The following is a 202,078-nucleotide window of genomic DNA, read 5'->3' as shown; positions in this document are numbered from 1 at the left end:
CAGATGGGGAACTGAGGCACAGCACTGTCAACATTCCCTGTCTCTGTGCTCCTCTACTTCCCATCTACCCCTGTTCCCCACCTCCCCACTCACTCCTCTCCTCTGCAGTCAAGTCACTCAGACCGCTTTTCTGTCTCCTCTTCACTGGCTGGCTGCTAACGTGGGGGTGAGGAAGCACTAAAGGCACAGAAGGACAGTCTCCCTGCTCTCAGTTCTGGTACCTAGAGACCCAGTGGCCCCCAGCAGCCAGGAGGAACAATTTCAGGAAAAGCCCTGCTCAGTCCCTGCAGTCCACTGTGGGGATGGTGTATGCAACGTCCAGTCAGTACATAGGAGCTGTGTGATATGGCTGTCGAGGCTCATTCCCCACTCTGACACTTTGAGTGCAGAAGGTGGGGGCCTGCAAGGATTCTAAAAATTAATACTGACCACTCCAGGCTGGTATTAAACTTCCAAGGTTACAGCTTTTCTCTGACCTTGGATGGGTAGATGCTGCCACCACCCAATTGCAACCCCACCACACACCCTTTTGAGAACCCAGGAAGGCGCACTTGGGAATTCCTCCCTGTGGGGTACCCTCAAGCCCTTTCATCCCCACCCTGGGGAAGAGCTGAGAAAGAAAACAAAGGAAATCAGATGTTGCCACCAGCTAATTAAACAACATACACACAAACCTCTTAGAACACAAAAAATCCAATCCTGGTCTTTAAAAAGGTATATTTTATTAAAAACGAAAAGAAAATACATCTGGAACTTAGGCTTTTTGCTAGGTCTTAAAAAACAATTACTAAATTAGGCATCAAGATAGCTCTCTTGAGGTTCAACTTAAAGGTTACAAGCAAAATAAAAGCATTTGGGGGTTAGCACAGAGAAGTCCACAAGACTTAAGAATAAGAAATAAACAGAAATAAACCTAGTCATGTCTTTCTAGACATTTTTTGATCTACCGACATATTTGGGGGTTTCAAATAAGTAGTCTCTAGGTATGATCTGATGGTTTTTCATACCTGGCTTAAAGCTTCCTATAGCATAGTGTAGCCCTGTTCCTGCTCTGCGTCTCCTCTCTCCAGAGGACAACAGACAAAGGGGAAGTCTTTTCCCAATTTTAAAAAGTTCTAATCCTCCCATTGGCTCTTTTGGGCAGGTGTCCACTCCCTTCTTTTTACCCATGGGCTTTTTTTTAACCTTCACAGGTAAAGCAAGTAGGGAATAGCTACTAACAGGGATTTTATAGCTAATGGGCTGGCTGGGGTCCATAAAAGGGAGCTCCCCCCTCCCTTCATTTATCACATGGGCCATGCTCAGTGCATGGGGAATGTCTGGAGACCAGTCTCTAACAAAGCCTAACGAACTTCTACTGAGCATGTGTGAACTGCGCTTTTTCTGAGGCTTATAACTTGGCCACACTTCGGAGGCTTGTCTCAGGGAAAGCAAGCTCCCTGCCACCAGGGGAACCGCCCTGCCAAAGTTCAAGTCCCTGCTGCCAAGTACGGAAGCACCAGAGCATCTCAGCATAACAGCTGCAAGAATTTACCACGGCAAACCAATGCCTTTTTCCCCTCTTCTCATTCTTGGAAATGGCTGAACTGTTTCAGCTGAAACTTTCCCAGATAATTCAGCCACAGGCAGACACCCAGCATGGAAAACTTCAGCTCAGGTCCTGAGCCTTGCATTCCAGGCACACGCTGACTGATGACCTCTCGCCCAGAGTGACGCTACACTCCCCCAAAGAAGGTAGGTGGGGCCTGCCCTCTTACACACTCGCCAGCAGGGCTGGAGTGGCTATGGCTGCTGAATTCTGTAATGGGGATCCCTCAGATTGGCTTGCCTGGGGCTCCCAACTGCCTCAAGCACACTGTTTCTGGGAGCAACCATCAATGCGCAAACCCAGCTTACCCCTCAGCTCCCCCCTCCCCCCACCACCAATGTGGGCAGTGGCTTAAAGCTACCGTCTTGCCCAATATCTGTAACAGAGGTAGTTTCTGTGCAGCTGAAGAACGGAGCAGTGTTTGAAAGGATTGTCTGTCATTTTTATAGCACAAGCTGGGGGAGCTGCAGCTGAGGATTGAGGCCATTATATGCACACTGCCCAGTTTATGAGGTGCTTTGGGAGCTGTTCACAGAGTGACTGTGGCACTGATGTAATGTCTCTGGTTACGTCTTTAGATTCAGAGTTTCCACTAGCACAGCTTTCCCAAACATGTCCAGTGGAGGTGTCCTCAAGTCTCCCTTCACCCGTGTTTTCCTCAGAAACTTACAAACATTAGTTCCTGTCACCAAGCAGGGAGGGGTTGCAAGCACTTTTAGAATCCAAATCAACTTGGATTAGAGAATTGGTTTGAAATCAACAAGATGAAATTCCATAAAGACAAGTGCAAAGTACTACACTTAGGAAGGAAAAATCAAATGCATAACCACAAAATGGGGAATATTTGGCTACATAGTAGTACTGCTGAAAAGGATCTGGGGATTAAAATGGATCACAAATTGATTATGAGTCCAAAATGCGATGCACTTGTGAAAAAGGCTAATATCATACTGGAGCGTATTAATGGGAGTGACAAATGTAAGACATAGGAGGTACTTGTCGCACTCTGCTCAGCACTGGTGAGGCCTCAGCTGGAGTACTGTGTCCAAGTCTGGGTGCAACACTTTAGGAGCGATGTAGACAAAATGGAGAGAATCCAGAGGAGAGCAACAAAAATGACAGAAGGTTTAGAACAGGGGTCTCAAACTCAATTTACCTTAGGGCCTGGGCCAGTCCTCAAATCATCCCAGCGGGCCAATAATGTCATTGAAGATGGCTTTTAGAAAAGAAAATATTTATATTGTATTTTTCATTTCGAATGTCTTAGATATAATAAAACTGTCAGACAACGTTATACAATTCTTCGCCTGCCAGAGAGTTTTTAGTGTTTGCTAAACACCTGGCAACGCTTCAGTTCTGTCAGTTGGTTGATGTTTGGCCTCAGTGACGGAGCAGTTGAAACCTTCAGGATTGCAGGGAGGTGGGCATCAGACAGCTGTGTTCGGTATTTTGACATGTTTATATTCATTGTGGGAAAAAGTGACGATGCCTCCATGGCTGACTCTGCCCGGCAACTAGTGATGGTGTCGCTGTCCCTCTCCCCCAGCCAATGGGAGCTGCGGGGGGCGGTGCCTGAAGCAGATGTTGCCGACAGCGTGTCTGCGTGCGTCTCTCCTCTGCGGGCCACAGCGGGGAGGTTCTCGGGCCACAGATGGCCCGCGGGGCCAGGACTTTGAGACCCCTGGTTTAGAAACTCTGACCGATGACTAGTCTTGAAGAAAAGAAAAGACTGAGGAGAGGTACCTGATAACAGTCTTCAAATGCGTTAAGGGCTGTTAGAAAGAGCACGGGGATCAATTGTTCTCCATGTCCACTGAGGGTAGGACAAGAAGTCATGAGTTTAATCTGCAGCAAGGGACATTTAGGTTAGATATTAGACAACCTTTCTAACCATAAGGGGTGGTTAACCTCTGCAATAGGCTTCCATGAAAGGTTGTGGAATCCCCATCATTAGAGGTTTTTAAAAACAAGTTGGACAAACACCTGTCAGGGATGGTCTAGGTTTACTTGGTCCTACCTCAGCACAGGGGGCTGGACTTGATGACCTAGGCCCTGCCCTACTTTGCTATGATTCCCAGACACCTTCAGTCTGGCCCACCTTCTCCTGTCTCGTTGAGCATATCTAGTCTTGTTCCTGCTAGAAGGGACACAGTCCGGTTCAGCCCCCTCCATCCTGGCCAGACTTCTACCAGTCCTTCTCCTCTGCTGATTGGCTTCTCCACTTTGATGGAACTTCCTCCTGAGCTAGCCCAGTCTAGTTCTTCTCTTCTCAGGACAGCTCCTCAGAGCCACTCGGGTTGCTTGCTCAGCCTCGTGCTGTACTGGTGACTCTTCTAGATTGTCAGGCAAGAGAAGCCAGCATGTCTTCAGAGCTGCCTCTCACTTACTATTTAGACTGCAGTGGTACCTAAACCCTAGTCATAGGTCCAGACAACTTGGAGCTAGGTGCTGTACAAACACAGAACCCAAACAACAGACTCGAAGGCAGTATATAAGAACTAAGTACCATTGCAGTAGGCACATTACAAAACTTTCCGCACCGTTCCTGATGTCCTTCTATGGGTGCCCCAATAATTTCCCCCTCATAGGCTCTTCACTTAGGGCTTCTGTACTCCTTACATGTGACTCACAGTTACAATGATGGAAGCAGAAATAGGATAGTCAAACTTTAAAGTGTTAGACGAGGCAAGAGATCTATTAATTAGGCGATTAGCAGCATGTTTGTAGAGTAAAATATATGTACATATGTTCATTATCGATCAATAAAGAACGCAGCAAACCCTGTGGCTCAGATGGCAATGCTGTGATGCCATGCAGGGAAGAGAATTTGCTTTTATGGAGTCACTATTGGCTTCCAGACTCCAGGCCAGTGCAGCTAGGAAAACGTCGCTCAGCTGACACTTTAAATCTCCTGCGAAGAGACAGAAGTGTACATCACGCCACGGACACTCTTCAGCGGCTAGCCCATGAAGCAGCATTAATGTCAGCCCCCACCCCCCACCCCAAAGAGACTGTCAGTTCCACTCGGCTAGTCACAGGATGCACCCAGAGAGCGTTAGAAGCATGCCGGCATAAGGTGATGAGACGTAATGGCAAAAGGGATGTCAGCCTGAAACACAAGATGAAGAAAGTCATGGCCCCTATAAAGAAAGCTCCTTTGAATAAGTACAATGGGCAACTAAAAGACTAGCGTTCCACCTCTTCTTCTGTCCCCAGTCCATGTGCTCAAAGTGGTAAGACTTTAAACGGGAACTCCTCCCTGTTTAGTATACGGTTGATGTAACCCTGAAAGCAAGGACACATCAGAGGATTTGCTTCTGCCTTGTCAAAATTAACAGTGCTGTTTGTAGAAGAAAGATGGTACAAGTGGGAGGGCAGGTTACAGTGAGGGCAGGCCTGGAATATAATTAGCGACGAGATACCATAGAGAGGTCTGGGACAAAACAAGGGAAATCTTTTCTTTTATGTCCTACATTTCCCCCGTTTTTGTGTCTTATCTCTGTTCTGGCTGTAAGCTCCTGTAGGGACAGAGCCAGACTCTCAGCTGGTGTAAACTGAAGTAAATGGAGCTACACCAATTTGCACTCGGCACAATGGGTCCCAAAAACTGACCAGGGCCCACTGGCTGCTGCTGTAATACAGAAATAATAATAGCAGCTGATAGAGAAGAGCCCTACACAATGGCCCAAACAGATGTCACTTTTCAGTTGCCGCTGTTCTTCTGTCCATGAGACAAAGAGGGAAAAGAGGAAAGTGAAAACAGGAAGATCAGGGGAAAAAAGAGTGAGTTCAGATGAAGGCTCAGAACCTCAGCTGATGTAAATGTTAAAAGAAGGAATCATCATTGCTTTTTTTCTGCAGACACAGAAGATTTTTAACAGCTTACTGGGCATAAACAATAATAATTATAATTAGTGCCTAGCTCTTATACATCAATAGATCTCAAAGCACTTTAACAACAGAGGTCAGTATCATTGTCCCCATTTTACAGATGGGGACACTGAAGCACGGAGCGGGGAAGTTGCTTGCCCAAAGTCACCCGGCCAGCCAGTGGCACAACCAGGAATAGAAGGGACGTGCAGATCCATCAGAATAATTCAAGGACATCTTTTTGTCATCACTCTACCTCATACAACAATGGTTCTGTTGAACAAAACCCCCCTGAGTGAACGTTTGCACACAGGTAAAGTGTGGAGAAGGCTATCCCAGCAACATCTTGTACACAATGACAATATAAAGTATTGTAATAGGAAAAACTACATTGGGATAAAACTACATGGGATACTTGCCATAAAACAAGGTGAAATAGAGTATTTATGGTAAATATCCAACCAGTTACTAAGTTTCCACTTGCACAGAGAGAGAATCATAGAATCATAGAATCATAGAAGCACTAAAATCATAGAATCATAGAATATCAGGGTTGGAAGGGACCCCAGAAGGTCATCTAGTCCAACCCCCTGCTCGAAGCAGGACCAATTTCCAGTTAAATCATCCCAGCCAGGGCTTTGTCAAGCCTGACCTTAAAAACCTCTAAGGAAGGAGATCCCACCACCTCCCTAGGTAACGCATTCCAGTGTTTCACCACCCTCCTAGTGAAAAAGTTTTTCCTAATATCCAACCTAGACCTCCCCCACTGCAACTTGAGACCATTACTCCTCGTTCTGTCATCTGCTACCATTGAGACCAGTCTAGAGCCATCCTCTTTGGAACCCCCGTTCAGGTAGTTGAAAGCAGCTCTCAAATCCCTTTTAAGAAAAAGTACTTAGACTGAGCATACCACACATAGCCAAGCGAACGCGATTTAACGCAATGGTCCAGACAGGAACTTGACACGTGCTTACACAGCAACAGTCCATGCTTCATTAGCTCGGTGCCTGTGGTAACTGCAGCTCCGCTGTACTGGATTTGCCAGCAGCAGCCTATGAAATGCAGCTTCTACCCCACACAGCAGTGATCAATATAAAGATCACACTAAGATGGTAAACAACATGACCAAATGGCCTATCATGTCAAATAATTTGTTACTGATATTCTAATAAAAGAGTTACAATGTAGCACTTTACTGCCTTCTTATTACATTTCAGCTTGGGGCGTAAGATCTAGCGTAAACAAAGCAGAGTTTTGGTTTCTAAAGATCTATTTCAAGATTATTTGAACTAAGTGGGATTTTGAAGTCATCGTAATGGCTTTCACAAAGTACTGATTTTTATAGTGACAATTCACGAGCCCATAGTAAAGATCACGAGCAGGCATTCACGAAGCGAGTCACTCAAAATACCGCTACACTCAAAGTACAGCAAACTGAACAAAAAGGCCGACAATACGTATGCAGATCGTGTTGCCAGAAGCTACCTATTTGCAGATAAAGTGTAACAGGTCGTTGGTGAAGACACAGTAATATACAGCAAGCTACGGCAGCTCTTAGTGAAAATACAATTAACTTAGTATAAAATTAGACATACAAAATTCATAATAAGTATAAGCAGCTTACAGGCAACCCACAGGGAGTCGTAAGAATATAACATATCAACCATCACTGCACATAACCACTTCTAGATCACCTCTGAATGCCTGGCACTTGTTTTAGTTCCAGTCTAGATACACATTTTTATGATATTTTATATTATTGTAGTAACATGTCCGCATCTTGTGGACACCCCCTCATCTCTGGCCACAGCCTTGCGTGAGGCCCCCATCTCTGTCACCCCCTACTGAGCTCTCCTTCTGACCTGCAATGTTCTTTCTCAGCTTATGTCTACTCCCAACTACCCCTCTAGGTATTCTGTGGCTAAAAGTCTAAATCCCGTATCGGGTAGCCCGACCAAGTCCAAATAAATCTTCAAACTAAGAGCCTTTCCATCCCTCTCAGGGCCCACTGTAGTTCCCTTATTGGCTCTGCCTCACGGCTTCCCCTGCTGGAGCTTAGCCTGCTCCTGTAGCATTCGGCCTCCATTGTATCCTGACTGCTAAACACTATCCCAGGGCTTCTCTCCACCAGAGACCTGTCTCCTCTGCAGTCTCTCCAAAACCGAGCTCCCTTGGTCTATTATAAGGCCCAGCTTTGCCTCCTCTGGCCAGGAGGAAACTAGTTAATGACCCGCCAGGTGCAGAGCATGACTAATTGGGGGTCTTTCCTTTGCCTTGCAGGGAATGGGGGTTAAGCCCCACCCTCTGATCCCACTCAGGGTTACCAAAAGAAACTACGCCATTTGTTCAAGAAACTCCCAGAAAAAGCACAAGAACAAATCTGCACAGACACACTCCTGCAACCCCGACCTGGGGTATTCTATCTGCTACCCAAGATCCATAAACTTGGAAATCCTGGGTGCCCCATCATCTCAGGCATTGGTACCCTGACAGCAGGATTGTCTGGCTATGTAGACTCCCTTCTCAGGCCCCACGCTACCAGCACTCCCAGCTATCTTCGAGACACCACTGACTTCCTGAGGAAACTACAATCCATCAGTGATCTTCCCGAAAACACCATCCTGGCCACTATGGATGTAGAAGCCCTCTACACCAACATTCCACACAAAGATGAACTACAAGCCGTCAGGAACAGTATCCCCGATAATGTCACGGCAAAGCTGGTGGCTGAACTTTGTGACTTTGTCCTCACCCATGACTATTTCACATTTGGGGACAATGTAAACCTTCAAATCAGCGGCACTGCTATGGGTACCCACATGGCCCCACAGTATGCCAACATTTTTATGGCTGACTTAGAACAACGCTTCCTCAGCTCTCGTCCCCTAACGCCCCTACTCTACTTGCGCTACATTGATGACATCTTCATCATCTGGACCCATGGAAAAGAAGCCCTTGAGGAATTCCACCATGATTTCAACAGTTTCCTTCCCACCATCAACCTCAGCCTGGATCACAACAGATCCACTTCCTGGACACTACGGTGCTAATAAGCGATAGTCACATAAACACCACCCTATACCGGAAACCTACTGACCGCTATTCCTACCTACATGCCTCCAGCTTTTATCCAGACCACACCACACGATCCATTGTCTACAGCCAAGCTCTACGATACAACCGCATTTGCTCCAACCCCTCAGACAGAGACAAACACCTACAAGATCTCTATCAAGCATTCTTACAACTACAATAGCCATCTGCTGAAGTGAAGAAACAGACTGACAGAGCCAGAAGAGTACCCAGAAGTCACCTACTACAGGACAGGCCCAACAAATAAAATAACATAACACCACTAGCCATCGCCTTCAGCCCCTAACTAAAACCTCTCCAACGCATCATCAAGGATCTACAACCTATCCTGAAGGATGACCCATCACTCTCACATATCTTGGGAGACAGGCCAGTCCTTGCTTACAGACAGCCCCCCAACCTGAAGCAAATACTCACCAGCAACCACACACCACACAACAGAACCACTAACCTAGGAACCTATTCTTGCAACAAAGCCTGTTGCCAACTGTGTCCACATATCTATTCAGGGGACACCATCATAGGGCCTAATCACATCAGCCACACTATCAGAAGCTCATTCACCTGCACATCTACCTATGTGATATATGCCATCATGTGCCAGCAATGCCCCTGTGCCATGTACATTGGTCAAACTGGTCTCTACATAAAAGAATAGATGGACACAAATCAGATGTCAAGAATTATAACATTCAAAAATCAGTTGGAGAACACTTCAATCTCTTTGGTCACTCGATTACAGACCTAAAAGTTGCAATTCTTCAACAAAAAAACCTCAAAAACAGACTCCAAGGAGAGACTGCTGAATTGGAATTAATTTGCAAACTGGATACAATTAACTTAGGCTTGAATAGAGACTGGGAGTGGATGGGTCATTACACAAAGTAAAACTATTTCCCCATGTTTATTGCCCCTCCCACACCACTCTCTGTTCCTCAGACGTTCTTGTCAACTGCTGGAAATGGCCCACCTTGATTATCACTACAAAAGGTTCCCCCCACCTGCTCTCCTGCTGGTAATAGCTCACCTTAAGTGATCACTCTCATTACAGTGTGTATGGTAACACCCATTGTTTCATGTTCTCTATGTATATAAATCTCCCCACTGTATTTTCCACTGAATACATCCAATGAACTGAGCTGTAGCTCACGAAAGCTTATGCTCAAATAAATTTGTTAGTCTCTAAGGTGCCACAAGTCCTCCTTTTCTTTTTGCAAATACAGGCTAACACGGCTGCTACTCTGAAACATATAATTGTGTGTATATATTACACACCCCCAACCAACAGATTGTCAGCTGGTGTATATCAATATGGGCCCACAGACTTAAATGGAGCCATATTGATTTGCACTTGCTGAGGACCCAGCCTGTAGTCTTGCACAAATGGAATTTTAATAAAAGCGCTCGTACTATGGAAGATGTAAACTTTGATAAGCTGACTTCCCTTTCACTGACCCTGATGTACATCAGGAGTAACCCCAGTGAAGTTGGTGACAGTACCGTGGTTTAAAACTAGTGTAAGCGAAAGGAGAATCAGACCCCATGCCCTTTGTACTTGTATTCTAGGTACCTTCCAAAGAGAAATACATCAGTACATTATTGCAGTTTACAGAAACCAGGCCAGTGCAAAAAAAACCCCGCTATCTAGGCTATTTTAGTACGATAATCAAGTTTGGGCTCTGCAGCAATTGCTTGAAATCACAGTGCTTCCACCAAATGAATTTACATTCCACACAGTCTCCCTTCTCCAATATATGAAACAGAAAAGTAATGTGAAGTATGAGCCACTGAAAGACTACTACTTCATGCGCACTTGTACCTCTGCAACTTGGAGGCTGTGCTGAGAATCAGTTAAACTAATTTCACTGCCCTTAATACCAGTGTTGCTCTTTGCCTGTCTCATTACGGGTGGAACTCATCCCGATGCAGTATGGGAATGAGCTGGCACAAGGCATGTGCACCATTTAAGTCCCACTTAAGATGTAAAGACCCTGAGGGGCTTAAATGGGACTTAAATCATGGCTAGACCTTGTACTGGCTCTCTGCATAGGGGAAGAGTTTCACCTTCTCTGCATAGCTATTATGACCATTGGGAATCTCAAGCAAGAGTAGAGAGTTTATTTTACCTCTGTATTTGGTACTGGTGCAACCACTGCTGGAATATTGTGTCCAGTTCTGGTGTCCACAATTCAAGAAGGATGTTGATAAATTAGAGAGAAGAGCCATGAGAATGATTCAGGGATTAGAAAACCTTCCTTATAGACTCCAGGAGCTCAACCTATTTAGCCAAACAAAGAGAAGGCAAAAGCCATGTTGAAGTCAAGGGGTAGCCAAGGGTTAAAGTCAAGGAGTAGTCAAGGGGGTAGTTTGGCTAAAGGCTTCAGGACTAGGCCCAGTATTTGCAATTTAACCTTAATATGTCTGTTCATAAGGCTGAGGTCCCAGATTTAGTTCTCCGTTCTAGAGATGGGCCCATGCCACAGAATTCAGATGTGGATTTCAAAGGTTTGGGGATGTTCAGATCCAGGGTTTTGACTCTTCTCTAGTCAACATCATCTTATGGAACAACACTTCCCATTTTCTACAGCTTTCCGATCGCCCTTGACATGAGAGTTAAATGTTTCCAAACTTCTCTGTTTCAGCCAGCTGTCCCTTCCCGTCACTCCATCCACAGACACCCTGGCTTAATTAAACTGTTCCCAAGGTTCCCAGTGAAACCTAACCCTTCTTCCCATTCAAGAACACATTGCATTAAATAAGAAATGCTTTCCAATAGAAAATTTTACTTCTGTTACCCCTCATAAGGTAACAAGGAATCGGAAACTAATTTTATAGGAACATTTACCTCTGAGACGTTCTTTCAGGACTATTTTAGAGTAACAGCCGTGTTAGTCTGTGAGCTGTAGCTCACGAAAGCTCATGCTCAAATAAATTGGTTAGTCTCTAAGGTGCCACAAGTACTCCTTTTCTTTTTTCAGGACTATGATATCGCTGTGACGTGGTGCACTGGTCTATTGGTGTCCCCTGGAGGGACCCTGAAGAACGGCAACTTCCAGAAACCCACGAGAAGGAGGTGGTCTTCGAAGTCAGGCAGTGGTGTGGGGCATTCAAAAAACGATATTTATGAAAGGTCACAGGGAGAAAGGGGAAACAAAGAGTATCATCTTAAAAACAGACAAATGTTCTTCAGAGGCTCCTGATTGTTTAAACTGTGAGGTGCCAGCAGGTGAAATTCCTGGGTGATCTCCAGCACAAATTGACGCTGATACCCATCGCACTAAGCAAAATGAACACCAGCCTCCACACTGGTGCAAAGCCCATGATGACGGATGCTGTGACTGCAGATAAGGATTGTCCATCACCCACAGAACTCCAGCACAGCTTGTCATTACTTATCAGAGATGGATGGATAACAGCTGTTGCTCAGGACAAAATTCACTGAGGCACAGACAACTACTTTACTCACTGGCAGCTCTATGGCTTTGGTCTCACAAGCTACAGGCCCAGGGAGCAGAGATTATCCTTGGCAGGTACCAAAAGGAAACTATCAGGCCAGGTATGAGGCAGAGGGTCAATACAGCCACACAGTCACTTTGGTGTACAGCAGAAGGACAGGATGTATGTTCTACCCCACAGCTAGAAGTGCGGGTGAGCTGCAGCATTCAAAGGTGGTCTTGGACCTTGCTGGAGTTGGGATCTGGGGTTTGGATCTAAACCCATCTCCAGTCATCAATCAAGAAAATTATTGAGACTAGTACCCAGGGGTGATAAATCGCCTTTTAGGCCCAGTCTGTTGTTTCATTTCAGTGCCTGAAGCTTTTGTACAGAAGAGGGGTCACTGTGCTGGAAAGTAACTGTGATGCTCTGAGCCCCTTTTGCCAAGGGTACGTCCAACCCACTGTTGTGAGAAATTTGGCCAGAGTCTTGTAAGGTATCATGTAAAAATTGGCTTCATGCTGGTCATGAATATCACTGTGCAATGCCCATACAGGCTTCATGTACAGAGTTGTGTGTCTGCTGGAAATATGTTCTTAAAATACTTCACTGATAAACAAGCCTACCCTAGGCAAAGGAATGCGGATTCATCTGACTGCATGGATCAAGCTAACATGCGGATGAGAAAACCAGCAAGTACAGCAGAAGCACATTTGCATCTAAAGTAAACAAAGTGATCAAAACAATCCAGAAAGCAAATTGACCTGAGGATGAAGAAGGGACTTGGTGTCTGCACCCCAAAGAACAAGCAGCAGGAGAGAAGAACTTTGTCTGTCTTTACTTTTCAAAGAATACATTTCAAAGGTTTTGGGGACTATAAAGAGAAGAACGGGGACTCCTTTGTTATCCATCACTTACATGACAAAAAGAAAAGGAGTACTTGTGGCACCTTAGAAACTAACAAATTTATGTGAGCTGTAGCTCACGAAAGCTTATGCTCAAATAAATTTGTTAGTCTCTAAGGTGCCACAAGGCCTCCTTTTCTTTTTGCGAATACAGACTAACACGGCTGCTACTTTGAAACCTTACATGACAAAGGGATTGATACAGTCTAAGTCTGTCAGTGGTGGATTCTCCAGCCGGAAGAGCTGGAGATGCTGATAGCTTGATGCAGCTAAGAAAGCTGCTTAGGCAAAGATTTGCTAAAGTTAAGTTCTAGGCATGAGGAAGCATGTTATTTTTGTTTTGTCTGTACCCATACCCTCTCTGTATGTACCCTTCTCTTGCTTAGTACCACTTGAATCTGTGTTCTTTATTAATAACCTTATTCTGAGTTTTACTACAGACTCAGTGTTATGTATTAAGGACAAGAGTGTGTGTCAGCTGGACTAACAGGCTAGTGTGTGCGTACTGTCTTGCTGGAGACAGTGGACTTAATTTCTGTGAGTATCCAGTGAAAGGGACTGGACACTACAAAGAAACGTCTCTGGGGAACTGGGGTTCACTGAACGTTGGCTGCGAGGCAAGGTTTAGATTGACAGAGTCTCCCAGAGTTTGCTAGTAAGACAGACAGGCTGGTGTGGCAGGGAGCTGTCACACAGTTTAAGCTCCAGCAAAGTTCCCTCTTGCTAAGCCAGAGAGATAACAAAATGGCTTACAGTTCTGAGCTCCCTGAGGGAAGTGTCACCGTGACCTCAAAAATCAATGTGAAAGGGATTTTCAGGAGATGGATTTACAGTGCTTGCAGTATTGCCTCCAGCGGAGGGCAACAAAAATGATTAGGGGACTGGAACACACGACTCATGAGGAGAGGCTGAGGGATTATTATTGGTCTGCAAAAGAGAAGAATGAGGGGGGATTTGATAGCTGCTTTCAACTACCTGAAGGGGGTTCCAAAGAGGATGGATCTAGACTGTTCTCAGTGGTAGCAGATGACAGAACAAGGAGTAATGGTCTCAAGTTGCAGTGGGGGAGGTTTAGGTTGGATAGTAGGAAAATCTTTTTCACTAGGAGGGTGGTGAAGCACTGGAAGGGGTTACCTAGGGAGGTGGTGGGATCTCCTTCCTTAGAGGTTTTTAAGGTCAGGCTTGACAAAGCCTTGGCTGGGATGATTTAGTTGGCGGTTGGTCCTGCTTTGAGCAGGGGGTTGGACTAGATGACCTCCTGAGGTCCCTTCCAACCCTAATATTCTGTGATTGATTCTATGATTTTCACCAAACATTTCAATTTCCACACAACTGCATTTTTCTACAAAGAAAAATTTTGGTCAAAAAATTTCAATCAGCTCTAGAATTTACATTTCTACACAAATCACCCCTGATGGGCCACCGTCCCGCTTCCAAAGACTGCACAGAGGAAAATGCCTTTTCGTCCCGGTGCCTCATGAATCACGACAGAACCTCGTTATGAGAAAGATGCTCTGCACCAGCACTCCACACAGAGAGAGTTTCCAAGTTATCATGTCACCTACAATTCCGTTCTACTCCACCTAAGTCCAATTCAGTCACGCCGTCGTCCTAAATTAAGAGGTGTGGTTGTGCATACAGAAGCCTTAGAGCAGACCGTTTGGGCCGCTGAAGCTGCAGCAAAGGGACATACCTGCCCTTACAGGATGACGGGGGATTCCCCTGATGTAGAGAGAATGCCCAGGTGTGTAAAGCTGGTGTAGCTCCCTAACGCCTACTCCCCAACACCAGATGAGGGGGGCATCCATGATCACGCCAGAGGTGAGCCATGGGCAGGAAGGGATGGAGCTGGAGTACGGTGCCCACTGGCAATCCCAGGCCAGCCGAGGCTGTGTAACTCAGAGCATCTCTTAGAGCACCCTTAAGGAGTCCTTACTCACATGAGTAGTCCTGATAATTCAATGCAACTAACGAATGCCAGTAAGGACCAGCAATAAATTCAGCCTCTGAGGTGGGGAAAGTCTCACGTACTCTCATTTCTCTTCGTTTTTTAAACATTCATCCAAATAATTTAGATGCACTGTGACGGTGGGCACACTTTCCTAGCTACAATCTGAAATGTGTGTAGATCTGAAACACTACCCAGCATCCAGGCACTCCCCTAACCCAAAATATACATTCAAATGATCGAGGGCCAAAACCCAGCTCCATAGTCAAAGCTGCATTGAGATTTGCAAATAGAGCCTGATCCAGTGCCCACAGAATTCAATCTGAACACTCCCATTAACTTCAATGGAGGTTGGCTCAGGCCCTTAAAGCGGGAATTTAACCTCTTTGTTTTACACAGACACTAAGCAGCACAGTTTCAAAGTGATCAAGGGACTTATTGGCACGGTTAACATTAATAGAATGGGAACCAGATGGCCAAATGTGGGGGACCCTACTTACCCCTAAAAAAACAGGTTTGTAATGTCAAGTCTGGAAATATTCCTTGGAGCACAGTTCAGCTGAAATCCTCAAGTAGAGTAGCTCTTCAATATTTAATGTAAATAGTATTTTAATCACCAAGGAGCCACTGGGGCTCTGTGCATAAAATATTACAGTTTAAAATTCATAAACTGGACCCAATAACCCTGATCAATAGATCACCAAGGCCACTGATCCCCATTAGTCTGCAAGGAAAGCCTGATCCAAACCCCATTTAAAGACAATGGGATTTTTTCCATTGATTCCAGCAGACTTTGGAGCAGACTCTAAATTTGCTTGGTTAAGCTCCTCATTAAGTCACTTGTGTTTTTTCTACCCAACCAGTACTTACTTTAGACACACATGCACGCATATGGATTTTAACAACTCAGGCTACCAATTTGGAGAGGTAGAACCACAGATTAATTGAATGAAGACCATCCATGAATATTTAACAGCTTTACAGTCTAAAGCAATTCTACAGTAATCTGTCACATAGATAGACCCAATAATCAGTCAGATTGAGAATTGGGCTGCATGCATTGTGAATTATTCATTTCACCATAAAGCTGTGCCAGCATGTCTGGAAAATGAATGCAGTGCAATTTGAGTAAGTACAAATGGAGATAAAGGGGTCATGGGCATGTAGGGGAGACTAATCACTTTTTTTTTCTTTTACACTTAATAGATTTTAAAGCCAGAAGGAACCAGTGTGATCATCTAGTCTGACCTCCTGCATAACCCAGGCCAGAGAACTTCCCTGAATTAATTCCTGTTTGAACTGAAGCAGAACTTTTAGAAAAACATCCAATCTGGATTTAAAAATCTCCAGTGATACAAGATCCACCACAGCCCTTGTTAAGTTTTCCAATGGTTAATTCCTCTCACTGTTAAAAATGTGCACATTATTTCCAGTCTGAATTTGTCTAGCTTCAGCATTCTGGCCATTGGATTGTGTTAGACCTTGGTCTGCTAGACTGAAGAGCCTTCTGTGATCAAGTTTCTGTTCCCCACGGAGGTATTTATAGACTGTAATCAAGTCACCCCTTACATTTTTGTTAAACTAAATAGATTGAGCTCCTGGAGTTTGTCACGATGAGGCATGTTTGCCAGTCCTTTGATCATTCTTTTTAATCATTCTTGTGGCTTTTCGCTGAACCCTTTCCAATTTTTGGAGATCCCTCTTGAAGTGTGAGCATCAGAACTGAACACAGTATCCTAATAGTAGTCACGCCAGTGGCAGATAAAGAGGTAAAATAACCTCCCTACTCCTACTCAATATTCCCGTTTATACATCGAAGGATCACCTTAGCTTCCCAGGATAGAGTCCCCCATCCTGTACCTATAGCCTACATTCTTTGTTCCTAGATTTGGCCATACTGAAATGCATGTTTGTTTGTGTCCTGCTTACCAAGCAATTCAGATCACTCTGTATCAGTGACTTGTCCTCTTCATTATTTACCACTCCTCCAATCTTTGTGTCAGATGCAAATTTTATCAGTAATGATTTTTTGTTTCTTTCTAGGTCGTCGATTAAAACGCTAAATAGCATAGAGACAAGAACTGATCCCTGCAGGACCTCACAAGAAATATCTACTTGATAATAACTTCCCATTTACAATTACATTTTGAGACCTATCAGTTAGCCAGTTTTTAATCCATTTAATGTGTGCTATATTGATTTTATATTGTTCTAGTTTCTTCATAAAAATATTGAGCAGTACCAAGTCATAGGCCACATAATTATATTACATCAACACTATTACTTTTCTCAAGCAAACTTATAATCACATAAAAAAAAGATATCAAGTTAATTTGAAAGGACCTATTTTCAAGGGGAGGGATAGCTCAGTGGTTTGAGCATTGGCCTGCTAAACCCAGGGTTGTGAGTTCAATCCTTGAGGGGGGCCATTTGGGATCTGGGGCAAAAATTGGGGATTGGTCCTGCTTTGAGCAGGGGGTTGGACTAGATGACCTCCTGAGGTCCCTTCCAACCCTGATATTCTGTGATTCATTCCATAAATTCATGTTGATTTGCATTAATTATATTACCCTCCTTTCATTCTGTATTAATAGAGTCCCATAGCAACATTCCATTATTTTGAACAAAAGAATAGCCAAACTAGGTCAGACCAGTATCCTGTCTTCTGACAGTAGCCAGTGCCAGATGCTTCAGAGGGAATGAATGGAACAGGGCAATTATCAAGTGATCCATCCCTTGTCGTCCAGTCTCAGCTGCTGGCAGTCAGAGGTTTAGGGACACCAGAGAAGTTGAGACATACATTACTCTGTGAGTAGTTCTAGTATGTTCAGCTAGGCTGATTATGCTATCATGCAGTAAGGCTCTACCAATGTGAATAAGAAGCAGATTCTGGCTCTTAATTATTTGACAGTCTCCTTTAGAACATAAGAACGGCCATACTGGGTCAGACCATTTAGCTCAGTACCCTGTCTCTGACAGTGGCCAATGCCAGGTGCTTCAGAGGGAATGAACAGGAAAGGCAGTCATTGAGTGATCCATCCCCAGTTGTCCACTCCCATCTTCTGGGAAACACAGAACAGGGACATTCAAAGCATGGGGTTACATTCCTGACCATCTTGGCTAATGACCATTGATGGACTTATCTTCCATGGACTTATCTAATTCTGTTTTGAACCCAGTTATAGTTTTGGCCTTCACAATATCCCCTGGCAAAGAGTTCTACAATTGCCTGGGATCAATATCAGGCTGGCAGACCTATAATTACCCAGGTGATCCCATTTACCCTTTTTACATATTGGCAACATTAGCTTTCTTTCAGTTCTCTAGAACTTCCACAGCATTCTAAGAATTTTTGAAAATTAACGTTAATGGTCCAGAGATCCCCTTGGCTAGTTCTTTTAAAACTCTTGAATGCAAGTTATCTGGAACTGTTCATTTAAAAATATCTAACTTTAGTAGCTGCTGTTTAACATCTCCTTAGGTACTGTGGAAATGAAAAGTATTTCATCATCATCATATGATATGAATACATCTGGCTTTTTGCCAGTACAGAACACAAATATTTATAGAACTTCTATGCATTTTCTGCATTATTATTGACAATGCTACCATTTCCATCCATTAATGGACCAATATAATTGTTACAATTCCTTTTGTTCCTAATGTACTTAAAAACTCTTTCTGATTGTCCTTATCTTTGCTAGGTATAGAGTTCTCCTCATGTCCTTTTGCTTCCCTTATCAATTTTCTATAATTCCTAGCTTATACTATATTATTACTATCAATTTCTCTTTTCTTCCATTTGGTTACATATGTATCTTTTTATATAGGCATTTCACTTCCCATCTAAGCCAGGCTGTTTTTTTAAACAGATCTAGCCTTTCTCAGCTGTGGGATTGTGGCTTTTGGGGGGCATTTAGAAGAATATTCTTAAGCAGTTTCCAATTATCATTCACATTTTTCTGTTAAAATATTTTCTCCAAGCTGATTTGGCTCATAATTGCTTTCAGCACTGTGAAATTGCCTGTAGTAACTGATGGTCAGTTTCAGGGGTTGGCGATTCTCTCTCTCTCTTTTTGGGCGGGAGTTTTCTTGTTGTTTGTTTGTTTATTTTTAAGAAAAAGATACCTCCAGTTTGGAAGTTGTAGCTGTGTGTTTAAACAATTTTTGGCCTCTTCTTGATGTTTATTTTAACTTCCTATGTCCATGCTAGTTAACATGACAGTATTGTCCGGTCCCTTGGCTGTAACAGCACCCATTCTATACCTGGAAACAAGTGCCTGATTTACTCCTGCAGTAGGCCTGAAAGTGTGAATATGAATTTCTCTTTTACAGCTGTTGCATAAGCATGTCTGAGGCTGGCAAATATAGGCCCTTTTGCAATTGTGCATGATGAGTATTAGACACTGATCTGGGGCGGTACAGACCTGCCTGGATTAGACATACGAGACAGGCTGTGCGACGTACGGCCAGGCTGGTTCATGCGTCGAAGGTTAATATTCTCACTTTCAAGGGTGAAGTTGGCATGTGCTTCCAGCCCCTAAAATAGCACTTTGGATGTTCTGTGCTGCACAGGTGCTCAAGCTGCCAGGCCAGCCCCTTGCCTGAGCCTGAGCCTGTGTGTCTTCTTGATAGGTCTGCTGCCTCTGGCGCCCCACACCCCATCCAGAACCATGCAGGGTGCTGGGGCCTCGCCCATAGGACAAGGCTACCATCTAGCCCTATATGACCCTATGATCGCATAGTCCTATTCTAAGTGAAATCTATTGTTAAGGTGTTTAACGTGGCTAACTGCAGAGTGCCACTAGGCAGGGTGCCACGCAAGCTGCGGTGCCCCATATACAAAACAAGACAACCCGCTTGTGATTTGTCCCTCCTTTCCAGGAAGCTCACCGAGCAATTATTCTGTTTCCCCTTCCCCCTCCTCCCACCTTTACCCAAGGCCACGGTTTTTGTGAGCGCTGCATTTAGTTTTTAATTACTTAGGAAACTTAGCTCAGCGTCCTTCCTGCACCAAAACATTCTCCATCTAGCGCTCGTAACGGGGCGGCTGAGAGAGCCACTTCTAGCTTTTCTCCGTTTCTAAGGGTGCCATTGTTGTTGCTCCGTCTCTCATTTTATCGCTTTGATTCCACTGCTGTTTTGTAATTAAGATGGAACCAAGCTTTATTTACTCCTTGTCAGGCTCGAGATAAAGAGGTTGGTTTGTGAAGTGCTTAAAGTCGGCCTCTATTTTGCCTGGAAATTAACAGGTCAGCTTAACTCTTCTTTCTACAGGAACACGCACTGACTACATTAGCGAGGAAGTGCTGCTGTTCTCCATGCACTCTCACAGTCAACCAACCATCCTGTGAATCTGTTCTCTCCGGGATATGTACCTACATTTACCATCCATGACACTGGATGTGTGTGGTCAGGGCAAATTACCATAATGCAAGGACTAGGGTCACCCAATGAAATTAAGAGGCAGAAGGTTTAAAGTGAACAAAATGAAGTACTTCTTCACACAACGTACAATCAACCTGTGGAACTCATTGCCAGGGGATGTTGTGAAGGCCAAAACTATAACAGGGTTCAAAAAGAACTAGGTAAGTTCGTGGAGGATAGGTCCATCAATGGCTATTAGCCAGGATGGGCAGGGATGCAAAACCATGCTCTCAGTGTCACTAGCCTCTGTTTGCCAGATGCTGGGAGTGGACAACAGGTGATGGATCACTCACTGACTGCCTTTTCTGTTCAGTCCCTCCAAAGCACCTGGCATCGGCCACTGTCAGAAGACAGGATACTGAGCTAGATGATCTTGACCCAATATGGCCGTTCTTGCATGCTAAAGGAGATCCTCAAATAAGAGCCAGAATCTACTACTTATTCACAGTGGTAGAGCCTTACTGCACGACTAGCCCAGCTGAACGACTCGTCATAGAGTAACGTTCTTCTCAACGTCAGCAAAGGGGGCAGTATCCAGCCCTAATGTAATTGTAGAAATACGTGGCATTTGCAAGCTATTGTTAGAAGGCAGGTTAAAATACAATGTGTCCAAACTGACACTGAGAGTACCCATTAAAGCAGTTACTGTCGTACCAGGAAGAGAAAAGCCACCTCCACGCAGCTCTGCGACAGGCTGAGTTTGCCATTCCATTGCAAGGCCTCTGTACTGCTTCATTAGGTTCTCTTTCACTTGAAAAGTGTTGCTTTATTCACTGACATGGGAGAGAGCTGAACCAAAACAGAGCGACAGAATTTCTGTGATGCACAATAGAAAACTTAGGGTAGGTTTACACGGCAAAGGAAAATCCATGGTGCCGAGTCTCAGAGGGGGCTCAGCAGGAGCGCTGGAAGTGTCCTAAAAGCGAGGGGGCCACAGGCACCTGAACTGTGGCCCTGCCCACCCTGCGCTGCACCGCCCTCCCAAGGCCCTGCCCCTGCACTGCTCCCAGAGGCCCCACCCCTTCTCTCCAAGCCCCGCCCTCATACCGCCCCTTCCTCCAAGGCCCAGCCCCCACACCATCTCTTCCCCCGAGGCCCCACTCCTGCACCACCTCTTCCCACCCAAGACCATGCCCCTCTCTCGCTCCTCTCTGTCCCCTCCCCACATTGCTCACCCATATGGCTGGTAAAAAGTGGGAGGGCATAACCACTTTTAAACATAGGAGGACCATGGGCCCCTGATCACCCCCATCCCAGCACCCCTGGGGCTCAGGCTGTGGAGCTAAAAACAGCAGCATACACGTTCAGGCTTGGGCTGGAGCCCAGGCTCTGAAACCTAGCCAGGGGAGTGGGTCTCAGAGCATGGGCTCTAGCCCAAGTGGGAATGTCTACACTGCTATTTTTAGCTCTGCAGCCCAAGCCCAAGTCAATTGAACCGGGCTCTGAGTCTCGGTGTCCCGGGTTTTTCTTTGCAGAGTAGATGTATCCTTAGGACCATGTTCTAGCCATACCAGGCCCTGGGATTTCTCCTCTTTCTGTGGATTTGCACCCACCTAGCCATTCTACAATTACTCACAATATTGGGCCAGATCAGATCTCCATTTGGCCCAGTATATTTTAGGTCTCCTACTAAGAGAGACAGGTATAATTCAAATGGAGAAGTCTTACCCTTGGTCAGGCTTTTGCTTTATTGAAGCAAGATGCATAGCAAATTAAATCTGAGATGCATTAATGTGGGTGTGTGAGCAGATATTGACACTAACCAAGGAACTGTCTTTATCTGGAGTCCATAACTCTTCTAACCATTTTTATTATTAGTGTCTTCTGTTATTTCTCACCATGTTTCTATTATCTATTCAGAGAGACCAGAGGGGAGCCATTCTGTGGCTAGTTTAGCATTTGTAGATGGACTATAACCAAAGACCGTGCAGCCTGCTGGATGGAGGGCAGCATATTGCAAAGCTAGCGGACAAACTCTGCTCTCATTAAACCAGAGTATTTGGTTCATTGCTGTTGGTAGGCAAGAGCTGAGAATCAAACCTAGGTTGAGCACCCTGCTTCTGCCAGTGCAGGAATGTCTGTACGTGGAACAGGCCCAGACAGTGTGAGCCACCTTGGTGGGATGCTCCAGAAGGGGAGTTTTCAACCTGCGGGAGCACAGGGAACAAAAACACACACATCAAGTAGTAAACATAGTCTACTGCATAGTGCATTAACCACAGGAAGGTCAGGAGGTCAGAAGAAACCATCAGAAGGGTCCCCTTTGCCCTTAAAGTTATGAATCTATCAACTTTACTGTTCAAATAGGACTAAGGACAAAACTTCTGCCCTAACGCAAAACCTGTGCAAGCCCAGAACTTCAGGAGAGTTGCACAGGGTCTAAGTCGAGCAGAATTTGCTTCCATCTTTGCTAAATGGTGAAAGGAAGATGGAAATTGGTTGGCAGCATAATACTAGTCCTGGCGCTCCGAGCAGGGTGACAAATTACAGATTTTTTTTCTGTCAGAAGGTGTCAGGGTTCCCTCCCCACTCTGAACTCTAGGGTACAGATGTGGGGACCCGCCAAAAAAAACCCTTAAGCTTATTTTTACAGCTTTGGTTAAAAACTGCTACGCTGCCACCACCAAGTGATTTAACGAATCTGGGAAGAGACCACTTGGAGACGTCTTCCCGCAAAATATCCCCCCAAGACCTTGCACCCCCTTTTCTGGGGAGGCTTGAGAATAAACAAGATGAGCACAAACGAGCCTTGGATTTTTAAGACCCCCAAAACCCAATCAGATTCTTAAAAAAAAGAACTTTATTAGAAGAACAAAAAAAGATAAGAGAACAACTCTGTAAAATCAGAATGGAAGATAATCTCACAGGCAGTCAGATTCAAAACATAGAGAATCCCTCTAGGCAAAACCTTAAGTTACAAAAAGACACAAAAACAGGAATACACATTTCCTCCAGCACAGCAAATTTCACAAGCCAAAACAAAGAAAACCTAACGCATTTTCTAGCTAGATTACTTACTAACTTTACAGGAATTGGAGGGCTTGCATCTTTGATCTGTTCCTGGCAAAGGTATCACACAGACAGACAAAAGCCTTTTCCCCCTCTCCAGATCTGAAAGTATCTTGTCCCCTCATTGGTCATTTTGGATCAGGTGCCAGCCAGGTTACCTGAGCTTCTTAACCCTTTACAGGTAAAAGGAATTTGCCACTGGCCAGGAGGGATTTTATAGCACTGTACACAGAAAGGTGATAACCCTTCCCTTTATATTTATGACACGAGGGTGACTACCAGCAGGAGGCCGCAAAATGCAGGGCCAGATGCTCAGGTGGTATAACATGAAATCAATGGAGATACATCATTGACACCAGCTGAGGAGCTGGTCTGGGGACTTTAACCTTCCCAAAGCCAGCACTTACTTGCCCCACCCATATAAATGTGGAGTGAGCATTTTCCACTGAAGTTCAGACGTGCAGGGTGGGAGGAGGTTCCCAGTCGGAGAACTTTCAATGCACTGCAATGAGCAAAGAGTGGGGGAGGAGGCTTCTTAAGCTACAGGAGTCTAGATTTTGCATAGCCTCCCTACCTCCTCTGACAGCTAGTACAGAGAGCTCAGAGGGGCTTCAAATGAAGGGACCTCACTGCCCTAATCCTCCTATATCATTCTAACTGCTGCTCACATGGAGCCACTCGCTGCATGCAGCAGCGATGCCCTAGTGCAGTTTATGAAAGTAAAGGCAAATGGCAGGGATGAGACAGATCTGTTATTTCATATGGATTAATACTTAGTGTTATTACTACTGGAAAATGACACAGCCTAGGCAGAGAGACTGCTGCATGTTCCCAAGGGGCAGTTCAGGTTAGCAGCAGACTGGTTGCTTTTTTTTTTTTAAAGGAGTACAGTCTCAGGACAGTGAGTTATATACATGCATATGGAAACCAGCAACCTGGCTGTCGCTGACTTGGCATTGAAAATGGAGGCCAGATCCTCAGCTAGCGTATATCAGCATAGTGCGATTGAAATCAATGGGACTGTGCCGTTTATGCCACTTGAGATCTGGTCCGGCAATTGTAGATTAACTCACTTTTCACAGAGCCAAAATAAAGGGAACCAATGGGAAAAAAATTCTAGAGGATGTAAACCGATCCCTAGGGAGGGAATTCAGCAGAAGCTTGCCCTATGGGTCGCTTAGTCCCTAGTCACCCATTTTGTGGTTTCCTGTGAAGCATCGGGTACCAGTCACAATTCGAGGCAGGATATTGGAATGGTCCAGCGTGGCAGTTCTGATGTTGTGAGATAGACATTTCAAGCAAATCACAGAGTTTTCTCATTCTTCGTGACCAATCCCACTCCCACAAAAGTCAACGAGAGGTGTTCTTGGTTTTAGTCTCCAACCCCACCAATCACATGCTCTATACAGCAGGGTCTATCTCCCTTCTGAACACTTAGCTGCAGCAAGATGCAGACCGGGAATTTCCTGTGTCTCCAATCCTGTCAGGGATGGAGTAAAGTACAAATAAATACCAGGCCTATACCACACTGGGGACAACCCAGACAAATCCCTGCTGGCTGATTCTGAGTAGCGTATACTTCAAGAGCACAAAGTCCCAAGCATAGCTACCACATGCCAGGAGCTAATGCTGACCAAATCTCATTAAATTTCAAGAAATTGCCAAGACAAGCTAATGGAGTGAAGTCATAGACAATCTTCTTAAATCTTAAGAAGGCTCCCAGAACAATACCCATAAGGTCCTAATGTATACAGTACTAGTGGGGAACATGTCAGCCTGGCTCAGTCAGCAAGGTCAGGGGAGTGTTAGAGACAGATCCAGCAAGGGAGATGTGAAAGTTGGAAAGGTGCACAGATTTTGTGAAGGCCGGTCATTTTAAAGCAGTAGGGTGTGCAAATTGGCGAACGACAACCAGCCAGTCAGTCCTGGAGAGAAGGAAAATAGATGCAAAGAAACCTGTATAAAATAAAGGCTTGGTACAATGAGCGGCCTGTGCAGTTTAACGGAGAAAGCCAAGCTACTGTGCCTGTCATGTAGATGCTCGATGCAAGAGGCGGATTAGGATGAGAATGTGAGGCCAGCAGCTCAATGCCAGGCAATAGTCAGACAGCCTGGGCTAAGCTGCTGGTGTGGATGGGGGAAGCAGAGGAAAGAGGGCCCCTTCAGCAGGGGCCAGCCACAATGGCAGCAGAGTAGCCAGCACAGGCTGCCTAGCCTCCCGAAAGGACTTGGGATGAGTTGGCACGAGGACTGTGCCTCCTTCCTGGATTGGCCTGGAATGCATGCACCCCCGTTTTCAAAGAATGGCGCCTGCAGTCCTCGAGAGGAGTCCTACCCCAGCAACCCCACCTCGCTGCACCCCGTCCTCCACAAACACACCTGGGGCGACAGAGAACCAGGCCCAGGCAGCCTAGCCCTGCGCACGGAGTTAGGGGCTAAAGGGAAAGAGCAGAGTCCAAACAAGAGCACCAAGGCAACGTGCACAGGGCTGCCGAGGACAGTGGAGCTGAAGTCTCGTGCACAATCCTAGCATGGGTCATGGGAAGGACCAAGCAAGCTGCAGAGAAGGTCACCTCAGAGATCCTGAGAGAGAGGGCTATAAGGACTAGGAAAGAAAAGCCAAGGTGAGCAGCAGGTATAAGAGGCCAGGGGAGGCTAAGCCTCCCCAAACTGCCGGCCCACCGCCATTGGCATGTGCTACTGCCAAAAGAGTGCCTGGGGCATGGCCCCACCTGAGCTCCACCCTGAGGTCCCGCTTTCGCTTGTCCTCTTCCCACCGAGGCCCCGCCATGGCTCCACCTCTTCCCGCCCCTGCTCTGTCTGCATGGGGGTCTCGGGGGAGGGGGCGAAGAGGCATGCACCAGCAGTGAGTGGCCAGCCGGGTGGGGTGGAGCCTGGGGGAGGGGTCAAAGAGGAGCAAGAGGCAGGCAGGGGAACCTCGGGAGAAGGGGCCAAGCATGGCTGGGGGTGGAGCGTGGGCAGGGCTTTCGGGAGAGAAGGCTGAGCGAGGGCAGGCCTCGGGGCTGGGCCACAGTCTGGGCATGCCCAGCCTCCCCAAATGGAAGAGTCATGTGCTGCCCAGGCATGGGGGGGGTCAGATTTCCCTTGCTAAGGGGCAAAGGAGCCTTGAAACGAGTGGAGGCATCCCATGAGGAATTCCCCCTCTGTGGGTGCAGGCAGCTGGTAGCGGTTCCTCTGTGGGTTCCCGTGCAAGCTGCCCTACCTGGCACAGGGGAAGGACAGGGCCTGGCAGGGCATTCTGGGGCTGGGGCCTGGGCGGGGCAGGGGCAGGGGCGTCATTTCAGAAAAAATTGCAGGGTGAGGACGACAAAATTGTGTGAGCAAATAGAACACATGGAATTATATTATAACCTGCAAAGATTTGGGGGAAGGAAAAAGTGAAGCATACAGATCATATGGATACAGTGGAGCAAAAGTCTGGGAAGAGGGGCAAATCAAGCTCTTGTGGGGGGGCAACTTCCCCCTTGCCCCACAGCAAATGATTTCCTTTCAGAGAAGACAGGGGATTTGGTGCAGTGGAGCTCGCCTATACCCCATTCTGCACTACTGCAAGGTCCCTGGACTTGATGGCAGTGGTGTAACTTACAGCTGCCCCTGTGCAGATATAATCTGCATTAATGCCAGGTGACCCTGAATCAGGGAGCTGCAACCAGAGTGTTGCCACCTCTGGGGATTTCATCCCAAGCCACACAATATATGGGTGTTTTTTTTGAAGCCCCCGCTGCTGGACTCAAGCGATTGCATGGGAATCTCAGCCTCCATAAAGAAATAAATAAGTTTCTAGCCCTCAAGTTTGCAAGGAAAAAAGCTAAAACCACGCACTGAGTGTCTTCAAAAGGGTCGAAGCAGAAGTCCAATGAGAAGGACCAAACATTTATTATTTTTTAAAAATATCATGATTTTTAAAAACAGTCCTGCGATTTCTGGCATTTGGGGTTGGGAACTCTAGAAGCATCTACGGTGGTCACCATCTGGCCCTAGTGGAGAATTGGGGCCACTGAGATGTATAATGTTGGGGCTGTGGTATAGGCAAGGGCCAGCGCAGGTGAATGGAGCTTACCCACTTCTCCTTTGGGGAATAGGGAGCTAACACACTTCTCAGTTAAGGAATAAAATGTTTCCTCACTCCTACTCTCCTGTGCTAAGCAAATCCCAGCTACACGACCACCACAACTGACAGGCGTATTATCTACTAGCTGGTTACACTCAACAACAGATCAGCTGTGGAAATCACAGGCTGTAAATGTCTGCAGCAAGCCATCTAGTGCTACTGCATGTGAGGATCGACGTTTACTGACTATTAAAAGCATGACATTTACTGTTTACAACTTTATGTAATTTACTAGCCTAAACCTAATTCAAAATAAGGGCCCCTCTGTACTCCTTCAGTGCCTACCATGCCGCTGCCCAGCCTAGAGCACCAAAAAGGTTAGTTTAGCCACTTCTCATTTTTAACCACTCCACGGCTGGGGGGAAGGGGAGGAGAAGAATTTGAGAAATAACGCACACACAGTACAGACAAGCTAACAGTAGAATAGGAACAACTTACGTCCTGTTGTGTTATGTTCAGTAAACACTGGAACCCTCAAGAAACATTTCTGAGAAGTCATAAATGCATGTGGTTCACATCAACTGAATTTCTCTAGGTTTCAGAGTAACAGCCGTGTTAGTCTGTATTCGCAAAAAGAAAAGGAGTACTTGTGGCACCTTAGAGACTAACCAATTTATTAGAGCATAAGCTTTCGTGAGCTACAGCTCACTTCATCAGATGCATATCGTGGAAACTGCAGCAGACTTTATATATACACAGAGAATATGAACCAATACTTCCTCCCACCCCACTGTCCTGCTGGTGGGGTGGGAGGAGGTATTGGTTCATATTCTCTGTGTATATATAAAGTCTGCTGCAGTTTCCACGATATGCATCTGATGAAGTGAGCTGTAGCTCACGAAAGCTTATGCTCTAATAAATTGGTTAGTCTCTAAGGTGCCACAAGTACTCCTTTTCTTTTTGTGAATTTCTCTAGTTTCCACTTGGCCAATCCCTTTTGATCTCTGTGGTACTCCAGGAATCATAGAATCATAGGACTGGAAGGGACCTCAAGAGGTCCTCCAGTCCAGTCCCCTGCACTCATGGCAGGACTAAGTATTATCTAGACCATCCCTGACAGGTGTTTGTCCAACCTGCTCTGAAAAATCTCCAATGGTGGGGATTCCGCAACGTCCCTAGGCAATTTATTCCAGTGCTTAACCACCCTGACAGTTAGGAATTTTTTCCTAATGTCCAACCTAAACCTCCCTTGTTGCAATTTAGGCCCATTGCTTCTTGTCCCATCCTCAGAGGTTAAGAAGAACAATTCTTCTCCCTCCTCCTTGTAACAACCTTTTATGTACTTGAAAACTTATCATGGATTCCAATGAAAGTTCTCCCCTCAAAGTAATGGAGTATGTTCGCCATCTGTGCAAGAGCCCTCAAAGTTGTTACCCAAGAACTATGTGAAGCTGGTTTGCTGGCTGATGTGTTTAATCAGACTGAAGATTTCCTCAGGCTGGGAGTCAATGAGGTCACTCGCAGAGCAAGATGCTATTCAGTATAAGTAAGGGTATCAGATTCTGGCCCTTCATGAGTACTCTAATGTCCTGAGGCGTATGCAGGGGAGGCAGTGTGGTCTAATGCAGTGTTTCACAGCGGCCTGTCCATGGGCTGGCACTGGTCCCTGAGCTCTCCCTGGTACAGTTTAGGAATGCAGCAAGACGATCCCTATTATCAAAAGGTTGAGAAACACTGGATGGGGCATTGCATGGTGAATCAGTCCTGGGTTTTATTGCTAGATCCGTTGTGTGACTTTGGGCGTCACTTCACCTCCCCATTTCAGTCGCTGTCCCAAAGAGCTTGCACTGTAAATGGTCAGGACAGAAGAAGAACAGTGGGAGAAAGGAAGTAGTGACATCTCCGTTTTACAGATGGGGGAAAGAGGCAGGAAGTGGTTGATTTGTCTATGGTCACACAGGAGGTCTGTGGCAGGATCAGGACTTGAATCCCTGATCTACTACTGAGTCCCAGGCTAATGCCTCAGCCATAAGACCAAGCTTGGTCATATAAGTCTTTCAGTATTTAACTATTGTAGGTGATCACAAGCTCTGTTATTTTAATATTGTAATTCAATGATACTGTTATTTTTACATTATAATTCAAAACACCAGCTCACAATTCTGGATCTACTGGTTGCATTAAACTATTTTATTGGTGTTACTCACTAGATGTCAGAAGATCTAGGGTTCCTAATCAAGGTCTAGTTTCAGAGTAGCAGCCGTGTTAGTCTGTATTCGCAAAAAGAAAAGGAGGACTTGTGGCACCTTAGAGACTAACCGATTTATTAGAGCATAAGCTTTCGTGAGCTACAGCTCACTTCCTCAGATGGTCTAGTATGCCAGGAAATTAGAAGTGAAGCAGCTACCTTCTCTTTAGGGATATTATTCTAAAAGGCAACGTAACTGAAAGTCACTTGCAGATTTCATGACCTGCTGGCTGGAGATCAGTGTTTGGAATTACAATAGAGAAATTTCCATACTAATCATGAAAAAAAGCGGGGGGTGGGGGAAATCAGAGATATTTAGTTCTGTGTAGCTACAAAAATCATCATTTGCACCAACAGGTCATAACAGTAATTCCCCTTTGAGCTTCACAGTATGTCGGTAGGGCTCTTTTTGCTCAGAGTATCACCACATTGAATCGTCACTGAGTTTCACGGTCTGTTACCATCCAATTTAAGTTCTCAGCCATTTGGGCTTTATGAATTGCACCTGTGCAGTGTGCAGCTACAGTAAGAGAAGATACGATGACCGCTATGAGATCAGAGGTAACTCAACCAATCACCCGCTTTACTGGACAGCTAATTTGCATGCAACAACTTCATTGGTTGTATGAGGGAGACCGCCGCTTCCCTGGAGCCTTACCCCCTTCTCAGCACCTACCACTGGGACTACCTCCTCTCCTACCAACTCCCTCTGGGTCCTTTCCCGGAGAGATGGATCACTAACCCTCTCCCTCCTGAGCCTCTGTCCTGGATCTTCTCCCACGTAGCTTTCCCTTCCCTCCCTTTTGAAGGAGACCCCCCTCCACCCCAGCTGGGTCTTCTAACTAAGGGTAACATGATGTCTCAGAGGTCACGGAAGTCACTGATTCTGTGACTTTCCGAGACCTCCGTGACATTTCAAGCCCCAGGGTGGTGGGCCAGAACTGTCAGCCGTTGGGGGCCCTGGAGCTCTGAGCTGCCGCGGGTGGCAGGGAAACCTAGAGCTCCAAGCTGTGGACCATGGGTAGGGGGGGACTGGAGCTCCAAGCCACTGCAGGGGGCTCCCTGTAGTGCCGAGCCACCATGGGCAGACCCCGCAACTCTGAGCTTCCATGGGCAGCTGGGGGCCCCTTCAGTTCTGAGTTGCTGCAGCCAGCGGGGGGACCCTGGCGCTCCCAACCACCATGGGCAGCAGGGAGACCAAAGAGTTCCCAGCTGCTGCAGGCAGCCCCCGCAGTTCTGAGCCCTCTGGGTAGTGGTGGGGGGACCTTGAAGCTCTCAGCCACCTCGGGCAGTGGGGCTTCCAAAGTGGGGCTTCGGCTCTCATCGCCCCCCCCCCGCTTGGGCTTCAGCCCTCCCCCCGTTAGCCCCTTTTTGTCACTGTTATTTTTAGTAAAAGTCAGGGACAGGTCACCGGCTTCCGTGAATTTTTGTTTATTGCCCGTGACCTGTAACCCTGACTTTTACTAAAAATAACCAGTGACAAAATCTTAGCCTTACTTATAATGAATCAAGCTTGTCACACCCTCCAGGTGCAGGAAGGTGAGCGAATTGTGCTCTCAGGGTCTTGTTAACCCTTTTCTCACTTGTGTGAGATTTACACCTCATCATAGTAGTCTTCCATACTGTCCTCCATGCCTCTGCAGAGGTTTCTGGCTCCCTCCTACTTATCAAAACATTCTGTCTGCTGTTTCTCTTCTAGGGAGTCAACAGGGCTGAATTCTCAACCCGCAGCCCTTTTCTAGAAGGATTCCCCTTCTCAGTCCTCTGGGACCATCTGCTGATTGCAGTTCCAAGGGTGTAGCTCAGATCGGAATCTGTCCCCTTATACGTGCCCTTCACTTTTTCTATTTCATTTAGACATTTATATGGCCCCGCCCTTTCTGCAGTTCTCACCTAATAAAATTGTGGCTTTGTCTCAACTTGCTGAAACTTAGGGCTTGTTTACACTGGCGCTTTACAGCGCTGCAACTTTCTCGCCCAGGGGGTGTGAAAAACCACACCCCTGAGCACAGCAAGTTTCAGCACTGTAAAGCACCAGTGCTGGGAGCTGCACTCCCAGCACTGGGAGCTACGCCCCTCGTGGAGGTGGGTTTTTTAGAGCACTGGGAGACCTCTCTCCCAGCACTCTGCCATGACTACACAAGCCACATTAAAGCACTGCAGTGTAGACTAGCTCTTACTTTCCACTTAGGAAAGAGGAACATTCTCAGACAGTTCCAGCAAGTCCATTGCTCCCAGCTTAGACTCCCTATGTCACAGATTTATACAGAAAGGTCCCCTGTGTGATCATGGAGTTTGATCTGCTACTTAACGAAGGCCATAGAATTTCACCCCATGATTCCTGCCCCACGCCCATAACATCTGTTTGAGCTACAGCATATCTGTTAGAAAGACAGCCAAGCTATTTGCCTCCACTGTCCGTAACTTTGGCATCATCCTTGTCGCTCTCTTTCCTTCTTCTCCCACATCTCCAGATCTTAGAATCACAAAAATATGGGACTGGAAGGCCCACAAGAGGTCATCTAGTCCAGCCCCCTGCACTGATCTACATGTAACCCTCAAACCTCCTGGGCGTGGTGTTCTGTCCCATCTAGGGGCACCGAGACCACGTAGAGAGAGATTAATGAGTCTGCTACAGCCTTAGCTAAGGGCCATGTGGCTTTTAGCTCATGCAGTAGAGGTTCATGCACTAAGCTCCAGAGGTCCCAGGTCAATCCCTCCCGACGACAACCAGGGTCTGTCGGTGTTACACGCACATCACTACCTCTGCACCAATGCCCATGTACGCCACTACTGCAACAAAACCTCGGCTGAAATCCTCAGCCATGCCTTCCTGTCCTCTCAACTTGACCTATTCTCTATGCCCTCACAGAGACGCAGCTTTGTAGGTTCCAGCAAGTGCAGAATGCTTTCGTCCTGCCCTCTCACATACACCGAGAAACATCACACGCTATCCCTGTTATCAAACAACTCCATTGGTTTCTCGTTTGTTTCCTGTCCATTTTAATGTTGCTCTCCCTCCAACGCCCATGGACTTGCTTCACCATCTCTACCTCCCTAGCAATCGCCTTTTTTTTTCTGTCTCTTCAGCAGTTTCATTGCTGCTGACAAAAACCTCAACCTCTGGAGTTCCCATCATCATACTGGCGTCACAGGTCTTGTCAAATCTCACCTGAACACTAATTTTATCTATACTAAATTTCTCCGCAACTACCATCTTTATTTGAGTTCTAACTCTATTCTTTAGCTCTGCAAACTCTTTGTATGAAAGACAGCCCTGCACAAGAAAGCCCCGATCCTGCACTCAGAATCAGCACTGACCTGTGCATTCAGATGGAGCCCCACTGAAGTCAATAATATGGGTGCAAATCTAGTTGTAGCACTGGGGCTTTAATTTGTGTATATGTTATCTAGTGCTCTGTAACACACCCTACTCAGTGGGTTACATACCTCGTCTGGACAAAGGCAGCTTTTCCTGTATCTGAGGCTCCTAACAAATCCTGGACAAGCCCCCGCCTCCCCCAGGTTTCTGTAGCATCCACCATTGTGACCAACAAGCATAGGATTGAACAGGAGACCTCTAGAGCTAAAAGCATAAGCTGCTTGAACTGAAGGGCCAAGGTTTCCCCAATGAGGACTGCAACAACGCATGTCCTTTGTGGCTTGGACACAAAGGGGAACATGTAACACACACTCACCTGTGGCTTAACACAGACAGATCTCCTGAAATCATTAGTCTGGGAACTAAGCTGGAACATTAAACTGTATTAAAGTTCTAGGATTTCTCTTCTGCCCTCTCTCCTTGCTAAGGAACGTAAGGCATTCATCAGAGGAGTCAGACGTTTGACACGCAAGAATAAGAGCACACCACTCCTGTCATTTTTTGTTCACGTCACCTGGGGGCTGTAAAGCATCTGCATGCTGAGAAGTCATTCAGCTTCCAAGTATATTACACCTAGTGGAGAAGATTAAATGTCATCTTTCAGACGACGTTTGACATTAAACACAATCACATTTGCCATTGCCGGTGAAAATGTACCTTCGATAAAATACGGTCCCCGAGCTCATCTACTCAGGCAGCAAGACTGGAGAGTGCAGGGGAAAGCAACAACTGAGCTTCCTTTACAGAAATCTTCCCCTCCCTGAGAATAAAGGCTCATGCGCTCTGGGCTATTGCCACTTTAGCACCCTGGCAAAAAGAGGCTTTGCCATGCAGCTAGTTTGCGAACTCAGTTCTTCATGTTCAAATGCTACTGCTTGGTGTCACGGCACACAAAGCGTTAGATAATCTGTGACTCTTCGTGGGACCGGCATTTCCAAGTGAGGCCAGGATGGTCAGCAGCATCAGAGGGTGAAGAGTTAGAGAAATAACTCCCCAGCAATGCTTGGCTTTTGGCTTCTTAAAAATAGGGTCATCTTCCATAAAGAGACTGCCAAATAGTTCAGGCTGAGGTTTGTCAAAGCTGCAGAAGGGATTTGGATGCCTAATTCCAGTTAAAAAGAAATCTCAGCCTAACTGTGTATATTAGACATCACTCTTTGTCTGACACCCAACACTGATGAACTAAGATAATAACTGCAGATAGGCCTGAACCTACACCCACATCTGGACAAGGTGGTGCTCTGGGGAAATTCAGATCCAGGCTTTGCAGCTGGGCTTGCTATGGAGCTGCTGAACCAAAGATCTATATCCACAAATTCACAAGCTCTGCGGCTTAGCCCCATCCATGATAATAATAATAATAAAATCATTTAACCCAATGCCCAGGAAAAACGCACAGGGACTTTTGAAGTCCCTTGTGTGCAGTGGAGTTGTGGCGGAGAAAGGAAATAGATTGTGCATCCGTGGTTGATGTTTAATTGTAGTTATCACCTGACAAGTTTCAGAGGAGGGAGAAAGTCCTAGTACAATGCTGGGGCGTGGGAAGGAAAGACAAATTTCCCTGACTTATGGAGGGGGATTTGGCCATGGCAGTAGGTGAAATCTCTGCCCCGCTCCACTTACTGCAGGGGAGAGCGGAGCTGAAGGAAATCTCCAATCCCACCCCATCCCTTGTACCTGTGGCACTCAGTTGTGACGACATGACGTCACAGCTGACTGGCCTGGACACGGTCCAAAGCAATACCCGTGAAGGACCTCGTGCAGAACCTCCTGCAGGCTCCCTTCCAAAACACATGGGCTCTTGCCGGGGTGCTGAGCTTTCCACTACTGCGTGCTGCCCCCCAGCAGCCCCTTCCCCTATGGCTGCTCTGGAAGGGAGAACATGAAGGCTCCCCCTGGCTAAGTACAACCATAGCAGCCAGCCAGGCCTGAGTGCTTCCATCCACAGCACCACGTATCAGGGGCTGCACGGATTGCAGCCTCCAAGAAGTGGTAGCAAGAGACATGGCTCTACCATTCTCTGCACTGAGAAGAGGGCTGTGAAGGACCAATAGCACACAAAGTCCTCCTTCACAGACACTCCCCCACTGCACTTCCCATGCTCTCAGGGGCGCCAGAACTGGGGGGTCCAGGGAGCCACGGCTCCATCACTTTTTACCAGCCATAAGGGACAGCAACAGGGGGGAAGGGGACAGAGAGGAGTAAGTGGGGGGTCAAGGTCTCGGGTTGGAGGCTCGAGGAGAAGGGTTGGTATGATGGCGGGACCTCAGGAGGAAGGGGCAGTGGAGGGTGAGGCCTGGGGGGTCATCATGGGGGGAGGGGCCACAGTTCAGGCACCAGTCCCCCACCCCACACACACACACTTTTAGGGAGTTTCTGCCACTCCTGAGTATGGCTCTTAGTCACTGTTGCCCAGGGCAGGATCCTTCATCCACTCTGAAACAGGAGGCATCTTCGGCTGAGCTCCCTGCTATTATATAATATGGCAATTATCACACTAGGGACACACGTGGCTGGTCAGTTAATGGTGCCTTTGAGGCCTTTAATGACTTCAGCCGCATCCCTGGAAGTCAGTGGTTCTGTTCACGTGCTTAAAGTGCTTTACTGGACAGGGGCCTAAAATAAGAGCTCCTGCTTGTCCTACCAATATTTCTGAGGCACACTGAGCCCAACTCATTCCCCATTATAACTCCACTGAAGCCAGCAGCCAACCAGTGATGACACAGGCTCCGGCTCAGCAGAGTACTTAGGCAGAGGCCTAATGTTAAACAAGCCAGCTGTCCCACTGAGTTCAGTGAGTATTCACCTGCTTAAAATTAGGCAGGTGCTTAAGTGCTTTGCTGAATCCGGGCCTGGGTAAAGCTAAATTGGAGTTTAGTCCGTTCTTTTTAAACGTTGTAACAGGCATCCATGTAGCTTTGTGACATAAGAAGATTGTGAGATATTGGTAGCCTAGTCATGTACTAAGGCTTTGTCTACACTGTGTAACCCACACACCGCCTGGGTGTGGGGTTCTGTCCCATCTAATGGCACCGAGACCACTTCGAGAGAGATTAATGAGTCTGCTCTACAGCCTGAGCTTACAGACAGTTGGTTTTTAGCTCATGCGGTAGAGACTCAATGTCAGACTGTGGAATGGCACCCCAAGGGAAAGGATTGGAGCTCCAGCACTTGGGGTATCTGAAATATGGTTTGACCAATCACCAGGTAGGTGATGCACTGTAGTGAACCTGCACTGGCAGAGGTCTGGACTGGACGGCCTAACAGGACTTTTCCATCCTCCGTTTCAAGGTGGCTCAGAGAGGAATGAGCATGTTTCTATTCCTGGTGAAGCAGGGCTGATGTACTGGGGGAGGTTTAGATTGGATATTAGGAAAAACTTTTTCACTAAGAGGGTGGTGAAACACTGGAATGCGTTACCTAGGGAGGTGGTAGAATCTCCTTCCTTAGAGGTTTTTAAGGTCAGGCTTGACAAAGCCCTGGCTGGGATGATTTAACTGGGAATTGGTCCTGCTTTGAGCAGGGGGTTGGACTAGATGACCTTCTGGGGTCCCTTCCAACCCTGATATTCTATGATTCTATGATTCTACATGCCATGAAGGGCAAGCTGTCTATGGAGCATGCTCCTCCCATGCGGTATAGCAGTCACCATCCTTCTGCAGCAATCAGATACATAATAAATATAGGCACTGGGGAGAGTTGTGGGCAGCTAAGAAGACGAATCTAGAGAGCAGCTTCACTGTGTATCTGACGTTACCATTGCCAGATCTGCCTGTAGCAATGTAGTTTGGGGTGTTTGGGGCTGGTCAGGCAGCTGCAAATGCCAAAGGAGTTTGTGTCACCACGAGGCTTTCACACTTTTTTCCACTGAGGGGTCCAATATGGCAGTATGGCTGTTTGAGGGCACACGTGGCTGCTCAGGAGGAAGCATTTGGCAGGGTGGCAGCTGGAGTAGGTGAACCTGCCAGATCTTTTCTCCTTTTATGTCTTGATGAGCCGATGAAATGCTAACAAAATGCTGCAGCTGCTGTCGAAGCTATTCAGTGTACTTTGAGAAAATTGTTGAGCGCTTGTTTTGGAAGAGAGAGCCACACTGCTGAGGGGGGGCTGCCCTTCCCTTCTTAGTGGGCAGACGGAGACGAGGGTGAGGAGGAGAGCCTCTGTCTGTGTGAAACCACGGCCGCTATCAGATCCTTCCTCTCAGGAGCTGTGCTGAGATCCTAAGTTGTCAGGCTAGATTCTCCATTACCATGTGGCCACTTTACACCAGGGTCCTGACCTACCATGGCCACCTGGCTGCTTTCCCACCAGCCTCAGGCCGGGGGTGGTACTGGAGTCACTGTACCTGGCTAAGATGGCCTTTGGGCTGCTTTGTGCGATAGCACGTGCTCACACATGGACAAGGAAGGGCCCCAATGGCCCGTGCCTTTGCCAGAAGGGTGTCATTGCCCACAATGGACCTCCCATGATATAGCAGGAAACACCCTCCAGACTCCCTGTTAAACCCCACTATGCTTTGACCTGTCAATTAAAGTAACAGATCCTATTTCTGCGGGACACGCAGACACCACGCGAATGGCCTCAACTGGGCTCTCTGTTGTCAACAGACAACTAAAAGGCGCAATTTCCAAAGCTATGCACAATAGCTGCCAACCCTTGGCTGTTCACTTCATCGGATGCAAGTGAGCTGTAGCTCATGAAAGCTGATGCTCAAATAAATTTGTTAGTCTCTACGGTGCCACAAGGTGCTCATTTTCTTTTAGTCTGTGAAAGAAGCTTACTGGAACATCTCTGAGGGTGGTATTTACTTGTACTCAGTATCCTAATGTATTAGGCTTAGACTTGTGTGTTTTGTTTTATTTTGCTTGGTAACTTACTTTGTTCTGTCTGTTATTACTTGGAACCACTTAAACCCTACTTTTTATACTTAATAAAATCACTTTTGTTTATTAATTAACCCAGAGTAAGTGATTAATACCTGGGGGAGCAAACAGCTGTGCATATCTCTCTATCAGTGTTATAGAGGGCAGACAATTTATTATTTTACCTTGTATAAGCTTTATACAGAGTAAAATGGATTTATTTTGGATTTGGATCTCATTGGGAACTGGGTGTCTGGGTGCTGGAGATGGGTGACCTGCTGAGCAGGTTTTGGTTAAAGTCTGCAGCTTTGGGGGCATGGACCAGACCTGGGTTTGAGTTTGCAGCTGGCTAGCGTGTCTGGCTCAACAAGGCAGTGTTCTGGAGTCCCAAGCTGGCAGGGCAAACGGGCTCAGAGGCAAATTCAGCACATCAAGTGACAGTCCCAAGGGGGTCTCTGTGACCGAACCCGTCACAACAGACACATTCAGGAGCTGGAAGCGTCAATCATTCAGCTCTGGATTTTAGCACAAAATTTGGCCCATGCACTATTCCACCCAGCAAAACCCATCTCAGTCTGAAGCAGAACAGTTCTGTTTGCCAATGGATCCCTTTACTTTCCATGCATTTAGATTCAGGAGCAACAGACCAGTTGTGCTCACTGCAGATGGATAGCAGAGATGCCAGAGTTATGAATCAATCCGTATGAAGCAGCAGGTGGTGAAATAGGCTCCTATTCATGTACAAAGAAGAGGAAAGTCCTGCCAAGCTCGGATTCAGTTTGACAACAGCACAGGGGTTTTTTGGTTTTACTTACATACCCTGATGAGGGGGTCCTGGAGCCTGTTCTCTCCTCAAAGCAGCAAAGCTTCATTCTCATCAGGCCAAAAAAAACCCCCAAAACATATTTCTCATCTCTTGGCTGTTTTAGCGTGAGGAAAAAAAATGAACCTTCTGGCAGACTGACTCGGCAGGGAAATGCTTCACCCTGGGGAGTCAAAACTGAATCTGGAAGGCACTATTCAGACTCGCTGAGATTTTCTGCAACAGACTTTTTGTGCCATTGCAGGGAGCTGGACACTGACAGGTTTTTATTATGGGTAAAAATTGCTACCGATTGCCACAAATGAATTTTTGGCCTTGTAGCGGGGCGGTCACCCTGCTCCGGTTAGGAAGGGGTTAAAAGCAGCCAAGGGAGGCTGGATGGGTTGTCAGCCACAGGTATGGTTGCACTAAATTAGGGCACAGCTGGCCCTGATAAAAGGGCAGGCTGAGAGAGTGGGAGAAGAGACTCTTGCTCCAGCTGGGGAACAGAGAGGACCAGGCTGCCTGGGAGAGCAAGCAGGGTACCTGAGACAGAGCTGAGGAGCTCTGGCTTGGTGACTCCCCAGGCTGAGGCCTTGCTAAAGGCCAGGGATGGCTATAGGGAGGCAGCTGGGGCTTTTTTTTTTTTTTTGAAGCAGATCCAACCCACTTGCCAGTGATGAGTGGCCATTTCAGTGCAGTTTGCCCCTGAGAGAAGGGGATAGAGGACGACTGGCAGTAGCCACTGAGGCAAGGTGGGTATAGGGGATTGAGGTTCCCCTCGGAGGGGAGACCCAGAGTTTGGGGGCACTGCTGTGGGACAGCAACCCAAGGTAAGGGGTACCAGGGTCTGGGAGGGACATGGGGCCAGAAGTGGTGGAGACAACAGGGCAGGTAACAGAGGGCAGGACACCAGCCCATAGAGGGCACTCCAGGGCTGTGAGAGCTAATTCCTGGATGGCCCAGCAAGAGGCACGGTGCCGGTGAGTGCCCTGCGCAGGTGAGTGCCCCGCTTTGCTACATACGGTGGAGAATGTGGGTAAAGATGGTCACCCCTGATACAAGGGGCAGGGACAGGACTGGGACTATTGCCAGAAAACTATTCTGCCAGGGCTCCTCTCACATTGATTAAAAAATGGATAAATAAGGCACCAAATCACGCATCTCTCAGGCTCGTTTTAGTCTACATCTTGACTCACTCCCTGATTTGCAAAATGCAATACATGCCAGTGGGTTCCCAGTCATAGGTGCAAATTAGTGAGATTTTACCATGCTACTTGGGAGGCTACCTACAGAACCCTCAGACCATATGCACTCTGTGACGGGTTGGCTCACAGAAACCTCCATGGGAACTGCCAACTGATGTGCCAAGACTACTTCTGCCCCTGCTTTCCCTGCCCTCCCAGCTTGGGACTTCAGTGCCCTGCCTGGTTTGAGCCAGACCCACTAGCCTGCTGCAAACCCAGACCCAGGTCTGAACCACATCCCCTAACAGCTGTAGGCTTAAACTGAAAGCAGCTTAAGAAGTGTTCCTGTCTTTAACACTCAGATGCCCAACTCCCAATGGGGTCCAAACCCCAAATAAATCCGTTTTACCCTGTATAAAGCTTATACAGGGTAAACTCATAAATTGTTCACCCTCTATAACACTGATAGAGAGGTAAGCACAGCTGTCCCCCCCACCCCCAGGTATTAATACATACTCTGGGTTAACTAATAAGTAAAAAGTGATTTTTATTAAATACAGAAAGTAGGATTTAAGTGGTTCCAAGTAGTAACAGTCAGAACAAAGTGAATTACCATGCAAAATAAAATAGACATAGACTTGAGTGTTCTAAGAAAACTAAATACAGATAAAACCTCACCCTCAGAGGAATTCCAGTAAGCTTCCTTTTACAGACTAGTCTCCTTCTAGTCTGGGTCCAGCAATCACTCACACCCCCTGTAGTTACTGTCCTTTGTTCCAGCTTCTTTCAGGTATTTTTAGGGGTGGAGAGGCTATCTCTTTAGCCAGCTGAAGACCAAAATGGAGGGGTCTCCCAAGGGCTTAAATAGAATCTCTTGTGTGTGGAAACCCCCTCTTCTCTCCTATGCAAAGTCCAGCTCCAAGATGGAGTTTTGGAGTCACATGGGCAAGTCATATGTCCATGCATGACTCAGTTTTTACAGGCAGCAGCCATTGCTTACATGTTACCTTGAACGTCCTCAAGTAGACTTCTTATGTGGATTGGAGCCTTCCACGATTCATTGTCCTTTAACTGTTTCTTGACTGGGCACTTAATTTGCACATTCCTTGCTCAAGAAGCCGACCAAATGCTTTACTAGTGCTACTTGGAAATCAAGCAAGTACACAGCCAATATTCATAACTTCGAATACAAGAATGATACATGCATACAAATAGGATGAATAGATTCAGTCGATCATAACCTTTACATATGTTACATGGCATAAGTAGCATAAAACATATCCCAGTTATGTCATATATACATTCATAAGCATATTTCCATAATGCCTTATGGTGTGCACCACCACAGACTCCCAGTTTTTGTATATCCAGCATCTGGTCTGGTCCCTCCATCTCTCCCATGTGTGCTTGTGAGCAACAACAAATGAGGGTCATGCGGGAACACTTGGCCTTATATAACTATACAACATAAGATGCTGCGAGTTATTCTTAACCATCAAACAGCCAAGGATCACACACACCATTTTGCTAAAAGGCTTAATTTAATTGCTAGGCTTCTACTATCCTCGGGATTAAGAGACAAAGCTCTGGCTTTAGCACCCTTATGTGTGCTGGCAATGCCAGGACAGGGGGACATTGCAGATGGAGATTTCAGATAGAACTCTGGCTAGCATTTGTCCTTCGGGGACTTCCAGGGAGCGCACACCAGAGCCATGATGCCACAGCCCTTGCGGAGGTGTGTGGATACGTGTACTGTTTCTTTAAATCCTCCCTCACGAGGTAATTGGTGTTGGCCAGCTGAAAGCCTTGGCCTTTTCTTTCACAGCAGGAGTCCCATTTTCTCAAAGCAACTGGCACTGCTAGCATCCATCATTCCATGGGAAGATACAGGGAAATGATGTGATATTTAGAGGAATCCAGAGAAATGATGTGATATTTAGAGGAATCTGACTCTAAGGAACACTAGAGAGACTAGGACAAACTCAGCTCTGTTACAGCCTGCAACATCAGTGCTTCCTCCTGCTAGCTGCTACACTCTCCCACTGGCATGTTAGTTATACCAACTTTTACCACCATGCACATCAGCTTTGCCTGGGGATATTTGCCACTCGGACATCAGCAGAGCTGAAACTAAAAAGGCAGCAGGCAGGTGCGTGCGCAGAGAGAAAGGGGGAGGGGTGGGCTCTCACTCATTTGGCCTGGTTGCTCTCGTGCCCACCCAAAGGACCCATAGGCAGTTCTACTCACCACCACTGCAGCACCCCCTGGCATCACAACACAGCATTGCAAGGACTCCTTAACTCTAGCAGCCCCTATTGTTGGCCAATCTCGTTCTTCTGCCATCCTCTTCCAGGTCACACTTAGAGTTCAGTCCCCTTCCACGATAACAAAGTCCAATTTGAACAACAAAACCAAACCTCCTGCTAGCCAAGTTTCTGCCCCTCATGGGGCTGACAGGTTTCCCACAGCCTCCCCTCCCTGGGACTCGGAGGTTTTCTCTTAGGAACCCCCCTGTTTCTTACAGGCCTTCCCACAGGAGCCTATGCTGTGGCTCCTATCCCAGATTCCTCCTGACTGTGCTCTCTTAAGTGTTTAATGAGGCCCAGATGTTCACCATACCAACACCTGACCCCTACGTTCTGCCCCTTCTGGCTGGGCTGCAGCTAAGTACAGCACAGGTAGGGCTGATTGAACAGGGCTGAGATAGCCACAGGTGAGGCCACCCTGTTACACAACACTGCTACTGAACATCAGCAGGAGAGCAGGCCAGCTTTTTTTTTAAAGATACATTCAGCGGTTACTATTTGCGGGGCGCTTTCTCCCAACTGAGAGTGGTCAGTTTACAACACTCAGGTGAACAGATGGCTTTTAACATTGCCGTTCTGCTTTAGTAAAATAATTGCTAACAGAAAGGAATTCCTTCGGACAAGGATTTATCACCGTTCAGCAGTCCTCACTGGGAAGGGAGAGCAAACACGTTGCATCTGGGGTCTGCTACACATTGTGTTCTCTCATGTCCCGAGTCCCTTGCTTCAGCACACCTATATATACAATCTAGAAAGCAACAAATTCATAGATTCCAAGGCCAGAGGGGACCATTGTGATCATCTAGTCGGACCTCCGGTCTAATACAGGCCATAGAACTTCCCCAGATTAATTCCTGGAGCAGATTTTTTTAGGGAAACATCCCATAGAATCATAGAATATCAGGGTTGGAAGGGACCTCAGGAGGTCATCTAGTCCAACCCCCTGCTCAAAGCAGGACCAATCCCCAATTAAATCATCTTGATTTAAAAATTGTCAGTGATGGAGAATCCATCACAACCCCCGGTAAATTGTTCCAGTGATTAATTCCCCTCACTGTTGAAAATATACACCTTATTTCCAGTCTGAATTTGTCCAGCTTCAATGTCCAGCCATTGGGTCATGTTAGACCTTTCTCTGCTAGACTGAAGAGCCCATGATTACATATTTGTTCTCCATCTTAACAGAAATATTAACAGGAGGGTCCTATGTAAGATCATCGTCATGTTCCTATTATGCCTCTGGCATTTAGGGCAGCGATGAAGGTAATTGTTTTGCTCTAGTGAGGTCTCACCCGGAGTAGTGTGTCCAAATCTGGGCGCCACTCTTTTTAGGAAGGATATGGACAAACTGGAAAGAGTCCAGAGGAAAGCAACAAAAATGGTAAAAGGTTTAGAAAACCTGACCTATAAGGAAAGGTTAAAAAAGCTGAGCAAAGGACCTGATCATCTTCAAATATGTGAAGAGGTCTTATGAAGAGGGCTGTGATCCATGCCCACTGGAGGTAGGACAAGTGGTAACAGGCTTAATCTTCAGCAAGGGAGATTTAGGTTAGACACAAGGAAAAACAATAAGGATAGTTAAGTACTGGGAAAGGTTACCCAGGGAGGTTGTGGAATTACTGTCTCAGGAGGTTTTTAAGAACAGGTTGGACAAACACCTGTTTGGTTTTGGTGGTCTAGGCTTACTTGGTCCTGCCTTAATCTGGAAGGCCTGGACTGGATGACCTCCTGAGGTCCCTTCCAGCTCTACATGTCTGACTCTATGATCTAAGGACCAGATCCTGATCCCACCAAAGTCCTACTGATTTCAGAACAAAACCAGGCTGGGTGTAATTAGAATTTCACACAACTCTGCTTGCATAGGCATTCATAGAGCACTTGTATTGTGTACCCAGGGCCAGATTTTCAAAAGAGCTCAGCGGTCAGATCTAGGCACCTAAATAAGGGCCAGATATTCAAAAACTGCTCAGCACCTAGTGGCTCCCACATGACACTTTGAGCCAGAGTTGCAAAAGAACTTCGCACCCCGCCCCCTTTGTGAGGAGCTGCTTTGAAAATCTGGTCCATAGTGCTATAGTGCAAACGCTACCAAAAATTAGCTAAACTACATACTGAATCTGGTTAATTGATTTCATGATATAGATTTTGCATGTATAATAGTGGCTGTGTGAGCTCTCTCTTGGTTTAGTTCAGAATATTTATTTATATGAATAAGGTCACATTTTTGCAATTGCTTTTTTAAAAACACATGACCAATTTATTCTCTACATAAAAGCCACCTTAAAATTAAAGTGTAGTGGAGCTTGGTTAATACGTCAGGCTCCTTTTTCATATTCCAATTTAACTTTCCATGCTCCTACGTTCAAGTGAAAAAGATTTCAATAGTTAATGTCCTCAGATTGTAGTTTATCCTTAGAGTCTTTTTGTCTGCAATATCTGGTAGGTTTCATTTTGCTTGAAAGAGTCCCAGGCTGGCCAGGAATGCTCCCTTGATCTTTACAGCTCAGCCTCTCTTTCTAATTGTATAATGTGGATGTCAGATGATTGGAACCATTTTAGAATTACTTCACAAACTTTGCAAAAAGAAAAGGAGGACTTGTGGCACCTTAGAGACTAACAAATTTATTTGAGCATAAGCTTTCGTGACCTACAGCTCACTTCTTTGGATGCATTCAGTGGAAAATACAGTGGGGAGATTTATATACATAGAGAACATGAAACAATGGGTGTTACCATACACACTGTAACCAGAGTGATCACTTAAGGTGAGCTATTACTAGCAGGAGAGCGGGGGGGAAGGGGAGGTTTTCTATTCAAGCCTAAGTTAATTGTATCCAGTTTGCAAAATAATTCCAATTCAACAGTCTCTCGTTGGAGTCTTTTTTTTGAATTTTTTTGTTGAAGAATTGCAACTTTTAGGTCTGTAATCGAGTAACCAGAGAGATTGAAGTGTTCTCCAACTGTTTTTTGAATGTTATAATTCTTGATGTCTGATTTGTGTCCATTTATTCTTTTACGTAGAGACTGTCCAGTTTGACCAATGTACATGGCAGAGGGGCATTGCTGGCACGTGATGGCATATATCACATTGGTAGATGTGCAGGTGAACGAGCCTCTGATAGTGTGGCTGATGTGATTAGGCCCTATGATGGTGTCCCCTGAATAGATATGTGGACACAGTTGGCAACGGGCTTTGTGGTTGCTGGTGAGTATTTGCTTCAGGTTGGGGGGCTGTCTGTAAGCAAGGACTGGCCTGTCTCCCAAGATCTGAGAGTGATGGATCGTCCTTCAGGATAGGTTGTAGATCCTTGATGATGCATTAGAGAGGTTTTAGTTGGGGGCTGAAGGTGATGGCTAGTGGTGTTATGTTATTTTCTTTGCGGGGCCTGTCCTGTAGTAGGTAACTTCTGGGTACTCTTCTGGCTCTGTCAGTCTGTGTGGATGTAGAAGCCCTCTACACCAACATTCCACACAAAGATGGACTACAAGCCATCAGGAACTGTATCCCCGATAATGTCACGGCAAACCTGGTGGCTGACCTTTGTGACTTTGTCCTCACCCATGACTATTTTACATTTGGGGACAATGTATACCTTCAAATCAGCGGCAGTGCTATGGGTACACGCATGGCCCCACAATATGCCAACATTTTTATGGCTGACTTAGAACAACGCTTCCTCAGCTCTCGTCCCCTAATGCCCCTACTCTACTTGCGCTATATTGATGACATCTTCATCATCTGGACCCATGGAAAAGAAGACCTTGAGGAATTCCACCATGATTTCAACAATTTCCATCCCACCGTCAACCTCAGCCTGGATCACAACAGATCCACTTCCTGGACGCTACAGTGCTAATAAGCGATGGTCACATAAACACCACCCTATACCGGAAATCTACTGACCGCTATTCCCACCTACGTGCCTCCAGCTTTCATCCAGACCACACCACACGATCCATTGTCTACAGCCAAGCTCTACGATACAACCACATTTGCTCCAACCTCTCAGACAGAGACAAACACCTACAAGATCTCTATCAAGCATTCTTACAACTACAATAGCCACCTGCTGAAGTGAAGAAACAGATTAACAGAGCCAGAAGAGTATGCAGAAATCACCTACTACAGGACAGGCCCAACAAAGAAAATAACAGAACGCCACTAGCCATCACCTTCAGGCCCCAACTAAAACCTCTCCAACGCATCATCAAGGATATAAACCTATCCTGAAGGATGACCCATCACTCCCAGAGATCTTGGGAGACAGGCTCACCTTGATTATCACTACAAAAGGTTTCTCTCCCCCCGCTCTCCTGCTGGTAATAGCTCACCTTAAGTGATCACTCTCGTTACAGTGTGTACGGTAACACCCATTATTTCATGTTCTCTATGTATATAAATCTCCCCACTGTATTTTCCACTCAATGCATCCGATGAAGTGAGCTGTAGCTCACGAAAGCTCATGCTCAGATAAATTGGTCAGTCTCTAAGGTGCCACAAGCCCTCCTGTTCTTTTCGCAAAACTTTGTTTGCAAAACAAACAGCAATTCATTCACAGAAACAGCTCCAGCAGAAACGTCGTACCCTCGGGTGCATGCATGCAGCTTCCAAGTAAGACCATCAGAGCCACAAGTGCACGCCTAGGGTGAGTTTGCACAGCAGTTGGAAGGTGTGACTCCCAGCTCAAGTAGACACACGTGCTAGCTCTGCTCAAGTTAGCACCTACAGATAAGGGTGCGGACATGGTGGCCTGGGTGGCCCTGGTTAATGGCCCAAGTGCATACCCAGAGTACCGGGCGGGACTGTACACCGGCTGCTAACTTGAGCCATGGCAGCCACAAGGTTATTTTTAGGTACTAGCAAGAGCAGAGCTAGCACTGATATGTCTAGCCAAGCGAGAAATCGCATCTCCCAGCTACTATGTTGACCCGCCCTTAAGGTACATCGGGAGTGTGATTAAAAACCCACAGCACCAAACCTCAGAGCCCAGGTTAGCCAACTCAAGCTTGTGGGGCTCAGGCTGCGGGGCTAGTGTAGACATTCGAGCTCAGGCTGGACCCCAGACTGAGACTCTCCTCCCATGCAGGGTCTCAGAACCCAGGCTGAGCCCAAACATTTACACTGCAATTTTCTAGCCCTGCAGCCCCAGTCCGAGTCAGCTGAACCAGGCCAGCCACGGGTATTTTATCGCAGTATAGATGTACCCCTAGTGTCATAATTTGGCCATAAATACTAAGAGCTGGATTCCCTGGTCTGCTAAGGCCTCATTACACAGCACAACGAGGCTTTAAGCCAGCCAGAGCTTCCCAGCGGAGAATTCCATCTGTTGGGTCATGACCAAGTTCTGCCACACCCAATACTTCCCTGGTATAGGCGTCATTATGCCAGGAGCACAATTCAGATTAAATCTAATTTAGTCTGGGGTTATGTGGCCTTGGACCGGGGAGCCACAGTCAGCTCCCTGAGGACACCACTGCTGACCACATCCAAGTGCAGGTCAGGCATAGTGGAAAATTGGGGCCTTAATTAGGAGGCAAGCCTGCCATTGGCTCCGTGTGAGCAAAGCCTGCATGGGTGGAGACTCCACCAGCGTAGAGCCAGCTGCAGGATCATGGCCTTAGACAGTAAATCTTTAAAAAGTGTGCTGTATTTTAGCTATTTACCATTTCATATTCTGTGTCCTGCCCTGTTAGATTTCTAGAAGTCTGCTGTCTGTCAGAGAGGGGTCCCATTGTCTGTTTGGTCCAGATGCAGCTTGTTGCCAAGTGGACAGCCACACTGTGCTCTCTCCTTTTTATCCCCATGTTTTCTAGTACAAATATCCATTCATAGGGAAAGATAATGGGAAGAATCCATGTCAAATGTTCAGCAATCTCTTTCCCCCTTCTTCATTATTTGTAAAACATGCAAAAGCGGGGAGAGTACTTCATGGAATAGAAAGCCGAAGTCACTGTCCTGAAGAGTTTGCAATCTAACGATAAATGTAACATTAGGGAGGGCCTAGGGTGAGGAGTTGCAACACTACAATCTTGTCATAAAGCAATACAATGCGACTGGCCAGCACTGAAGGAAGACTGACGCACATTGCCCGGCAATATGCTTAGACAGCAAGTGAGAGCTTGATACTCACTTGTACCTAGTGAAACATTTCTGTAATATCATTGTTATTATTTCTGGTTGGGCAGCTCCAGGGGGTACGTCTACACTGCGGCTGGGAGCAAGCCTCCCAAGATCTAGGGGGTCAGGTGGGTGTGAGAGCAAGAGCTACCTCCCAAACCGCAATGTCCACACCACTAGTTTTAGCACACTAGCTCGAGCTTCGCTAGCGTGAGTCTGTCTACCAATCTGGGAAGTTCGCTCCAGTTGCAGTGTAGATATACCCATGGAGGCCCCAATCAGGGTCCCATTGCGCTCGCCAGGGTACATGCACGTGGTAAAAAGACAGGCCTTGCCCCAAAGAACTCACACCTAAGTGTACAACGGGAGACAGCAGGTGAGTACAACAACGAGACAGCAGAGAGAACAAAATAGCAGTGAGGTAATGATGGGGGGCATAATGAGCCGGGGTCACCACTCACCGAGCTAGGAACTCCTCAAATTAGTCTGTACGCTCCATTTGCCAGGCTGCTAGACTCTGTTCTAGGTAGGCCCTTGAATTGCATGATCAAGGTGGCCGGATCTAGAAAGCCCCCAATGGTTTAGTACCCGGCCTACTTAAGAAACTGCCTCGGTCCCCACGAGATGCCACAGAAGAGGTCAGTGAGACATTTGTTCTACAGGCCCCTGGTTCAAAAGAGATCCCGGATCCCAGCAGAGCGTTCTCCATGGAGGGCCCTTGACACCTTTGGTCACAAATAGCCTGAACCTACTGAGCTTCCTGGCAATCTGCAAAGCTCCTCTGTCTTCCTGGGCTGGCGAGTAGATGGAGGAGCACCAAGGGCAGGTATGTGGGGATAAGATGCGGGGGCTGCAAGCTCTTGATTTTCACTTGTGGTTGGTTTCTTGCTGGGTATGAATGAGTGAGGAGAAGCTAGTTTTAATCACGTTTGGGTGATTTTGTTTTTAATATATGTAAAAAGCTCACAGGTCTTCCCACCACTTTCCTTTGTGCCCACATAATAAAGTAAATAAATTGCCAGGGAATTATGAGGCTCTTGATCCCCCTGGTGGACCACAGACTGCACAAGTATGGAAACTAGTTGTTGTTTAGATCAGATTAAGCACAGAGACGCACATGTACTTGTTCATTTCAACGGGGGAAAAAATAAAAACATCATAAGGCACCCTTCAAATTAATGTAAAACAGTGAGAAATGGTCAGTTCTTTACATTTTAAGATGACCCCAATGCCACTTTTAAAAATAGGTTTGAGGTAAAGGGTTCTGTCATTCCAAAAAGATCCTTCCAATGCAATTTTTTTGTTTTAGTGTTGCTGTTTTAAACAGTTTGGGAAAAGATCAAAATCACTTACATTCATTCCCACAACACTTTACAAACAAAATGATCATTTCATACACCCCGGAGATGAACCATGGCAGCTGTTTAATGGGGCACAGCAGCACTGCATAACCATTTAAAAGTCAGGACAGGAAGATGAATACTGTATCCATTTGGAAACCGCAGGGGAAATATATGTAAGTGGAAAGCAATTAGCTGATATAGAAGCTGGCCAGGGCACTGGGGTTAAAATCCTTATTCTTGCTGAAAGTGCTATGGAACTTTGAAGGCAATGTTTTTAGACAGAGAAGCCAAGGTTGGTGTACAAACACATACGTGCAATTGGACTCCTACATTCGTATATATAGTACAGCCATTTTCCACACAAATCAGGTGACTGTGCATGCAGATAGCTGGTTAGGTGTCTCTAAACTATTTGTTCCTGTAATCACTTGATTTGACAATGTAGCCGGAAAAATTGCACACACAAATATAGGTATGGACTTGCCTGTGAATGTTCACATATGGATCTTGGGCCACTATATAAAATAAAATTGGGCCTAGTGACCAGGCATTTAACTTTATGTCCCATCTGAAAGGTAGCACTGTGCTGGGGCGTCAATTCAATACTGCCTCCAAAGGAAGAGTGCGATCTACTGAGTCCCCGTTGTTTCTTGAGCACTGTGGGATTTCCTGGGGATTTCCCATGCAAGTACGAAGCAAGGTCCAATGCTGCTTAGCATAAGACATGATAAACTCTCCCACCTTTAGCCGTCCTACTTCCCAACTGGAATTTAAATTTGGCCCCAATCCTGCAGTGAATTCCCTGCAGGCAGACACTTAAGTCTGTGCAGCCTGCCAATGAAGTCAACAGTCTGACCCAGGAAGTGCTAATCACACTACAGCTGATGAACACATGAGATGGGCTGGAGGCTTTCACAGCTGTTTTAAGGTAAGCTTCTTTTAACTTGAAAACGTGTAGCGAGTGCATGTATACTGCTCATTGTGCATCAGTGTTAAATGAACAAATTCAAATAATGTGATACCTATAATTGATAACGATATAACTTGTCTTAACGTAACTGGCCTCTGGAAGTCTCCTGCGTTCAGATGCCAAGCAGCATTTCCTCTGTCACAATCAATTCCAGCAGACAGGACAGCAGCTTCCTGTTTCTTTAGCCATCGCCATCTTTGCATTTAAGCATATTTAATATTTTAAAAACAAAACTCAAAAATATTCACTACATAAGTGATTCTGACATTTTAAAAGTCAATTGCAGTTTTCCTTTGAAGGTTCTGCCCTGCTGATCCTTGGCAGCGTGTTTCTCCAGAGATGTGGCTGCAATCAGAGCCTGCTTGTTTTTCTCCCAAGAAGCTTTTGTGCTTCTTTAATTAGAAATCTGATTTTAAAGGAAGACCCCAGTTTACACCAGATGAGGGTGTGACCCGTGGTGCCTGTGGCAGCCCTCACTGGAAATGCAAAGGTCAGGGCAAGCGGCAGATACTCCCAAGACTGGTGGGTAAGACTGAAATTAAACTCCCCAACCAGTCACACACTGTGCTTCTGATCTCCCCCCCCCCCCCCCCCCGGATTATCAAGAAGGAAAAAAAAAATCACACAGCTTCCTTTATTGCATTTCAGTTCTCTGGCTCCCAATCAGCACCTAGGGCCAGTACAGTGAGAAGTTATTTTAAACTCTGCTCACTTATACAGAAATGTTCTTCTGACCCCAAAGGGTCAGCCACATTACCAGACGCGTGGCAACCCTCGATGTGCTCTGTATTTAGAGCACTGTAGGGAGATTCAGAGTTGGGGGGAGGGCGGGGGAGAGCTCCCTCTGAAGTTTAGCAAAAAATGAAAAAGGAAAAAAAAATTCTCTATACAATTTCAGGTTTTCATCAAAACAAAAACAATGAAAACAGAAAATGTTTGTTTTCTGCAACTGAAACCAAAAGAATATTGGTGGGTTGGGGAAATTTTTTGTTGAAATGGATAACCCCAGGGAAATGTTCGTTGTGGTGGGGGGGGAGGACATTTTATGTAAAAATATATATATATATATATATATATATATATATATATATATATATTTAGGATGAAAAACTTCAACCAGATGTACTTGTTAGTGAAACACTGCAGAGGGCGAATGTCGGTGCCACATGGTGATTTTAGCCATTATGATTTAAGATCCTAAGCAGCCTTGTCCATTTTTGCATGTTCTCAAGATGCATGTGCAACACATGAGATGCACCCACACACTAGGGTAGTGTACATGCAAAGGTGTACGTATACTCCAGCCTTTGACCTATGCATGCAATGGGCAGATTGCATACACAATAGTGTACACGTTTGAAAAATATGGTCGACATTTTACACTTTCAAATGGTTTCCATTCCTCTATCATTTGCACAAAATAAACGCTTCCTCTAATCAGTACCTGTGCACTTGATAACAGGTCTATTTTCTTTATGAAATATTTGTAGAACCTATTTCTGGATCTCCTGGATCGTTTGCATTTAACTTCTGGAAAACTGCAGAAATATCACGATTCAGTCCCAGGCAGAATCTTGCACAGGCCCCTAAAACATGCAAACAAATCAGACAGTAAAGAAAAGAAAAGCTTGAGTCTTAAAAATATGATTCAAATATTAATAAAAAAGCCAAAGTGACAAACCATAAATCAAGGATGCGAGTCAATTAAAGGTAGATATGATGGACAGCTTTTATTTTCTGATATTTTAATTTAACAAAGTGCTACATTCCATTGGTACAATATGAGCAGTAGTTCTGGTTTGGAATAGAAAACCACAGGAAAGCACAAGGGACTGCTGTTAGCACTTTATGGAAGCCATGCAGTCCAAAAAAAAAAAAAAATCGAATCGAAGGTGAACATCCAGCTATGATAGACGTTTTAAAATCAGCAGCTGTACAGTGAAGGTACGTTTTGTCATGACAAGAACTGCACATCAAGCAGGCCTGCTCCTCCCATTTGAACCAAAACTTTAAACAGTGAAACTCTTTTGTGATGCCTACAATAAATTGTGGCTTGTGCTAGCATAAAATTCCTAACCAGGCATCCACTGAGTAACAGAAGCAAGCTACCTGCCTTGTGCCAAACAAAGGGATCATTGCCCTGTGGTTACGACTGGGCCGACGGTTTCATGATACACCCCTATTTTCGGAGGCTGACAGTCCACTGTTGCAAAGTAGGGCCAGAAACAAGTGCAGTTGTTATATTTTTTTTAAAAAGCAGTTTAAAAAAAAAGAAGTGGTTTATTTTAAGACTAAGTACAAATAAAATCAAGAAAGCCTTAAGAGACGGGAGGTTTCAGCTCTTATATAGGGTGACCAGATGTCCTGATATTCAGGGCTTTGTCTTATAGAGGCGCCTAGTACCCTGCACCCCCTGTCCTGATTTTTCACACTTGCTATCTGGGCACCCTACTCCCACAGGACACGACTCCCACCCAGCCTGCATCCCGATTATTTCAAACGGATTTGTCCAGCTACTGGTGAAAGCCAGGTTGCTGTCTGGGAAGCAATTTTAAAGTCCTCTGAAGTCCTTCCGCTGTCTGCCTTTGGATCAGGCCCTAGATGGACATGCAGTTAAACGGTGCGTGCATACCGAGGGCCAGCTCCACCTCCGATTGACTTCAACGGGCATTGGATCAGGCCTGGCCTCCTTTCCAAAGACATTCCAAAATGATTTTTCACTGGCAGCCTAATAATAGGCCTGGCCATTGTCTCTACTTGTCTATGCAGAGGGAGAGCTGGATCAGAAGATCCAGGTCGCAGCTGAATTCTGTGGCATGCTCCTCATCAGAGGAGAGGCTCTCCAAGCAGCTGTCTATACCAGTGCTGCTAGAATCTGCATTATGTTGCGCTGCATGCCTGCAGCCCTCCCGAGAGGATGGTTTTGCCCAGACACTGCGAGCCTGGCTAATGACAGCCCCATTCCTGAGGGATGTCAAGGGGCCCAGAACAAAAGCATAGAGGGACCAGCCCTTTCTGTGGATGTCCCTGTATCTGCCGGACCGGGGCTTTCCCTTCAAACGCTATGGAAGGCTATGCCACTTGCCTCCTCTCCAGCACCCTGTGGGGGAGGAGGAGATTAGCTGGAAACTCTGAGCCTCATTCAAAGCCCACTGATGTCAATGGGTGTCTTTCCATCGACTTCATCGGTCTTTGGATCAGGTCCTCTTGAGCATCACCTGACAGTTTCATAGGCCCTCTGCTGCTTCCCACAGGCGGATGCACCCCGGCCCCCAGAGGGACCACAATGGCTGACATTTAACATGACCAGGAAGCGTAGCGCATCTCAGCGAGCTTGGCATTTCCTGCTACGGCAGCTCATGTCTCACCATAACAGGGCCACTGAACAATTTGTATGGTGGGGGTGCCGAGAGCCATGGAACCAAACTGCAAACCCTGCATATAATGGAAACCACTTCAAGCCAGGGGGGTGCTGCAGCACCTCCCACACCCCTACTTCCTGCACCTAAGTGCTGTTTAACCACTGGGAAGTTTGCATTTAACTGTCAGACCCTACTTCAGACACAGCTGTTACAGCCCTGTGGTTAGCACATGTGCCTGGCACAGGCAGAGTGAATAAAATCCATGATAGTACTGAGCTGTTCTTGGCTGTCAAACACACCAGGACAGACAAGGAGAGAGAAATGCAGCTGTTTCATTTACATGCAGCTTCATCATTTCCGCAGGCAGCCTTCCTTTTAATTTCTTATGAACTTAATGACAGTGGGGAAAAAAGAGAAACGGTTGAGCGTACAAAGTTAGCATTTCCCAAACTACGGCTTTATTAGCACAACAAAAGGCCAGAGTGGCTGGCTAGCAGCTTTTCCAATCCAACAAGCTGACATCCCCAGCTGAGGGGCCCTGGCCACAGCAGCGTTATTTACATTCCTAGCACTGGGATCCCCTCCACCCCCATGCTTCCTCTTTTCCTGCTCAGTCAACACAGGCTACAAATCTACTGCAGAGCCCCACACCGCTGTTACCCCTTGTGAACAGTCACTAGCCGCAGCACAATGCAGAGGCTTTCCTTGCAGACAGCCCTGCTGATTCCCAGCCGTTTGGGTCTCACTGAGTTTTCCCGAGTCCTCTGACTCTCATCTCCCCCAGCAGCTCACCTTCCCGCTACCAGCTCAGATCTGTCTTCCGGGGCGTCGCCGCTGGCAAAGAGCCCAGTGAGACCAGTTACTAACCTTGCTGCTCCTAAGTCAGTTACACCCACTCCTACAGAACGGTTCATGCCCTTAGCCCATACGTTCTTCTTTTGCCTCCCCCTTTAAGATGGGAGAAAAATTTCCACAAATATCCAACAGTTGCCTGTATAGCCTCTTGCTCCCAGCCTGCTAAAAGCTGATTCTGGCTGAGACAACGTTAATTAAGCTGAGCCGGGATGAAAGTCACTCTGCTGAAGGCTTCGCTTCCCACTTCAGACCTGGCCACGAGCCTGGCCAGGTCCTCAAAGAGACCAATGAAAAGACCTCCCTATTACCAGAAGCCCCAGCTGGAGCGGGTAGTTAGCCAGCAAAGCTCCTCATTTCGTCAATGTGGCAATACCCCAAAACCATCTTTCCTCCTCCAAGCAACTTGAGAGAGAGAGAAGGAAAGAGTGGGCATTCATTCCAAGAGGAAATACTTCTCCTACCTAGGACTGATCCCTAGCTCTGAGAGAAAGTGGCTTTAACCATTTGTTATAAGAACAAACAACCCTGCCACTGGATTTAAACTGCATTTAAATAAATGCTATATGTTTCCCGGGTGGATTTAGGCAGGATCCTTGAGATCCAGACCTCATGGACAGAGACACCTCAGAGCACCAGTGAGAGGCAGAGTAGCAAGTGGCAACAGAACAAACATCCCTAGCCTGATTCTTGCTTGCATATTTATACCTGCCTCTGGAAATTTCCACTACATGCATCTGACGAAGTGGGTATTCACCCACGAAAGCTTATGCTCCAATACATCTGTTAGTCTATAAGGTGCCACAGGACTCTTTGCCGCTTTTACAGAATAAACAGGTGATTGCTGCCAGGGGATCTGGGACTGCCTAGCAAGGCAGGAAGACCAAAGACCCAGGGGTGGAAGACAAAAGTCTATCTGGAGGTATTGGGAGGGAAAGTCTGTCCCAGAGGGGTGCTTGAAGGAAGACACTCTCCAGGCGGACCCCAACATTTTGTTGGAACTGGCTCTGTTTAGCCTTAGTCCACCTCTATTTTCCACGTGTTTGTTGAGAAATCCCTGACTCACCATACAGAGCTGTCAGATTGGAAGACTCATCAATAGGCGCATTTCAAATCCTGCTGGTGCCTTCTTTCACTCTCAAGGGAAACCACCGTAACATGGGAAAGAGATACTGCAAAGAACCTCGGTTTGAGTGAGCAAACTTGTTATTACACATCACATTTGTGATGACATTCTGCAGTCCACTGGCCCTCCATTTCCAGAGGAAGAGCTATCACTATCCCAGAGAAGGAATCCAATTTTTCCGGTTCGCACTGTATCCACTGGTTGGTGCGTGAGCTGTTTTCTGCAGTCAGCAGCCAGTCAGATTTTCAAAGCATAAGCCTCAGCTTTGCACACATAATCATGTGCCCATGCAGTGTTTGATCACTATCACCTGTGCATGCCAACGATAGAATTTACATACTCAAATGATGCTGGCCCCCACAGGGTGGAGGGTATGGGCAGGGTGATAGGGCAGAAGTGGGACCTCCCTGTATCTCTGGCTTCTGTACCATCCTCACAAGCCATTGGTGTAACTTTCAGGGCTTTGCTATGTCGCATCTTGGCAATTAGCCGGTCCTTTTCACCTTTACAAAGAATTCAATCATACCCTGACTATTCTTCAAGCACGTCTCTCATACTTCTTTCAAAGGTTTAGAGGGATCGATCTAGATAAACGAGCAGCCTCCTGACCTTACTTGACTCATCTTGTCTCCTCGACTCATAGTAGCTTTAGTCACGGTTCCCTGGAATAGGGGCAATTTCCAGCTTGGGAATAAGGATTTTTGCATCAGTGTAATATGGCTGCAGAATGAAGCAGCCATCTCACTGCACGCCAGAGCAGAGGAAATAAGGGGCCTTTTTTTAAAAAAACCCACAAAACATGGCACATATTCTGGGCTGAAACAACCGACCGACCAACCAGCTCAGCAGCAATGCCCCTTCTTTCCTGTCCAGTTCCAGAAACATGCTTTGCTAATTCCCTGTGTAATTTTGAGATCATCTGTACATGTTGATTCTGCTCACGCTTGCTGATGAAATGACCAGTAAGGCCACTTTCCCCCAGCCTGAGCTATCTGTGGCTGCATGTATTACAGCTTTGATTGCCTTTCCACTGATGGCCACACACACCCCGTCCTAAAACCTTTTTAAGCTATGGCTGCCTTCACTCCAGCCTCAGCTGCCTTCTGGCCTGTGCCCACATGTTCCCAATCTGACCCCATTCCACCCAAAACCACACATGCTGCAGCCCTGACTGCCTTTTCTGTTTGGCCACATGTATCCCAGCCTTGACTTCCCTCCCCACTGATGGGGCCTTTGCTATCTATGACCATATGTAGCCCAGCCATGACTGCCTACCCATCTCCAGCCACATGCATGGCAGCCTTGTGCTGGCACGACTTCTAAACCTGATCTGAATCTGGTCCAAAAAAAAAATCTATCGGCCACAGGTGAGGTCCTCCTCAGCACTCAAGAGGAGGAGAGCTGCTTTTGGATGAGCCGACAGCGTGTGCTTCATTTGCCATCCCTACTGCATCCCACACACTACCTGCTTTCCTGATCAATCAGATGGCAGGACACAGCCACAGCATTATGCAGCTTCCATGATGCAGAGGGCCACAGGTGTCTGTGACGCTTATAACAGCTAGTTACCAATTGTGAAAAGAGACAGACACTCGATTATTATTTCTCTAGTACCGCTAAGAGGGCAGAGCTCTGCATGACAGGTGAACCACACCAAACAAATAATCAGACAAGCCCCTTAAGATGCAAACGCTCCAGCCTGCTTTTCCATTTCTTTTGCCTGCTTGATATTCCAACGGCACACTGAATAAAAGCTAAGAGATTCATGCAAAGAGCATCTTAGCATTTGTCAATGTGCGTGTGGTGGCATTTGTTGTGCTGTTATAATGCTGGTGAAAACTGCACTGAATATTTAGGCTGGCAATCATGTTTTGTTGCCATTTCCATATGTTTTCCCTAAACATGGAACACAGTTAAAAGGAGGATTTTTTTAAAAGGACAAGGGAAATTGGGGCAAGGAACGTACAAATGAGCCTATTATTATGTCCATAATTGGACTGTACTTGGGCATCTCCCTGTTGACAAGGGAGGTGGTTCAAGTGTGTAGTTTGTTAATTAAGCAGAACAGCTAATTTTAGCATTGACAAACTCTAGCTCCGGTAATATAACATTTACAGTTAACTAATTGGACAGAAGTCATTCTCGGTGAAGGTTTCCATCCTGAAATTAGGTGACAGCAATAATTATGATTAGTTACCATCAGCTGGAACAAAAACATTACACTGTGATCAACACAAAGTCGCCATCCATTAGAATCAGCTCCAGCTGTAACAACACGTATTCTGTATTTCAATGAGGAGCACTGTGTGAATGTGTAATCTCACTACTGTATAAAACCAAACATCATTGCGCATTACATTTAGAATACAGCATGCCTGTTTTGCCAGGATGTAAAAACCACTACACAGTGGCACATGGTGGCTGATAGCAGTGATGCAACACAAATGCCTTCCTTTTGCTCCCTCCTCTCCCCTTGCCCCCGAAAAAGTCACTGGATATCACAACGGCTCTGCAGTCGGGTTCAAAATTCATCTTCAGAGCTATCAGCTAAGAGCATTACTCGATCTTGCATGCTGTTAAATTCCCTCTGCTAAGGAAAAGAAAAGCTTAGAGTCAATTACATGGGCAAAACCTTTCAATTCCTTCACCTGCCCCTCCCCCACTATAATTAATATAATCTAGAACAGTGGCCCATTTCAACCCAAACACACAATGATGCTCCACAGTTAGCTTGTATCTACTTTATGAACCACAAATGGGAACAGGAGAGTGGTCAGGAGAGCAGATCTGGGTTTTCTTTACATTTGCTGTACCTTTCTTTTATGCCTTTTGGAGCCGTTTCTCCTTCGGCGATTCATGATCTTAATGCTGTAGAGCGCTCCCAGGATAAACAGGGCTCCAGCTATTCCAACCCCCACAGGAACCAGCATCCCAGACATGTATCCCGCCTACATGAAAAGGAGACAATCACAGCAATACTAAAGAGGCAAGCAATTCAAGATGGTCCTTTCTCCACTAGCGTAAGACTGCAGTGTATTTCTATGCTTTATTTTACAGTATGTTCCCAAACACAACCAAACACCCTTGAAAAAGTGGGAAGGGCTCAGAACTATTTATAACACCACCTTGCTCTTATATCATGCTTTTCAGCAGTAGCTCTCCGAATACTTTATAGGAGAGGTATCATTATCCCTTTTAAAATGCATGCAGATGCAACAATATAAATTGTCTAGCCTTCAGGTATACACATTTATCAGCCTCAGCTTTCGCATAAGAACATAGGAGCTGACAGACTAGACCAGACCTGAGATCTTCTCCCGTTCCTGACTCTAATAGTAACCAGAGCCAGCTGCTTCAGAGGAGGGTGTAAGAATGCTGCAGAAGGCAGAGGTGGGATAATCTGCCCCCCACATCAATTTTTAGTGAAAGCAAGATAATTTGCTATATAGCCTAAGATGAGGCTCTTTGCACGATACCTGGCCTATTGAGGTGTTTGTACTGTGCTCAGCACTATAGGATCTGAAGATTAGGCACAGACTAAATGAGTTTCAGACAACATCAACCCCCTCCCATGTTTTAAATCCCTGCCTGAGCCAAACTTCTAAAGCAGGGGTGGCCAACCTGGACCTGAGAAGGAGCCAGAATTTACCAATGTACATCGCCAAAGAGCCACAGTAATATGTCAGCAGCCCCCCATCAGCTCCCCTGCCCTGCTCCCAGCGCCTCCCGCCCACCGGATCAGCACCTCCCTCTCCCTCCTCGCACCACCTGATCAGCTGTTTCGTAGGGTGCAGGAGGCTCGGGGGCGGGGGAGGAGCGAGGGCATGGCAGGCTCTGGGGAAAGGGGCGGGAAGGGGTGGGGTGGGGGCAGGGCCTGTGGCAGAGCCAGGGGCTGAGCCGTGAGCACCCCCCGCACATTGGAAAGTTGGGGCCTGTAGCTCCAGCCCCGGAGCTGGTGCCTAGACGAGGAGCCGCGTAGTAACCTCTGAAGAGCCGCACGGGGCTCCGGAGCCGCAGGCCGGCCAGCCCTGGTGTAAAGGGTCAAGTTCCATTAAAACCTCTGGGTTGAAGTCACCACTGTCATATGTGGCTGCAACTCCACTGACACCACTGGAGTTACCTGTGTACGTCAGGGTGAATTTGCCCCTTTGCCTGTTTAAGGCTGGCTGGGGTTTAGAGTTGGAATGACTCTTCGCTCACTCCCAGCCTGTGACCAGCTGTGCTCCAAAGGCTGCACAGGGACACTGAATAACAAAGGATTTGACAACAGTTACCACCGTTCTGTACTCTTCAGAAAGGAAATAAATGAGGCACTGGATTGCAAATGCTGTGGGCAAGTGGCGCAGTGTCACTGTTAACAGGGGACCGTGGGGGAGAGAAAAAAGCCTGGGTTGTAGGCCTATAACTAATTGTGTGCCTAGACGGGCACGTCAACAGGCCCATTGCATGTTGAACACCACACCCCTGACATGAGGTGTGCCTAAATCAGAGCACAGAAATAAAGGGGCCTGGGCTTACGTGAGCTCAGGGTAGGGAACAATTGGCCAGGAGCTTCAGTTCTCTTATGGAATCACGGCCATTTCTTTGCACTCCCTGGTGCGTGGTTAATTGTGCGCTGCCGTGTGCTTAAAATGCATTCTTTGAAACTGAAGTCCCACTCAGCCAGGGCTAACGTCACCCTCCACTCAAAGGCCTTCTGTCCCACTTAGTTGGAGACTGGTCCTACGTTGAGCAGGGGGTTGGACTAGATGACCTCCTGAGGTCCCTTCCAACCCTGATATTCTATGATTCTATACGCTAGGCTGGGTCTGTGCCTGTGTGTGAACACATGCGTGTGCATGAGGAATAGCTGTTGTACAAGGATGTTGGGGGATGTGAGTACACACGTGTGTGCGTAGTGTCTGTCATTGTGCAAACATATGGCTGCAGAGAACAATGGTCATCCTCCATTTTGGAAGGCGGGGTTCTGGACTGCAGAGAACAGGACACACTGGCTTGGTGCAGGCTCTCATTGCTAGGCTAATACCTACATAGAAATAATTAGGCTGTTAAATACAAGCTCTCCATTCTGTAATAAGGAGGACACCACGTAGACGGGGGCCACACTGGCATTGGCAGGGAGTCTCTGCAATGCCTACTAAAGCTGGGCAAACAATGGATATTTCAGTTTGCTGGAAATTCTGGGGGAGGGCGAATTGTTTCAGGTCAACCCAAAATTGAACATTATTAAAATTTAGGGCAAATGAAAAGGTCAGGACAAAATGCTTCATCTAGAGTGTTTCGTTTTGATTTCAAGTCTCCCCGCCCTGTTTTAAAAATAAAATTGAAGGTAATTTTGAGAGAAAAAGTTGCTTTAGATCAGAAGTGTCAAAACAAAACTTACAATTTTTTCCCCCAACTGAAATAAGTCACCAAAATCAGCACGAATTTGCTCAATATTCTGCTCAACCTGGATCGGCTGTTTCCACCAGTACAATGTTTTGGCTGAAAAATTTTGCCCAGACAGGACCAGGAGGAGGGAGGTGCTGTGGACATGGTAACAGGGCAGCAACAGGACCTAGGTTTAAACTGACCCAGTGGCCCAAGATTTCCTGCCCAGAGGGATGCTATTCCAGCCCAGCAGCTGACATAGTGGCTGGAGAGGAGTTGTACGACTGTGCCCACAGATTGGGGAAAGACGGTAAATGCCCAACTCCATCCCGCTCCCGCTTGATTCCATGCACAAAGCCAAATTACTCTGCCTGTCTGTAAGGAGGGGTGACTTTCCTGCTGCATAATTTAAGTGGGCAGTACAGTAAAACTAAGGGAATGCTGTTATCACAGCTGAGACGCGACATGTAACTCAGCCAAGAAAAGAACACCCGCTGTGAGAAATGCAGCTAGGATAACCTGATTTAAATTCACTACTGATTATAAGCAAATTTGCATTGCCTGGCAGTTTATAATCTGGGAAATGGCCAGTAACCAAAAAAAAAAAAATGAATATTTTGGAAATAACTGCTAGATTTACAAAAACACTTTTTAAAAAATGTGTGTTGTTTTACATTTTACTGTTTTAAATGAAAATTAACCCACATTTTTAGTGCTCCTACGGTTTGGGTGCACCCAAAATTTGCACTTACAAACAGCTCTGGCATTGCACACACAGCTGAGTCAGTCAGGTCCTTACCCTTCCATATATGCACACACAAATGCAAGTGTAAGTGTCCAAAATGGTTTTGACACATGCAGATGGATACATGCACAATTCAGAGGCCTGCTGAAAATGGGGGCCTTTTAGTTTTGGTCCTCATTCATTTGCAATCATACACATTCAGCTGAGGGAGTCTCAGGCTTGAACAGAGGTGGGCAAACTACAGCCCAGGGGCCGCATCCAGCCCTCCAGACATTTTAATCCGGCCCTCGAGCTTCCGCCGGGGAGCGGGGTCCGGGGCTTGCCCTGCTCCAGTGTTCCAGCTGGGGAGTGTGGTCAGGGGCTTGCCCAACTCTGTGCTGCTCCCAGAAGCAGCAGCATGTCCCCTCTCCGGCTCCTATGCGTAGGGGCAGCCAGGGGGCTCCGCACACTGCCCCTGCCCCAAGCACTGCCCCCGCAGCTCCCACTGGCCAGGAACTATGGCCAATGGGAGCTGCAGGGTGGCGCCTGTGGACAGGGCAGCGCACAGAGCTGCCTGGCCATGGGTCTACATAGGAGCCGGGGGGGGAGACATGGCGCTGCTTCTGGGAGCTGCTTGAGGTAAGCGCCGCCCAGAGCCTGCACCCCTGACCCCCTCCCGCACCCCAACCCCTTGCCCCAGCCCTGATCCCCCTCCCACAAGCTGAACTCCCTCAGTCCCAGCCCGGAGCACCCTCTTGCACTCCTGACCCCTCATCCCCAGCCCCACCCCAGAGCTCACACCCCCAGCCGGAGCCCTCACCCACCACCCCCACATCCCAACCCCCTGCCTCAGTCCAGAGCCCCCTCCCGCATCCTGACTCCTCATTTCTGGCCCCACCCCAGAGCCCACGCCCCCAGCCGGTGCCCTCACCCCATCCCGCACCCCAACGCCCAATTTCTTGAGCCTTCATGGCCCGCCATACAATTTCCATACCCAGATGTGGCCCTCGGGCCAAAAAGTTTGCCCACCCCTGAGCTAGAAGAATCTGACACATGCTTCTTAACCATAATTGCTTTTCTTCCATAAACCGCTAAGTGGAAAAATGCTATTTGGCACACATTGCCTTTGGATTTTAATCTGGAGAATGAAAACGCATACTTTTCCCTGCGAAAGAAGTTGTTAGTGAGAGCTGATTTATACACTGTCCACATCATAAACCCCTCTTAATATCATGGCTCTCTTAGAGCTGTTACAGGACTGTAGCCTTGTTGGTCCCAGGACATTAGAGACAAAGTGGGTGAGGGTCCAACAAAAGATATTACCTCACCCACCTTGTCTGTCTGGTACAGGAATGGCTCTTCCCATAGTAACAGCTTTATCCCTGTATCCCAAGGCCTGAGGAATGTGTTTGCCGTTTGTTTGCATTCACTGTGTGTTTAATGGCACATTACCGCATGCTGCAAGTACATTTTTTGAAAGTGTAGCCTCCCTCAAAAGGAAAGTTACTGCAAAAGGAGGTTCGGAAGAATACAGTTGAATGGCTAAATTTCAGAGAGTTAATTAAGGTGCCTTAATTGTGTGACCTAATTAATACACTATGGGCATTTCTATTCCTGGAACTTTGCTGTGAGTGCAGACCACAAGTGGAGGTTGAAATGCTTGCTGTTAGCATTAGCCCAGGCATGGTTTCCAATCCAGAAAGCTGTGTTTGTTCTGTGTCCGAATCTTGATTCTCCAGCCAGCCACGACCCTAGCAAATCTGTGCTCCTTGCTAGAGCTTCCTCATGCAATTGTGTCAGGATCCTGTATCCAAATGCCTGCAGTATGGGCTAAATCCTGGCCCTACTACCTCACACCCTAGCCCGTGGAGTACTGCATGTATACTCAGTGGGAAACCTCACTTCCGGGGCGGCTGTGTAGCCACTTCTCTGCACCCAGCCCTGGGGGCGGAACCTGACTGCTCCCATGAAGGTGATGTTTGGCAGGGAGTAGGGCCTGCCTGACTCCACAGGGCTTGGAAAGGGTCAACAACATAGGACTTTAAAGAGGCCACACGGGCATCACTCTACATGCTGGCTGCACGTGGGATAGAGCTAACTGGGGCAAAGAACCCCCCTCATGACATTTGGAAGAGGGGGAAGACACTCCCATGATCCCTAACCCCCCCAAAACCAAAGAAGAAAGGGGACATCAGTTTAGTGACCCCTTATCTGCCCATCCCCTGTGGCATTTCCACAGCCCCTGAATGGAGCCCAAAGACAGGATTGCATGGATGGCTCATTCACATGCACTCCCTGCCTCCCAAAGCGGTTGCACACAGTGTTCTCGCAGAACCACGGCATACTCCCTTCGGCACAGGACCTGAGCCATCAGAGGTCAGATGGGCTGGTGGAGAATTGGGACAGGAGGCAGTAAGGGGTTCAGGTGGCCAGAATTTTGCCATATACTAGTCCGAGTGCAATCCTGAGCAGAGAAGAGAAAATATTAAGCCTAAATCTTACTAGGAGTCTCAATAGGAAAAAGGATACAAGAGGTTGAGTGCGTAGTTTTATTTAGCATTTTATGTTGGGGTGTTTATTTTTTTGAACTGGAACAAAGTGTTACTAGATAATATAAAGTAGCATGAAAAAAAAATCAGCCCAGTATAATTCCCATCCCCTGGGATGTCTGTGAATCTGAGGCAAATCCCTCCATAATGTGGACGCTAACAGATTATTTTTTTTACACTGGAACAACGGCAGTAAAGCCTGGGTTGGGGCACAGCAATGAAATACGGCACCAGCCTGCAACAGGCTCAATCGATATTAGAAAGAACAGAGCAATTCCAATTTGAAATTGCAGAGCGCACAGGCATTTGCAACAGGGAAAGGAAAAAGCTGGAGAGGGAAAGAGGGAAGTGCCAGGAGGAGCAAAATGAAAGATATACACTCAGTGAGAAGAAAAATGACACCAAGTCAGTGCAATGAACTGGGGTAGCTTTGGCATTAGCAGGCAACACATTTGCGTGCATGCTACTCAGGACACTCAATCTTGGTCTTTGTTTTCCTCATGAAGATGGTTTTCTCCCTCCCTCGCATCTTGAGACTTTTGGGGTGGACTGGCTGAGTCCTAGGCTAAGATGCTTTGCTAAAAGCCCCCACACTGGACCTCCTCCCTAGTACAGGCAGACAAGCACCTCAACACAGGAGGGGTAGAAACTCACCTTAATCCCCTCACACACGCCATTCCAGGAAAACTGCTATCCTGATCCCTTCTCCCCCATTATATTGATGAGCTCAGGTTCTGGTAGGCGGTGCTGGGTGGGGGTGAGTGGAACTGCTGGGATCAGTGTTATTTTCCCCTTCTGATCATTGGTCCAGGCCCTGAGAGCTTTCGTTCTGGTCTTGCCAAAAGGGGTTCTAAGCCCTAGTGAGTCACAAAAATGTGTTTCCAAGCTCAGGGGCCACCTGATTTATTCTTCTTTGGTTTCCATTTCTTTGTTGTCAATGAAATAACATTGCAGTAGCTTCACAACATTACAAAATTTGTATTTCTCCCTAGGCAATGTCTGAGAAGCTGTTTGAGTCCCACCCTGCGGCTGGTGCAACAGGTCCTCCTTGAGTCCACCGATAACTCCCCAGGGAAGTGAACAGAACACTGGTGCTTTCGTTGCCCCCACAACCTCCTCTTGGCTTTTCTGGGCGGTTGCAGCTCCTCTTGAACATAGAGCCAGCAGCAGCAGCCGCATGGCGCACGCGCTCTCTCTCTCGCACGCATGCACACTCGCTCTCTCTCGCACGCATGTATGCACGCTCTCCCTCGCATACACGCTCTCTCTTGCATGCTCTCTCACACGCATGCATGCTCTCTCGCGTGCTCTCACACCCGCGCATGCTCTCTTGGTCTCTCTCACGCATGCTTTCTCTCTCACGCTCTCTCTCTCTCGCTGTCTCACACATGCGCCCTCGCATGCTCCCTCTCTCACATGCACTCTCTTGCTCTCACGCCCGCGCCCTCTCGTCTCTCTCTCGCATGCATGTGCTCTCTCTCACTTGCTCGCACGCACGCAGGCTCTCTCTTGCGCGCGCACCCTCTCGCTCTCTCACTCGCACGCGCGCAGGCTCTCTCTCTCACCCCCTCTCTCTCTCGTGCGCATGCACCCTCTCGCTCTCTCACGCACACTCTCTCGAGCGCTCTGAGGTGGGTGGGTTCCAGAGCTCTGCCTGCAGCCCAGGCCCGAACGTCTATGCTGCGATGAAACAGCCCCAAAGCCTGAGCCCCGTGAGCTTGAGTCAGCTGGCACTGGCCAGCCGCGGGTGTCTAATTACAGTGTATACACAGTAAAGATGCACCCTTACACTGTGCTGGGAGAGGGATTCACAGCTGAGGTGAGGCCTGAAAGGAGAGGGGAGGAAAGCAGGGCAGCAATCAGAAGGACGGGGTTTAGAACAGGCACACGAGTGGTATTAAGGAAGGGTGCTGCACTAGGACAGGGGAACACACACTATCATAGATTGTGTCCTAGAAGAGTCACACTCGCCCTATGCTTTAGAGGTGCATGTTCGTGGGGGTACGTCATCTCAGTCTTAGGTAGAGCAAACAGCACTAGGGCACAGGCGTGCCACTCCCACAGAGCAGACCTACTGCGATCCCGTCCCAGGCCTCCAGGGAGACAAGAAGGAAAGAGGGAGAAAAAAAAATGTCAGCTTTTCCAGCAGCTGGGAATGGAAAGAGAAATGCTCCCTCCCTCTCACCAACCAGGAGATGGAAGGAGAGAGATGAGAAGCTATCCAGCCCGATCATAGAACTTCCCCAAAATAACTTCACAGGTCTAGACTTCTTTTTTCCAAAAGTCCAAATTTAATTGTCTTTAAAATCAATCAAGGGAAATAAAGAGCTTCCTACCTTATCTTTTAGCTTTTCCATCCAGCTTCTCACTAAAAAATAAGGAAGAGAAAAATATATGAATTGCAGTCATAATTTGTATCTAATTAATATAACATAAGTAACAATGCTGTTTACAAATAGCCACAGTAAACTTGACAGATGGGTAACATTTTCATTAGGTTTCATATTTTCTCAGTTATTAAGTAGACAGAATGCAGCAAATCAGCCAGAAAAGAAACTTTAACAAATTCCGCTTGATGGGAGATGAACTGGCATCGTTTTGCATGATCCGGGCACCACTGGTCTCAAGAGGGAAAAAGAAAAGAAGACGAAGATGAATGTTCCACGATCGGTTCCCTCATCCCAGCAGTTCCCAGCATGTGTATAGAGTTTGCAAGGGAGAAAAATCTGGTGGTGAGTGGTCAATTGTAGATTCGCCAGGCAGTGTGACTGTCTGCTTCTGTTGAACTCTCCCATTCAGAAGGATTCTTTTCTCTGTAAAAGGGTATGTTTATCTTGGAGACTGAAAACTCCTTTTCCCATTGGGTTCACAGATAGCTTTTATGCATAGGGCTGCATTCTGGCTTGTCCAGAGTGGGTGAACTAGGATGGGAGAGCATTTCAAGGGTCTTCTTACTCCAGCTATGTGTGATCAAGGCAGGATGGTGACCTAGCATCCCCTGAGTACTGCGGTGAGAGGGAAGCCAGGTCTGCGTCCCCACTGCCCACCTGCTGGCCTCTGGTGCTGGAAGGGACATACGCTACACCTTTCACCAGCTGGTTTCAGGAGCACTGTTCAGCATGTTCCCTCAAGCAGTCCCTGAGGCAGTCTGCTGGCATCTGCCCTGGAGAAATTTGCTCAGCCCCTACAACTCTGCACATATCCACAAAGGAGAAAGGGCACAATTTGTCCCTTAGATTGAAGAGTCTGCAGAGTAGGAAGTGTGTCTTACTCTGTAAGATTTTGCGAAGTGTTGTGTATGTTTCCAGTGCTACACAAGTCATTATTAATTATTTATAAATAACCAAGAGAGTCATTCAAAAACAGAGGCAAGTCAAAGTCACAGTTCTGGCCACCCGTGGCAAACAAAAGTGGCCCTGCCTTCTGACAATACAGGAAAATCCATGTTTGAAAAGCACATGTTGAAAACAGTCTCTCTGAAAGGTCTGTTATGCCTGTTCACTAGTTTTATCCTGCCTTTAAGATGCTCACATCAGCTAGTCTCTACTCCAGGTCCCCGTTACAAAAAAAAGAAATCCCCTCCTATCTAGGGACTGCGGAGAAACTCATCAATACTGCAGAACTGCTGTAGAAGGAACGTGTGAGATGCATGACGAGTGCTCAGCACCAGTCCTCTGGCTACTGAATTGCTTCTGTGACTGACTTAATTCAAGACACCATAGAGAAGTTTCTTCAGATTTCTACTGGACTGAAATTGTGCTCCTGGCATGTTAACTGGCAACAAATGGAGGTTGCTGTGCCCTCTTGTGACAAGAAACCTGCAAAGCAGATATGGATGCAGCCACTAGTGACATGAGTTAGATACTTGCCTTCGGCTGAAATAGCAGAGATACTGATTTCGGACCCTAGTGCCCCCAGTTCAAGTCTCAGCCCCAGGAAGGTTGGATTCACCAAAGACCCACCTATCAGACTAATGGGAAGCTATTTTCTGAGCCAGCTGCTCACATTTGCAAGTGCAAGTCATCTGTACATGCACAAATGAGATAATTCCCTGTTTCTACCCAATTACAGGAAGGTCATGCAGGGTTATGTGGGACTATCTGGTGCACACAGCTCTTAAAATGTGGCCCCTTAGGGAAGGGGCCTGCTCCAGTCTCCTTCCCTCGCCCACAATGTTTCCCACTGTTGTACCCACTAGTTCAATTCTACTGATCACAGAAAAGGTGGGAGCACGAGTGGAGACCAGCTACTGGTGCATTCAGCACCGTATTTCTTACCATTGCTCGGAGTAAGCCTAGAAGACATGGTGGTTAAAACACCTGTGGCCACCGGTGAACATTCTACACTACACAGTCTGCTCTTGCTACCACTGAAGGCGCTGAACTAGCAGCCGCAGGAATGCTGTGTGCTGGTGAGAGGACTCAAAAGACTTTGCAGACTTATACTGCTGTGTGGCTAAGGGACATCCAAGGAGCTCTCCAAGGTGCTGCATCAGCACTGGTCTGTTTGGTGACTCCTAGATGAGCTGTCCCCTTGCAGGTTCATTGCTATGGCGGCTGGATTTGTGATTTTCCTGTGGAATGGAGTACATGCAGTCCCACAGGGAGCAATACACCAGTCCGGGGCTTCATTAGGTCAGTCATGGGACTTTATTGGAACTGGGAGTATCCTCCCAAGGGATTTCTGGTTTAGTTACAAATGCATTGCAGGTTCATGCTATCACCAGCTGAGAGTTAAGATAACTCATGTCATATCAAAGAATTAAACCCTGCTTCGTGTCATGCACTATGGACTTAAACATCAAGATAATCTCAAAGAACTGAAAATGATTAACAGTGGGAGCACCATTTATTAATTCTACTGGTAATGCTAGATTCAGCCTTAGGGCACTGAAGACAAAATGCTTAGCCTTTGGGACATCTGCCATCGTTTTATATGGATGTTTCTCTCATACTAAGAGGCAGTGGACTAGTGAAAACCAGTTCTTTTATCAATGTCCAATGATTACGTTTTAAACAGTAGTCAAGGATCCACTTTTCACTGTGGAAGAGATTAGATCTGTCCATAATTTTGGACGGATGAGTGTTCTTTCAGGTAATACTTTCCCCAAGCTACAGTAGATCCCAAATGTAATCTGACACATTTCCATTATGGAGAGATACCTGATTTATAAAGGATACCTCCCTACAGGGCATCACTTCAAAGATTTCACTTGCAGTATGAGAGTCTGCCTGTTGGCATATTAAAAGAGTGCCACTTTTACCAGACAGTCTAAGGCGGCTTAGAGCATCAGAATGTTATGGGTTATACGCCTTGCATTAACAAAGAAAACAGAAGTAATAAAACGGAGGTTAACAATGGACAAAGCATGAAATTCACAAGTGGCCTTGTAAATAACCTGCAGGTAGTAGATCAAGAAATATTAAGGGTCATGTGTGATAACTTTGCAGCTGCAGCCTGGTTTACTAACATTTACTAGCATAGGAATTGATGCTTAGTCCATTGTTAAGTTCTGTTTTCTTTCATTGTTTGTGCGAGGCCTACACGGGTGGGTGAGAGGGTATAGCAATGCGGGGCAGGAGTGAATGGGCTTTAAATCTGTCAGATTAAAAAAGAGGGATAGACAAACTGGGTGGGAAGAAATAAGATCCAGGCCAAACCCTCTCATGATTACTAACCTAAACTAAGCCACTTTTAAAGGTTTGGATCAATTTGGATAGTCCCCCTTCAATAATCAATAATTTCTTATGTTAACATAGCACCTTCCATACCTAAACAAATACAGTGTACAAAGTCTCTCACACACACTTTAAAACACAGCCATGGAAGAAATGTGGCAATCAACAAGTGCATAGTCAACTGCTGTTTAGATCAGGAAGAGGCATATACAGTATCTAACTGAACTGTTCTAACTTATGCCAGTGGGCTGGAGCAGAAGCAGATACACTCTGTGACTTACACACACACACTCCACACACACAGATGCCTTCTTCTCCAACCCCTTTCATGGGTCTTCAACAGCATTTAAGAAGTGCTGGCTTTGAATTGGATTCCCTTTTGAATATTAAGTTAAGCAAAGGAAATACGGAGAGAAAAACATAGCTCTATGCTCCCCGCATTGTGCTACTCCATGTAAAACTAAAGTGTAACTTTCACTTGCATATCAAGGAGAAATACTACTCTACTGCCTCAAGTGCCCCGCACTAGCCCTGAGAGTGTTAAAACCAGCCTAGGGAGGCTGAGCAGCAGGCAGCCAAAGGAGTGGCTGCAGGGGAAACAGCCAATTAGGGTGGTGGCTGCAGACAATTAGGGCGGTGGCTGCACCAGCCAATCAGCACCCAATCAGCCCATATAAAAGGAAGCTGCAGACCAGAGGGGGTTAGTTTGCTGCAGGCAGCCCTAGGGAGAAGACTGGCTTTCTAGGGGGCTACAGCGAGACCAGCACCTGGGGAAGGACAGGTGCTAGCAGGGACCCAGGGAGCTAGCTCCTGTCGTGCTACCTGGACTTACAGGCTTGAGGCCCTGGGAAGAGAGCAAAGGGGCTGGGGGCAGGAGCAGAAGAAACTGAGGCTGCAGGGAAGTGGCCCAGGGAATAGAGATAGTGAGCAGGAAGGAAGATAGAGCAGGAAGCTACTGGCCATGGCCCAGAGTAGTGGGCAGGAGTGGCCCGGCTGTGGACTGCCAAGCCACTGTGAGGAGTGACCCCCGTGACACCTCATTATATTTCAGTGAGCAGAAAATGAAAGAGAAAGCAGGTGATATCTGACAGATGCCATCACAGGGGAAAATTCTATTTAGAAAACAAAAATATTGGGAAAAAAATATGGCAAATCTTCAAGTGAATTCTGCTAAAAGTTGCATACAGTAATAAAAGAACCAAGCTTCTTAATTAACTAAGCTATTATTTTTCCATTCCAGTTTCCTATGCTAGATGCAGTAAGAGTCTAATGAATTCTCAAACTTGTATTGGAATGGCTGTAGGTCCAAAATAAAATTCAATGCACATTTTGAAGATTTAGCTGGAAGTCGTAGATATATACACATAAATATAGCTTGTTAGAGCTTTAATTATACTAAATTTGCCTTAACTCAAGTTAAGCACAAAACCCATTTGTTATCTGTTTTTCACAATAATTACATTGCAGTAGGAATCTCATGAATAGAATGACCTACTTCCTTGTAAAAGAACAACAATTGAGCATCTCTAAAGCAGCAATTAATGTAAGAATATTTGTAACAAGTCTTATATAGGAGGCTGATACTTTCACTGGGGAGAGGATCATGTAACAGTCTAATCCCTACTTTCAAAGACTATTAACGCTTGCTTCAGTCTCACTCTTCAAAACAATACGAGGATGTCTTCTAGGACAGACGTACGTTGAGACATGGACCACTATTTGCCTTATGCACTGACCATCTGTTGCTAAAATAGGCCCCAGTTCAGCAATGTATTTAAGTATGTGCTCAAGTTACTAATAAATAATAAAGTGGCCCAGCAAAAGGCCTCTACAGGTCCATGTAGATGAGCTGACTTCAGACTCTGGAGACCATGACGTCCACCAGCGTGCACAGAGTTTTTGAACTGAACAGCATATGGCGATGCTCTAGGACAGTTTATTTGCTATTACATTAACAACGCTTGTTATCCTTGCCCTTTCACTGACTGGGATTTTCAAAATAATTTCCTAGCTCATTAACTTGTGGATTATGGTGAATTACAAAGTATTGATTTTATTGTGAGCCAACAAATAAAACTAATTTTAGCACTAAAGGGGAAAATGACAGAACTGTTGTGATTAAAAAAAGCATGTACTGTCCAATTATTTTGAATATACAAATATGGAAAGTAAGATTGATAACTGGATAAACTGTTCTTACAGCAGGTGCAGTTTGTTTAGCTACCATTGATTAAGTATGTGAATATAGCCTCTATTATATGTAATTATTCATAAAATATTAGTATTCTGTCCTGATCTTGAAAAGGGAACCTTAAAGATAATATCTTCACATGAAAATGAAATCTACCTTGAGAACTCTAGTGACTGTCATTTAAATCTTTTAGAGATTAGCAAATAATTTCTGACAATTTATTAAACTAGTTTTGTCTTATTCCTGCTCCCAAAATGTCTGAACAGATTGCAACATTTCGATGGATTGCATTTACAAATTTCTGCACTGAATAATTCTTTGTCTTTAGATTGCTCAAACTGAGCATACTAGAACTAAACATGCAAGTGAGGGATTATCAGAAGCTCACAGTGTTGTCCAAACTCAATGTGGAGTCTGAACCATTGACTTCAGCGGGAGTAGAGTTGGCCAGCACTGAGATTTGTTGAAAATTCCAGGCATAATCTATAAGTTTCACTGTAATTTATATAATGTATTTCATGCGACTGTCATTTAAATAACATATGTAACTTATGTGTAACTAAGGTAACTACCCAAGAAAGCATGGATTTTGACTTGCACGCATGACTGCAATAGTCACAGTTTGAGCAGTGTGGGTTAGTAATATATGGCAAGCCATCCAATCAGGGAGCAGAACTGTGAGTAACTTATGTCTGATCAACACAGTGAGAATTTCAAAACTGGGTTTTTCACAAATATTTGCTCATTCAAGCTAATCATTCACATCTCACCAGTATTCGTGCTAGTAAAGTCAGGGCACTTGAAAATATGCAGAAAGTGAAATTTCCCCATGTTCAAGGCCTAGACACAACTAAAATTCCACTTTCAAGGCTTATTTTGAAGGTATAAGTGGGACATGGCAACACATTAGTCTTCTGCTGGCCTGCTGCATGGATGAACTTGACCCAATAAGCACATGAAATGTCACGAACAACACTGAATCAAAATTTGTTTGCACGAACAAATATTTGCAGATGCTTTTGTCCACTGCTTATAAGGTACACACAGTTTTCACACAGATGGTCATCCAGTGGTTAGGGCATAAGCCTAGGACTTGGGAGACCTGGGTTGGATCCCCTGTTCCACGACAGCCTTCCTTTGTGACCTTGGGCAAGTCATTTAATCTCTCTGTGCCTTGGTTTCCCATCTGTACAACGGGAATAATAGCAATACTTCACAGGGATGCTGCGAGGGTAAATACATTATGAATTGTGAAGTGCTCAGATACTATGGAGATGTGAGCCAGACAAATACTACAGATTGAAAGCCTTGTTCTGTTGATTCTAATAAAAATGTAACAAGCTTTGGGAAAGATAAGAACCTTGATAACTCCACTGAAACAGACTTAGCTCTGATAAAGACGTCACTGATCTAAAGTCACGCATATTTGGATTGCCTCTCTTTATAGACAGGAGAGATTAGATATGATTTACAACACAGAGGAGAAAAGGAGCTTTGGAAGCTACCTCTGATTTAGTTTTTGTAGAAACTCTCTGGCAACATACATCCCACATGAATTATTCAATGGAAGGTGCCAATACTGAAAGTTCTGTACAAAAAGAATAAAAGATGTTTGAACGACTGACCACATCTGCAGACAGTCTGAACTACAGCTCAGTCACCTTTCTTCCTAAGCCAGAGTGCATACTGCAGCTGGTACCCTACACCATTCATTAGTGCTAACGATTAAGAACTACTGACATGATCCTGCTCTATCAATCAGGGTCAATTTTAAATTCTGGTGTGTGTCCAAAGAGAGGCAATGAATTCTATACCAGCAAACTGAGGCAGTACTGTCCATTCTTCCTTTCTAGAATGGATGCTTTAAAGGTAACAGACCATATTCAGAAGTGACGTGTTTGGTGGTCGATGTTAGCTCCTCTTACACACTCCCTTGGTCTCAGAGTAACAGCCGTGTTAAACAAGGGGAAATAGGCTACCTTGCATAATGACTTAGCCACTCCCAGTCTCTATTTAAGCCTAAATTAATAGTATCCAATTTGCAAATGAATTCCAATTCAGCAGTTTCTCGCTGGAGTCTGGATTTGAAGTTTTTTTGTTTTAAGATAGCGACCTTCATGTCTGTGATTGCGTGACCAGAGAGATTGAAGTGTTCTCCGACTGGTTTATGAATGTTATAATTCTTGACATCTGATTTGTGTCCATTTATTCTTTTACGTAGAGACTGTCCAGTTTGACCAATGTACATGGCAGAGGGGCATTGCTGGCACATGATGGCATATATCACATTGGTGGATGTGCAGGTGAACGAGCCTCTGATAGTGTGGCTGATGTTATTAGGCCCTGTGATGGTGTCCCCTGAATAGATATGTGGGCACAGTTGGCAACGGGCTTTGTTGCAAGGATAAGTTCCTGGGTTAGTGGTTCTTGGTCATAATTACACTGGTTCAACTCCTGTGTCTAAGTAGGTGTAATTTGCAAACCTAGGAGCCAGAAGAAAGTCTAAGTCCCAGTTCCATGCTGGGCAAGGACCTCAGCCTAACTCTCTGAATGGGTAAGCAATGCACACAAGCTCTGGAAAACGGGTACTTCACATTCGTCAATGGCTATCACCAACTGTGGAGAATGACAGTCTGAAAAGTCTTACCCAGCCTCATTCTGCCAGAAAAGATGATGACTGCAATATACGGCCTGGAGGGTAGGGTTAAAGTGGGGTAAAGTAAGGCTCAGACAGAGGTCTGAAGGACCCTTCCAAGGAAAACAAAAAAAGAACCTAAGCACATTAATTATAATTTCCTCCCCTGAATCCTCATATGTGGCCCTTAATCATGTTTCTCACTGTTCCCAATACTTTCCACATCCAAATGAACTCAGAGTCACTGACCTAATTTCATGAACCCTCCTCTGTGTTATCCCAAAGCTGAGTAGCAGTACATTGGCCACACCCCAGACCTCCAGTATTAACTCCATCCACAGTGAACTGTCAAATTGCTTTGCCAAAGGCTTTTTCCGGCTTCCCTCGCTGCTCCCTTCAGAATTCTGGAAAGTAACTCCTCTGGGCTTCCTGCTTTGTCCACTTTTAATAATTGTAATAACTGTAATTACCTAATTATCCACTCCAACGCAATGAGAAAAAGACTAATGTTTCTGTTCACTTTCCCTTCCTCCTCTCCCCTCCCCAACTAAGAAAATGCATTTCCCATCCGAGGATGTTACCTTCTGGTGAAGATTAATAAATAATTGATTCCGGCTCTCACAGCAACAGAAGTCTTCTCCATCATTCACGTGCCCCTGATGCTTTACATAGCATAGAAACCAAAGTGACAATATGCTTGTTCTATCATTTTTAATTTTTTACATTTGCCATCTCCAAATAACTATATTTTTACAGCCATAGGACAGACAAGTTATACCCCTGATTATTATACATGGCCACGATTTCAAAACCAACACCTGAAATTCTGTTCACAAGCTTTTCATTGACAATTAAATGTGCATGCAAGTCCCACACATCAATAACACTCAGCCACAATCTTAAAGGCCAGTGTTGAAAGTCTAGCACCAAAACTCCAGGTGTATACCCCCAAGCCATCGTAGCAGATAGTGTCAAAACCAAGAGTTCTGAAAGATTCAATACAACCCATAGGTAAAGGTTGTTTAGGGTCCAACCCTGCAGCCCTTACTCAAACCCAACACTGAAATGAATAAGATTTCTGCCTGGGATAGGACGGCAGGACTGAGTCCTCTGTGGGTTCAAATACACAAACCCCCTTTTTCTTCCTGAAGTAGATGAAACAAAAGGGAAGAGGCATCGCTTCAGGGACTGACATACGATCAGCTCCTTCATTTTCCCAGCTGAATATCAATAGTCAGAGGCATCCAAAGATTTTTAAAGTTTAAAAACACCCAGGTTCTGATGAATTAGGGCATCAGGCAAAAAACCCTAAAAATGGAGCTCAGGCAGAAAGCACAGAGGCTGAAGTCTTAAGATCCTGACAATACAAAATGTTGTTAGCTATGCATGGTGACAGCTCTGAGTCATGCCCAGTCGTTTCACATTCAGGCATGTCACACTTTACTTCCCTACTCACTCGCTGATCAGTGGACTCAGAGCTCCTACATTCTGCAGGCTGTCCCTGCCACCAGCTACTCCTGCAATCCTGTGGAATTTCTTAACCCTTCCCCCCTAACTTAGGGTAAAGCCCTGCAGTGCATAGGAGGTACTGAAGTGTTAGGGTTTGAAGAGTACCCCTCCAGGAACTCTCCAGGTAGCTTTTAAGCCTCACAGCACTCCTCTGGCAGACCTCAGAAATTCTGCAGGAACATACTGACTTCCTAAGCTCTGTCTGATACTGGGCTGGCATCTCTCCCACTGAGATAGGTATAAAGTCCACAAGCCAGACCCGATGGTATCATGGGGTCTGGCTGAACCAGGCTTTTGTCATGAGGTTTGTTTCTATAGTTCAGTTTTGTGCCCACTGATACTGTGCCCCCATTTAAAAAGTTCCCAGAAGACTTTGGCTAGCGAAATCCACCAAGCTGCCAGACTTCCAGACAGAAGCTGAAAAGATATTTGTTTGGAATTAGAAAATGCTTGTACAGGGCTGCAAGCAGCGCTACGCTTTCCTCAAGGGTGAAATTGCTAAAGTGCATTCTGGGATAATCATCTGCCTCAAAGAAAGCACTTGGCTGCCCAAAAATGGGGGAGTGAAAGGTTAGCGTGCAAAGCGGTAAGTCTTCTCCAGGAGTAGGGTGAGATACACCTACAAGGCCATTCTAGGGTTGCCAACACTTTGGGATTGTCCTGGAGTCTCCAGGAATTAAAAATTAATCTTTAATTAAAGGCTGCTATGCAATGAAGCCTCCAGGAATATATCCAACCAAACTTGGCAACCCTAGCCCATTCACACCTTTGGCCTCTCTGCCAAGACTGCCAACTAAGGTGCCAACTAGCACCAGTTATGATGGGGGAAGCGGGTTCTTAAATGTAGACACCCATCTGATCAGAGCTGGACTGAACCATGACTCATTTAATAAAGGCAACCATCAAAAAGCTATGAGATAATGACTCTGGAATTTTACAATGTGGCCTAGATGTGAAAGGCCTCACACCCCTTTGCCAGTCCCCTGCACCATGAAAACTGGCCCAAAGGAACTAAAGCAATTCTTCATTTGCAGCTCCCTCTAGGCAGACTTTCGAGGCTCTGGGCTGTACAACATGTTGCCCTCTAGCTGCATCACTCGAACAGACCATTATCAACTTTACTTTGCAGTATGGTTCATCCCAGGAAAAGGATGGACAATGCAAAGCTTGGCACTGGACAAGAGCTATGTAATCTTCTTAATGCTAATGAGCATAAACACAATGACTTTGAGGACAGACGAGTGAAGGATGGTCTTAAGGAACTGGAATGGGACTCAGAAGCCTGACTCTGCCACAGATTTCCTATGTGATCTTGGGTGAGTCACTTACTCTCTGTGTGCCTCCATTCTCTATCTGTAAAACAGGAATAATAATACTTCCTTTGACACATTATGGAAGGGTGCAGAATACCTTTCACTGCAGCATGTAGCTACATGTGTAGTATACAGCACCTAGCACATGTCCCCTATCTTGGGCTGGAACCTCTATGCACTACAGTAATATGTAAAGATAATTTTTTTTTTTACCCAGAGTACTTGCAGCTTGCAATTAAGCTGTTATACCAATAGTCACATCTATAGTTTTTTACATGAAATATGCAGGAAGAAGTGCATACTGGTTACTGTTCTCAGAATTCAGTAAACTGCTCGTTAACTATATACTTTTAGGAGATCAGAATATTTTGTTCTAACCATTGCCATTAACTGCAATTCACATCAATATGAATTTGGATGGGAAACAATCCTGTGGTACAGAAATGAAGCTGCAACTCTGAAGACCACTTAATTTGTTTGTATTATTAATTATTTGTATTACCATAGCACCTAGGAGCCTGGGTTGTGGTCCAGGATCACTTTGTGCTAGGCACTGTACAGACACAGAATAAAAAGATAGATTGTAAGCTCTTTGGAGCAGGGACCAAGGATAAGACAAGAGACAACAGATGGAGACAGACAGATGGGGGAGCACAAGGAACCCAAGAGAATATTAGCCAGCAGCGGTCTAAGCAAACCAAAGTGTAAAATGTTTAGATGTACTGGTCATTCAAAATGATTTTCCCCTTCTAGCCAGAATGAGAGAGCCTGCCCCCATTAAGTTTATAATTCACAATTTACTACAGCTGAGACATTGTATCCCCAAAGCAAGTGTAAAAGTGCCTTTGTCTGCAGTTAGAAAACTGGTTATTAGTGTTCTTTAATGCATCTCTTAAATCTCTGTTACACACACAAAACTGTGTAATTTACTAGAGTTGTTTCTTCCAAACCCACCCACCCATCCTCCGCTTCTATACACAGAGTCATACACAAATCTCAAAATATATTATTTGCTCCCAACAAAAGAGGAATATTTAAAGGCTGAAAATCAAAAAGATTACTTTAACAGAGACACAAAAGGATCTGTCCTATTACATTACAGATATCACCTCTTTCTCGGACACAAATGACTTGTTTTTATGAGACTACAGAGGACAATTTTAAAAAAATGCTTCTCTCTTCATCTGCTCAGCTCTGACAAGTTAATGGTAAGATGCTGTGTCAAATCAATTTCCTTCAAAAAATGAAAATGTACTTAATCAGACAAATAAACAACAGAGAAAATGGTATTTTGCTAGGAGGCAGCATGTTTTAAGAAATCCGCACAGAAAAATATTTTCACTGGATGATAATTATAAGTTTATTTCCCTCCATACCCAATTAAACCAGAGCTGAACGGTTGGATGAACAGACAAATGTCAAATTGATGGTTATCGTTTAAGTTTTCAGACAAATGTCTGCAGTGTGAGCTTCTAATTAACCAAACTAATATTTACAGACATCTGAACAATACCATTTTTATTAACTGTTAGAGAGCCAAACTTTCCTCTGGCCTCATAGCTAGAACTCTCATCCAAGTCTTCATTTCCCATCAAGAGTACTACAAACTCTCCAGAGACAGAGTGTGGTCTAATGGTTAGGGTGGGTTAGCCAGAGACTGGTGTCTATTCCCTACTATGCCACAGACTTCCTGAGTGACCTGGGCAAGTCACTCAGCCTGTTTCTGCCTCACTTCCCTGTCTGTCAAATGGGGCTCACAACACTGCCTTGCCTCATGGGGGCCTTCGGAGAGAAAAGACAGCGAGGTGTTCCGATACTGAGGTGATGGGGACCATAAATTATCTAAGGGCTTGTCACAGAATCATAGAATATTAGGGTTGGAAAAGACCTCAAGAGGTCATCTAGTCCAATCCCCTGCTCAAAGCAGGACCAACCCCAACTAAATCATCCCAGCCAGGACTTTGTCAAGCTGGGCCTTAAAAACCCATTCCCGTGCTTCACCACCTTTCTAGTGAAATAGTTTTTCATAATATCCAACCTAGACCTCCCCAACTATAACCTGAGACCATTACTCCTTGTTCTGTCATCTGCTACCACTGAGAACAGCCAAGCTCCATCCTCTTTGGAACCCTCCCTTCAGGTAGTTGAAGGCTGCTATCAAATCCCCCCTCACTATCCTCTTCTGCAGACTAAATAACCCCAGTTCCCTCAGCCTCTCCTCGTAAATCATGTGCCCCAGCCCCCTTATCATTTTCATTGCCCTCCGCTGGACTCTCTCCAATTTGTCCACATACCTTCTGTAGTGGGAGGACCAAAACTGGACACAATACTCCAGGTGTGGCCTCACCAGTGCCAAATAGAGGGGAACGATCACTTCCCTTGATCTGCTAGCAACGCTCCTACTAATACAGCCCAACATGCCGTTGGCCTTCTTGGCAACAAGGGCACACTGCTGACTCATATCCAGCTTCTCGACCACTGTAATGCCCAGGTCCTTTTCCGCAGAACTGATGCTTAGCCAGTCGGTCCCCAGCTTGTAGCAGTGCCTGGGATTCTTCCGTCCTAAGTGCAGGACTCCGGGAAGGAAGAATACCCCCCTGCAGCTGTGCCACTGTGGTGCTTTAGTGAAGCGCTTTACTACACTGATTGGAGCGCTTCCCCCATCAGTGCAGTGACTCCACCTCCCTGTAAGGCGGTCGCTACTCGGTGGGAGAAGCTCTCCTGTTGACACGGCGCTGTCAGGTGGGGATAACGATGTTGTCAAGGTTCCTCCCCCATTCTGAACTCTAGGGTACAGATGTGGGGACCTGCATGAAAAACCTCCTAAGCTTATCTTTACCAGCTTAGGTCAAAACTTCCCCAAGGTACAAAATATTCCACCCGTCGTCCTTGGATTGGCCGCTACCACCACCAAACTAATACTGGTTACTGGGGAAGAGCTGTTTGGAAACGTCTTTCCCCCCAAAATACTTCCCAAAACCTTGCACCCCACTTCCTGGACAAGGTTTGGTAAAAAGCCTCACCAATTTGCCTAGGTGACTACAGACCCAGACCCTTGGATCTTAAGAACAATGAACAATCCTCCCAACACTTGCACCCCTCCTTTCCTGGGAAATGTTGGATAAAAAGCCTCACCAATTTGCATAGGTGACCACAGACCCAAACCCTTGGATCTGAGAACAATGAAAAAACATTCAGTTTTCTTACAAGAAGACTTTTAATAAAAATAGAAGTAAATAGAAATAAAGAAATCCCCCCTGTAAAATCAGGATGGTAGATATCTTGCAGGGTAATTAGATTCAAAAACATACAGAACCCCTCTAGGCAAAACCTTAAGTTACAAAAAAGATACACAGACAGAAATAGTTATTCTATTCAGCACAATTCTTTTCTCAGCCATTTGAAGAAATCATAATCTAACACATACCTAGCTAGATTACTTACTAAAAGTTCTAAGACTCCATTCCTGGTCTATCCCCAGCAGAAACCAGCATATAGACGGACCACAGACCCTTTGTTTCTCTCCCTCCTCCCAGCTTTTGAAAGTATCTTGTCTCCTCATTGGTCATTTTGGTTAGGTACCAGCGAGGTTACCTTTAGCTTCTTAACCCTTTACAGGTGAGAGGAGCTTTCCCCTGGCCAGGAGGGATTTCAAAGGGGTTTACCCTTCCCTTTATATTTATGACAGACGTCGCTCAGGATTATGGATTTTTCACACCCCTGAGCGATGTAGTTATACCACTGCAAGTTTGTAGTGTAGACCTGGCGTAAGATCAAGAAGCTACAGAATCTATTTAAGTCCTGCTCTTTCCTCCTCCAGTTCATACAGCAAGCAGCAGCTAAGACCACCTTCCTAACCTATTATCTGACCACATCAGTCCTCCTACTGGCATTGCCTTCTCCATGAGATTAAGGTCAAGTTTCTCATCACCTTCAGGACTCTACAAAACTGTGCCCCACCCTACTTATCTACGTGTATTCTCATGACATGGCCCAGTGCCCATTCCACATCAGGGGCGTAGCCACAGGTGGGCTTGGGTGGCATCCTGACCCACCCAAATCTGAGCAGGGGTGTAGGGCTGGCACAGCGGCCCGGAGCGTCACTCAGGGACCTGAAATCCAGGACAGAGCTATGCACCCACCCTTGAGAAAGCTACGCTCCGTTCTGCCTTGCCATTTTCTGAGCCGCCCCATGCGCATGCCCAGCTCGGCAGGTGAAGCCCTGTGTCTGGGGGCACCAGGGCTAGGAACAGGGCGTGGCATCGGGGGAGAAGCTGAGCTGGCAGGTGCTCGGGGGCTGCCCACTGGCCACCGGCATCGCTGCATGGCTCATCTCCTGCACAGCCAGTGGCAACGGTGAGGCTGGTCTCCTTGCAGCGCTGCAAGGGGGGGATGCACTTTGCTGGGCAACTCAGTAAAGAGTCCGGGCCAAGCTGCGTGCACAGACAAGCCCCTGTTCATGCCCCGCAGTGCAGCCGGAGCCAACCCTGCACAGGGGCCGTATGGCCTGCAGGAGACACATGTCCGCAGCTGAAGGGCAGCAGCCCATACCCTGCAATGAGGCAACGGCTTCCTCTCTTCTGCCGTTGCAGAGTCATGGTGAAGCCGAAGGGATCAGTGCTCCCCGCCCCGGCCAGGCTGCACAGCCAGACGGCATGGCCAGTGGATGGCACAGTCTGTCATTGCCCATCCACACAAAAGTTGGAGCCCATCCAAATTTCCATTCCTAGCTACACCACTGCCCCACATATGATGTCAGACTAGTCACCCCATCTGTCTGCTTCTTCCACAACCTCTCTGAGTTTTGAGATTCTCTTCCCTGCCCCCCACAACCTATGTGCATGGAAAAGCCTTCATGAGCTGACTGAGAAAGATGATGCCCTTCCCTCTTTTCAATTCCTCCTACAGACTTGCTGCTTTTGTGATGTTAAGAGAAACCTGCCAACTAGGTTCATTCCTACCACCACCTCCTTGTTTTGTTTGGAGATGAAGACATTAAAATAGAGTTAAAGTTGAGTATTCATCAGCATTCTTAAGATGTAAGAATAAAAGAGAGTACAGGAATATTGTCATTATCCCCTAAAATAAGCATTACAAACCCAGGAAATTAAGATTAGAGACAAAAGAAATCCAAACATGCAAAGGTACGGAACTATACAATTAGGGCACTTAACTCTGACCTGTAGGGTCACCATCCAATAACCATATGTTTAGGATAAAGGCATTTTTGTGTTTGTCGTCCCAGATTAGGTTACTGATTTTTAAAACAAACAGATATTCTGCGTCCGTCCGTCCCCCCGCACACACACACACATCAGAAAGTACCTATTTTCTGTATGTTTTGTGATCCAGCTCAACTTTTGTTGTACATCAAGCACACATCATTCCATACGATGGGCACTAGGTATTAATATGCTGTATAATTAAAGTTTACTGTGGCACACCATGTACCAAAGCAATAGATACAGCGAGAAGCTAAATGCAAAGCTACCTTACAGAAAGGTAACACCTACTAGCACACACGCTGAAAAAGATGCTCAGCTGATGTAAATTGGGCCAGCTCCTAGAGGTCTGCTGATTTATATCAGCTGAGAATCTGGTCTGTTATAGCAAATTATTTTTATTGCACAGTGAAAATATTCACAGTCCCACTGTACATTCAGTACATAACAGATATTACATTGCTGAACATTCCCTATGTTAACATTGCAAATATAAATATCTACTAAAATACACACTTAGAGCCAGTAAAAGAACCCATGAGTCCTGACTCCTGACACAGACTTGCTATGCAAACACCAGGAAGTCACAAACTCTCTTCTGTAGCTGAGATTCCCAATTGTATAATCATTACTCACCCCACAGGGTATTTTCATCTGCAAAGCACTTTGCGATCGTCAAACGAAGGGTTCCAGTGCAAAGCATATAGAAAGGACATGTGATGTTGAATAAAACAGTGGCTCTCAACCTTTCCAGACTACTGTACCCCTTTCAGGAGTCCAATTTCTCTTGTGTACCCCCAAGTTTCACCACTGAAACTAGTTGCTTACAAAATCAGACATAAAAATACAAAAGTGTCACACCACACTATTACTGAAAAATTGATTATTTTCTCATTTTTACCATATAGTTATAAATCAATTTGACTATAAATATTGTACTTACATTTCAGTGTATAGTATATAGAGCAGTATAAACAAGTCATTGTCTGTATGAAATTTTAGTTTGTACTGACTTCGCTGGTGCTTTTTACGTAGCCTGTTGTAAAACTAGGCAAATATCTAGATGAGTTGATGTATCCCCTAGAAGACTCTGGCATTCCTTCAGGGGTACGCGCACCCCTGGTTGAGAACCACTGGTATAAAAGGTGAATTGCAGGGCATTCAAAACTAGTCTTGATACAAACCTGATTCCACACCACACTATTGCTATGGCTGTATTTTTCAAAGGAATCTAAGGAAGATAGACTGAAATTCAAGGGGAGTTAGGGATCTATTAGAGTTTTTTTTTTCTATCCCTCCACCTGTAAAGTCAGCCTTAGTACCATGAGTCCTACATAACCAGGGAAAAGAACAAGAGACTTTTAAAAGCTTTAATACCCTAAAGTACAGAAGCTCTGCAATCCATAAACAAACCATGACTATACAATCTAATATCTGAGAACTTCCAGAGCTGGAAGCAAGCAGCTTGTGTCCCACCAAGAAATCCTGAAGGTCTCCAATCCAGTGATATCAAGCTCCTGTTTCTAGCCCTCATGGACTGTGACATGTTGGACCTTAAACCTCACATTGGTTCAGCAGTGAATGTTGTCCATTCTCCACTTCAGGTCACTGTGATTTGTTTTTTGTTTTTTTTTTTAATATGACAAAATGCATTTTCCCTCCTCACATTCTCGGAAACAGCTGAACTGTTTTGTCTGAAACTGTCCCTAAAAAGACTCCGCTTGAGACAACATCGAGCATGGAAAATTTCAGCCTTGTGGCAAAGTTATAAGGCACTGAAAACAGGGTCTTATAATGGGAAGGGACAGGCAACCTCAGTAACAGTCAGCTCCACCTATATTAGTGCACGTGCTGGTGTGTGCATTGCTTTATAGGAGGAGGTATTCTAATTAAGGTTGAGATAACCTTACTATTTTAACAGGCGATTTTTCCAAGTGCGCTAATGTAGGCCCAGATCCTCAGCTGGTATACCCTGCCTCATCTATACCAGCCGAGCACTTGACCCTTACTCAGTTCTTTGTGGGAAGAGACCAAGTCTTCTTTTGTGTTTGTACAGTGCCTAAGTCATTTGGGGAGCTACTGGAAACAAATTAAAGTAATTTGGCACTTAGCAACTAACTGTGGTATTTAGACACGTCACAAGTCTGTCGCTGTTCCCCTGCGAACCTTTATGCTGAGCATACTCATAATAAGAATAAATCTTAGTGTATTATAGAAAACCTTTGTACTTCTATAATCCAATCCTGCAGTCCTTACTGAAGCCAAACTCCAGCTGACATCACTACAAGTTTTGCCTTAGTAAAGGCTGCAGGATTGGGCCCTTCATTTTTCTAGAAAAGAAGAGCATGCAACCGATACCAGTTTTTGAACCATCTTTAAATGCCCATTTTCCCAACCAGTTTGTTTCCGACTCCATAGCCCAGCACTGTCTGTCTTCATCTGGGAAAGGCAGACACATTTTTGCAAGTTAAAACTAACATCAAATAGCAGCTTTGAGGGAGTGGAAAAGCGAGAGCAGCAGCAGCTGGAGTGTACCTGATGCGTTTTCCCTCCGCTCAGACAGCATCTCATTTCTGCTGCAGGATAGCCGCAAAGCAATGGCTACTCTTATTTGACTAAATGAAGACCTGCAAAATCTCCAGCTGAGACCATGTGATCCTATCCTCCACAGACAGAAGAGGCGATTTCTCTATGCACATGGTTTGGAGTCTCTATATAGCTCCTGTACACACTCATTTCAGCTTTTTCTACATGAAATCTGCATAAGCTTCCAGCTACTTCTGAAAGTCAACACCCTTATGTGCGCTAAAGGATCCGCAGCCAAACTTCAAAATTCCTTCCTATAATTCAGTTTACATTATAATTAATCAGCTCTGAAAATGTTCTCAGGGTTTTTTCCTTACATGAAGAAGAATTGCATTTGTCAAAATTATTTTTCCCTGGGGACACTGCATAATATGTATTTGCCTCCAGAAAGCCATGTTGAAATAAAAAAGGTGCACTTAATGATGGCTTGTAACTGCGATGCTTTCCATGCAGTTCTTCTAATGTCATTTCCTATTCGAGATGCAGCTTCTGCAGCCTTTATTTTAGGTGGGAAGACCAAGTAGCAGTTGTGAAATGCCATAAAGATCAATAAAGTCCTAAATACTTGAAAATAACGATGAAGGAGGTTGATTTTTACAGAAAGAGAGAGAGAGAGAGAGAGAGAGAGAGAGAGAGAGAGAGAGACTGAACTGTTTTCAGCAAACATTTCTTCTAGTAATTAAACCCCAAAGCCCTAAGCATTGATTAGGAAATAAAGTCTGATTATCCCAGAGACTCATTTCCATGCAAACACTTATGAGCATCAGCAAACCAGACTTGGTCTGGAATTAGCTGCACAAGAAAATGTGCTTGATTGGTTCTTTGAAAAGTGTGAATTGGGAGTGCTTTGTTCCAGGTGAGCCTTGAGTGGGCCTGACTGTATAAAAAGCCAGTCAGCTATGAACCAGCTGAGCGGCCAACAGCAGGGAGGCTAACAGAGGGAGTTCGCCTGGGAGTTCGCCTGGGGAGAGCCTACTGAGGCTTACATCTTGCCGGCTTCTCTGAGTAGTTACTACAACTCCTGAGGAAGCTCGTAGAAGGAAGGTAATATGGATGGGGAGTGTTCAGCTGCTGTGACCTGCACTGGATGTGCCATGTTTGTCTTTCTTCCACAGGACAGAAGCGACTTTGTCTGTATAAAGTGCAAGCTGGTCTCCATATTGGAAGAGAAGGTTCAAGGTCTGGAGCAACAGGTATCGACCCTGCATTGCATAAGAGAAACTGAAGACTTCTGGGACAGATGTCAGGATATGCTTCTACGGACACAACGTTCTGAAGATTCAGAGCAGGCTGCACTGCGGGGACAGGAGGACGGTGAAGAAATTTGGCTGCATGTGACCTCCAGAAGAAGAAAGGGGAGTGTCCATGTACCAGCAACGCAGATACAGGTAAATAACCATTTTCATGTTCTCTCCACAGGTACTAATGCGGACAGTGGACTAGATGATACATCTGAGGGAAGGGAACAGAAGGAGACTCTGCCGATTGGAAGGCATGAGATGCACTGTCTTAGGGATGGGGGTTCCACGACCACCGCTCCCAAGAGAAGGAGGCGGGTGGTGGTGGTTGGGGACTCTCTCCTCAGGGGGACTGAGTCATCTATCTGCCACCCCGACCGGGAAAACCGAGAAGTCTGCTGCTTGCCAGGAGCTAAGATTCGCGATGTGATGGAGAGACTGCCGAGACTCATCAAGCCCTCGGACCGCTACCCCTTCCTGCTTCTCCACGTGGGCACCAATGATACTGCCAAGAATGACCTTGAGCGGATCACTGCAGACACGTGGCTCTGGGAAGAAGGATAAAGGAGTTTGAGGCGCAAGTGGTGTTCTCTTCCATCCTCCCCTTGGAAGGAAAAGGCCTGGGTAGAGACCGTCGAATCGTGGAAGTCAACAAATGGCTACGCAGGTGGTGTTGGAGAGAAGGCTTTGGATTCTTTGACCATGGGAAGGTGTTCCAAGAAGGAGGAGTGCTAGGCAGATACGGGCTCCACCTAATGAAGAGAGGGAAGAGCATCTTCGCAAGCAGGCTGGCTAACCTAGTGAGGAGGGCTTTAAACTAGGTTCACAGGGGGAAGGAGACCAAAGCCCTGAGGTAAGTGGGGAAGTGGGATACCGGGAGAAAGCACGAGCAGGAGCGCGCGAGAGGGGAGGGCACCTGCCTCATACTGAGAAAGAGGGACGATCAGTGAGTTATCTCAAGTGCCTATACACAAATGCAAGAAGCCTGGGAAACAAGCAGGGAGAACTGGAAGTCCTGACACAGTCAAGGAATTATGATGTGATTGGAATAACAAAGACTTGGTGGGATAACTCACATGACTGGAATAAACTGTTCAGGAAGAACAGGCAGGGCAGAAAAGGTGGGGGAGTTGCATTGTATGTAAGGGAGCAGTATGACTGTTCAGAGCTCAAGTATGAAACTGCAGAAAAACCTGAGAGTCTCTGGATTAAGTTTAGAAGCGTGAGCAACAAGGGTGATGTCGTGGTAGGAGTCTGCTATAGACCACCGGACCAGGGGGATGAGGTGGACGAGGCTTTCTTCTGGCAACTAACGGAAGTTACTAGATTGCAGGCCCTGGTTCTCATGGGAGACTTCAATCACCCTGATATCTGCTGGGAAAGCAATACAGTGGTGCACAGACAATCCAGGAAGTTTTTGGAAAGCGTAGGGGACAATTTCCTGGTGCAAGTGCTGGAGGAACAAACTAGGGGCAAAGCTCTTCTTGACCTGCTTCTCACAAACCGGGAAGAATTAGTAGGGGAAGCAAAAGTGGATGGGAACCTGGGAGGCAGTGACCATGAGATGGTCGAGTTCAGGATGCTGACACAGGGAAGAAAGGAGATCAGCAGAATACGGACCCTGGACTTCAGAAAAGCAGACTTTGACTCCCTCAGGGAACTGATGGGCAATCCCCTGGGAGAATAACATGAGGGAGAAAGGAGTCCAGGAAAGCTGGCTCTATTTTAAAGAGTCCTTATTGAGGTTACAGGGACAAACCATCCCGATGTGTAGAAAGAATAGTAAATATGGCAGGTGACCAGCTTGGCTTAACAGTGAAATCCTTGCTGATCTTAAACACAAAAAAGAAGCTTACAAGAAGTGGAAGATTGGACAAATGACCAGGGAAGAGTATAAAAATATTGCTCGGGCATGCAGGAGTGAAATCAGGAAGGCTAAATCACACCTGGAGTTGCAGCTAGCAAGAGATGTTAAGAGTAACATGAAGGGTTTCTTCAGGTATGTTAGCAACAAGAAGAAAGTCAAGGAAAGTGTGGGCCCCTTACTGAATGAGGGAGGCAACCTAGTGACAGAGGATGTGGAAAAAGCTAATGTACTCAATGCTTTTTTTTGCCTCTGTCTTCACGAACAAGATCAGCTCCCAGTCTGTTGCACTGGGCAGCACAGCATGGGGAGGAGGTGATCAGCCCTCTGTGAAGAAAGAAGTGGTTCGGGACTATTTAGAAAAGCTAGACGAGCACAAGTCCACGGGACCGGATGCACTACATCCGAGAATGCTAAAGGAGTTGGCAGCTGTGATTGCAGAGCCATTGGCCATTATCTTTGAAAACTCATGGCGATCGGGGGAAGTCCCGGATGACTGGAAAAAGGCTAATGTAGTGCCCATCTTTAAAAAAGGGAAGAAGGAGGATCCTGGGAACTACAGGCCAGTCAGCCTCACCTCAGTCCCTGGAAAAATCACGGAGCAGGTCCTCAAGGAATCAATTCTGAAGCACTTAGAGGAGAGGAAAGTGATTAGGAACAGTCACCATGGATGCACCAAGGGCAAGTCATGTCTGACTAATCTAATTGCTTTCTATGACGAGATAACTGGCTCTGTGGATGAGGGGAAAGCAATGGATGTGTTGTTCCTTGACTTTAGCAAAGCTTTTGACACGGTCTCCCACAGTATTCTTGCCCGCAAGTTAAAGAAGTATGGGCTGGATGAATGGACTATAAGGTGGATAAAAAGTTGGCTAGATTGTCAGGCTCAACAGGAAGTGATCAATGGCTCCATGTCTAGTTGGCAGCTAGTATCAAGTGGAGGGCCCCAAGGGTCGGTCCTGGGGCCGCTTTTGTTCAGTATCTTCATAAATGATCTGGAGGATGGTGTGGATTGCACCCTCAGCAAGTTTGCAGATGACACTAAACTGGGAGGAGAGGTAGATACGCTGGAGGGGAGGGATAGGATACAGAGGGACCTAGACAAATTAGAGGATTGGGCCAAAAGAAATCTGATGAGGTTCAACAAAGACAAGTGCAGAGTCCTGTACTTAGGACGGAAGAATCCCATGCACTTTTACAGACTAGGGACTGAATGGCTAGGCAGCAGCTCTGCAGAAAAGGACCTAGGTGTTACAGCGGATGAGAAGCTGGATATGAGTCAACAGTGTGCCCTTGTTGCCAAGAAGGCCAATGGCATTTTGGGCTGTATAAGTAGGGGCATTTCCAGCAGATCGAGGGACGTGATCATTCCCCTCTATTCGACATTGGTGAGGCCTCATCTGGAGTACTGTGTCCAGTTTTGGGCCCCACACTACAAGAAGGATGCGGAAAAATTGGAAAACGTCCAGCGGAGGGCAACAAAAATGATTAGGGGACTGGAACACATGACTTATGAGGAGAAGCTGAGGGAACTGGGATTGTTTAGTCTGCAGAAGAGAAGAATGAGGGAGGATTTGATAGCTGCTTTCAACTACCTGAAAGGGGGTTCCAAAGAGGATGTATCTAGACTGTTCTCAGTGATAGAAGATGACAGAATGAGGAGTAATGGTCTCAAGTTGCAGTGGGGGAGGTTTAGGTTGGATATTGGGAAAAACTTTTTCACTAGGAGGGTGGTGAAACACTGGGATGTGTTACCTAGGGAGGTGGTGGAATCTCCTTCCTTAGAAGTTTTTAAGGTCAGGCTTGACAAAGCCCTGGCAGGGATGATTTAGTTGGGGATTGGTCCTGCTTTGAGCAGAGGGTTGGACTAGATGACCCCCTGAGGTCTCTTCCAACCCTGATATTCTATGATTCTATTTGTTCATACTTGCTAACAAGGGCCTGCATTACTTGTGCACCTAAAACTGCATTTCACTGCAGAGAAAAGGAGAAATGGTCTTCGGGTTAAAGTAATGGACTAGGATTTAGGAGATACAGGTTAATTCCCAGCCCTGCCACAGACTAGGGGACTTGCCTATGGACACAATCTCTCTGCACCTCATTTCCCCATCCTTAAAATGGGGATGATAGTACTTAAATAGACAAAGAGTGGGAGAAGTTAGAAGCTTTTCGGGTAAGGTACAGTCCCTTCCTCTGTGATTCCACAGCACCTAGCACGATGGTTGGTGCATCTAGGTGCCACTGTAATTCAAATATTAAATGACTCCCATTTAAATCCTGATTATTAATCTGAAAACTTTTAGTTGATTTTTACATTGAAACAATACTCAGACAATGTCAGTGCCTATATTATTTATGAAAATACAGCTTATTCTGCTCTTGGTGGTACATGGGAAGTATGCATTATTACACAGAGGAAATATCCACATATCATCTATTTTCAGACACACAAAATGTTCAGACAAACCTTTGCCTAACACTTGGCGTAAAACTGTCAAATATCAGACAACAGAAAGAGGAATGGCTGCTATACAGTTCCCTGATCTAAACAGTTGCTACTCAGAAATTCAGCAAAAGACACGTCATGGCACTGCCCAACAGAGAAACGGGCTGGGGCCCAATCTTGCTCCCATCAAAGTCAATGGGAGTAATAATTAAACATCCATACATGGGCCAAATGCAGACTTCTTATAAGTGGATGATACTCCCCTGACTTCAATCAAGTTGCATCCATTTCCACAAGGTCTGAATATTTGGCCAAGGATCAGACATGCTGTTCTGACATGAGAAGATCTAGTAGTCTCCACTGATATTTACAGTAAAAAAAACAAAAACACACACAGGCAAAAGGTTCTGTATGTCCAGAGTAACAGTCAGGCTTTGGGGAGAGCAGGGAAAAATATTTGATTCCCCATGTCAGCCCTCTCTTACCTAAATCCCACACGTATGGCAGAAGATAGGTCTATAAAGACAAATATTTTTCCTTCCAATTCACACAGGGCCCAATCCAATGCCCAATAAAGTCAATGGAAATTCTTCCACTGATTTCAATAGGGCTCTGGCTCAAACCTATGTCTGTACATTTCTCCACTTACAGTAAAACACACAGGTACACAAATTAATGGTCCCTCAAGCTAAGCCTATTTACCCAGAGATGGGAGAAGGGCAAAAAAATCATTGAAGTCCACTACAGGCTTCACCAGGCAGATGTAATTCACCAGGGGAGTGATGAAGGCTTCCTCCAATGTCTATCGAAGTCAATGGAAAGACTCCCATTGACATCAGTAGAGATCAGAACAGATTCCATCGATATGGACACTCTAGAACAGAGGTGGGCAAACTGCGGCCCGTGGGACTGTCCTGCCCGGCCCCTGAGCTCCTGGCCCAGGAGGCTCGCCCCTGACCCCTCCCACTCTGTCCTCCCTCCCCCACAGCCACGCCGCCACATGGACAGTGCTCTGGGCAGCGGGGCTATGCGTTCATGCAGGGCAGCACAGCAGTGTGTCTGGCTCTGGCCGGGTGGCACGGCTGCCAGACATGCTGCTCTGAGTGGTATGGTAAGGGGGCCGGGGGCAGGCCAGGGGGTTGGATAAGGGGCAGAGGTTCCCAGGGGGCAGTCAGGGGACAGGGAGCAAGAGGCAGTTGGTTGGGGCAGAGGTTCTGGGGGGGGGGTCAGAGGATGGGGAACAGGGTGGGTTGCATAGGGCATAGGAGTCCCGGAGAGGCCTGTCAGGGGGCGGGGGTGTGGATAGAGGTCGGGGCAGTCAGGAAACAGGGAGCAGGGGGGGTTGGATGGGCGTGGGGTCCTGGGAGGGGGCGGTGAGGGGACAAGGAGCAGGAGGGGTTGGATGGGTGGGAAGTTCTGAGGGGGGCAGTCAGGGGGCGGATAGGGGGCAGGGGCCAGGCTGTTTGGGGAGGCACAGCCTTCCCTACCCAGCCCTCCATACAGTTTTGGAACCCCGATGTGGCCCTCAGGCCAAAAAGTTTGCCCACCCCTGCTCTAGAAAGGCCAAAGGCAGATGTGTGAAGTGGACAGCAAAAAGAGATCACTCTGAGGCTACCAGGGCCTTACTCTTGATAAGCACAAGATACAGATTTTGATTATGTAACATTTGGATCGACTCTTTGCATGTATTTATCAGGTAAGTCCCCTAATGCCATCAGGAGACAGGTATACAAATGTCCTGTGTCACTGGAGGACTAGAGCCCTACAAACTGGCAAAGCACTAGCAAAGAGATCCAAGCTGATCTCCTGATTGCACTGGAAATGATGGTCCACCCCAGGCAAAAGGGCACTCATAACATCATATGACAGCCACAGGGACTGCCTGGCACCCAGACGGACTCCTAATTGGACTGGGATCTTCAGGAAAGGTATGTCATGAAGAGACTTCATGCCTGGAAGTGAAGCATGCAGGGCGCTAATGACACAAGGCATCAGCCCAAGGTAGCATATATGATGTCTTCTAGGTACTGTAGTGCATTTAGAATTAACACTACTCCTAGCCTAAATGTATAGTACATTAAAAAGGGAAAAAATCTCCACATACATCATATTAAGTCAGATTAAATCACATGCCAAGTAACAGGATTTGACATGTCAAAGTGCATTATGATAGCACTGCCTAAAACATCACACTTTCCAAAAAGCATCTTCAGTTAGTTCCGAGGCGGTCTCCCGCCTACGGGCACTGTGTGGGGTTTGATAGCCTGACATTTTGTTGCGATGGACATTCATCCAGCAACAGGTCAAAGCAGCAACTGTAGCGTGTCTATAGCTAGCTTTCTGTGTACTTATAGCCCCCCCGCACCTCTGTAGGAACTGAGCACCTCGCAGAAGTTAGGGAATTTAACACTCCTGTGAGGTAGGAAATTCCCATTACACAGATGGGGAAACTAAGGCACAGAGAAACGAAGGCCATGTCAACACTAGCGAGCTTACAGCAGCACAGCTTTACCAATGCAGCTGCACCGCTGCAAGGTCGCTTGTGAAGCCGCGCAATACCAGTGGGAGAGAACTCTCCGGTCGACATCGTAAAACCACCGCAACAAGCGGCCGCAGCTATGTCGGCGGGAGAAGCTCTCTACCACTTATGCAGGTGAAACTTGCGTCACTCAGCGGGGTATGTTTTTCCACCCCCTGAGCGACATAAGCTTTGCCGCCATAAGTGGTAGTATAGACATGGCCAAAGTGACTTGCTAAAGGACATCCAGGGAGTCTGTGGCGGCACAGAGAATGGGTGTCTTAAGTGCCTTAACCACAAGCCCATCCTACTCTCTGTGCAAAGGAAACTCCTTCCCACTCTGCCCTAACTAACTATATCAACCCAGCTCTGGAGTCATCGTCCTACGTCAAGGTGCCCGGATGCCCTGGTGAGGGATGAAATACAGACACCTAATCACAGTAAGAATCAGACCCCTAAATAGAATAGTCGTGACATCTTCCCAGCCCGGAGCAGAGCGTGGCAACTGTCTTAAATGCTGTGCGATGCAGGGCTTGTGTTTCCTCATCCAAGCTGATCTAACAGTCTCTGCTTTTTCCCTTCAGCAAGTGGCAGTGAACTTGCAAGATGAGAGAACTGGGAAAAAAGTCAGCAGTACAAAGTGCTGGTCCTGTGACGTCTCGTAACTGACTGGGGATCGCTTCTGAGCTCAATGTGCCGTTACCGCGGGATGCGACATGAGTCATTCCTTTGTCCTAACAGGCCCCTCAAATGAACTCGGAGGCACGCCAGCCATGCAATGTGCTATCAGACAGCGTTCAGTCGGAGGTCCGCAGCCTCTGTCCTTTGATTTACACTTCCAACCCTTTCCAAGGCATGCCAGGAAAGATGCTGCTCCCGAGACACAAAGGCTAACTTCGGCGTGAGTTGTGGTGTTGATGGCCAGACGTAGCACACCTCAGCATTACGAGGGAAGTTATATTCCCATTCCGGCCATTGAGCAACATGAAACAATGGTTATAGGAAAGCGACTAGGGTTGGCCAAGTTGTCTTCCAGCAACCACGGCAGCCCAGCCCAACAATGGAAGTCTGAGTCATTAGCTGGTTTCAGAGTAGTAGCCGTGTTAGTCTGTATTCGCAAAAAGAAAAGGAGGACTTGTGGCACCTTAGGGACTAACAAATTTATTTGAGCATAAGCTTTTGTGAGCTACAGTTGCATCCGATGAAGTGAGCTGTAGCTCACGAAAGCTTATGCTCAAATAAATTTGTTAGTCTCTAAGGTGCCACAAGTCCTCCTTTTCTTTTTGAGTCATTAGCGTAACATTACCTACCCCTTTGTAGATATTTGTTGCTGTGTTGCAACATGTTGTGTCCTGGCATTGCAACAAACAGCCCGATCCAAATGGAAATACTCACACTGGACAAGGCAATCCTTATGCCTTCTGTTACAAGGCTGGCTTTAAGTACAAGTAACTTCTAGTTATCCTGCTTAGGAACTCACAGTTCAACCCCCCGCCCCCAAGTAGCAGAATAGGAATAGGGGTTGCAAAGTCTGATGCCTTGCTTGGGGACTTGCAAATTATAAAGCTGGCTCACTAGCAAACAATCCACGCAATATAAAGCAGGATGAGGTTTCAAGTCAGCCCAATGTTGTGGCAAGAGCCTTCATGTTCATCTTCGCCTCAAACCGACATCACTTTGATGGGGATAGGCATTCCCAACAAAGGAACATTTTTAGGAATAACCCAAAGCAAAAGATCTTTGAGCCAGCACTGTGATGTCGAATCACTCCATGCACAGAGCACTTTCCAGATGTGGGAGCATATATTCTACTCCATTCGTAAATCTACTTCACCTGGTCCTGTTTCTCCCTCCAGCAGGGCGGGGAAGTGAACACCAGCTCTGTAAACTGGCCCAGAGGGCACAAACTGACTCGGATCTGGTGTAAGCCAGAGTACAGCTTCACTGAGGTCCACTGGAGCCACGGGAGCTCAGTGCCTTCTGAAAACCAGGCCACAACTGTCTCATGCCAGATACCCAAAAACTGAGGCACCCAAAATTACAGTCCATTTTTCAAACCGTGCCTCAGTTTCCCCACCTGACAATGCTGAAAATACTTATCTATATCACACAGGCACTGGGAGGATAGAGACAGTTTCAAAGCCACCTAAGGAAATTAAGCTCCCTACTCCCAGTGAGAGTTCCCAACTCCCTGAAACACCTTTAACAAGTGCCAGCCTAACCTGGTGTTCATACAGCACCTTAAGTGAACAGATTCCAAACCTGGACCCCAAACTGTTTATCCTAGAGAGGGGACTGTAGTGGTGGATTTACCCCCAGCTATCCAAACAGTCCATCTCTCTTGCCCAAGTCCAGGTGATCAATGGGCCTAAAGATCTCAACACACCTTTATTCCAGAAAGGTACCACTTTGGCTCTTTATATGCCATTGAAAGCCTCTCTCTGATAGAAAACAAAAGCAACACAGACTGTATCCCACAATAACTACAGGATATTTAAAGCTATCAGCTCTTAAGTCCATCATTCTCTTGGTCATTGTTGACAATAGGCACTAGACCAGAAAAATCCAACACCAGCTGAGGTGCTGAAAATGGCATCTTCCTCACTACTCAGAGGTTCATGGAGCAGGAAATAGGGAACTAATTAGGGAAAGGAAAGACTGATTTGTTTACCATTTCTTCTTGAAGGCCTAATGGGCAACACATTCTTTTAGAAAATGACAAGACATAATGTTTCTCTGAACAAACATCTTTTTGGAATGGGGGAAAGAAGAGATGAAAAGACAAGTAATTTAGCACCTCACAGCTCATCTGTTTGGTAAGAATTACAAAAGCTCCTAGTCCAAATCACAAACCCCACAAGAGAACCAAATTAAGGATTGTTTTGAGCACTACTAGGAAGCAGTTCATTATTTTTAAGTCTCCTTTTATGCCTAGGAGGTGCGGAATATCTTTCCAGACTTGTTGAAGTTCCTAACCCAGCACTCACATTGGCAAACCACATGGGTCCTAAATCTCTTTTCTGGACCCAGAAAATCCAATAATATTGATCCCTCACCTCCTGCCACTGAGATGAAATCTCTAGCAACTCAGCATGTGAGTCGTATGGATTGACGAGCTTCACCGAAGGATAACAGTGAAACTAATGAAACTTTATCCCTTTGACTGTAAAGTCACAGATGAAGAAAACAACAAATTATTTAAACTTCTCCCGTCGGGAAAACAAATCACATTCCTGAATAGCTTCAGGCACCCCAGAATAGACCAAGCTGGAGAACAGACTCTGCAGGGTTTGAGACGTTAACCAGTAGTGTGACATCACCATAATTCTTTGGTGTTGCTCTCCAGGGATATAGCTGCAGCAAAATATTTATAGTGCACGTTTGACAACCAAACAGCACCTGTGGATTGCAATTCTTGACCATGATAAGCTTTGCTGGACATACGAAAGCTCAGAGCTGCATTACTGCTGCAGAGGGAGGAAGTGGAAGGGGTAGGAATCAGCAGGAGGGGACGCTGCTTTGTATTAAAGGAAGAGTAGACCAGTTTCCGTCCCATGTGCTAGCACATAAATTAGAGGTACTGAGTATTTAGTCCATTCCTGCCAATGCAGGAGTGAGCCCTACAATACATTCAAACGAACGACTTATACACACATTGGATGGGAACAAAGTCTCAGTGCCTGGCCCAAAAGTGCCTTTTTTGCAAGCAAAATGCATCATATTTCTGATCTACACTGAAATATCTGCTGAGCCAGCTGTGGTGTCTGCTCCTTCAGGCTTCACTGTTTAAATATTGGGCCAGAACCAATGCAACTTGCTGCTATGTGGAGAATCCAGCTCAGTCCTTTCCTGTCCAGGGTTAGGAATACCAGAGATGTCATTTGCTACCCTTGTAGGGTGTTTGTTCTGCATAAGCATCCTCTTCTGAAGGTGGCTCTGATTCCATCCCCAGTACAGTGTGCTCAGGAGGACCAGGCACAGGGGATGAGGTGGGGACAGAGGCACTGCTGCTGGAAGGCTGGAGCAGTGCTCCCATGGGCTTGATCCAAAGCCCGTTCAAGTCAATGGCAGACTTTCCACAAAGGGGCAGAGCTTTGGATTACAGCTTTAGGCAGGAGCCTTCCTTGGTGATGGTGGGGAAGGACATGTTGAAAGAGGAGAAATCACTTGACTTCTCATACAGACCTGTGGCTAGAGAGACGGCCCTCCACTGCCAAGGTGGCCCAATATTTAAACACTGAAGCCAGAAGAGGCAGACACAGAAGATGCCTCAGCAGGTATTGGTGGGGGCATTGATGGGGGGACCCAGTACTGTGCAAAGGTGACCCCTCCCCCCTCCATTCAGCAGCACTCGGGCCCATGTGGGGCCACCTCTCTCCTCCAGGGAGGAGCCAAAGATAATAAGCCTCCTTGGCAGACTCTGCAGCAGAGACCGATGGACACTGGTAAGGTCATCGAGTGTTCCCTGCTGTTGTGACTCTTACTAGATCGCTGGACACTCTGAGCACAATGGGGGCCCCATTTTCAGTCGGTCCCCAAATGCGACTGGAATAGTTAATAGTATTATTAATTATTATTATTATTATTAATACAAAATCGCTCTGTTCATCTCCAGGCTAAGCGGGCCACGGGGAGGCTCCCCTCTGCAGTCAAGTCCACGCAGATTTAACAGGCAGGTGAGGCTGTGGTCTCATTTCAAAGCTAGATTAAGTGGACGGAAGGAAAGATCACCCAACAGAGGTCAGAATGGGCTAGCCACATTAAATCCAGCCGCGAATGAGAGACGGGCACCAGGAATCACGTTCCTGGGCCTGCGTCGCTTGTGCCCTACAACGTGTGCAGCCAGAGACGCCGACTCTGTAGGTGCTCCGGGGCTGGAGCACCCATGGGAGAAAATAGCGGGTGCTCGGCACCCATCAGCCCCAGCTGTTTAGTGGCCCTGGCAAATAATTGATTGGCGGCTGGGGGAGAGGCTTGGGGGAAGGCAGAGAGCAGCGAGCAGGCAGGGGCCTTGGGGGAGGGGGCTGGGGTGGAGCACCACCGGGGAAAAGAAAAACTCCACGCTTGTGTGTGCAGCCACTCACATCAGGGCTAAGTGAGCCCTAAATGCAACCAGATCAGAACAGTCACAGTTTACACTCACTTTGCACTGGCATAGGTGGCAGTGCCAGGCAACCATTAATCAGGCCCCTTCTGTCTGGGGACTTCACTTCTGCGGACCAAATAGTTTTGACAGTTTCAAAGCATGAGGCGGTGCCAGACAATGAAAAGGGAGGACGCTGTATATAGATGTCTTCATACAAGCACAATGGGAAAGAACTGTCTGTCTCTTCTATTGTTCTCATGAATTCACCTTTGAAGCTCCTGCCAAACAGTTTGGAGTTAACAGCAGTGTTAGTTTGTATCCACAAAAACAAGGAGGAGGCCAATGGCCTGACAAGTGGAGAACCAGTGTTCACAAGGCCAATTCAATCAGGGTGAATGTGGTCCACACTCCCAATAATTGATGGGGAGGTGTCAATACCAAGAGAGGGGAAATTGCTTTTGTAGTGAGCCAGCCACTGCTGGTCCCTTTTCAAACCTAATTTAATGGTGTTAAATTTGCAAATGAATTGTGGCTCTGCAGTTTCTCTTTGAAGTCTGGAATCCTTCTCTCTGAAGTTTGTATCCTGGACACTACAGTACAAATAAGTGATGGTCACATAAACACCACCCTATTCCGGAAACCTACTGATCACTATACTTACCTACATGCCTCTAGCTTCCATGCAGGACACATCACACCATCCATTGTCTACTGCCAAGCCCTAAGATACAACTGAATTTGCTCCAATCCCTCAGACAGAGACAAACGCCTACAAGATCTTTTTCAAGCATTCTTAAAACTACAATACCCACCTGGGGAAGTGATGAAACAGATTGACAGAGAGAGACAGGTACCCAGAAGTCACCTACTACAGGACAGGCCCAACAAGGAGAATAACAGAACAACACTGGCCATCACATACAGCCCCCAGCTAAAACCTCTCCAGCACATCATCAATGATCTACAACCTATCCTGGAAAACAATCCCCCACGCTCACAGGCCTTTGGAGGCAGGCCAGTCCTCACTTACAGACAGCCCCCCAACCTGAAGCAAATACTTACCAGCAACTACCAACCACACCATAGAAACACTAACCCAGGAACCAAGCCCTGTAAAATTTAAATGCCGTTGCCTACTCTGTTCCCACATCTACTCTAGCAACACTGTCATAGGGCCTAACCACATCAGCCACACCATCAGGGAGGGGCTCATTCACCTGCACATCTACCAATGTGACATATGCCATCGTGTGCCAGCAATGCCCCTCTGCCATGTACATTGGCCAAACTGGACAGTCTCTACGTAAAAGAATAAATGGACACAAATCAGACATCAGGAATGGTAACTTACAAAAGCCAGTAGGAGAACACTTTAATCTCCCTGGACATTCAATAACAATAACATCTCCTTCCTTAGAAGTTTTTAAGGTCAGGCTTGACAAAGCCCTGGCTGGGATGATTTAGTTGGAGATTGGTCCTGCTTTGAGCAGGGGGTTGGACTACATGACCTCCTGAGGTCCCTTCCAACCCTGATATTCTATGATTCTATGATTTAAAAGTAGCCATCCTTCAACAAACAAACTTCAAAAACAGATTTCAAAGAGAAACCGCAGAGCTCCAATTCATTTGCAAATTTAACACCATTAATTTGGGCTTGAATAGGGACTGGGAGTGGCTGGCTCACTACAAAAGCAATTTCCCCTCTCTTGGTATTGACACCTCCCCATCAGTTATTGGGGGTGGACCACATCCACCCTGATTGAATTGGCCTTGTCAGCACTGGTTCTCCACTTGTAAGGTAACTCCCTTCTCGTCATGTGTCAGTCTATTTATGCCTGCATCTGTAATTTTCACTCCATGCATCTGAAGAAGTGAGTTTTTTACCCCTGAAAGCTTATGCCCAAATAAATTTGCTAGTCTTTAAGGTACCACCGGACTCCTCGTTGTTTTTCCAAACATTTTAGAGACCACTGAATAATACAGCAGGCTCTTCTACAGCACCTCCCTCTGCGGATCATTTAACTGACAATGAACTAAGCCCCACAATATTCCATGAAGCAGGGACTTATTGTCATCCCCATTTTTCAGATGGGGAAACAGACACAGAGAGCAACTAGCCCAAGGTCACAAAATGAGACTGTGGCAGAGCTGGGCACACACCCAGGTCTCCCGACTCCCAGTCCAGGAGTTTGCCTGCCAAACCATGCATCCATTGCACCGATACATCATTTGCAAAATGGAGGCAGTTTTGCCTTTGCTTCAGTTTGTTGTCCTAAACTCTATGTTCATATCCTGTTTGTGAATCCAATACTAGAATTCTAACTGTAAGGAAGTATTTTTCTTGCCAAAATGGGATGGCTGACAGGACTTTCAATTCTGTCGTTTAAGACAAGGAGCTTATGGATACCTAGGTTTTTATTTTGACAGCTGAAGTGGACCTAAGTATTAGTTTCAGGACCTGCTCAAATACTCCATGCCATGGAAATTGCACCTTGTCTATCTTTTTCGATTCTCTCTTCACTGAAACACCCTGACCCCAGAATCAGGAAAGCTGGAGTTGTCCGTAATAGCATGGGCAGTATTTCTGTTTATTGCACATGCTAAACTGATGTCTGTCTGTCGTTTAGTGCTAGTGCCTTGGCTGCTTTCAGACCTTGTCAATCCCATCACATTTCACAGACAGACTGGTGCAGTGAGAATACTGGGGGGGTGGCGGAGGGGCGGGGGGGGAATAAAAATTAGAACTTGCAGGTTTCTTAAATTTCAAACACATTCTGTGCAAGTTCCCAACCCCTGTTTAGCACATGCCTTCCAGAATGCTTGGGATGTTCATCTTGCCAAACCATAACGTACTTAGAGAAAGAAACACTCCGATTTTACAGAGCTCTCACTTATTGCAGGTTTTATGTAATCTCCCTACAACAGTAGGATCAGCTGCATCCACCCAGATGCTGGATGACATCATGCACCTTATATGCTGGATGCCTCTGCCCAGAATCCAGTGAAGCAAATGAACAGCTGTGCTTTGTAACATAGGTAATTCTCAGATCAAATACCTCTTCCGTCCATCAGTCAAATGGTGCGTGCAAGTACATCGCATTCAGAATCTCAGTGAAAAAGGGGACATTGCTCATCTTGCACTGCCTCATTTTGAAACAGACGGAAGCCATGGGCCCAGCTCCAGGAACTGTCAATAGTGATCGGGGATTCTCTTCTCTTCACAGGTTTCTAAGAGCAGCTGACCTATAGCACGACTTATTCCATCCAGACCTAACCAACTCCCATTAAATACAGGGAAGCCTCCCATTAACTGGCCGTAAGAGATTAATCATGAACCATCCAGCCCTGTAATGCATCTGGGAGCTGGGTTCTTGGATTCTCCTGGACCCTGGATGGCCTTCTTTGTAACAAAGAAGTTACAAAGAAGAACAAGTTGCAGTGGGGGAGGTTTAGATTGGATATTAGGAAAAACTTTTTCACTAAGAGGGTGGTGAAACACTGGAATGCGTTACCTAGGGAGGTGGTAGAATCTCCTTCCTTAGAGGTTTTTAAGGTCAGGCTTGACAAAGCCCTGGCTGGGATGATTTAACTGGGAATTGGTCCTGCTTCGAGCAGGGGGTTGGACTAGATGACCTTCTGGGGTCCCTTCCAACCCTGATATTCTATGATTCTCTTCTTCCCACAGGCCATTTCAAATTGGGCAGGCTAACACTGGCTGCATTTGTAATTCACCTAAAAGGTTAGGTGTTTGTGTTGTGTATTAGAGAGGCAGTGTTGCATAGTGGATAGAACACTGGAGTGGAGACCTGGACTCTATTCCTGGCTCTGCCATTAGCCTTATGAATGACCTTGGGCAAGTCACTTCACTGCTCCGTGCCTCAGTTTCCCTACCAGTCAAACAGGAATCATGATACTGACCTCCCTTGTAAGGAATTTTGAGATCCATGGATAAAAGGCTCGACATAAGACCTAGGTATTATTTCTAGTCTTTCACAGAGCTGTGTGACAGTGCTAATTATTCAGCTTTTATATTTATAGAAAGCCAGCGCTTTACAAACACTGGAAAATGCTAATGTGTTGTTTTCCATAACCGCAGTAATTAGAACTAGAACTGTTCATTAGCATTCACATTCAAATGACAAATAATGAACCAGAATTCAGTGTATACAATTAAACTAAAAAACAACATCAACTCATCATCCCTTGCAGGACTCCATACTTCACACTAGTTACTGTGAACCGGTGCTCATTACTTAATACTTAGAACCTCCATTATTTTTCAGCACTGTAGAAACATTAATGGGCCTCACAATACTCCTGTAAAATAAGTAATCAACGTTATCCCCATGTTACAGATTAGGAAACAGACAAAAAGGGACTAGTTGATTTCCACATGGGCAAACAGTGGTAATCAGGGTCAGAGCCAGGTTTAGAAAGTTGAAGGTGGGATTTTCAAAAGTTTTCAGCCTTGGCCTAACTCTGCTCCCCCTAAATCTATGGGTGCTGACTTCAAGGGGAACAGAGTTAGGCCAATGCTGAGTCTTGCAAGTCTCACCTGGAGTCCCAGCCAAACAGTCCCAAGATTACTCTTCCAGTCCACGCTCCTTATTAATTGAATGAACAAGCTTTTCCATAAAAGTTGAGCCATTTCACCATGCACGTTCCAAACCAGTAGTTATTTCTCTGTGTTTATGATCTAGATAACTAATGACAAGCAAAACCAAACAAGCCCACTGAGACTCTAGCGCACAGAAAAGGAAGCAGACTTGACAGCTGAAACTTTCCTATAAGCGTCTAAAGTGCAGTTGTCCTTTCGATAAACAGACACGAAGAAGCCCCAGACGCGCTCAGTATGATATGATTGAATGGAGGGTTGGTCCATTTTTAGCTTGTACTGGTAGAAGTGTTTTGTCTCAAACACTCGCATTGATGCTACAGTCTCAGAGGGAAATTCAGAGAATTAGAGGATTGATTTAACAACTGGCCTGCTGGTGCAGCTGTAAATCGACACCTCCTGGGTGTGGTGTTCTGTCCCATCTGGTGACACTGAGATCACTTAGAGAGAGATTAATGAGTCTGCTCTACAGCCTTACGTAAGGGCCCATATGGCTTTTAGCTCATGCAGTAGAGCAGGGGTGGGCAAACTTTTCAGCCTGAAGGCCACAGCGGGTTTCGGAAATTGTATGGAGAGCCGGTTAAGGGAGGCTGTGTCTCCCCAAACAGCCAGGCATGGCCCGGCCCCAGCCTCCTATCTGACCCAACCTGCTTCTCGCCCCCTGATGGGCCCCCCGGGACTCCTACCCCATCCACCACCCCCTGCTCCCTGTCCCCTGACCATCCCCAGACCCCCCCACCCCTGACTGCCTCCTGCCACCCCATCCAACCCACCGTTTCTTTCCTGACTTTCCCCCCAGGACCCCTGCCCCATCCAACCCCCCTGTTTCCCGCCCTCTGACCGCCCCGACCCCTATCAACACCCCCGACCCCTGACCACCGCCCCCAAACTCCCCTACCCTCTATCCAACCCCCCGCTTACTGCGCAGCACAGAGCACCGGTGGCTGGTGGCGTTAAAGCTGCGCCGCCCAAAGCATCGGGTCAGGCTGCGGCTCTGCAACTGCGCTGCCCGGCCGTCCAGAGCATTGTGCCGACGGCACAGTGCTCTGAGGCTGCGGGGGAGGGGGAACAGTAGGGGAGGGGCCAGGCGCGAGCCTCCCAGGCCAGGAGCTCAGGGGCCAGGCAGGACGGTCCCGCGGGCCATAGTTTGACCACCTCTGCAGTAGAAGCTCATGCACTAAACTTCAGAGGTCCCAAGTTCAATCCCGCCCGCCAACGACCGGGGGTCTGTCGGTGTTACACAGCTTCAACACAAGTGTCAGAGTGCAAAGGGGACTGAGGCGTTGGTCTGTTTTACTAAAACACAGGGCCAAATTCAGCCTGGGGTAGGCAGGTGTGACTGCCGTTGCGGGACCTACACAATGAATGGACATTTACCCCTGTGCAAAGCCAGCATAAGACCTAAGCATGACCTGGAGTCTCTCCAAGAAGGGTGAATGTCACCCTCGCTGCCGTACAACATATCCCAAGTACTGACAGGGTGAACTCAGAATGAAACGTTGGCCAGAACTCAGACGTCCTGTGCCTTTGTGACTTTAACTTAAATCCTTATTAGAACAGGTTTTGTAGGGTGACCTCTTCGGTGGCCATACATGAACGGCATCTGTTGCAGCAACACCTGGGAGACCCTGAGGACAAACAGATACATTCTAAAACTCACTGAAGTTCAGCCCAGCAAACCCCATGCAATTCTCTCTCTCCAGTTGTGTGTGTCACTCACATGCTGGCATTCCAGGGGTTAATTTACAGAGGGATTATAGCCATCATCTACATTTTATTTTTATTTCACAAAAGGTACAGAACATGCTGCTCCTGCTCAAGTGAGACAACTAGAGTAACGTCTGTGTGATTTCAATCAAATGGCTGTTGCAGATGCCCCAGAGTAGTAGCGACATCTCACACCAGATTGTGCTAACACGTATATTCATGGCACCAAAAGGCAGGAAGGGGAGAATGAAGCTTTAGGAAGTGCTGAGGGGAAAAGTCATTCAGCTTGTGACCCAACATGCTAGCAATGCAGCTTCGACCTATAGCATTCCTGTGAAGAATGCAGCTGACCACATTATTTCTGGTCCAGATTAATGATAAACCAATAGTGGTCGCAATCCTGAGCTGCTTGATTTATAGCTTTAAATACTCTGAGTTATTAGGAGAGGCATTTTAAAAGAGAAACTACATCTGTTCCTGCATGCGTCAGCTTCCCTCCCTTCTCCATTATTACACAAGCAAGTTCTGCAAAGGGCAACTCTGAACAGGAGAAAGGAATTTTCTGCACCATTTATGGATGGGGTGGGGAGAAGCGGTAGACCTCGTATATCTTGACTTTAGTAAGGCTTTTGATACTGTCTCGCACGACCTTCTCATAGACAAACTAGGGAAATACAACCTAGATGGAACTACCATACGGTGGATGCATAACTGGTTAGAAAACCATTCCCAGAGAGTAGTAACGGTGGATCACTGTCATGCTGGAAGGGCATAACGAGTGGGGTCCCGCAGGGATCAGATCTGGGTCCAGTTCTGTTCAATATCTTCATCAATGATTTAGATCATGGCCTAGAGAGTACACTTAGAAAGTTTGAGGACAGTACCAAGCTGGGAGGGGTTGCAAGTGCCTTGGAGGATAGGATTAAAATTAGGGCTGTCAAGCGATTAAAAAAAATTAATCGTGATTAATCGTGCTGTTAAACAATAATAGAATACCATTGATTTAAATATTTTTGGACGTTTTCTACATTTTCAAATATATTGATTTTAATTACAACACAGAGTACAGAGTGTACAGTGCTCACTATATATTATTTTTATTACAAGTATTTGCACTATAAAAAGAAACTTCAATTCACCTCACTGAAGTACTATAGAGCGATCTCTTTATAATGAAAGTTGAACTTAACTGCACTTAACAATAAAACCATGTAAAACTTCAGGGCCTACAAGTCCACTCAGTCCTACTTCTTGTTCAGCCAATGGCTCAGACAAACAAACATTCAGTGTTGGGGGAGGATGGGGGAGGGGAAGTAAGCAATGATTCGTGCAGGAGGAGGGTCTGGAGGACGGGTGGGGGTGACACTGGGGAGGAGCAAGCAATCACTTGGGCAGGAGGAGGGTGAGGGAGGTGTCTTGCTGCTGCCTCTGGAAGGGTGGTTTCTGGTACTGGGCTCGCCTCCTTTTACTGAGCTAGCTGGGCTCCCTTCAGCTGAGTGAGCCCTTGTTTGCAAGGGAGGGTGGATTTTACCTCAGGGACTCATCATACTGCAGGTGAGGAGAGGCTGGTGAAGGGAAGCTGAGCTTGCCAGGCCATGTTCTCTATGGGGGAAACCCCAGAGCGAGCGGCCGGCTAGGGGCAAGATGCAGAGGGGTTGGCCTGGGAGTGAGGGGCCAGCCGGGAACAATAGGGCCCGGGATGGCTAGGGTGCCAATACATCCCGTTTTGGCTAGGACAGGCCCCTTTTTCAGCTCTACCCCGGCCGTCCCTACTCCTTCGCCAAACCTGGGCATTTGTCCCGGCGGCAAGGCAGAGCGGAGAGCGGCGGCAGCTGCCTGGGGGTCAGCTGAAGGCGGCAGTGCCCCCGCCCGCAGAAAAGCGGAGAAATCTGCTGCTGACGAGCAGTGCTGGCTTCAGAGCTGACCCCGGGGCGGCAAGGAGCTTGGGGAGAGGGGGAGGAATCGGCCTCAGCCGGGGGAGGCCCGGAGCTCGGGGTGGGGAGGGGGAGCTCAGCCCCGGCTGCAAGCAGCTCGGGGGTGGGGGTCAGCCCCCAAGCTTGGGGGTGGGGGTCAGCCCCAATCCCGGGCGACACGGGGCTCAGCCCTAGCTGCGGGCAGCACGGGGGAAGGGGTCAGCCCCAAATGTGGGCGGCACAGGGTGTGGGGGGTCAGCCCCAGCCCGGGAGGCATGGGGAGGGGGCTTGGGCGAGCCTTGCAGGCAGAGGGGGATGTGTGGGGGAGGTGTAGCTCCGGCAAGCCCCTGGCCAACCTGTTTTTACTTTAAAAACGCTGGGATGAGAACCAGGTTACTTTCTCTAGCCTCCTCTCTTCCCGCCCTCTGGTGGCAGCTTGCGTTACTGCACCTGACCAGACAAGTTCTCTGGAGCGGCTCATCTCAGGTCTGCGATTAACAGGCGTTTAAAAAATGAACATGTTAATTGTGCTGTGCGTTCATCGCACGCGTTAACGGCAATTAACTGACAGCCCTAATTAAAATGCAAAATGATCTGGACAAACTGGAGAAATGGTCTGAAGTAAATAGAATGACATTCAATAGGGACAAATGCAAAATACTCAATTTAGGACGGAAAATCAGTTGCAAACATACACAGTGGGAAATGACTGCCTAGGAAGGAGTACTGCAGAAAGGGATCTGGGGTCATAGCGGATCACAAGCTAAATATGAGTCAACGGTGTAACGCTGTTGCAAAAAAAGAAAACATCATTCTGGGATGTATTAGCAGGAGTGTTGTAAGCAAGACACGAGAAGTAATTCTGCTCTATTCCATGCTGGTTAGGCCTCAACTGGAGTATTGTGTCCGGTTCTGGGCACCTCACTTCAGGAAAGATGTGGACAAATTGGAGAAAGTCCAGAGAAGAGTGACAAAAATGATTAAAGGTCTAGAAACATGACCTATGAGGGAAGATTAAACAAACCCAATTTTTTCAGTCTGGAGAAGAGAAGACTGAGAGGGGACACGGTAATAGTTTTCAAACACATAAAAGGTTGTTACAAGGAGAAGGGAGAAGAATTGTTCTCCTTAACCTCTGAGGATAGGACAAGAAGCAATGGGCTTAAACTGCGACAAGGGAGATTTAGGTTGGACATTAGGAAAAAATTCTTAACTGTCAGGGTGGTTAAGCACTGGAATAAATGGCCTAGGGAGGTTGTGGAATCTCCATCATTGGAGATTTTTAAGAGCAGATTAGACAAACACCTGTCAAGGATGGTCTAGATCAGGGGTGGGCAAACTACAGCCAGTGGACCACATCCACTTAATCTGGGCCCCAGCTCCTGCCGGGGAGCGGGGTCAGGGGCTTGCCCCACTCCGCGCGGCTCCCAGGAAGCAGCCAGCATGACCCCCCTCTGGCTCCTACACAGTCCACACAGGCATGGCCAGGCGGCTCTGTGCGCTGCCCCGTCTGCAGATGGGGCAGCACACAGAGCCTCCTGGCTGCGCCTCACAACTGGAGCCCCCCCGACCCCCAATCTCCTGCCACAGCCCTGATCCCCCTCCTGCCCTCCGAACCCCTCAATCCCAGCCCAGAGCCCCCTTTTGTATCCCAAACCCCTCTTCCCCAGCCTCACCCCAGGGCCCTCACACACACACCCCCGCACCCCAACCCGGAGTCCCCCTCCCACACCCTGAACTCATTTCTGGCCCCACCCCAGAGCCTGCACCCCCAGCCAGAGCCCTCACCCTCTGCAGCACCCCTACCCCCAATTTCATGAGCATTCACGGCCCGCCATACAATTTCCATACCCAGATGTGGCCCTCAGGCCAAAAAGTTGGCCCACCCCTGGTCTAGATTATACTTAGTCCTACCATGAGTGCAGGGGACTGGACTAGATCACCTGTGTAGGTCCCTTCCAGTTCTATGGTCTACACACTTGTTTGAAAGATGCAATCAAATAATTTGTTCAGTCTCCGAGTGCCCTGAGGGGAACTCCAAACAAAACAAACCATCTAGCCCTGCCATTTAACTCTTCGAGTACCACTGCTGCAGCTGTTCAAGATGCAGGAAGAAACTTTTGCGCTGTCATTCACAACAGCAATTCCTCTGTTTGGAAGAATCTGTGGGGCAGTAGGGGGTGTTTTTTTAAAGCTAAATACAGATTAAATGAATCTTAAAATGTATTTAGACTGAAAGGGCATTATAGTGATTTGAACTGATCAAGAACCACTCTCAAATTGGGATGGCGATTAGATGCTGCTCTGGTATAGTGCTTCAGAATACGAGGGTTTCTGAATCGGTTCCTGACTTCACAAATGTCTGTGCAAAACAGCAACAAACTGACTAACATGGAGAAACGTTTCCAAAATATATTAACAAGCTCAGCTTTAATGTTTGAGCTGTCTTCAGATCACCATCTTTATTGCAGTGACCAGTGTAGACAGCACCTGCACCCCCAGGCAGTGAGTGCTTAACTATCTTAGCACTAAGTTGTCCTCTTGTTTGGCCGTTACGTTGTATTTGATCAGGCGTCTGGTAGAAGTTTTAGTCCTGCCTGTGTGCTGGAATTGTCAATTGCAGTGTCCCAATAAATCCATGGATTTCTATAAGCAAGTATTATACTATCGTTTGTTCAGTGCTGAGAGTGTGTTTGGTACACCTCAGAAAGCACCCAAGCCAGTACCACTGAAGCAACGGAAAGACTCTCACTGGAAGTAACATGAAGACAGACCCTGCTGTGAAGAGCTTTCAGTACAGACAGGATTCACTGACAAGCCCAAAGCAAAGAATAACTGGCAAGATTTTTTAGGCTAATATTATTAACTACCATTGTTGGCTCATTTCTTGCGGGTGTCACAAAAGCAGCAAGTCTTTAGGGCAGGGGCGGGCAAACTTTTTGGCCCGAGGGCCACATCCGGGTTATGAAACTTTATGGAGGGCCGGGTAAGGAAGGCTGTGCCTCTCCAAACAGCCTGGACCCTGCCCCCATTCGCCCCCTCCCACTTCCCGCCCCCTGACTGCCCCCCTCAGAACCACCAACCCCCCCCTGCTCCTTGTCCCCTGACCACCCCCTCCTGGGATCCCTGCCCCTAACCGCCCCCCGGGATCCCACCCCCTATCCAATCCCCCCTGTTCACTGTCCCCTGACCGCCCCCCTGAACCTCCGCCCCGTCCATCCGCCTCCTGCTCTCTGTCCCCTGACTGCCCCCCGGGACCTCCTTCCCCTTATCCAACCCCCACTCCCCATCCCCCACCCCCTTACCACACTGCTCAGAGCGGCAGGAGCTCGCAGCCACGCCGCCACCCTGCCCGGCAGAAGCGACAGGCCAGAGTGCCAGCAGCGCAGCACACTGAGGCTGCGGGGGAGGGGGGACAGCGGGGGAGGGGCCAGGGGGCGTGTCTCCCTGGCCGGGAGCTCAGGGGCCAGGCAGGACGGTCCCGCGGGCCGGATGTGGCCCACGGGCCGTAGTTTGCCCACCTCTGCTTTAGGGGGACTTGAATGCACGGAAAGAGACACCACGACTTTAAAACTTTGCAGGTTTTAGCACCCAATGAAGATTGCTCTGAGAAACTGAATAATATGAGGAAGTGACATTCTTTGGGGATTTCCCATGTTATTAAAAGCTCGGTGATGACTGGCTGGTTGATAAATGGCTGGGGTGTAACGCAAAATAATCCCCACTGCACAGAAAGGAGCTGGACCAGCAGCAGAACCTAGCATTGGGAAGGTTTAATCACCAAAATCCAGAAGCAAGACAGCAATCCATTCAAAACTCCACTCTATCCACCCCACACCACAGAGCTTAAGACTACAGCAGTTGAAAGTCAGCCCAGTCCTATGAAGAGCCCTGACTGGATTTTTAAACTGCCCTGCCCTAGGGTGAATCACCCAGTCTTGGCACATCTGCACTCATCAGCAGTACTGGGGTGCAAACATGCAAGTGAATCTGGCTTCCCATGTGGAAGGCGTATAGGATGTGATGTTACTGTTGGGGACACTGGGCATGGCCACTAGGTATCTTGAGGGGATGGAAGACCACGAGTGTCGATGAAGCCCCCTTGCACTAGGCCCAAGTGACCTTGCCCCCCCCGAGCCTGGAGGCACTCGCAGCAGTCCTGCTGAGGATCTTGCAACAATATGTTGCGAGCGCAGACTGTCTGAAACTAAACAAGGCCAGACAGGGCAGATATGGCAAAACAATGCTGAACAAAACAACTCCATATATAGTTTAACAGATGATACAAAGAAAAAGGGCACTAGCTGGTATACCGGATTGGCTGGCTATATGGATACTTAGGGCAGCTTGCTATTGGATAAGTATGCTGAAAAAAGGATGTATAAAAGTCTGTGTAACTTCCTGCTTGGTGTGCAGGATTTGAGATTAATGTCTCCCTGTACCACTTGAAGCTTCAAATAAACTTTTCCGCTTCTCCACCCCGTTGTGATTATTGGGCGACGCACACCGGGCAACGAACCCCTGCTGTTGCTCGCCTCGGGCACTCTGTGCCGGCAACATTACTGTTGGGGACACTGGGGCATGGCCACTAGGTAACTCGAGGGGATGGAAGACCACGAGTGTCGATGAAGCCCCCTCGCACTAGGCCCAGGTATCCTTGGCCCCCCCTCCCGCCTGGAGGCACTCGCAGCAGCTCTGCGTACTAGGCCCAAGTGTCCTTGGCCCCCCGCCTGGAGGCACACACAGCGGTTATGCTGAGGATCTGCAACAATATGTTGCAGAGTCAGACTGCCTGAAACTAAGCAAGGCCAAACAGGGCAGATATGGAAGAACAATGCTGAATAAAGCAGCTTTATGTATAGTTTAACAAATGATACAGAGAATCAGGGAACTAGCTAGGAATTGGATTGGCTGGCTATATGGATACTTGGGGCAGCTTGCTATTGGATAAGTATGCTGGGAAAAAGGATGTATAAAAGCCTGTGTAACTTCCTGCTCTGTGTGCAGGATTTGAGATTTTATTCTCCCTGTACCTTTTTGCAGCCGCAAATAAACTTTTCTGCTTCTCCACCCCGTTGTGATTATCGGGTGTAGCACACTGGGTAACGAACCACTCAAGCTGTTGTTCAGCCTCTCGGCACTGGGTGCCGGCAACATTACCATCAAGAGGAGGAGATGTAACAAAGGTCAAGACAGACAAGATGCAGCAGCGGCAGAGAGTGCTATGAAATATTTAAACACCTAGTCCAGTAGTTTAGAACACTCTGAGTGCAGATAAATCTGAAAGTTCTGCCCAAAGCAAGCAGGCAGGAGGCCAGTGCAGTGCCACTTAATCAGACTGCAAGCCAGGCAGGCTGATTATGTTCCTGCAGGATTTTGTGAGCGTGCTTCTAACAATCAGCAAATGAGCTCAAATCTCAAAATCAATTTTAATAGCAATTCCCAACAGCAGGGTCCAATAATAAACAAACAGATGATTTCAGGAGTCACAAGTTTCTCTCTCCTGTTTCAAGAGAATCACATGCCCTCGTTCAGGAAAGCACTTAGTTAGGAGCTTAACTTTAGGAATATGCTTAAATCACACCGACCTCACCCGGGACACAGCACATCCCTAAAATTACACACATACTTAAATGCTGTCCTGCAAAGAGCTGCTTCCCTGAATGGGATACTGAGAGATGGCATCTAGTAAGTTAAGTCTCTAGAAACGCCGTGTGCATACTACCTGGAAGTGCATCACCAAAAATCCATGTGCTTGAAGGAGTTTCATTTTCACTTTCACTTCACTTTACATGCTGCACCTCATGGCTTTGGTGGAGTATTTGTTCTCTATGCAACATCAAGAATGTGTGGAAACCTCAGAAACACGGTTGCGTTCCAAATAACTATTTACGAACTATATGCAAACATATAGGCCTAGGTCCCTAGACACGCTGCTGCTCTGGCAGAGTTTTGCTGACTTTTGCAACAGAAGGGCTCCCAAACTGTTTAAAGGGATATTACACAATTCCTATACACTACAGCTTCCTATTACTGTTGCTGTTGAAGAGCTTTTGAGACTTTTACAGAAAGATTGTGGAGTTTAGTGCTGTCAACGTTGAGCTCAGACTAGGGCTGTCAAGCAATTAAAAAAATTAATTGCGATTAATTGCACTGTTAAATAATAATAGAATACCATTTCTTTAAATATTTTTGGATGTTTTCTACTTTTTCAAATATATTGATTTCAATTACAACACAGAATACAAAGTGTACAGTGCTCACTTTATATTTATTTTTTATTACAAGTATTTGCACTGTAAAAAAACAAAATGGTATTTTTCAATTCACCTAATACAAGTACTGTAGTGCAATCTCTTTATCATAAAAGTTGAACTTACAAATGTAGAATTATGTACAAAAAAACTGCATTAAAAAATAAAACAATGTAAAATTTTAGAACCTGCAAGTCCACTCAGTCCTACTTCTTGTTCAGCCAATCGCTCAGACAAACAAGTTTGTTTACATTTGCAGGAGATAATGCTGCCTGCTTTTTGTTTATGTCACCTGAAAGTGAGAACAGGCATTCTCATGGCACTGTTGTAGCTGACGTCGCAAGATATTTACGTGCCAGATGCACTAAAGATTCACGTGTCCCTTCATGCTTCAACCACCATTCCAGGGGACATGTGTCCATGCTGATGACGTGTTCTGCTCAATAACAATTCAAAGTAGTGCAGACCGACGCATGTTCATTTTCATTATCTGAGTCAGATGCCACAATCAGAAGGTTTTCTTTTTGGGCTGTTCGGATTCTGTAGTTTCCGCATCGGAGTGTTGCTCTTTTAAGACTTCTGATTTATTTAGCGTGTGCATAGTCGTCTAACCAAACGATGGCATCTTCAGTGGCGTGATGCAGTTCTTCTAGCCCACTGCTGAACCTAGTCAGCAGGCATTCATCGACAAAGTGCATCATCGTCTGTGTTGCGCCGCAGCTGCACAAAGGGCTGTCACAAAGGCCCCAGCGATACTGGTTGGCTGCACAGAGACCTTGCCCAGTCTGGAACCTATTCAACAGGGACCACTGGTGATGGGGCAGGTCAAAACCAGGCAGGCAGACTGTGGGGTCAGCAACGAGAGGCTGGTTAGGGATTATAAAAGATATCCATTCCTCTCGCCAGAGTGTTTCCACCCTCACATCCTGGTGTGGCCGATGAGATCATAACGAGCGACGTGACGGCAAATGTGCAACTGGTAGTTTTAAAAGGTCATTTTGTGCAGCGGCAGCATGCTCCACACTTAGTCCCCGTCAGATTTTGGAAGATTCCTAACCCTTGGGTCAAGAGCTGTAGCTACCTTTAGAAATCTCACATGGATTCCTTCTTTGTGTTCTGTCAAATCTGCAGGGAAAAAGTGTTCTTAAAACGAACAACATGTGCTGAGTCATCATCCCAGACTGCTAGAACATGAACTATATGGCAGAATGTGGGTAAAATAGAGCAGGGGACAGACAATTCTCCCCCGAGGAGTTCAGTCACAAATTTAATTAACACATTATTCTGTTAACGAATGTCATCAGCATGGAAGCATGTCCTCTGGAATGGTGGCCAAAGCATGAAGGGGCGTACGAATGTTTAGCATATCTGGCACACATGGGCGGCTCTACCAATTTTGCCACCCCAAGCAGTTGCCGCCAAATTGCTGCCGCACCTGGAAGAGCGGCGGAGCTGCTGCCAAATTGCTGCCGTGGGACACGGACTGCTGCCCCATTCTGAATGCCGCGCCGAGCACCCGCTTGGAAAGCTGGTGCCTGGAGCCAGTGCTGCTGGCACATAAATACCTGGCAATGCCAGCTACAAAAGTGCCATGCAAATGCCTGTTCTCACTCTCTGGTGACATTATAAATAAGAAGCGGGCAGCATTATCTCCCGTAAATGTAAACAAACTTGTTTGTCTTAGCGATTGGCTGAACAAGAAGTAGGACTGAGTAGACTTGTAGGCTCTGAAGTTTTAAATTGTTTTGTTTTTGAGTGCAATTATGTAACAAAAAAAATCTACATTTATAAGTTGCACTTTCATGACAAAGAGATTGCACTACAGTACTTGTGTGAGGTGAATTGAAAAATACTATTTCTTTTATTATTTTTACAGTGCAAATATTTATAATCAAAAATAATATACACTTTGATTTTAGTTACAATACAGAATACAATATATATGAAAATGGAGGAAAACATCCAAATTATTTAATAAATTTCAATTGGTATTCTATTGTTTAGCAGTGCAATTAAAACTGCAATTAATTGCAATTAATTTAGTTAATCACGTGAGTTAACTGCGATTAATCGACAGCCCTAGCTCAGACCCATGCTGGCTACAATACAGTTGCTGATAGCAAGTTTCTTTCTAGCAAAGTTTCCATGACTAGTCTGGACAGCAATTGCTATTTGTCTGTGAACTAAGAGTCCGTCGACATAAGGATTTCAGGGGTGTGTTATTAACTATTTATATTACAGTAGTACCCAGAAACCCCACCTGAGACTGTGTCCTAAATTCTGAACAGAGTCACTGCCCCAAGGAATGTAAATAGACATGGCACACACAGGAAGTATTATCATCCTTATTTTACAGGTGGGAACTGTGGCACAGAGATTAAGTGACTTGTCCAAGGTCAGGCAGGAAATAAGTGGCAGAGCCAGGAACTGAAGTCAGCTCTTACAAGTCGCAAGCCAGTGCTTCCTCTCCCAAGGGATTGGCTACTGTGAACAACTTAAACCACTTCTCTTCCTCAAAAGAGCACACAGTCCCTGAGTTACCGTCCAAACTTACCTCCTTTTTGCAGCCTGACTATTGGCAACACCAAAAACAAACACCACCACATCAAACTCAACCTCCTGGAGTTTGACGGTTCCTAGGGATTTCCTCCACGACCTGCTCTGGCCCACAGAGACACACCTGTCACCCTTATGCTCTGGCTTGAACTAATGAGCTCTGCCTGCCAGCCAGCATGAGGCAGCAGTAATAATTATCCTAAATGTGAATGGTGTGTTTTAGCCCCTGAGCTTAGGGTGGCTCAACAGAAGCGTCCCGCAGCACTGTACAGGGCCCACCAGCCAGTGACAGTCCCGTTTGATGTAACCCTATAGCAGTCTGGCTAGCACAGTGCTCAGAACAGCCTGCCCATCCCGATTATGGAAGCCATGCTAGAAACCCCGTTAGCAACTACTGTACATTTAAACAGTGCGAAATTGAGAAGGAAATGGTCAATAAATTAGAGCTTGTGCAGATGACTGAGAAACTGGGGGGGGGGGGTTCCTTTGTGTGATTCCTGGGCCCCCGCTGCTCGGCACATTAGCTACGTTATGTATTCCTCTGTCACACAGCAGCAATGTGAAGTCAAGGGGATTCTCTCCCTGGCTGCGTTACCTAATATATTAGGTGCCACTGACATCCAGCAGAACAACTTTCACAAGCAGTTCCCCTTAGTGGGACTTAGAAGCCAGACCACTGGATCGGGATGCTCCTTTGTTCAGTATTTCCACCAGCAGAAGCAGTTATGGCTAAAGCGAATGAGAGAAAGGATGAAATACCATTATCTCCATTCAACAGAGAGAGAAACTGAGGCAGGGAGACGTGACATGACTTGACCAAGGTCGCACAGCAAGCCAGTGGCAGAGTCAGGAATAGAACTGACTCAGAACAGTGACTTCTCTGGTGCACCACAGTGTCTTATGTATAACTAATCATTTCTGAGCCCTGGCCTGAGAAACACAGGATCATGACTTTTAAATCACTCCTATGTGACCTTGGGTAAGTCACGTAACCTTGCTGTAAAAATGGACATACCAGGGCTGCCCTGCCTCACAGGTGTGTTGTGAGGATAAATCCAGTAAAGACTGTAATGTGCTTTGAGATCTACTGATGAAAGGCACTGTATAAGAGCAGGTATTATTATTACAATCCTCAGTGCCAAAAGCCCCTTCGCAATGCATATACCTGTAATAAGCGTTCTCAGGATAATACTAATCAGTATATTTTAACTGATACTGTAAGATGCTTGTAAGCAGATTCAAAATGTACCCACTGCTTTTATTCTTGACCTTTAAAACTCACTGGCCCGTATGCTTTTATTGGTGTTTGTTTTCAGAGCCCACATACTTGGGACTGATCACCAGCCAAAGAATGAACTAGTTCAGAATTACTTCTTAATTCTTAGGGTTGCACAATACGTTTAAACATTTCCTGCGGAAGATGAGCCAAATAGGTGAACCCGAGTTCGGTTTTCAAAGAGCTGGTATTGCAGTTGCAGTTTTCCTGGCCTATGCGTAAAACCTTCCCTAGTCGTTCCAGCTGACAGCGCCGCCATCTACTGTTGAGAACAAAAAGGGATCACTACAGTTCCACAGGAACTGAATCCAGCCTGCAAGCCATTCCGGTCTCCAGGAGATGTTACTGCATTTTATGCCAATCCAGAGTTAAATTCTTAGCTGGTGTAAACTAATACAGCTCCAAATGGAGCCATGTCAATTTACACTGGCTGAGGATCTGGCCTCAGAACTGCATGTTCCTCCTCCTTTCAGATGTAAAAGCCTCTTCTTTTTACTTAAAACAAAGTTACTGTACAGGAAAGGGATGTGATCTAGGAATAACACCACCACTGCCCACAGTCAGCACAGGTAAATTTCCCACAGCTCAGTCCATCAACACAAGACTTGGGCCAACTTTGCAAAACAGTTGTTTCAGGACAGATGTGTTTAAAGAGCTCCACAGCAGCCCAATGGGACAGAGCAGCACATCTCACATCCGGTAGGGGGAGAAAAATTGCACGCCACCGTCCTGAGAAAAGTTCAAGCTGTATCTACACTCCCAGCCTACGTTGGCAAAACTTGTGTCGCTCAGGGGGGTGAATATTCCATAGTTACACCAACGTAAGCGCTATTGTGCAGAGCGCTATGTCAGCAGGAGAGCTTCTCAGCCAACACAGCTTATGCTGCTCGCGGGGGTGGGGGGGTTTATGCCGACGGGAGAGCTCTTTCCCGTCGGCATAGAGCGTCTTCAGCACACCTGCTGCAGCAGCACTGTAACTGCAGACACACCCAAAAATCAGAGAAGGAAGCCACCTGGTTGATATTCCCCATGGAAGTCAGACCACAAGTCATTATCATGAATCTCAGCCGTATGGTAAGCACAGGACATGGCTTAATGTCCAGATTCTTGAGAAGTTACACTCGATGCACTGGTTTGTTGGCTGCTCCAGTGAAAGGCAGCAAGAGTCTAATCCAAACCCCTTTGAAGCCAATAGAAAGACTCCCATTGGCTTTGGATCAGGCCCCAAGTGCTTTAAAAGAAGGGCCAACTCACTGGCCGAACCTTAAACATCAACATATGCAAACAAGTCACAAATACACCACAGAGGCAACATTCACTTTGATCACATAAAAATCAGGGTTAAGATTCAATCAGAGATGTTCACACCATTCCATCACATGGTCTCATCACATTCTCACATGGTCTCACATTCCATCACATGGTCTCATCACATTCTCATCACATGGTCACACAATATGTTTGATGCAAAATGGTACATTTGTTGTACGAATGGTTGCAATATGCAATGCAATCCAATCGAATGTATTGGTTGCTGAATAGCACAATTGCTGTTTGTGTATATTACAAACTTTGGGAACCCACACAAAGGAGATTGCAGAAGGAGACTGAGTAGCTGCACAGCTTAATTTGTGGATGAATCAAGGGCAGCGATGATGTATGGAGCTTTTCACCTGAGCTCACTGGTTCGATTCCTGCTCAGCCTGGCAATGACAGTTGTCAGCAGATGTGAAATGAGCTCGTGGAGTCACTCAAATTTCCAAGTGGACAGGTGCCCATATAAACAAACATCACAGTTGGTATGAGTTGGCAGTATCAGCAGAGAGGACAAGAATTTAACAGCCATGGAGACTGAAGTACACTCTCACTACTCAGGGAAGTCGGCCATTGAGACTGAAGTACACTCTCACTACTCAGGGAAGTCTCACTAAAGTGGGGTTCAGATATGCTGGGTGGAGCAGTTTAGAGAAACTTCCATTGATTCTCCATATACTTCACCTGATTGGTGGCGAAAATATTTCCCTTTCAAGGACTGTTTCTCTCCTTTCAATAGGAGTGAATTTACTGCATCTATATGAGCTCAAAACTATATTATCTCATATTCTCATCGACTATGCAAGGTCAGCCCTGACTAATACTTGGAGGAGTCAGCTCCAGGTCAACCTACGTCCAACCAAGTGGTGTTGGTGGTTCAGTAGCCGTGGTCAGGGATTCCTGTCTCAGTTCATTAGACCGCAATGCACCTCAGCATTTTTTAAAAAAGAAACTGAGGACTACCATATCCAATTGAAACTGCAGGGGAATTTGAGGTAGACTCAATGTAATTATATAACTGGAATTTAGCCGAGAAACTGCAGCTAAGCTAAACCTAGGATAGCATTGTTAACCCCAGCACTTGCAAGAAGCAGTGTGTTTTTCTTAACAACTGCAAGATGGTCAGTCTTCACCTTTACAACTCCAGAATTATTTTATTAGTTGTTATTACATGAAATGACACCATCTCCAACAGCAGAGCGCTGCTTAGCATCCTACTGGAGCTTTGGTCCAGTACTGAGTGGGAAGGAAGAGTACAAGAGGCAGTGTGTTCTAGCTGTTAGAGCAGGGTATGTCGACACAATAGCCTCAGGATATGGTTGCAGCTCGTGTAGACATACCCCAACTAGCTTTGATCGAGCTGACACGGCAACCGAAGCAGCGAACCTACAGCAGTACGTGTTTCAGTGCAGCCTAAGTAATTATCCAGGTGGGTTTGTACAGTCCATGCTGAAGTCTGTGCTGGTGAGTCTTCACATGCTAGCTAGATGAAAGCTAGCTCAGGTATGTCTACAAGAGCGGCAATCACACCCTACGATTGCAGTGCAGCCATACGATCGGAGCAGGAGACCCGAGTTCCATTCCTTCCCGTCTGCTGTGTGACTTGGGCAAGTTACTTAAGCTCTCGGGGCCCATAAAATGGAGATAGTAATCAAGGTCATGTTCACTGGGAAGTTATCTCCAGTTGGAAGACAAGCCCCAGCAAGATCAGATTACCTCACACTTCAGAAGATAATATCCACGTGAAAGAGGCAGTAAGGATAGAATCTCTTAGCTACTCCAATCAAGTGAAAGGAAAGGACCGTGAGCTCTTAGAGCAGAGCAGAGCCCAGTACCTGCGACTGTGTTAAAAAAATTCTAAAAAAGCTTCATCAAGATGCGTGTTTACCTACCCAGAAAGGGAAAGTTCAATTGTGCGGACACTTCAGCTAGAAAGTTCGTTTTGTATTCAAGACCAAGGAGAGAAAAAGCAAAACAAACAGAACTGGAAAACACTTGGTCGAGTTGTGGGACTCACTTTAGATTAATAAAGCTTCCAGCACAGATGGCACTGCCAATAAATTAAAAGAAATAATGCTTTACTGAAACCCTAACTCTTATTTTCCCAGGTTTGTAGGAGGCTATGATTAGAGCTCTTCAGAAACAAAGAAAAGAAAAAGAGAGACCTGGGGCAATATTCATCCTATCGATCCCTCTCACTGAGTAATGCCGATTCCAACATCTCTGTGAGCAGCATTTGCTTGAGGTCTGAAGAAATGATTTTGATATTGGCAACCCAAACACACTTATTTCCAATAGATGTTCCTGTCCAGCCCTCACAGAGGGTAGGATTTGTATGTTTATCAGAAAGGAGCCTTTCCAGAAGAACTTTAATCTCCAGAAGTCCTAGATGCTTTTATTTGGACACACAGTACGGGGGAGGGTATGTTTAAGTCAATTCTGGCTCTTCCTTTCTGAGCTGGATACCATTCTTTCACCTTCTCAGCAGGTAGGAATCTTTTAAAGCAGAAATTCTCAGTAAAGCACAATAATGGGGCATGGTACTAGCCACAAGTGACCTCTCTCCCCCCATTCTTCCCTTAGTCACTGTGCAATCGGAACCAACACTTTGCGGTTCAAGACTAGCATCAGAAGTGAATTCCCCCTTATAGGAATCAGCTCAAGGCTGATGCACGCTTACATGCTACTCTTCTGGAGGGCTTACGTGGGATGTAAATGGTACCCAGGCAGGCCTTCTGCCCAAGAGTGTCTCATTCCCTGAGAATAAGTGCTGTCCTCTGATATAACAGCTCTTGCATCTATACAGAAGGCCACACACCTTAAGGATCAAAGCAAAAAGTTTAGGAGCCAGGAGGATCTTGGATTCTAATCCTGGGTGAATCACTGAATAACTGGGACCTGGAGAAAGTTACTGGAGCTTTTGGAAACTCCAAGGAGACCAGCTGTAGAAGCAGGACATCACTGAATGCTAAATGTTACTTCTAAGTGAAGCTGAGCTGTCTGGGGTGAACAAATTACAGGACAGAGGAAGGAGACAAGAATATTGCCTGTACTATGAGACACAAGAAAAGATCTTTAAATTGCAGATTTAAAAAAACACCATTATTATTTATATTGCAGTAGAGCCTAAAAACAGAACAGAGATCTTACAGTCTAAGTATAATTCAAGAGACAGCAGGTGGATATAGACAGATGGACAACACAAGGAAGCTGTCTCAGAAGGTACAGAGACAGGCAGGGTTAGAGCAGAGTCAAGGCCCCAACCCCACAAAGCTAGTCAGCAGCGCTTGGCTGGTATAACGTGCCCAGATCATGGTCTGGCAGATGCCAAGTGCGCTCCCAACGACACTGCACCTAGGCAGGCTGTTCGGCCAGTTTTAAAACATACAGTCCTGCTTTGTTCTGATTAGTCCCCATCCAGTACTGTTTTAAAACCAATCTGGTATCAGGCACAGAGCACACCGCTCTGCCCTGACCTAGGGCAGGACAGGTGTGTAACCCACATTAATTGAGGGCATGCTCTTCAAAATGGCATCCTCCACGAGGCATGATCTTGCAAGGTGACGCCGAAGGAAGCACGCCCACGCCATTCCTAGAAACCCCAAAATACTAGACATTTTTGGTAATGTGCCAGTGGACACTTCAACTGCACCTGCCTCCTGCACATCCCTGTGACAGCAGCTGCTAGTCCACACACCCTCACCAGCAGCAGGGATAGAGACCCCAACAACTCATATACCAGGGCTCTTATTGGCTCATGCAAGATCCATCTGAACCATCTGAGACTTTTGTACCTCCCCCACCTATGCCTGAGTAGCTGGTGTCAGAAACCATGAAGGGGAACAGCATACAAAAGGAGCTCATCTTTGAGCTGATCCTGATTTCCTTGCAGTCTAGCAGGGAGTAAGCCAGGCGAGACTAGTTTTTAAACTGCAGGAGGTTTGCAGGCTGGGTAGTTGGTATCAGCAGGCTGCCTAGCTTCGCCCCACAGCCTGTTACAAACATCTGCAGGGGGCATGGCTCTCCTCAGCCCTGCTTACCCAAAACTTTATACGTGGAAGCCACCCATACTACCTTTGGCCTGATCTTCAGGTAGCCTGTGCTTCGGCCTGTTCTACTGCTGAGGCTGTCGTTTCTCGGGAGGGCTGGCTAGCTTAGGGATTCAGAGCCTGTGATTCCAACCATCTCTGCACTGCAGGGGTACCTAGGAACAGAACGTGGAATAACAGCAGCCTTTGGGACGGGCTTAGCCCCTCCTAGGTTTATACTGTATCACTGGGCCTTGCTAATCTGCGTCCTTCTGTAACTGATTTGAAACTGCTCTAAGTCAATAAGAGCTGAGCCAGACCCTCTTGTACACATCGTACTGGATATTGGTAACGGCATCTCCCCTGCGTCCCACTGAACTGGCAAAGGAATTCTCGGCTGCTTCTAAAACTCAAGGCTGAAATGGAGGGAAAAAAATGCTGCAGAGGGAAGTCCCTGATAACTTGGTTGCTGGTGTTATGTGGCTGACCCTAGTTTAGCATCAAGTCAGACAAAAATCCCTTTTGTTGTTGCTGTTGATGGGAAGAATGAAGACCTAGACAGATGTGGCTTTTTGTATGAGCCAATATTTCTAAGTCTCTCCGCACAACGGGAGGTAAGAGTTAAGGCTGGATAGTACATTGATCTAGCCAAACTTACCGAGACTTCGCTTTAACTGGCCACATAAACCTTTTCAAACAGCTGCTATTTCAAAGTAACATTTTAAAATGTTGCAAGATTGCTGTTTCTCAGTATATTCAGCCAACAATGTCGGACCAAAATCAGCTCAAATGTCTTATTACATGAGTGTGAAAAAGACCCTTGCTGTTTTCCCCTTACCTTGATAGGTTTATAAAGATACATTTATTATCCCAAACAGAAGCTTGATTTCACCTATTTTTCATAGCAGTTTCTTCTGAATTAACCTCTTTGAGTGCTGTTTAGCACAACCCAATTCCCGTATTTTCTGAGAGTTCCCAAGGCTGCCCCACCTTTTTGCTGTTCTCTGCTAGAGCCTGGGAGAAGCTGCTGGATATTACCCATACTTCCTTTTCCTTGATCTTTGCCTCCAACTTCCCCAGTGGCCACATTACTTTGGATCCCAGCCCAGGACCCTGTAGATAGCAGCCTTCTGCTGCTTCTCCTTAACTTCTCTGCCAATACCGCTTCAGTTCCCTGGGCCATTGCCCTGCAGCCCCAGGGACCTTTTTCGCCCTCTTTTCAGGGTCTCCAGCCTGCAAGTCCCAGCAGCCAGCCAGGAGCTCCTCCTTGCTCCACCAGTCCCTGCCAGCAACTGCTCTGTCCTGCAGCCTGATAGGAACACAGTCCTTTCCCCTTGGACTCCCTGCAGGAACTGAGTGTCTCTGGCCTAGCAGCTCTTTTTATGTAAGCCCGCTGGGCCCTGACTGGCTGCTCCCTGCACAGCTTCATAGGCTGCTTTTAACCCCTACCTTTCTGGTGTGGGGTGAACACCCTTAAACACAAACTTATGTTACATGGTAAATACTATAACAGAACTCATGTCAACATACATATGCTCTAATACATATGACAGAACTCCTGTAAATGGCTACAACACACTGACACATCTGGCGATGACTGGCAGCTCAAGAGGCAAAGCTTTGCAGAGATACTTATCCAGGGTGCAAACCTGCCAGTTGTCGAGCACTCTGGCCCTGAATCAGACTAACCACATGCTTAACTGGAAGCATGTGAGTCATCCCACTGGTGGCACTGAACTGCTCAAGCCAGCACAAAGGATCTGGTCCGTTATCATTTTTTCCGAGACACCATAAAACTAACGCAAGAACAAATGAAAAGCTTTCTGAGGCTCTCCCAGTGCAATCTTTCTCTCCCAAATATTCCCCTGTTTATTCCTCTAAATCCAATTCTTTAAAATTAACCAGAAAGGAGTTAAGGAATCAGAATTATTTACTTCACACCTTGCTCCTGTCCAGTTTAATGGGCTAACAAGACCCATGCAGATTTTACATGTGAAATATTAAACAATATTTCCACACAAGATTTAGTCAGCCAGGGCGATGTCAGATCAGACTCAAACTCAATCTGCCCTCAGCAGGGAAAGAGCAGCCTGGCAGTTGAGGATCTCAAAAAATGCATCAGAGAAAACTACCACCACCAGAGCAGGCTGGAAACAGATTTACCGGGGAAAGAAATACAAGGAATTGAACCCCTGGCAGAAGTGTAAGTTATAACCACACAATACATGATAGAGGCTGCGGATAAAAGGACTTGAGAATGGTTTGCTTGAAGGGCCCATCAGAATGGCCAGATGTTTAATGGTCACACGCAAGGGTGTTCTGTCTAGTCCGGACCCAGCTCCCATCAAAGACACTGGAAAGATTCCCACTGATTTTGATGGGAGTTGGTTTGGGCCCCACAATATGCAGAACACGACACTGGTACAATTGCTACTTTGCTTAGCCAAGTTTGGTGGTCTCTCTCTTTAGTAAACCTTCCACTGGCCCACACCTCAGGTCCACTGCTCACCTCAGATGGCTGCTAGCCCCCATTTCAATTCCTAGCACATTCAGCTGCGGCGTACATGGATGGGAAATTCACGTCATGTCGATAATAAGGCAGACAACTAAAGCTGTGACCAAAGAAGTTTGTAGAAGAGGCTGATGCTGTCCTTGAAGCTTTCTACGTTGCCTTGTGCAGCAGAGCTCGCCACACAGCTGGTGACTTCGCATACAGTGCATGCTGCAATGGTTAGGCCCAGGAGACTGATCTAGGGCACGGCCTTCCTAGACTGGTGGTTTTCCCAGGTGGGGATACCTGATCTGCTCATGCAATCCAGGGCTAGAGATAAGCTGGGCTGAATAGACTGAATATAATTTCATGCAGGCCTTGATTTGTAACCTTCACCAGTGCTGCCTCACATACCATGAACTCATTGCCTCCAAGGCTGACCCATGTACCTGGAATAGATACCTCTCCTGTGAAATGCCAGGAAACTGGCACTGAAAGGAATGCAGCAGCAGAGAGCAGCAGTTGCAAAATGCTTGACTCACCGCTACTCTTCCCTGTCCTAGCGGGCCTCACTTTACTGCACCTCTCCTCCAGCAGAGGGCCCCCAACTTTCCCTTTGAAGCTCAGTTTGCAGCACTTACCTTAGCCAGCTAGAGTGTCAGCAGAGTAATACGGAGCGAGGCTTTGGAAACAAAGGGCTAGCACGGGTGCTCTGAGTGGGTTCTCCGTTAAATGGGATGTTATTTGACTGGGGACACAGAGCCAGATTCTGATCCCGGTTACACAGGAGTCCATCTGGAGTACTTGCACTGACTACAGTGACACTAGTCCGGATTTAGTGAATAAGTGAAAAGCCCAGGGGGGTTAGTGAATAAGTGAAAAGCCCAGGGGGTTTCTGAGCAAAAAATGCAAAACAAGGAACACTCCCCCTTGAAGAAAGAAGAGAAGAGTTGCTCTTACCAAGGCCCTGGTTTTGCTGTTCCCATTCAATGGTGTCTGGAACTTGGTAAGATACCCCAGCCAGCTGTGCTGCAGAGTCTCCTATGCCAACTATGGGCTCCTGGGAAGTTTCGCCAGGAAGAGTGAAACCTGGCAGCTCCGTGTCACCCTCCATGCTTTCCTCCATTGAGTCTGTATCTCTGTCTTCCTCCTCTTCCTCTTCTTCATCCTCCTCTTCATCCTCCTCCTCCTCCCCCTCTGGACAAACAGAAACCAGGACAAAAACAACCGTGAGAAAGACCCTGCAAAGCTGAAGATTTATACGTCTGTGTCATCAGACTCCACTAACTGGGTTTGCTACCAGAACAGGTTTTATTTAATTCATTCAGAAAGACAGACTGGTTATTTGAACCAGGTTGTATCAGGTTTATAGGGTATGTGACACCGAGGAATGGGTTAATTTGGAAAAGTTATCAGCTTTCTGAAGTTGCTAAGTAATTATGTTCTGTCTTCAAGTTATTCTCAGCCAGTGAGATGTGTTCTAAGGATGTCTTGTGTCAATGGTGGAGTATGTCGTCATTCCGTATCCTGAGTGTGTGTGTGTGTATTTGTGTGTGTGCCTGGTGTGTGTGTGTATATGGGTGTGTATGTGCGCCCAACAAACGTGTGCTTGTCTTGACAATTTTTCAATTAAAGTGAGAAATGTTTTCCCAGTTTCCAAGCTTTAAAGCAGCAACAATTTGCTTCTTTTTTTTATCATCAATATTTTCACAGCACCCAAACACATGCCAAGTTATTTCCCAGCACAATTAGACACAGTCCCAGCTCAAAAGAGCTTACAGCCAGAAGCCTCGATCCTGTGATCGGATCTGCTAAGGCAGATGCATGGGCCCACGAGGAGTCCCATTGATTTGTGCTGGCACATCTGTTTGCAGTGAGGATCACAGCAGGGACCGGATGGGACAAGGAAGGACAAGGGTTACAGCAGTGTCACATGGTTACTTAGTTTAGGCAAATGTACTTCTAGGTGGCTCCACTTTGAAAAAAAACTTTTGAGTCACTATGGCAAAAATAGTGGGCCACATCCTCAGCTGGTGTAAACTGGCATAGCTCCATCAGCTACATTGATTTACCCAGCTGAAAATTTGACCCACTGTGTCTTCAGAAAGTCTTTGAAAGAATCCAGTAGGATTAAGATAGCATGTGACCCTCTTTTCACCTGATTGCTAGAGTGCTGGGCATCTGAAAAGGCAATAAGCTGATAAATAATGATCAGAAATATTTTTGCAAGCCAGCCTACACAAACATAATATCCCTGTAGTTTATCATTTACGTAAAGCGCACTTTGATCTGTTAAAAACTGCTCTACAGACGTAATCAGAGTGGAAGACACTGTCACCGTGCAGCTGAAGGTGTATTCCAGCCAGTGGGCCTCAGCCTGTGTTAAAAACAAACATTCTAGGAAAAATCCACATTTGGATACTTCTAATAGGTGAGTCATTTGGGCTCAGAGCTGGGGCCCACATATACTGCTGCCTTGGCAGTTAGCTGGAGCAGCTCAGCTTAGATAAGGCAAAGTATAAGAGTGAAAAACTCAAATACTTATCACAACATTGAGAGCTGTACCTTATTTAACATGGCTCTGCTTTACCCTGCTACTGGATGCGGTTACACTTTAACAGGTCTGGGTCCAGGAGTGAACTAGTAAACAAGCTGGAATAACTTTTGGAAAGGACATTGCTTTGTGGGGAGGACACCCAAGTTTTGAATTCATTGTTTTTGGAGTTCCTCCCTCTACTTAATATTTCAGAGATGAGAATGGCATTACCATTTACAAGCCTTCGGCGTGCCGTGCTGCATTAGTATCAAAGACTGGTGCATGACACAAGTGTTTATATCATCAGGGATTTGCTTTAAAAGGCTACATTGCTTTTCAGATCTTCAGATGAGACAACTGCACTTTGATGAGTTTTATTCAATTCCAGAATTTTATGCGATACGCTATTTGGATTTAGCATAAAGGTCATTTCTAAGAACACTTATGCCATGCAGAGTAATGAATAGAACTTCGGGGCACCATCAGCCCCTTAGATTCTCATTACCTTTGATAGGAGAAAGGCAGGAGTATTTCATCCCCCAGTGGCTTTGTCCTTCTGCTTTTCCTATCCTTTCAAATAAACAACAAGAACTTTCACTGCCATTTTGAATGAGCTCACACCAAAACAGTCAGCCTCTATGAACAGGGCTGGAGCTTATCCCTGGTGGGTCACGAGGAGAATGCTTGCAGGAGAGTTGCAAAGACAAATTAATGTAGGTGTTTTGCAGTACCGGGTTTACCATGGCACCAGTGGCTCTGTGGCGCTGGGCCCATACTCAGGAGCCCCGGAGTCCAGACCATGGCCCCGCCTCCACACCCTGCTTTGCCTGCGTTATATCCCAAGGCCCCATCCACTGCTCATTCCTCTTCACCCCCATCCCTCCTGCCTGACCCCTGGGCGTGGGGCCAGTGGCGTGGCTGGACTGAACAGGCTCCCAGGGGTCACGTCCCAGGGTCTGGGTCTGCCCCACTCCCCAGCGCGGCTCTGGCTGGGTGGTCTCTGCTGCTCACCACCTGCGGGGCCCCACCTTCCTCCTCGGGATGAGCTGCCTCAGACCAGTGCTGGCAGTCTCTGGGCAAGGGGGCACGGGGCATTAGGGTGGGGCACTGGGCAGGGCGTGTGGCGTAGGCCTGCCCCCAAGGGGAAGGGGCACACTGGCAGTGCAGGGCTGGGTGGGCCAGTGTGTGTCTGGCAGCTGCAGTTTGTAAACCGGTGTCCTCATGCTGGGCTTTGCAGAGCAGGGCTACTCCTGCCGTGCCATCCCCTGCCTCATTGCCCCCAGCCGGCCCCATGCTCTGGAGACTGACCCCCCCCCCGCCATGCCCCATTGCCCCCATGGGGGCCCACAAATATGTTTGGTGCCGGACCCACAAAAAGTAATCCAGCCCTGTTTTGTTCTCTGCTGGGAGAAACGCTGCCAGAAAGGAAGGTAGCAGCTTTGGATTTCTAAGCTTTAATAGTAGACAGAAGGGGGGCAAAAAACACCAGCAGAAACTAGAATATTAGCAGAGTTCCCCCCCAGCTCTGAAGGAGGGTGGGGAGAGCTGGGCAGCAGGTGAGGAAATATGGACTCAAGGTCAAATCTGAAAAAGATTTAGGGTCAAAATTTTTCCACAGTAACTACTGATTTTTGGGAGCCCAACCTGAGGTGCCTTTTAAAGGGCACGTAACAGCACTTCTGAAAATCATGCCCCTGCAAAGCATCTGAAGCTGGGCACCCAAAAATCAAAGTGGCCGGAATCACTAGTCACATCTGAAAAGAGTGGTTACAAAGAGAGATGTGGTCCCTAAACTGCGATGTCCATTTCATGATCACACCACAAAGATCAAGGGGATTCAAGTCTTCTGGCATAATCACTGGTAAAAATCCCTATTGGACGGATGGCTCCTGAATGCTGCACCCCCTTTTTCTCTACCCTTTACCGCAAGTTCACAGTCTGAAAAAGGCCTTTAAAAGCTCCCTATCCTGTCGCCAGCTGTCCACCATTCAGCAAACCGTGAGAATAGTGAAGAGCGCCACCTGCCAGTCACTGGGAGGAAGTGTTGTCTCCAAACAACAGCACATTTCACAAATGCTAGGAAGGGCAAAAGAGGAAACTGACAGAGACAGACAATCCACACGCAGACCTGATGCTCCCACAGACCAGCATTCAGGGGCAAATGTTGCGTAGCAGAACCCCAGAATACTCCAGTGAGTGAACCCCACCGTGACAATGTTTCCCTGCACTCATGTACATCGCTGGGCACCCCAGGGCTCTGACAGCGCCGGAGGTAAAAGAAACAAAAGTGGTTACGGATGCCTAGGATGGAAGCCACAATGACCAACAGACTAAGGGAGTGTGCCAGAGCTGCCCATATGGCAGCAGTTCATGATTAATTTGACTGGGCACTGGCCTATGGAAAAGTAGTGAATTTTGGCCCCAAATCTTTTCCAGATTCTGCCTGCAACATAGAAGAGCTAGGCGTGACAGCAGGGATGGCCCAGTGGTTAGGACACTCATTTAGCCCTTGAAGGACATGGGTTCAATTCCCTGCTGTACCAGAGACTTCTTGTGTGACCTTGGGCAAGTCACTTAGCCTCTCTGTGCCTCAGTTCCCCATCTGTAATGGGGAATACTAGCACTGCTCTGCCTCATAGGGGGTGTGAGGTTAGAGACTGTGAGGTGCCCAGATACTGTGGTGACGGGGGTCATCTATAGTCTCTTTCTTGCTAAGAGAGATGCCCAGAGAGGGGGACTACCTTTTTGTTTATATATACCCTTAGCTGCTATATCTTCATGTAAACACTAGTTTACAAAGTTAGTGCTATGTTTTTACACTCCCTGTCCCTGGGTCAAATCCTGCCTCTCAGTTCATTAGTTTGTTATGATTTGCATTGTGGTGGCACCTACGTGCCCCAATCAAGGCTTACTACCCCATTTTGCTGGGCACTACATACGTCACACAAAGACAGTCTCTGTCCCAAGGAGCTTGCAATGGAGTATGCATTCCCAGCTGCCACTGAAATAAAGAGAAGCAATGCATATGTAGCTGAGGACAGAATCTGAAATGAATGAAAAAATGAAAACCCTGCCCTTCTCTGATGTCAACGGAAGTTTTGCCTTTCAGGAGGCCCCTGGCTCAGGGAAGAAGAGCAGGATTTGATCTATAAAATTTGTTATTTTTAGAAGGCTTTAAAACAGGCAGGAAAAAAAAAAACCCTTAGGAACTTAATTGGCTACTGAGAATTCCTAGCTGGAACAGAGATACAGAATAGCTTATGAGCAGCTGGAGTGCTGAGAGCAGGAGGTATGATACACCACAGCTCATGTCCCAATGGACTTTTATTCCCTTAAGCACCTGACAGCTTTTAGAACTTGTCGGAAGCTGAGATTAGAATCAGTGATGGAAGAATGTCTGGACATGGAGAGCTTTAGATAAGTGTCAAAAGACTTATCTGAGCACCTAGGATCCCCAGCTATATTATCAATCACTAGAAATTGTCATTATAACTTGCCACAGGTTGGTCTACTAGCAGTATTGCAGTAAATTTACCAGGGACCTTTCTGAGTCCTAGTGGCAAGCAGCCTCTATGTTATGGTTAATAACAAATACAAATTAAAGATAATTTTACATTACGGAACTGCACAAAACCTCACAACAGTGTGCAGCACAGAAAAAAGTGTGAGCACTTCTCTCCTTCCGAAAGAGTTCTCTGTGGCGCACGCAAAGGGTGCGGCTCTGCACTCATCAGTGGAGTGGCCAGAGAACGGCCAGGGTCATATAGATAAAAGATCCCAGTTGCATTTGTGTCAGACAGCCAGAGGAAGTGTTGCGGGTGCAGTGCTCGGAAGCAGACAGGTAGGCCACAGAGGGAAGAGGCAGTTTTGTTCTATGGAACAGCTGGTGCTGTGGTCAGAGAGCACGTGGGACCATCTTTCCCATCACCAGTGGAGAATGGCCTTGCCAAGCTCCTGGGACTGGCTTACCATTCCCTCAAGTTTCTTACTTTGGCATCATCCACTTTCCTTATTATTCCCATGGATTTTAGGTCCTTACAAAAATCAGGCAGATTCCAGACAGAAGCAAACCTGAATTGTTATTAATTATTAGTAGTAGTTGTAGTGACAGTATTTCTTAGAAGCCCTAGTCAAGGACCAAGAACCCACTGTGCTAGGCACTGTGTCAGGTTTCCCACCTCCCCGCTGTGACCATGTTGAAAGAGACAGAAATGAGATGGAAGGCACTGAAAAAAGGATCCTTGGTACACCTTCTGTAGCCAATCCTTGCCCCATATCCATCCCCAGAGGAGGAGACGGGTGAAGAGCGAGTGACTGAGGGCTGAGAGGGAACCTCATGGCGCTGCCAGGATGGGGTTATCCTTGAGGGTACCATATAAATGAGGGGCCACCTCTCAACTGTTTGCCTTATCACCTTGGAGAGGTTACTAAGGTTGAGGGCATCTTCTGCAGCTAGAGGGGGCATCTGACTGCGTGGGATGCAGCAGCAGTCGTGGGGAGAATTCCTAGTGAGAAACGGGTACCTGATAGACAAGGGATAGTAACAACGATAGGTCCGTCAATGGCTATTAGCCAGGATGGGCAGGAATGGTGTCCCTAGCCTCTGTTTGCCAGAAGCTGGGAATGAGTGAAAGAGGAAGGACCACTTAATGGATCCTTGTAACCCAACTGACGTCAATGAAGTTACATCAGGATGAATTTGGCCCTTCATTTTTATTTCAAGAAAACCTTCATGGGAGAAGATTTCAGCATTCAGAACTTTGCCATTACCATTCACTAACATTCTCGTTATCCAGAAGTTTTAAGAAACAGTCGTTTGTCAGATTTATAGCAGAGGAGAAATGTCTTGTTCTGAGCAGTAAGGTTCTTTTATTAAAAGAAGAAAAATTCATTTGCCCAAATCGGGAATTAAAATTAATATAATTTTTAAAAGAATTATAGGGCAGTATCCAAGTTGCTACTTGTGACACAGGTATCTCAGAATGGCATCCTATAACCCCATATTCATCATTTATATATGCCAGTGATATTTCATACAAAGCATGCCATGCAAGGTATCCTATGAAAGGTCATGATCTGCTGAAACCTGTTGTTCTGTTCAATTATGTATAATTATTAGTGTGTATAAAGTTACTGGAAAACTGGCGGGTGTAGCCTGATGACACGATGTCCAACACCCAATGGTCTGAAGTGACCTCAACCAGGCCGAATGGAAGGGACGGAGATGGTCGAGGAAAACGTGGGGCAGATCCTTGGAGGTGGCTGGTACATCGCTCTCAAGAGCGCCCTCAAAACAAGTGCTTCTGGCCCCTGCAATGTTTTGCCAGGCCAGGTTGCGCCGGTGAGTGGGAGGATGAAGGCCAGCGGTGGCTAAAACCCAGCTTCCCTTCTCCTTGCAGGTCCCTGCCGTGGCTGCCACTGCCTTGGTGGTGGGGGTGGTCGGCATGGCTGCCGTGCAGATTGAGGAGTATGCACCCGCAATGAGCAGAGGGTGGCCCGAGTGTACTTTAGGCCGTGTAGCCTTGCATCTGTGTGGCTGGAGAACAGGCCAACCCTGTCAAACGGGAGGTCCTGAATAGAGGCCTGCATCTCCTGGGACAGGCCGGTGGTTTGGAGTCAGGAACTACACTTCATGACCATCACCAAGGCTACCACCCTGGCAGCCGAATTAGCCGCATCCCAGGCCATCTGGAGGGAGCACCGAGCTGCTGCAGTACCTTCCTCCCCCAGAGCTCCAAACTCTTGAGCAGCCACCTGGGACATGCAGTCCTTAAACTTAAGGAGGGAGTCCCACAAGTTAAAATTATAGCGCCCCAAAAAGGCCTGGTGGTTTGCCACCCTGAACTGGAGACTGGCCGTAGAATAAATCTTGCCTTCAAAAAGGTCCAGTCTCTTGGCCTCCTTATTTTTGGGGGTGGAACTGGCTGGCCCCTGCTTGTCCTTTTTGCTGGCCGCCAATGTGACCAACGGAATACTTCTTTTCCACCCTCTTGGAAGTGGGCAGGATGGAGGACAGGGCTTGCCAGATGGTCTTGGTAATATTCAGGACCCCTTTGTGTACCAGGAGTGCGTCACAAGCGGGGGTGGACGCAGAAAGCACACTGAATAGCGTATCCGATTGCTCCTCCATTTCCTCCACCTTGAGGTCCAAGTTGGTGGCCACCCGGAGAAGGAGTGCTTGATAATCTCTGAAGTCATCAGTTGATGCCTGGATCTGGTGGCTAACCATAGCTAGGGGTGACTGGTTCCTGGAATATCCAACCGGTGCCGGGAGTAGGGGAGCGGTACCGAGCTGGGGAGCATCCCCGAGGCCTCAGTGATGGTGACCGTTGGTGCGAAGACGACCAATGCCAACTGTGAGACGATTGGCGTCTCTCTCTAGGCGAACCCTGGCGTGAGGGCGGAGATGAGGAATGCAGCGCCGGTGACCTGTAGCGACGAATCAGTGAGCTGGGCTGACGAGGAAACCAATGGCGTGGCGACACAGGGCTCTGCCTTGGCTCCGGAGACCGGTGGCATTCGCTCGCCTTCTGGGAGGCCCTCACGGCCAGCTTGCCCTTGTAGGGAGCTTTAGCTGGGTGGCGGGAGCACTCATTGCTCCCTGGGATCTGGGAGCTGAGAAGGTGTTGATTGTGTCATCAGCCTGGGTCCCCCACCGTTCTCCGGAGTTGGTGGTGGGTCCCTTAGGGGAGGTACTCCCCGTGTTGGATTAAAAGTAATAATTAAATACATTAATTATTTTCAGGAAAATATGGTCCAGTACAGACCCCGGATTTGGCTTGTATTATTAAAAGAAATATGTCTCTCAGTCTGTTCTCTCAGCCTGCTGAGTTTGTGCTAACTGAAGCAGGCTTGTTAGTTTTCAAGGTCTGTGCTAATTGTAGAAAAACATTCAGTGAGCTGTAGCTCACGAAAGCTTATGCTCAAATAAATTTGTTAGTCTCTAAGGTGCCACAAGTACTCCTTTTCTTCATTCAGAGACAAAGAGTTTGTCCTAAAAGTGATAAGATAACAACATGTTACAAATGTTTTTCTGAAATCAAGAACAAGATTTGTTGTTCCTCCACTTTTATAATCCTATCTTGCTTGTTTTCTTTTCATGTGTAATCAGTGGCATGGATAGATTCACTGGAGTCTGTCATGCCTCAATGATTTAAGAATAGTTATGTTAAGTGAAATAGGGTATGATTGTAAATGTATGTTTAAATGTTTGAATAAGTAATAAAAGGTTAAAGCTCCAGCCTAATAAATAATAACTACCCAGGAATATCCAGCCAAAGAATGCGCAGGATGAAGAAAACCAGATGACCCCGTAGGTCAAATCGGAATCCACCCCAAACTACCCCAAAAACAGAGGGGCCAAAGAACCGAAGAACAAGATAACAACAAGCCGTCACTGCTGTGCCATCTGCATGACGGACTATCATTTCAAATGTAAGAACTGTGATTGATGATCACTTCAAACGTGAAAACAGCATAACAAAGCAAACCCTATGGATTTGAATGAGAAGGAAAGACAGACTCTAAAAACTGAGAACTTTGAGTTTGGTTCTGCAACCACCCTCCAGGAGCATCGGATGCGCATCAGACAAGACTCGGCTTCATCCTCATGTCCAGGCCACCTGGCCAGTGACTTGGCATGAGCAACCTCCAGCTGGTAACTATAACAACCTTGCAAAACTCTGCGTGTATGAGTGAATGTGTGAGAGAATGGAATGTTATAGCTATAACTGATTGCTTACTTTAATTCCTTCTGTATTCACAATAAATATGGCGTATTGCCTTATTCCATAAATAAGATCCTGTTGGTTTTCATTTTCTAAGTATAACACCCAGGGCAGAGCCCCCTTGCAGCTCCGGTGTGGGCAGGCGGCTCGAGCAGGGTCCTTTGCCCGATGCCCCTTGATCCGGCTTGCTCAGCGCCAGGTCCCTCTTCTTGGCCTTCTTCTTGGGCACCAGCGAAGGGGATCGGTGCCGGGAAGAGCCCAGTGCCGGACGTGCACTACACACCGAAATTAAAGCGCTGGGAGAAGAGCAGCCTCCATGGAGGGCCCTCAAGCGAATGTCGCGTTCTTTCTGTATCCTGGGATGAAAGTTTTTACAGATGCGACACTTCTCTTTTATATGGGATTCCCCCAGGCACTTCAAGCAGCTACCATGCAGGTCACTAACAGGCATAGGCCTGTTGCGGTCCGAGCAGGGCTTAAACCCCACTAAACCGATGGGAGAGCGCTCTCCGGTTGACCCCGGTACTCCAGCTCTCTCATGTACCATCAAGGTGCTAACAGAGCATTCAAGAAAGACAAGGCCATTGTGAAGAAGCTAAATGAATTCTTTGTCACTGCAAAGGACGTGGGGGAGATCTCCACATCTGAGCCATTCTTTTTTAGGTGACAAATCTGAGGCACTATCCCAGATTGAGGTGTCAACAGAGGAGGTTTTGGAACAAACTGGATAAATTAAACAGTAATAAGTCACCAGGACCAGATGGTATTCACTCAGGAGTTCTGAAAGAACTCAAATATGAAATTGCAAAACTACCAACTGTGGTATGTAACCGATCATTTAAATCGGCTTCCATACCAGATGACTGGAGGATAGCTAATGTGACACCAATTTTTTTAAAAGGCTCCAGAGGTGATCCTTGCAATTACAGGCTGGCAAGTCTAACTTCAGTCCCAGGCAAACTGGTTGAAACTATAATAAAAGAACAGAATTATCAGACACATAGATGAACATGATTTGTTGGGGAAGAGTCAACCTGGCTTTTGTAAAGGGAAATCACTCCTCACCAATCTATTAGAATTTTCTAAGGGGGGCAATAAACATGGTGGACAAGGGTGATCCAGTGGCTATAGCGTATTTTAACTTTCAGAAAGCCTTTGACAAAGTCCCTTGCCAAAGACTCTTAAGCAACGTAAGCAGTCATGGGATAAGAGGGAAGGCCCTCTCATGAATCAGTAACTCGTTAAAAGACAGGAAACAAAGGGTAGGAATAAATGGTCAGTTTTCAGAATTGAGAGACGCAAAAAGTGGTGGCCGCCAGGGATCTATACTAGGACCAGTGCTGTCCAATATATTCATAAATGATCTGGGAAAAGGGGTAAATAGTGAGGTGGCAAAATTTGCAGAAGATACAAAATTATTCAAGACAGTTAAGTCCAAAGCAGACTGCGAAGAATTACAAAGGGATCTCACAAAAATGGGTGACTGGGCAAGAAAATGGCACATTCAAATGATAATAAATACAAAGTAATGCACACTGGAAAACATAATCCCAATTATACATACAAAATGATGGGGTCTAAATTAGCTATTACCACTCAAGGAAGTTCTTGGAGTCATTGTGGATAGTTCTGTTGAAACAACTGCTCAATTTGCAGAGGTATTCAAAAAAGAGAACAGAATGTTAGGAACCATTAGGAAAGGGATAGATAATAAGACAGAAAATATCATAATGCCATTATATAAATCCATGGTATGCCCACACCATGAATATTGCATGAAGTTCTGGTTGCCCCATCTCAAAAGAGATATATTGGAATTGGAAAAGGTACAGAAAAGAACAGGTTTCAGAGTAACAGCCGTGTTAGTCTGTATTCGCAAAAAGAAAAGGAGTACTTGTGGCACCTTAGAGACTAACAAATTTATTTGAGCATAAGCTTTCATGGGCAACGGCTCACTTCATCGGATGCATAGAATGGAACATATAGTAAGAAAACATGAAAAGGTGGATTAAAGGTATGGAACAGCTTCCATATGAGGAGAGATTTAAAAGACTGGGACTTTTCAGCTTGGAAAAGAGACAACTATGGGGGGATATAATATAGGTCTATAAAATCATGAATGGTGTAAAGGAAGTAAATAAGAAAGTGTTATTTACTTCTTCACATTACACAGGAACCAGGGGTCACCCAATGAAATTAATAGGCAGCAGGTTTAAAATAAACAAAAGGAAGTATTTCTTCACCCAACACACAGTCAACCTGTGGAACCCATTGTCAGAGAATGTTGTGACGACCAGAGGTATAACTGGGTTCAAAAAAGAATTAGATAAGTTCACAGAGGATAGGTCCATCAATGGCTATTAGCCAAGATAGTCAGGGATGCAACCCTATGCTCTGGGTGTTCCTAAGCCTCTGACTGGCAGAAGCTGGGAGTGGACGACAAGGGATGGATCACTCAATGATTGCCCTGTTCTGCTCATTCCCTCTGAAACACCTCGCATTGGTCACTATCAGAAGATAGGATACCGGGCCAGATGGATGATTGGTCTGCCCCAGTATGGCCATTCTTATGTTCTTAACTGAATGCCGGGCATCCCCTCACCTCCTGCACAGCTCGCTAAGAAAAATGAGGCATGGCTGGGTTTACCCCTGGCAGAGATGTTCTCTTCAGTCACATTCATGATGTGGGGGGAGAAACAAAAAACACCAATACGCTGGTTTGGGAAATAATACAAACTTTTATTTTGATGCAACATTTTGTTAAACAAATTTATTTGAGCATAAGCTTTCGTGAGCTACAGCTCACGAAAGCTTATGCTCAAATAAATTTGTTAGTCTCTAGTGCCACAAGGACTTATGCTCTAGTGCCAGAAGCTTATGCTCTAATAAATTTGTTAGTCTCTAAGGTGCCACAAGGACTCCTTTTCTTTTTTGCGGATACAGACTAACATGGCTGCTGCTCTGAAAGCGGTCTTTTTGTTAAACAGGTGCTCTCATTTTCAGTTGCAAGATCTTGGAACGAGATACAGCAAGAAAGCAGAAAAATCTGGGGGGTATTGCCATCTGCTGATAAAAGCTGAAAAGGATGCAGAGGCCAAGTGTGTATCAAAAATACTGCAGTTCCCACTTCTACGTAGCATTAATAAATAGGGAGAAATGAAAAAATCTGTATCCACAGCTTTTTAATAATTAATCCATTTGTCTGTTTTGATTTAAATTATTTGGATCTTGGCCATTTTTTCTGACTTTTCAAAAGCTGGGTGGAGCTAGTTCACCACACTGGGCCAAACTCCCTTCCTATTTACACCCCTGTGACCTCACTTAAATTTTTAATGAGATTGCAAGGCTGTAAGGGAGCAGATTTTAGCCCATTATAGCCAGGGCTCAGCAATTTCACTGCAAGCCTCTGCTTTTCATTAATGTATACGCTCCTCTCTCTCAAATTAAATGACCTTTTGGGGAGAAATTTCTCCTGCTTAATCACAGCTCAGAGACAAATGGTTTTTTGGAAAAATGTGTAGAAGACTGAGCCAGTTGAATGACCAGAGTGTGAAATAAAAGGGGTTTGGGTGGTTTCGGAGGCTGGGGTGGAAGGGGGTTTAAACAGAAATCTCAAGCACTTGTTCTTGCACATGGAGAACTGAAGCAGATGAGATTTAAAACATCAAACTTGGCATGCGTGTAGTCCTCATTGAGGAATGTACATTTGGCTAGACTTGAAAAATACCAACCACAGAACAGAGATGGCATGAACGAGTGAAGCAGAACAGCATGCACCAATGTACAGGTGCATTCCATTATAATCCTGCACAGCGGTGCACAGCCCAGGTATTGGGCTGTAAGCTGGCCTGCTCCAGGGAGCACGGGCAAGAGTTGGGGGAGAAATACTTGCCTCCTCTGTCTGTAGAGCCACTCTGCATACAGCGCTACAGCTCTGAGGCTGCCTGGGGTATGCTCCCTCTGCAGGGGGAAAGATGGGAAGATCTGCATAGTAGAGGATACTCTAGTCCCATTCCTATACATTCCACCCATACCTGCCCCCTTTGTGCTGGTATGCAAGGGAACCCCTAGGGTGCTGAGCTCTGTACCAGGCCTCGGGATCCTCTCCCCTCTTGCACAGTGGAATTGTATCCGTTTTCCTGCCAGGGGAGCCCCCACTGTCAGAGGGGCAGTATTTGCACCTTAGTGGAGCTATGAAAGATGCATGTCCCTTCCTGTTTTAAAAGCAGGTCTGAGAAGTGGCCCAGCACATCTGGCAGCATGTTGGCTAAACCCCCAACCCTGTACATTTCTCACGGTGTCAGAGCCACAAGGCACAGTGCATTGAGCAGGCATCCAGGACCACAGCATGTGAAATCTGAACTGTATGTGCGTTGCAAAGAGCCACATTCAGTTGCAGTGTTCCCTTTACTCTGGTACCTACCACGAATCTTACGTGGCAGGAAGCAACTTGCACTTGGGCCCTCAACCTGCCGGAACCTATAGTAGTGCCTGGCAGCACTAGGGACCAGCAGGAAGCCTCAAACCAGCAAGGAAGAGTGAGGGGTGGGGGTGGAGGCAACCAGAGCTCTGGAGGGAGCACGACCAGCACCCAAGTCCTGTTCTGCCTGCGAGGTCCTCCTGCTGGAACCTGCGGCAATTCCTCTGGGCATTTCCTCTGGGCACCATGGGAAACCTCAAGCCAGCAGGGAAGGGTAAGGAGCCAGGGTTGGGGGGGAGGCACAGGCCAGGGGCTCCATTTGGGGGAGATCGGGAAGCTGTACGTCCAGGGCGCAGGCGCTGGCTGTGGAGAGCTTGGTCCTGAGGGCTGGCGGTGCTAAAATGAGCCCCCAGAAGCCAGGCCCAGTAAGAAGCTGCAGAGGGGGATGAAGGGGAAGCCTGTGCTGCCCCCACTGCCCAGGGGGTGGGAGAGCAGGGCTGGCTGTGGGGCAGAGAAGGGAAGACCCTAAAGTCCCTTCCCCCAAGGAAGCATCGAGACAGCAGGGAGGGGAGCCTGGGAGGAGATGGAAGGGGTTTCCCTCAGGGGCTGAGGCTCCTTACAGGGGATGGGTGTAGGGGCTCATGCCGGGAGAGGCAGGGGCTCCTGCTATCCTGGGTTTCTAACTTGGTTGGGTTGTTAACTCAAACTCTTGAAAGCTAATAGGTCCTCAACCCACTGTGATATTTGCCTGTGTGTTCCATCTGGATGTGTATTACTGAAACATCACTTTAAAACTACCTTATTCTTTTCAATCCAATACAGTGTAAAAAAGACTTCCAAAAAAAAGAAAGTTTCAGCTTGCCCAAGGACAAAAATGTAGTGGAGTTTGTAGCTCACTCGGCACAAAGAAAATTTAGAAAAAAACATTGTTCAGCTGTGTGCTCAATAGTGCACAGTCCCATACCGGACACTGGCGTTTTCTTTTCAGAGCAAGGAAACTAAACTGAAGCCATTAATTCACTGCTGGGGCTCTGATTTTGCACAAACATCAAGATATTCAACGTTATGCTTCCCATATTGGCTATAACTCAGTGAAGTTGCATATACAGGGTCCCATTGAAGTTAGGGACAAATAATTCCAACGGGTGCAAGTTCAGGCCCATACCATATAATGGATGAAATCCTACTCCCCTTATTAGCACGGCTAGTCCTAGTGACATCAGTGGGATTCCTGGTGTGAGCGAGCAAAGGATCTGAGGATCTGACCCACAGCAAAGCAAAACACTACCTATGCCTTACTTGCTGTGAGAATCGGGATGAAATCCTGCCCCCTTGGAAGTCAATGGACGTTTTACCACTGACTCTAAGGAAGCCAGGGATTACATCTCATAGGTGGAAATTTCCTGACTCCTATGCTTGTGAACTCACAGCCATACCACAGCTTTTGGCATTTCACAGAATTATTTAATGTGCCACTTAACCATTGCACTAGGCACCTGTGCCACATTTACGAAAATACAAGCTGGTCCAATGTCTACAATTAAAAACCGACTGACTCTCCCTCCAGCCCAGCAGAGTCCTGAGAAAGGAGAGAATGGCACGCCGAAGGTCAACAAATTCATTCGTTGCCTTGAAAACAGGGCTGAGTTTTAAAACGGCCATTAACATCCCTGATACTGACACGCTGTGCTATGATTCATAGCACTTCAGCCTCTCCCCTCCATCGCCATCCATATGCAGTTTATTTTGAAACTGCCTGTTTTTTATATTAACGTGCTGCTTGTCTGTAGTTTGCTCTCCTCCGCTGGGCACGGGGCAAAGCCCAGCCTCTGCTTCTGTCGCTCAATTCTGCAAAGTGCTAAGCACCCTCTGCAACTCCCATTGACTTCAATGACACTGGAAGGCGCGCAGCCACTAACTAGCATACTCAGCATATTGCAGGATGGAGCCCCAGATGACCTTGCATGAGGCAGCCTACTGACTGGAGGATGGTTGGCGGGTCCTTGTCCTTTAAACTTTTTTTTTTCTTGCAGAGAAAAGGGTGTATCCCTAGTTGGGATGAATGCATTTCAGGACCTTAGTATCTCATTCAGTTATAAGAACAGAGACAGGTCTCGGGGTGTTTAAAGGGAACAGGCGGGAGCCCAACAGAAAGGGTTTCTCTTACAGCAGAAAACAGGCTCATTTATCCCTGTGCAGACAGAGTGAAGGATCCAAGTGCAGTTAAACACCCTCCCACAGGACAAAAATTCCACAACTTCAAGAGACCCACAACTTTTAAAGAGTCTGGAAATGAGTCGTTCCAGATCCACTTTGAACCTTCCTCCCCTAACCACACCCTGCCTACTCTAAACCCACTCACTTTCCCCTAAATACTCCACCCCTTAACCATCCCCCAAACCCCTGTTCTTTTTCCTAAACTCCACTCCCCCCCCACGCTACACTTTGTATTGCCAAAAGAACAGGCCAGATTCCCTTGGAGGTAAACAGGAGATGGGAGATGGGATGGTAGTAGGGAAAACAAAAACACGCTTGAAAGCTGGGGGTTGGGAAGAAGGTCAAGGGAAGGGATGGATCATGATAGCGTAGAACATGGGAAGGAAAAGGGCTGAAGGAGACAAAAGGAAGGAGATGTGGGAGACTGGAGTGAAGGAGAACAGCCTGGAGTGGGGAATGGTACATGCCTCCTAAATGGCGTCAGTCCTGTCTTTAAAGTAATGAGGGAAGTTCCTGGATCGAGAATGAAGGACAGGGAGGGAGGTTCCCGGAGAGGTCTGGGGACTTAATCAGAGCTGAAGGGACAATGACGGCACAGTCACAATGTTTCGTCCGGCAGAGCTTAGCACAGCAAGAGCAGAGATAGCAAAGGGGAGGGGAGATACAGGCCTGGGATTGCGGGAGGCAGTCCAAACAGTGGGAGAGGGGAGCCAAGGATGTGAGGGTAGAGGAAAGGCAGAGATCAAGGAATCAAAAAGGGAGGATGGAGAGCGGCAGAGGAGCGGGAGTGGCTGGTAGAACTGATGCCAAGGGGCGAGGGGGAGCAATGCTGGAGGCGATCATAAGGGGTGGGCTCAGAGGAAGGGCAGCAGTGCTTCATTTGTGCCAGGGCTGAGCCCCGGCATCTCTAGGCTCGACAGTTCGTAGCCCCGGCACCTCTGGGCTTGCCGCACCAGTTATGAAAGTAAAAAAATTGCTTGAGCCCCTTTCATTACAAATTAAGCACTGAAGGGCAGCACTCGCTCTTCAAGATTTAACTAGTTTCTCATTGCACCAATATGGATCTTTTAAAATGCCGCCCTCTCCCCGAACTGCGAGGCACCCAGCGCTCAAGATGGTCTCTTTCTCCTTACGCTGTTCAGGAGCGTTAACAGCATCTCTTTGTGGAAGACACTGGGTTTCCATATGGGGGGGGGTGTCTCAAATTGCTTGAATATAGCTTTAAATACATTTTTATGGTCACTGTGTTGTTCACGCGAGACAGAGGCACCAAAGTGAGCCTTTGTACCATTGGTTATCATTACCAATAACGAGCGCTACTGGGATTTAGTGGAATGTTTCTCCACCTCAAGTTTTTCCAGCATACAGTTCTATCCAAATCAATAATTATGCTCAGAGGCATGATGCACAGTGTTAATTGTCCGTTGTGTCCCTGTGAAAGGGGGAAACATTTTCCTGTTTCTCCTTATTTGCACCTGTAAGAAATGTACATAGATCTGTCTCCCAGTCAAAATTACAAAAGTGAAGAAAAATCAAGTAGCACATCCTAACCCAGGTGCACCATCTCACACCAAACCAGCCTGCATGCTAGCCTTCAGAGCATGTGTACCTTCCGACTCCAACCGGTCCAATCCGTAGGTGACAGCTGTGCTAATCCGCCTCACAGATGGAACCACAGTTCTCCTTACAGAAGATGCCATCAAAGCTGGAGTTGCCAGGGTCGCAGTTCTGCTGGTCAGCTCCTCCACCTGCATTCTCATTCCAGCGAGGGTCTCTGAGGATTCGGGAAGAGCAGTGACTGCTTCCTCATCTGAGACAGTGACCAAGTCTGTTAAAACGACTGAAAATAGGAAGCATAAATACCCACCGAGATAATTGTTGCAGACCAACCCTGCAGCATGAGTACCAGTAATTATTAAAGAATTCATTCTTAAAGGGAGGCTTAACTTTAAAGAAAAAGGAATTATTAAATTCCGTTACCATTTATGCACAAAGCTCTCTGTACAATGGTGCAATGAATGAAACCAGTACTCCCCAAGGGACAGCTCTCTGAGTGTGGGAGATCTCCTGTAAGAAGCCTTCTGTTAGTTTTACTTTATGTTGCTTCTGGGGATGCCAGTCACTACACTGAGACAAGATTGGAGCACTTCAGAGGCACAAATAAAGTTATGAACCAGGAGACAGATCTAAATGTTTATTGCCCAGATAAAATATTAGGGATGATGAACTTATAATTAAACTCTAGCAGCAAATTAATTACAGTGGAACTCTTAGAAAGGAGTTATTTTTTTTTTAGAAAGGAGACATTTTTTTCCAACTGAACAATCTCACTCTGACCCAAACGCCAGTTTTCACACTCTGGAGCACCAAAGCAAAAGGAGACTCCCAGGCTAGATTTGCCATTGGTGGTGTTTCATTATAACTGGTTTCTATTGTATTTATGCCTTGGCTGGATTTTTAGTTAGTTAGTTTTGGAGTACTAGCTTGGTGTGAAGGGGAACCTAGACCGTGCTCTTTGCAAGGGTGACAGAGTTTCTGATGCAGTGGGTGTGCACTCCCTGGCTGATGTCAGGAGGAATTCTGGCGGAGGTAGCAAGACGTCCTCCTGCAGCTCTCTACCACCCCCAGGGCGTGCTTCTGGGGGAGCCAGAATCCAGCCCTAAAGGCTTTAGAAGGTCTATCAGGAAAGCAAGCAGATACAGTAAAGAAAATCCCATCAAATGCCTGCCAGAGATAAAGATCTTTCATTAATTCCCCACAACAAAAGGCTAGTAATTAGTCTCACATCCCTTTGGGCTCAGTCCCAAGGAAGGAGAGACTGTAACCATATTGTCCAAGGAAGAGCTCCCAGCTGCACTAGGGCAGGTGAGAGGCACATCCCTGCTCACTCTCCATCCTTCCCCACCCATTAGTGTGTGGGTGAGATTGTCAGGAGCAGAGTCCTTGCTCTTCCCCCTGCATCCAGAGCCACTACTGACGCAGCACTTACACAGAAGACATGGGCAGTTCTTACGTCCCTCTGGGCCTCTGTGTGGCTGCATTAGCGGTAGGAATAATCTGACATCTGACTCCCACGAACTCCAACTCAGCTGCCTTTGATCTCCTTGCCCGTAACGCTGCCAAGAGGCCTGCATCCCCTGACACATATAAGAGGGGTGATGGCTAGAGAAGCAAGGACACAAGCCACTTAGGGAGTGGAAGACAAAAGCCATTGCCTCTGAAATGAACTGGCAACCAGGGAGGAGCACAAGGATAGGGTGCTCCCTGAACTCTCACTCACCAAAGCCAGCAGCCACCTTCTGCTCTAGCTGAAGTTTCTGGTGTCATTCTGCCCTCTCCCAAATCACCGTATTTAAACCTAGCTGTGGCTAAAGCATATTATAGGATGGTTGATTCTTGCTTGCGAGGAGAAGAAAAATCAGTTAGGTTAGAGAACCAGGTTTTAGTCTAGGTATCTACCAAGGTTAAAACCTGGTTCTCTAATATGATTTCAAACAGGTTTTTTTCCCCAGTCACAGTGGCAAGACAACATAGTTTGGCCATAGCCAGGTTACACAAACATTGTGATTTTTGTAGGGGAGCCAGGACCCCAGAACAACAGAACCAATCCATGGAGAGGAGGAGAATACACATAGTATACAAATAGTCAAGCAGGGCAAGCTTGTTTTGCAATGAAAATAGTGAACTGATAATGTGCAGCAGGAGGCATCTGAATTAAAGTTGTTTCCGGCACAGGAACAACAAGACCAGTAAGATTTTATTTATCCTAAAGAAAAAAGTAAAGCGTGTAGAGAAATGAAAGCAGAAAACCCTACCTTCAGCATCTAGGGTTTTTGCAACAGACAAATGGGTGGCAGTAAAGGAGACAGTAGTGGCTGAGTGTTCTGACTTTTTCGACAGCTGGGCTACATTAGAAACAGTCGGTATCAGGGTTGCCCCCTTGCTTTCTTCCTCTGTCACGCTTGCATCACTTGTGGTCTCATGTCCAGCACTATACGCTGGTGTCATGACTGGCAAGGTGGCATCAGTTTCTTGACTGGCTGTCATCGTCTCTTGAGTAACACCTATGGCAATAACGTTTTTCAGCTTTGATTTTGAAAATTATCACCAATTTCTTGTATGTTAATTGTGGACCTCCCTATCCGAAAAAGTTTTAAGAAATTTAAAGCAAAAAGGAAGAGGTAAAGGAAATATTGAATGGGAGCAACTAATGGGTTTTTTTTCCCCTATCCTATAAGGGTCCAATTCTGCCACCCTTACTCCACATGGAGCGCCCTTCAGATAAATGCATCTAATAACTAAATAAGGCCTTGAGCCTGCAATGAGCTCTGTGAGGCGCTCAGAGCAGGACTGGAACCTAAAGCACTCTTCAGTGTAAATGAGGTTGGCAGAATCAGACCCTAAGTGATTAGAAAAAAATCAATAATCAGCTTTCAAAAATGTATTAACCCCCCCCCCATTCTGGAAGAAGTACCTTAAAACAAAACATCACCACAGTTATTGTTTTTACACATTACTAACTCTATTATTTGAGATAATCCACAGAGCAGTAAACAAAAGGAACCAGTTTAGAGCAATAATCCACAGTGACTGTACAACATAATGAAGTCTACGATTTTGTCACGGAGGTTCGCGGAACTCACAGAATCCTTGACTTCCAGAGACCTCCGTGACTTCAGCCCACAGTGGCTCAGACCTCCCCAGGGGCCCCGCTGCCAGCAGCGGCTGGGAATTGCGGGGCAGGCAGCGGGGACCCCGGAGCTCCAAGCTGTCAGGGGCTACCGCAGCTCCCGGCCACTGTGGGCAGTGGGGCCACCAGGAGCTCTGAGCCGCTGCCACTGGGGGGTACCCTATAGCTCCTGGCTGCTGCAGGTGGCAAGGGCACCCTGGAGTTCTGAGTTGCAGTGGGGGGACCCCGTAGCTCCTGGCAACCACTGCTAGCTGGACCCCCCCCCACAGTTCCAAGCCGCCGTGGGCATGGGGGGCCCCCCGCAGCTCCCAGCTGCTACAGGTAGCAGGGGTCCCTGGATCTCCTAGCCACGGGCGGCAGGGGACCCTGGACCTCTGAGCCCCCACAGGTGGTAGGGGCCTTCTGAGTTCAGAGCCAGGGCCCCTGCAGCTGGTGTGGGCGCTGTGGGGACTCCACAGCTCCCCATTTTGTCACACATATTTTTAGAAACAGTCATGGTCAGATCACAGGCTCCTGGGAATTTTTCTTTATTGCCCGTGACCTGTCGGTGACTTTTACTAAAAATATGCAAGACAAAATCTTAGCCTTAAATGTAATAGATTAACAAACTCCTATAAAAGCAGAATCAAAACACAAAAATTGTCTTTGTTTTGTTTTCCAGGCACAGAGGTGAGGTGTAGAGGTTTTTTTCACATCTTGAGGTAGGAAGGACTTAGCACAATGTGGTTCTACCCCATGGCTAGGGTTCCTTGGCACCATGGTAATACTAAGAAATAAAACAACAACAACAACAAATAATAGCAGCAGCATCCACTGTTCATGGCATGAAAAAGCACCGTTGCACTGTCTCATGGAAGGAATCTGTTTTCTCTCTCATTTTCAGTTTTGTATGGTTTAAAACACTCTTCCACATCAGTGGCACATTGCTTGTTCTGCCTAGTTCCTCTTGAATATAAATAATACAGCTGTGAGGAACTGCTATGCACAGAGCCAGGGAAGGCATAGACTACTTCTGTGCATACCTTGCCCATCCAGTTTACCCAATGTGACTCAATTCTAACCTATAACCAGAGCCTGGAGCTCTCTGCAAGCTCACATAAACTGCCTATGAATCTGAGCCAGATCACAGAATTCTGAGCTGTCTGCAAACTTCTTGAGCAGCAGCAATTGCTCCAGGATGAAGAGGCTGAAGGTCAACAACTCTTCCATTCCCACATCATCAGTGGCTCCAGGCCCTCCGTTAACCTGCTCTTGCTGTTCCAGTGGAATCATTGCACTGAGCCTTCAGATTCTACAAAGTCACAGGCTACAGCTAAAACTCACTACAGAAACAGATGTACCTGGCTTGAAGATGGTTCACTATGTTCACACCCCCAGCACTTGAGTTTAAGTTTACAGCCATCACACAATTTAAAGACAGGTACGACCCTGGAAGCCAACTGGAGTTGCACTTGCTTACACCAGGGCTGAATTTGGTCCATAGACTGAGTGGCCCCAGTAGGAGCTCTGAAGTTCCTACCTTATGGAACAGTGAATGCAGGAATACGCACACACACACAAAAGGGACAGTGTCAACTTGAAATTTTTTACTAACAAACCCCCCCTCCCAAGTTTTTGATAATATATAAATGGTGTCCTGTGCACAGAAATTTTTAAAAGTCTCCTTAAAACAGTTTTTATATTTCTTTTTTCTTTCTCCTCCCCCAGTGATGGTTATATATAGAGAGCAAGTTCATCAGACACTCGGGCACAGCCTTAACCCCCATGTGTCTATCTGCTTCTGCCTTTTCAGCTTCAGCTGTGCTGCTTCTGTTACTGGTAAACATTTTCTCCCCAGGGCATGAGGTAGAGCATACATATCAGCTCAGTGCATGAGAGTGATCTCGCTTCAGTGTGGGAGGCTTGAACTGATCATCAACAAAAGAGTGAAACTGGTTGAACATTAGGAAAAACTTCCTAACTGTCAGGGTGGTTCAGTACTGGAATAAATTGCCTAGGCAGGTTGTGGAATCTCTGTCATTGGAGATTTTTAAGAGCAGGTCAGACAAACATCTGTCAGGGATGGTTTAGATAATACTTAGCCCTGCCATGATTGCAGGGGATTGGACTAGATGACCTCCCTTTCAGTTCTACGATTCTATGATTATACACAAGGTGTTGTCAAAAACTCAAAATGCACAGAAAAAGTATATTTAGTCATTTCATTCATTTCTAGCAATCTTAGCTGTTACTCATAGCTATAGCAGGCACAAAAATGTATAACAGCAGCCCTTTAAACATTTATACTGCAGATGCAGGTTAGCCTCTAGCTATAAATCAAAGCCATCTTTGTTCGCTTTTGTTCTTCGATTTTAAGGAGACAAATGAATAACAAAGGTGCTCCTCCCAATACCCATGTTGGAAGGCAAGCGTAGGTTTTTATTTCGATGTGGGTAGGCAAGTTACCTTTTAATGAATTTCCCAGGGTAAGGAAGATCTTCGATTTTGTGTCCGTCATAGTAACAGCCTCTGGCCATGACAAGGAGACACTTTTCCTATCATCCATTGTGACTGGTTCTGTATTTTCCTTTGTGTTTACAGCAGTCACTTCAGCTTCTGCCAAGGGACGTGTGAGATAAACAGAAGTTTGGCCAGTGGAAACTGTTGGCATCACCTCCCCCTGCATTGACACCTGTACTGGCCCAGAATACACGTTTTTTTCTAGTTTCATGGTTGTTGCATGTGTAAACGGCATGCCTCTTTTCACATCATCTTCATCATCCTCTCCTCCCGTTGCCCAAGGAGGTTCTGCTACCACATTGTTCTGTTTTTTCTCCTCATGCTTTGAGCCTCTTACCTGATTTATAGTTCCTAATTTTGTATCATCCCAATCATCACTCAGTACAGAGACAGCTGGAGCACCTGTGACAGCACTAGCTGCCACTCCTAAGCTTCCTTGCCCACTGTCCGTTTTTGTTTCCAAATGTAGGGAGGCATCAGTGGATACAAATGTGTGTTTCGCAGTGAGGACAGAGGTATGGGCATCTGTCAACTGCAAAGGGCTCCCTACATTTGGCCCCAGTGTTCCAGGCTCAGAATCAGCGGTTTGATGAGCCAAAAGTAAAGGGCTTGTGGGGTAGTCACTCACCACTTCTAAGTTTGGGCTTCGGGGATGCAGAGTGGGCAATTCTTTATTATTAAGCTGGGGTGTAGCTGAAAGGTCAGAACTACCATCTGCCTTCTTCCCTTCTTCTATAGCATCCATCCTAAAAAAGTGATTATCCAGGTCACTAATAAAACTATGTCCTGTCTCTGTGCTACCCCCTACTGTCGTTTTGAACACAGTACTACTGAGCACATCAGCTTCAATGTCCGGATTGAGAGTAGTCAATGCTGTAGTTAGCATGGCCTTTAATAGCCCATTTTCACTTGATTCTTTGCTTGGCCCAGTGGGACTGAACTCACTTTCATCTGCCACAACCATTGACACTGTAGGGGGATAAACATCGAGGCTCTTACTGCCTATGAAAAGATTATCACTAAGACTTGCGTATTGTGTTTCTCCTTCAGCAGTGAAGATCTTGTTTAATGAAGTCCCAGATGGCTCTGACAACAATCCAGATGGCTCTTCTGAGACAGCAACACTGGTTGATTGCTCAGAAGGGCCTAAGTTATTCTCCAAGCTTTGCATTCTCATCCTCTTGTCTTCTAGCCCATTCCCTGCCAATGCAGCGTGTTGGACCTGTACTGTGTCTTTCTCCGGTTTCTGAAAGGTTAGACATTGCAGGCTGGTGGAGCTGAGCAGGATGCTGCATGTGACCATGCAAATGTGAAATCCTATTGATCTGCTCATATCGGAAGAAAGATGTGCACAGAAGTGTGCAGAGTTGATCATTTCAGAAAGTGAGTCCTAGGAAAAGAAAAATACAATATACGAATGAGTCACTTTTACATGCTTCAAATTAACATATTCAATTAAGATAAATGCAGGTAAGTGGGTCACCTTGACAATGGGACAGGTTAATAGTCTCTAAGGTAATTTGTGGTGAGGATGCCAGTCAGGAACTGACATGACTTTTTTTCCATCCCTGCTATAAACACGACCTATTTCACTCATTCCTGCTGCATTCTGGGTTTCATTTTATTCCTGCGTGCTCTAGTACCTAGAGACATATACTCCTGAGTTCTCAGCCAGTTTTGATGCTACCTATCTCACAGGGTGTAATGAAGGTTAACCAATTGGGCTCTGATCCAGCAAAGGACGCAAGTATGTGTGTAATATTAAGCATGTCAGTAACCCCACATACTTCAGTGGAACTGTTCCCGTGCTTAAAATTAGGCACATACTTACGCGCTTTGCTTGATCAGGCCTTAATGTATCACAACCACTCTGAAGATAGAAAATGCTATCTAGGTGCTAAGTATCACTGTTCTCCCAGAAACAGGATACAGTGGTGAAATATACTCTGGATATCTGGTTACAAAATTTCCTGCAGACTAGCAGGCCACATGTCTACGTATGTATACACATGCCCACCATGCTGTGTGATAGAAGAGTAATCCTAATCTGACCTACTGAAATATAGAAATGTTATATATACAATAGGCAGAGCAGATAGTGCTGCCTATTTTGAAGGTTGCCAGACACTTCCCTTTATCAGACCTGTATTCAGTCACTTATAACTTTGCCAAACTTTAACCATTTGGGCTGAAATTTGACATGCCAGGTGTCTGCCTCAAGATGAATTTTTTGGGAAAATTTCAGCCAAAATGGTTCTGCTGTTTCTGAGAATGACGGAAAAATGCATTGTTTTCCCCATGTAATAAACATCCTGTTGGCTTTTTCTTTGAGAAACTCTAGCACTCTGAGGCTTTGGAGCAGGGACGTGAAATAGAGCAGGAATTGGCCTCTGTGTCAGGTATGTGCCTTGTGCTGGCCCCGTAAAAATCCACCCTAATTTGGCCAAGCTATAAGCCTTTGAAAAAAAATTGCAATTCGTATAAGCTCAGTAGAGACTCCTTGTATTTTAGCTGCTAAAATCTTTAAAGACTCGGTCCTCACTGAGCAAGCTAGCCTCTCTCAGCTCCTATGGTTGACCAGACTGTACATGGTGGGACATCCCCACAGACAGAGTAAGCATGCTCCCCTCCAACCCGGAGCTACAGGGGCAAAGCCAGGGACAGCTCTAGGTTTTTTGCCCCACCCAAGCAAAAAATTTGCTGCCCCAAGCTCCGAGACCGCAACTGCCCAAGCCAAAAAAAAGAAAAAAGGGTGGCCGGAATGCCGCCCCTGGAATTGTGCCATTCCAAGCATGTGCTCACTTTGCTGGTGCCTAGAGCCGGTCCTGGGCAAAGCTGAACTTCCACTGTAAAGGGTGATCCAGGCAGGGTTGCTGGAACAATTTTTATAGTGGGGGTGCTGATGATGGAAACCATGTATTTTGCGTCTGTTAATACCACTTCAAGCCAGGGGGTGAGGCAGCAACCCCAACATCCTTTGTTCCTGCACCACTGGCTCCAGGCCAGGATGGGGCCAGGGCCAAGCACTGGAACAGACAGCAGGGAACATCTCTCTCCTGAGTTCTCAATGAGCCTCTGCTGGCACCCAGGGAGCATAGAAGAGAAAGGTGCCGGATTCCAATGCAAAGGGGACAAGAGGCAGCCTCAGAGTGGGGAGAAGAGTAGATTGGAAAAAGGAAGGTGGTGATACTTGGACTGGAAGTGGGCAGGGAGAGAAAGTGGAACTGGCGGGGCAAGGAGCCTGCAAGTGGGAGATGGGTGGAGGGGAGGCTGTGAATGGATAAACAAGAAGGCTGGGGCCCTGTGGAAAAAATACTATATAGTCACGTAATTATCATAATGCGGGTTTCAGAGTAGCAGCCGTGTTAGTCTGTATTCGCAAAAAGAAAAGGAGGACTTGTGGCACCTTAGAGACTAACCAATTTATTAGAGCATAAGCTTTCGTGAGCTACAGCTCCGATGAAGTGAGCTGTAGCTCACAAAAGCTCATGCTCAAATAAATTGGTTAGTCTCTAAGGTGCCACAAGTATTCCTTTTCTTTTTATCATAATGCATACACCCAAGGGGGCTGCATGAAGATTGCACAGACACCCCTAGCTCTTGCATTTCCTAACTTTTGAGTGATTGACTTTACAAACTTAATAATGTTCTTTTAACATAGTATTCTGTGGTTTTATATATTAAAAAATACAGACACACTTGTACATGTGTATATAAAATGGCTAGGCAGTTGGTGGCTGTGCTGAGATAGCTGATTATTATACTAGATTGGACTGTTATCTTATGTTCCCTCCTCTCTCTGTTGTTGCATCCATCTATTGTGTATCATCACATGCTAAGCTCCTAGGGGCAGGGACTGTATTTTTGTTTAGCATTTTTGTGTACTGTATAATAGAGCCCTGACTGGGGTTGATGGGTGCTACCACAAGGCAAATATATAATAACAGTACTCAGACTCCACCAAAGGGAAAAGTAAAAAAAACAGTTAAAAACTAGTTAAGGATTCTTAAGTGCATAGACCACTAATACAACCATTAAAAAGCCAGGAAATTACTAGTTAAATTCTCAATCTATCTTTGCAATATACAACCACGATCATCTTCTTCACTTTACATCATCTACATCCACCACCACAAAACACACGCCTCTCCCTTCCTCCCACCCACACTCCTATAAGGATGTTTAAAACAATCAAGGAAAGTGAAGTGATTCTAAGGTCTAAAACATTCCTTGAAAGCCAGTGCCGACAACTATACAAGAGTAACCTTACAGGTCTTACGGTATTCTGAAGCATGCATTTTTAATTTTAGAAAGGATACCACAATCCCCAGTATTGCCAACCCCCAACATCCAAAAATCATGAGATTGCCTTACAATTCATGAGGACTTTTTTAATAACAAATTTGGAGATCTTTTTTATTTGCCTGCTGGTTTTTGAGCCTCTACGGTGCACTCACATCACATTTTCAAGCTTTTCTTTGCACACATGAGGGCTAGAAACTTTTTTATTTTAATGAAACAACTTTGTTGAGGTTCTTACGTATTCACGTGACTCAGGAGCTAGTGCTTTAAGTGAAATACCAAATATCATGAGGCCTGTGATAAAAATCACAAGAATTGGCAATCCTGCTGAATCCTCACTTCTCTTTTCCTATCCTGCAACTTTCCTCACTGTCTGGACGGCAAAACACCTTTCCTGTTCAAAGCCTGAGGCTTGGGAATGTTCTAATCTAATCGCTAATCTAGCAATCTAATCCCTTAGTGTTTTCGAATGACTAAAAGATGCACAAAAGTATATTGTGTAAATTAAAAAAATCAATAATGCCTAATGGCAGGTGTCTGCCTTTCTGCATGAATACAGATTATTTTCACCTCATTCCCCCCAGGGCTTGCCAGCTAAGATTACTTGGAGATTGTGGAACAGTCCTTTCAAAAGATTTTTAAAAGGAAATTTGACTCAAAATGCAGTGTTTGTAAATAAACACATAAATAAGATACAGAAATATTTCTATGGACTATAAAAAAGTTCAATGGAAATAATTTTAGGGGGGAAAAAAAATCAAACAAACCTTCCCTTACAGTGCTTGAAACTCAATTTTTGTACCTTTGCATTAATGCAAGAGAACCCGGAGATTAAATTTACTAGAAACCAACTGCATAGGTATTTTCAGTGTGCTCCCTGCAAGAAATTCAGAAAGCGAATATACTACAATAGCAAAAAGCAAATTAGATTTGTAAATTGTTTTTCAAATTTAACCCTCTCAACCTATGTCTACACTATGAGCGAGGGATGCGATTCCCAGCTCATGGACACACACTCATGCTAGCTCTCATCAAGTTAGTGCGAGTATAAATAGCACCGGTAGCCATGGCGAAGGCACAGCTTGAGCTGTGCTGAGTACAAACCTGTGGAGAGTATGTACTGGCATAGCTCAGCTACGCCCCTCCTGCTGCTACCCGTGCTACCACAGCTATACTGCTATTTGTACTCGCGCTAGCTTGCACAAATATGTTTCTGCAAGCAGGAGAATCACACCCCTAGCTCGCCGTGTAGACATAGCCTAATGCACTCTTTGTAAAACAGGTAAGGGAAGGTGTGGGGGTGGGTTTAATATACATCTTTTAATCTGTGTCCCTCAAATTAATTATATTATTTTTACAGATACTTTTAAAAACTCTTAATTTATTTACTTAAGAACATAAGAACGGCCAGACTGGGTCAGACCAATTATCCATCTAGCCCAGTATCCTGTCTTCCGACAGTGGCCAAGGCCAGGTGCTTCGGAGGGAATGAACAGAACCCGCAATCATTGAGTGGATCCATCCCCTGTAGTCCACTCCCAGCAACTGGGAGTATTAAAGTGAAGTGGGGTTTTTTTCTGTTCCCCTTTTCCACCACCACCAGTAATAGCACGTAAGTGGTTGATATGCTGTGCTTGTTTAGTATTATCATAATTTGCATTACAGAAGTACATAGAGTTCCCAACTGAGATCAGAGGCTTGTTGTGCTAGATACTGTACATACGCAGGGAGAGACAGTGCCCCTCACCTGAAAAAGTTTACACTCTCAATAGACAAGGCAGACAAAGCGTAGGAGACAAGAAGTATTATCATCACCACTTTACAAATGGGAACAGACACACAGAGAGAGTTTGACGTGCCCACGTCACACATGAAGTCTGTGACAGCCAGGAATTTAACTTAGATCTCTCGACTTGAACAGGGCTCTGTTGCAGGTACAGCAGCACAGAGCTCATTGCGGGCTGGGGACCTAAGAATTTATTAATGATAGGAAGGACCCATTTCAAAGATGATAAAGCAAAGCTTAAGGCCTGACTTAGCTTTTAAAAAAAAAAAAAAAAGGCTAGATTGGATTTTGCATCTAAGAAGCATTACAAGTATCCCCGTGGCTATCCTCCTAAATAAAATAATGTAATGTATTAAATAAATTAACTGTGGAAAGCTTAAAGCAAAGCCAATTCAGGTTTTAACTAGTAATCAACTGCAAAGCAGTTCATTATTTGTGCTGCACTGAGCCATGGACATATTTGCACATATCTATTCTCTTTTCTGGCTGTTGTAGGGTCTATCTATCCTACAAACATGTTGAGTCAGGGGACCCATGTACAACTTGGTTAAAGTTTGCATTGTTGATTAGGACCTAACCACATCCCCATAACTGGAATAAAGTAAAGGCTTTTTGTTCACAGGGTAGAAGAATACACTACAAGAATTTTTCCAAGTCCCACAAACACTTTGAATGTCCTCAAGTCTTGCCAAAAATATCCCCTTTAGGCTGACACCTTCCAGGAGAAAGGAATTTGAGGGGGAATCAAAATCAGGCTGCTTGTGGAAAGCTAGTTACAGCCTTGACTATAGAGTCACTGCTGTCATTTCATCATACAGGAATCAGGGGATTAAAACAACAACTTCTCCAGGATTGCTGAGCAACACGGTTAGTCTGGAGGGAAAACCCAGCTCTTCTCTTTGAAGAGGCACTGGTGGACCATCATAACAGAGAAATCACTCTTGGAGGCAGTGGGGCAGTGTAAAATGAGAGGTTTATATCAGTTGGGCTGGAAGAAAAAGGGAAGGAAACAGGAGGGGGCTGATCATAGCAAGGGAAATGAGCTGACGGAGGGGTGTGCTCTAGTGATCTGGGAGTACAACTAGAAGCCAGGAACTCCAGAGTTCTGATCCTGAAACTGACTTCATCTCTAGCCTTGGGTGAGTCACTAAGCTGGAAAGTGTAAGCTATGTCAGGAGCTCTCATGTAAACAGACCACCAGCTGCGGCACTGTTTTAAGAACAGTGTTGATTAGGTTTGTTCTTAGATTAGAACAAGATTGATAGATTAGATTAGATTGAGCCAGGCTACAGCACCAGCCCTGTGGTGTTAAGGCAATTATCACAGCTGACTAAAATGGACATTTTCTCATAAGTGAATCTCAATACGTGAAGAGTCAATTTTTTTGTTTAAGAGTGATGACAGGTTCTGAGTTACCACTGTCAGGAAGTTCTTGTTTTATATTGAGATTCAGCTTTGAGAAAGTCCCATCCCTCAAATACAACAGTTACTTTCACACAGCAGGGCTGGGGAAGACAGGTGGGGAGTGAAGATCACAGATGACTTCCCCATTCAGGAAAGTCACCCACTGCATAGCCAAAGAGCTGGTGGATGTATACAACAAACAGCAAATAGCTGTCAGAGAATCACAGAAGCTAATGACAGAAAAGACCTATTAGGGGATCAAAGCTTATCCCCTGCTACTACATAATTGTTCCCTACAATAGATTTTATAGCACTTTGTCCAGTCCAATTTTAAATATCTCAGCTGATGGGGTTTCCACAGAAAACTATCCTCTCTGCTATTTTCTGGCCTTTGGTAAGTTCTGACCATATTTTCCAATTGCAAACATTCTGACAGGGGCTGAGCATCAAGCTTTTAGACACCTGAATAAATACAATTGCCCTGCTGGTCCATCTTCCACGTCTCAAGATTACGCTTGTGCTCTGAAGTTACTGAAGTGACTGCATGTGTCATGTAGAAAAAGCACAAGAGGATTAACAAGTTATCAGCTTCAGACAAATCACTGGATGACCTTTGTGGTATACAGCTCTCCACATCTCTGAGTGCAAGCTTGATTATACCAGCTTTGCCCAGTTGAATGATCCCATATGTGTTTAACAGGGTGATTCATCTGCTGATTGGTAAAAAGAATATGAGAAAAACTCTGGAACTCCTCAATATAAATATGAAAATATGTGCAAAACACACAGTAGAGTCATTGCCAGCAATCAAATTCCATAACACTGGAGTGCTAATGCACACTGCCCCCAAGGCTTTACCCACTATGATGGACACAAAAGCCAAGGGATTATACACATCAGTGGTCTGACATTACAGAATTCTAACTCTTGCCATATTTTTTATGGACAAATTCCTGTATTTCGACTCATGCTAAATTATTGCCAATTCAGTGTTCCAACACAGCACACATCTGAACACCTTTCATTCCCGGTTAGTTCAGATAAACAAACCTCAACAAGCTAGAACTAGCTGGCCTGCTCTCACAGCTGACAGCTTCCAGCCAGATCCCAAGGAAATAAGACAGATTTGAAAAAAGGAGCCAATAACAACCATGCCCATCAGATTAAGCAAGAGGGTGGAAAAAGACTATCATTCTGCCGCTCATATGCAATCTACTGTTTCCCTATGGATAAGTTCACTATGGCATCAAACATGTATCTTTGAGAAGCCAAAATGTCTTTAGTTTTCCAAGAAACAAGCTACTTTATTTACCAGTTCTAGGGCAACAAAAATTATTAGGGGACTGGAACACATGACTTATGAGGAGAGGCTGAGGGAACTGGGATTGTTTAGTCTTCAGAAGAGAAGAATGAGGGGGGATTTGATAGCTGCTTTCAACTACCTGAAAGGGGGTTCCAAAGAGGATGGCTCTAGACTGTTCTCAGTGGTAGCAGATGACTGGACAAAGAGTAATGGTCTCAAGTTGCAGTGGGGGAGGTTTTGTCTGGATATTAGGAAAAACTTTTTCACTAGGAGGGTGGTGAAACACTGGAATGTTTTACCTAGGGAGGTGATGGAATCTCCTTCCTTATAAGTTTTTAAGGTCACGCTTGACAAAGCCCTGGCTGGGATGATTTACTTGGGGATTGGTCCTGCTTTGAGCAGGGGTTTGGACTAGATGACCTCCTGAGGTCCCTTCCAACCCTGATATTCTATGGTTCTATGATTCTATGCAGGCATCTGCCCTAAAAAGGATGAAAGACCAAGCAAAACAGAACCTCCATATCAGTCATCTATCTGCACTACAATGGTCCAGGCCAGAGACATCTCCACCCTCCCTTCTCATATTTCCTAGGGTCATTTGTGGTTTTTAAATGTATATTTTATTGCAGTTTTTGTCTTTTTAAAAGAAATGGAAAAATAAAAGGAAAACAGCACAGTATGTCTCATATGGTATCATTCTCAAACAGTAATATTATCTTGTTTTGTCAGTGACTACATATGATGTTTAGATATTTATCGATATAAATCCTTTGTTATCTCTGTATATCTATATACAGATAGATGGACAAATATGCAGGGCAACTTCCACACTTCTTCTTGAAGCTTCACTCTAACAGCTATGGGCTATGTGCTCTCTGCTTCAGGGATACTCTCTCTTTCTTCATTTCAGAGTCATCATTCTGATCACTCTGCTTTTCGGGGTCTCTCTAGGGGTGCTGGAACTAGGGGTGCTACTGCACCCCATGGCTTGAAGTAGTAATAACAAACACCAAATGTGTGGTTACCATAGTATCTATCAACAGCACCCCTGCTATAAAAATTGTTCCAGCAGCCCTGGGTCTCTCCACCACACACACCTCCCTATGCATGCAGGTCCTGGTTTATTCTCCTAACATGGTCTCTGTCAACTGATGAGCTCTCTCTTGCAGATGCCAGACCTGTCCTCTTTAAGCCAAGTTCCTTCATAGATTGGCTCTTAACATCTCTGTCCAAACTGTCACTGGTATCTAGGTGCTACATACGCAAATTAAAAAGCATACCACCTCATCTGATACCTGCAACCATGCAGGGCACCCCATGCTACTACTCATACAGAGGCCAGTCCCACCATTGCTTGACTGCGTGACTGATAATGAGCAGGATAACCTATGTTTGACCATGCTACTAAAAAGCTCAACATCTCCATTTGCTTTCTACACCTTTCATGTTGATGCTCACACCACACTACAATTGAACTGATGAGTCCTCCTCTGTGTTCATTTTCTTTTGAGTGATCAGAGGGGGGAGGAGAAGGTATGGGGAAAGCATGAGCAGAGACATGTTAAATTACAGCTGTGATAGAGGGTGGGCAGGCTGGCTGGAGACAGCTAGCAAAATATCAGTTGTTGTTTTGGACTTGCTACCACCTTGTTTCATGCCGAGGAAATCTATCAATCATAAAAACTTACCTGCCACATAAAACATAAATCTGCTTCCTTGGCATGTTTTTTTTTTTAATTGTTTTCCTTACTAATTAGCAGTAAAAACTGGAACCTTTTATCCAACACAACCATCCTGGACCATTATAAATTCAGATAAAATTAGAATCTAGATCCAACCCACCTCTGGTTTTACAAAAACAAAGCCTATGTTTCTCGTCTCTGCAAATTACGGAAGCCGTTTGTGTTGAAACAAAGGGTTTCCTCCTCACAGTCTAGATTCTTATCTTACTTGACCCTGTGGTGGTCTTAGAGACCAATCTGCCTCGGGAAACAGTACCTGGTATCAGTGCATGGCAGAATAGGATTGTATATTATTAATAATACTTAGCACTTGTACAGTACTTTTGAAAATGTAAAATTCTATATAAGTACTAGCTCATTTTCAGAACTTGCTGTAAATTAGATGAATATTATACCTATTAAACTGTTAGGGAAACTGCAAAACACAAAGGTTACGTACCATCCCCAAGGACACACAGTGAGTCAGTCACAGAGCCAGAACTAATACTTTCGGTCCTTTTTAAAAATGCTTTTGCAGCAGTAATCTGTGCTCTTCATGGTTTTGTACCCAAACAGCCAAGTTTCAGAATCTACCCCATAATAATGCTTTGGTGACTCCACAGCTATTTCCAGAGCAAAAGACTGTGATGTCATAACCACAGGATTGTGATTTCACTCCTGCTAAAGGAGAAGCTGGGCTCTGCAGGGAAAGCATTTTTAGAAACACAAACACTCTGGCAACACAACAATGAGGGGAACAAAGGAAAAGACCAGCCATGTCCATTTCTTTTCCCAGCATTCTCTCTCCCCCAAATCTGCTGCTGTGCAAAATCCCCCCTGTAAAGGGAGCATAAAATGTAAGTGAGATGACAATGCAGGGTAATCCAACAGCTGTGGTAACGGTGAGTGACAGGCCGGGCATGCCGTGACAGCCGACAATCTGCACTGAGGACAGCAGCTCCAAGGTGGGCAAGAAGGATGCAAAAATAAAAACTATCCTGACAGTCTCCAAGTGCCAACTCCTTCCGCTGCCCTGCTAATCCCTGGCACTCGGCTCATTGCAAGCCATAGACATTCAGACAGCATCTATACACAACAACAGGCTAAGGAAGAAGCAGGGAGGTTACCCATTCCCCTCACCTAGCCAGGTCTCTGATTAGTGGCCATTCCGAACAATAGCCTTGTTTCCCTGGGCAGTGGCAGAGGGAGGGAAGGGGGCACCAGCCGCCAGCCTAGTGTAGCCACTCCAGAGCATCCTTGTCTACAAGTCAAAGGAACGGAGCTCTGCCTGAAGCCCATTCGATGGGCAGCTTCACGGCATGCCACGGGCTAGGGGATCAAAGAGGAGAAAGGGGCGACAGCAAAGCGCTGGCTGGTGCTGGGAACGTGCTGTGCCCGTGAGAAGTGGGGGGGGGGAGGCGGAAGAGAGGACCCCCCCACCACACACACACACACACACACACACACACAGAGAGGCCAGAGGCAGCAGCATGCATGGAACACAAAGGAGGCTCCGCAGCGCTCCGCCGTCCCCGGGCACCACACGGCCGGCCAGGCCCGCCTCCTTGCACCGATCACGGCATCTATTCTCTAGGGAGCCGGTCAACCATCGCCCCGCGGGGCGGAGCTCCCAGCTCGCCCCCAGCCCCTGCGACGCCCAGCCCCGCCACAGCGGGCTGCCCCCCTGCCCGCCTCTCACCGGCGCCCCGCGTGTCCCTTCCGCCGGGCCGCACCGCCAAGGCACCCTGGACGCGCCCCGCGCCGGCGCTCACCATCCCGCCGCCGGCGGCTCGCCTGGCCAGTGGGGCTGGGCTGGGAGGAGGAACGGGGCTGGGGGAGCCCGGCGCTATTTCTTATTCATGAGGCGTCCGTCCCCGCTCCAGCATTGGGCAGGAGGCGGAGGCCGGGCACGCCCCTGCTCGGCGGTGCCCCCAGGAGCCGCCTGCTGGCGGCCTCCGCTTCCCTCCCCCCGGGCGGCTGCAGCCCGCGCCGGTGCCTTGTCCCCGGCTCCCGCTGCAGGCTGCGCGGAGGGCGCAGCGTGGCCATGGCCTGGCTGAGCGGCCACGGAGGGGAAGCAGCGGGCGGCCGCCCCGGGGCGAGCGGCAGCACCAGCCGCCGGGGGAGGGGGCGACGACACCCCGCGGAGCCGGGTCACAACACGTGCGAACTCCCCGGCGGTTCCCGGGCTGAGCGTGGTGGGGAGTCGCTTCGGGGACGGGTTAGGGGGCAGGCTGCCCAGGGAGCGCCTGGGCCCTGCTGGACGGGGGTGCAGTTGTCACGTCGCCTGCACGGAGGGGTTGCTGGTGTAAGAGCGGGTGCGGGGTCAGGTCAGTGAGATCTCCTCCCCTGGCACGCTGGACAGCTGCTGGCAAAGTCTGAAGAAGGGAGCTTTTGGGAACCAGATGCGTGGATTGCCTCCTTGCACCCCAATCCTCTTATCCTTGGCGTGGTGCAGGCGCTTGGGGGTCACTGGCCGAGCCCTGTGCATTGGATAAAGAGGAAGTCTATTATTTTTTGTCAAGGTCCAAATTTCTTGGTCAAGGTATAGTGCAGGTTCAGACGCCAGAGAAAATAACAACGATAATAATAAGTAAATAAAAAGATTTCAGGGTCTGTTCAAAAGTGTCTGGCTGTCTAGATTTGGCCTACTGTCTGCCTATTGAGGACTCCTGAAGTAGGTTCCAGAATAGGAGGAGGAGCTTTCATGTCACAAGAGGGGAGCTGTGGGGAGGGAGCGGGGACTGTTAACCCCAGCCAGGGAAAGGAGGGGAAGTTGTGCTTCCTGCCAGTTTTCTCCCAGCCCTTATGTTAACCCCTGCTTCTACCTTTGTGACATCAATGGGCTTTAGATCAGAACGTTGCTAAAAAAATACCTTCAGTGTATAATTCACTGACAGTCTGTTTCTCTCAGTCACAGTGTCCTGTTTCTTTAAACTTTCATTGGCACTCAAGTCATTGTTAAAAGGAAAAGTATTTTTGAATGTACTGCAGGCAAGTTAATGTCACATAATAGTTTTGTGCCCTCAGCAATTGGCAATGGCGGTCAAAGTGATGGTGGTGGTTTGAGGCAGCAGCCAAAGAACTATCCTGAGGGGCTAAGGAAACACTTTTCATAAAGAGAACTACTCTTGTGTGCAAGCCTTGGAATATGATAGCTTTTGTTAGAATGAAACAGTGCAGTGAAATTGTGGGCAATGCAAATGAAAAGTAGTTTGCGTTACAGTGTAAATATTCTGGGCCCAAACCACAAAAAGTGAATCCAACATGAAATTGGTCTTGCCCAGAAGTAAACTACAATTTCAAAAATCTGTTCTCTTTAATATAGCAATGCTAGTCGTCATCTGTGCAGACACTACATTTTGAATTACTCCCATACATATTTCAATGGTAAACATCCGATTAGTCCTTTCCCGGTCATAAAATAGTCATCCCTCTGAGCCCACACATGGTATGTTTTCCAGTTTTGTCATATTCTTGTTTTTACACCTTCTTAATCCCAGTATACAAGACAACTGAGTCACTTCACCATTTTCCTCACAAAAATGTTCATGTGCTTAGCCAGGACCAGTTTTAAGCAGGACAGCTGATTGCTTGATGCCCCTTTGTAACTCCCAGAACTCTTGGAATGATTTTCCAACCCACTCCCATTTCAGGGACTAGAGGAGAAAATACCCAAGGCCCAGTTCTCATTTCTAGCCACAGAGCTAGAGGAAGAAGCCCAGTAGAACTTCCACTATTTGGGATTCCCCAAGTGGTAAGACTGTCCTACCTCATATTATATGAAACTAGCTCTGCTTCATTTGGATATCCCCAAAGGAACCTGTGCTCTGCTCAGAACCCCCCTAAGAGGTTGTCTTTCTTGATGTAAAAATGCAAAGAGAGACCAGGATCAAAACATTAATTTACCCTAATTTATAGTCATACAATCACATGACAAAAGACCAAGTCTTGGCCTTGTAGCCTATTGGTGCACTTTGCCCAGCCATGGGACTTCTGTTCAGTCTTGGAGTCACATACATTCAGCCATCGGGCACTGGGAGTGGTGAATAGACAGGCTATATTAGCCCAGTGAGATACTTTGAGAGGCTCAGTAGCCAATAATAGCAAATTTGTCAGGCTTTCATAGGGGTCCCAACCAGTCTTCCTTGGCATAGCGAGGATGATGACTCAGATTTGAGGCTCAGAGATGGGATGTGAAATACCCTACCAAAAGGTTTGCATTTTTTTTTTAAAGGTAGGTGGGAGCCCTGGGTGCTCAGCAGCTCCAAAAGTTGTGCCACTTTTATTTACATCTGTGGATTGAGGTATGTGACTTTTTAGGTACCCAGTTTTGAAATATTTGGGATAAGTTTTCAAGCTCTCTATGTGGGTTCAATGGTACCACTCCATTTAACATTAATAAGAGTCATACAGCTAAACCCCAAGACACCCCTAAGATGGTCAATTAAGATTAACTTGCTTTGGCATGATGTGTCATTTTCCTTTTAACATTGTATTATTAGTCTTTTGAAGCTTGGTATGTAGGACAGGGGTAAAATATCCAAATGCTACAGGAAATTGACAGATAGTTCATATTCAGCTGAGTTTGGTTTGCTTTTTTTCAGCATTTTATTCCTGGAAAAGTATAAATGTGTAATGTGTTTTGGCATTCACTGCATTGATTTTATGCCTTTTAATAGACATATGAAAGGGAACTAGTATCTTACAGAGCTTGGAGGGAGGACCTGGGAGTCAAGACTCCTGGGCTCTGTTCCCGGCTCTGCAACTGACATGTGTGACCTTGGGCAAGCCAGTTAAAGTGTAGTTCTGTTCTGGAAAGTGACTATGTAAAAATGGCACCTTCTTACTCAGCAGATCTGTTCTGAGTGTGTATTCCAAGTCATAGCTGCTGACTTTAGTGACAAAAATAGGTTTTTACTGCTTTCTTACTCCTTTGAGCATTGCAGAGCCAACCGAACTGAGACAGTGTGAGCTGGAGTCTATTTCTTCTTGTGGGACTAATTATTAAATTGCAGTCACCAGTGGAGTTGCACAGGCATAATGTAGCTTGGACACCCTTTTAATTATTGTTAGGGATGACGAAAGAAAGAATCCAAATAGATTCTCCTGACTGAGCTTGATATCAGGTTGAGTTTACAGGGCTGGCATTTAGACGAAACCCCCACATCTATTTACTTGTAAAATGAGCACATTTGAAATAGACTATGAACTCCATGATACACTTTTCAATGTGGACCCACACTTTAAACGCTCTCTTCCCATCTGTAAAATGGGGACAATAGAGAACCAATTTAAACTCCATGGTATTTAATAGTAATGACAGCTATTTAATGAGAAGAATAATTCCACTTAATGGGGATGCTTCCAGGTGATTTATTGCAAAGCAAAAATCCAAACTGAGTTGTGCTGAGATTTCTGTGCTGAATATCCCCAGTAACTAATCTGTCAGTCATTCAACACAGAAATAAAAGTTAACTATTTACATGTTGCCTTTACCCTCTGTGAGTTCTTGTTGGTATTTCCTTACTTACTTAAGATATCTGAGCTTATTACATCACAGATACCAGACGCCTCGTTGAACATATTATATGAGGTGTCAGATAATGGTGAATTTTTATTCAATAGAGCATTTTATTTCATTTTAACTATTTTAACTATTTTCAGAATTTTCTTTAAGTGACCTATTCTCTTTATTGGAACAGCTTTTTAATATGTGCATAGGCTGACAAGTGGAGTGTTGTTCCACTTTAAATAATTCTACTATATTATTGTGCTTATTTCATACACTAAAACTCACCATTAGCTACCACTGTAGGAAGCTATAGGTAAAGGCCCAGGTACTCTGCAGCAAGCCGACCCTACATTCTGCAGTACCTTCAGATAGATTAAAAAACTGACATTTCCAATTAATTAACTATGAAAACGAATAACGGTCTGTATAGTGGCCCCATTTTTTAATTGAATTCAGTTTATTTGAGGATCTTTCCTCACTGTCAGTTTTTACTAACTTGCAGATTTTGGTCTTGATAAGACAGAAGAACAGGAATGTGACACCTTATCTTTTACACTTCTTTCCCCCCAGCTTGACTATCTAAGGGTAGACAAATTTTCTAAAGGAATTGTGTCACAGCACCAGAAATACTAATTCATGAATAGTTCATAGACTTTATGATTCATAGAGTTAATTCTGAATCTACTTGAAAATTTAAGATTTTGTTTTTATTTTTGGCATTGTCACAAGCAATGTACTGTGCCTATAGTTGTTTGCAGAGGATTTATTTTGTATCTTATTTGCAAAGCATACCTGTGTATCTATTAAATAGCTTTTTAATTTTAAAATAACATACATTTGCTGTATTTTCTTTCAAGAGAGTTATTAGGTGTTCTGTCTCAGGGCATATGTATAGAAAACAGCTTCTATACAGACGGCAACCTCACAAGATGTAAACTCGGCAATCAGTTATTTCCAGAAAACTTTGAAATAACCACTCGGGGCCATTTAGGGATCTGGGGCAAAAATTGGGCATTGGTCCTGCTTTGAGCAGGGGGTTGGACTAGATGACCTCCTGAGGTCCCTTCCATCTCTGATATTCTGTGATTCCAAAGTACTCCTCTAAAGACATCCCATATTTCATCCACACACCAAAGGGAACTAGCTATGAGTAGTGCTATTTCCCTAGAGGATTCAAAGGCAGGGACAAACTGTTAACAAGGAATGGCCAATTCCTCCAAGCCTCATTGTGAAGCAGTACCAACATGTTTATCATGGGAAATTACTGTAGTCAAGAGCGGGCAAGTTGAGGTCAATGATCAAAGTTCAGGGAGCAGCATTCTTTGGAGGATTGGATAGAGCTTGATTTTTATTCTCCTCTAAATTCCTTTTAATATCTAATTTCATTGTCCTACCTTCTGAGACTGTGAATAATTATCTTCATTTATATTATCATCCTGAAGGTATTTATAGTCTGAATCTTATCGTTCAGCACTGCCATCTGTGTTTCTCAATCAGTTACATATCTGGAAAAACAGGACTACATTTCACATTTTAAGAGGAGCTTCTTTGATTAAACCAGCATGCTCTAGATAGAATTTGTTAGGAAACACTGACATACTTTTAAGCTATATTTGGCTTCTATTATCAATAATTCCTGTACCCATTGAAGACCATCCATTCATTATAAGCGCTCTTTTAGCTCTTGCTTACATTTCAGAATTCATTTTAACTGTGATTGATTAACTCTGTTTAAGAAAAGAATTCCAAGGGCAACCAGGATGGTAATGTGATCCGATATAAACTCTGATCTCTTCTAACCCCACAATCATATGTTAGGAGATCATTTTTTAAAAGACACCTAATATAGTCCAAGTATGGCTTGTGATTTGTTTCAAAAAGCACATTTAAGAAATTATTTTTCATTATTAATGGTCTGAATCAAGCCAAATAATCATAGATAAGAAAGGATTTTGGATGAAGCAGGTAATAAAGAATTCAGGTTAAGACATTACAGTATTTTAATTACATATTGGCTGAATAATTCCTTAGTCCATGATTTAGATTTCAAATTAATTATTTCAGCAGTTGTAAGGTCAAATATATCACCTCAAGTCTTTATAAGATCCCTATCACCGTGGTAGCTAGGAATGCTTTACACAAGTTAGGTTAAGACCAAACATCTTGAAACTAATAGGGAGCATATGATTCATAGATTCATAGAATATCAGGGTTGGAAGGGACCTCAGGAGGTCATCTATACTCCATAACCAGTCACGTTAGCCAACTGCCTTGAAATGACCAAAAATGGCATATAGCAGTGAATATATTAAGTCAGGGATTTTAGAACCTACTGTTGGTAGACAGCCTAGACAAAGAAAAGCATCTTGGCTCTAGTTCCCAACATGGTCAGGCATTGGCTCAGATGTATTTAGAGATGGATCAAATCCAGAGTTGAGGGCTTGATACAACCAGCATGGACATTCAGCCATTTTTCAGGCTCTGATGTTCAAACCAGCACACAGGTTTCCATCAGCCATAAAAACCTCTCCCAGCCACTTACCTGAATACATTTTTTCTCTCCTTTTTACAAAGAAATAACAAACGTACAAGAAAAATGTCCCTAAACTGTAAACCGATAGGCAGGGATAGTCAATAGGCGGACTGTAGGCCAAATCCGTACTGCCAGATGCTTTTGAACGGACCCCAAAATCTTTTCATTGACTTATTGTTATCATTGTTATTATATTTATTATTTTCTCTGGAGTCTGGACCTTGACTATACCTTGACAAAGAAATTTTGACCTTGACAAAAAATAATTGACTACCCCTGCCTTAAGGTTATATTTAAGTGTAGAATCAGGAAACTGAGATCTAAGCTTCTCAGCAATTGCAGAGTTAAATCAAAACAACCTTAACTCTGTCCCCATGCATACACATTCTAATAGCAATTTTCACCACATGACTGCACTCCACTCAGTGATGCAACCATTCTGTACAGCACAACATTGCATGATAGAAAGGATTTCCATTTTTTTCTATACTGTTTCTTGAGTAAAACAACAAGGAGTCCGGTGACACCTTAAAGACTAATAGATTTATTTGGGCATAAGCTTTCATGGGTAAAAAAACAAAAGCTTACACCCAAATAAATCTGTTAGTTTTTAAGGTGCCACCGGACTCCTCATTGTTTTTCTGGATACAGACTAACACTGCTACCCCTCTGATACTTGCTTCTTCAGTGAGACTGATGACATGTATTGTTTTTCATTTAAATTGTACCATTTCTATAAACTTTCTGGTGAGCTTTGTCCAATCCATCAACCTCTCATCATTCAAATACCTCCCTAAGACTCTGTTCTTTCATGATACCCACAAGTAGCAAGTCAACAGTAGATTAAAAAAAAAAGCAGCAAACTGTAGTCATTCTGTTCTCTGGGCTGCTTGTTGGATCCTGTCTAATCTGTATGAGCCTTGTTTAGATTGTAAATTATTTGGGGCTATAGCAATATCTGACTTGTGTCTTGTACAGTGCCAAGCACATTGTCAATGCTTAAACAAATAATACAAGCATTACTGTATATACATAGTATGATAAAAGGCCCCACTTTAATTCATATTAAAGCCCAAAAGCTTCACATTAACACAGCGTTAAGGTTGCCCAGTGGTGCCGGATGCCTTTCCAGAATGCGGTGAGTGGCTATAATTAAACCTCTGAAAAGCAGGAAGTACAAAGTTAAGGTACATGCCAGATGCATCCATAACTCTGCTACCTGGACCTGGCAATAGCCTCTGGGAATGGTTCAGTAAGGGGGGGAACCATAAGAGGTAGACATGAGGAAGTTCTAAGACAGTTTGCCATGATTTGTGTTCCAGCATTTATCTACATGCACTCCAGCTGCATTCATTGTGTTAGATGTAGGTTAGGTCCAGCACAGCTCTCCCCATCTACTATCTCTGACTCCTTAGCAATGATTCTCCCAATGGCAGAATAACTGGCTGCATGTTTGTCCCTCCACTGCCTTCGCAACTCCTCCTCTCCTGTTTCTCTGTCTGTACAGCACAGCCCACTTCTTCCTCCCCAGTCTTTCTTCCCACAGAGACAGGTGTCAGCATGGGACACCTCCAGCTCCACAGGTTGAGGAGCTAAGAAGAGGATGCTGGAAGAGAACAGGGACATTGGACTCAATGAGGTCATTTTTGAAGGGCTGGACAAAAGGGGGCATGATAAGGGCTTTTGGGGGGCACAGAGATGAAGCCCTCCCAACATCCCCACTACACAGCTATCACTTTCCTTTCCACCCCACAACTCAATGAACTGTTCCATCACACCCCACATTTTCCCTTGCTACTCCGACCTCCCATGTTCCCTTTGACTGCTCAGACACCTCCACAGTGCTCCAACGCTGCTTCAACTCCTCCAACATTCCTTCCATTACACCCACCCGTGCTCAGACCACCCCCATATCCTCTGCTGCTACCTCCCTGCTGCTTCAAGTACCTCCTCCCCCCCTCACCTCACATATCCATAAATACACTGCTCCAAACCCCCTTCCCCTCAGATCCACACCTCTGGTAAATCTGGAGGGGCAATGAGGAGGAGGAGGTGATGGTGCTGGGAGGAGTGCATGTACCAGCTGGATGCAGGACAGGGCAGGAGCATGGAGATGCAGAGCTCCTACCTCATATCTGGACCTACTGTGTGAGGAAGGGGCTCTACACATTCATCTGCAGCACAAACAGGCGCAGAGAGGCGTGAAGTGGCTCATTTATTTCAGCTGAATGTGGCCACTCCATGGAGACAAAAACAGCCTGAAAGAATAACCCTGGGAGGTGTGAAGTGCACCATTCATCTCAGTAGGCGTTCTCATCCGCCACTCCCTCAGGCAATTAGTATCCCGGCTCATGCATGGAGGGGCTTAGACACCCAAGAAAGAGGAAGGGCCCTCCAGATCCTGGGTCACACTCAGGGTTGGCAAGGACCCCCAAAATGGGCAGAATTCCCCAGTTCCCAGCATACACATAGGGGGCTGGGAGAAGGGCTCAGACTGGCCTCTCCTGTGCTCCCCCGCTACTCATTCCATGCCCCCTGTAATCACCTCAGACAGGCTCCAACCCCCCTGAATCTCTGTTCTCTCCCCTACCACCCATCCCCAGTTACGCTCCCTCCCTCTCTCCCTTAGCCACAGACCCAAACCCCTTACCCAGTATTCCCCTCCCATCTTTCTACCCTCTCAATCACTACACCACTCCAACACCCCTCACATTCCGCCTCACTGCTCCAATTCCCCATATGCCCTCGCTCTGCACCAGAAAAGTTATAAACATCTGAAAATGTTAAGAATAGCTCATGTTGGGAGGCTATGTTGACCAAATAACCCAGAGACTTGCTTTTCTTTGATCACACTCAATGCCATAATTCAGGAAATATGACGACATTATCCTGTCTGTCATCTTCCCTCTAATTTCTTCGACAAAACTTCTGAAGTAAAATCAGAATCTGAATGTGGATTTTAAAACACTTTAAAATATCACCCAAACCATACATTTTGGTATCAGGGCAAAACTTACAAAAGGAACCCTGAAAAATGCAAGGAATATGCACATATGGTGACCAGATAGCAAGTGTAAAAAACTGGATGCTTTTTTGGGGTGGAGGGGAAAGTGGGAGGATATAGTTCTATATATAAGACAAATCCCTTAATATCAGGATGATCCCAATAATATTGGAATGTCTGGTCACCCAATGAGCACAAGACACATTCTCTGAAAATTGCCATGAATTCACAGTGCATGGGTGCAGCTCAGGTTCAGTGGTCACTGGATGTCACCTTGCACCATCCAGTGAATGTAACAAAAGCCTGCCTGGAAACCCTCTTCTTCAGTAGAGCCCTAATCTTGTTTCATATGGATCCTTCAGTCTCTTTGGCTTGGCCACTGGGCATGAGCCAACCTCTAGATCCAAACTCCAAAAGATTAGTAACTTTTTCAATATTGCTTCCCTAAATAGCCAGTGAATGCCATGCACTAGCTGAGATAAATGTCAAGTGACTGAGATCATTTGAGGAATGATCAGAGCCATAGCTTGAGCCCCAGGCATTCACAAAAAACCTTAGAAGAACTAAGTTGAGTCTGAACAATGCTGTTTTTACGGCGGCTGTATATCAGGAAACTCTTGCTGAAATGACTTCAGATATGGACCATTAATATTACCCAGCACCCCCATAAGTAAGGCTACGATTTAGTCACGGAGGTCACGGAACTTCTAGAATCCGTGACTTCAGCCGGGGGTTGTCGGGAGCTGCAGGGTACCCCGGGTGCCTCTGGCGGCCCCAGAGCTCCAAGCCACTGCAGGTGGCGGGGTACCCCACAGCTGCCACTAGTGGTGGGGGAACCCCCGAACTCTGCAGGCAGTGGGGGAACCCCCAAGTCCCTGCTGGCAGAGGGCACCCGAGCCCCTGGCTGCTGGCGGGAGAAACCCCCAGCTCCTGGCTGCTTTGTGGTGGGGGAAGCCCCGAGCCCCCAGGCAGCAGGGGAACCCACAAGCTCCCGGCTGCCACTGCCAGTGGGGAATCGTGAAGCTCCTGGCCATGGTGGGGGAACCCCTGCAGCTCCCAGTGACAGCAGCTGTGGGGGAACCCCAAGATCCTGGTGACTGCAGGCGGCAGGGGAACCCCCGAGCTCTCGGCCACCACTGACGGGGGTACCCCAGAGCTCCCAGCCCCCATGAGCAGTGGGGGACCCCCAAAGCTACAGGTGGCAGGGGTACCATGCAGTCCCCAGCTGCCACAGGCGGTTCCTAGCCCCTGCACAGCTGCCTCTTTTCAGGCAGTGTGGGGACCTGCAGTTCCCCATTTTGTCATGGATATTTTTAGTAAAAGTCACGGACGGGTCACCGCTTCTGTGAATTTTTCCTTTTTGCCAGTGACCCCTCTGTGACTTTTACTAAAAATATCCATGACAAAACCTTAGCCTTACCCATAAGGCATAGCAAATTTCAAGACAATGTACTTAAGCCTGCAGATTTTAGAGCCCTTAGAATAGTCCACCTTTAAAAAGAATGTGATGGTCAACCTTACTATAGCAGAGTTGGCATTCTCCTATAATGTGAGGGAGAACAAATTAAGACTGCTGAGGGAAATTTAACTCTGAATTTCCTTTTATGCAGTTAAAATCTCAACCTTAATTTTGAATTCAAGTCTTTTGTTATACTGCACCCACACACACACAGTTTTGTTTACCCTGTTAGATAAGGTTTCAATAGTTCATGATTTTGCCAGGGTCTGACATAGCACAGTCTTTTTGCAAACTCTGGAAGGCTTTTGGTGGTGGCTGTGTGACAAAGCATCCTATCCGGAGGAAGGTCTGGCCAACGGAACGCAAGAAACTCTGATACGAAATCAAATCAAGTCAAATCTCAAGAACTATTTTTGTGAAGCTATCTAAAAAAGAGCACTTGTACAAATGACCTCCCTACCACTCATGCTCTTCTACTGCCAACTCCCAGAATACTTCACCTCCCAACCTCAGCCCATCAAAACCAGGAAACAGTCCTGCTGGATGCAGGTGAGGGCAGGGTGGCCTGTCCCACTTCTGCTGTCAGAGTATCTCGGAGTCCCTGTCTTCCCTTACCAATCTGCTTGTTGTTTTTGAGAGGAAGTGGAAGAAGAATGGTTCTTTGGCCTGATGAGGTATTTTGTTTCTCTTCTGTCTGAGGGGAATGAAGCTGTCATCTAAGGAGAATCCTCATACATTTAGGCCAAAATCATTTTCAGTTCTTCCCTAGCTAACCTATATTTGGATAGAGAATCTCTAGATTTAGGGAAAGTTCTTTGGCTATCTATGGTAGTTATCTGGTCCTTAAAACTATTGTTCCTGCACACCCCACAATCTTTAGTTTATTTATCCTCACAACTCTGCTGTAAGGTAGGGCAGAGTTTTATCCCCATTTAAAAAAACAAGGAACAGAGGCACAGAGACAAAGTGATGTTCCCAAGGACCGCAAAAAGTCTGCAGCAGAGCAGGGACTTGAACCCAAGTACTTAACAAGCGCCCTACCCATTGGGCCACCTTCCTTTTTGTAGGTCAGTCTACTATTTGTGCATATTGAGCAGGGCTGAATCAAACACTCTACCCCAAAAGGCCTAAGGTGTTATTTCATGGGTGCCAAAGAAGGGGTTAGTGACTAAACAGAATAGGGAGCAGTTTCTGTAGCTGCAGTGACCAGAAAATTTGGGCATTCAGTGGATTAGCTGCCACATTTTATTTCAGTTGTTTTGAACTTGCATTGCCAGCATAGTTTTCGATATTACCAAATTACGCAATCAATGACAAAAAATAATTTACTGTAAGGATTGTCACAGGGACATAAATTCTAGCCAATACATACATATATAAATAAATCTGTTCTCTAACATTGTGTTAGTATGATAATATATTGCTGATATTACTGAATCATAATACCATGAAATAATATTATTCTAGCATTGCCAAACCCAAGCATTCAAAAATCATGCCAGATCCTAAAAATCATGAGATTGGCTTACCAGTCATGAGATCTTAAATATATCTTTTTTACAATTTGCTTTCTGGGTTTCGGGCACGGAGGGTTCACATTTTCATGCTTTTCTCTACAACTGTGAGGGCTAGAAACTTATTTTTTACTTTTTTTAAAAATGAAAGTTTAAAGTTTCATAAAAAGAAAAGGAGTACTTGTGGCACCTTAGAGACTAACCAATTTATTTGAGCATGAGCTTATCCAAAGTGACCACTCTTCCTACAATGTGCATGATAATCAAGGTGGGCCATTTCCAGCACAAAGCTATTACCAGCAGGAGAGTGAGTTTGTGTGTGTGGTTTTTGGAGGGGGGTGAGGGGGTGAGAGAACCTGGATTTGTGCTGGAAATGGCCCAACTTGATGATCACTTTAGATCATCTGCTATCATCTATCATCAAAGCTATTACCAGCAGGACAGTGGGGTGGGAGGAGGTATTGTTTCATGATCTCTGTGTGTATATAATGTCTGCTGCAGTTTCCACGGTATGCATCCGATGAAGTGAGCTGTAGCTCACGAAGGCTCATGCTCAAATAAATTGGTTAGTCTCTAAGGTGCCACAAGTACTCCTTTTCTTTTTGCAAATACAGACTAACACGGCTGTTACTCTGAAACCAGTCCTCAAAACAACCGTCCTCCATCACTTTCCCCCAGGGACCTCTCCATCCTTCATCCCCAGCACCCCTCCTCGTCATCCTCTCCTGCAAGGGCCCTCTCTCTCTTTCACCCCCAGCACCCTTCCCCAAAGCCATCTCTCGCTGTCTCTGTCCGCCTTTCCCCCACCCCTACCCATACCCCCTCGTAAGGTGACTACTGCGTGCCTGAAAACAGTTCAGGCCGGAGCCGTACAGTTTCTAGCGCAGGGAAGGAAGAAGGCGACGAGCAGAATCACCTTAGCTCCCGCTGAAAGTGTCAAGCCCCGAGAAAGGGGTTAAACCTGAGAACAGGCACGATCAGGGGCAGCCCCGCTCTGCGCCAGCCGAGGTAGAAGGCCCCCCTGCCCGCGGGGCCTGCGCCGGTCAGTGAGGAAGGCCCCATTGTTGTGGAGGCTGCCGGGCGCTGCTCTCTGCGGCCGGTGGCGATGCCGCTGTACGAGGGCCTGGGGAGCGGCGGGGAGAAGACGGCGGTGGTGATAGACCTGGGAGAATCTTTCACCAAGTGAGTGGCCCGGCTGGCTGCGGCGGTCCCGGGGCTCGTTGCGGGCAGGCTCCCCGCCTCCACGCGATGCCCATGTTAGGGGTGCAGGTGGGGCTGCCCCGTATCCCCGGCATCTCCGCCCTGTGGCGACGTGAGGCAGCGCGGGCGGGCGGGGATGTGTCCGGCATTTCCTGCCCTCTGAGCGCTGTGTCCCCACCGCACGTCAGGCCGGGCCCAGCCCTGACCGGTGCCCGACTGGTCTGTCACCATCGCTAAGGAGGCGCAACAGCCCTGCCCTGCATGATTTGATCGTAATAAAGGGCCTGGCACTCGGGTACCATGGCCATGAACGTCTTGACTCTGCCTTAAGGTTTCAACAATCCCTGCTATTCTAAATAGTGAACAGTTTCAACTGAAAGTGGTCATTACTCAATTAATTTAGCTTTCAAATGTCATGTCTGATTCATTTTGAAATTAATATATTGAGAGACTTCCTTCATATCTTGAGAGATTTTTATTTGACGCCTTCTATATTCTAGGTTTTATTTTTCCTTTTTGCTCAAACCTAACTAATGTGATTTGAAACCCACTTAGCACCTATTGTAGACAAATTGTTTTAGCTAACTTGATTTAAAATACACACACACACACCTTTTTTTTTCTAGTCTAAATAAAGCCTAAATGTAAGCTTTACCTTTCACTTTACCTTTCACATCAAAATGTGAAAAAGTTGAATGATTCTTAGACCAGTTTACAAAAGAAAATGTCTGATAGCTGTAATGTAAAACTATTTATACCCCCTTCTGTCTCCCACCCAAAAGTGTCCTTTTTTGTATTGTATTATCAGTGCCAAATTCCAGATCCTTTCTTTTTTATGCTAGTGTCTTCTGCATGCACAGTATTCACTTTAAAATAAGAAGATACCTATGGGCTTGATCTTGCGAACAGTTAAGCAAGTGACTATATTATTCACGTGAGTAGTTCCATTGGTTTCAGTGGACCTACTTGGAGGAGTAATTTTTATTCCTGCAATGTTTGCGACATTGAGCCCTATAACTGCAACGGAGTCATTTGTTTACATTTATGTCACATTTGTGGCTGTACTACATTAGGCCCAATTCTTCACCTGCCTCTATGCTGCCCGATGCATGGATGGAGCTCCAGTAATATCACTGGGGCTGCATGCCGGAGCATGAGCTCCCATGTGGAGGCAGTTGTAGGATTGTGGCCTTAATCACACCAATCTTGGGATCAGATGGTGCTGATTTCCACATGACAGTATATGATTATTAAAAATGAAGACCCTAGTTCTGCAATCAGATCCTTGCAGGGACAAGAGATTGTGGTGTGGATTTGATTGCAGCATTGGGGTCTAAATATGTAATAAAAATAGCACTATAGTAAGGATTTGTTAAATCCTCTACATATGTATAAATACTGATATTCTGAAGTCTGGCCATTTTTCTCTATAATAGTCCCCATTCAAGAAAGTGATCGAAGGAAATCATGGTATCAGAATGCCAAGATAAAATATATTTATTGACCTCTTTACTTTAAAAACATTAAACTCTGAAATCATGGATAGGCTTTCTACCAAATTGTGCATGAACTTCTAATATTTATTTCAAGAGAGACAGAAGAAATGTAAAGCATTGCGAACTCCTAAAACCTGATCCTTAAGGTATCTATTTTTTCTGTTTAATCTTTAGAATTTGCTGTCCTTTTGTATATGTCCTGTTTATGAAAAGTTAACTTGACTAGCTATTCTAAATCTTGGCTTGGAATCCTGCCAATTTGAACTCACTACATTGGCTGAGTCTACACTATGACCGCACTACCAATATAAGAATATCAGTATACTATACTGGCAAAGCGCTCCTAGTGTGGACACAGCTATACTGGTAATGCTGTGCTTTGTACCGGTATATTAAAACCAACCCCTACAAGCTATACCAGTAAAAGTGCAGCATCTACACTATGGCCTTTGCAAGCACAGCTATGTTACTCGGGGATCACACCCATTCACCCCACTAGCTAACCTAGTTATGCTGGCAAAAGTCTGCAGTGTAGACCTGGCCCTAGTAAATCATACATAAAACGCCTCTATGGACTTTAAAAAAAATTGTACAGATTAAATTGTTTTGATGATCAAATCCACTTTTACTATTTGAAATACCAGATCATTAATTTCTTGGCAGTTCTTAAATGTGAAATACATATATGTAATTAGTTAACTTTTAAATATTTTTCTTTAGATGTGGTTTTGCAGGAGAAACAGGACCAAGATGCATTATTCCTAGTGAAATAAAGAAACCTGACATTCCTAAGGTAACAGTTTTTAAAATTTACTATTGGGAAAGATTCACAAATTCAAGATTTATTTGTGTTACATTTTTATTTTTAAGAAATACTTTAAATATGTATGTTCAGACATCACAGAAGTGTGTGTCATTATTTCCTCCATCATAAACCACGTCCATTATCTCTTAGCTGTTCCTATTAAGAGTAAATTATGAAACTTATGGTCTTGTTATATGAACAACCATAAAGTGAGCTGGCTTTTACAAATGAAAAATTAATTGGACACATCCCTAAATTAGAAATTTGGGACCATATAGTAAATTAATAGGGTAAGCTGATTGATATAAAAGTGTCTGGAACTGCCAAACATGGATTTGACAATTGCCACCTCACACACAAAACAGGATAAATAGAATAATCCTCAAAAGTATTTTTAAAAATAACAAAAACGTTTCACCTGTAAAAGCAATGATGACCTTGTTTTCTCAGTATAATTGTTCTCTCTGTTGTGATTTGGGCTATAAATTCCTTCCAGTAAATTGTTAATCCTCAGGAAACTTTCTTTTTCTCCATCAGTATTACTTACAAATTAAGGCTCTAATCCTACAAGGTGTTCAATCAATGGGTCTCCATGCAAACACAGGAGTCCCCATATGCAGAACAGCTGGTAGGCATGGGGCCTTTCAAATATTTAAGACTATTTATTGCTTGAGTTATACAGTTGATCAGTTAGGCCCCAGTTCTGGAAAGATGTATGCATGTGTTTGCGCACTGTGAATCATCCTGTTGAATTCAAAAAGATGATTATCAGTGCATAAAGTTAAGCACGTGCGTAAGTCTTTGCAGGATTGGAGCAAGTGTCCACACCACCATGCAAGTGTCCACACCACCACATTTGGCATTAATTGGTACCTTTAGAGGTGGTCTCTAGGGGTATGTCTACACTGCAGTTAAACACCCACAGCTGGCCCATGTCAGCTAACTTGGGCTCAGGCTGTGAGGCTATAAAACTGCAGTGTAGATGCGTGGGGTGGAGTCAGGGCTCTGGGACCTTGCAAGACCAAGCCTGGACATCTTTACTGCAGTTTTATAGCTCGGCAGCCCAAATCCTGTGAGCCTGCTTCAGCTGACATGGGCCAACCTCAGGTGTTTAATTGCAGTGTAGACATAACCACAGGGTCAGGTTTGAGGCACATTGCCTCTGCCTATGCTATGCTTTTTCTCTTAGTAGGGGATGTAAGTCTCCAGAATTGTCAGTTTGACACCTTTCCTGCACATTAAAATTGATGACAAGTTTTAAAGAAAAAAAATTTCAAAATTGATTCAAGTAAAATAATTTGTAGGATTATTTTGTGAAGTACATTAATACATCAAACAATGGAAAATGATGCTTTTTAAAATCAATAACTATTTTTTTAATTGTATACTATAGATAATATTTTAATAGAAATTTTTATTTTTGCAGCCTATCAAAGTCGTTCAGTATAATATTAACACAGAAGAGCTGTATTCATATCTGAAGGAATTTATTCACATGCTGTATTTCAGGTAAGAGGCACTGGGATATTTTTGTCTGATTAGCTGCTTTTGTTTGAGCATGTTGCAAAAGATGTCTGTTTTTATAGGGGTTCTGGAGAAGGCTGATGTTGTGTTTCCTGAATGATAAAAGGATGGGAAGGAGACACGGCTGGCTGGCTGAGCTCTTGCTGAAACATTTAATGCTGCTAAAATTTGAATTGTGTTGTAAATGTGTGATAAGCACCTAGAGCCTTGGATATGCATCTTATTGTTTAAAAACATCCAAATAAATAAAACAACCGTTAACTGTGACATAATCACAAATTGCTTGAGCCTGAAAATTGTTGTTCTTCTGTTGAGTTGCACTGATTTCAGTGGGGCTGCTCATAGGACTCCAAAGCCCATTGAGGTAAATGGAAAATCCAGACCTGATGTGAACAAGGGCTTGGAAGTCTGGATCCAAATGTTCAAAATCTGAGATTTATAATTTGCCTGATGGGATCACTGAAATCTGTAGGTTTATTTTATTTATTTATTTACTTGACTAGAACATAACTTCCCCTTGGTGTAAATGTCCTCATGAACTTAGATTTGGTACTCTCATGTCCCACTCACATCCACGTACAGAATGACTTGACACCTGTTGTGGGCAGACATTACTTTTGTTACTGGACTTCACTGCCTCACTCCCTCAAGCATTATTGGTTTTCTTCCTGTCCTCTACCAGTGCTGTTCTGTTTCTGACACAAAGTCTCTGACATGCTTGTTAGGGGGCTTATTCCTTCATCCAGTTACTTCCCTGGTCCTTCTCGCATGAACAGAGAGCAACAATGTCCGAAGGTGCAAACAATTCAATGTTTATTGGGATGAACTTCCAGCAAGCATGATTCCAGTTTCCTTTCTTAGTGTCCCCTTTCCCAGCTCTGACACCACAGAGACTTACATGTGTCCTTTTCCCATTTCCCCCTTTAGCCAAACATGATTCCAATTTCCCCACCCTCATTCCCTGTTGCCATTTCCCCCGTACACACCCACCCACCCACTTCCTGATTGACTGCAGACTATATAATAAAACTTGAGTTCTGCTTAGCTATACCTTTATCAATCATTGTCCTGAAATTTAACTAACCAATCCTAACATATTGTAACATGATTATGTAACCAATTATATCCCACCACCTTAATTAGTTTACACCCAGCAAAATTAATTATACAGCAGACAGGAACAATCACAGAACCAGACAGAGATGATACAGATAAACAATAGCAAAGTGGGAACTATAATGACAAAACGATACAGAAGTGAGGATTTCACATCCCAGCTATTGGTAAGTGAGTTCTTGCCAGACAGGATGCTATCAAACTAAGTTTCCTTTTGCATTTTCTAGGCGGTTCCCTTTCTCTGGAGGTGATAGGCACTATCAGGACAGGATTGTATTCCCAACAGCCCAATAGCACCTTATTTCAATGTGACTAGTTTGGAATGTGAGGATGTGACCAGTCGCTTCCCAGCTTATGGCTGCCTCTGTTGCTTAGCCAGAGGCCTTAGCCTAAGCACAGGGCCTCAGACTGTCACAGTAAGAGAAGGACCTTACACTGGCAGACAGTGATTTTGATTCTTTCTTTTATACGTCTATAACTAGCTAAGTGATAAGAATACACCTAAATTCTTTGCAGACAGGCCTGAATATCTATATCCTAACAATGCTGGGGACACGTTCTTCTGCACCTAGAAGATGGTTTTATTATTTGAGAAAATGCAAATTGTTCCCCTTTTTCTATTAACTTTTTGAGGGATGATGGGCTAGAGGTTGAAGCACAGGACTGTGGGTCAGGAGATCTGAGTCATATTCTTAGGTCTTCTACAAATGCACCATGGCATTGGACAAGTCACTGAGGGATGGCCTGCACACAGACCAATATACTTAGAGGTACATAATCCATTTGTAGACAAGACTGTAACTTCTGTGTGCACCGCCGTTTCCTAATCTGGAATAATGTCTACCTCCCTGAGTGTTCTGAAGCTTCCTTGTAAGATGCATTGAGATGTGGGGTGGAAGGTGCTATCTAAGTACACATTATTATTTATTACGATTTTGACTGAATTAACTTTCAAAAGAAGTAGTTAAAAAAACTTGAAAGAACATACCAGGTCCCATAAGAGACACTTAAATTTAACATACTAGTCTCAGTTTATGCTTCTTTACAAATATATGTGCTGTTTTCCAGACATCTGCTGGTGAATCCCAGAGACCGCCGCGTTGTAATAGTGGAATCTGTGCTATGTCCCTCACACTTCAGAGAGACCCTCACTAGAGTTCTTTTCAAGTATTTTGAGGTACGTGTATTACATAGCTATTGGCATTCATTGTCTTAATTGGTCATATAAGAATGGGCATATTGTGTCAGACAGTGATTCATCTAGCCCAGTTTCCTGTCTTCTGATAGTGGCCAGTGCCAGCTGTTTTAGAAGGAATGAAGAGAACAGGGGAATTTATCAAGTGATCCGTCCCCAGTCGTCCAGTCCCAGCTTCTGTCAGTCCGAGGTTTAGGAACACTCGGATCATGGGGTTGCATCCGTGACCTTCTTGGCTAATATCCATTGATGACCAATCCTCCATTAGCTTATCTTATTCTTGTTTGAACCCAATTGTACTTTTGGTCTTCACAACATCCCTTGGCAATCATTTCCACAGGTTGACTGTGTGTTAAGTGAAGAAATACATACTTATGCTTGTTTTAAACGTGTTGCATATTAATTTCATTGGGTGACTCCTGGTACTTGTATTATGTGAAAGGGTAAATAACTCTTATTCACTTTCTCCACACCATTCATGATTTTATAGATTTCTATCATATCCCCCTTTAGTTGTCTATTTTCCAAACTGAACATCCCCAGTCTTTTTAATCTTTCCTCGTATGAGAGCTGTTACATGCCCCTAATCATTTTTGTTGCCTTTCTCTGTACTTTTTGCAGTTCTAACCTATCTTTTTCAAGAAGGGGCAACCAGAACTGCACACACTGTTCAAGGTTTTGACATACCATGGATTTATGTAATGGCATTATTATATTTTCTGTCTTACTATCTATCCCTTTCCTAAGGGTTCCCAACATTTTGTTATCTGCTCACTGTGCAGCAGCAATAAAAAAAGCTGTTTTCAGAGAACTATCCACAATGACTCCAAGATCTCCTTTTTGAGTGGTAATTGCTAATTTAGACCCCGTTGTTTTGTATGTATAGTTGGGGTTATGTTTTCCAGTGTGAATGACTTTGCATTTATCAACATTCAATTTAATTGGCCATTTTGTTGTCCAGTCACCCCATTTAGTGAGATTCCCTTTGTAACTCCTCGCAGTCAGCTTTGGACTTAACTGTCTTCAATAATTTTATATCCTCTGCAAACTTTTCCACATCATTGTTTACCACGTTTTCCAGATCCTTTATGAATATATTGAAGAATGCTGGCCCCAGTACGGATCCTTGGAGGACCCCACTATTTATTTCTCTCCACTGTAAAAACATTTATTCGTACACTTTGTTTCCTGTCTTGTAACCAGTTACTGATCCATGAGAGGACCTTCCCTCTTATCCCATAACTGCCTACTTTGCTTAAGCGCCTTTGGTGTGGGACCTTGACAATGGCTTTCTGAAAGTCCAAATACACTATATCCACTGGATCACCCTTGTTCATGTGTTTGTTGACCACCCTCAAAGAATTCTAATAGATTGGTGAAACATGATTTCCCTGTTCAAAAGCCATGTTGATTCTTCCCCAACATATCATGTTCATCTGTGTCTCTGATAATTCTGTTCTTTACTATATTTTCAGCCAATTTGTCTGGTACTGAAGTTAGGCTTGCAAGCCTGTAATTGCCAGGATCACCTCTGGAGCCTCTTATAAAAATCGGTGTTACATTAGCTATCCAACATTCATCTGGTACAGAGGTTGATTTGAGCAATAGGTTACGTACCACAGTTACTAGTTCTGCAATATCATATTTGAGTGCCTTTAGCATTCTTGGGTGAATACCATCTGTCATGTAGGATATGTAGAATAATCAAATAGGATATTAGCAATAGTGCTAGTGGCCATTGCTTTACTTGGCACTTGTGGTAATGGACAAAGGAGTAAGGATAAAGGGAAAAGAATTAAAGTGAAAAGAGGTAGACAGAGAGGTAGAGACCAGAGGGAATTTTTCCTGACTCATTTAAATAGCAGTTATCTAAATAGCATATATTAGCAAGAATTACCTATAGGGTTTTTTTTTCACTTGTGCTTGGCAAAAAATAGCTCACATAATCTCATTTTTGATAGGACCAATAATCCCCACTGAGTGCTGCCAGAAACCTGAGTCTATATTTAAACATTTCTTAGTGCTCTCTCTCAACACAGGTCTTGATAAAGTCTTATGGTAAAAGCCAATATCTTTGTCTAGCACGTGACCTAAACTCTGGCTGTACTCACTTAAATAAGAACTTCTCTGATATTTATGTCCTTCACATAACCAATCTTTTTGTTAGATCAGAATCTAATTTTTATCCTAGTGTCAATGGAAAACATCTTGCAAGATGAGGCCATAAACTTTCAGTTCACATAGGTCAGGTGGCTACGATTTTTTGGTAAAGGCTATGCAAATAAGTAGTTTGTCTCCTCAGACTAATTTTATAACTAATTTTAAACTGTCAGAGATTACATTTCTGTATAAGTCCTTCCTGGTATACTTAATCTTTTTTTTTCCGCCTGAAATTTGGTGAGCAGTGTGAGTGGATTTTCTAATCCGTTTACAGAAAGTTAAAAAAGAGGAGAGAGAAATGCCTTTCATTTTTGATTACTTTGCAATGTGAGGATGACAGATAATGAACTTAGCATAGAGCTGCTTTAAACATTATCCATAATGACTGGTGACAGGGAGAGGTTCGTACTTTGGTTTTGAGGCCTGGTTCTATGATAACAAACCTGCTGGTAGCCACATAAAGTGAGCCTTGTGTGTAGGGCCACCATTAGTGGTGTTCCAAATACATGTGACATTTGATACAAGGTCAGCATTTCTAAATAGTTATCTTGTGATCTAATTACACTGTACTGTTGCCAGTAAATAAAAGCTTTATGGAATTACTTTTCTCTTTTCCTAGAGTTCAGGGGAGGGTATTTGCCGAAGGGGTTGTCACCACCCTGAGAGCGAGATTTCTAGGGCAAGGCTGGGGCTCTCATCTAGCTATATGGTCTGAGCTGCTTCTTTCACATTTCCTTTTAGAGTTCCCTCTTTCCTACCTGTATTGCAATGTGTTCCTTGTGGCCAAAAGAGCTGTTGATTTGCTCTGAGAACAACACTTCCTAGTACTGGCTTTTAATCAGTGTTTGTACAGCGGAGAGCATGATCCCACTGGCCACGCATCAAAACTTGTATGCGTTTTTGTCTCCTTTGTTCACCTCTTCGTGTCTTCACAGCATGTTATGAAGAGCTATGTTTGGCCTTCTGTAGTCAACTGTGACTTGACCTAAGCTATGTTCCATACACAATACTTGTTTTTCTTACAACCCTCTTACTATTCAGTGTTATTAAGCATATATGTGGACATGGTATAGCGATGAACATGTTGGGAATGAATTTGAGTATGCTTCTGTATTTAGTTGGTCATCATCACAAGAGATTAAATCCTGAATTAAGACTAGGCCGTTCAGTACTTGATTGTTCAGTCTTTGGTTTTTTATGAAATTGGGGGGCAATGAAAATTATAAAGCTTCAAGTTTTCTTGCACTGAATTTATTTAATCGTTTTGGTCTCATTACAGGTTCCTTCTGTGTTGTTTGCCCCAAGTCACCTGATGTCTCTTCTGACACTTGGGATTAATTCTGCTATGGTTTTAGACTGTGGATACGCAGAAAGTCTTGTGCTGCCTGTATCCTTGAATAATAATCCAGAAATCAAATCTTCAGCAGGAAAACTATAACCAGAAGTAGCTAATTTTATTATAGACTTGAAATATGATAGACAAGAATAGGGACAGACCAGCAATTTAGCTTTGATCGTAATATTCTGGCTTGCTGTTTTAGAGTGGAGAATATCACAATATCCTGATTTACTACATGAGAATCCCTAGACCTATGCTCTTTGCAAAGGATGGGATAGGAACAGACATAATCTTTGTTCTATTGCTTGACAGTTCTGTGTTTCTCCCTCACATACTACACATTAATGAGAGTTCTGGACAGAATTGACTATTGGAAATATTTATAACTGATGCAGGGAAAGGAGGAAGAAAAATGCCTTCAATCCCTGTGTCTTCAGATGGCAAACACATTATAATATAGTGAGATTTCCTAAGCTGCTTGTAGGTATATGAGGGAATCCCAATTTTGAGTTGCTGGGGTGCCCTTCCCTTAGGAGGAAAAGCAATTCACAAGTAAGTTTACAGTTATACATCCAAGATAATTCTGTCAATTGATTATGCCATTTGATTGTGAAAATTAATCTTTAGTCAATTACTTTATTATAATATAATTAAATTGTTTTATAGCCTCTGTTTTGTTACCGTCCCATTCTAAAGTTGCAAACATGTAGTGGCCATGGAAATATGATGGGAACTGTGGAAATAACAGTTGAGAAATTGGATTTATTTCAGTCTTTCTTTAAAAGAAAGTGTTACTGAAGGAAGTAAATAATGTAGCGCTGGCATGGTGCAAACACATAGGCTCGGTAGCGGGTGGTAACTATACTTTACTTTTTATATTTACAACATTTTAGGGAGCTGGAGAATCAGTTGTTGGAGCAGTGCACTGTTGACACAGGAGTAGCTAAAGGACAAAGACTCCCATCAGTGATGGGTAAGGTGTATTTCTGATGTAACCTAAATGTATTCCTTTTTAGGTAATCATACTGGGGAAGGTGGGTTAATCCCGCTTCCTTCTCTGCTTCCATTCAAGCTGCTAAAATCAGAAAGAATAAACTAATGTTTCTCCACCAGGTTTAACATGCTGCTGCTTCCATGTCTCCTCTCCCAGGATAAAATTAATTAGTATGCTACTTTCATGACAAACCCCTGTTAACTGGTTTGAAATAAAGTTAGTGCTATATTCTTTGTCTGTTACATTTTGAATATGAGAAGAGCATGTTACATTGTTTCCAAATGTAAGACAGGTTCTTTTTTTCATGTACATTTCTTCCCCGAAAGTAAAGTTGCTTATTTCCAGCAAATCTTTTAAAGTTATTGGTGTGCAGTTTCTGTACTAAATTCACACTTCTTCAATTATTAGTTGGATTTTGCAAGTTCTGTTTTTACTTAATGAAGATCTGTACTAAACTATTAACTATTTTTAGGCTCAGTTCCAGAAGACATTGTAGAGGATATAAAAGGTAAAACTCTTTACTTCAAGAAACCCTATTTTGTGCTTTCCCCCAGAGATCAACTTAACAATGTCACTACATTTACAGTACCCTGCCACTGTAAATTTATGGGATTCTGTTGTTTTAAATTCCCTTTTGTCATATTTCTTATATCAGCAAGAGAACTTGAAGTACTGTCCATATTGTAGGTGTTCTGTCAGTCATATTGCATCAGTCTTCTGAGATTAGACGTGGGGTATTGGTCCAGATATAGCTGAGTGTTTGTGTTTTTGCATATAAACACAATGTAAGGATATTGGGTAGTTTTGTGTATCCATCCATCAGCAGTTTAGGTTAATTTGGTATTGTATTTTTAAATATTCGTGTTCTGTTTTTTTCTGATGACTATTTATAGAAACACACAGTATGTACCCTACATTTGATTAATAGCAGATTTAACTTCCACAAACTGGCAACGTCAACTTTCTGTTGCTTCTGTTCAAAAAGACCACTACTCCAGAGAAATTCTGACTTAAAAGATGGTTAGTTCTTGCTTAAAATGATTTAGCTAGGCATGCTCTGTGTTTGCCACATAGTATGATATCTTCACCAAAACTGAAAATAGCATGTAAAAGGCATTTTGGAATATTGGATCAGGTATGAAATATTAATTAACTTAATAAATTCACACTTCAAAAGATTGGGCATACTTCTGTACAAAACTATACTAACTTCTCTATAGCACTTTAGATGCAGTTCATCCCAAAGCACTTTAAAACTCATTTAATAGAAAATAAAAATTGTTGATGAACTTAAGAAATGTTTCCTATGGCTTATTAACCAGTCTTAACAGAAATACTATCTACCTGTTGGGCCAAACTAGGGGGAAAGACCACATGTCAAGCACCTCGATACCTTAAGATGCTCCATACCTTTTAAATGTTAGGGGGCTTATTCCCTCACCCACTTACTTCCCTGGTCCTTCTCACATGAACAGAGAGCAACAATACCCGAAGTCCAAAGGTGCAAACAATTCGATGTTTATTGGGGTGAACTTCCAGCAAGCATGATTCCAGTTTCCTTCCTTAGTATCCTCCTTCCCAGCTCTGACACCACAGAGCCTTACACCTGTGTCCCTGTTCCCATTCCTACCCTTAGCCAAACATGATTCCAACTTCCTTACTCCCATTCCCTGTTCCCATTTCCCCTTTTAGCAAAACATGATTCCAATTTTCTTACCCCCATTCCCTGTTCCCATCTCCCCCTTTAGCAAAACATGATTCCAATTTTCTTACCCCCATTCCCTGTTCCCATCTCACACACCCACATGCCCACCCCCACCCACACCCCGTCACTTCCTGATTGACTACAGATTATATAGTAAAACTTGAGTTCTGCTTAGCTATACCTTAACCAATCATTTTCCTGAAATTTAACTAACCAATCCTAACATATTGTAACATGATTATGTAACCAATTCTATCCCACCACCTCAATTAGTTTACACCCAGCAAAATTAATTATACAGCAGACAGGAACAATCACAGAACCAGACAGAGATTATACAGACAAACAACAGCAAAGTAGGAACTATAATGACAAAACAATACAGAAGTGAGGATTTCACATCCCAGCTATTGATAAGTGAGTTCTTGCCAGACAGGATGCTATCAAACTAAGTTTCCTTTTACATTTTCTAGGCACTTCCCTTTCTCTGGAGGTGATAGGAATACAATCCTGTCCTGATAGTGCCTAGCAGCCCAATATCACCTTATTTCAATGTGACTAGTTTGGAATGTGAGGATGTGACCGTTCGCTTCCCAGCTTATGGCTGCCTCTGCTGCTTAGCCAAAGGCCTTAGCCTAAGAACAGGGCCTCAGACTGTCACAGTAAGAGAAGGCCCTTACACCAGCAGACAGTGATTTTGATTCTTTCTTTTATACCTCTATCACTAGCCAAGTGATAAGAATACACCTAAATTCTTAGAGTATAGGCCTTTACAGACAGGCCTGAATATCTATATCCTAACATTAAACACTGCTAATATTTCATCACATGTAATTCATGGAAATGGCTTTTTAGAATTCTGGACACACATGCAGCTTTCTGATCGCTGTCTTTTTTTGACACCATTATTTTTAACCAGATATAAGATGTTACTTGCTGGAATGGTTATTTGTGTTATATTAAAGATACAAATGGAATTTGGCTCTTCCGCTCCTGCTGGAGTTTTGGAGGGCAGGAGATATGCGCCACTAACACCATCACATAATAGCAGACCATTTAGAAAACAGCAATGTCCAATTTGAGATGGTGGCGGGTAAGACTGGAATTGTTGATTCAAATGCAGTACGCTATCCTTTCTGCCTCCTGGCAACAAAAAGGCAGAGTTGATAACACTCCATGGACTTTAGATCTAGCTATTTAGTTCCTCAAAAAGAGAATCCTCTCTAGTGCAGCATAGTTGTGGTATGTATTATAAGGAGAGTGATCATTTTACATAAGCTATTACCAGCAGGAGAGTGGGGGGGGGAGAAAACCTTTTGTAGTGATAATCACCCATTTTTTCATGGTTTGTGTGTATAAAAACGTCTTCTGTATTTTCCACGGTATGCATCCGATGAAGTGAGCTGTAACTCACGAAAGCTCATGCTCAGATAAATTGGTTAGTCTCTAAGGTGCCACAAGTCCTCCTTTTCTTTTTGCAAATACAGACTAACACGGCTGCTACTCTGAAACCTGTGGTATGAATGCTACTTCCTTTAGAATTCTGCATCCCAACCAGAGCCTAAGTTCTGATAAGTATTGTCAGAGTATTTCACAGGAAGTAGCAATATCTTGCATACATAAAAATGTAGAATTTGGTCTCAAGTACATTAAGTAAAGGGATAGAAGTCACAAGCTGTGTTGAAGCTACTCCAAGGCAATGGGAAGTTAAGGCATCTAAAAAAAAGTCTTTATTTATTTTTTTCTTTTATAAAGTCCGCACTTGTTTTGTGAGTGATCTCCAACGTGGTCTGAAAATCCAGGCAGCAAAGTTTAACATGGATGGCAGTGCTGAGGTAGGTGGAGAGTAAATGTTTCTCCTCCTCTTCGAAGTGGAAGGAGATCTCTTTTTTGCCTTTCAGATGATGTGTGTGTTTTGTTTTAGCGTCCTTCACCACCTCCAGATGTAGAGTACCCTCTAGATGGAGAGAAGATTCTGAATGTAGTTGGATCAATCAGGTTAGAAATACTATAACTAAAATGCATGATTACTTTATTGTTGTGTTAGAGTAGTGCCCAGATGCCTGAATATTGAAATAAACCATTAGAAATGATGCCTCAGTTGTGTGCTGGTAAGACTTATTTGTCTTATAAGACTTGTGTGTTTAGGGGCATTAATGAACCATTGCACTTTGATCTTGTGATTTGAGGCCCCTAAAACTTCACAATATAATAACAGCCTGTGGTACCACTTTGAGGCCCCAGTCATGCACCAAGACCCCATTGTGCTAGGTGCTGTACTAACATGTAACAAAAACTGTCTCTGTTACACTAAGACTCTAAACTTTTTGAAAGATGAAAGACAATAGGTGGAAACAGACACTTGGGGGAACACAGGGAAACAATGAGACCATACTGATAGGCTGTTGTTTGTTGCTAATGCTCCTTGCTTTGTTTTGTTTTGTCATCAGAGACTCAGTTGTTGAAATAGTGTTTGAGCAGGATAATGAAGAGAAATCAGTTGCCACTTTAATACTGGATGCACTTATTCAGGTATCTCTACCAGTATAAAAAGTTGCATGCATTGCTGTGACCTTGCATAGAGCCTGGTTTTACAAACAGTCATTTACTTGGGCAGTCTCACTGATTATAAGTATGGACCATGTGTACAGGTAAGAGTTCTCTGAATCAGGCTCATGAATGGCTTAGGGAAGATGAGAAACTACATCATATTGTGTACTCTTAGAAATTTGAGTGCTATAATTCAAGAGGTGTCAGCATTTTTATTACTCTCCCCACTCTTTTAAGGTCTTTTATTTGGACTTGGAAATTCTCTTGAGGCGTGATAGCTTATCATAAGAAGAAATGTCTTTGTCTGGTTAGGAAAAAAATATGGAATATGGGCTTGACCAGTACATATGTAAACTACATCTCATTTTAGGTATATTTTAAAGATGCGTTTCTGCAGTTACAAATATATTGTTTGAACCAAAGTTTGCAAATGAGTAATTCTTTGCGAGGGCAATAAACTTGGATGTTTTAAGACAATTATTTCAAGTTAGGGCTCACCTTGGTATTAAAATTGATCCCATTAAATAATTCCCAGTGTTTTGGGTTCCTTGGCCTAGAGGTACTGGGATGGTTCAAATTACATTACTAACATTAATTTGTTAGTCTCTAAGGTGCCACAAGTACTCCTGTTCTTTTTTGCGGATACAGACTAACACGGCTGCTACTCTGAAACCTGTCAAATTACATTGTTCTCGAGTGACTCCCTCTGACCAAAGCAAGCAATGGCTCTGGAGGGATAAGTCAGTCAGGCTTCTGCTACGGGAGAGGGTCACTGCAGCATGGGACACCTTGAGAGGGGTAGCAGGCCTCTATAAAACACACATGAGTTGCTGCACATAATGTACATTGTCTTGTGCTTATGTTAACAGAAATACACACCTATGTCACTTGGTAAAGAGAGAGGAGCGAAATTTCTGACATGTTTTGAATGCTGTGTATATAACTTCATTTGAACATTTTCAATTTTCTTTTATACCAGTGCCCAATAGACACCAGGAAGCAGCTGGCTGAGAACTTAGTAGTTATTGGTGGCACTGCTATGTTGCCAGGATTCCTACACAGATTAATGGCTGAAATTAGGTACCTGGTTGATAAACCAAAATACAAAGAAGCACTTGCCACTAAGACCTTCAGAATTCACACTCCACCTGCCAAACCCAACTGTGTAGCTTGGCTGGGAGGTAAGAATGACACTGGGGTTAATCCGAAGTATGAAGGGAAAAGCAAGGTTTTACAAGGGGATTTGGAAGGAGCAAATGACAATAGTTCTTTGAAACGTTGCTAAGTGTAAACTGCATCTGAGCTCTTTTTGACATGAGGCACAATAACTACAGTCCTGTGGAGCAAAGCTGCGTCCTGGAGTTTTGGAGGGCAGGAGATTTGCCCCACTAATGACACCACATAGCAGATCATTGAAAAGCAGCAACATCAGATTTGAAGCGGTGGTGTGTAAGACAGGAATTGTTGATTCAGGTGTGCAGTACACTATTCATGCCATGTGGTGGCACAGCAAAGTAACCATCCAAAGCACAAACTTGCTGGACAGGGGTGTCATTTGCTATGGGACCGGATTTTTCATAGCTCCTCTCCAGCTGGCGCTGCAGTGTCTCCCCTGGGCATGCAGGGACCGCTACAAGTTCCAGTTGCTGCATTGGTAGTTCTAGTAGCAGCCTGGGTCAGAGCTGAGCGCAGAGTGAGTTAGGCCCTGATCCCCCCCCCCATGCAAAAAAAAGAGGTGCGGGGCAGTTATTGACTTAAAAGCTGCCAATCATGGGCTAGGCAAAGACTGCTAACTCACTGCGCAACTCCCAGATACCTGCTATATACACAGAATATTCAGGCCCCACATTGGGTTTTGGATGCGGTATTGTAAATCAGGGAAAGAGAAGGGCCAAGAGAGGCATTTCATGGCGATTCCATGTGGCTAAAGGTTTCTTCTGACAAGAATTCTTGATTTTATAGTATGTTGGTTTCAGCTAATAAACTAAGCCTCTGTACGTAACTAGAGTAGAATTTTAGAGAAACAAAATTTAATAAATGTAAGCCTGGTTGGAAGTGAGTGCCACAGAACTGCAAATGTTTGATATTGTGGGTGTCATCAGCCTTTCTGCAGCTCCTCATCAGAAAGAGATGTCAGTTAACCAGCATAGGCTTACTTTTCTCCACGAGTAGTACAAACGTATTCTCATGCACGTTGTGCCAAGCTAGGAGTTTCCCACAGGGCTTAGTTTCTGGGGGAATTTTATTTACCCATGGGATTGATGGTACCTGTTTGAAGCACTTGGAGTTTTATAGCTTCAGGGAAAGGCCTCTGGCAGGAAACTACTGGCAATAAAGCCCATATGGGTCTTTTATTCAGTCACTTATGAAGGGTGTGGAATGAAGCAATAAAATACATAAAAGAGGGAAAGGGATTAGACCCAGTATATTCAGTCTTTTGTCTCTTCTTTGGTGGGTTGAAAAAGAGTTAGGGGAGATTCCTGCAACCGAGCAGGGGAGAAAGAAATTCAGTGTGATAAGAACTAATGTGAAATTTTGTTTTTAAAATGCAGGAGCCATTTTTGGAGCTCTTCAGGACATACTTGGAAGCCGTTCAGTGTCCAAGGAATATTACAGTCAGACAGGCCGTATACCTGACTGGTGCTGTCTCAATAACCCTCCTTTGGAAATGATGTTTGATGTTGGCAAAGCCCCACCACCATTGATGAAGAGGGCTTTTTCCACTGAGAAATAAGCATCTGAATACAACACAGCTGCACAAGGGTTCCTTTCATGTATTTCAAGCAGACCTGTACAAGTTGCTTCTTATGCAGTAAGTGAATCAGGTGTAACACTGTTTTAAAATCAATTATATAGGTGTGGCTTGGGAGCATCTTGTTAGCTGGAACTATATTGAAGTTGGATACAAATTCTACATTTAGATTTAAAAAAACCCAAAACACTGGTTTTGACAACGGTGATGTACTTGTGTTTTTTTTTTTTTTTTTTTTTTTCCTTTCTATGGAAATATTGTAACTGGCACAAGTTGTTAACTACCAAGTTGTTTGCTCTATACATATATGTACAGTAGTTACAAAATTAAGAGGCGTTGTTTTAGATGTTTTTGTTTTGTTTTAAATATCTTAGAAGAATGAGGGAGATTCCTTGTTACCTGAAACCATCTGTGGAAGTTCCTCTGCCAAACTCTGGATAAAATGTTGCACATGTTAACATAAGCTGTTGGTTCATACATTAAAATGTCTCCTGGAAACTGTTTTGTTTTGTTTTTGTTTGTTTGTGGAAGTTGTTATAGGGATAGTAATTCTCTTAGACAGAGATTCCTATTTTCAGAAGCGGAACAAGGACTTGCTCCAGGATGAAGTTGTCAGTGTCAACTTAACCTTCCTGCCAACGACCTTTACCACAAAAAAATCTGTCTGACCACTTAGGAATTATACATGAAAAACTTAATGTTAATAACATGCACGTTTTAATTATTTTAATTTTATTTGGAGCGGAGAGACAAGTTAGCAGCAAGGCAGGTGTTAAAATATGTAATCCTACGGCAATAAATATGAAATAAAAATACAAAACTGAACTCTAAGGCAAATGTATAATAATTGATATATAGACCAAAAGTAATAAGACTTCAAATTCCTAACACAGAATCAAATGAAAACGTTCTCTGTGGTGCCTGTGATCAGGCTTTGTTGTTGCTGTTTGTTGTTTGTTTACTGTTTGGTGTAAATACATTTTTTCAGGTATATTCACATTAACATTGTTAACAATTCCAGACTCTGGAGTTCCATCCTCCGCTTTAATTATTCTAAAGGTCTGTTGAGTCAAAAATTCACCCTTTAAAAAAACACAACAGCCTATATTTGGATGCACACAACGTGCTATTATGACACTAATTAATAGGCTTCTATAAATCCTGTAACTCTGCATACTACAAGGTACTCTTACTTGGAAAAGTATCTCTAAAGTTTGTAAAAAGAAAAGGAGTACTTGTGGCACCTTAGAGACTAACCAATTTATTTGAGCATAAGCTTTCGTGAGCTACAGCTCACTTCATCAGATTCGATGAAGTGAGCTGTAGCTCACGAAACCTTATGCTCAAATAAATTGGTTAGTCCTTTTCTTTTTGCAAATACAGACTAACACGGCTGTTACTCTGAAACCTCTAAAGTTTGTGAGTCTCTCTCACACACACACACACACACACACACACACAGTTACACTCACAGTCATGCACACACAGCTGTTATTTTTGTCAATTCTCATTATTTCTACTACAATTTTATTTATAATGCCTTAAATAATATTTTGTGCACACATGGTATGTGTGCCTTCCATCTGAGAATTAAGAACACTTCAGTGACAAAGGTTTGACTTATTTTTAGGTGAGGAATGTCAAGATTAAGGATCAGTTTGTCATTAATTTACACCAATATTGCCTGACTCGTAACTATCTCTAGATAACTAGTAATTTTCACCTACACTGTACTAAATACTGAGACAGATGGATTTTTATGCCTTTAAATCCTATCCTTAGGCTTAAATGTTTAGATCAATCTTTAGAATTTGTTTATTTAGAATCTTTCATTACCGCTAATAGGATTTGCGTGACTAATTCCCCCCCTCCCAGCCTGTTGGTCACTTTCTGGTGGTTACTGAAATGTAGTTTAGAAATAAAATGTGTTTGTGTGTAGAAACAACAAAGATTTTTGATTTTGAAACTAAACAGTGTAGCATGCAGTGGTATTTAAATGAGCTTTAATCTGGAGGCTGTCATTACATTTCATAAGTGCCCTAACCTCATATGCATTTTTTTTACTTGGCAAACATTGACAGATCCTATCTTAATATTTTTAATTAGTGTGTCCAGGAATCACTGTTTGAAGTCCCATGGCTTGTATTAGAAATTAAGTCAGACTTGATGATCATAGTGGCCTCTTCTGGCCTTAAAATTATGTTTGTTTTCCAACATATTATTGAGGGATATATTTGAACTAACTGGAGCTAGGCAGAATATCTCTAATACTAGCTACATTCATCTTCTGTACACACCTACCATCTAGGCATCATTTACATATCTGCTATAATTTGTAATGAAGATCTTGGAACAGTTACTGATAATGGCAAGTACTTAGCCCATTCCCCTACCCATTTTTAATGAAATAATTAGGAAAGCATAAAATCACTGCAAAAAGTTAACTTGATTCTAAAAAAGCACGTGTGAGAGAAAAATATATAGCTTCTAGATAACAGCCCATTTTATTTCTTTTCATGACTGATTCTCAGTCTATATAGTACCATTAGAGCCTCTGTATAAAAAAAGATGTCTTTGCAATGTGTATTAATGTGCCCTTTGATAGAGAGCGATCAGACCAAGTTTCTGTCATACCCTTGTAAATATAAGGTGAATGCATCAGGATAACAATCTGAAATTTCAAATTCTGTTTTGGCCCAATGTGCAAAAATCCTACTGAGTGCATTGACAGTTGCATGTACAAAAGAAAGATCTTGGCCTGTTGCAGACTATAGAGCTTGCTACTTGTAGTCCCATGGAAGCCAGAGGATTGCTCACATTAATCATCACTATGCGCCATAGGAAGGGTTTGCAAGAATAGACTCTTACATTGTGTGGCTTTGATTTTCATTTGTCTTATGCCACAGCAAATTCAAATATAGGAGCCATGGAAATTCACAGGTCTATTGTTAGTTGTTCCGAGTCCAATACCTTGTGGCCCTTGATGGTTAGAAACAGAAATTTCATCCTGCTGAAAAGAAGAATTTCCCCACTTCCCAGTGCTTGTAGCCTGGAAATTCCATAGGTATCAAACCTTAAAAATATAAAAGATGTTTTAGGTCATTGATTTGTTTTTAAAGTGTATTGATTATAATTCTCTCCTCCCTCCAAGGACTGATTAATAGTAGAACTCCTGGTATGAAGGTAGCCAGGCTTTACTGGTGCAGATATGAAATGTGTTGTAATACACCCAAATACAAGGTCCAGCTTTAAGAACAAAGAATGCATGTCATACCTAGAGAATGGAAGACTGTATCCTGAAATCAGTGTCTCTGTAAAGGATTTAGGGGTCATAACAGGCAAACAATTGAACATGAGCTCCTAGTAAAATGCTGTGGCAAAAAGGGCTAATTTGATCCTCGGATTTATAAATGGGCATAATGAGTAGGAGATGATTTTACCTCTGTACATCACTGGTGAGATTGATCCTGGAATACTGTGTACAGTTCTGGTGTCCACATTTTTAAAAGGTTATTGAAAAACTTGAGAGGGCGCAGAGAAGAGCCACAAAAATGATTCAATGGCTGGAGGAAAATGCCTTATGCAGAGAGAGGGGCAAAAATACCAGGTACCAAAGGGTTCCTTAATCTAGCAAAGAAAGGCATACGAGTACCAATGACAAATTCAAATTAGAAATCAATTACACGTTATTAACAGTGAGGGTGATTCACCATTGGAACCAACTAACAAGGGAAGTGGTGGCTTCTCCATAGCTTGATGGAGACTTCAGATCAAGACTGGATGCCTTTCTGGAAGACATGCTTTAGCAAAACACAAGTTATTGAGCTCAGTTCAGGGGTAATTAGATGAAATTTGCTGGCCTGTGTTGTAGAGGACGTCGGACTAGATGTTTTAATGGTTCCTGCTGGCCTTAAAATCTGTGAACAATGAAAGCACGTTTCTAGCACTTGTTCTGGCAAGAATCTTGAAAATGTGACCCGAATGCACCATGTAGGCTCAAAAACCTGAAGGTAAAAATTATTTTATAAAATCCTATAGTTTGTTTTCAGCCAGTCTCATCATTTTTGCGGCCTGACTCTTGATTAAGGATACGATTCTGTCACGGAGGTCATGGATTCCATGATTTTCCGGGACCTCCGTGACATCTGAGGCAGGACTGGAGCAGCTGTCAGCCCCAGGGGTGCTGAAGCAGTGGCCACTGGAACAGCTGACCAGCAGTCAGGCCTGGGGCTGCAGGAACAGCTGATTGGTGGACAATCCCAGGGCTGTGGGATAGGGTGACCAGACAGCAAGTGTGAAAAATTGGGACGGGGACTGGGCGGTAATAGGCACCGATATAAGACAAAGCCCTGAATATCAGGACTGTCCCTATAAAAGTGGGACATCTGGTCACTCTACCTCTGGAACAGCAGCTGCCATGCCGGAACAGCTGACTGGTGACCCGTCGCTGGAGCAGCAGTCATAGAATCATAGAATATCAGGGTTGGAAGGGACCCCAGGAGGTCATCTAGTCCAACCCCCTGCTCAAAGCAGGACTGGGGTTGGGTCAGTCCCTCTGGGGCTGGAGCAGCAGCAGTCAGCCCCTGACGCAGGAGCAGCAGCAAGCCATAGCAGTGGTCTGTTCCCCAACCCCAGGTTATTTTTAGTAAAAGTCAGGGACAAAAAGTTGCAGGCTTCTGTGAATTTTTGTTTATTGCCCATGATCAGTCCCTGACTTTTACTAAAAAAAGCCGTGAGAGAATCTTAACCTTACTCATGATTTTTGAACGTTTGGGGATGGCAGTACTTGTTATCACAAAAGTCACCCAACAGTTCTTAACCCAGCCTGTAAGGGCAGTTCAGCAGAAGATTATAAGGGTAACCGTGGCTCATTGTAACCCCTCCGCATCGTCTTCCTGACTGCAGGCTGCTACCTGGCATCCCCCCCTGCTCTGGCTACTGCTGGCCCTCTGCGAGAAGAAGGGTGGTTCTCAGCCTTTCCATCTCAACGCCCAGGATTCCAGCGGGCCACCCTTCCTTCCACAGCCAGCTGCTCCTGCTCTAATGCAACTTCTGGCTCTTTCACCTGAGACCGGTCCTGTTTGCCCTCAGGAGGAATTTATTTTTCCTGTACCCTAGGGATTATGGAGGCGGCCGAAGTAGGTAACTCTGTGCCATCCCCTAGCTCTATCTTTCTCCCCCAGCTCAGTTGGTGTGGAGGGAAGTGTTGGAATCGTTAATATTTTAAATTATTAATCTGAATATGGGAAACCACCAAACACTAATTTAACCATAAATTCAGTCCAAAGGCCAAATGGTACTTATACAATTGCTCTAACACATGCCTAAAAAGCCTAAATAATAAGCCATTTACTACATCCAAACAGTAACAAAACATTTATAAGCATTTGGTCAAGATACTTACAAATGGGCTAAAGCCAGGGATGCTTAGACCCTTATTGGTCAGCTTCAGAGTGGTCAGGCAGGTATTAACAATGAACCCTTTAAGAGTTTACTTTTTATACCCTTTTAACAAACAAGGGATGTCATTGCCAAGTACTGACTTGAGCTAAAACCAGATGCAGACAGTTCACCCTTATTTCCAGTCTTAATCCAGATAAGATTTATAACCTCCTTTCTTCCCAAGGCCTTTCCTCCCCTCTTCTTGTGGTCCAACAGTTTCCCACTGCCCCTGGGTTCACATAGTCTATAACACTGCTGTGTGGGTTGGAAAATGGCTGTGTTGACTCATTTTAAGACAAATTCTCTTTGTTTTATTTAAAATCATCTGCAATCACCCTTATTGGTCAGAGGCCTCCTTTTTTAGACCTCCACATTAACTCCCCTTTGAATTAGACATCCTCCCTACTTTATTCCGTCTGGCCTTATCGCTTATTATTTTCAAGGTCTTCCTTCTACTTGCTAGTCAAGTACACATATATACTTCCTTAAGCTAACTTTAATTCTTTAACTGTATACTTATCCTACAGGAAAGTACCCAACAGGTTCAACCCAGGATCAACCAATTCAAAATAAAAAAATATTCTAAATGAGATGTTTCTGTTGTGTGCACAGAATACAGGGTGCTGTGGGACACTGTAGGGGTTTGATCAGCCCTAATTTGAGATGCTGTGCATAACTCACTTGTATGTAATGAACCCATCTCGAACTCATGCTGATAAAACCGTTATGCCACCTATCTGTAAAGTATGTGGGTTTCAGGAGGCAGGGAAAGTCCCACAGTTCTCCCGGTGGGATCTTCTCCAAATCATGCCATTTGGATGGGAGGCGGAGGAGAGTCACTCCATGCTCACCATGAGGTGAACACAGGTTTGCACTCCCACCTACACGGATGACCTCAGCCCTGCCCTACGAACATTATGCATGGTGCATAATGTGACATAATGGCAACCTCCTGAAATATCTTTGAGAGATCTTACTGTATTAAGTTTATGTGTCATTGTGAACCAGGAGGTTGTCTGTGATTCCATGGAGAAAGGTGACCATAGCCCTCCAGGAGCTAAGAATGGGGGAGGAGGTGTTGATTAGGCAAATTCAGTCTAGTTGTGACACCTCCAGAGAACTACAACCACATGGAGAGGCTTGAGTAGACTGGTTCTAACTGGATTAGAACATAAGAACAGCCAAACTGGGTCAAATCAATGGTCCATCTAGCCCAGTATCCTGTCTTTTGACAGTGGCCAATGCCAGGTGCTTCAGAGGGAATGAACAGAAAAGCCAGTCATCGAGTGATCCATCCCTTATCATCCACTCCCAGCTTCTGGCAAACAGATGTATCCGATGAAGTGAGCTGTAGCTCACGAAAGCTTATGCTCAAATAAATTGGTTAGTCTCTAAGGTGCCACAGGTACTCCTTTTCTTTTTGAATCCTGTTATAGTTTTAGCCTTCACAACATCCCTTGGCAAAGAGGTTTCCACAGGTTGACTGTGCATTGTGTGAAGAAATACTTCCTTTTGTTTGTTTTAAACCTGCTGCCTATTAATTTCATTGGGTGACCCTGGTTCCTGTGTTATATAAAGGAATAAACAAAACTTCCTTATTTACTTTCTCCACACTAGTCAAGATTTTATAGACCTCTATCATATCCCCTTTAATCGTCTCTTTTCCAAGCTGAAAAATCCCAGTCTTTTTAATCTCTTCTCATACGGAAGCTGTTCCATACCCCTAATTATTTTTGGTGACATTCCCTGTACCTTTTCCAATTCTAATATATCTTTTTTAAGATGGGGTGACCAGATCTGTACACAGTATTCAAGATGTGGAGGTACCATTGATTTATATAGAGGCATTATGATATTTTCTGTCTTATTATCTATCCCTTTCACAATGGTTCCTAACTTTCTGTTTGCTTTTTTGACGCCGCTGCATATTGAATGGAAGTTTCACAGAACTATCTGCAATGACTCCAGGATCTCCTCCTTGAGTGGTAACAGCCATAGGTGGCGAGTTATATGGGCTGGTGGCCTGTGCTCCATCAATATTTAGGAATGTGGGCTTGGCTCCACCGGTGTTTGGGCTTACTGTGCTTTGGGGGTCCCTGCGCTTCAGGGGGACGTGGGGACCAGGGCAACCGCGGGGATGGCAGGGGGCCTAGCGCCGGCAGCAGTGAGTGACCCAGCCCCAGCCCACCCTGCCCCGCCTCACCCTGCCGGCTCCCAGCATCGCCTGGGGGAGGGGGAAGAAGATGGAAAGAGGGGGAGCGGAGGCTTGGGGGAAGGGGTGGAAGGGGGGTGAGGAGGGGGCGGTGTAGGGGCAGGCTGGGCTGGGTCACTCACTGCTGCTAGGGCCAGGCTCCCCACTACCCACCCAGACCGCCCTGGACCCAGAACCATCCTGTCCATAGGACAAACTAGGGCAACTGCATCCCCCTGAAGTGCAGGGCCCCCCAAAGCTTGGGGTCCGGGGCAGTTGCCCTGGTCCGTTCTATGGACAGGATGGCTGTGGGTCCAGGGCGGTCTGGGGGGGGCGAGTGAGGAGCCTGGCGCCGGCAGCAGCAAGCGACCCAGCCCTACTCTGCCCCCTCCCCACCAGCATTCCACCCCTTCCCCCAAGCCTCCGCCCTGCCTCTTTGCGGCTTCCGCCCCCTCCCCCAAGCAGCACCGGGACCCGGAATTATTGAATTATTACTCAGTGGTCTATATTCATATGCCTAATAAAAAATCTATTTGTCAAAAAACATTTCCTGAATCTTTTTTTGTTGTCTGTATTGTTACAGACACACTTGCTGACAGATATTTTGAAATAAATTACCGAAATAATTGAAACTGGGGTGATTGTATGGTGTTTTTGACAAATAAAATATGCAGAATTTAGCAGAATTTCAAAATATAGTGCGTAGAATTTGTAATTGTTTGGTGCGAAATTCCCCCCAAAGCAATGTATTCTCAGAAGTGTCAGGGGAGCCTCTGATTCTACAACCAGCCTTTTATACTAATAAACCAGCCTCAGGGACACACATTGAGTCGGCTGTCGGTGGAACGGGACCGTTTGCCAGTAACACACAATCATACAGCTGCTAATGGGTTAAAGAGCTGCCCCAATATGTTTGATGTTAGTCACAGCTTAAATACCAAAGGGTTTTGGTTTTTTTTGCCAAAAGCTGGGAATGTATGACAGGGGATGGGCTGTTCTAAGTCAGCCATAAAAATGTTGGCATACTGTGGGGCCATGCGGGTACCCATAGCAGTGCCGCTGATCTGAAGGTTTACATTGTCCCCAAATGTGAAATAGTTGTGGGTGAGGACAAAGTCACAAAGGTCAGCCACCAGGTTTGCCGTGACATTATCGGGGATACTGACCTGTTCTGTTCATTCCCTCTGGGGCACCTGGCATTGGCCACTGTCGGCAGACAGGATACTGGGCTAGATGGACCTTTGGTCTGACCCAGTGCGGCCGTTCTTATGTTCTTAAGGGTTTCAGAAAAAAATGACCCCCAGCTTTGACTGAGTTACCAGCACTGGGCTATTTTGGGGCTACTTTTAAGTGACTTTGGGCTATTAATGCAGTAGAAATTTGGCAGCCTGCTCCGCTGAGGGTTGCCACAGATCTGTCCGACAGCGCAGTGGGACCAGGGGCTCCGCACCCTTGGAGAGGGGCTGCTGCAGCCTTTCCTGTACTGGAATCATAGAATCATAGAATATCAGCGTTGGAAGGGACCCCAGAAGGTCATCTAGTCCAACCCCCTGCTCAAAGCAGGACCAATTCCCAGTTAAATCATCCCAGCCAGGGCTTTGTCAAGCCTGACCTTAAAAACCTCTAAGGAAGGAGATTCTACCACCTCCCTAGGTAACGCATTCCAGTGTTTCACCACCCTCTTAGTGAAAAAGTTTTTCCTAATATCCAATCTAAACCTCCCCCACTGCAACTTGAGACCATTACTCCTCGTTCTGTCATCTGCTACCATTGAGAACAGTCTAGAGCCATCCTCTTTGGAACCCCCTTTCAGGTAGTTGAAAGCAGCTATCAAATCCCCCCTCATTCTTCTCTTCTGCAGGCTAAACAATCCCAGCTCCCTCAGCCTCTCCTCATAACTCATGTGTTCCAGTCCCCTAATCATTTTTGTTGCCCTTCGCTGGACTCTCTCCAATTTATCCACATCCTTCTTGAAGTGTGGGGCCCAAAACTGG

At 45.4% G+C, this 202,078-nt stretch overlaps 2 protein-coding genes across 5 annotated transcripts; one reads left to right on the top strand and one right to left on the bottom strand.

Moving 5' to 3' along the window:
• Window positions 1–52,269: 52,269 nt before the first annotated feature.
• Window positions 52,270–161,420, bottom strand: ARMH4 (armadillo like helical domain containing 4). Of its 4 annotated transcripts, none has more exons than XM_084632455.1 (8): window positions 161,293–161,420; window positions 149,024–150,467; window positions 145,704–145,952; window positions 143,498–143,728; window positions 125,949–126,185; window positions 66,885–66,916; window positions 58,719–58,853; window positions 52,270–58,495 (listed from the first exon to the last, which is right to left on the bottom strand). In XM_084632455.1, exons 2-8 carry the CDS (start codon window positions 150,450–150,452, stop codon window positions 58,427–58,429), a joined length of 2,382 nt encoding a protein of 793 aa, XP_084488581.1. In that variant the 5' UTR covers window positions 150,453–150,467; window positions 161,293–161,420; the 3' UTR covers window positions 52,270–58,426. The 4 variants fall into 4 exon arrangements, with proteins under 4 accessions (XP_084488581.1, XP_084488580.1, XP_084488582.1 ...); XM_084632454.1 differs by having other exon boundaries at window positions 161,366–161,399; XM_084632456.1 differs by having other exon boundaries at window positions 143,498–143,698; window positions 161,366–161,399.
• Window positions 161,421–174,642: 13,222 nt separating this feature from the next.
• ACTR10 (actin related protein 10) lies at window positions 174,643–192,949 on the top strand. Its single transcript, XM_084629962.1, has 13 exons — window positions 174,643–174,797; window positions 177,032–177,104; window positions 178,543–178,625; window positions 180,825–180,933; window positions 184,391–184,498; window positions 184,935–185,002; window positions 185,344–185,423; window positions 185,917–185,952; window positions 188,905–188,984; window positions 189,074–189,147; window positions 189,600–189,681; window positions 190,679–190,880; window positions 192,252–192,949. The coding sequence occupies exons 1-13, from the start codon at window positions 174,721–174,723 to the stop codon at window positions 192,431–192,433; spliced, it is 1,254 nt and encodes a 417-aa protein (XP_084486088.1). The 5' UTR covers window positions 174,643–174,720; the 3' UTR covers window positions 192,434–192,949.
• Window positions 192,950–202,078: the final 9,129 nt, after the last annotated feature.

The sequence above is a fragment of the Lepidochelys olivacea genome (assembly GCF_965140295.1).
Source record: "Lepidochelys olivacea isolate rLepOli2 genome assembly, chromosome: 6".
Lineage (NCBI taxonomy): Eukaryota > Metazoa > Chordata > Testudines > Cheloniidae > Lepidochelys > Lepidochelys olivacea.
Note: the sequence above shows the minus strand (reverse complement) of the source record. Positions and strands in the feature narration are given on the sequence as shown.

Excerpts from the sequence above, each read along its gene's own strand:
- ARMH4 (XM_084632454.1), bottom strand. Across the intron at positions 145,953-149,023 it reads CCTGGGAAATTCATTAAAAG|GTGTTACTCAAGAGACGATG; the intron begins GTAACTTGCCTA and ends TTATTGCCATAG. Across the intron at positions 66,917-125,948 it reads ACAGCAAAACCAGGGCCTTG|TGAGAAGCTGGATGGAAAAG; the intron begins GTAAGAGCAACT and ends CTTATTTTTTAG.
- ACTR10 (XM_084629962.1), top strand. The coding sequence starts at position 174,721 with ATGCCGCTGTACGAGGGCCTGGGGAGCGGCGGGGAGAAGACGGCGGTG. Across the intron at positions 184,499-184,934 it reads CAGAAAGTCTTGTGCTGCCT|GTATATGAGGGAATCCCAAT; the intron begins GTATCCTTGAAT and ends AGCTGCTTGTAG. Across the intron at positions 185,953-188,904 it reads CATTGTAGAGGATATAAAAG|TCCGCACTTGTTTTGTGAGT; the intron begins GTAAAACTCTTT and ends TCTTTTATAAAG.